General features: G+C 38.6%; 8 protein-coding genes and 6 long non-coding RNA genes across 20 annotated transcripts; 10 read left to right on the top strand and 4 right to left on the bottom strand.

Annotated features, from left to right (window-relative positions):
• Positions 1-10,442: 10,442 nt before the first annotated feature.
• LOC117290754 lies at positions 10,443-18,802 on the bottom strand. Of its 2 annotated transcripts, none has more exons than XR_004519069.1 (7): positions 18,652-18,802; positions 17,236-17,358; positions 15,524-15,640; positions 14,685-14,784; positions 13,115-13,232; positions 12,327-12,425; positions 10,443-11,468 (listed from the first exon to the last, which is right to left on the bottom strand). It is a non-coding gene; the product is annotated as an uncharacterized LOC117290754 (long non-coding RNA). The 2 variants fall into 2 exon arrangements; XR_004519070.1 differs by having other exon boundaries at positions 12,337-12,425.
• A 1,681-nt stretch (positions 18,803-20,483) lies between these two features.
• On the top strand, positions 20,484-23,960 carry LOC117290961 (E3 ubiquitin-protein ligase TRIM71-like). Its single transcript, XM_033772546.1, has 3 exons — positions 20,484-20,619; positions 21,260-21,329; positions 21,465-23,960. Exon 3 carries the CDS (start codon positions 21,504-21,506, stop codon positions 23,496-23,498), a length of 1,995 nt encoding a protein of 664 aa, XP_033628437.1. The 5' UTR covers positions 20,484-20,619; positions 21,260-21,329; positions 21,465-21,503; the 3' UTR covers positions 23,499-23,960.
• Positions 23,961-26,960: 3,000 nt separating this feature from the next.
• Positions 26,961-37,060, top strand: LOC117290833 (iron-sulfur cluster co-chaperone protein HscB-like). The gene is made up of 6 exons (XM_033772393.1): positions 26,961-27,511; positions 34,058-34,154; positions 34,736-34,825; positions 35,554-35,695; positions 36,159-36,206; positions 36,729-37,060. The coding sequence occupies exons 1-6, from the start codon at positions 26,982-26,984 to the stop codon at positions 36,833-36,835; spliced, it is 1,014 nt and encodes a 337-aa protein (XP_033628284.1). The 5' UTR covers positions 26,961-26,981; the 3' UTR covers positions 36,836-37,060.
• Positions 30,094-35,613, bottom strand: LOC117290834 (E3 ubiquitin-protein ligase TRIM56-like). Its single transcript, XM_033772394.1, has 3 exons — positions 35,528-35,613; positions 32,654-32,696; positions 30,094-31,706 (listed from the first exon to the last, which is right to left on the bottom strand). The coding sequence occupies exon 3, from the start codon at positions 31,669-31,671 to the stop codon at positions 30,757-30,759; it is 915 nt and encodes a 304-aa protein (XP_033628285.1). The 5' UTR covers positions 31,672-31,706; positions 32,654-32,696; positions 35,528-35,613; the 3' UTR covers positions 30,094-30,756.
• A 2,906-nt stretch (positions 37,061-39,966) lies between the features above and the next one.
• LOC117290836 (dynein 18 kDa light chain, flagellar outer arm-like) lies at positions 39,967-42,614 on the top strand. The gene is made up of 5 exons (XM_033772395.1): positions 39,967-40,042; positions 40,246-40,371; positions 41,080-41,197; positions 41,362-41,476; positions 41,862-42,614. Exons 1-5 carry the CDS (start codon positions 39,967-39,969, stop codon positions 41,997-41,999), a joined length of 573 nt encoding a protein of 190 aa, XP_033628286.1. The 3' UTR covers positions 42,000-42,614.
• Positions 42,615-44,637: 2,023 nt separating this feature from the next.
• Positions 44,638-109,363, top strand: LOC117290832 (mediator of RNA polymerase II transcription subunit 13-like). 3 transcript variants are annotated; one of them, XM_033772392.1, is made up of 35 exons: positions 44,638-44,822; positions 49,662-49,935; positions 60,789-60,873; positions 65,076-65,162; positions 74,580-74,725; positions 75,474-75,677; positions 80,064-80,219; positions 81,889-82,108; positions 82,680-82,817; positions 84,320-85,111; positions 85,641-85,815; positions 86,183-86,284; positions 87,276-87,372; positions 87,833-87,936; positions 88,538-88,616; positions 88,870-89,090; positions 89,621-89,761; positions 90,745-90,791; positions 91,117-91,838; positions 92,813-92,938; positions 94,133-94,303; positions 94,732-94,829; positions 95,711-95,836; positions 96,425-96,548; positions 96,842-96,901; positions 97,512-98,056; positions 98,459-98,653; positions 99,001-99,227; positions 101,487-101,629; positions 101,862-102,023; positions 102,544-102,668; positions 103,311-103,577; positions 104,199-104,360; positions 106,185-106,291; positions 106,920-109,363. In XM_033772392.1, exons 1-35 carry the CDS (start codon positions 44,754-44,756, stop codon positions 107,050-107,052), a joined length of 6,630 nt encoding a protein of 2,209 aa, XP_033628283.1. In that variant the 5' UTR covers positions 44,638-44,753; the 3' UTR covers positions 107,053-109,363. The 3 variants fall into 3 exon arrangements, with proteins under 3 accessions (XP_033628283.1, XP_033628282.1, XP_033628281.1); XM_033772391.1 differs by having other exon boundaries at positions 82,677-82,817; positions 87,276-87,369; XM_033772390.1 differs by having other exon boundaries at positions 82,677-82,817.
• Positions 109,364-116,087: 6,724 nt separating this feature from the next.
• Positions 116,088-129,187, top strand: LOC117289886. The gene is made up of 3 exons (XR_004518992.1): positions 116,088-116,246; positions 120,234-120,460; positions 129,125-129,187. It is a non-coding gene; the product is annotated as an uncharacterized LOC117289886 (long non-coding RNA).
• Positions 129,188-129,402: 215 nt separating this feature from the next.
• LOC117290494 (plexin domain-containing protein 2-like) lies at positions 129,403-157,107 on the top strand. Its single transcript, XM_033771912.1, has 15 exons — positions 129,403-129,408; positions 129,455-129,625; positions 133,668-133,808; positions 136,409-136,478; positions 137,613-137,735; positions 138,216-138,269; positions 144,097-144,161; positions 145,272-145,365; positions 145,633-145,728; positions 153,501-153,643; positions 154,119-154,275; positions 154,739-154,837; positions 155,207-155,320; positions 155,638-155,801; positions 156,444-157,107. Exons 1-15 carry the CDS (start codon positions 129,403-129,405, stop codon positions 156,540-156,542), a joined length of 1,596 nt encoding a protein of 531 aa, XP_033627803.1. The 3' UTR covers positions 156,543-157,107.
• A 5,313-nt stretch (positions 157,108-162,420) lies between these two features.
• On the top strand, positions 162,421-166,125 carry LOC117290736. The gene is made up of 4 exons (XR_004519065.1): positions 162,421-162,520; positions 163,612-163,716; positions 164,465-164,569; positions 165,133-166,125. It is a non-coding gene; the product is annotated as an uncharacterized LOC117290736 (long non-coding RNA).
• A 16,426-nt stretch (positions 166,126-182,551) lies between these two features.
• Positions 182,552-193,129, bottom strand: LOC117290848. The gene is made up of 5 exons (XR_004519090.1): positions 193,062-193,129; positions 186,179-186,290; positions 185,423-185,518; positions 184,581-184,802; positions 182,552-183,560 (listed from the first exon to the last, which is right to left on the bottom strand). It is a non-coding gene; the product is annotated as an uncharacterized LOC117290848 (long non-coding RNA).
• A 3,116-nt stretch (positions 193,130-196,245) lies between these two features.
• LOC117290820 lies at positions 196,246-205,549 on the top strand. 2 transcript variants are annotated; one of them, XR_004519082.1, is made up of 5 exons: positions 196,246-197,030; positions 203,596-203,683; positions 204,094-204,274; positions 204,798-204,898; positions 205,498-205,549. It is a non-coding gene; the product is annotated as an uncharacterized LOC117290820 (long non-coding RNA). The 2 variants fall into 2 exon arrangements; XR_004519083.1 differs by lacking the exon at positions 196,246-197,030 and adding an exon at positions 202,863-203,003.
• An 8-nt stretch (positions 205,550-205,557) lies between these two features.
• On the top strand, positions 205,558-207,398 carry LOC117290819. Its single transcript, XR_004519081.1, has 3 exons — positions 205,558-205,598; positions 206,111-206,239; positions 206,929-207,398. It is a non-coding gene; the product is annotated as an uncharacterized LOC117290819 (long non-coding RNA).
• Positions 207,399-229,200: 21,802 nt separating this feature from the next.
• Positions 229,201-249,283, bottom strand: LOC117289867 (SEC14-like protein 3). Of its 3 annotated transcripts, none has more exons than XM_033771049.1 (12): positions 248,405-249,283; positions 247,467-247,560; positions 245,997-246,066; positions 243,782-243,825; positions 238,645-238,707; positions 237,242-237,430; positions 236,277-236,433; positions 235,839-235,922; positions 232,348-232,454; positions 231,312-231,451; positions 230,140-230,411; positions 229,201-229,708 (listed from the first exon to the last, which is right to left on the bottom strand). In XM_033771049.1, the coding sequence occupies exons 2-12, from the start codon at positions 247,518-247,520 to the stop codon at positions 229,590-229,592; spliced, it is 1,299 nt and encodes a 432-aa protein (XP_033626940.1). In that variant the 5' UTR covers positions 247,521-247,560; positions 248,405-249,283; the 3' UTR covers positions 229,201-229,589. The 3 variants fall into 3 exon arrangements, with proteins under 3 accessions (XP_033626940.1, XP_033626941.1, XP_033626942.1); XM_033771050.1 differs by having other exon boundaries at positions 247,467-247,555; XM_033771051.1 differs by having other exon boundaries at positions 248,939-249,283.
• A 404-nt stretch (positions 249,284-249,687) lies between these two features.
• LOC117290906 (TLC domain-containing protein 2-like) lies at positions 249,688-255,506 on the top strand. Its single transcript, XM_033772478.1, has 4 exons — positions 249,688-250,155; positions 252,131-252,213; positions 253,169-253,251; positions 253,936-255,506. The coding sequence occupies exons 1-4, from the start codon at positions 249,911-249,913 to the stop codon at positions 254,323-254,325; spliced, it is 801 nt and encodes a 266-aa protein (XP_033628369.1). The 5' UTR covers positions 249,688-249,910; the 3' UTR covers positions 254,326-255,506.
• Positions 255,507-258,585: the final 3,079 nt, after the last annotated feature.

Raw genomic sequence — 258,585 nt, 5'->3', positions numbered from 1 at the left:
TTATTGAAAGTGCAACTGCAATGAACGCCAAATGATTAAGGGTGATTTGCAGGTAACCTAGCTCCCTGCTCCTACAGCATTGTAGAATAAAGATCCTAGCTATCAAGTTCTTTTGGAAGGATTGTCGTGAGTGATTTGACCAAGTCTGTGGAGATTTCCTTTTTTGAATGGTATGATGAACTCCAGATTAAACGATTAAAGCACTTGTTGTGCATCGCCTTCAAAACCACAACTGTTCATTGGATATTAGGCCTACTAGTTATAAAAGCTTATGGGTAAATCATGTCATGGCATGTATGGTAATGAATCTCTTTTAAAAGAGTTGTTGCTCTGAATAGAGCTGGTTTGTTCTTAACTTTGTGTCATCTAGTCATTGTCAGTGGATAGGCCATGAATTAATGTGGTTATGGCATCAGTCTTGCTTGGATGACCAGAGACAAGGGTGATGTGCTGGTAACCTCTCCCCTTTAATTCTTCACTTTCTTTTAAGATTTAATCGCTCTTCGTGCATCGTCTCCAAAACCACTATTTTAACTGTTAAATTAATATCATAAGTTTAATGTTATGTGTTAACCGTGTATGGTATTTAATCTCTTTTGAAAGAGTTTTGGCTCAGAAAAGGGCTGGTTTAATTCTCAACTTTTAGACTAGTGTCATCTAGTCATTGTCAATGGATAGGCCTGAAATAAATGTCTTGCTTGTGGACGACCAGAGCCAATGTTTGTGGACGACCAGAGCCAAGGGTGAAGTGCTGGTAACCTCTCCCCTTGTGTCAGAACATCTCTATGTTGGAATACCCTTGTAAATTATTGACCTCAGGGAATCTACCCAGTTGACTGTTGTCAGGGAGATTTTATCTACTGCAACCTACCATTAAACTTTCACAATGATTTTAAACAGGGTGACGTGCTGGTAACCTCTCCCCTATAACACCTGCAAAGTTCACTGAGCATCAACGAATGCATCAAATAGCCTACCCTTGACAAAGGTATACATTCATAAACAAAGCTGAGATGTTTAAAGGGTTATTGTTAAATGGACAATGTTATTAGGGTGTGTCTACTTTGAGATTTAAGTTGCTCAGGCTTTACACGCAGCTGTGTTTTATTGTGTTTTTTTTTGCTAATATTAAAAAAAAAATATTACTTTTTATTTGTTATATTATAAGAGATGGTAAATGCTGGTTCTACTAAGAGTTACTTTGCTGCAACTATTCTACACATGTGTATAATACAGAAACAAGGTTGCTGCTAATGCGTGTGACTCGTTATCGAGCAGAAATGTTATCATGTGTTAAACAAAAAGAGTCACATCCCCATCAATCTCCATACTTTCCTAAGCAGGCGATCATTCCTATCTTTATCTTATTTCATCTCCTATCTTTCATCTCACCCAAGCCCGTCAAACAATAAGTCAATACCCCACAAATTACTGAGGTTGCTTGCTGGCTCACTGGCTGGCTGGCTAGCTGGCTGGCTTGCTTGGCTGGCTGGCTGGCTGGCTGGTAGGCTTGCTGGTTAGCTTGCTTGCGTGCAGGCTGGCTGGCTGGCAGGCTGGCTGGCTGGCTTGCAAAAACCAACAACAGACAGGTCTCCCGCAAACACATCCCCCATCAATCTTCATACTTTCCTCATTAGACGATCAATCCTATCTTTATTTTTTTCAAACTGTTCCCACCCCAGCCCGTCATAACTCCATACCCTACAGATAACTGTAAATAGAATGTAACAAGGTTGCTGGCTGGCTGACTGGTAGGCTGGCTGGCTGGCTGGCTGGCTGCCTGACCTGCTTGCGTGCAGGCTGGGTGGCTGGCTGGCTTGTAAGCTGGCTGGCTGGCTTGAAGGCTGGCTGGCTGGCTGGCTGGCTGGCTTGAAGGCTGGCTGGCTGGCTGGCTGGCTGGCAGGCTGGCTGGCTGGCTTGCAAAATACAACAACAGACAGGTCTCCCACAAACACATCCCCCATCAATCTTCATACTTTCCTCATTAGACGATCAATCCTATCTTTATTTTTTTCAAACTGTCATAACTCCATACCCTACAGATCACTGTAAGTAGAATGTAACAAGGTTGCTGGCTGGCTGGCTGCCTGACCTGCTTGCGTGCAGGCTGGGTGGCTGGCTGGCTGGCTGGCTGGCTTGAAGGCTGGCTGGCTGGCTGGCTGGCCTGCTTGCGTGCAGGCTGGCTGGCTGGCTGGCTGGCTGGCTGGCTTGCAAAAACCAACAACAGACAGGTCTCCCACAAACACATCCCCCATCAATCTTCATACTTTCCTCATTAGACGATCAATCCTATCTTTATTTTTTTCAAACTGTTCCCACCCCAGCCCGTCATAACTCCATACCCTACAGATAAATGTAAATAGAATGTAACAAGGTTGCTGGCTGGCTGACTGGTAGGCTGGCTGGCTGGCTGGCTGGCTGGCTGGCTGGCTGCCTGACCTGCTTGCGTGCAGGCTGGGTGGCTGGCTGGCTGCCTGACCTGCTTGCGTGCAGGCTGGGTGGCTGGCTGGCTTGTAAGCTGGCTGGCTGGCTTGAAGGCTGGCTGGCTGGCTGGCTGGCCTGCTTGCATGCAGGCTGGCTGGCTGACTGGCTGGCTGGCTGGCTTGCAAAATACAACAACAGACAGGTCTCCCGCAAACACATCCCCCATCAATCTTCATACTTTCCTCATTAGACGATCAATCCTATCTTTATTTTTTTCAAACTGTTCCCACCCCAGCCCGTCATAACTCCATACCCTACAGATAAATGTAAATAGAATGTAACAAGGTTGCTGGCTGGCTGACTGATAGGCTGGCTGGCTGGCTGGCTGCCTGACCTGCTTGCGTGCAGGCTGGGTGGCTGGCTGGCTTGTAAGCTGGCTGGCTGGCTGGCTTGAAGGCTGGCTGGCTGGCTGGCCTGCTTGCATGCAGGCTGGCTGGCTGGCTGGCTGGCTTGCAAAAACCAACAACAGACAGGTCTCCCGCAAACACATCCCCATCATACTTCATACTTTCCTCACCAGACAATCAATCCTATCACTCTTCTTTCAAAGCGGTCCCAACGCCAGCTCTCCCTGCAGCCTACTTGCGTATTTGTATCTTGATATCGGAACAGGGTGAAGTGCTGGTTAACTCTCCCCTAATATACATTTCAGTCTAAAATTAGCCCCTGGTTTTGAACTGAATGCGTGGTTATATGAACAAAACTATTAATAAAGTTGAGGTGTTTATTGGGTTTTTGTTACTGATAAGGTTATAGTATCAAATAAGTATTTTTATGGAAAGAAATGGGATTCAAGGATACATGTAAGCATTTGTGTGTTATTTTGTATTTCGAAAAATATTCAATTTATTTGTATATATACACACAAGAGTCGATCAATTATTAGGAGTAAACATTTCTTTTACTGCAACTACTCTTCACATGTGTTAAATATAAATTTAATAAATAAAATTGATAACGTACAGAAAAATGGTTGCTGCTAATGCGAGTGATTCGAGCGGACGTGAAGCTATCGTGCGGAAATGTTATCTTGTGTTGAAGAAACTCAAACAAATATTTTAATAACTATTGGTCTTGTGTGAGAGGATACTCTCTGGTGTACAGGTCGTCACCTGTGAGACTTTGTTCATAAAATACAGTTGGCTACTGGTCATTCTTTAAATATTTATGTTTATAAGGGGCTTTGTTTACAGAAAATCTCTTCAAATAAAAAGATTTATTCTGCACCCATTATATTTTGGTTTAATTAAATGAAATTTTGAACAAGAAAAATGCATCTTTTACTTTATAAAGTGTTTATGATTTGATACAAACTTACTAACCCCATATTAAAGTGAGTAAATTACCAAGTCCCATTACCTCAAAATCATGAGCCACTAATCACTTACTAACATAATCAAATATCTTTGTATTTTTGTAAGACTTCATATGGTTTCTAGTCTTAAAATAACAGTTCAAAAGGAAAACAGACATGTAATTAATGTGAGATTATGCCACTAAAGGTAATGTTTCATGTACTAACATTCTCTAATAAAAGTATAATTTGAAGAATGATTTTTTTCAATGTTTTACAATAAAATCAAGTTGTCTTTAAATTGATACACCAATGCTAATTAGTTTAGGTCTACATTGTTTGTAATATTATTAAACCTTATTCTACAAAAAATGCATGGGGATGAAAACAAGAAATTTTAAGTAACATTAACATGAAATATACAACATATGGTTAGAGTCAATGTAAATATTTGTTGTAGTACCAAAATAACAGTTTAATTAAAAAGGAAAAAGACGTGTAATTAATGACATCTATACTTCACACATAATGAACAATAAATAATTATATGTAAGATTGTGCCATTAAAGGCAATGTTTGACCTACTAACGTTCTCTATAAAATCAAGTTGTCTTTTTAAGTTGACACCCCAATGCTAATCATTTGAGGTTTACATTGTTTATAGTTTATTATTTAACAAACCTTATTAGGCACAGGGGGGGGGGGTGAATTGAAGAATAACAAATTAAAGGTATATACATGTATATTATGATAAATGTTCCAATATATTAATATATTCACGTCATTAACAGACCTTATTACAATCCTTTAAATACATGCATGGTGTGAAAACAGCAAATTGTACACGGGGGGGGGGCTGTAAATAATAACAATTTAAAGGTAATAAAATTGCATATTAGGGTATAAAAATAAATGTTCCCATATATTAACACATTTGCTTCTTTAACAAGCCTTATTATAATCATTTAAATAGATGCACGGTGTGAAAACAAAACATTTTGGACTCGGGGGGGGGGGTAATCATAACAAATTAAAGGTATTAAAATTGCATATGTTTAACAATAAATGCTAATTATATTCAAGTATTTACATCTTGAGCAAGCCTCATTTAAGTAACTGCATGCGGTGAAACAAACCATTGTGCACCGGGGGGGGGGGGGGGGGGTTATCATAACAAATTAAATATATTAAAATTGCATATGTATAACAATAAATGTTAAATTATATTCAAGTATTTACATCTTGAGCAAGCCTCTTTTAAGTAATTGCATGCGGTGGAAACAAACAATTGTGCACCGGGGGGGGGGTATTAAAATTGCATATGTTTCACAATAAATGATTGCAAATATTGAAATATTTGCCTCAAGCCTCGCTTGAATAAATGCATGGTGTGAAAATAGAAAATTAAAAGTAATATTAAAATGAAATATAAAACATGGTTAGAGTCAACAAAATGTTTGTTTAATTAAAAATGTTTGTTTAATTAAAAATCATTTATTCAGATTAAATTAAATGTACTTGAGGGGGGTCGTTCAGGGTTAATTAAAACATGATGAATTTACAAATAAGGTCAAATTAATATGACGCATATAATTACATGTTTTCTAATGTGAGTTACTGTACACTTTACAACACTCACTGTTACCGAATAAATTTAATATATAAATTATCAAAAAATTAAACCAACATGAACCAATGTAAATTAACTTGCAAAATAACTAACACATAATGAAGCATGTTGAACATGACTTTTCTAAGACTGACATTGTTTTAATATTATTGTTAGTTACCTAAAAAACCTTATTATGCACGGAATGTAACAATAATTGTTATTGTAACTAACATCAACATGAAATATAGAATACATGGTTAGAGTGAATGTAAATATTTGTTTAATTAAAAATCATTATTCAGAATTAATTAAATGTACTTGAGGTGGGGGTGGTACGGGGTTAATGAAATACTATATGTAAATTTTCCTAAATAAATTAAATGAAAATTACCACACTGTTGTATTCGTAACTCGCTAAATTATCAGTAACGGACAAGGAAATATAAGTTCTATTCACGTGATAAAAACAGAGCTATCGTACAATGAGATCTCGCGTACAAAACCATGACCTCATTATTATGACCTCGTACAAATTTCGCACGAATACGTGATAAAAAGCAGCCTTGCCTTGAATGTACAGTTAAATACTGATGCGGGATAAAAACATCTAGATTATTATTTCTATTGCAATGAATAGAAAGAAATGTGATTGTTTAGTGATTATGTTTTAATATAGACTCTTAAATGTATAGTTGGTGGTCGATAAATAAGGTTACTCTAAACTGTCTTTGAAAAATGCTGACATTATTAAAATATCTATGGGTTTTTGTTTGTGTTTGTATCATGTTTATATTAACTCAGGGGTGTATGATAGCACCTCTATAGTTATACACAGAAACTTTAATGTTGACATTGCTATAAAATATTCACAAGTACGCGTTATTACTACTGTAGTTGGATGATTTGCTAACTTATTCCAAGAGTTTACATTTTACAGTATTCTTTATAACTTAAACTTGCGCATACATTAAAATTTAAGCAAAATTTTAGAAAATTACTCTCTTTAGTTAGTTATTTAAAGGTTTTTGACAAGTAACTTCAAGTTGTAAAATCAAACTAGTAATGTGCTTGTTTAAAGAGCATGTATTATCTTTTTAAAATATTTTACTTGGTTACCTTTTAAAATATATTTCACTTGTATAAATTATCAGTGGTTTTAACACCAGGTTAAAGGGGACACACTAAATTTTAGAAAATGAGTCTTTAGTTGGTTATTTAAAGGCTTTGACAAGAAGTTTCAAGTTGTAAAATCAAATTAGTAATGAGGTTGTTTAAAGACCGTATAATTATGCATATCATTTTAAATGATTTACCTTTGTTTCATTAAAACAATTATTTGACTTGTTTAATTTAATTAACTTGTATAAATTGTTTTACTTTTATAAAGTATATCACTTGTATAATTTATTTAACTTGTATTAATTATATCAGTTGTATAAATTATTTCACTTGTATAAATTATCAGTTAAAGGTTTTTGGTTGATTAAATGCTACGAATAAAGTACTTTTTAAATACCACAGAAAATACTTTGCCATTTCTTTTTTTCTTTATGACTCGAGCAAAGGTCATAGGTCTCATCTCATTTAAATTTTTCATTTTTTATTTGGCCCACCCATTCTAAGGTATAAATATTAGTTCCGAGCAAATTTTTTCAAGAGCCACCGTAGCGCAGCGGGCTAGCTCACAGCCCCCAGAATCCTGGGGCTGTGAGCCGGGTGGGTTCAAATCCTCTCCAGGACCCTTTTACCATTAAAATAAAGAATTTTTTTAAATTCTAGTAAAAATGGGTAGGGCTTGAACCGGGGACCTTTCGCTCTGTAGTCTCTGGCCTTCACCGCTGTGCTACGAGCTGTTATGAAAATCTAACGGTTTTTGGAGTGATGAATGTGCCGCATTTGGACTTAGAAAATTTTTCAGAAATTTCTCACCAAAAGTTTTGCCTTGCTCGAGCCTTGGATTTCTAGCTGATCTGAGGGTTGACCAAGGGCCTTGCTGGCTCAGATTTCTCGAGCTGAGTGGGTGGAGTTCTAAAAGGCAGTCAGTAGAGCTGGGTTGCTGATGGGACTGGAGTTCTTTAAGGCAGTCACTGGAGTTGGGCTGCTGAGGGGCTGGAGGGTTGGATGGCAGTCACTGACTGATCTGAGGGTTAGGGTTGGGGTCTGAGGACTGGATGGCTGGCAGTGGTGTTGGGCTTGGAGAGATGGGGTCAGGGCTGGATGCCTGGCAGTGGGGTTGGGCTGCTGAGGGGCTGGATTGATGGTACTGGGCTAGGGTCTGGGATGTTGCTGTAATAAACTGGAATTTTATGGTTAATTAAAATGTATGAATGGTCTTAGGGTTGGCCATGGGCCTTGGAGCTCTGGGTTGATGGGTTGGAGTGTTATATGGCAGTCACTGGGGTTGGGTCTGCATGGCTAGTAGTGGGGTTGGGCTGGGAGAGTCTGTTAGGGTTAGGGTACAGGCTGGATGGCTGGCAATAGCGTTGGGCTTGGAGAGTTGGGGTTAGGGTCAGGGCTGGATGCCTGGCAGTGGGGTTGGGCTGCTGAGGGGCTGATTTGATGGTACTGGGATAGGGTCTGGGATGTTGCTGTAATAAACTGGAATTTCGTGATTAATTAGTTTTTAAGTGTGTTACTTAATTTATTTGTGGTTTTACTAGATTCTGATTTAAAGGTCAATGTTTTAATTATTGCGTGTCTGACTTGAGATTTAGTTTTTAAAGGTGTTATTTTAATAAATGACGATTTGACTAGATTTTGAGTTTAAAGGTGTGGTTCTTTATTTATTGACGGTTCGACTAGATTTTGTGTTTAAAGGTGTGGTTCTTTATTTATTGAAGGTTTGACTAGATTTTTGTTTTTAAAGTTACATTATTTTATTTAACGACTAGATTTGGTATTTAAAGGTGTTGTTTTATTTATTGCAGGTTTGAATATAGATTAACTTTTTAAAGGTACGTGGTGTTTTTTATTTATTACAGGTTTGACTATGATTTAGTTTTTAAAGGTACCTTATTTTATTTTTTAAAGGTATGACCAGATTTTGTGTTTAAAGGTGTGGTATTGGATTAAAGCTTTGCTACATTTTGGATTTAAGGAATTAAGGGTATTTTCAAATGTATTTAAAGGGGCAATACTTTTCATGCTGCTGAAATACTACAGACTCTATTTACTGATCTTTCTTACTGAATTGAACTGTTGTTAGGTGGGGTTCTTTAATCAACAAATACCAATTAATGGTTTCTTAACGACCGAGTATCTAGATTGCTAATGTTACTGAACAGGATCAGCTTATTTCAGTTGCTGTTTTATTTTGGGGGTTTTGATAAGAATATTTTGATTTGTGGATGGGTGGGGATCATACTTTTAAAGGTGCAAACCCACGATAAATCTATTAAATTTTTTAACAATTTAGTCTAGATGTGTTCCAAGTTTGCTCAATATGAATAATTTATAACTTCACTAAACCATTTTAATTATAACACACAATGTGTACTCAAAGTGATGGAATTTAACAAATTTCTTGCTGTATATATAGAGAAATTTTATTTCACAACTTCAACTTTAAACAACTAACAATACAATATGTTCAACAATAATACATTCAACGTAAGAGCAATTTAAAATGATACATAACCCTGCAAAATGTAAAACACTATGAAACGATTAAAAGGACAAAACACGATTGGTAATTCCAAACATATGCATAAAATAACGAGCATGTGAAAATTTGGGCTCAATTGGTCATCAAAGTTGCGAGAAAATGACGAAAGAAAAAACACCCTTGTTATGCAAATTAGTGTGCTTTTCAGATAGGAATAAAAGGCTTCTGGTTTAATTATTTTAGTGATAAAGTACCTCTATCTCGAAAATTAGGTTACAGAGGGGGCCGTTTCTCACAATGTTTTATACTATCAACCTCTCCCTATTACTCGTTACCAAGTAAGGTTTAATGCTAAAAATAATTTTGAGTAATTACCAATAGTAACCACTGCCTTTAAGGAATAATGGTGCTCACTGAATCTCCAAGTCTCCAAATAGTAGAGACAAATGTCATCAAACTAGGCTGTGCAGTATCAAACAAATTTATCAATTATGAAAACTGGTAACAAGTTTATATAAAAATAGTTTTAAAGTCAATAACTTAAGTGTACTATTTGATGGTTGTAGTTTTTCAGCGTCAGCAACTTCCTTCAGAACTCCATATCAAAATACTAAAAATTTCAAACAAATATTGTTTTGAACACAACGTCCTGTAATAAGAACTTTTTTTCCAAGAAATGATTGTTTCTGCAAAGAACTTGTACATGTTCAAGTTTTATAATTTGAAAAAAGCTCTCATTTTTGAAGGACAGTTGATTGGCAAATAAGTAAACTTTTAACTAATTTATTCAACAAATGTCAATTAATTATTTAATCAACAACAATAAAGTTGAGTATTTATATATCATGTCTACTTTAAATTAAACTTTAGGAACATTTCAAGTGCACCATTGCGAGCAGTTTAATATGACTTTTCAATTCTGTTAATATCATCCTAGTAAAGAAGAGCAATTGCAGCTCCTTTTAAACACTCTAAGAACCAGGGCAGTGCTTCAAACCAATGTTTCAAACCTTTCATCTCCATCAAATGATTTTCAAATTGCATGTGTGCTTACTCGCAATGATGAACTTATTTACTAATTAATGTACATTTAAGGAAAATTATATATGTAGATAACTTTAAAGGCACTGTACACTTTAGTAATTGTAAAAGACCAGTCTTCTCACTTGGTGTATCTCAACATATGCATAAAATAACAAACCTGTGAAAGTTTGAGCTCAATCGGTCGTCAAAGTTGTGAGATAAAAATAAAAGAAAAAACACCCTTGTCACATGAAGTTTTGTGCTTTCAGATGCTTGATTTTGAGACCTCAAATTCTAAATCTGAGGTCTCGAAATCAAATTCGTGGAAAATTACTTCTTTGTTGAAAACTACATTACTTTATAGGGAGCCATTTCTCACAATGTTTTATACCATCAACCTCTCCCAATAATACTTGTTACCAAGAAAGGTTTTGTGCTAATAATTATTTTTAGTAATTACCAATAGTGTCCACTGCCTTTAATGTTTTTTGTCTACCAATGTAAAAAAATGAATTGATGGGGTGATTTCTCCTTTAAAGGCACTTGACACATTCGGTGCACTCACTTGGTGTATCCCACCACTTGCGTAAATAACCAATCTAGTGTGTAAGTTTTTGCTCAATTGGTCATGGAAGTTGCAAGAGAAATATGAAAGAAAAAACACGGTTGTCGCACAAACTTGTGTGCTTTCAGATGCATATTAAAGGCATCAGACCTGAAGTCTTTTGATATTTGAGTTAGAAATTACCCGTTTCTCCAAAAGTATGATATTCCAGAGGGAGCCTTTTCTCGCAATTGTTTTAACAGCTCTCAATTGCTCCTTACCAAGTACTTGTTATGCTAAAATTACTTTGACTAATAACCAATAGTGTCCAGTGCCTTTAAATGGAAAAAGATCTTCTTCAGGTGAAAGAATACTCTTCAAGACAGTTAATTAAAATACAATTGATAATGTTTGGTATAACAATAGAATTTAAATATAATTTTACGTTTACAATACAATCCACACCATAACAATTAACTAGGAGAATTGAAGTGGATTGAAGTGGTCATAAGTGGAATAGCAGTGTTTTTTGGGCAAGTTTTTTTGTTTTTGGCAAGATCATTAATGTGTTAAGATTATAATTACAAGGGGTAATGTTAATAAAACATGTTTACATTTTGTTAATCTGTAATTGATCTGTAGGGACCACCATTCATCTGAGTTAGGCTGATGCCAGCATGAAGTCCTCAGAGTGTTATGGCATGTCTTTGAGGTACAGTGCTGCAAAAACAGCCCACTATACTGACGGGGTAGTGTCAAAATGTATTGTTGCCCAATCATTTACAAACCTGTTGAAAACCTCTCTTGTTTACATTGGTGATGGGTAGACATTGGCCTGATGATAGACACACGCTCGTCTCAGGAAAGTATCTTGTAAGTTGGTACATATTATCTGAAGATGGCACACCTTTTAAAGTAAGATCAAAAATGTATATGTTAATCATTTAAAAATGTTGTTTTGTTTGATTAAAAATTGTCATTCCGAAAAGAAAGGAAAAACTTGATATCAGTGTTACTCCCCCAGGTAATCTTTAACTGAAAACAAATTGAAAATTGGTTGTGTAGTTCTTGAGATATGGTCCAACTTTTGGTTGACCAGGAAGTAAAGGTCACCATTGGGTCACAGTGACCTAGTTCAATCTTTAATGCTCAAAGGATCTATAATTGTTCTGGTTTATTTATTAACTGCACTGGCTGCAAAGCAGGCCAAAAAAGTACATTATAACAGAAAATAAATTTAAAATTTGTTGTGTAGTTCTTGAGAGATGTCACTTCTGGTTGACCCTGGAGGTCAACATGGGGTCACAGTTACCCAAGGCTAATATCAAATGCCAAAGAGTCCATAACTTAAAAAAATGTGAAAATCGGCTGTTGTTTTTTCTTGAGATAAGGTCCCACTTCTGGTTGATCCAGAAGTAAAGGTCAACATGGGGTCACGGCTACCCAAGGCTAATATGCAATGCCCAAAGAGTCAATAACTGAAAAATATTTGAAAATGCGTTGTTTTTTTCTTGAGATATGGTCCCACTTCTGATTGACCACACAAAGTAAAGGTCAACATGGGGTCACAGCTACCCAAGGCGCAAGGAATCCATAACTTAAAAAGGTTTGAAAAATGGTTGTGTAGTTCTTGAGATGTGGCCCCACTTCCGGTTGACCTTAGATAAGGCATTTTGGCTAGGCTATTAAATGCGTTTAAAAGCATTTGTTATGAATTTAAACAGTGTTTGGAAAGATGTTTCGAAAGTAAAATATAATGACTCACATTTACATACTTTTGTATGAGGCTTGAAGTGCCACAAGAAGTATCTGGCTGATGGAAAGCTCCTTGGAGATCTCAGATGTGTACTTGATTGGAAGACATCTGCTTGCAGAGAAAAATAAATATTCAATAAAAATTCCATACTTCGACACCCAATACACCCCATGTTCGTAGATCTAAGCCCCAAATAGATTTTGGGTTTACACTTTTTGTAGTGACTTCAGTGACCCTTTCAGAGTTTATGTTTGCCATGTTAGAAAAGTTTGAGAGAAGTCAAATCAGTTTTACATGCAATTTAAGCAGTACAGTTGCGGACTATATGACCATGCATTGGTGTGAATATATTGACAAACTACGTGCAAATGTTAATATTATAAGCAAAGGGAAAGGTTTGTCATTTCATTAAAAAAAATCCCCATAAAGCAAATCAGTTATTTCCCATTTTTACAGAGTGGTTCATTCCAATGTCTCACAACACCAAGTGTGTTTCACTTTTAAAAACAGAGGTTAAAGGCGCGCTCAACTTGGGTTAGTTCATGAAAACTTTTTTAGAGCTGTGGTTAGTGCCTGCAATTCAAGATAGACAATGCAAACTGTCTCGCTTAATTCGTTAATAGTTCATAAAACAAAAAGTCTTACTTTTCTGATGAGGTTTTAACATGTTGTTATCTTTATTAAAATAGTTTGCTATGAAATAAATACTGTTAGATAAATTTTTCGATAAAGTTATAGATAATGACCCTATGTGACATCAATCATTTGGCTAAAAATCAAGAGTGATCTTTACATACCTTTGTATCAGACTTGAACATTCAAGTGTTACAAGAAAAGTCTGGCTGATTGAAAGGTCCTTGGAGATCTTAGATGTGTACTTGTTGGCGGGAAGACATCGGCAAGTTTCAAGACTTTCTGTTTTAATGTACATACAAATTTATCAAAACTAAGTTATAAATTTAATGAAAACTTGAGATAAATTGTTCATTAAGCATGTTGGGAAAGAGTAGGACTCTTTCACATAATTATATCCATTAACATTGGGAGTTACAGGTCATCCTTCAATATGATATTCCTTAGAAATAAATACTGAAAAGGGTAATTAACCCAAACCATTGATTTCTTGGACAGGGAAAGTACAGGGTTTTGAAACCTGTCTGCCTTTTTTTAAAGATGCTATGTCAGATTTTTGGCCGATTTGACCTCAAAATTTTGATTTAAAATGCCATAGGTATTTTGATGGGGGTCGATAAAGTTACAAGCTTTCATTATTTTGAGCCATTGCTAGAAAAAGTCCGCCAATTATTAGTAGCAGTGAAATAAAATGCTCAAAATTTGTTTTTGTCGGGATCCCGACAATATATCATGTGACCAATTGTTATGTGTTTTATAGGAAACGTTTTAATTTTTTTTCATGGTTCCTGACCATTAAAAGTAAAAGTTAGAGTGGTTGATACTCTTTGAAATACCATTCACTCAAAAAAGTCTATTTTTTATTGTTTGGGGCCACAAATCTGACATAGCATCTTTAAGCTATACATTTAATATCTGGAATAATGAGAATCTCAAAAGTGGCTGACAAGAATAAACAGGCTGCCCCTGAAACATTCCAAGATCCAGCTTATCAATGGCAGTCACCAGCAAGGGTTGAAATCCAAGATTCTGCAATTCACAGTGAATGTAATATCTTATTTTCTCACAAGACAGGGATCCCTAATACTTAAAGGCAGTGGACACTATTGGTAACTACTCAAAATAACTATTTGCATAAAACCTTTCTTGGTAACGAGTAATGGGGAGCTGTTGATGGTATAAAACACTGTGAGAAACGGCTCCCTCTAAAGTAACGTAGTTTTCGAGAAAGAAGTAATTTTCAACGAATTTGATTTCAAGACCTCAGATTTAGAATTTGAGGTCTCGAAATCAAGCATCTGAAAGCACCGACTTTGTGTGACAAGGTTGTTTTTTCTTTCATTATTATCTCGCAACTTTGACGACCGGCTGAGCTCAAAGTTTCACAGGTTTGTTATTTTATGCATATGTTGAGATACACCAAGTGAGAAGACTGACCTTTGACAATTACCAATAGTGTCCAGTGTCTTTAATACAAGTACCTTTCCTAAGGCAATGTTTTGTGATTCACAGTGAACCCATATTCAAATAATTTTTTCCCGAGAGAACAAATCCTGGTGCACATTTCACAAATCTTTTCTCTGGTTTTCTTTGTCAAGCCAGATTTGTTTTTTGTCAAGTCAGAGTTGTAATATTATTTTCATTGGAAAATGATTATTTCAGAAATGAAGAGGCAAAAATATTTTTTGATCAACCGCCCCAGGTGGTTAAACAAGGACTCATTAATAAAATTACCTGCTTGAAAGAAAGGCAGGTTGTGTGCCAGACAGCATGATGGTTTGGAGTCTCAGACATCTACATGTTGATGGGTAGATTTCCTTTAAGACCAAAATACCTGTAGATGCAAACAACACAAAATTGTAAGTTATTGAAAAGAAAAACAAGTTGTTCTTTCTGGTGAAAAAAAAACATAAACAAGGAAACTTAACTCAGGGGTTCCCTTTAAAAACGACCCCTTTGTGTCCCCCCCCCCCCCTCCCAAGTAAAAGCTAGCACTAAAAACGAGATTTTTTTATATTTTTTTATGCAATTAACCTGACACACAAGGCCTGAAGGCCACTTCAAGGTGTAGGCTACTATTATTTTTGTCCAGAAGCCGTTGCCACCTACTCCTAGGGCTAAAACAGGGTTACCCCTTTCACAGTCCATACGAATATAGGCTTGGGTATCTTCAATTCGAAGCCTAGCCGGTAGAGCAGAAAGCACTGTCTCCCCAATTTTATGTAGCAAGTGTCACGACCAGGATCCGAACCCACACCCTGCAGTGATCAAACACCAGTGCTTGACTCTGGTGCTCTTAACCGCTCGGCCATGACACTGCCACTTTTTTACAACAAAGTTCCGACTAATTTATGTGTATATCCAGGGCTTGTTGGCTTGCATTGTAATCAAAGTATTACGAAATAGCAACTAAGTTTTGTCCATTGTAGTCAACCAGTCAGGACCAGCCTGTATGGGAGGGCCCAGTCCCCAGCATGATGTGGCATGTAATTTTTGTGATATTCATTGCAAAGTGCTTTAAAAAACAGCCCACTATAAGTTAACTACAAAAGTTGCTGTCAAGGTTTACACACCTTTGTATAAGCCTGTTGTATAAGCCTGGAACATCCAAGTATCACAAGAAGATGCTTAGCTGATGAGATGCCCTTGGAGAGCTAAGATGTCTACTTGTTGATCGAGTTGCATCTTTCCTGTTTGTGAGAGGGAAACAAAATATACACATAAATTAGTCAGAACTTTGTTGTAAATAAGAGGACAGATCCAGACAAAATAATTTAGGGGGTTGGCAAATCTGTCCAAGACGGAGCATGGGAGCACCAAGCCTTTACAGTTAGAGGCATATCTGATGAAGGAAACAACAACCTTCAGAGTTTCACTGAAGAATTTGGGTCTTTTGGATTAGGGCAAAATTTAGTTTTCATTAAAACAAAACTTAAATAAAAAGATATGTGAAGCTGATTGCTTGCAATGTATGCATGAGAGGTTTATTAGAAAAGAAATCATTTATTTATCCTTAAATGGAGCTTTTTATGAGAACCTTAGTTATTTTGTCCTTTGTTAAAACAGGGTTTCATTGTGGTAATGATATGTTTAGAGGAAAACAACCACTCAAGCAGCTTTAAAAAGATTCAAAAAAATAGTAATTAATAAGCCAACAGCAAAGATTTGTCAGTTTGTGACCCCCACAAAAACAAACGCGCACTCAAATGGCACAGACAGGCTTTTGTTTGAAGTTTTTATTGTTATTGAAAGGACTTGCTGCCTTGGATTGAGCAGTTAAAGGCAGTGGACACTATTGGTAATTACTCAAAATAATTATTAAACAGCTACCTGAGCGGTATGTTTTCAACATAAATTGTATTTTTACTTGTTTTTAATGCACTTGTTCACCATTTTAATGTAATTTTGATATGTGTACACTTCTGAACTTTTTGTAATTACCAATTAAAAAATCAGGCCCCTACCTAAAGGTTTTTTGAAAAACTAAAAACATTTCTGCCGTTGAGAGCGGGCGTCACAGGACAATGCCGCTGACGTCATTTGTGGGAGTTTGCTTTGTTATACATCCACGCTGCAACAAAGCGGCTTTATCTACTAATGACGTTTTGAGAGTGATTACGTAATGGGGCTTTTCGCAAATCTATCAGAAAAGCTCTGGACAAGGGCCTACAAAATGATTGTTTTTTTACACAATTGAAACCTATTTATAATCATATGACTCGATTTCCTTATTCATCGAAAACATTTTAAGTGGAATTCAGCAAAGTTCACGACTTGACATTTTCGTTCAAGCAGGTCTAAAAATAAAACCTTACTTGGTAACGAGTAACAGGGAGCTGTTGATAGTATAAAACATTGTGAGAAATGGCTCCCTCTGAAGTAACATAATTTTCGAGAAAGAAGTAATTTTCCACAAATTTGATTTCAAGACCTCAGATTAAGAATTTGAGGTCTCGAAATCAAGCATCTGAAAGCACACAACTTCGTGTGACAAGGGTGTTTTTTCTTGTATTATTATCTGGCAACTTCGACGACCGATTGAGCTCAAATTTTCACAGGTTTGTTATTTTATGCATATGTTGAGATACACTAAGTGAGAAGACTGGTCTTTGACAATTACCAATAGTGTCCCGAGTCTTTAAGGCTATGCTATTCAAATCAATTGAAAACATAAATTAAGGAAATTATTGTTGTTGGAAAGATGCTTCAAAAGGAATACAATGATCCACACAAATATGTGGGATTGAAAATAATTCACTAAAAGTCAAGACTAAGATTAACATACTTTTGTATTATCCTTGATGATTCAAGTATTACGAGAAGATGCTTGGGTGATGAGAGGTCTTTGGAGATCTAAGATGTCTAATCTTGTTGATGGGAAAACATCCTTAGCGGGTGGCAAGCCTTCCTGTTTGAGAGAGGGAAACAAAATATACACAAAAATTATTCACAATTTTGTTGTATATATTTTCTTAGTGGGTTTTTATTTTTTTTTTATTTTTAGGGGGGGGGGTCTGTCCAAGATGGAGCATTTGAGCGTGAAGCCTTTACGGCATGGGGTCCAATTATCTGATGAAAGAAACATCAGCCTTCAAAAATTGAGCTGTACAATTTGGGCCTTTTGGAATTGGGCAAGACTTAAGTTTTCATTAAAAAAAAAGGTATGTGGCAAGTTGTTGGATTATACATCCAGCATGTGTCATCATGGACGAGTCGCATCAGAAGGCAGCAAGTTAGACTGACAGTCTGCACTGGGCAAACTTGTTGTACCGGACTCTGATTGCCTGATTATAAAATTTGTTGATCAGCCTATTCAAAAATATACCACACATTTTTAATTTGTTTTGTTTTTTGTGGGGGCACTCTATAGGGAACTGATAAAAGTGCAGTTTTTTTCTTCAACTGGTAAAGTAAATTGAGATAATTTTAAATTCACCTGGAGACACGCCAGAAAAAAGTCCGCCCCCATAATAAAAAATAATAAAAAAAACATAAAAACAAACACCCCCTCCACTCAAAGAAAAACTACCCCCCAAATTGCCCCAAAAAATTTGTTTAATGAAATAAAGGCTTCCCCTCATACAAAACCCACATAAAATTTAATCATACAATTTGCCCCCTTAAAAAAAGCACCCCCCAAAAAATCATTAAAAATAACAATTCCTGGTTATGGGCCTACTGGTGGAGTTGGTAAAAACAAAATTGTCCAAAAGTAAAAGAACATATGGCAAAACCTTTGAACAGGTGCGTTTTTAAACTCCCCTTTTCATAACTAATTCCTTCGTACGGAAAAGACTTCTGCTCCCTTCTACTAGTACTTCCTATGACGTCTATGAACGTACAGTTTATGATGTTAATTGAACCAAATTGAACTTATAATTAATATTAATAATAGTTTAGTAGAGAACAGTAGGTTCTCGTGGTGAGCAAACTCCCTTTCAAATTATCTTATCGTTCATTTCAGTTACATTTAAATAAATGCGCCATTTTCGGTCCGTCCAAGTCAAACCATGCTCGCAGCAGGAAAGCCATGCCGTCTACCGAGTCCTTGTTCGCCCATAGACAATGGTCCAGCACGCTACTGGAGGTTTAGTATCTCGTGCAGCCCGGCCGAAAATACTCGTCCAACTTTCATGTCAATTATTTGTGTAAAAACCTTTAAAACATAACCATCATAAACTACAAACCATTGTTAACTAACCTTCACGCTTTTGTGGTAGTTTGTGTCTTCATTACTGCAATAAAACTTGAATTTTCTTGAGAAAAAGTACAGAGATTTCTCGACGTCTTCCATTTTGTCTTTTAGAATGCATGCACGGTTCAATGGGCTTCTTGCATCATCTGATCCAGTCTTTCCCGCCGGTGATCAGAATTAATTTGCATATTAAAAAGAGCCCCTCTCAATAGAAAAGTCTTTATTTTGTCAAAATAAAAGAACTTGGAAATCTGATGAGACAAAAACAGTTTCGTTTTTGTTTTATTCGTTTAAAAGTAACTACATTTAACCATGGCGACTGCGCAACGATCACGTGATCACGCAGTCGGTGACTAATTTGCATAACTTATCTTAAAAGGGCTTGTGATTGGATAAACCATTCTTTAAAGGGAAGAGACTTCATGAATATTTAAATATAGGCTAATGTCCATTGGAAACTCGAACATTACTTTCTTTAAAAGAGTTATTCTATTGTGTTCTGGTTTAACTGATTTCTAAATTGATGTTTATCTTTTAATGGTACGTTTGTGATCATTTCTGTGTCTCTTTATTACAAAACTATACATATAGGCCTATAGCTCGCAAATTCATTTCAGAGCAGAATACACTTTGTTAACTGTCAATTATAAATTTCTGAGGTACATCTTTTTGTAATTTACTTGTAACAAAGTCAAATTTGGGTGATTAAGAATTAACTTAGTAAAAGAAGGAAAATCACAGAATTACAATGGCATTGAAATAGTTAAATATTTTCACATTTCAAATAACTAAAATTTTCTTCAGAGGTCACTAATAAATCATCTATAAATCTCCAAACCGTTGTAAAACTTGTATAGAACTTTTCAGGGGTTAAGTGCTATTTTCGTTGTGCAAAGGGCACTTCTATAGGACCTGTAGCAAATCTGTCGATCGCACATTCACTGTAACTGCATCCACAGAATGGAACAACAACGCTTCTTTCATTAAGGCCGCAAAATATTATTACCCATAGAATGATGTTTGGTAAACTGTTATAAAACATTCTGTGGAAAAAAAAACATTTTATGCATTACTATAAACTGAAATAATTTTAGATAATTTTTGGTTATCTGAATCAGTAATCATAATTTAAATTATCTAAGAAAAGCAGTTTACAAAGGTGTTATATATAAACTCTATGTAATCATAGATGTAATAAAGAGTGTTCAGTTAACAGAGTATAGTTTACAGTTTACAATTCTGACAGTCTTGTCATGACCTTTGTTAGGCAAACATAAGGCTGAATAGACATTTCTTTTGCACAGTCACAAGGTTTACCATACTTTTGGCAAAACTATGGGCTGCCTACACTACAAAACAAAGAGTTTATCACTTACAAAATTACAATAGGCCTGTGTGCTGTCAAACTACCCCCATCATCACTCATAAATCATGCTATTTAAAACAAAACCTACAACAAAATCTTCATTGATTTTGTTTTATATATTTCACTAAAAAGGACAAATCTGTGCCACCCAGTTACATTTGGTGACACTTGATGAAAAGGCCGCCCATGCAAAATGTTGGTCTAATGTCAACAGAACGCTCTATTATTCATTTGTCATGACTAACAATGTTTATAAATAGATATGGGAATTTTACAGTGGATTTGGCACTAGGCCTGTGATGAGAAAATAATATGTAAACACTATAGACCTTTCTTTTGTTAATAAACAAACCGCCTTGGTTGGCATGGTCGGCCGAATGTTAGTAAATCATTAAATCGTACAAATTTGGTTCATTGTTACCAAAAAATATCGATCTTTTCTTGATTTGCACATTATGGCTTTCCATAGTTTTCCAATCTGGGTTGGCAAAAACTTGGGCTGTGACGTTGCAAAAGAAAGGTCTATAGAGCAATGCATAGGCAAGGGAGCATAGGATAGGGTTAGGTTTTGTATTGGTTGAGGTTTGCTGTTTGCTGTAAAAACTCGGGTAAGTTATTTCGGTTTAGTGAAGATTCCTCTAAATGCCACGTTGTACAATGTCAAGTCAATTTCCTTTTTCACAGCTGGGCTGGAAAAACACCGTTTCAGTATAAACATCACAATGAAATGACAAAAATCTTTTGTACTAATGACTCGGTAGTTACGACACAGTTTGCTTTCTTGTTTAGATATTATCGTAATATTATCTTATTTTATATAGTATGTCTGTAAATCATTCATTTATTAAATGCTGGTTTAAGGAACTTATTTTACCCCTTTATTATGTTATGATTTGCATTTGAAAAATCCAAGTAATTTATTCAAAGAACACATTGTTACTGAATACTTACATACTTTTGTCTAATTTTTCTCATCTTTATGGTCAACTCAAATTTAAGTGGAAACTTGTGATCAAGCGCGTCATTGTACCAGACAATATTAAAATCTAACACGCAAATGGCTTATTTGGTAACGTCTTTGCCTTGCAGCTTGCTTTAATTACACTCACCTGATGTGGACCCAGCCCTATGAACCATACTAGAGCCATGCTCCCCACCCCCCCCCCCCCCCCCCCCCCCGATTGTGTGAGTTTTTCTAATTGAGCGATCCATAAAACCCATTATAAAACTTATTATTTTCTTTTACAGAGGTACCTTCAAGTGAAGAGTTAACATTGTATACAACTCAACAAATGCAAAGAAGAAGGCAACATAGCAGGTAAGTGTGTGATGAGCAATTCTCCCCTCCCCAGACTCTCTTTGCTTCTTGCAAATTGTCTAATGATCCTCTCTGTTTACAGTTTATAAATTGTATTACATGTTAAAAACAAGTTTTTTCTTGTTTACATTTCAGTGATACAAAGACAAACAAGTGTACAGCAGCAGCATCAAGATGGCTGCTGGTGGTGTTAACAATCAATCAATGATAAACACAGCATCTGAAGATCAATTTGAATGCCCGATATGCTCTGACCGCTACACAGACCCAAGAGTCCTTGACTGCATGCACAGTTTCTGCTACAAATGCCTCTGTGAACTCCAAAAAAGTCAAGTTAATCCAAAGATATCTAAAGTACCATGTCCCTTGTGCAGACGCCAGACCAGCCTGACTGTAGAGGGTGTGGCTGGTCTACTCGAAGACCTTAAATTAAGTGCTGCTATGGATGAGTTTGCATTTGATGAACAGGTTACAAGAGGTCAAAGTTCAAGTATCAAATGCCAAGCCTGTAATGATGACAAAAATTGGGCCGTTTCAAGATGTATGCAATGTGATCATTTCCTCTGCCCTGAATGCCAAGCACAACATACCCGCATGACTCTTATGAAATCCCATCAAATCTACACTCTGGCTCAGTTTCAATCTGGGGAAGTCATCTACAAGAGTAAAATCAGGGAGTATGTTCCAAAGTGCAAGAGGCACACAGACCAGCATCTCAACATCTACTGTGAGACATGTCAGCAGTTAAAATGCACAACCTGCAGCATTCTTGGCCATGGAGGCAAAGAGCATTCGCTGGTTGACCTACCTGAGGCAGTACACAAGTGCAAAGAAGAGGTGGACACTCTTGTTGGGAAAGTGAAACAGAACATGACAGAGCTGAAGAGAGTCATCAAAGAAGCAGATAAGTCCCAAAACAAAATGTACTTGTTGCTTGGTCAGACAAACAAGAAAATTACCAAACGAGCAGAGAAGGAGTTTGCAAAGATACAAGAAATGGAGCAAAAAGTCAAAAAAGAGGAGACGAAACTGAAGCAAGAGGCAGACAGAATCGTCCAGGACAATGCCAAGGTATTTGATGCTGCTCAAAAGACAAATAAAACGCAGTTGAAAAATGCGGAGTACAAACTGAATGAAGTACATCTCCTCATGACCCAAGGGAGCCAGCATGAGATTCTATCCCTCAAGCAGAAAATCCTTCACAACCTCAATGAACTAGTTACGGACATAAAGTCTGAGAATGTGCCCAATGCATTGGGCTACTTAGACTTTGAAGAAAATGAACAGTCACTTGGAAGAGTTGTACACAAAGAACTGGTGCAACAGGACAAGGATAACGCATCAACAAGATCCACAACTTTGTATCCAAAATGGAAACTGAAAGAAGTGATATTTGGACTGGCAAATAAAGGATTCAGCTGTAAAAAGAGTGTTGCAAAATTCTCTAACAACCACATTGTTGCAGTGGACACTGCCCACAATCAGTTGATAACATTCAGTCCAAATTCTGTAGATACCTTGACAAAACTTAACTTCAATGGTCTAGCTAATCCAATTCATGTTGTAGTGAACAAAGATGACCATCTTATTGTTATCGACAAGAAAAGAACAACGTTTGTCAAGACATTCAGTAAGAAGCAAAAACTCATGTGGCAGTTCATACCTGGTAGAGAAATCAACAATGACCCAACCTGCCTTGCTGTGGATGAAAACAATCTCATTGCAGTTGGTTACATGTGCAGAGAGGAGATCACCCTTCATAACCCAGATGGATCCTTCATCAGAAAACTCCTTGCACCAGGGATTACTGAGTATTTAACAATGCACAACCAGCGCCTCATCTACACGAACTCAGAGAAATCAAGGTTAATATCAGTGACGTACAATGGCAGTGTCGTATTTACAGTGGATCTGATTGATCTAGCAGATCAAGAAAAATTGAAACCAACTGGTGTACTCTGTGCATGGGATGGTAGCATTTACGTTGCTGTATGTAAACCATCCATCATTCCTGTATCAAGTGAAATACAGCAATTCAGTTCTGATGGCAAATACATTGGTTATAATCCTACAGGTTTTCGTAACATGTATGGCATGACTTTCACTTCAAATGGGGACTTGGTAGTGGCTGCAGAAGACTGTTTTAAGATCTATGAACAAGAAATCTAACTAACATTCTTGTGGATTTTAAAGTTTATTGTACATCAAGATGTCAATCATAACTCACGTGCATGAGCATTTGGGTTGAAAAAAACTACAACGAATACAGACATTCCCAATGGGTACGAAAGAAATCCACAGGCAAATCACTTGAGTGGATTTCAAACCCATGACCTTTGCACTGCTAGAGCAGATGTCCAACCAGTAGACCACTGTGCTAGCCCAGTAGCTAGAGAGGCAGTTTGAATCCTATGTTTTAGCAGTGAGAGCCACAAGGATTAAGATAATTTTGCATTGTGGAAAAGGAATTCATAAAATTTGGTGTTACCCTTACAATGGTGCATGTAAATAAAAGCACTGTAAAGTCAGTACTTTCGTAAGATTTAAACTAACATTTTTTATCCCCGATGCAAAATTAACATCCCCTTGATAATTCATTTTGGTTTTACCAATATATACACCGATGTTTGGTAGCACTGTATACTCGGTACTTTCCCAAGCTCTGTGAAAAAGACAAAATCACAGCCATATTACTTGGGTGGGATTCCCATGACCCTTGCAATTCTAGAGCAGTGTCTTACCAACTAGACCACGCAGATTGCCCGATAGCTAGAGGCGGTTTGAATCCTATATTTTTAGCAGTGGGTACCACAACAATTTAATTGATGGAAATTAGCATAGAATATTAATTTTTGTTACAAATTACCCATACACCAATGTGTGTTAGCACTGTATACTCATAACTTTCCCAGGCTCTGTAAACAAAAATCACAGGCATATTACTCGGGTAGGATTCAAACCCACAACCTTTTCTGCAATTCTAGAGGGGTGTCTAATGTACAGTTACCGCAAAGAATTAATACTCGGGCGGGATTCGAACCCACTATCTAAACAAAATTTATAAAGTTTATCTTGGAACATAATATTGTAACATTAACATGTATAAATAATATGACTTGAGAAGAAAAACATGTGAAAAGGGTTTGAGTGTAGGACCTATGGGCCCCCCCCCACCTTTTTTTAAAGACACTATACACTATTGGTAATTGTCAAAGACCAGCCTTCACAGTTGGTGTATCTCAACATATGCATAAAATAACAAACCTGTGAAAATTTGATCTCAAGCGGTCATCAAAGTTGCGAGATAATAATGAAAGAAGAAAACACCCTTGTCACACGAAGTTGTGTGCGTTTAAATGGTTGATTTCGAGACCTCAAGTTCTAAACTTGCCAGGTCTCGAAATCAAATTCGTGGAAAATTACTTCTTTCTCCAAAACTATGGCACTTTAGAGGGAGCTGTTTCTCAAAATGTTTTATACTACCAACCTGTCCCCATTACTTGTCACCAAGAAAGGTTTTATGCTAATAACTATTTTGAGTAATTACCAATAGTGTCCACTGCCTTTATGTGAGGGAAAGACAAAAGGGACAGACATGTGCTTGCTGTAGTGTGAGAGAGAGGGTGAAAACACTGCTGTTCAATTGTGAATTACCCTCGTAATTCGAGCACCCTCGTGTAGTTTGTTTTAAATTTCTTACAGGAATCTTTTGAAATAAACAGTTCAACTGATTGCATAATCCTAGCCATACGTAGTCCCAACAGATGTAGTACTAAATCTAATATATAGTAATACAAAAATACACTCAGATACTGATAATAGCCACCTGGCAGCGCAAGGAACACCGCATGTATACTAGTTGGGGAATCAATAGTACAAACTTTCTCATACAAGGCTGATAACTGCAAGTACCATTGCTTTGCAAAGTAAAAACACACAATGCACAGTAAGCAAGCACATAGCTCACCACATTTATGAACAATGGGTGCGTTCGATAAGGTTCCCTGGGTCTACCCCGCAGTGCTCACTTGGGTGAGCCCCTGACAAGAGCTGAACTAACGATCACTCACCGCTCTCGTAGTGACGTCATGTACCTGGGGACAGCCCCCAGGTGACCCACTGCACACAAGCAGGGCACTTGGGGCTGACCCGGGTGAGCCCCCGGAATGACATCAAAGCCATTCGAACGTACCAGGGGCAGACCGGGGTCGACCCAGGGAAGCTACTAAACAAATGCACCCTAAACAACAGCGAGTTACTATACTTTACTTACCAGCATGCTTACTTTTACTAGCTGGGGATTCCATACAAACTTTCTCAAGACTCGAGACTATGACTATGAGGTGAGAGAGCTTGCACGACTACACGACAATGTTAACAGGAGGTTGTATTGAATGAAGATCTGATGAAGAGGCCTGCAATCCGAAGAGGACCTGTAAGTACCTGTAAATTCAATGTAATTTGAGCTAATTTAAGGCGGATATTGCTCACCAAACCTTCCCAGTACCGACAGGGGCAGGAATATTGCCACTTGTTTACTCACATCTTTTTGCATGCAGCATTCAGCTAGCAGACGACACACATCACTTCATGCCGAGTGGTTCGTCATATGAGGGCGCACTGCAACTTCACCCCAAAAAAATCATGCCGGTTGGTGTTTTTTTGTCATATGAGGGCGCACTGCAACTTCACAAAAAAAAATCATGCCGGTTGGTGTTTTTTTGTCATATGAGGGCGCACTGCAACTTCACCCAAATAAAACTTTTCGTCATATAAGGACGCACTGCACCTTCACCCCCCAAAAAATCATTCAGGACTGAAACCACCAAGATGAAGAATATGCAATATGTCAATAGGGTTTGCTTAAAATTTCAAATTTCGAATTCAGGGGTAATTTTGGCGGTCGTAACCAAAAATTGTTTTGGTCATCAGGGGTAGTCAGTGAAAAAGAATGGCAAATTCAACCGAAACAGTTGTTATCATCACAAACCACCAATCCAAGCTTACAAAATACATGACCGCGACATGGGACATGATGGAATGGTTACGTTCGACCGCAAAAAACGCACCCCGACCTTTCAGAGCAAGTTGCTCACCAAGCCTTCCCAGTACTGACAGGGGTAGGAATATTATGACTTGTTTACTCACATCCGCATCTTTTTATGAAAAGATAAGTTTTAGCCCAGCCAGCTCCACATGCAGCATTCAGCAGACGACGACACACTTTACATCAAGCCGATTGGTGGTTTTTCGTCATGTGAGGGCGCACTGCAACTACACCATTAAAATTCCCTCACAGGACTGAAATCACTGAGAACATGCTCAAAAAATACAAAATTTCAAAACTCAAGTTCAGTTCATCGGGTATTAATTTTCCCCAGAATTTTATCAATACAACTAATCAAGTCGATTATTTGCGTTTTATAATGTTAAAATGCAAATAAATATACCCGTATTTAAATAGTGTTGGTTTCCCCCAAAGAGCAATAAATAAACAACCTCGATTCTGTATATGGTAGGCCGCATCGTTCCCTCAAGCTTAGTGCAGCAAGATCGTACAACCTTGAGAACGGTCGGCAATTAAAATAGAGGGCGCTGTACTAATGTCAATACAAAATGGCGGCGCCCATGGCAAACTCCCGATCATTGAAAATGTCCAAGTTGATTCAGTGTTTATACAGAAATAGAAGTCTTGATCAATCTAGACTCTACTCAGGATCATTAGTGAATACCTTATCTAACAGATGGTCAACACCTTTTGAAAATCGCGGTCAGAATTTTGCTTTTATTAGTAAAAGAAATACGAGTGCATTTACATCAAAATGCAATCGTATTTTAATGCAAAGTCGACTGTCAACGTCATCGATGTTAACAAACTATACGACTATGTATTATGTCAAGGCAGCTACTATTTATGACAGCGCACACAACCAAAGTTGCATCTTCCCTCTTCAAGTGCGTCAAAGACAAACACCACTTTTTAGCTCGTTTGTAGGTCGACTTAGTTATACACGAAGAAGCTTTTGCAATTCATCATCATCATCAATAACTGGAACTTGCTGGAACTGCAATGCTCAAATCACTGTTGTTGATGATATATCAATGGTTCAATTCTTCTGTGGGATGTGTAACGCTATTCAACCAGTTTACCAAGAGGCTAACTACTTTCAGGTGCTGAATTGGTAAGGAAGGGTCTCACTGATATTCTACATCTGTTCAACTTCAATAATATTTTAATAATAAAAAATCTCCTAGTTATGCATTGCAAAAGTTATGTTTTTATGAAATGAAACACTTTGCCATAACCTTTCCAAATCACAATAAAAAACAAAACGTGAAAGCAATTTGTAATTAATGAAGCTTCACAAAACCATGATTCATGCAATGATTTGTAAGCTCTTTCAATCTTCTTTCTTTGATTTACTTTGACGGTCCTACTACCTACCCAACTTTGATCAATACTTTATATGCATTGTAACAGTTATAATTGAAATTATTATGTTTTGCTAATTCACAGCAAGATGGTACATTGTTGCAAATTATCAACAACAACAAAGTCCACACTACTTGCAAGTTCTGGTGTTGTCAGAGTGTGAGTTCAGGTCCTTCTCATATAACTTGTGTCTTTGAGCACAGAGACATTTGGAACCATAGATCCTTTGTCCTTCCGATAAGACGGAAAACATCTAGTAGGGATGTTACAAAATTTTATAATATTTCTCATCAGATTAAGCAGAACAGGACCTTATTGATTTCTGTTGGCATCAAGCAAAAACAATCCCATCACTTTCTTGACAACTAAGAGAACTGAATGAATTTTTCAGTGATTAAAGACTATGTTCATTCTGAAAAAGAAATAACATCTTTTAATTTGGATGACCTGAAGTTAAATTATAACTAGTTTTTTACCTGGCTGCAGAATGCATTGCATCACACCTTGTAATCTAACTCAAATTTTCTTCAAACCGTACAACATTTAAATAATGAGCTCTCTGAGACGCCTAGCGGACATGTAGATAAAAGACCTCATCTTTAAACTAATTTACACTCATGCTAAATGGTTTCAAGGCACTGTACGTGTTGGGTAATTGTCAAAGACCAGTGTTCTCACTTGGTGTATCCCATCATAAGCATAAAATAACAAGCCTCTGAAAATTTAGGCTCAATTGGTCATCGAAGTTGCAAGAAAATGATGAAAGAAAAAACACCATTGTTGGACGTATTTGTGTGCTTTCAGATAGGAATAAAGACTTCTAGCTAAAAAAGTCTGTTAATATTTAAGTGAGACATTACCTCTTTCTTGTGCGAAGGATTTCTGTGACATTCCTGAAAATATTGCTCTGTATTTTTCCCTTTTTTCTCAACGAACTTGATCTACACAAGGTACCAAAACCCTTTAAATCATTGATTCTGGTTGGTCAATTGAGACATCAGCATAACCCAAATTGCACCCTGCGTATTGCGCTGTTCTAAGTCTTTGTATTGTGCTACTTAAAGCTGCATGTCACGTTTGCTTGAATGTAAATTTTTTATCACATGATTGATCTTGCGATTTTGAAAATAATGTTCTTCTGTGTCCCATATATCCAACCCTGCCTTAAGTCCTTTTTTTTTATATGAGCAGCAGGGATAGAGGTACATGTAGGGGAACAAGGGCCATGCCCACCGCCCCCCCCCCCCCACCCCCAGCTCAAATTTGGAAGGCTTATGTTTCCTTCATTAATTATGCCTCTAAGGTAAGTAGCAAAAATAAAAGCATAAAATACCCCAGATTTTGCAGTAGAGTTTTTAAAACCAAGATAACCACCAACTAGAAAACACAAATAATTTTTTTATATTTTTTATTTTTATTTATTTACTGCAGATCAAATACACAAAAAACATTGTAAGATAAAACCATATTTTAAAAATGCTTATAGATTTGACAGTAAGGGCTTTTAAAACCAACAGAAACGCATCTATAAAAAATTATGGGGACCTTTTTTCAATTGACTAATGTCAATGCTTCGGCCTAACTTTGGGTTAAGAAATACCCCACCCCCAACACACACACTTTTGTAAAATCCTGGAGAGAACTTTTGGCTTTCTCTGTGAAACGTTTTATTCTCTGGAAATTTGAGTCAGTAGCTTGTAAAAGAGATTTTATTTTGTTTATTTTGCGTTAAAACTACAATCAAGTCCTGAAGGGAAAACCAATGATATTGCCCCCTATTTGTAATGGTGTGATGATGGCAGCAACTTAAAGTAAAGACATTAATTCTATGCAGAGTTATAATGTACGATTGGATTTCAGATTGATGTTCATTTTACAGTTATGTACAGATTTATTAAAATAAGGCCATACTTTTCATTTACATTATTCTAACCATCACATTTAATAATTTTATTAATTGCAGTCGAAAAATTATGAAATATTTCAGTGAGCCTGACGATATTTAAACGAATTTCAAAGTGAAAAATATATCCATTAGTATCTAGAGCCTACTTATTTTACTAAAGTTGGTTGTGCAAATATATGCCGACCAATAAAGTATGAATGAGTCAAATTTACACCTTTGCTGTACAGAACTATTCCATTAATGTACTAGAAAAAAAGGATCCTCTTCGTTCTTAAAGTTGGTTCCATTTTATAATGTTCTGTACTGTACATGTATTTTATCTGAGTTATATTTTACTTGAGCTGTAAGAAGTGAATGAATGAATGAATGACTGTGTGAACCAAATTGAATATCCACAGATTATCTTTCTGTTGTGTCAATTTGTGAATGATGCAGCCAGAAGTGTTGTTGACCTATCCACTGTCACCTCTATAAATGACGATGGATTTGACATTCAGGTGAAAATACTGTGATATTTTTACTGTTTTCTCAGCAAATCGACACTGTATTGAGCTGTTCCTTTCACATTTGACTCTAATTGTATCAACCTTATTAATTTTGCCTATAAATTTGCATTTTCTTTACAAAAACAACAATTGACACACCTTACCTTTGACAAAAGTAGTTTGCTGATTCTACATTCAATATAATTTCTTTAACACAATACTTTAAACTGCCTTCAGAGGCATTGGAATTGAGTAACCGCTTAGTGAACTGTTCAGTTATGATGGATTCACAAAGTTCCTGAAAAAAAAGAAACTCCCCCAGACCTTTCCTCTTTTCATCAAATCAAAAGCAGGCACACAAAAAGCAAAAGAAAAGCTTAATATTTATTTATATAATGAAGTGCTGTTTGGTATATGAGTTCGGCAAAGTTCTGCTGATCAGACAAAGTTATTTTAGCAGCAATGTACAGGCAAAACTTACAATGACAAATTTAATCCTGGATCATTTCTGTATTATTACCTAATGAGATAATTTGGCCTTGTATTAATCATGATTGATAAGGTACTGCTTTTCAATCCCAACTACTAAGCACGGGCTCAGTTTTACTTCTGTCTGTTGCCTCTCTTTTTCTTCTTTGTTTTGTCGACTATGTCCATAGTTGTGACTTGTGCCATGTAGACCTTCTCTGCCTCGTACTGCATTTTGTACGCCTTCTCTGTGACTTTAGCGATCTCGTCATCTGCCTTCTTTTGGATCTTTGCAATTGTTTCGGCATACGCTATGTCCAGCTCAGCACGGCTCTCATCTGTTTGTCTAATTGCCTCAGCGAATCGGCTCTTACTCTCTTCAATTTCATCAAGCAGTTCCTGAAGTCCACGTTTTCCTTTGTCGCAGGCTTCAGACAAACCAATGAGATCATGTTGGGGATGCTCATAGGTAATGCAAATTGTGCACACCAACTTCATGCAGGTATTGCAAAAAAGGCATACAAATTGATCTTCGTGTACTTTGCATCTAGGTACATCCTCGTAACTCTCGTTGTCAACCTCCTCTGATCGATGCCTGGGCAGCAAGTAGACCTGGTGTGATTGGACTTCTTCCAGCTCCCGGTGTGCCTCCCGGCAAGCCCCACAAAGAAGATGATCACAGTCCATACACTTTGACACAGCTTGATTTCCCTCATCACAAGCTTGACATTTGCCATCTGACCCCTGACCTGTCTTTAAAGTCTCCTGCAGCCTAGACTCTGCCACCAGCGCACTCAATGTGGAGTTATCAGGCAGACCATGTACTCCCTTCTCACGCAATGTAGTCTCACAAACGCATGTTGGGCAAACAAGTCTCGTACTCTGATCTGAATCTAGTGGTGCCTTCAACTCTTGAAGACATTTCAGGCAAAAGCTGTGGAGACAGTCCAGCATTTTAGGCTTGATGAAATACTGGGTGCAGATAGAGCAGTGAAGATTGTCTTGTCTGAACTGATCCATACCTGATTGGCCTTCATCACTGGCAGCCATCCTGAACCTTTATGTAGGCAACTTGCTAAAATGACCTGGGAAAAAAATATATATAAATCATCAAAACGCATACGTGTGGTCAAGTCAAAAGTAGGCTACATGCTTTTGTTTGGAAGTGTAGATTTCTTAACATACTTTTTATCAACACACCATGTACAACCCAGCTCATATGAATGTCATACGATTTAGTGGTCACACTAAACAGCAAAAAAAAATGATTATTTTTTAGTCTGGGACTCTTTGCAAGCTTTTTCTTCAATTGCTATTTTATCCCTTTAAAAGCATTTAAAAACAATATTTTTGAGACTTTAAAATTATTTCTGACAAAAACTTCACTCAGACAGATTGGTTCTTTGTAGTAAATCCTGCAGGGACTTTTCAGATTTAAACCAACTAGTTTCATGGTGAAGCAAACATTTGATACACAGCCGCGCTTAAAAAACAGCTAAGCAAGTTTCTTAATATCGAAAGTTCTTTATTGCCATTTCCATATAAAGTAAGATTTTTTTCTCCCCCATTCAGCTGTGTACATATCATGCCTTGCAGACATGGCAGAAAGACTGGAATTTATGGCTCTTTTGTATGTAACGATAACATGGTCAATTATAGCCCCACAGTATGCATGTCTTCAGTGCAGGGTTTCATTATCAGCATTTTATAGATAACACGTACTGTGCCACAAAAACACACGATTGAAGGACAGTTAAATATTTCAATAGTTATTGTAGTTTAGTACTGAAGATGCTGTAAATGTATAGTATTCATTTGCCAAATGATTTTATCATTCCAAACTGCATGCGTCATGAAAAGGACCATGACTGTTGAAAAGTGGTCGTTAGGTTCATGCATACACTGTACAATGTAATGTGACCTTTGAGTGCACAATAAAACAAGTTGCAGTTGTGCGTTCCATCAAAAGAAAGCAAGCACAAACTGCATTTATTTTCTCAGATATTTTGATAACATAAGCTTGAATACTTACTTGTACTTGCACTGTGCTCCTCGACTCTTCCAATTCTAGGCCACTGGAAGAAAAAGTGTCAAAACTTGATGCATTTCTGTTCAGTCAAACTGCACTAGCATGTACGCTGATAGACGTACCACAACTGTTGTACGTATTATTGCACAGGTTGGGGAATTTTTCTAAATCTTTGCTAACCGATCACGTGAGAGGTTCATGAATTGTCTGTATGTAAATAAACACCTGGGTTGTGTGAATAGGGACATGGCTAGACCTTGTACTGTATTATGTACAGTATCTGTATGGTAGTATGACAATACAATATCATATTGTGCATGTGTACTACTAGATAACCCTGCAGCTATATTATGGAGGTTTTTTTTCAACGTACAGGGGAATGGGGGCTGGAAAATGGGCATAAAATGCAAACTAGAGTCAGGGTCAAGGTCAAAGGCACAAGTTACAATAAACGATGTGCTCCCATGAACATGTACAGTCAGAAAGGAATACAATTTTTAACTAATTGTTAATAGGGGGCCTCGATAATTAGGCCTAATAGTTAAAAAAACATTTAAACAATTTTAGGTTTTTTTATAACTTAGTTTAACAAATTTACACTTTTTTTGACACCTTAATGTTTTTAACACTTTTTCTTCAAGTGGCCAACTTTTAGTTCCTATACATAAACAACTACTAGTCCCGAGAAATGTGAGTCTGCAATGCTGTCATTCAATTTGTTTTCCTTTTTTTTTGCACAATGTTTGATTTCTCACCAAAACTATAATGTGACAATTCCAAAAGTTCCTGATAAGTCCCAGGTTTAGTATGGTGTGTTTTTGTTGAGAAGTAGAGCACCATAATTAATTAATTAGATGATCTCATCTGGATCATTACAGGGGTGGTGCAAACTAGTGCCAGATAAATTAATTAGATGATCTCATCTGGATCATTACTGTACAGGGGTGGTGCAAACTAGTGCCAGATAAAAAAAAAACTGAGATATTTGTTGATATCATAAATGTTTAATACTTCATTCTGCAGTGGATTGGTGAAGGCCAAAACTGCAAAAATTAGCCCTTTCACCCTCAACAAAAGCTACCAACACACAAACATACATACATGTCAGGGGAGTAGTTTAATTCTGTTGGGGCAAAAAGTCCGTAGACCAGAATTACATTCTGTGAGCAAAGAACTATTGCATGAGAGGTGACACTTTATTACCTATTAAACTATTACCCTGGAACTTAGCAATGTATCTCTGTTCCCTACACTGTACATTACCCTTATGTTTGAATTTATGTTAATTCTATCTAAAGGAAGGGATTATAAATTGGAGTGTCAAGAGTGTTAACTGATCTTCAATTTCGATTACTGTTTCATATGTGTAAATCTTTGCACTATCTTTCTGCTTTCTTTTCCTTTTAGTGAAGTGACCTTCGACCTCAACCCTGCACAGCTAACACAGACGTTCAGAAATTTGCAGCGACAGTTGCATCCTGACAAATTTAGCATCAAACCAAAGGTACGTACATGTATGATTTAGCTCATCAGACTCGTGTTTTGATGGCTGAATCAGCTAAGTGTGGGTTTCAGCTAAGTGTGGGTTTGATTCCTGGTCATGACACTTAGGTTCTTTAGAAAAGAAGTTAACCATAAATTGCTTCTCTTAACCCAGGTGTATTTAGTTTGAACTTGAACAGGTTTAAAAAGTTTGAGGAATGGTCTAAGTATGGCTGACGAACCAGATATGAAGAGAATTTGGATTATGGTATTAACTTGAATTTAAACATTTGAATATCCTACGATTGAAAGCAGTGAAAATAGTGTTCACCATTTCTTGTGACTCTGTAGACGAATTGAACATAAACTTTTACAGGTTTCTTATTTCATATTATATGCTTTTTCACACAAAGTGTGGATGGTCTTTGACAATTACCAACGTTGGCCGCATGCTTTAAGTAACTCTATGTAGGGAGAAGTAATCCTGGAGAAATTCTTTGAATTAATAAGTTACTCGCTAATAAGTGTAGAGAAACAATACTCTGCAGCACTAGGTCTTGTTTCAAATGAAATCAAAGATATTCTGAATTACTTTCCGTACAGGTGGAGCAGGAATTTTCTGCTGAGCAGTCTTCACAGGTGAATAAGGCCTACAGCACCCTGCTAAAGCCATTATCCAGAGGCTTGTACCTGGTAAGTCACACTTGAAGAGTGAAAAGATCTTACTTATGTGCAGGTCAAGTTAACACTTACCCCTGACAGGCAGTAAGTGGTATTTTCCATAGGTGAGTGATTTCTCAAAGTTGGCAAGCAAGCTTGATCACCATAAGGGCAGCATATAACAAAAAAGGTGGCAAGAAATAAATGGCATCTTGGGTAAACACAAGGAGCCCACACTCCCAGGTAGTTTTCTGATGATTGGTGACTACTGTGTCTCACAAACTTTTGATGTTTTCAACTCTGTTTAAAACAAATTCTTCACCAACATTGGTTAATCCTCTCTCCATACATGCCCACAAAATCATCTTGGTAAAGACACAAAGTTTGGTTGGTGGTGGCTGCAGGTTTGATATCATCATTTTTATTCTTTTCTGGTTCTATTGGTATAAAATTTGCCCTTCTAATGCTGAGCCACGTCCTGACAATTTCAATCTCTCCTTCTTGAGTGGACATTTGCCTCTTCACTTCAGCTTGCTAAAATCATTCCCGTCTTCACAACAGGTTTGAGAAGAACATTAATAATTAAAATGCTATTTTTATTCTTTTCTGGTTTCTCTACTTCTCAGAAGGCTGGTGTATAATGGTCTTTCTTGTTTTGTTCATTCAATTTCCTGTTTGATCATCTTTAGATCTAAACATTCTACCGATAGAGTTACTCAAGAATTGTTTCCTTACCTTTTCTTCTTCATTGTGTTCGACAGTTAGAGCTGAATGGGTTGACCATTGAGGAAGGAGACTCAGGAATTGAACCAGAGTTCTTGATGGAGGTGATGGAAACCAATGAAGAACTGGCGGATTCCAGGGATGAGGACACTGTGAGGAGAATAGGAAAGGAGAATGGTGGTAAGTAGTTTAGGATGACTATTGACTATGAAATCCTTTTTGGCATTAGGACATGTAAGTCAGGAAGCGCAGATGAGGCCACCCTAGGACAACATGAAAAAGTGTAATCAAGAGGGATCTTCCCAGACTAGGCACTGGTCTGTGGAGGAGGCAGAAGTGGCAGCTCAAGATAGGTTTATTTAGAAGCTTCTCACCAGTCAGGCAGCTGAAGTCAGAAGTGTAAAAATATCAAAGTTACATTTAAATGATAAACAAATATGCCATAAACGAGAAAAAATTGCATTCCTGTCAAAAACTAATTCACTCAAGTGGGTCTTTAAACCATCAAACTTTATGGTTAAACTTATACATGGTATTTTCAGAATATGTGATTCAGAAAGATTGAGTTTTACAATGTTTCATGCAAACTGGAGAGAGCTGGCCCATTGAACCATAGTTATTCTTTTCCTGGTTTGTTTTGCAGTGATGCTTGAAAGTCTGTTGAAGGATCTGTCGGAGGCATTCTCAAAGAGTAAGTTCTGTATAAGATTTGATTTTGCTAATCTCTACTCTCAACTAAAATTCTCAGCCCGTGGTTATTATGCCAGCTCCAAGCTTGCTTTGACATGCATACCAAGGAAATTGCCTTTGCCTTTGTTTCCTAAAACTACCCCTAATACATTCTATTGCCCTTTTTCTGAAGTAAGTGTTCTTGTCCCAAAAATAATTCAGCACCAGCTGGAAAATGTCTAAGATGGTCAATTACTTATTTGTAGGCATTGAGCCACATGGGTATAACAGCGCCCTAGAAGACAAAGCACAGCATTGGTGGTGATTATTGAGGGGAAAGGTGACTGGTTTAAATCTGATAGCTCACTGACCAGTACCAGTCCCCCAGAAAAATATTTCTGTTAAGATATTTATTTTAAAAAAACAGTATTTGAAGACCTGCAAATCACCATTATCTTGAAGGATATAAAAAGTAATTGGAGAGTAAGGGTTTTAAGGCAATTGGAATCAACTTTAAAGTTCTGCATCTGTCTTTTAATTTCAGAAGAGTACTCCACAGCCAGAGAGATCCTGATGAGATTAAAATACTTTGCCAACATTGACGACAAAGTCAAGGAGCACCTGGAAAAACATTCTTTGTTAACCATTTAAATTGCACATTTTATGAAAAATAATCTCTGTTTAGTTTGTTCTGAACTGATTTTATGATTTCTTTTAAATGAATCCTTGTAAAACCAGTGGTGTAAGGAGGGAGGCGTGTTACCCTTATTGATTGTGTGACCGCTTTTATGTGGTATTACTCAATGCTTAAAGGAACTGGACACCTTTGGTAATTGTCAAAGACAGACCAGTATTCTCACTTGGTGTATCCCAGCATATGCATTAAAAAAAAAAAAACTGTGAAAATGTTGGCTTAATTGGTCATCGAACTTGTGAGAGAATAATGGAACAAAAAACACCCTTGGTACATTATTTTGTATTGTGTGCTTTCAGCTGCATAATAAAAGGCTTCTGCTGAAGTCTTTTATTATTTGAGTGAGATTACCTCTTTCTCAAAAATTACTTCAGAGGGAGCTGTTTCTCACAACGTTTTATACTATCAACAGCTCTCCATTGCTCATTACCAAGTGAGTTTTTATGCTATCAATTATTGTGAGTAATTACCAATAGTGTCCAGTGCCATTAAAGTCAATTTGTATTTTCTAACTGTTTGTTTTAATCCTATATACATGTAGTTGTAAAAACAATTACCTGTGAAAATTTCATAACAAAAGGTGGTCACATTTTTGAGATATTACCGAAACTCCGGAGCGAGCGAATAATGTCTACAGGGAGAAAAATCCTTATTGGAAATGCAATCTGAGAAGCCTTAATGTGGTAATGCTTCTTATGATTCACATTTCAGGGGATAAAATGTGATATCCTTTTCCATAACCTTTCTCAAAATGTATTGTACTATCCAAAGCATAAATTTTTATTATTTTCAGAGTCATTACCAAATGTATACAGACCCTTTATTTAAAGCTACTTTCTACTCTGTACGTGCAAACAATGTATTTGTTTTTATCTTTGGACTTCACACTATCTGACAGAGTGCTAAAAAGGGCATACCAATCATTGTGTAAAATTAAAATCTTGTTTAAAGTGCGAAAGTAAACTACAGTTTCAATTGGCTGGAAGTGCTTGTTACGTGAACAAGAAACACCAGGGTTAACCCCAACTAAGTGTTCTGGGTTCTTATACATTCACTACCAATCCTAGTACAAAGGACCTAGGGCTTAATAATCTCCAATCCAAAGAATTAAAGACACTGGACACTATTGGTAATTGTCAAAGACTAGTCTTCACAGTTGGTGTATCTCAACATATGCATAAAATAACAAACCTGTGAAACTTTGAGCTCAATCGGTCGTCGAAGTTGCGAGATAATAATGAAAGAAAAAACACCCTTGTCACACGAAGTTGTGTGCTTTCAGATGCTTGATTTCGAGACCTCAAATTCTAAACTTGAGGTCTTGAAATCAAATTCGATGAAAATTACTTCTTTCTTGAAAACTACGTCACTTCAGAGGGAGCTGTTTCTCACATTGTTTTATACTATCAACCTCTCCCCATTAATCGTAATCAAGAAAGGTTTTATGATGATAATTATTTTGAGTAATTACCAATAGTCTCCACTGTCTTTAAGCAAGCATGGTTAAATATCTTGCTTAAGGACACAAGGGCCACAACTTGGACTCGAACCCACACTCTGCTGATCTGAAACAAACATAGCTACTGAAATTCTGAGAGTATGTATGTAAATACTTCATAAACTAAGGTTATTATTATTAAATTTATTCTGCCATTTCACAAAGAACAATTACAATAGATGTATATGTGCAAAGATTATAGTTATAGGGAAAAAACATATTTTAAACAGAACTACATGAAGGCATACATGCTAAATAAAGACAAATGAAGCACTGGTCCTGAATGAAGATAACTGACATAAGGTTTGGATACAACCAGGAACATGTGGAGAGTAGATGAGAGATGAGGGTAGATTGGGTAAGGACAGAAATAATTATGTAGAAGCTAAGAAGAGAACAGGAAGGGAGAGGCCAAAGTTCATGGAAGATGGGTGACAATAACTGTCAAGGCTCCCCAAAACCATTTAAGAGCACCCCATACTCCAATGCAGAGCTGCCAGTCAATAGATATAAAGCCAGAACACTTCACCCGAAGTGATGTTTGAAGCTTTGCATGGTGTGAAGAATAATAATAAACTTAAAATAATAGTAAACTTGCTGGTACAACCAAAATAAAATAAACAATTTCTATTTATTGTAATACATATTGATGTACTTTTGAATCTTATTGGGTCTTGTTGGGGTCTTAAAAATAATGATAAGGTTGTTTTTCTTGATTGTAAACTTTTCTTTTCTTGATAAATGATAAGTGGCTTATTGCCACACCCTATTTAATTTAATTTTAATTTACAATGTTTTTAAATGTACAATTGTGGTTTAATTAATAGTGGCCTACTCCACCTCTTATTAAATTTCAATTTGTAGTTCTTTTAAAAATGTAAATTAAAAAAATCAGCCTTTGTGCAGCTGCTGGGGACAGTTTTTTGTTTCATTAAATCATGTTATCTATCTATAATAAAGAGTCATTTACTTTCTTTAATAATCCACCAAAATAAGAAAGGGCAAGCAAAGACATGTATGTATCCCTTAATTTGGATTTGTGTGGGGCTTTCATCCAAAAAGTGATATCAAAATAAAACAATTAAAAAAGAGCAAGGAGGGAGAATCCGTAAGGGTTCTCACTTTGTAGAGTTGTGGAGAGTGCTCTTTCCGACCACCACATTTTGCACTCGAAAACTACGACAGAGCCTAACCTTATCAGTAAAAATCTGGCAGAAAAAGGGAACTCTCTGCCGCTACTTTCTACTCCAAAACGCAAAAAGATTCCGGGCATTTAAATAGTCAAGTCTGGGGCGTCAGCTGCGCGCACGGCAGGGCGCATGTCGCGCAATTTTAGAGTCGCGCATGGGATCGAGTCACGCTTGCGTCGCGGCACGCAACTCAAACGCGCACAAAAACAACGTGCCTGTGTTCGTTTGTGGCCGGACAGCAACGTAAACGATGATGTTTTAGACCTACCTAATTTATAGTGAAGAAATGGCAAGATTTATGAATGAAGGAAACCACTAGTTTGACACTACAATGGATTAGCAATCAATATCATGCCAGTGAACAAATAAATCCACCAGCATACTACTTTTATTTTTCGTCATGGGCCAGTCGCCAAGTTTCCCAATCGATAAGGAGCCACCAAACTTTGAGGATTTGAAAGCATTCAACATTTCAGGTAGGAATTTACTAGACACTTTCGTAGTTTTAACGTCATCGTCATTATAATTGTGTATCGCCGCGTAGGCAAGAGGTGTGTGTTGTTTTTATGTTGCATTCAAAATCAAAATCAAACTAACATGACGAACCAAGGCCAGCAGGAAAAAATGTTCAGTTAATCTTTTTTTTTTCAATTGTTATTTGCCTAATGTTTTTATTTAGGGAAACGCCGTCAAGACTTCGAACAGGAGACAGATATAACAGAGTATGAATGCCTGACCCATAAATACTTTAAACGTTATGTGAAGGAAAGACAAGACGCACAGGAAGCCAAGGCTAAATTTAACGGTGAGAATATTATATTTTGGGGACGTTTTTTTTTTTTTTTACTGAGGTTGAGACTGAAGCAAAAGTGAAATGCCTTGGCATTGCTGCAAACTGTTCTGCAGCTTTAAGATAGAAAGGGGATTGCCTGTTTGCCAGTACATTCACAAATCCCCCCAAAAACTAAAACAAACTTTGTTTACTGTCGTAAATAACGGAGGATATGGGGGCCCCGCCCCCTTCATCGTTTTGGATCGGGTAGATAATGAATTAATACAAACAAGCGCAAATTGGGAATAAAAGGTTCACCTGCATTCCTTGAAGTCTTCTTAATAATGAAACTCGTTTATGGGGCAACATTTAAAAGCGGACAATGGTGAGGTACACGTGGTGCGCTCAAGTTATTTTTCGTGAATGCAAACTATTTGCCTCAAAAGATAACCAAGAAAGGCTGAGATGGTGCACCACACGGCTTCCCTCGGCGGCCCTGGACCCATGCCGTGTTCTAGACGCGCACTTGCACCCTATTGTTTTGTCAAGACAGTGAGCAAAACTACCAGACAAATAATTTACAATCAGTTCAAACTAAACTACTCAGAACAGAACCAATAAAATAATATTTACAAATAAATTAAACAATCTATGGTTGGAATTTTTTGCTGTGCTTTGGTTTGAGACTTTCAAAATTATTTTGTCTTTTTTTCCCCATGCATGTTACCCTTTCTTATTCAGATCTTGTGGGTTTGGCAGCCCGTTTCCCACAGTGGACTGAGGCAGATATAGCTGGGATGCGGTCTCAGTTCTTGTCCTTTGATCTTAACCATGATGGACTCATAGACTTCCCAGAACTGTAAGTGTTAAAATATTAGGAAATTCTATACCCACCCTCGGCAAGAGATCCCCCAACTGAACAGGAAAACAAAAACATAAGACAACCATTTCGAAAGCGTACGTCTTTATTGAACTATTGAACCCTCGAATGGTCTGACCATTTTTTTTAATTTTTTTTTTTAGAGATAACGTCTTGAGTGATATGGGGGATACTTCCTCAAGCAGTGTACGCAAGGAAAGGTTTGATGTAATTGATGAAGATCATTCAGATAGTATAGACTTCGAGGAGTTTCTTCATGTGAGTAACTCTTTTTTGTCTAAGCAGTTAACAATATTGATTTTAGTATTGTTCTTAATCGATTTCCAAATAAACGAACAATAGCCAGGAATTGTTCGATGAGTTTTAATGCCATTATTTACCACAAGTGTCATTATAATGCAATACACTTAAAATAACCAGGGACCAATTTCATAAAGCTGTCAAGCAGAAAATTGACAATATCTTTGCTAAGCAAAAAATGAGCAGGGCTTCGGTTGCAATAATGTTAACTCCATGGAATTTTGGCTGGAACCAGTTTCTGTTAAGCAGGATTGGTCTGTGCTTAGCAAGTTTTATGCTAACAGGCTTTCTAAAGGCCCCAGTCCGATACGAAAACATAATTTTGACTCTTGTTCAATCCCAGTTGATAGAATCCGTGTCGTCGACTGAACGAGGAGGGATTTCAGACGCAATCGGTGCTATGTGCGAACGAGGCAGCAAAAACGCTAACATCATCCGCAAACTAACAGTGGAGCAACAGATCTATGGGGGCGTGTTTTAACGCAGAACAAGAAACCAGACACAATATACAACTTCGCTAATCTGTGTTTTAGTTTTTTTCATAAAATGCAAACCATTCTATTATTTTGTGTAACCATTATCATAAGTTCGACATTCATTGTGTATCTGTTGGGCAACAAGTTTTATTAGAACTGTTGGTTGAAAATTACTAAGAAAGCATCAACATTATTTTTTGTACTGAAAGTGCCATTTCATTAAATTGCTCTATATATGTTTTTACTTTGTCAAAAAGTGCATTATTATCTGACTTCTGGTACTAATAAAATTGGTTCATTCCAGAAATGTTTTATTCACCATTTTTTGGAGATTGTAATTAAAATATAAATAACTTGATACTGATAGGGTGGACGTGTACAAAATATGAATAAGGTTGTAATAGTCATCAATAAAACACAGAAACAGATGAAACTTTAATAACAAATGAGTCCTTTGCAAACTGGATGTAGCATTCTTGAATTATGTCAATTTAATTTGAAGATGTCTCTCAGAACATCTGTCACACCTGTCATCAATTAATTATGCAAATAAGGAGCAGACATATCAAAAAGGCGTTATAATCCATTCTTCTAGGACATTATCAAAGTTTTCTAGTCTGGAATTTCATGGCATGCAATGTACCTAGTGTGCATTAAAATATATGCAAATTGGGAAGACCAACTATTAGAACTGTACAGAGACATAATTTCCATAAAGTTTAGTACATGTAGCGTAAACTTGGCCTGACCTAAATGACAGCTGTTTTTCAAGTACGCTGTGAAGCCTTGGCAGAACAGGATTATACAGCATAACATTAAACTTAAATCAATGTATTTTTACTAATGACCCACCAGTTACCACCAGCAGCTCCAAGACCAACATCAACTTGTCACTGGAAATTATGTGGGGTAACTTTCCGTATGGCACCACCACTTTTCACTCATTTTTACAAAAAGGGATATCTCATTGAGGTTAATTAAATACAATATTATTTCATATCGAATGAAAAAGTGGTGGCGCCATACGGAAACTTGTCCATTATGTGCTGCATAGGAAAACACTCCAGACAACTAGCCTAAAGATAATGATGTTGGCTCAAATGAGTAAAGTCAAGCACAAAAATACAGCCATACTAATAATTTCTTAATTGAAATTCATGTTAAGCATATCAAACAATGTGCCCATACCCTGTATTGTTTGTCTGCTTGAGTGTGCATTTATACTCGTTGACACCAAGCACGTTTAAACCAAAGTGGTCCGGGTGAAGTTGACAATATTATGTGGACATCCTTGGTTTGATTTTGTGTACAAAACTAGTCAGGACTTAACACAAACCACAATGGAGACATCACATACTAAGTATTTTGAATAGGAAACCAAATGAATTTAATTTAATTTAATTTGTTTATTAGAAAAATGAAACTCACTCAATCAGTATATGGAGAACCACGGTATAGCCACACCACAGCCAAGGGTGGATGTGTACCAGAGCCATACGGTACCACACATGATGTCTGACTGTCTTTACACAGCAAATTCGTTCATGGTTCACTTCCCAAAATGCACACCATCATGTGTGCACTATAACCATAGAGCAAGCACTAACCATCATGCACTAACCAGCTGTTCTATGTGGATAAAGGTATTGTGTCATTTTCAACGGAGCAATTGTCTTCCTTTATGCACTTCTGAACGCAGTGAACAACAATGAACAACATTTGTCATTCCGCCAGACAAAAGTTTTAAGACAGACATCAAGTGAATACTGTGGTGTGGGTCAAAAACAAACTTAGCCCTGCTTTCATGTGATGTAGTAAAAGTGACATGATTCACTCTCTATGAAAAGCCTCTATTTTTTGTTAAAATGAAAGAGGAAATGTGAAGTTATTTGCAACAAATACCACAATCTTACCTTAGCTGTGTGCGGACTGAAGAACACTGTGTACCGTCTTACTTGCTTTCTTCAACTAAGTCAAAGGTCAAAACAAATCTGGAGTTTTGATTGGTCATTAGGCAAAGTCCAAAAAATTGTGACGAATCTATTTTTAAATGGGGGTTAACTCGTCAATTTTGTTGGTATTTTTGGTTTTGAAAACACTTCGCAGGCGCAGACTAATCTCTTAAATAAATCGGCATAACTTGCACAGGCACTCAAAAGTGTCCTTTTTATGGTTTATTCACTTTTTCATGGATACAAAATACCCAGAAATTAAACACATTATTATCAGACACCCAAAACTGGAATTGCGCCACCTATCGAACCAAAATGAATTAGTCTGTGACCTCAAAATTACTAGACACGGGGGAACCCGTTTTGGTACGCACGAACGTCATCACACAGCCTGATGCGTCAATGAACACAATGAGCCTTTCGGACGATCGTCCAAAAGACAGGGACATGCTTGCGTTTTGAGGTTGCAATATGATATTATTTCGGTTTTACCTCTAAAGCTAGCAATTTATTTTGTAGAGAAAGGTTATAATTGTGAAAATACAAGATAAATATTGTGCTTTGCCGTGCAGACGAGCAGGTGCAGGAAACAACAAATTTGAATAAAAGTGAACACGTGACGTCTTTTGGCCAATCCATCAAAGGGTAATTACCGCCTGAGTATTTTGCCCTCACTGTGTCGCCATTACGTTATACGCGAGCGGACTAAAGCCGCCCCCGTGGTCGATTTTAACCCGGAATTTTACCATTTTTTTTGGATCATACTACCGTAAAGGTTGTGGAATATAGGAGAGTCATGTCTCTAATATGACTGCCGCAAATTCGGCGGCGAATGGTGCTAGTTTGGAAGATTGTCACACCAACTTGTTCGCCCTGGTAAGTTAGAATTTTGGGGTCAAATTGGTTGTTTGAAGAGTGTACATGTACGTCAGGTAATGGATGTGGTGCCGTGACCCGACAGCCATGGCCGAAAGACATGTCGACTGAATTTGACCTTGGACGTAGGAAGAAAATGATTAGAAGATGCGTTTTAAGACCGAAATCTATTGTCTATAAACCCCATACGTGGCAATCTGTTGTTGAATACTCCCAACTATTTATCGTCAGTTAAAGCATGTTAAAGGTTCATAATTGTTCGTGTATTTTATGAGGAAGTGTACTTGGGCATGCTGTGCCTAGTTCAAAATTTTGTGTACGGACAGACATGACAGAAAGCGTATACATAACTTGAAAAGGGGAAATATGTTCCATTGAAAGGCCTCTGTCAAATGCCGGCAAAAGTACGTGGATGTACACAATTTTGTAATCATCTCATGCAGAATATTGTTTTCAACAAGACAAATGAGAAGAAAAGTTTGAAATGTTTCCTGGAACTATTTTTATTAATATTTGTCATTTAAATAAATTAAAATTAGGCCCTATTTTTTATTTTATACAGACAGGAAAACAGTTTACAGAAAAGCAGCGAGATATATTTACAATTCCAACAGATTCGTAAACGAGGAACTTATCCGCATGTATCTTTCGAAACAGAAATCATGTTTATTTAGGCTTTAAAAAAGTATAGGCCTAACGATTGTCTTAAATTTATAAAATAATTTGTTTGATCATAAGGTTTATTGCGATTCAGAACCGCTAGCGTTGTGGGAAGGAATATGGGGTGGTTTCTGTGCAGTTTCTACGACTCGCGCATGCAACGCCCATACCTTTGTGTGGGTTCAACAGCGTCCTCTCTTTTGCTATTCGCGATAAACCTTAAGGAGGAATAAGTTTATTCCTCCTTCCATGGTTTTATTGTAGGGCCTACGTCAACTTTGTTTTCTAAGACTAGTAAATAAAACAATACCCACACAACTTAGGAATGTTGCACACTTTGTTTGTATCCAAGTCACTTTATCCCAAATGAAGTCACTTCGTACCCAATATTTAGAGTCACAGGCGGCAACAACTAGTCTTTGAGAGTGAATGTATAATGTAACTGTCCCTTGAACAAGAAGATGGCACATAAGCCTATATAATTTTATGTAATGAGTAAAACAGAAAGCGATTTCAGTCTGTCTAGAATCAAATGTTGCATCATTAATTAAATCTGCATGGGTAATTCAGGAGAAAAATGATTAAAGTTGTAGTTTTGATGCGTTTTGATGCAGTTTTGATGCAGTTTTTACAGTCAGAAACGCAAACAGACCTCTATCATCCACAGCTCTGATACTTACTACTCAACGGCAGTTGCAATGGGGGAAATTTGTAGATGCTAGGTGGCAGCAGACTTACCAGGTAAATCCATTGTTCTTGGTAATGTGCGCATGCTCAGAACTACGTAAACAATGGACATTTACCTGGTAAGTCTGCTGCCACCTAGCGTTCCAAAGTCTCCCATTGCTGTCAGATGCCCCTGCCATGCTTCTTGCCGCCATGAGTTTTAAAATATAATTTTTCATGGCAATGGTTGATACACGTTTCTCCCTCGTTGCCTTGCACTTGTGATAGCAGTCCACAATGCGGGTTAATGTCCATCTTGGCTTGGAACGTGATGTGAAAACACAACAAATGCGAACCTGACACAAAAGTCTAACAATCAAATGTACAGTAATGTACTGGTGGAAAGTAGTATGGCGCAGGTAAAATTAAATTATTGTACCAATTAATTCAGATTTTAAAACTGATTTTGTGCTCACCCATGGAATTACTTAATCATAAATTCAGATATACTTTTTTGTTTTGAGAAACTCATGTCACATTTGGAAAATTGTGACTTGGCCTATCTAGTGTAAAGATATCAAACATTCTCAGAAAATTCACTTGGATTTATTTTGTCTTTTGAGATTATGTGGTCTGTGTTCACTGTAAATAATCGGCAATTATGCCGGATTAAAGTCACCTGGAAGTGGTATTTTTTCAAAATAAAGCTTTTGTCACTAATATTTGTGTTTTGATGAGTTGAATGTGAATAAACAGTTAACTAAGGTTTTAAAAAATCAGTTCTTATGATTTACAAATTTCAGAGAAGACCTCGACCCGAGAGGGCGCAGTTTGTGACGTCAATCGAGGCAGACTTTGCCTGTAATGCGTAGAGTAAACACATTTTTTTTTCTTTTTTCGGCAATGCCGACCAGGTGTACTGCTGCTGAATGCAGAAAAACACTTTTTGAAATGTGCCAACTCACGACTTGGACATACATGTACTTTGCACGTGTGTTTACTATACGTAGGGCCACTGATTTTCCGTTTCAGAAAAGTGCAAATTCCGTTTGGCAAAAACATGAATTCCGTTTCAGGCACAAAAAATTCCGTTTCATGTTTTTTTAATTAGATAAAAGGTTGTTTAATACCCAGGGACACACTTATAAAAATCAATTTGAGATAAGTTGCACTGTTGACTTCGTAAAATGTTCATTTGAACTGACAAAAGTTCAAAAAAATACTTTTTTTATAATTATGGATTATTTTGTATACTGCTGTTCTAAAAAGGTTGCACTGTGACTGCAGTATCAATGCACATGATGTGATAGACTTGATTCCAAGTCTAAAACTGCAGTTGATTCTCTGCATCAGCCACATTGTAGGCTAATGACAGGAGTGTATCCACAAGAGGGCGCTGTTTCAGCATGATCAAAGACTTGGGAACAAGTCTATGGACGTGACCATTCTCCATCCACAAACAAAATGTCAGCCATTTTGTTTTCGCTTTGGCGACAGAATGTTGACAGTTTACGGTTTTATTTTAGACCTTTCCGAGATGAAAAAAACATTGTATGTGTTCTTATAGATCATAGGTAAGCTAGTTTGTGTATTATTGTTGGTAAAAGAGAGGGAGAAAATGCAATTTGGGTGAACAAAAAATGTTTGAAACGTGCCGCGAATAATGCCCTTCGCTTAACCATGTTAACAACGTGTGTACATCATGTGTGTAAACATTGAGGATGGTGTGAAGTAGAACAGAATGATCCACGGTTACGATCTCGTACTTTTTAATGGTCTGATTTCTGATGCCTTTTTAGTTTAACAAAAAGAATCTTAATAAAGAATGCAATTTCAACAGTTTTGGCGTCAAGAAAAAAAAAAAAATCAAATTTTCTGAAATCCCGTTTTCCGTTTCAAAGGGCGGATTCCGCGAATTCCGTCCGTTTTCCGCGATCGCGGAAAATCAGTGGCCCTATATACGCATTGTAGGCAAAGTCTGCCTTGAATGGCGTCACAAAAGGGGTAGGCGGAGTCAGCCCTCCAAACAACTTTATATATTTTTTAAACATATAAATCGTGACAAACAATTACTAAAAACTGTTCGTAAGCTTATACTCTTATGTTTGAAAGAAAAAAAATTCTATTTCCAGGTGACTTTAAGCATTTAATATTTCGTACAAACCGCTGGAAATCGACCAACTGTGTGGACGATCAAAGTAAATGTATACTGGTTCACAAACCTCATGTTACCCTCTGTGCTATGTAACATGCTTAGAGTGCACCCTTAGCCATGGAACATGCGTCTTTGTATCACATCGCGTCTTTGTATCACATCGCGTCTTTGTATCACATCGCGTCTTGGTATCACATTGCGTGATTGGTTCTCGTCCTATAAAACTTGTGGCCATGGTAAAACAAATGCAAGTGAAAACTGTGGCAGGCAAGTCAAAACCCAATCCTTCCTTTACTAGCATGCTGGACGAGTAAAATAACTGTCCTTTTCACAACAAATAGGCCTTTATTCCATTAAACATGTGTTGTTGATCAGAAATTCTCTTTTCATATTCTACATGTGTACTAAACTCGTGGAACATGCATCAATTTAAAGGTACACGCACAAATGTGTACCATACTCATGCCTCATGCGCAACCAGTGAGATACACACATAAAGTATGTGTACATTTTTGTGTACACACATGTGCATTGTTTAAAATATCACACGTAAGTGCCCATACGTAACATGTACAAACCATCTGCAAACTTGCTTCCATTATCATATATAGTACTAAGTAGGCATTAGATACAGTATCCATCCAATTGTGAATAATCCAGCCATGGACATTAACATTTAATAGAGGTAATTAAAATATAAAATGCTCAACATATTTTAATTTATCAGTTGTAGGACTAATTTAATTATAATATTTAATTATGCCTGCCTGTTTCTCACAGAAACACTCTTGGCAAAAATATGACTGACATGTTGACAAACTCAGTATTGCGAAGGGTCAAATGTCACATTATATGTGATTTATGGTGACAGGCATCTTTATTTTAAGGACTTACTCAGTGACAATAAATATGTGCGTTGGCTTGGCCCAGAAAACAATCTTATCGGTTGACAGCAATAACAAGTGAGGCCTGAATATTGATTGCGTGATGATTTAGTCATGACATATGCCTCCAGGATCCATGGAGTGATTCAAAACACACTTCATCAGCTTTCTGCTCAATTGTTGATTTCAAGCAACCAAGCTGGTGAAATGCAACAATTTCAGAATTACTCTTTGAGATAAGTTTAACTTTGTTATGGTGGATAATATTTAAATTACATGTAGATCTTTATTAGCCTCTGTTTTATTGAATTTTACAAGTCAATTTGAGATGGCAGATCCTTTGAGCAGTTGATGGCTGCTGTTAAATAACTTTTTATAAGTCATCATTAGTTGTATTGAAACATAATTATTTTTGACATGATTTGATTAAGAATAAATGTTTATTTAATTTTTCTTTGCTCTTTCCTCCTCAAGACGGATCTTTCGGGCATCAAATGGCGTAAGTTCAGCTACGATTGTCCCCAGGAGCCCCTGGGGCCCCTGGAGGATCCCGTCCTGCTTTCCTACTCGCGCTGCATCGCAGCTAACATTCTCAGCGTGTGGCATCGTGTCCCGTACATGAACACGGACCTATTACTCTCTCTAGATGTGCCGACGAAACCTGACCCCATTTGGTCTAAGGAACTATGGATTTATTGGTACGGAGATGACCCTAATCTGGAAGGGAAGATTTTACCGGATTTAAAAGGTAACGCATTGAATTTGCTAGAAAATTACTTTTTTTTCACATTTTATAGGTTTCAATTATGTGTATGCAACCAAGTTTTGCTAAGCATATGTTGCACAAGCATCGCCTTATGGTCTAAATGAAGTCGTACTCTTATGAGTTATAAACAATTGTAGTCTAGAATGCGAGTCTTTGCACCCCCAAAATGCCCCTCCTCAGTCTTTTTTTCCAATAAAAATTAAAAAAAGTACAGTAAAAGTCCATGTTAACTCTCCATGTCCAGATGCAAATTAATCTGGGCTACCATGTTTCATTTATTGGGATACTTGCAGAGCCTCTCGACTACATGAATTCTCTAGTTCCTGTATGGCAGAATAAATAGCTCTGTACCATACCCATGACAAAATGTGACTAGGTTTGAGTAATCTCCAAGCAATAATTTGAGACTTTCTTGTTTGATGTCAAACTTGTCCCTTCTATAATTTTGATGGCAATCAGCTTTGATGGGTTTGGCACTACGATTCAACATGATTGTTGCATTACCCATTTAAAAATATAGCACTGCATACTATATTTATCACTTGGATGTGATCGATAAAGAACAAACTCGTGTAAAGTAAATCAGCAAATTACAGCCAAGTGCATTCTGCATTCAACATTGACTTGAACTTTGGCTCCTCAGCGCAACCAATTTGTTTTGATCCACTAATCCGCACATTTTGTGTCCTAAGTGCAAGAGGTATGACAGATAAAAAAATGATTAAATACATGTAAATATGTGTATCCAGACAAATTATTTGAATAAAACAAACACAGAAAAGGTAAAACACATTGAGAAGTACATATACATGGTTTACACAAGTATTCACACACTATTGAGTACTCTGTGTCGAACATTGTAAATACTTGTTATCAGGACTCAGGAAGGTTGTATTTAAATAACATATTTTCTTATCAAATATTGGTGGTACCGAAAAATACAAATGCCACTGAGCCAATTTACTGCCCACCAAGAATTCAACATAAATGTAAAGGAATGTAGAAAAAAATCCTTCGTCAAAATCATGGCGTTTCACAGTCGTGAAATTGGAGCATAAACATACATCCTCGTTCAGTGGTATGATACAGGCCTGATACTTCACGGAGGCATTGAAGGCGATTGCCTCAATGCCCCCTATTCATTGCCTTGGTCCCCTCAAAATCTCCAGTAGAAGTTTTCAAGTTCCTCATTGGGTGCCCTTTACCAAGAGAAAAATGCCTTGATGCCCTTGCCCTTTCAAAAACAAAGCATACAAGCTTGGATATTGCATTGACAAACTTTTGTAAAAACATTGATAACCAAGACTGTTGAGAGAGGAACGCGAAGTACATGTAGGCTATGATTACAGTTTATGTTTCTAGTCTTCATTTGGCCAAGAAACAATTCTAATAGCATACAAGTTGCTATTATGCAACATGAAAGCAATGTGTTTGTGTAATGTTTGTGTCACCTAATACATTTATCTAGTGTGGCTATAATTAGTAAATAGTATTTATAAACGAGTCTTCTGTACTTGAAATTTTACTGTACGTGTCTATAGTTGTACTTTGGCTTTACACATCTGATCATTGCACCTTATCAAATCTCCATTGTATAATTTATTGGATATATCAGCCAGTGAACAGGTCAGAAGGCCAAGCCTGAACAGACACAGTCATATCAGGGACATCTCTATTGATACCTCGGGATTTCCAGGCAAGCACTCAATGGAAGTAGGGGGTTATCAAATTGCCCATACACCAGAAGCATTACACCAGAACCCCAGATTGGAGGCTGTGTAGATGTCACAAAATTATAATTATCCAGTATGAAAAATATGATTTATGTAACCTCCCCGTAACCACTGTCACAATTTATAAGTTTTGAACCAACTGTCTCAGGCAACCACCGGCTTCGGGCCTGGGGTCCAGCGTGAATTTCCAGCCCTGGACACATGTAGTTTATCCTTTGCACTGTACACATTTTTTATGAAAAAAACATTATTTTTAATAGGCATCAGAAAAATGATTTCAAGACTAATAGATAGGCCTAACAGTTTAAAGAACACCATAATGTTAATATGGACATAAATTGTAAGATGCAAACAATTGCATCACTTATTGGAATGTTCGTATCCTAAACAACAACCTGTGAGACTCTCTCAGCTCAGTGGGTGATGGCATTCCACAGAAAGTGTTCCCTTAAGACCAACTGTGAACTAGATTGAAGTGTGTACTGTACTAAGAGGGAAACGTTGTTTCTGGTCCATTCAAGCAAAGTTCCTATAATTTAAGAACCATTTAAACATCAGGAGCTAAATTCTTGTTAGAAATTATCTTACAAGTTGAACTGGGACATTTGAAAAAGGAAAGTTGGCAAATTTGTTGGGCAAATTTCTACTGAAACATACAATACATAGGATGGCATACGGCACTTTCCTTAAGTTTCAAACAACAATGCAACTTTTTACATTAATGAGAGAAAGACAAAAAATCTATTTATACGTACATGATGTAGTTTTAGACATAACTCACTTTGTTAGATAATGTTGTGTTACCATAACAATTGTTGTGTTACCATAATAGGGCCACTGATTTTCCGTTTCAGAAAAGTGCAAATTCCGTTTGGCAAAAACATGAATTCCGTTTCAGGCACAAAAAATTCCGTTTCATGTTTTTTTAATTAGATAAAAGGTTGTTTAATACCCAGGGACACACTTATAAAAATCAATTTGAGATAAGTTGCACTGTTGACTTCGTAAAATGTTCATTTGAACTGACAAATTTCAAAAAAATACTTTTTTTTATAATTGTGGATTATTTTGTATACTGCTGTTCTAAAAAGGTTGCACTGTGACTGCAGTATCAATGCACATGATGTGATAGACTTGATTCCAAGTCTAAAACTGCAGTTGATTCTCTGCATCAGCCACATTGTAGGCTAATGACAGGAGTGTATCCACAAGAGGGCGCTGTTTCAGCATGATCAAAGACTTGAAACAAGTCTATGGACGTGACCATTCTCCATCCACAAACAAAATGTCAGCCATTTTGTTTTCGCTTTGGCGACAGAATGTTGACAGTTTACGGTTTTATTTTAGTCCTTTCCGAGATGAAAAAACATTGTATGTGTTCTTATAGATCATAGGTAAGCTAGTTTGTGTATGATTGTTGGTAAAAGAGAGGGAGAAAATGCAATTTGGGTGAACAAAAAATGTTTAAAACGTGCCGCGAATAATGCCCTTCGCTTAACCATGTTAACAACGTGTGTACATCATGTGTGTAAACATTGAGGATGGTGTGAACATAGAGTAAGGGTGTGAAGTAGAACAGAATGATCCACGGTTACGATCTCGTACTTTTTAATGGTCTGATTTCTGATGCCTTTTTAGTTTAACAAAAAGAATCTTAATAAAGAATGCAATTTCAATAGTTTTGGCGTCAAGAAAAAAAAAGAAAGAAAAAAAATCAAATTTTCTGAAATCCCGTTTTCCGTTTCAAAGGGCGGATTCCGCGAATTCCGTCCGTTTTCCGCGATCGCGGAAAATCAGTGGCCCTACCATAACAATTGTTGTGATGATCAGGCGTAGTGCAGGGCTTTTCCCATTGTGTAAAAAAAAAGAGTTTTCTACATGAACCTAATTTAAGAAATAAAAGACTTGCACTAAATTGGCCCATCACAGTGATTAGCTATTCAGAAAGATATTTCTGTTGTGAAGAAATGTAGTTAACAACGCACAGTGTTCATGCACGTATGCAACCTTGACTGTAGCCACAGTGACTGGGCTCCAGTGATTTGACCTTCACACAGTGCAAGAGGCATTACTACGTGATTCAAGCAAGATGCTCTTCATTTACATACACACGTACATGCACAGGTCAAGTGTGGTAAAGGCATGTACAGTAGTGTAAAGCTGTAGCTGAATGCGCGTGACTGAAATGCTAGGAATCGCTCTAATTTGAATTGGGACACTTGTTTTTCCATGAAGGGACTTCTCAGCAAGCTGTGCACTGGGTGCCAATGATAGCCATCAATACTTCTGGGGCACACTATGAATACATGTACATGTACATCCTTAGAATGTGGTTTTAAGATGGTGCCTTTGGTAGTATACTGTTTTATTTGTATTTTGTTTGACATGCTGTTGACATAGCACTGATGTTTTACTATCAAACAACAATTTATGTTTTATGAATCAATGCAGATTGGGTTTGGTAATATCCATTAGAAGGGCTTCTTAAGAGAAAGTTTTGGTTAAAAGTAAAACAATGCTGTCAATGTCATTGTTAAAGAGAACATTATAAATTTGAATTATAGCTCAATTATGCAATACAGTTGATCGGGCATACAGATGTCGAGTGTTTTTTCCCCCTTGTGGTAACTGTGGAACTACAGTGTATAGTGATGTACTTATTTGCTAATGACTCTCTATTTAAGTTGATGTGAATGTAAACGCTTTACTTTTTTTGCACCCTTTGACCCCTTTATTTACCACAATAGTGCAAGTTGAATGATCACGTCATTTTGAATTCAGAATGAGATGTGTATTAGTGGCCTTTAACCAATCAGCAGTGGTAGTCGCGATCACCCATCTTCTTGACTGCTCAGGAAACTGGGTAGATTTCCTCCCGCAGCCAGCGGAAACTGGCCAGGCTCTGGGGCTTGTCAATCGTGATGCGACATCACCACTAGGTTTACAAGGTTCAGTGTGAATTGTAAACAAACTACAACATTGCAAAAGCTATGAACTGGGCTGCTTTACATAATTAGTAGATTGTCAACAGTTTGTTTAAATGATATAAACAAATGATTGTATAGAAAGCTTGCACAATCAAAATTATTTAGTAGACTTGGTGGATATGGGATGGGGGAGGGGGTGGCAGAACTAGGAAGTAAACATAAAGTTCAGGTCAGTTTATTTTTACTCGGCCAGTTTGCTGTTCGGATGCTGTATACTGATACAATGTGAAGATCCCCGGTACTTGTATTACATGTACTGGTTAAAGAGATTATGTAAGTAACTTACTCACTTGGAGACGTTGAATGTGGCAAATGTTAGAGGAGAGGGGGATCTCTATTTTGGGGAAGGTTGTACTGCCAACAAAATTATGTTGCAATCTGACCACTCCAAATGATCGCCAAGGGTTTTCAATAAGACTTTCTCTCTCTCTTTTTCATACACTACAGACATGTGTAAATGTTTCAAGATTGCATATTTTCCTCCCCAAATACAAGACATGCTTATAAGTCAGTCGGTCGCCCACAGGCCGGGCTAAGCGCTTACGTGCGAAAGAGGCAGCCAATGATACTCTTTGTTGGGACATTGTGATTGTTAATATTTAGACTTGGCATTCCAACAGGTGCATCAGTGCATAGAGAGTGCTATGCTACAGGATGCCAGACCATGACCCATGATCATTGGTTGCTGATTGACTTGTATTCCAAACATTCTCGGTATGTTGCAGTTCAATGTGATGTACCAGAACATCAAACTGTGCCAGCAATTTAAGAAGGTTAAGAACCATATAAGATTTTTCAAAGAAAGTGACAAGAAGGGACTGATTTGTACTTTGTATATCTCTAGAACAATTAATTGTGACTAGTTTAAGGAGATCAACTGGGGCTGTGCCTTGTAAACAGTGAAAAGTCAAGAGGAGAATTTTTTAACTTGATTAATTTTTCTTCTTCTTCGACACTGGTCATTTGAATGTAAACATTTGCATACATATCACTCATCAGTCCTGCGCTAAATTACATGAACAATGTTGTTTAATATATAATATAGGCGTACAGCATGAGCTACAGGTCTAGAATTCATCCTAATGTTGTGGTCCATGGGGCAGCCACCTGTTCTGGTCCGACACTGCTCATCAGTCTCTTGATGCATCTTTAATTACCTTTTATTAATTGGGCACCATTTTGACAGTAGGTTGGAACACAAATATCCTACTAAAAGGGTCCATGGCTCTGCTTACCAAGATGTAGCATGCTGTTCTTTCAGCTGATATAGCTGTGCTTAAGGGGGACATTGTTTTACTAATTTTTCAAAAAGGTACAGCACCTCAGCAGTATTTTAAGTATCGTTGCGGTACCCGCTGGCAAAACATAGGATTCAAACTGCCTCTAGCTACTGGGAAACCTTGGTAGTGTAGTTGGTAAGACACTGCTTTAGAATTGCAAGGGTCGTGGGTTCGAATCCCACCCGAGTAACATTCCTGTGATATTTTTTCACAGGCATGTTACTCGGGTAGGAAAGTACTGAGTATACAGTACTAACACTAATCGGTGTATGGGTAAAAACCAAAATTAATATTCTTTCTACTATCATTATCTTCAAACTGTGCGAGTTTAATCCTTTAAACACAGCATACACTATACATACACAGGTACACACAGTTGTTTGGTGTACTGTTGGGTCGTATTGCATACACTTGTACAAGTGCTGCCCTTTGTTGCCCCTTGACTGTGCATAAGCTATACCAGATTATACAGGTTTCTTATCTGACCAGACACAGGCTATTCAAGTAGCATGACTAGATTAACCCCTTTGCATTGATCCACCAGGCATAATAGGCAATAGCCAGGGTCATGCACCAATACATATAATCAATACCTTTTCCACAACACTTCTGTGTTATTTGAAAATTCCAACAACCAGGATTTGCTAAAGGGCTTTGAAGGGGAAAGTGAAAGGATTGTGCTAACCAGAGATTTTGACTTGTTTGATTGACACTATGTTAGATTGTAACACTACAGCAATGGTAGAATATTCACATTATCATCTTTAAATCACGCCTGAGTTGGCATTGAGCATTTGCATGCAACCACACTCTAAAGGCAGAATAGAAGAGGATGCCAATAGTATTCAATTGCATGACAGGGTATCCAGTATTGACAACTACTTGTACTATGTTGTACTGAATGATATTGAAAATATTTACATGTAAGTTGCCAATATGATGATATTATTGATTCACTGATAAGATAATGTCACCAAGATTTACAAAAATTGAAAGTGTTTTATAGAATTAGATAAATTAATTTACTCAATGACCTTGTCAAAAACAGTTACCGCAAAGATGAAATGATCTAAAGGCTAAATAAACAAACAAGATCTGCCCAAATGGTGAAAAAACACAGTATAAAAATTACTGACATGTTTTACTTGAACAGCTTACATTGTGTTTTTCTTAGCTACTCCTTTAACGATAATGCATTGAACCATGGAGAGTTTGAACTCTGGACCCTGGTTACACTGCACCCCACCAAACAAAGCTGTTTCACCATTTGTATCATTTGTGGATGGCAAAGGCTTCATACATGTACATATTATATGAAACTGTCGCTGCTCTTTTGAAAGGCGATTTGTTTTCCCCTTTCGTTTAATTTTGAGTATATTTTGTGCCAAATCTATGATATTTTGTGCATCATCTTTGGTGCAATATTTCAAAATGTTGAAGAAAAATTTCGAGAAATTTTCAACTGACCTGTCTGCATTATCATATCTTGATGATATTATTGTGATATCGTCCAGCACTAGCCCAGCATTATTTTTTTGAAGGCCCCTTGCGACAAATATCATAAACATTTAGGTTATAAACATTCCCTACCATTCCAACCACTCTCCCTAATAAACAATTGCACCAATTTGATGTGTACATTTTTTCATGGAGATACATGTAGTACAAATGTAGTGTAATAACAAAATCTACTTACAAGATTTCTGGTAAAATTCCCCCATCAGTGAAGGTTGGTTTATTAAACATTGATCATTTATCTCTCACTCCGGGCTCTGCTAATAACTATCCTTGGGGCTTTGCGTTAGCAGCAGCTTTTGTCAACAGCAATACGTGTGTCAAGTTTCTGTAATATATTATTCATGCTACGGCTAATTATGTTGATTGGACAGGATTTAGATGATATCATTATCCATGTATGCCTGTACATACAGTGTTTTGTCTTGAAATTCTAGCTTAAAAATAACTAATTCAATAGAGAAAAAAAGAGAAGAAACAATAATTTTACTAAAACCATCATCACTGGTTTCACTCTGGGTAGGGCAACAAAATCATTTTTACATTGTGGGTCATTTTGCATAAATATTAAATGCACAACCAATTTGACAAAAAGACCAGCTTAATCCTAAAGCTTGCAACAGTGAGACTAAGTGGTTAATGAAATTATAAACCATTTTGTTCCAATGAAACTTTGCAGGTGTGAACGTTCAGTTTTGTAGAGCCTTCTTGAGTCGTTACCATGGTAATCAGGAATGCCATCTTTTTGGGTCATGCAACCCTGAGGTGGGGCAAAAAATCCGGCTGTCACCTCCTCTGCAGGGCCTGCTCAGAATTATGCCATGAACATTGAAATGGCAGGTTTTGGTTATATGTCTGAACAAAAGATGGCTTTAATTTTAAAGTAAACGATGCACTATTCAATGTATAAAAAACTATACCAAAAAGGCAGTTGGACAGATAACAATTTTCAAGGGACCTTTTAAAGAGAAAATATCCTTAGGGTATTAATATATATTTGTTTCCCTACACTTTAAATCATTCTTTAGTAAAACAACTGATATTATTAACTATAACAAATCAATATAAACCACAAGGGAAACTGACTGGGTAAATTTTGAAATGATTTTTTGGGGTTGAGTCAATTCTTTGTTCAACCCCAAAAAATCAACTTTAATAAATTTCAAAATTTTAGCATTTTAGACTTTCTCGTTGCGAGCACTTGGCTTGGAATTGGATACTCAAGAAATATCACCTTCAAGCCTGTTGGAGAGTTTCTGTCAATCAGGGACAAAATCATTGAACCACTTGAAACCCCTTTCTCTCCCAGCTACAGTTTACTGTTGATTTTGCTGTAATCATTCAAAGGAATTTACTCAGAAGCAATAACGCTGGCAGGAATTGCCCCTACATGTTTTTCAGACAGGCTGCTTCACTCAGCAGACAAGCTGAACAACGGGCTACAATGTACGTGGCTGTCCCAAGAAATTCTGCCCACGATCTTATTTTTAGCTTGATGGCCTCTAAGTGTTATTATGTACCGAATAAAGGATTTCTCTCAAAAGCAACCTAATTAACAGCTTTCTAATGTGTTTATAAACTTCATGTTTCTATAACCTACACTTGGTCCATTGTACGTTAATGTTGAGTCTGTTCTATGCCATACAGACAAGCGCCTTTCACTCCCAGCTGCTTACTGCAGGATTTTCTCACAAAGCTCCCTGTAATTTTTTTCACTGTTTAAATACCAAGGGACCCCCCTAGCCGTTCAAGTCTTGTTTACTCATATTTTTTCTTCGGCAAATAGTGGATGGGGGTCGCTAGATTGAGAAATCTTTTGTATTGGCAGAACAAGAGCGGAAAAAACTGGCACATGTGTGTCCCTTTGGAGTTAAGCAGGAATACTTTGTGGCAATCAAGAGTTAGGATGTAGGTCATGACCTTTAAAAGTGCTCCAGTCCTACTTTAATGTTATGAATGTGTGTTGGACACAAAAGCTGCTAACACCCTTGCAGTTAGTAATGCATAATCTTAAAACCCTAACATTACATCTAGACTATAGGAGTGCAGCCATTCGTTAGCGGCTAGGGGGAACGCTTACAGCATTGTTTCTCCTGAGTAAATAAATCCAAAGTACAAGTGTACTCAGTTGGCAGTGTATAAATTGGCTGTTTGGCGAATGCTTGATGGATTGATAGAAATTAAGCCAAAATATGCCCACAATGAGTAAATCAATTGTAAATCAATGGCAAATAAAGATGAGATCTGTCCGTTCATAGTCTATATGGTTCTTGCCCAGGTGCAGTTAACATATAAAAAATAATTTTGATATCAAAACAGGGCTCGAATTTGGTGTGAAAAATAACAAGACCACAGTTTGATCGGACCAGAATTGTTTTCTAAAGACCAGAGTGAAAGTGTGAAGAAACTTCAACATGTTTACTGTAAACTGTTGCACAAGCACTAAGAGAAGATATGTCTCATTTGTCTTTGGGGCAATTATCCTTCAATACTTAATAGAAAAGGAATTAAAGACCTGACATCATAGAACCTCAGGAAAAGGTGAAATTCATTTAAATATTGAGAATGCCGTTTGAGGATGAGACTTCATAAAGTGCGCAAAAGCTAAGACCAGGGCAACAGTAAGGCCATGGCTTCAGGGTCCTGCATTACAAGGAGCTTAAAATTGAACAAATGTGACAAATGTATACCACCACATACTTAATGCAAACCCGCAAGAGCCATCGTGTTGATCAAATCAATATGAGTGTATACAACGCATATTTTCATCCCGCACAGTTGCCCAAAACTGCTATGCCTGTCAACTGATGAACCTGGGTAGATGAGCTGAATACCAGCATGTCCGCATTAGAGTCTCTGGAATGTTGTCTGTGCTGTAGTCCGGATTCATCATAAAATTCAAATATTAATTTTAATAAACGCAAGTGTGCATATAAAATTGTATTCCTTCGTATCTGTTAGTTTCAATGCTTACCCACATAATGTAAATGAAATAGAAGTTTGATTGTTATTTTTTGTTGTCAAACATAGACTACCAGCAAATAAGTTTTCTTGTATAGCAGAGCAAAATGTTTTATAAATTGTATCAGTAACCTTGATTTGCTACTCAATATTGGCATCCAGTGTGCTCAGGAAAAAAGTCTGTGTAAATTGTTTGCATGCATAATTGCCGGACAAAATCGCTCCCTGTATAAAGTGTAACTGTTAGTAATGCAATTTATGAATGTGTTGGATCAAAATAACATTGTTTTTCAGGAATTGTTTTACCTAATTGGTTTTCTTTTTAAACCAATATGTGTTGCCTTTGTTTTATATTGCAGACGTGGATGACGGTCATTGGGATAATGGCCTGTCTTATGAGTGCCGCACGTTGCTCTTCAAGTCACTGCATAATCTCATTGAGAGGTAAGTACATGGAACTTAGGGCTAGGCACTAACCCACATTACAAGATGTGATGGAAGGCCAGTAACGTTTTAGTGAAATGTACATTCAGGTATTCACATTTTTGACTATACTACATTAGATACAAAGAATTAAAAAACATGTTGTTGTACTTCTGAAGACAGGAAACATTTATTTCATACTGACTCAGCAATAAGAGATACATAACATGTCTTTTTTCTTTGTCTTTTTCTTCACTCTGTGCTTTTTAACAAGTGTTCTGCGCCTCTGATCATTTTGTATGCAAGGGGCGCAATATAAATTTTAAATATTAATTATTAATATTAATGTACTTTTTAAAAAAAGCAAATAATTAATCAATACATATCACACTAAATAATTGAGGAGCAATAATGGGAAATTTTACACTGTATAATGAAAGGGATTGTTTTATTTGGCTGTGACAGACAGGTACATGTATTTGTAAGTGAAAGTGTTTTTAAATGAAAGTGTTTTTCAAATGAAAGTGTTTTTGTTAGTCAAGCTTGTGTTGAAATGAGGAACCAGATTTTGTTTTTACATGGTGGTGTGAGAATATGCGAGGCATGCTCAATTAGGCGTGTGTCCAGGCAGCCTTGACACCACTGTAATTATGCATGCATGCAGATACAATCAGTCTGATGATGTACAATAACTTTGGTAGGCCGCAAAACACTACAATGTATGGCCAAACAAAAGAAGTAGTTGCGACTGCAGACCGGTTAATCGTATTTACACATCTGGAAATTTTTACACTGACCTTGCAGTGTTTTTATAACAAATTATTTATATTAAAAACAAGTTGCTATCAACAAAAAGAGAAAGTGATATTACTTACACAGTACATGTTTGTATATTTACATGTAGACTGGATTTTTACATTGACTGCTCACTTTTCTCCGAATTTGATTGACCATTTCTGTAGGCTTCTGTAGTTTGTTGAAAAAGTATTTGAAATAATTATATGCAGTCACATTGATTTGCAAATACCTCCATTGACTTTGATAAAAATAAAGTCTAACAAAAAAATAATTGATTGTAGACTAGTTTGCCTTTTTATTATAAGATCCCTTCAAGCCACAAGATTTTGTTTCCATGGCAATGGGCTTGCTGGAGTCTTTTGGTCACATGTTTTTGAGTGTTTTTAAGAGTAACCTGTGATCCAACACATCGGCTAAATTACGTAGTTGTCTTGTCACAACAATTCTCTTGGCTGTAACTCAGTACCTGTGCTGTCAATGTGATTGGAAAACACAAAATATAAGTAACCAAATCAAATTTTGGAATAGACACTTTTATACATTATACATTATTTTTAACAAGCATTTAAATTATTTACACAGGAATAATACAAACTAAGAAGTTGGTGTAATATTTGAAAAATTATTACACCTCCTCAAATGAAGAATAAATAAAAACCCAAGCTTGTAATGAACAACCATGAACAAACTAAATGTACACGTATCATCACAATGTGTGCAATAAATATGCGCGATGTTATTGAAACTATGAAGTGAAATATTTGCCTAGCACACTGCAGCACCAGCTGGCTGGAACCACACTAAGCGATAATGTCAATTAGTAACTTCAGTATGCTGCTCATGCTGTTTAAGATCTTCCCTATGTAGATCATGGAGCAAGGAACATCAAGCAGTCATTATGATGTCAAGGGCTTGCTCTTTCCCTTTCTTGCATGTAGAAATTAACCTTTACTTCAACTGTGAATAGGACAGGGAGTTTGGGAATTGGTATTGGGAAGGTGGGATGGTCATTAAGGCCTAGTGGTCAATCGGAATGCAAGGACTAAAAAACAAATTTGTTTGCGAAGGGGTGAATCGGGTGAAGAGATAGAGAAAAAAGAAAGTAGACCTTAGAGAGAAATAAATGAGACAGAGAGAGCTGCATTTGTACTCATTTAATATTTAATTTAAACAAAATGGATCCCTTTCTATAGTAAACTCGGTGTCCTCTTAGCATGGCTTAAGTTTACCCACAGAACGTTAAGAGTAAGACAACCTTTGTACAAGATTGGTAATTAAAATAACAAAACAGTTTTAATCGGAAAGCTCCTTATTCTTAAGTAACTGCACCAATTTTTCCAGAGAAATAGTTTCAAAAAAATGAAATACCGCCACACCGTCAAAAATAAATAAATAAACAAATAAATAAATAAATAAATAAATAAACAAATAAATAAATAAATAAATAAATAAATAAATAAATAAATAAATAAATAAATAAATAAATAAATAAATAGCATTAGAAAAGCCATCAAACTATTTTGTTTGCCACAATCAAAAATATTTTGAACCAAGTTGCACAAAATCCCTGAAAAAATAGTGTTATGTTGCTGTTTACTGTAAAATGTGACCACAGATTTTGGTAAAATTTTCACAAGTTGTTTATTTTCTATTTTTTGGGGGGGAACAAGACGATTTGAATGACCTTTAAGAAAGATGAACGTTCCCTTTAACTTGACTTAATGTGTGTACAATCTGCCTGCACACACACTCCAAACTAGTAATATAGTGGGTAGCAAACTCAGTGTGTACACTTGGTTTCATGAATTATTCGTCCTCTTTTACCACTTCTAATGTTGAGCTGAAATGTCAACATGATGTCTATACTACAAGTTGTGGGATAAAGGTGGAAGATTGTCACAGGCTTGTTTACTGCAAGTAAACTTTCTATCAGTTACAAGTATTTAACAACATGTATCCACACATGTAGAAAACAACAATTTAGGTAAGAGCAGGGCTTGCATTTCAGGAAAATGTCCACAAGACTACATGGCCCATTCGTATGGCTCTGCTTACCGTAAGCAAAGAATTAGTGCTTACGGAAGCAGGGAATTACGCGCTTATGTCAAACATTATTTCACGGGTTCGAACTTAGAAGGGATTTTTTGCATGACATAAACAGGTACATAACCCTACCTAGATCATCGTCAACTAACACCATTGTGCGCTTGTCAATCCTTGAAATATTTTTCATTTCATACTTGAGTCACAGCATCTGTTGCAGTCATATTTTCATATCCCCAGTACAGTGTCCTTCATCTAGATGCACCTTTTCCTCAAGGAAGAGGCCAAAGGTCAAGTGTCAAGGCTCACGCTAGTTTTAGTATAGCATTGACTGACAGGGATTACTGTGGACAGCTGTAGGGCTGCTTGTCCAAGGCATAGCAAGCCAACCCATGAATGTACTCAGTGAATGTCTAGAAATGTATACATATTGAGGATATAACTTGATCAATGGTAGTACAGTTGTACAGTCCCAAGCTGTGGGTAGTATGCCACCCAAGGGGGGGCACAACCACCCAAGGGGGCACAACCACAGACAGGCTGCCACAAAAGGCAAGTTGGAGGCAACAATGGATGGCTGTAGGCAGCTTTATCATCCAAATGTTGCTCTTTCTTAGGCCCCCCCCCCCCAAAAAAAAAGGGGGGGAAGATAAAGGCATCTCTAAGCATGCTGAAAGCATGGTCACAGTAAAAACTGAGAGATTACAACGTACTTAGGTTCTACTGCAGTGTTGTAATGGTTTATTGCTCCATGGTTGTACTGTCTCTACTCTCGGCCTAGTATGTTTGTTGGCTCGAAAGGAATCTGTTTTTGTTTAAAAAGATTTCCTATTTTTACAGTTTGTATTTAGAATTTAAGTGGAACAAGTGCCTGTTCCTACTTTGTATTAAATGTAGATTCATTTTGTCTGGAATATCTGTAAACTTTAGTGTTGTTTCTATAATTTAATAACTGCTTAGACCTTTATCCTGTCAAAAGTAACCTGAACTATATGATTAGTATATTTAAAAATGAGGGACATTTTCTTTTTGAAAGATTGACACTTGCTGATTGATAATAATTTTTTAAATAGTGTATTAGTTTGGCTATTGATACTTACTCTTTATTTGAAATGAGGTAGAAAAAGTGAGCACAAACTTTCATGACGACTGCATTAGGCCTACTGTTGCGTGATTTATTGTTAAAAACAACTAAAATACCCCTAAAATGTCTACTTTGCTTTTGAGGCCTCTAGAGTAGTTATAGCTTTAATGTAAAGCAGCATATAATATACTTTGCAAAGTATTAAGTTTCATTGTAGGCCCTATAGCATTGCTAGCTGAAGTGTTTTGATTTCCATTTTTTCAATTTGTGTTATTCTTAATTTTTATTTTGGTTACAGGTGTTTGTTGAGCCATAATTATGTCCATCTTGGCCGATGGTTTGTCAGGCCATATGACAGCCTTCCTGCAACTCCTGACTCATTCAAGTAAGTCATACAATTATTTCATTTCATAATCATTTACTTTGTTTCTGATAGGCAATTTGAGTTGAGCCTGAAGAAGAAAGAAAGAAAGATTAAAAGGGGCACTTTCGTTGCCCTACCACCAATCTTCAACAAAAATTTAAACGTCTGTCTGAAAAACTGTCCGAATCTAGGATTTCTGTGTTTCATGACTCTGAAATCACTGGTTGTGTACCTTGATTCATCCAAGCAAAATAAGCCACGGCTATACAATCGGCCTACGTGCCAAAACTGCCTCTTTCTTTTCTTGAATTTAATCTTGACCTCTGAATTTGATTAAATTTTGAATGATTTACTGTCCCTGTAATATTCATGACGAATCACGCAATTTGAATCCTTTTTAATCAGCCTACCTGATCAGTTTCATCAACTTCTTAGAAAATAAATCATAAAACAAGCGCCACCAATATCAGTGCTTTTTCCCAAGCACAAGTGCATTGAGCCATGGCGGATTGAGTTTACAAACACATGTATTGCAACTATTTAAGAGCGTAACAAACTGTTGTTTTCTCTCAAATTGTTTCTCCCTGCATTCTCCTTTTTAAAGTTTACAAAAACAAATCTCCTTGGTTTGAAAAATAAAACTTTGCATTCAGTCTTTGTGAAATAATTAATGCACACATACAATTTTTTTAAACCATTTTTTTTTAAGAACGCAAACTTTGCCTCTGGAGTGAAGGAACTTACCACTTCTAAATATCATTTTAAATAAATAAATAAATACATATTTGTACTAATTTTTCAAATACTATGGGAGCCTCTGGGTCTTTGAGAAGAGATTTGTGAGGTTTGTTTAAACTTGACTTTGGGAGTCAGTTTATTTCAAATGTATTTTCTGAATTGAGGATAATGCAAAGCCATGTTGACCTCGGCTGGGTAAACAAAATATTAAATCATCTATCCCTTTTATGAAAGCAAGCACCAGTCAGGCAGTTTCCCGCCAATGATTTACCGTTCTCTACATGTGACACTTGGCATTTTGATGTTCACAGAACAAGTATTTTCAGAAGCAGCGTATATTTTCCAGTGAAAAACCAATCAATACTTCTTGTAACAGCGGTTGAACTGACAGCCTAGCTTTACAATTAATTGGCGCTGACAATTGAACAACAGCCAGATATTTTGACTCTTTGTCTATAAATAAACCATAATAAAAGGCTATAATTAATTTGGTTCATTTTGTTTATGTTTTATTTTAAGGTCTTGTCACATCCAAGTTATATTGACTCAGTACACATAAGTTGTAGTTATGAAAGATAAAACAAATTTGCTTCATATAAGTTGTAACTCCTGGCAAAAGGTATTTAATATACCCCCTACCTGTATTAACAAAATTATATTTTATGAAATTCCTTTCCACTTGATTTAGAAAATTCAGTCTAAAATTTTGCCCTTGCATGTTTCTTGAGATTTGCTCGAGTGACAATGTTCTCCGTCTTAATTGCTTTTGTTATTTTTGGTGTTATTTTTTTCTCTGCCATTTTCTTTTCATTAGAATGAACTAAAACAAAATGCCCAATAACTGAAATTATCTGTGGGCCACCTCCATATTACAAACATTTCCCCATTCCTCATTAATATTTCAACCCTGGATTTTTATTCCACCAACCCCACTTCATGAATAATAATCTAGATCAGTTCTCTAAATTTCCCTCTCCTCTCTGATCTGACTGGCAGTCAAGAAAGGGGGGACAGCCCAAACCAATGTGTGGTGATTAATCAATTGGACCAGTAAAATACATTATGGCAGGATTGACCTTGTAGACCTCTGTACAGTAGATAGGCCCTGCTCGCTGCAATGCTGGCTGCAATGCTTGCTCACTGACTCTACGTATTGTTGATGACACCCTACTATCGTGTGTACATCTTCATATTGGTGGTGACCATGCATGAGCAATGTAGCGGACATCCGATAGGTCGGCACCATGATGAGTGCAGTCTGAATACAAAATAAAATATAACAACTATACCCTTTACCCTTTATAGGAAGAGAAAAAATGAGTGCATGTATTTGAACAGGAAGTATACTCATCGCATTAGAAATTTATGTTGATCATTTTGATAAAATTATTAGTTTTTTGAAACTGTGAAAGCATCTCATATGTGTGGTTTGGAGTGTTGGTACGCACAAAAAATGTGAGTATGAGACAACTTACAAAATTAGAGATTAAGGCAGGCATCTCTTTTTAAAATGGTTACGATAAAGTTTTGAAACAGAAAAAGTAGCTATGCTCGTTTGTTGTGATCTGGTGAGGTAATATGTTCTTATGCATCTAATAATAACTCAGTTGCTCATTGGAAAAGGCAACTGCTGCATTTTTCATCAAAATTTGTAAGCAAAGTATGCCAGCATGGTATCCATGTCACTAACCCTTGGTCAGACTATCCTTACTCCACTTCTCCAAGCATACTGTTCAGTCTACGGAAATGAAATTTTAATGTTTTTGCAGTGTGTACTTCCAATTGCCATTCTATCAAAAGGGGAAGGACAAATTTAGAAATCGTTTTCAGTAATAGCCGAACTGTGGTGACTTATTGCAACTTTTTTTGCCACCAAACATATCTTTTGAATCAATGGTAAAAATAATAATCAATGATTCCTTTAAATTTCCAAATAGTGAAGTTTATGTTGTTATAGATAGGATGGAGTATCAGTAAATCACTCAATCACTGTACGTGTCATAGATCCCGTCAATTCAAGTTATGATAATTACTGTATAGCATGCCGTTCTCCGTGTATTCATAACCGTACTAAGACGCTTGTACTCGCTGTATGCCGTGCAGAGCACAAAAGGCCATGCCAGCATATTTTTACGAGTGCCTGATCCTGTATAAATTGGTAATTAAATGATGCTACGCTAAATTCCTTCCTTCCCTAATATCCCTGAGCTGGTGAAATGTGAACCCTCTTTTTGCCATAACCGTAGGATATTTAATTGTTCAATATCATACGTGTACGTGTAATACTAAGCAATGTAAGAGTTAATGTATTCTTTGTTTGTTTAACATGGGTAGTGTTTAAGTCCATTGTGATCATTTCTAGATTGATAATGAAAATAAGATTACATATTAAAATTCACATACATGTAATAGTTCTACACATGTATGGTGTTTATAAAAAAAGACAAATCATTTGAAGTTGACAAATTAAAAGACTAATTACAGGTTACATTAAGTTTGAACAGTACATTGTAGGCACGTAAGATTTATAACAATATTAGAGCATACAATACAATCATTTGTAATTGTAGTAATCACAATTTATTCATCTTAGCAGTGTAGTGCTGCAACCTGTTTAATTTGGCAGATAACAACCTAACCACAGCAATTAATTATGTATGCTAGATCAAGTCTATTTGCATAAGACCATGACATTAACAAGTAGGAAGAGAGAGTATGCAGCCATGCATTGGGTTGGTCTTTTGTTGTTAGTCCTAGGTGCAGTCTGGCATAAACTGTGTGCCATCATGTGTGAAGTAAATGCCTCCCTTGGATTGTGTGATTGTCTGCACAAACTGTGCAAGTCAATGTATTGTATACTGACAAACATTAACTACATCCTAGCATAGAGAGTGTGTTGAGAGGTTATAATGGGAGTGTGGCTATAATGTTTACATCATTCGACTCTAATAAACGTTAAATTAGGAAAAAAGGAACATTATGTGGTTTTACCCTTACACCGATGTGTCGTACAAGGACTGTATACTCCTGAGTATTTTGCGTACATGTATTACTCGTGTGGGATTCGAACACTGGATTCGAACCCACAACCTTTACCATTCTAGAGTCACCAACTTCCTGCAGACCACCGGTAGCGAGAGGCAGTTTGAATCCTATATTTTAGCGATGGATACCGCATTGATTGGTCTAGTTGGTAAGACATTTGCTCTAGAATGGCAAAGGTCATGGGTTTGAATCCAACCCGAGTAATATGCCTACAGGTGGTTTTTGTTCACAGGACTCGGTAAAGTATGGAGTATATAGTGCTTACACACATCGGTGTAAGGGTAAAACCGAATAATATTCTTTATCCCAATGCAAATTTCCATCTATTATGTTTTTTTTTCTATGTTCTCTTCTCTCTGTAATACATGTACTAGGCAATATACATAGACCTTATCGCAAATACCGGGGCGCGCGCGTAAAGCTTGGAATTAGGTGCATTGTGGTCTTGCTGGTATCAAAATTTGATCCATATCTATCCCACAATGCACCTCATTCAACAGTCTGCGCTTGCGCATTGGTATTTGCGATAAGGTCTATTGGTAAGACATTGGCTCTATATTGGCAAAGTTAGTGGGTTCGAATCCCACCCTTGTAATATATTTGTTTTAATTTAATAAATAAATCACTGTTTCAATGGCAACTAATAAAATGCACCTGCAACACTTGGCACCGCACATAATCAGCTATCCTTGGCATTTATATCCTGACTAAAGGACTATGCCAAGTATCGAAGTAGAAGTAGAAGCAACTATCCTTGAAATGCGACGACCCGAATTGCATATTTTTTTACTTGTTTGTTAAACTGAGCATTCTTTGAAAAACTAGATAATGGGAATTGTTTACCTTTTGAAAAAGGCAAAACTATCACTCTATATGCGTCCATCAGAGGCGCCTTATATACTACTAGTACTAGTACTAGTGTGTGGTTGTGTATGCCTTGATGTTTGCCATGTAGTCAGCTGTAGTGAATCACATCCTTCCTTACTGTACTACAACAATAACAAACACAGTAATCAGAATGGCCTCTTTGAAGGGATTGTACAACACTGAGCAAGTTTAAGTGCCCACATTTAGTTGACCTGCGACTAACCACTGACCAGTAACGTACTATCCATAGTGACACACACACTCAAACGACTCCTTTGAAAGCCTAGTCAACTATCCCTTCCGCACTTTTGCTATAATCATGATAAGTAGTGTCACTGGTTCCCTTCTACACGTTAGCATGGAAACAGGCTATCAGGACCACGGAAGAAACCTTGGTCCCGAGGTTGGTTCCAAATGTTCGACCACAGTAGTAGTTAACCAATGGTCAACCAGGATTCCCTGCCCACCCCCCCCCTAAAAAAAAAACCCCCAAAACTCACAAAACAACAAAAACAGCAAAGGATTTCAGTTTATGGAGCTTTAAAAAATAATTATATTAATTGATAACAAAGCCATGAGGTTGTTCCAGTATGTATTGTAAGTATCGGAAATTCTTCATCTTGTTGATAACAAACCATTGAGATCTGAGATTGGCACGTACAAAATGTACGCAGGCTGCTATAGCCTAGAGTACACTTTTTGTACAGTGTATGGTTTTGCTCTGACAATAACATTAGTACATCAGTGTCACTTTGGTTGTGTAATCAGGACAAACACTTTACCTATAGTGTGCTATGTAGGTGTATGGGACTGCCATTTTAACAGGATGCAATTCTTACACTGAGGTCAATCATCCATGATTTATGCTCATTTTAACAGGATGCAGTTCTTACACTGAGGTCAATCATCCATGATTTAAGCTCTGTCAATGTTTAACTTAGATGCATATTACATGCATGGAGGTAGTTCTATGGTTCACAAAAAACCAAAACCCAAAATGTACTGGAATTTAGATTTGTGTTGGTGCTTACAATGTACAATGTAAAGTGTATACACACCCATGTGCAGTGATGGGTTACGAAAAAACTGCCAGGGGATCAGGTTGTAAAAAAAATTAGTTCTCAAGTCTATTGTTAAATGCATGCATGGCTTTTGTGGCTGTGCACACATGTAATGCTGCAGCATTCATTGTGCGAATCAACACACCGTGTCAAATCAACACTGCATGAAGGTCTGAATTCAACTGTACTGACCCCAACTGCTTTCTCTCCATTTTCCTTTCTGTGTTTATTGTATGAAAACTGAACTGAGATGGCTACTTGCACTCTCTTTCTCTCTTGACATAACATATAATTCAGTATTGGGGAACCAGTGGGAGGCCAATGTTGTCAGTGACACTTGGGGTCAAACCAAGAGCAGTTTGAGGTGTAGGAAGTGTATGGTTACCGGCCAAGACTGGCTGTCACTAGTTCCAGCATGTATTTACAGATGGAGATTTAACTCTGCATTAATCAAGGATCTTGGGGATGGAGAAGAAAGGAGGGGGATGGGAGTGAAATAGTCGTTCTGTATTCAGACTTGTAGGCCATGGATTCAGAATCCATCCTGCATATTATGAGGATAGCTCCCTAGAATACAGCAATGAAACTTATAGGCCCTACAGGTTTGCTGTTTAGAGACCTTGTTATACCGATGAATTCACCCCTAAAGGGAAGGTGTGGCTTTTGGTTTGAGTTTTTTCAGGCATTTCTGGAGGGTCTGAACCTAATAGAATGTGATGTGGACATTTTTGTGGTTTATAATCCAAATATGAAAGGAATGCAACAATGTTGATACAGGTCATAGGTGTGTGATCTACAATGTAGCAGTTATGAAGGAAGGGTAAAACGGTTTTGTGCAACTGTGTCACAGTGAGCTGAGAATAACGAACATGTAGGGAGCCAGTTTTCAAATTTAAAAAATATTGTGAAAGGGGCACCATGTTATAGTTTAAGTAGGATTTGAAACTTTGCATGGTGGAAATACGTTATAGAAGAAGATGATCTGAGCATACCAAGGGTTCTTTTCAGAACCACCCCCAACTCATTAGAGATGGTCATTACATGGTGTAACCGCAAACCTTTCTATATCATATTATAGTTTGTTTGTTAGTTGTGTCATTGTGTCTTATCCTAATAAAAATGAATAACTGTAGAGCCACATTATGTGGTAAGCATTACATCCTCTCAAAACTGATACACTAAACCTCATTTGGTCCTTTTTAGTGATAACCTACCTTTACCTTGCCAAGACCTGTGGCGCCATTTTTATTTGCCTCAAATCAAAGGAAATTTAATTGGAGATGTAGCTCTGCACATTTGAACATGATCATTTGACGAATCGAGGGGAACCCTTTTTTCGTACAAAAAGACGCATCATTAAAAAAGATATTGGTTTATTAAAAAGTCACTTAAGCGAGACTTAAAATGTCAAACATTGTTCCAAAATTCAGCTAATACAAGTAACTGTTAGTGAAATTCAGTTAGTCTTTTAATTTGATTTGACTAACGACGTTAAGAGAAACCTTGTGTACAACAAGGCAAATGCTAATCAAGCCAGTGGGATTTGTTCTTGTCTGTCGCCATGGAAATGTGTGATTTCCCATGCAGTTCTCCTTACAAGGGCAATCCATCAGTGTGTAAAGTGCCCGCAGGGCGGTGACGTACATCATTTCCATTTTGCTCAACCCCCCCCCCCCCCCCCACCACCCTCAATATTGGCATTTCCAGTGAAATCCCATACCTTCGTTAGTATGTGAATTCAATTTATGTGGCCTGCTAGAAGCATGGCGTCGATGGAATTCAGGCATGGTGATCTTCAGTAAAAAGGTGGTACTCTGTGTGTGTTTACTTGCCACAGAATCACCAATTCAAAAGCTGCACAGCTCAACTTGTGTCTACATACAATGTAGATGAAATGGCTGATAGTTTCTGAACAGTACATTCATTCAAACTTTCAAGGTTTAAATCAGCATCAAGATACATTGTAAAAGATAGTTCTCCAACTAAAACAGAAATTCCCCCAAAGTAAGCAATGTCGCATTAGTGCAGGCTAAAGCGTTAGACAGCGCTGCTGGTGATGCACAGTTCATTTGAAACTACACAATAGTTGGGTAATATTTTTAAGTGTAAATTTGAACCCTTTTCAGCTATTTAGATGTACAATTGCTAAAGAATTGCTATGTGGCTGGCATATAGTGCAAACAAAGCAAGAGGTTGACATTTTATATAATGGATTTTTTGGCAACTTGCCAGTATTTGCGTTGATAGAAGGTTTGTCTGTATGTCAAGACAGCAATTATGTGTTGCATGAATGAATATTCACAATGATTTACTACCTCTACATGACTGAAAATTATTTCTGTCGCTAATATCTGTTGAGGAGACGTGCAGTTGCTTACCAAAGATAAACACACATTAAATTACCTTAAAATTGATTTTGTGCTGGGTTTTTTTCGCCAAGCAATTCCAGCAATTGTCAGTCATCTGGGAGCTTTGCCGAGTTCTTTTGGGAATATCATCTAAACAAACAAATGCTACCTGGGCAATTCCAGCGTGACTGATATTACATTTTTTTTACTAATTTTGAATATCTAATCAGCTCTCATGTCTAAACAATGACAGCCATCTTAACCATGTTTGGCATGGGGGATACTAGGACCTGAATACACAATGCAGCATTGAAACTTTTAAATTTCATGTTCAGCTTTTCCGACTAGGGGGGTCGTTAACTGCCGTGACTGACATTACAAAAAGCGACACAACCAAAAAGTGTTGATATGTTTTTAAAATTTCACTTCAAGTTAAAAGTGCTACAGATCTAAATCCATATTAACATTATATCTGATAGGGTAACCAAAGCATTTTATTTCATGCATAGCATTGAAAACCACAAAACATAAATGTCATCTGTAGAATGGAAATAACCTTTGCTAAGGATCCTAGACAGACAACTACCCTAGGCCATGTTATCATTGCCATCAGACAGACAGCATGATTATTAAGAAAACCACATCCTTCAAGGTACTTTGTCAATCAGGAATTGATAAGTCAGATCTATTACTTGCAGCGCTCTATGAATCAACACCTTCCATTCCTTAGTGTGCCAGTGTGCCCAGAGAGTTTTGTTCATACCCATGCACTTTTCAAAACGTCAACTGCTTTGCTAGCTAGCAGCGTGAAGACAATGATGTTTGACAATTTCGTAGTAATGCCAAATATTGTCTTCAAATAGTGTTAGCCAGATGATTGCTAGTCTTGGTTCAGGACTCTCCTGGATTTGTAACAAGAAAGCGCGCTATCACCCCCAACGCGCTATCAACCACGAACCGCTATCACAGGAGAGTCTTGGAACATTCGTTAAATCTCCCCCCAAAATCGGGGGGAAACATAATGCGCGTGCGTAGGTTTCCCGCAGAGCCCGCCCCTTTTTTGGGGGGAGATTTAACGAATGTGCCAAGACTCTCCTGTGATAGCGGTTCTCAGGTGATAGCGGTTCGTGGTTGATAGCGCGTTGGGGGTGATAGCGCGCCCTGTTGTGACAAATCCAGGAGAGTCTTGAACCAAGACTAGATGATTGCCTGTGGGCTTGTAGACGACTATCATTCAAATGCAGATGTGTTGTACATAATGTAAGTCAGCAATTGGACATTCAGGATTTCACACTCTATTTCCAGCACCTCCCTAACACCATACTGTGAAATGAGTAACTGATAATTGATGTTCACAATCTCTTGTTTTCCTCTTGCAGTGATCACCTGTCATTCGCCTTTAGTTTCTTCCTACATGGAGAGAGTACAGTATGTGCTAACATTGAGGTCTCCCTCCATCAACCGGTGTGCCGGCTGTCAATGGACCATCTTGCCCTTGCGCAGGGATCTGCGACCGGTTTCCAAGGTAGTTAAGACTAAATAAGACTAGTTAAGATATGTAGGTGAATGGGATGTAAATGTGATGATTGGCTTGAAGTAATCTCCACTCAACAGTGTGTGGTTGTAAATCTCTTTTGATGCAATGATTTTCTTTCAACTGAACCAGGCTGTACTTTGACTGGCTGTGACTTGAGATATGACTTCCGATCTTTTTGTAAAGTCTTTACTCTGCTTCTTCTATTCTGCTGGAAAACATTCACAGAAGAAATGGTTGGAATCAAACCCGGATACATTATGTTTTTTTTTATAGCAGGCATCTTTAATAACTTAATCAATCACCAAATGGCTTTTCACAGATTGGGAGCCGTGATTTCATGTTTTACACACGTATTACTATTTAACATTGATCAACTCAAGAGAGATATTAACTTCAGCAGACGATTTTTTTCTTATTGTCGTGAGTGTCTTGAAACCAAAAAGAGGCTACACAAATGTTTCTGAAATTGATGAACACAAATTGGATTCATTTCTCTGGATCTTTCTGGGGGCAAATTGAAAGCTCACTGCTTAGAAAGTTTTATCAGTAAAGACCATGTGTCCTGTGATTAACAAATGAGCTAAAGAGCGTGGACTTCCTGCAGGCACGATTTGTACACAGCACAATGAAAGAAAACGTGTAATCGCATATTTTAAGGAGATTGCACTGTTTGATTATACAAGACTACAAAAATATATGAAATGTTTTGATGATTGGTTTGTTATTTTGCGTCCAGTTATCCTGACACCGTACGGACTGAGTGGAGTACTGACTGGTCATTCCTACAAAGCTAGCCATTCGGTTAGTCGTAGGATCCTAAATGAGTGGTGCCACTTCTACCCTATCAAGTTCCAAGGGGAGGAGGATGGGGGTAGAGACGTACCCCAAGATGAAGACGGCCTGGAGGATGGCCTTCCTGCTGTTGTTGATGTCCTTGTGGGTAAGTTATTCACAAAAGCCCCTTTCACACGAGAGCAATTTAGCAGGGGTCCCTTGCTAAATTGTAGCATGGTTGTAAAATTTTACAAAATGTACCACATGTGAAAGGACAGCAGTTGTACTTTCTGTTCAGGTTCTCTTGCAAAATCTTGTCAAACATTGCTACATTTTACAACCATGCTAAAATTAAGCAAGGGACCCCAGTTAAATTACTGCCATGTGAATAGCGCTATAGATGATACCTGTAGGTGTCTCATTGTAATGCTGCATTCATACCTATGGGTTCCCTACATACCAATAGTAAACACAATACATCAAGGATAAGATTAAGCTGCAGTTTCATCTCTTCTTTTGGTAACCTATCAAAGATAAAGATGAATTATTGCAGGACATTGAGCTTTATCCTTATTTTGGGGGCGTTAGAGAAACATACAATACTGTCACAACATAGCTATGTAGCTGTGACGAACAAGGATAAACAATCAACCCTGAATGACAGTTGTTGCATATTAGGGGTATGTTTGTAGTTGTTACAAGTTTTATGCGAGTCCATTTTGATTGTCCACTGAACTGGCGCAAGTCTCACCCTTTTGGCTAAGCCAGCTGACTCACAATCATGACAATCAGACTCTGTGTCCTCACAGCCAGTACCAGAGTCCGTTGGTTATCTCCTTGACTCATTGGATCTGGTTGAAGGTCCCTATGGACCCCGGCAGTTACAGAGTCCCATGCTATGCAGTGACGTTCAAAGGTAGGTAGTGGTCAGTTATGATTGGCTTGTTGCCAAAGGTCAGGGTTCAATAACCCCAGGAATGTCTTGCAGTCTTCGTTTTTATTCTCAAAGGGGTTGTGTTTGGGACTCAATAGTTATGCTATTGACCCAATTCACCTGACGTCATCATCAGAATAATCTTGAAACCGCCATACTGGTTGGCAATGTAAGAAGAACGAAAGGAAAAGAAATTTGAAAAAAATTATAATTAAGGAACTTCACTAGCACAGTTGCAAAACCCATTATTTGCAATGTTTGTTAATACCAGAGAGAATGGGTTACTTTAATCAAACAGCCTTGCTCAACCCTTTGAGTACAATTTTATTACCTACCCAAAGACCTACCTGCAAAGACAAACCTGAAGGCATGTCTTCATTATCTAGGGTAACCATGGCAACAAACTGTCCCCTCAAGTCTGTCCAAACCAATAATAATGCACATGCCATTCCGAGTACTCTACTAGAACAAAATTACTTTGCATAACACACCTACTGTCACTGCTCTTGTGAAAAGGCTTATCACCAATGTATTACGTACAAGTTGCCAACAGCGCAGTTTTGTGTGGAAGTCTTGCGCGTACCTGGAACAGGGTTTAAACACAAATTGAGACTGTCGCAGTTTATACTCAAAATTAAAGCATTAGTAATTAGAATGATAAATAGCTTCATTCCCTTAAACAAATGTGTTTATGAAAGCTGTGAACTCCATGAGATGCGTAGATCGTGTCGGGAGAGTACGTAAACTGTAAAGTCAACTATTGTAGGCTTTGGGGCTAAGTCCTATCTCAGTAATCTACACGATATATCCCGTCCAAGATTTGACCCTAATCCTCGTCCACGGCAAGCATAGTCCAGACTCACTGACGCTGTTTTTTCCAATCATCATCTCACCTAATCCTCTGTGGTTTATAATGACAATTTATGTGATTTTTGTGCCCTTTATTTAGTCTTGGCTTGTCTTAAATGAAAATGTCACAGGGCCCTAAAGGTCACTCGTGGTGATGAAATGGAGAAAATCACAACGTGTCATTCAATCAAACTGTAGATCAAACTCATGACATTTTTTATGTTTAAAATCAAAATTAATGTAGGTTGAGGGAAAATCGATGCTTGGAAAGATTATCAAAGTGAAGTTTTTTGTTGGGAAAAATCGATCATGTATTAGTTCATGGAATGTCATGAAAATATCATGCACACCCTTTGCAAATAAGTTCTAAAAATAGGAAGGAATTAATTACCTACTTATTTGGATGACAGTAGACAAAAGCGTCTTCTCTCAAACTTGAAGACATGGAATCCAGACATGAGTATCAGACACATTATGAAAACATTTCACTGACATTTTGTGTTCAGTGTAATTAATTGCGAAGCCAAACAGATGTCGTACATGTATGTATGTATAGGGGCATTAGGCATGCTACATTATAATGATAATATGTCATTTTATGCTGGAAATCATCCATTGGTAATCAAGTAAATAAAAATTAATAAATAATAAGCTTCAATCTGAAAGTCCACTTATTTTAAAGGTCACACCTATACATGTACCAATTTGTTCAACAAAATTAGATTTAATAAATTAATTAATTAATGGATAATATATAAATGAATTATCGCTATTTCTTGTTTCAATTGCCACTTGTACATGTAAGCAAATAGTGCCCTAAGAAAAAACATGCACAAAATCCCCCCCCAAAAAAAACAAAAAACAATAAATAAATAAATAAATAATGAGTTCATATGGTGTTTCAATAAAATGGAAGAAATCGATTGTAGAACATTTTCTCATGTTATGTGCTTACAAATAAAAAAAATTGGAGAGTTTACTTGTCCAATTATAAATATATTTTCAATAACGCACCATATCCTAGTAGTTCATTATTTGTATACAAAAGATTTACTGTACAAACACACTATAAACGAGCATTTTTTAGTACATTGAGGTCAACAGTATGTATACATGTATTGCTGGTCCGAAATTCAATCCTATTCCAAGCGAAACCTCCAATAAATGAGGTCATATTTTAAACTTGCAGAAAACCTCAAGTGCTTTTAACACAGCCAGAGGCCAGACAAATGTAACATGAATAATATCCAGTTTTTGATGTGAGATTGAAACACCAAATGTTGGAAACACTGTTGCTACATGTAGGGTTGGAGCTGGAAACCTTATCTACACGTTGAGTTCCAGGGGGGCAGGATGGGACTGGGGTCTATGGAGGTCTGTAGTAAGAGGATGTGGCGCTAGATGTGTGCCATTCCAAAACTAATTAGCCACTCACTAAATAAACTGATAACAGTGCCATGCTCAGTTTAAATATTAAACAAAAGACTTAATGACTTCTCATTATTCAGTCTGGGGGACATACATCAGTCGAGATAATGCAGCAGCTTCAAAATAGATTAAGACTTGTTTTCCTTAGAGACCCATACACGTACGTAGTGTACGTATGTGTGACAACGTTTCAATACGATGATGCTTCCAAAAATAATTCACTTCTAGTGTCTTATCCAACAATGCAAAAGCAGGATTGTATGCTGCATGTTTGCAATCCTGTTGAGACAGCATTCAACAACTTTTACATGTACTTGGCTCCCTGAGGGGAAACCACTGGAGTAAAAAGAGTCAGTGATGCCAGAAAAGGATCACTAAAAATAGTCGCTTCAAAGTTTCACAATTTCTTGGCTCATGCTGCGTGTAACTCTAAATTCAGCGTGAAGGTTACACTCCCCTCTGACCCTAAACTTGATCCATCATTTACAAGACGTAAGAAACCTACAAGACGTTATTAACTCACAGAGCTAGCATGGTTGTGTAATGTAGGATAGCGTTCTATACGTTGCTAGGACTGGGGAACAGGAAATTAGCGGATGGGAATCTGGTGACTGAGTTCCTCCCTTGAGGGAAAGCTAGCCACTTTAGGGAGTGCTATTAATCTTCATATCTTGGGATGGGTGGACATCTTGGTTCTTGTCATGTACAAGTCAATGGCAGTCAGAATGAGGCTCACAGTGACTGTTCTGATGTTTGGTTGTTTTTGAATAATAATTGTCAAGAATCCAGATTAAAATGGCTTCATGCAAAATAACCACACATTAAAAAAAGGAGGAATCGAGATTCCGTTTAAAGCACCCCTTTTTATGTCGGGGGTGTGGGGGGGGGGGGTGACCCCTAATGTACTCTTTTCACCCTTTTCCTTAGAACATTTGATTTCAAAGTATTTAAACCAAAGTTGGCAGTTGGTTTGAGAGCACTTCTGGGGGCTTACTTGACTATTTGCAAAGCTCACTAGTTGATTAAGCTAGCTTTGCCATCAGTATGTTTACCCACAAGTAGATCAGTCAAGTGTGATGTGATTCACTAAGAAGGAAAGAGCATTGAGATGCATCTTTAAGCTACTGACGTTAATTGGCGTCGCATATTGTTAGAGTGTGAGACTATGTAGGCTGGTGAACTTTAAATAGAGGGAGGATTGTTCTTACTAATAATTCCACAAATGTTTTACCAAAAGTTTTGGTTCAAGAGTGTTATTTGTTGTCTTGTTTTCAAGGTACCAAGTTTCTCCTCGTACATCCTTGAATAATATTAATTTTTTCTTGTCCATTTTATCCGTAGGTGGAGTACGGATGTTGTATCCGACTGCCTATGTGCTGGTACCCCAGAGTGAGGAGCTTGCCCATGTCCCCATGGCACCACTGTCTGGCATGACATACCTTCCCCCTCCCCCAGTTCAGAATGCTGGGGCAAGAATACATGGCATCACAGCTGCAGGTGGGTGACAATCACTCTCATATTATGTCCAATAAGTAGTATGTAAAAAGCTTTAAAGGCACTGGACGCGTTTGGTAATTCACAGACCAGTCTTCTCATTTGGTGTCTCCCAACATTAATAACAAATCTGAAAATTTGGGCTCAATTGATCATCGAAGTCGCAAGAAAATAATGTAAGAAAAAAACGCCCTTGTTGCACAAGGGTGTGTGCTTCCAGATGCCTGAGAAAGGCTTCAAGCCTGGTCTTTCTCAGATTCGTTTGAGTGAGAATTTACCTCTTTCTCAAAAAATACGTTACTTCAGGGGGAGTCGTTTCTCACAATGTTTCAACAGCTCTCCATTGGTCGTTACCAGGTATTTTTTTTGCTTACAAATATTTTGAGTAATTAATTACCAAATGTGTCCAGTGATTTATGTCTTGATTCCTTTGAGAGGTTAATACTATTATCAGATATGAGGTTGGAAATCAACCTACTGTCACAAATTTTGGGCTCACAAGTAGAAAATGGCTGACATGTGAGAAACAAAACATGACAAGGTATGACCTTATAATTCTTTAAAATAAAGTCTGGAATAATCTCAAAGCAGATTGCCAGGAGAATATGTAAATTTAACAAACCTCAAAATTGACCTATTCTTACTTCCTCTGAGCCTTGCAGGAGGTTTTTTATTTCCATTTGATTTCCCTGATAGACATGAATATGTTTTGTCAGTTTGGTCAGAAATGGAAATGATAAAGCTGGCATAGTGGGAGTGATGTAAATCAGCATCAAGGCTCGTGAAGTAAATCAATAAATTACTGTTGTTAAGATCGGATGAGTGAATCCACGAAGACACCGACTGATAACATGACTGCTTCATTTGGAGTGCTTCATCGTTCCCCCCATGTCATGCAATTTACTCACGCTTGTCAGATTCCCTGACAAGGGGATAATCAGCGAACCGCCCAATATAACTCAGGTTATTTGCATACATTAAAAACAGTTCTAGTATTTCCCCTACTGAGTGAGATTATAAGTAAGAATCATGTGATCAAAATTATGATAAATTTATTAGTTAGATTAGTCAGAAACACACAAGGAAGTGTTGAGAAAATTATAAACCTCACAAGTTACACGATTGTCACAGCTAAATAATGTAATTTGTGATAATGGGAGAAGCTGGAACCAGTGTATCATTTGTATGCAATAATAATTTTGGGAGTGAAGTATGTGATTTAAAGGAAATTAGTGAATCTGATACACAGGCCTGATTCTTAACAGAGGCAGTGAAGGCGACTGCCTCCACGCCCCCTGGTCATTGCCTTGGTGCCCTTGAAATGCTCTGTGGAGCCCAGTAGAAATTGACTGTTTCCACTTATTAAGGGTGCCCTTTTTATCGAGGAGAAAAGGCCTTGATGCCCTTGCCCATTCAAAAACAAACATTCCCTCAAATCACGAAGCCATGCAAACCATTGTGGATCGAACCATTTATGAAGGGTAGAAATTAAATTTGCTCTTCTCTTTTTTTAATGTTCCACTCACACCCCTGATAAGCGAAAGGAAAAACAATCAACATGTCCGCAAAATATAAAGAGTGTGTGTTTTAACTATTCATTGTAAATTGTTGCTACTGTAGTGCACATCTATCAACTGAGAATGAATCACTAAATCTGTCTTTTCACATACAGCCATGTCGTCAATCTCATTGACTCCGCCCACTTCCCCGCCCGACCAGCCCATTCCGGGCGAAGCTAAGATCACCATGGTATCATCAGGGATGTATCCAAGCACCCCTGACCCGTCCATGTGTTCCCTAGAGTCCGAGATGACATCACCAGCATTGGCTGGACGTGTCGCTGGTAGAATGTGGAGGGAATTGACAGTGGCTGCTGATAACCCAGCAATTGTGTAAGTAGCTTCTGAAGAGCATTGGAATAACCGCAGGTCATCTTCATGATGTCCTTCATAATACATACTGGCAACCAGATCCTGCTGAGCAGTTCTAACTTTGCCTAGCATAGTTGGATGCTGAGTAGCTTTCATTGATCTGGAATAAATGACAATTAAATACAGGTGGAAAGAAAACTGAAATGTTGTGGCATTTTTATTTTAAACCTACATAGCTACCATGTCATCACAAAAAAGAAACACACAATGTAAAGCCATGACTAATGTGAACAAGACCTGCTAAATAATATTGACCCCAAAACATGTATATCAATTTTCCCATTGTGTGTTTAGCACATGACATGATAACATTCAGTAATGAAAGATTGGCTCTTCCTTAAAAAAAAAAGTAATCATTTTCATTGTCTGTCTTTAAACAATTTACCAGTTGAAAATAACATTTGAAAGTAGAAGATGCTTTGTAACTTATCCCCTGCTGAAGACTACACAGTCTAAGAATATCTAGATTTCTTAACTTGAATTTGGCTACCATACTCACTATTCCTCCATCTTACTCCCATCTTTGAAGTAGCACTCCTCAACCCGTTGAGCCAGCTGTCATGCCCAATGAGGACGGAACCACAACAGAGACAAGGAGTACCGCCACCAATACTATGGTCACATGGGAGTTCAACGACCCTTGCTCAAGATCCAACTGTGGTTGCTCAAGGTGAGAAATGAATATTCATAAGACATAGTTAACTACGTATCTCATCAGTATTGTTTTAATAATTACTGTTACACAGATGTGTGTTAAGCACTGTATACTCAGTTCTTTCCATAAAAATCACAGTCATATTACTCAGGTGGGATTCTACAGCAATGTCTTACCAACTAGTCCACCGAGATTTACAGGTACACTAGCTAGAGGCGGTTTGAATCCTATAATTTTAGCAGCGGGTACTGCACAGTTGCCTGTGTTTTTTTTCCACAGAATTCGGGAATATACTGAGTATACAGTGCTATTACACACATTGGTGTAAGGGTTAAAACCACAATTAATGTTCTTTATCCCCAAATATTGCATCAGTGTTTCATCAGTTAGAGGTGACATCATCAGACTGTGTCACTGTTTAGTTATGTGTGCATAATACATTGGCGTATTTCATTTTTCATTGTGCAACTTACATCAGTTGCATTTTTTTAAAGGCATGTTTTCTCTATTGAACTGAAAGCAATGTATATTCATGAGGTGCATGAAACTTTTAAAGGAGATCCACATAAGTATGAACATTTGAATTTTCCAGCTGGAATTAAGTGTGATTTGAAAAGGCTAGCTATGGGTGTGTTTCACATCGGTGGAAGTTTCTTATTGCTTGAACTTCCCATTGAACTCCTTCATACATTCCAAATTGATATTTTGAGACCACTCTGTTTAACAGGATGTTTTTAAGATTTAAAAATAGAAAGGGGCCTGATAGAATGGTGGTGTCGGGAAGAGGGAGGGGTGGAGTTTTGGAAAACAAATGGGTCCCTTATCTTTTTCAGGGTAAGAAGGTAAAAGCCAAGAGTGATAGAAGATAGTGAAAATTAAGCCACTGTATTACCATGTTCTAGTACTTTGAGAATGGGAGCAAGGCTTGACTGCAGGGGACGGTAGTGTGAATCAATGAATGTGTGATAGAATGGGGAAGTTTTTTATTATGAAGGTTTCCTGTGTAAACTTTTGTTGACCTCGGCTAATTTCTTAGTTACGTGTGACCCAACAGGAAGTCGTTACCTTGCCTGATTCAGAGATAAGGGAGAATGTTTGTACATTCTCTAAGTTGTCAGCTTGTTGACAGAAAGGGATGTTGTATACGTCATTAATGTTGTTTAGTTTTATTATTTTCATTACCACTTAATCTAAGATCTTGTCTTTGAAGCACAAAATTTAAATCTCCTCTCAAAACAGGTTTTGTAGGACTAATTTAGTTATGTCTGTTTTCTTCGTTTGTATTTGGTTTTACTGCTCCTTGAACACCCAGCAGGGTGGATATATACGCATTAAAAGTCTTTATTATTATTAGTATATAATCAAACTTCATCAAGGTTTTAAAAGTGTATTGTGGTTTGGATTAATAAGGAAGCTCATGATGCATAAATTTTAACATTTCAGAGTGGATAACAAAATAATATTTTCATATAGTTTCAAATTGTTGTTATTATTTAAAATATTTTGTTTGATTGCAGGCAAAAAGCCCTAAAGCAAAAAGGAGGTTTACCTTTCAGCAAGTCTCATCAATCAGGCCATATTAGCAGCAAGCACTCCAAGTCAGACTCTAAGCAGGAGCGTCAACAGCGGACCCAGCGCCCTGTCACGCCGTTCCACCATCGTACAATGATAAGCGAAGACCTTCTAGCCCTGGAGCAAGAAGCTGTTAATCAGAGACTTTCACTCCAGAGTGCTGCATCAAACTTACCCGCCACTGCTGCACAACAGCAACCGCAGCAGGACAGTAAACTCAACACAGGCAAATTCACCCAGCCAAGCCCGGCGTTTCGTCCTGTCGGCCCGAATGATTCCGTACTGACGGAATCGCCTCCCTCCGTTGCACCCTCGCCGCTTATCCCTCCACCGGCGAGTGCAACGAACGCTAATGAGAGAACTATGCCCGCGTTAAGCCCGTACCCACCCGCCCGAAGCGGGAGTGATTCGGGTACGCCAACGGCCACCAACGCACCGGCTGTCTTCTCACGGACGGACACAATCCCCCCTAACCCGGATCATCCGGAGGGTGTAGGGATGCTGCCCATGATGGGTATGCACATTGTGGATGCTATACAGAAAGGCATGATTGATGCTCATCATTTAGCTGATGCTAAAGAGGAATCTGAGGAGGATCCATTATGGCAGTGCTTCAAACTTCCAAGAGATGCCCACTTTGATTATAAGAGACCACTCCTACCAGCACAGTGTTATGAATTGGATGATACTGATGGTATCGGATTGGAAACTCTCTATGACATGGACAATAATGAAGAGTGAGTCTTAACTACACCATTCTTAAGTAGAATTGAAACTTTGCATGGTGGACATACGATATAGTAGGGTTTGCGGAACACGATGTAATGATAATCTTTTATTGAGTTGGGGTGGTTCTGAAAAGAACGGTTGGTTCAACTCTAGTATGCTCTGATCGTCTTCTGGAGAAAGCAATCTAATTGTGGTTCTTGAACACAATTAATGATGAGAGTTTTCTGTTTTGAAACGATTCAAACGATAGAAGTCGTTACAGTACAGTAATTTAAATGGTGTGAAATAGACCAATAATGTAGCAATTTTCCTTCAATGATACTTCACAATCTTTTTGTCTAGCAAGGGTTTGTTTTGATTCAAAAACCCTTTTCTTGCATATGAATGTGGTGGTTATACTTAAAGCTAGATTTACAGTATTGTGACGTGCCCCTTAGTTCAAGGCCAGCCTACACCCCTTTCTATTGCACTTCTTTTCAATGAAGGAGACTAGAAGAGATTGTCATTTATTCCCCTTTTTGCCCGAAACCTTTTCAGGATCTTCTCCCAACCTATGAAGAAGCTGAAGCCTGAGAGACCAGCATTGAGCAACCATGATCTACTTACGGGCAACTTCTCTGTGGATCAGCTGGACTATAAGCCACCACCGAGGGCAGCATCTCCTGAACCAGTGGACCCCTATGAGTTCATGGAGCATGATACATCTCCAACAGTTAGTGCAAACTTAAATCATTCTGCATACTTGATATAATATAAATGAGACTAAATTTGTAGAAAGTACTACATGTAAAAATGCAGACTTTTTTTTGTGGATAGGATTTCAAACTTCTTGAACATTTTTATAAATGATGCGATTTAGAAACAATACTTAGAAACCAAACAACCCAAAATATGTGTTTGTACAATACCATTACCATCATTAGAAAATTAACTTCTATTTTTATTTTAAATCGTAATGGATAAACTGTATACGTTGTTGCTGCGTGTGCCTCTTTTTCTCATGTTTTTTTCGCAATTGGCACCTTTGTCTTTAAATGATGGTTCATGTTGCCAAACCCAATTATGTTTGCACCCAGCAGAGCCGAGTGATTTCCTATCGCAGTCGTGGCAAAGATTTCAAAGGCAAACCTAAAGGGCTCCAGCAAAGACGCAACAGCATACGCAAGGAACGCAAGAAACAGGTAATAAGATCTTCTCACTCCATACACGCCTACTAGAAACCTCCAATCAGCTAGCAAAGGCGCCCTTCTAATCCCTTATATTGCCACCAAAACATATGGTCAACGTAGTTTTCAGTTTGCTGCACCTCATTTATGGAACAATCTCCCTCTACACATCAAACAAGCTCTGCTATCTCAAGTTTCAAGAGTCTTCTCAATTTCTTTTCTGTTCAATTCATTGTATAGACTGTAATTTTCTTTTGTTCATCTGAGCGCTTAGAGACTTTCTTTTGGAGGTGTTAGGCGCTTTATGAATGCAGTTGTTATTAATATTATAGACCCCTTGCATGTGGCATCACACGTTGAAAGAGCGCCCTCACTGGTGTCAAAAAGTGCTCTCACTGGGTTAAGAAGGCAAATGATTGGACGATAGCTGTTCTTTGTGCAAAAAACATGCGCGTCAGTGTAACGTTTTGTGCTAGGGGTCTATGGACCGATCCGGCCTGTCAATCAAACTGTGCGCGTTCACCCATTTGACCAATCACAGCAATGATTGTGGTCGGACAAACTCGGTCATGCGTGCGCGTATATTTGGCTTGCGCGGCAGAATCGTGCAGAATGTCATTGGGAGTGCTCGTACACGTGTCTTGCTCACATGCGCGGTGGGCGGAGCTTAGTGGAAAGCCGGAACGGTACATTATAAGAGTCCAAGGGACCAACTTCATCATCAAATATCTGTCTCAGAATTATTGTCCAGGTGTTCTATTCCGTGGACCATGCACCTATAGCCCGGTTCATACTTCCTGCAAATGCGAATGTGATACGAATTTACAAATTCAAAACAAATAATTGGCAACAGTTAAACTGTGTTAAACCTCTGTGAAACATTGGCTGCGAAAACAGCCATGTGACACCAAAATTTGCTTCGCATTCGCAGGAAGAATTAAGCGGGCTTTACTCGCTTTCTAATACTTCTCTAACTCCTTGATATTATGGTTTTGTTTGACTCAAGGAGGAAGAGGCAGCAAGACGTGCTGAAGAGGAGAAGATAAAACAAGAGCAACTCAACCAGGAGCAGTCTCAGAATAATGCTGTTGATGAGAAAGGTGGTAGGTTTTTTAGTTTCAAAGATTACAAAATATATTCCACACCCTTGAGAGAACATATAACCCAATCACCTAAGAACTTAATTAAGGAACAAATCCATTTTAAAATAGCTCTTCTTGTTTTTAAATGATTGAATGAAACTACTCCTTGATTTCCACATTTCACTCCTCCCGCATTTCTTCAGTCCACACTTGACATCACTGGCTTGAATGTTCCTCTAAAAAACAAAGTTTTAAGGCCAAAATCTTTCAATGCAGCTGACATGGAACAATCTTCCTACTGCCATAAGGGAATCTGTTACTCTATCTGCATTTCGCTAAGTTCTAAAGTGATGTGTGATGTTACAATACAAATCACTACTGTTATACTAACAATTTGTCTTATGATGAATGTAATTGCTGTGTGGAATCGAGCCTTTGGCTGTGTTGTCTATAACAGGTCCACCATCCAACCTTTCCACAGGGAGACTTGACTCTAGCAGCCTGTTGCAGGGTAATGACCTTAAAGTGACTTCCTATGAAGACTTGGACCAGCTCTTCCAATCATCTGATGATGACGATGATGGGGTAAGTACACTTCAAGCTTGTGGCTATGGCCCCCGTGTGCTCTCACCTCTTTATCTTTTCTTTTTCCTAAAGACGAGCCAAGTATTCTGTTCAAACATCAAGACCAAACCGGCTCTTTTCAAAGCCAACACTCCCTCAAAGGAGAATTGTTACATGGTTGTACCCGCAATTCTACTATTATTTATAGTTTATTTGAGGTTCGTTTGCTTTGAGTTTTCCCATCAAATTTATTTTGAGTTTTAATCGACGTGTATCTGTTATAACATTGACTTCCTTTTATAATTGTTATGTTATAAATCCTATTACCATGAAGTGCTTTCAAAAGAGGTATCCAGTCTTACCATCGGAATGAAGGCAAACACTTTGTTCTTGGGTTTGTTCTCTAAGGATAATTTGTTGAGTTTTCAAGTTTTCTAAGAAATTGCACCAAGGAGGCTTTATCCTAAAGGGATAAACAGTGAATGCATAGCTTCTTTTTGATGTAAAGTTTATTAAATAATTACTGAAGTTTAGGAGATCTCTAGAGCAAGAGTTGATTCGCAGTTGGTTTTACAAAAAGATAATGTTTAGAAGGTTCTATCCCATGTTTGTTATCTTACAGGGTGCCTTTGAGAAGGAGAGTCTTGGACCTCCATCAGAAGAAGCCAAACCCCTCTCAGGGAACTCAAGTGGCCCAGTTGGTAAGTACATTTGATTTTAGAAGGCCTGGTGCCCGTCTCAATATTTGCTTAGCAAAGAAATTTGTCAGGCAGTTTTTTTCTGCTTAAAGGCTTTATGAAATGTGGCCCTGGTAAACTGTGTTTTATTATTATTATTTTCAAAGCAACCATTAGTAATAATATTGCTCGGTGTCCAAAAATCTTTTTGGGATACAGATTGATGTATGAATTGTGTGAATTGGTTTGAAGCTTGATTGTTTTTTTAACTGAACAGGTGTACCCTACAACACTGCGACGGATCTAGTGATGTTTCCTACTCCACCCTCCTTGGAACAGCAGAACTCCGCCTTCTCCCCAATCAACCAGCCATGCCTGGAATACCTCAATCACGGCTCAGTGGCTGGAGTAACACAGATTGAGCAGACTAGTCTAGGAGATATCTCAGAGGTAGAGGTAGATGACACTATGGGGAGTCCGAAACCAGACACAGTCGAGGTATTGTACCACTTTGTTTTTTCTGTAATTATTGGAACCGTTAACTCAAGACTGAGTCATTGTTAAACTTTAAAACAAAAAATCCAACTGGGCCCGATTTTCATGGGTCTGCTTACTGCCAAATTATGCCCGTAAGATCACCATTCCCCACTTACTGTGCAAGTGCCAAATTTCTGCGCTATCTGTGTAAGCATTGAATGCCTAGTAACGGGGAGTACGCACTAGCAAACTTCCCTGCTAACCTGTGAAATACGCTTGATGTAAGTGCGGAATTCCTTGTTTCTGTAAGTGCCGATTCTTTGCTTACGAAGAGCAGAGCCATAAAATTGGGCCCAGATCTTTCAAACAAGTTTAGAATTTCTGTCGTTGAGAATCTTCGTATAACATTTGATTAACAGTGTACATGTACATGACTGGACTTGCATGTATACAGTATCAATGCTGGAATATGCATACATTTTTGTCACAGGTCCAGACTATGTTAAAAAGTGCTTGAAGGTTAGTTAATTTACGTACCATTTATATTGCAGGACTGGTCGTATGTATATAAAGCCCCCACGCTGGAACGATTCGTCGGAGCTAGTATGTACGCACCACTCAAGTCATTACCAAGTAGCAAGCTACCTCCCCTCAGAATACCAGAGAATTGTTTCTACAAGCCATCATGGCAGGTGAGCTCATAGCCATTAATTGGTCATAGGTTCAAAGTGTACCAAGTTTTAGTTTATGTGTGACACAATCTTTGGAGCTATGGCAAGATCATGTCATCTATAACTGTTCAAATATTTGAAATTATTTCAATTTCAATTTCAATTCACTTTATTATCCACGATGGGAAACTCATTGCGGCCTTTTATACAACAAATTTACAAAATTGAAACTGAGGGAACCCCAAAAGTGACTACTACAGTTACCCTTCTGGAGATGCATGAACCTGTGACGAGAGATGATGACGAAATGTTTGATTTGATTATTTTAACTGGCATGACAAATATTAGAATAGACATGCTCTCTAGATTGCAGGGATTGTTGGTTCGAATCCCACCGAGAAATTTTTGATTTTGTTTTCCCCGTAAGACTCAAAAAGCAGTGAGTATACAGTGCTTTATACACATCGGTTTACAGGGAAGGTTCACATTTTTTGAGGTAACATAGTGTTTGAGAAAGAGGTAATTTCTCACAAAAATAATAAAAGACTTCTAGCTAGAAGTCTTTTATTCCTATCTTAGAGCACACAAATTCGTCCAACAAGGGTGATTTTTCTTTTATCATTTTCTCGCAACTCCGATAACCGATTGAGCTCAAATTTGTCACAGGTTTGTTATTTTATGCTTATGATGGGATACACCAAGTGAGGACACTGGTCTTTGACAATTACCAAACTTGTACCTTCCCTTTAAGGCGATAACCAAACAAAGTTTATAATGTTCAGTTTAGGTGTTGGGAAAAATCCCACAAAAAGGTGAATCCATGTACAGTAGGCAGGTAGGCACTGACATTGCAATCCACATGCAAAGCTTTAGTCTGCAGAGGTTAAAGGCAGGATGACAAACCACTAAACCATCATGAGACTTAAACACACAGCCAGTTTATTAGGATTCATAGGGTCACCTTCTGTATTCATTATTATCTTAATGTTTGTTTACATCCACAGATTCCACTTTCACCAAAGCCTGAATTTATAGCTTCAACCAAAGAAAGGTAAGAAAAGCTAGGGTTTTTAGTTTCTTCAATCTTTATGTACAGGATTTTTGTTTCATGAAACTGAAGTAAGACTGAGTTTATCTTTAGCATAAAGCCTGTGAATGCGAAGCAAATTTTTGTTTATTACAATTACGCGTTCCCCTTCCAGTTGTAACGCAAGAAAACTCACTTCTTACAGAAAGTATGAACCAGGCTTTAGTTAGTTCATACTTCAATGAAGGTAAATGTGATTTGTTTAGGCCCAGAATTTCATTGATTTTCTCCGTGACAAACTTGTAACTGTGTGATACTTATCATAATTGTTGTCTTCCTTCCATCTCAGTGTTGCATCTGGAAATGGTCAGCTGATAAACTCTCCTGCTTCAGCTGCAATCGCTGTTGGTGTTTACCCTCCTGGCAGTCAAGGACCACGGAGTGTGACCAATGCTGATATAGCGCCCTCTCCAGCCTCCGAGGCTTCTTCCTACATCAAGAATCTTAACTCTCTGGAATCAGCCTCATTAGGTAACAACATCCCTGAGGCACATAGCCTCACTGTTAACCTTGCGCTCTCCGACTCGCAGCTCAACATTTTCAAAGACCGGAACTTTGACAGCTGTGTTATCTGTGCGTGCAACATGAGCATCCGTGGTGGAGAAGCCATATCAGCTTTTGATCCCATGGGACCCTGCAGTTGTGGGTTCAGCTCTGTAATGAACCGTCGGTACGGCACGGGCAGTGGGCTGTTTGCCGAGGATGAATCTGAAATAACGGGGCAGTTTAGTGATGTGGCCCTCTGGGCGTACCACCGGGATAACCCTATGTTAGCTGCTGAGTTTGCCCGTAAGGGACCCATGGGCCTGGAGGGTGGCCTGAGCAGACTTTACACAAAGGACGGGAACTTGGTCGGCACCGAGACCATGAGAACTTCAAACACGCTGTTGCGTTTGATTCAGGATCAGTGTAACACGCCATATTCAACATTGTGTCGCTTAAATTATATCACCAAAAGGAGGAACATTAACAGCTCAGGTCAGCTTGCCAGAAGTCAGTTGGAGATAGAAGGTATGTTTTCAAATCACATTATTTCAGGACTACTAGGAACCAAGTCAATGGTTCTGCCTACAGTAAGATTTGTAGGAGAAACATAGAAATCCCTTAAAGAACGGTGTTGGTTTTAGTATATTATTTGTATACAGCTAAATACTTCAGAAAAACTATCGTCCTGTGCCTGGAAGAAGGACATAAGGTTCTACGCCTTTCTTCATGGTGTACAAAGTACTTTTATTCAATAGCAATAGGGATTAAGCAATAGACCTTCATCGGGGTGCAGCCATTTTGAATTTCTCCCATTGATATCAATGTTATTAAACCGAGGCTGGAAGAAAAAGTTAGTCTGGTACCTATTTTCAAAAAGATTGTTAGCATTCATTATTGTTATTCGATGCGAGGAGCATGATCAAGATGGAGGCAGCATGGTAAAGGTCTTTAAAATGGCTCCTCTGACAAAAAAAATCCCCAAAGACAAGTTTTTCCATTCATATAAACAACTTAACCTTCCTATAATGAATGGCAACAAAATGCTGAATGTTTCACACTCTTTTTACTTTCGATGCACTTTTGCACATCCATTGGTTACGCCCTGTCTCTTGTAACTTTTCGTTAAGTCCTTCCGGGTACACAAAGGTATGTTGTTGTACAACAGCCTGAGACCTCAGTTTTTTAAGGGATCTTGAATACACAATGCTTACTGACAAGCCAGTAGTTGTTGTCAAGGACTTTTATTTAATGATGGCTGCATGTGTATTAATCCTTGAGATTTAGTATTTAATGTTCATCATCCAAAGGGAGTGTGTATTATCATGTCATTGCAATTATGTCATGATATATTTACCTCAAAATGGCCTTCGTGTAATTCCAGCCCTGACAAAGGTTGCTATTTGAGACATAACTTTAATGCACTACTTTGTTAACTGGTGTTGCATATTGTCATGAACAGTTGCATGTTTCTCTAATATCCCTTGTCGTGTCCAATGTAGATGGGTGTGAGGCATGTTTTGCAGCCTTGGAGCAAGGTCGGCAGGTAGCAGAGAACTCCAGCAATGCTAAGCTCGATGACACACTTCTCAAGAGTTCATGTCTACATAATTGGCCTTACTCTCCAGGTCAGCTTAATGTTCAATTTATAGATACCCTTCAGCTTAGGCTTTGATCACTCGGCTGCGACCCTGCCGGTTTTAAACGGCCGTTTAAGAACTCGTCACCTACTCTTTTATTCCTTATTGTCAAACAATGACTGTCAAGACTGGTATTCATAATAGTTATCATTATTACAGAGCCATCTAAACATATTCCTCATTTTAGAACACAGCATTGGTTTTGGTAAACAGTGTATTCATTCCTATCCTCTAGTTTTCATAATAGTTATCATTATTACAGAGCCATCTAAACATATTCCTCATTTTAGAACACAGCATTGGTTTTGGTAAACAGTGTATTCATTCCTATCCTCTAGTTTTCATAATAGTTATCATTATTACAGAGCCATCTAAACATATTCCTCATTTTAGAACACAGCATTGGTTTTGGTAAACAGTGTATTCATTCCTATCCTCTAGTTTTCATAATAGTTATCATTATTACAGAGCCATCTAAACATATTCCTCATTTTAGAACACAGCATTGGTTTTGGTAAACAGTGTATTCATTCCTATCCACTAGTTTTCATAATATTTATCATTATTACACAGCCATCTAAACATATTCCTCATTTTAGAACACAGCATTGGTTTTGGTAAACAGTGTATTCATTCCTATCCTCTAGTTTTCAATGATTGCACAATACCATCATTGGGTGCAAATTTCATCCAATTGTGTGATCACTTTCAGATAACAACCTATAAATTAATAGCCGTTGGCTTGTTATGGATTTTGTACATTTCCATATACAGGCTTATTTTGCTTTTGCGAATTAAATAAGAAACTGAATGTTATTAGACACTTTTCTCACACCATATCATTTCACATGAAATTGATTTTCAGTGCAATTAGTTTGAGTGCCATATTTCTAAAAAGCAGTCTTTTCATTCAAATTGTTGTGCTTGACAAATTCACACAAATCTTTGAGAAAAAGTGCTCAACATGTTCAGCAAATTTGAAGTTTGCTACATATACATGTAGTATACAAAAGCAATATAAATACAACCATGAAGGTAGATTCCTATTCCATGATTCAACCCATGCCATGATATTCAAACGCATTTGAAATTTGTGAGGGAAACAAAATTACTAAAATATTGTAGTCGTTTATGCAATTCAGGTTTTGATTATCATTTGAATGTCCTCCTTTACTTCATCAGGGATGTATCGCAGCCAACTGTCGTCCCAAGACATTGTACGTACCCTCTCCTCCCTCCAGCCACTTCTCCAAGATGCTATACAGAAGAAGAGGACAACTAGGTTATGGGAGCGACCTTACACTGTCCAAGGTCCTCTGACATGGCAGGTCTTCTTCAACTTAGCTGCTAAAGGTACCTAACAGAAAAAACTGTTATTATCATTATGTTTAATAAAACCCTAATCACTTAGTGTCATTAGCCAGAGACCTTCCCATATTCTAAAAAATACTATAATTTATAGTAACTCAACACCCAAACTTTGGACTTTAATAAGATTGGTTTGCCTGTTCCGATGTCTTGTAGTCCCAAATCCTACAAAGTCAGACAACTTCTTGGGTAGGATTTTTAAAGGATTTGTGACCATAAAGTTTCAGATGCTAAATGACCAAACTGAATCTGACTTATATTTGGGTCAATAAAATAAACAAATCAGAAAAAACATTTGAGTCTTTGAGAAAGACTCTGCAGAGGCCATTTTGGTAAAAAGAAAATTATGAATACATTGTGAATAAAAACAAAGGTAATGAAAATAATGTGTTTGTTGTCTTTGTGTTTTGTAGGTTCATCTGAATCCCCAGAACCATTACCCATTCCACCTCTACTGGTTGGTTATGACAGAGACTGGCTGTCATCGTCACCCTATGCTCTCCATAACTGGGTAAGTACAATTCCAAATCATCTTGAACGTCATCTCCTGACAATCACTAATAGAGCAAGCTAGTTGAAGCGTTTAGACCAATAAAGAACTCACTTGAACATGAATTCAGGCTATTTGAATATCTACCTGTTGTCATCTCAGCTGTAATTTTCTTCAGCTGTAAAGAAGTCATGCTCTTTGATCTACTTCTCTAGTGCTGAGGATACTATTCCTAAAAGCTTCCTGAAAACTATTTCAGGCCTGATACTTCACGGAGTCAACAAAGGCGATTGCCTCCATGCCCCCTGGTCATTGCCTTGATGCCCTTGAAATGCTCCAGTAGAAATTTACAATTTAATAACAGGGTGCCCTTTACTTAAAGATGCTATGCCAGATTTTTGGCCGATTTGACCCAAAAATTTTGATTTAAAATTTGATGGGAGTCGAGAAAGTTACAAGCTTTCATTTGAGCCATTGCTCGAAAATGTCCGCCAATTATTAAAAGCAGTGAAATAAAGTGCTCAAAATTAGTTTTTGTCGGGATCCCGACAATATATCACGTGACCAATTCTGTTGTGCTTTATAAGAAACCTTTTAAATTTTTGTCATGGTTCCTGACCATTAAAAGTAAAAGTTAAACTTTTTTTCGTTAGAGCGGGTGATACTCTTTGAAATACCATTTACTGAAAAAAAATCTATTTTTTAATGTTTGGGGCCAAAAATCTGACATAGCATCTTTAAAGGGTGCCCTTTCAAAAACTAAGCATACAGGCCTGCTATATTTTCCAAGGATTACCATAAAATGGACATACCATTATTTCAACATACCTCATTAAACCTAGAATTGAACCCTGTTGTGTTACTTCTATAATGTGTTATATTGTGATTTCTTCCACCAATAGGAGAAGCTGTTTCTTGAACCCTACAGCTCATCGCGAGACATTGCATATGTTGCATTGGTACCTGATAATGACTTTGTACTTCAGTGTGCTAAGAGTTTCTTCAAGGAGGTGACTGCTGTGTATGAGGTAGGCACTCACAAGGCATGGTCTGATATCATGAGGGAAAATATTTGTGTGGTTTGGAAATTGGCTTATTAGCAGTCTGGGTACTATACTGTTTCAAGATGTAGTCCATCTTTCAAAATAATTTTCTCAAGAGGTATCTTTGGTTTTAAATGATATAATTGTTAATTTAGAAGAAAAGAAGAATAAGTCCAATACAACGTACGAGGATGGAGACTGCTTTTAAAGTGGACTGTTATCATGGATAGAGCCATTATATTGGTCTTGGAGCAAGTTCTGGTGAGTGACAAGACTTGACCAGAAACTGTGACGTAGCTCTCGAGTTGACGATATCCACCATGCTCCAGTGCATGGTTCGATATAATCAATCTCCCTGTGCTCTATGGTTTCTGGTTAGCCTAGTGGGTCCAGCCAGCCAAGTCTAGTCGCAACCCGAACTTGCTCTAGGCTGTGTTTGTTGTTTTTCATCAAGGTGAAACCATTTTGTTCTGTTCAATGCAGATGCATGCATCTACATGGACGCTGATAGTTGAACACTTGTCACAAAAGTATCTTCATGTTGTATTGTTTCTTTTGCTTTGTTTTTGGCAGAGTTGTCGATTAGGTCGACATGCCCCTATTGCTAAGACACAGCGAGATGGCATCTTCCGCATTGGCAACAAGTATGCATCTAAGGTCGCTGAGGAACCTGTAGATGATTGGTTTGCAGATATTGGTAAGATCAATTCTCATCTCCCCTTTTTTCTAAATCAATTGTCACAAATTTAGTTGAATGATCCTGCCGTCGATTTCACCAAACTCTTCCTTACTTTACGATTGATCTTAGGACTTAAACCGCATTGAACTCGCCCTTAAATCGGACGAGTAACTAGAGATAGGATTAATCCTAGCATTTCGTAAAACATTGACTCCTGATCTCTTTGGAGTATGTCTTTCAAGAACACATCTTTCCAGAACACAGGTTGATCAAAATGGGTTAAGCTTATTTATTATCTTCTTATTTTACAGGTCATCTTCCAGAAGCGAGCAAGTTAAAGCTCTATGCACAGGTCTGCAAAGCTTATGTCGGTAAGTTGGTCCTTTCCCAAATCCTTTTGTAAAATTCTTTGGTTATAAATTGGTATTTTATTTACATATTGCTATCTTACTTGAGAATATGGTACTCAAAAGTGGATGGCTCGTCAAGCAAAGTGTGAACATTCTTTTCAAAATAGCAACATGGTTGTTCAGTTTTCTCAAAACCTTTTTGACAACAAAATTGGTTTATCTTTCACATAAGTTCTTCACTGCTAACGGTAGTATTTAAAATTAAGGTGTTTAGATTTGCGAAAGTACATTAAGCGTGTTTTAGTTCTATTTAATTTAACCCTTTCAAACAATATCCTTAAGAAAATTTAGTGCAGACCTATCTCGGGTCTGTTTGTTTGTTTGTTTGAAAGGCCAAGGGCACCAAGGCCTGTTCTCCTTGGTAAAGGGCACATTTCTACTGGAACATTTTAAGGGCACCAAGGCAATAAACAGGGAGCATGGAGCCAATCGCCTTTGTTGCCTCCGTGAAGTATCAGACCTGCTGTCTTATAAAAGTATTATCAATGTTTGTTACTGTTAGCTAATCAAGGAATATGATCTGGTATTGTCACTTTATTTCTTAATTCATTGTCTTGTTTTCCTCACCCAGGTCCCTTTCTGAGTAGAGACCCGCCTGACCACACCTTATTCATGAACACTTCCCGACATGACAGATCAGCCATGGCCAGCTCCAACATCCCCAACCTTCCTAGTAACATCGGTGGTCCCTCATCAGTCCCTGGTAGCACTAACCACCTCAGTGGTGCACCAGGGATGCTTGGTATGGGTAGTGTAGCTCCTTCAGGACCCACGCAGGGACCTCAAGGAGATGGGATGGGACCTAGCGGAGGGAACCCACAACAGGGTAGTATAAACATGCCAGCACCAACCCTAACAGGACCTCCTGGTACTGGATCTCAACAAGACTCCTCCGAGAAGACAGAACCTAAGGAGAACGAGACCGGAATCAATATTCCAGATGTCTCTGACTATGAGAAACCGCCGTCTCCAGCCGTAGTGGTCTACATCATTGATCCATTCAGCACTGATGATGACTATGGGGAGAGGTCTATGTCCACTCTAGCCCTGCTTAAAAGCTTTGCTGAGATACAACAACATGTTCAGGGGGATCTTAAGAAGAATATCATCTTGCAGGTATGTCAGATAAATTGTTACTTTGATAATTGGTTAAAGTGGCTTTAAATCTCATAGGGCACTTGGGCCTTTTAGTCTTATTTACCCAATAAAATATGGATGAAATTGAATGGTCAGACTCAAGCAGGGTTGACTGTGTACTTACTGTCTAGATGCATTCACCATATAAGATCATTACTGGCTGTCATATGTAAATGTTGTCCATCAATTTATCAGAACCAGATAGACAATATTAAATGGTTAGACAGTAGGAGGGTTGAATGTGTACTTTAAGATGCATTCACCATCACTGCGCTGTCATATGTAAATATTGTGCATCTGTCTATCAAAACCAGATGGATGATATTAAATGGTCAGACAGTAGGAGGGTTAATGTTATTTTCTTCTTGTGTTCTTCTTTAGATCATTCCACTGCAGCAGATTCTTCAGGTTGCCAATAGCGACATGTCAACACGTCTTCTCAGTCAGATCAAGTGCCATGCCTTCTCCGTCTTCTCACAGTGTCGGCGCCATCTGCTGCCCTCTATCGCCGGACGCAGTCTAACAGGCTTCGGTCCCGCTGCCGAGCTAGACAGAATACTAAGAGCAAATAAAGATGTAAGTATGAAAGCATATTGGCCAATGTCACATTGTTTAATACACAAATTTGCAAAGATAATTAACAAACCGAAATGCTATGTGGAAAATACGTATGATTCTAAGCTGCGAAAGTTGTTGAGCTACACTTGATGGGTTAAAGGCTATATGTATGACTTGTTTTGTCATACAAAAAAGTTACATTGTATTGAACTCGTATTTAAAAAAATAATAACAATAACTTATTTATGTTACTTTTCCTTCTTTTAAAAACTTGTCTTACAAACATTGCTTATTGAATATTATTGTAGAGTGCAATTCCTTCCTAACCATGTTATATTGACTTTGTCCTTCCACACACCCACCAGGGCCCTAAACCTCAGTACCGTCTGTACTCCCCACCCTACGTACTGGCCCCCCTCAAGGACAAACAGACAGAACTTGGTGAATCCTTCGGTGAGCTGAGGCAAGCCTGCGGAGAGCTATTCTGTGGTTACTGCCTGTCACATGATCAGCGGTTGCTACTGGTATCCTGTACAGACTCTAAAGGGGAGATGATGGAGACCCAAGTTATTAACATTGATGTGCCTAATAGGTTGGTTACCAGTTTGATTATTTTATTTCCCATTTCTAACCCCCCCCCCCCCCCCCCCCCCACCCCCACACACACAAGTATTTATACGCCTGCGACGTTGGACCTTATTGAATAACCCCCTTTTTGCTATGAAAGTCGCCATCTTGTATGCGCGTCTACACGCGTACATCAAAGAAACACGCAGCACACAGCGTTCCCGGTTTGATTTCTACGGCACAAGCACGCACACGCTCGCAGACACCATCTTGTAGGGCAAATATTTGATTGGTGACGTCATATTCAATACGGTCTATTGTCCCTCTTTTGTTTATACCCTACTTTTTTGCAACAGCTCCCATTGGTTTTGTACACGTTTTCCAACTGTGGACCTTTCCCGAATCGTGAAACCCTATTGTCCTCTTTTGTTATAGGTCCCCGGTTTGAATGTGTGTACCTACTCACCCACAACCCAGTGTAATACGCCTGCAACCGTGGACCTCCTATTGTCCTCTTTTGTTATAGTTCCCTGGTTTGAATGTGTGTACCTACTCACCCACAACCCAGTGTAATACGCCTGCAACCGTGGACCTCCTATTGTCCTCTTTTGTTATAGGTCCCCGGTTTGAATGTGTGTACCTACTCACCCACAACCCAGTGTAATACGCCTGCAACCGTGGACCTCCTATTGTCCTCTTTTGTTATAGTTCCCTGGTTTGAATGTGTGTACCTACTCACCCACAACCCAGTGTAATACGCCTGCAACCGTGGACCTCCTATTGTCCTCTTTTGTTATAGTTCCCTGGTTTGAATGTGTGTACCTACTCACCCACAACCCAGTGTAATACGCCTGCAACCGTGGACCTCCTATTGTCCTCTTTTGTTATAGGTCCCCGGTTTGAATGTGTGTACCTACTCACCCACAACCCAGTGTAATACGCCTGCAACCGTGGACCTCCTATTGTCCTCTTTTGTTATAGGTCCCCGGTTTGAATGTGTGTACCTACTCACCCACAACCCAGTGTAATACGCCTGCAACCGTGGACCTCCTATTGTCCTCTTTTGTTATAGTTCCCCGGTTTGAATGTGTGTACCTACTCACCCACAACCCAGTGTAATACGCCTGCAACCGTGGACCTCCTATTGTCCTCTTTTGTTATAGGTCCCCGGTTTGAATGTGTGTACCTACTCACCCACAACCCAGTGTAATACGCCTGCAACCGTGGACCTCCTATTGTCCTCTTTTGTTATAGTTCCCCGGTTTGAATGTGTGTACCTACTCACCCACAACCCAGTGTAATACGCCTGCAACCGTGGACCTCCTATTGTCCTCTTTTGTTATAGTTCCCTGGTTTGAATGTGTGTACCTACTCACCCACAACCCAGTGTAATACGCCTGCAACCGTGGACCTCCTATTGTCCTCTTTTGTTATAGGTCCCCGGTTTGAATGTGTGTACCTACTCACCCACAACCCAGTGTAATACGCCTGCAACCGTGGACCTCCTATTGTCCTCTTTTGTTATTGGTCCCCGGTTTGAATGTGTGTACCTACTCACCCACAACCCAGTGTAATACGCCTGCAACCGTGGACCTCCTATTGTCCTCTTTTGTTATAGTTCCCTGGTTTGAATGTGTGTACCTACTCACCCACAACCCAGTGTAATACGCCTGCAACCGTGGACCTCCTATTGTCCTCTTTTGTTATAGGTCCCCGGTTTGAATGTGTGTACCTACTCACCCACAACCCAGTGTAATACGCCTGCAACCGTGGACCTCCTATTGTCCTCTTTTGTTATAGTTCCCTGGTTTGAATGTGTGTACCTACTCACCCACAACCCAGTGTAATACGCCTGCAACCGTGGACCTCCTATTGTCCTCTTTTGTTATAGGTCCCCGGTTTGAATGTGTGTACCTACTCACCCACAACCCAGTGTAATACGCCTGCAACAGTGGACCTCCTATTGTCCTCTTTTGTTATAGGTCCCCGGTTTGAATGTGTGTACCTACTCACCCACAACCCAGTGTAATACGCCTGCAACCGTGGACCTCCTATTGTCCTCTTTTGTTATAGGTCCCCGGTTTGAATGTGTGTACCTACTCACCCACAACCCAGTGTAATACGCCTGCAACCGTGGACCTCCTATTGTCCTCTTTTGTTATAGGTCCCCGGTTTGAATGTGTATACCAACGTACTCACCGAAACATTCCATAACATCCAACTTACATTCATTGATAATGGTATAATATATAAACTTGTTACGTGACTCATTCTTCTTGTTTAGGAAACGAAGGAAAAAGGTGTGTGTGAGGAACATTGCCCTGATCAAACTATGGGACTTCCTGATGGGGGTCATGTCTAAAGCAGCCGTACCATGGAGACTCGTTGTGGGCCGCTTTGGACGTCTTGGACAGGGTGAACTCAGGGGTGAGTTACATATATCAGTCAATAATAAACAAACATTTATACTGCGTAATACCATGCAATTTCGAGGCAAATTTGTGTGGATCATTGTATTCAATGATGGATAAAGACAGGAGACCAGTCTAACATTTTTGACAGGAAAAGCAACATTTTAGCGGTGAATGGTTTTGTTTGTTTGTCTATTGAAACAAGATCTTGTAATATTGATGGCTCTTTTATCTTTTTTCCTCACCAGATTGGAGCGCATTACTCAGCAGACGGTCTTTAACGACCCAGAGTCAAACGCTGAAGGAGATGTGCAACATGTGTAACGTGACGGGTAACAATGATTACCCCTGTATCCTTAGTGCCTGCTTGGTCTCCATGGAACCTGAGCCTGGTCTGCGCATCATGGCAGGTAGGTCATGTCAAAGGACATTACCCACATCGTACAGCCCCAGCAGGAAGCTGCTTAGCATACAAAACTTAGTTTACTTGCATGCAACTTTTCCTCGGATCAGCTGAATTCCTCGTCCTGGTTTTGTTCGAACAATTCTGGGGCAGTAAACATTTTGAGCAACAAACCCTTGTGTCTTGTGGATTTCCCCCCTATATTCAGGCATTGATGGGGGTTATGGTCTCAATCCCACTTTTGACCCCTTGCACGCACGTCACACGCAGCGACTGTGCCGTGCAATAGGTTTACGTAAAAATGCTGCGTCGCCTAAAATGCGCACTTCAATGAATAATGCACAGTGACATTGCCCACCAGTATGGCGCTTCTAAGATTATTCTGATGATGTCTTCAGTTGGATTGGGTCAACAGTGGATTGTTTTTATCCTCAGTCTTCAAAGAGATATAAAGTGCTTAATACTCATCCGTTTAGGGTGTTATTATTCCATCTGTTGAGTCTTTGATGTTGTTATTCCTTTTGTAGATTCTGTAGCAGCAGATAAATGCAGTAAGAATGCACAACGGGACCAGCCGAGCTGTCAGCTACACACGCCAGATGATGCCACCTGCACACATATTCATGTCTTCCCTACCAGCGCTACCAAACAGGTGAGACCGTCACTCCTTAAAAGACCTTATGCACATCACATCATATCAGTAGAGCGCCCTCACCTAGAGGTCAAAAAGAGGCCGCTCATTGGCCAAACATGTGCGCCACGCGTACAAGTTTGTGTTTTGATTGTTTCGTCATCACTTTTAGACCTCTATGCCCAAGGTGTTAAACACCACCTATCCCAACTTCATGACACATGGAAGCAGATAATCTCACCTATCAAATGGATGTGTTTTGAAGGGGATAGCAATATGCTTAATAACCTGTGGCCAATTTCATAGAGCTGCTTAAGCACACAATATTGATGATTGGTTTTCTGCTAAGCAAAAATAATCACGGTACCAGTTACAAACTGTTCATGTAAAATGGTATTTTTGCTGGTAATCTTATTCTGGTAAGTATATATCTGGCGTGCTTAGCTAGTTTTCGTGCTTAAGCAGCTCAACAGCTCTATAAAACTGGGCCCTGTTTCTGCTAAACAAGTTATATTAATGCTTAGCTGCATGATATTGGATTATGGATAAGGAACTCTGAGGTTGTCACCAAATAAACTGCACATCATATGAAATTGTACTGCCCTCCAGTTGGAGTTTCCCTTTATGATTACCATTTTGTCTTTATTTATTTCTATGTTCCAGGTTGCAAGCGGCCCATTCCAAGCTGAGCCCATGATGGATCTATCCTTCACCAACACCAACGACAATGTCCTACCAGTCGAAGATGATCTTCTCTTATTCACAGAGGGATTAGACAACCAGGACTTGGCCCATATCCTTGGGCTAGGTTCCCCGCCTAAGATGAACATGGGTTCACCGGTAGCTTCTCCTACTGGACACTCCCCTGGACCAAGCTCACCAAGTGGTCAACAGATGAACATGGCATCTAACAGTGAGAACATGAATAAGGTACGTTACTTAGGTTGTGTTGTAAGTATTAGATTTTGGCTTGGAACTGTTCAGTTTGAATAGTTGTATAAGTTGTTTGGTTGTATTTGTATTTGTATTTGCAGGACAGAGTAATATATATTTGTGTCACTTATTTTGACTATGTTTTTTTGCAACTTGTCTTCACATCAGTTTCATGTGTGTCATGTAAAGCCATATTCATAACATAACACAGCAATATTGCTCGGTTAGGTTTTTATGACCAAGAAGTAATTGTCTTTGTGTTTTTGCTGACAGAACACCAACCAGCCAAAATTGCTCTTTTATGTTCTTATAACCAAGAAGTATATGTCTTTATGTATTTGCGAACGGAGCACCAACCAGCAGGTATTGCCAACGGAGCCTTTTCTGGAGACATAATGGATTTTGTGTTCCTACATATGTTATGTTTTTATAACCAAGAAGTAATTGTCTTTGTGTGTTTGCTGACGGAATACAAACCAGCCAACATTGCTCTGTTATGTTCTTATAACCAATAAGTAATTGTCTTTGTGTATTTGCTGACGGAACACCAACCAGCCAATATTGCTCCGTTATGTTCTTATAACCAATAAGTAATTGTCTTAATGTATTTGCTAACAGAACACCAACCAGCAGATATTGCCAACAGAGCCTGAGGAGAATCTTCTACAGCAGCCTTTAGCCATGGGCTTCTTTGTCTCCACAGCTAAGACTGGTCCGTTACCAGACTGGTTCTGGTCCTCATGCCCAGAGGCTGTCAACAATTGCCCTGTCTTCCTCAAGGTAAACATTCAATAATTGACACTACACGAGCCGAACTTCGCCTAGAGACATTGTGACTACTAGTTTTAGCAATGTTAGAAATTTGTTTGTGCCGTCCAGGGCGATCCTGGGCAGCACTAACAGCCTGATCGTGTTGTAGGCTGATAGCATTGAGGTCATCTACAACCTGTGATATGTAGGTGCAGCGCAGGTTCCAACCCTGTGGTAAGGGTTCAGATGGTTGGTTTTGTGGATTTAACAATATTTGCAACAAACCACCCCTGTGTTCTCTCATGTTTGTCCCCTGTCTTTGTTCTGAAATACTTGGGCCTTATACCTTGTTAGGATAGCAATCTAAGACTGAATGTTATAAGTTCTCTACTTAACATGTACATGTACCACAACCATGTTGGCTCAGTCCAGATTTCCAACTTGCCTTTTTCCAAACCCTCTAATCATAACATTTGGTAGGGGGCAAGGGGGTTGGTTGTTACTATGCGAGTGTCTCAGCAACTGTTGCTCTGAACAAGGAACAAGTTTGTCACATCTGTAATCACTTTCATGTATATTAGGGCCACTGATTTTCCGCGATCGCGGAAAACGGACGGAATTCGCGGAATCCGCCCTTAGAAACGGAAAACGGGATTTCAGAAAATTTGATTTATTTTTTTAAATTTTTTTTCTTGACGCCAAAACTATTGAAATTACATTCTTTATTGATTCTTTTTGTTAAACTAAAAAAGCATCAGAAATAATCAGATCATTAAAAAGTACGAGATCGTAACCGTGGATCATTCTGTTCTACTTCACACCATCCTCCATGTTTACACACATGATGTACACACGTTGTTAACATAGTTAAGCGAAGGGCATTATTGGCGGCACGTTTTTAACATTTTTTGTTCATCCAAATTGCATTTTCTCCCTCTCTTTTACCAACAATAATACACAAACTAGCTTACCTATGATCTATAAGAACACATACAATGTTTTTTCATCTCGGAAAGGTCTAAAATAAAACCGTAAACTGTCAACATTCTGTCGCCAAAGCGAAAACAAAATGGCTGACATTTTGTTTGTGGATGGAGAACGGTCACGTCCATAGACTTGTTCGCAAGTCTTTGATCATGCTGAAACAGCGCCCTCTTGTGGATTACACTCCTGTCATTAGCCTACAATGTGGCTGATGCAGAGAATCAACTGCAGTTTTAGACTTGGAATCAAGTCTATCACATCATGTGCATTGATACTGCAGTCACAGTGCAACCTTTTTACCCTGACTACATGTTTTTGTTTCATCGAACAGCATTATACAAAATAATCCACAATTATAAAAAAAAAAAAAATTAAAGTATTTTTTTGAAATTTGTCAGTTCAAATGAACATTTTACGAAGTCAGCAGTGCAACTTATCTCAAATTGATTTTTATAAGTGTGTCCCTGGGTATTAAACAACCTTTTATCTAATTAAAAAAACATGAAACGGAATTTTTTGTGCCTGAAACGGAATTCATGTTTTTGCCAAACGGAATTTGCACTTTTCTGAAACGGAAAATCAGTGGCCCTAGTATATGATCACTTGGTTGTATTTTTAGTTTACAGGGCACCTGTTTTTGAAAATCATTTTTAATGGTCACAGTTGATCTGTGTTCTAATGTTATTTTAATATTTCCTATTTGTGTGTTTATTGTATGATGACTGTACGATGTTTTATAACATAGTAATGTAGGCCTATTTATTTTATATGCTTATGGTTTACACTGTTGCTCTTGTAAGGTGCATTGATGAATCTGTGCTTCCTAACATCTCTTTATAATTGCTGTTTATTATTGGTTGTTGTTTGTAGGCGGCGTTACATTTACACAATGCCTCAGTTCAGCAGATGTCTGATGACATTCTCCAGACTAAACACACTCATCCTCTGGATTCTAACCTTACAACGGATGTACTCAGGTGAGTAGTGAAAAGGTCATGACCCTTGACCTCAGTGATCAACTTTGACCTCTTATTGAATAAGGTGTAACAAAATGGGCTTTTACTTGATTATGGTCAAGTTGGTGTCGTGGTATTGTGCCAGCTTTCCGCCTTTTTAAATGTCTACAGCAAATTTTACAATTTTCTCTTGACAAGTGTCTCCAGTCTGTCTTAATTATCTTCCCGTCAAGGGAACTCGGCTAACTCCCACTAGGGGATTACGCTAAGCTGGCAACAGCCAATCTCTCTCGGCAAACTCCCACAAGAGGATATAAACACCAAGCTGGCAACAGCCAATCTCTCTCGGCAAACTCCCACAAGAGGATATAAACACCAAGCTGGCAACAGCCAATCTCTCTCATACAGACATATGATTATGAACTGCACAAATCACAAAATTGAGATTTAGTAACAAGATGACAATACTTATTCCCTAGTCAAATTGAAACCATCGGTTAGCTTTGTAAGATTCGAACCCACAACCTTGTGATTGCAAAACCTGCAGTCTTACCACTGGACCACTGTGACCTACAAGGCAGAGATCTGAAAGGATTTCTTTGAGCTGTTACTTGAGATATTTAATCGTTCTCATTTCCTTACCCTTAAGGTATGTACTGGAAAGCTACAACAGTCTGTCATGGCTGAACGTGGATCCATCGAGTGGAGATCGGCGGTCGTGCCTCCCCATTCATCTTGTGGTTCTCATGCAACTCTACAATACAATAGCAGCCCTCTTTTAAACCAAGCGGGTCACTTCTACACTTCAAGTCCACTCATCATCATCTTTGGATGTTTCTCAAATCATAGAAACCTTGATCAAACTGAGAGTTCCAAACTTTTGCCAATAATTGTGCCCTGACGCCCAAGATTGACTCAATATTTTGAGACTATATAGGTAGGGATAACTCTTGAATTATGCTGAATGGAAGTGTTTTATTTGTGTTTTGTCTCAAGTTCATCCAGTCCTGTTTTGTTTTTTAAATGGTGACTCAAAGTAGAAACTCTTGTTGGAGTTGGTTACATATTGGAATCTGGACTGAACCAAGAGAGCTGAACCCTGTATTAGACGCCCTTGTGTAATTCTTGGAGACTACTATTTATTCTATGGAGTATCTGATGCCCTCAAGTAACGATGTAAGACTGTTGGAGAAGAATTGTCAGTCTGACTTGCAGAATGGATCGTGGAGATCTCTGGATTGACAGCAGAATGACTCGGAGTGAGTAGATGCATCTTAACACCATGTTGGAGACAGCAACACCAATGTCCGAGTGGAGCCTGTGCAGAGATTGTGACCGCATGTTCCTCCGTATGTCATAGGGGTAAGCGTTTTTATTACAACAGTTGTCACCTAGCTTTGATAAGGATCATCTGCTGCCCTCTATTGAGAGATAAGAGAAAGTAAGTTCAACGTTCTCTATCTAATGTTATGGAATACTATTTGAATGTCTATTGGATTGCGTGCGAATGTTATAATACTCCTGGTTCTGGTCTTGAAAGGATTTGTCTCTGTCATAACAAGCTTCGGTGTGTCGGGCCTGCTCAATACTACAAAGCATTATGGAATGAATGATTGATTACTCGTACATGTGATTGATATCAACAATAAATCAACAAAATAATTTAAGTAAATGGATACAATGCACCCACCACTAATCTTTCGGTTACGTTTTAAGCCCCCTTCCCCCCCCCTCCCCCTCTCAATCTTTGTCATGGTTTGATGATCCAGAAATGTCAAGTCATCACACGCAGGCCCCAGTTTCATAATGTTGTGAAGCAGGCAATAGTTTTGAGCAGTGAAAAGCAAAAACTTGATTGCGACATCAGTTGTGATTATTTCAAGACATTTTTGTTGTGCTGAGAAAAATTATTCAGTGTGTTAAATTCTCACACTCACCAGAAAATGAATAGTGACTTTTATAGCAGTTAAGATGCTCAATCACTTGACAGAGTTTCCATGGTTATAGCTCTGTACACACTTTATCAAGCGGAATGTTTTCGCTGAAAGTTTGTGAAACATTACCAAGCATTAAAACAACCCATGACAAAAATTTCATAGTGATATCTTTTCACATCTGTTGATGATTTTGTTTGTAGGCATTTTTATCCAACTACAATTAATTAATTTTTTTTTTATATTTTTTTTATATATTATTCTATTCAACTCAACTGGAATATGACTTGCCCTATCACTCATAAACTGTTGTACCATCAACAAAACAAAGCTCAATCCAGAAAAAAAGGTAATGTTTTGATGTAGTCCTATTTTGTATTATATAAACAATAGTATGTTTCTGCACTGAGGAAATGGACTGGGTAAAAATGCAATAAGAAAATGGTATATTCCCTTTAGCATTAAAGAATGCAATGAAAACTTCACGAAGATGCAAAAGGGACTTTAAAATTCTACTAAAAAAGGAGAATGGTATTTGGAAATACAAAGTTTCATTTGAACTCACAAAACAAGACAAAATTGATGAGTTATTGAACTGTAGAGCAAGACAGAAGTCCAGCCCAAACAAGTGGGTATCTTTGTAGGGGATGTATGGATTTCTTGACTTTCCTATTCACACAGCAGCAAACAAGTGGGTATCTTTGTAGGGGATGTATGGATTTCTTGACTTTCCTATTCACACTGCAGCAAACAAGTGGGTATCTTTGTAGGGGATGTATGGGTTTCTTGACTTTCCTATTCACACAGCAGCAAACAAGTGGGTATCTTTGTAGGGGATGTATGGATTTCTTGACTTTCCTATTCACACTGCAGCAAACAAGTGGGTATCTTTGTAGGGGATGTATGGGTTTCTTGACTTTCCTATTCACACAGCAGCAAACAAGTGGGTATCTTTGTAGGGGATGTATGGGTTTCTTGACTTTCCTATTCACACAGCAGCAAACAAGTGGGTATCTTTGTAGGGGATGTATGGATTTCTTGACTTTCCTATTCACACTGCAGCAATTTAACTAGGGTTCCATGCTTACGTCCTTGGTCAAAACTTCCGCTAGTGTAAGATGTTGTCGTAGGTCCGGACCTGCGACAAAATGTAGCAATGTTGGACAAGATTTGACAAGGGACCCTGGACACTCAACAAATTATTGTCCTTTCACACGAGGTGCATTTTGTAAAATCTTACAACCATGCTACAATTTAGCAACAGACCTTTGCTAAATTGCTCTCGTGTGAAAGGGGCTTAACCTGTACAATGAATGAGAACCCGCGCTATGGTGTAAATTTTCCATTTCATAATTCAAAAAACGTTGTCAAACTCTTTTATAAAGATTTTGTTAACAATTTGTCATTAAAAAGGTGGTACAATGAATTATTTTTTAGCTGGGACTTGTTATATAATGTTGAAAACCTTGCATAAGTGACCTAGACTGGCTGACGCTTTGTGCAAAGTTAATTTGTACTAATCCTATAACAATAGTTGACATTCTATGATGGGTATTAAAATCAATTCCATGTGGTCCATACACCTAACACTTTGAAGTTATCTTTTCTACTGGGCTAGTCACTTTTCCTTTTAGGCTCCTTGCATAAGAAGTTATATGCTTCTATGACCCTTGATAGGGATCAAAGAAACACACCTCATTGTTGTTGTTAGCTTTACCATTGTTTGCACATGCAAGGGGTTTTACCCTGCAACTATCAATCAATAGACCGATCCAGTAAGCTCCGCCCCATTGCGTATTGACCAATCACAATGCAACGAAGGTCCGACACTAAGGTCCTACATGCGTGCGTGTATGCTTGTCGAGCGCGGGAGAGTTGTGCAGAAAGGCATTGGAGAGCCCTACGTGTTCTTGCTCACTTGGCGTCGTGGGCGGAGCCTACTGGATCAATCTATTAGTCATTTTGTCTGGCAAAAACATATCATCTATCAGCTATTGACTTAAGACTAAGAGTGTATTTCCTTCCTCCATAGTGTAAGTAACCCCTTTGTTTGAATTGTATAATATGCATAAAGCCTTGTTGAACAGTACACATGCGATTGGTTGGAGAGCTTTATAGCAGTCATCTTGTTCCTCTCCTGTCAAAAACCAACACAACAAAATATATGCAAGAAGAATAGTCTGTTTCCTTTTTGTCCTAATGAAATCTTGTGTTTGTTATGGCAGACGGGGAACAAAGTCATTAACATGACTGCATGATCAAGTTTTATTGCCACAATGACTCCTAAAAAAACAATTAGTTGGGGATGAGAATCAATTACACTGAGAGTACCACACCTTTGAAAAAAGAATCATAACTTGCTGACATAACTGACAGAAAGGATGTTTTCGTTTAATGCTAATCTCTAAATGTGGTTTAAATATCATTGCCCTTCACACACACTACTGTACAGTTTCCAGATGATTTTGTAAGTTACTTTTTAATATATGATTTTCTCCACACTGATAAGTCAAAAATATCACTGGGTTTTAATTCTGAACACTATAATTTTTTGTTAGGTGCAAGTGATGTAGTTTGAATTTATTTAGCCAGGTTATGGCTGATCATGTTTCCTTAATAATGCCATTCCTTAAGACTTAAGTCCCTACAGTTCTAACTCTAAGGATTGAAGTCATTTTGATCTCGGGTCAAAACTTAACTGGAAATTTAACTTTTTGTTTTTATTGTGACCTTTTTCTTATTTTATAAAGAAGAGGTTGTAGCAGTTACAAAAAACATGTGGATTGTTCGTAGTTGATGTGAAATCAAGGAATACTTTGTCATTAATAGGTCAAACATGTTTCAGGGTCACTTTGATTAAAACTCACGATCAATGTTTTCCTGGTCGCTGGGAAAGAAATCCCTTTGGCCTCTAATCACACATACTTGACACACTCAATACCCAGAACAGCTAGACAGGTATCATAATTGTAAAATTCAAACAAAATGTGTTTGCAGAATTGTTTTGAAGGGTACATACAATAGTGCTTAAAAGTCTTTCACAGCACACAGCGACATTCAAGTTTGTATGCATGTTTGGCATGCATGCTTAGTGACATATTACATTTAGCAGTGAATACTTTGTGATCATTCACAGTCCCTTTGTGTGTGTTGACATTCATTTGTGCTATGTAATATGTGTCAAAAAATTGCTTGCTGTTAATCTATTGGCAGGGAACCAAAGCTTCATAAAACTGGATTTTCTGGATTTTAAAACAATTTATCAATATGCTGCCCTTTGAACCAGCAATATTCCATCATCCTTCATAGCTTATCCCAAATTAGTCCAAAAGGCAGTGCATGGAGTACAGTAATGTCAACAGAAGTAATGTGGTGTGGCACTGTGGGGGATGGGTTAGTGGTTATGAGGGATAGGTGTGTGGATTGACAAGTCACATTATCCTGCAATGCAGACTCTTTGGTTACTATTCCATGGGTTTCATTCCCTCAAAGACTGACAGCTAAATGTTATTATCTCTAGAAGAAGAGAAAAAAACATTTTGAAAAGAGTTAAAAGGATTTCCTTTTTTGGTGTTCACATGTTTATAACGCATCTGTTGTCACATGTTGTTCTTTAATCAAGGCTAATACAGGCCAATACACAAATTAGTGAAAACTAGTCATGTGTTAAAGGCAGTGGACACTATTGGTAATTACTCAAAATAATTATTAGCATCAAACCTTACTTGGTAACGAGTAATGGGGAGCTGTTGATAGTATAAAACATTGTGAGAAACGTCTCCCTCAGAAGTGATGTAGTGTTCGAGAAAGAAGTAATTTTCCACGAATTTGATTTCGAGACCTCAAGTTTAGAATTTGAGGTCACAAAATCAAGCATCTAAAAGCACACAACTTCGTGTGACAGAAACACAAATTTTGCAAACAACCGCATGATACAGCAGTGCGTGCCCAAATCCTTTGGAGTGTATAACTTGTATGGATTATTAGAAGAACAAGTAAACAGTCGTTCCTAGTTACATAACTTGAAAGGAATGGGTATCTGTTACTAGGCAGGGATCATAGCCACTTCTTGAAATAGTGGAAAACACTTCTTTAACAGACAGGTACAGATAATTGGTGAGTTGCATTGTGCTTCGCAAAAACACTTGAGTTAGTCATGATAATTCCTTCTCAGTCGAGTCCATCGTTAACAATCTGGGCCCAATTTTATAGAGCTGCTAAGTACAAAAATTTGCTTAGCATGAAATTTCTTCCTTGATAAAAGCAAGATTACCAACCAAATTTCCATGTGATTTTTTGAATAAGCAAACAACAGCTGGATACCAGTAACACGCAATATGCAACAAATGGCAATTTGGTTGGTAATACTGTTTTTATCAAGGAACATATGTCTTGCTGAGCAAGTTTTTGTGCTTAGCAGCTTAATGAAAATTAAGCCCTGGTAGTTCCATAATTAGCTCCTCGTTATCTTTTTACCATGCATTCACAATTCTTGTGATTTTATTTAATTTTAATTCATTTTTAAACACATGAATTATGATTTAAAGTAGGAATTTACATGAGAGTAAAATATGGCGATATGTGAAAAAAAAGGAAGATTCATGGAACCTTAAATATTATCAAACAAAAGGCAAACAAAAATCAACAACACTCCTTGTAAGAAAACGCAGCAATAATTAATGCTTAGCAAAAGTAAAGTTAGCTTTAAAGTAAGGAGGAAATCAAATGACAATTCGGTTTTTGATGATGGCTTTGGGCTTTCAGTGTCACTACTGCACTTTTTGTTTATGGTACAAAGAAGTCTCAATTTGATGCAGACCTTAAAATCTAGGAAAACTGGGTTGTTGGTGTTCTTTGTGTTGTACAAAGGGACTAAATCCTCCTGACGCCATACAGTCGATAGGGGGATCCATGGGAATGAGGGATGATCAGAGTTCCGGCTAGTTGAATGGGTGCATGGAGGCGGATTATCTAGGGCAAAGGGGAAAACAGGCAAACTGGTGTGGTACAGTCAATGTGTGTTCTTCTAAGGAACCACCCACACAAATTAATCTCGATCAAGTTCTTAGGCTGTACATGTTTATGTCACCCAGAGTCAGTATTCACTGTAACTCCAGGTAATTACCTTCTATCCCAAAATTCTCTTTCCCCCAATGAAAACCCACCAGAAGATGTTCTATTTCACCATGAGTTTGCGTAATGCTTTTGTTACGAAATGAGGTTTATCTCGAAAAGTGATGATTAATCAGGGCAAGTTTGGGTTTCAGTAACATATCATACTTCAACATATGAATCACAATAGTGTCTTAAATCTCTTACCCTATCATTTGAAATGATCAAAATGATTTATAGACTGTCATACTTGATTTTCAGTCTCCTATAAAATGTAATGAATCAGTTGTGTACTTTTGTTTTTAGCATAGTGGTTACTGTACATACAGAATCAATTACGAATTATGCTGAACAAAATAATGTACTCTGTGTCGAGGTTTAAGCAGAAGTATTCAAAGACAAATCATAATTAATATTAATATAATATATTTTGCCTTTTGTTTTTATGGAAGTATTATAATGAATATTGTAATGTGTTGGAATTTCTTCAACTGTGGGTTGTTGAGTTTGGTGTCCATTGTGGCAACTTAAAAACAGTGTATCAAATGGAGCGAAGTCTCTGCCTCTTTGTATATAAATATTGAAATTATTGGTAATTGTACACAACATGGGTGTAATTTTGTGTACAACGTGTATGTAACTTGGTAAAGTAAACACTTTGTAAATGGTTACCATTATCAAATGGGAAATACATGAAAAAAATATTGTGTTTTTTAATATAAATATTGTCTGTTTCCTGAGATAAAATATTATCACCGTCGAAAGAAATTTAGATTTGGAAAAGAAAATGTTTCCACGGTGACTTTTTTTCTTTTTGAAAACTATTTTATGTGTGTATGTATTGAAACATATATAAACAAATAAGAAAGGGATGAATTAATTGTATGCGGTTATTTTAAATGTTTAAGTATGTCAGAATATGAGTCTTGTTTTAGAGGTAAATTATACGAAAGTGCTTTGTGAAGAACTTGGAGTGAGATGGTTTAACACCTTGACAGAGTGTATGTACTTCATGGGATAAACTTTGGACCCCAAAAAGAGAACTGAGTTTAAAAAAAAAAAATATCAAACAATGGAAGAGAACAATAGTTTCATTGTTGCCATTCCATTGTTGTGATGTTATCAGTGAGTGTTCTTTGTGCAAAATAGCAGTGCACCCTGAATGAAAGAAACCAATGTTAGATTTACAGGTCCTCTGTTTATAAACATCAAGTACTACGGTATGGTCTCTGCTCAAGCCGTTAATTGTCATAATAATGAATAAAGTCTTGATGCGTTGTCCCAATAATTAATATAATATACTTTTCCACATGATTTGTAGAATAAAAGTAAGTTATTTGTCTCTAGAATGAAAACCCTACAGGAGAAAGAAAGGAAACAAAATTGTGAGTCTGATTAATTATTTTTGTGTGATGTTGTTTGTCATTTAATTGCTTAAAGACGCTCGCTATTTAAGTTGGTTAAATCATACCGTAAGAGGGCGCGCTTTAGCGATTTACATCTGGGCGAAGTTCACTATCCAATATCGAGCACTTAAATCTTGGGCCAAGATTAGCCGCCAGTAGCCCGGCACTCTTTGGCGGCGTAACCTGGTGTCTCGTTTCCGCCGCCCCTCGAGTATGCTATTGTTTTACGAGTGAAATGGCAAAAGGCTGCAGCAATAGGGACTCGAGGTGACAGCAGACTAAACAGATAAATACATTGGAAGAACTACGTAAATTACCTGGTAAGTCTGCTGCCACCTAGCGTTCACGTACGAGTTTTGTTTTATTTATTTTTTATCACATAACTGGATACATTAATAAATAAAAAAGTCAATCAAAAAATGCACCTCTCCTCGACGCCGGTGTGGCAGGAGATTTCGTTCTTCCATTATAATGGCGAACTATTTACAAACTATACTTCTGATAGCGCCCTCTTTTGAATCATCCGCCTCTAGTCCACGTTTATTTCCCACATGGGTGACAACATTTCCGGCGGACGGAATTCCTTAGATGGGATACCGGCTTTTTATGTTGAAAGTAAAAAAAAACCTGCTTATCTATGATAATGATATGCATTGCGTCATCGGTGGCTAGAAACGCACGGTCAGCATTTTAAACATCTTTGCTTGGAAACGGGGAAAAAACTTACATGAAGTAAAACAATCTTTCTGTCCATCTAGGATCCCAAATACAATGTCATTGTTGTAAAATGAAGCCTTCACGCTTTGTAGTATCAGATTGTTTTACAATGGGAGACTTTTGGACGCTAGGGGGCAGCAGACTTATCAGGTACATTTCCATTGTTTACTCTAAGCCTGAGCACATTACCGAGAACAATGGATTTTACCTAGTAAGTCTGCTGCCACCAAGTGTCCCAAAAGTCTCCTATTTAGCATTATCATAGACCTTTTCGCAAACACCGGGGCGCGCGCGTAAAGCTTGGAATTAGGTGCATTGTGGTCCAGCTGGTATCCACATTTGATCCATATCTATCCCACAATGCACCTCATTCAACAGTCTGCGCTTGCGCATTGGTATTTGCGATAAGGTCTATGATAATGTCATCAATTGAGTAGGGCGCCCTCTTCTAGTTGTCAATTATCGAGCGCACACGTATATTATTATAGAAGATTTGAACACGAATCAATATTATTGTGAACAGGATCAATTACTATACCCTATAATTCATACAAGTTGCTGTGGACAATAGGTGTATTTTCATACAAATAAATACTCGTTGCCCTTCAAGTAGGCTACACATAGCTCGAGGGTGCTTAGAGAGAGCCGATTAGCTGACGTTGTTTACGCGCTAGCGGTCGGTGCAACAGGAGGATAGGAAAGGTTTACCTTTAGAGAGACACCTGCTATTCTTCAACCCTGAACCTCACCATTTTCAGCCATCAAGGAAATCGTGCAGGCAGGAGCAAGAAACAACGCAGCACACGGGTAAGGTGTTTATTTTTTCACAACTTTGTAAAAGTTTATTAACTAAATTTAAGTTTTACGACGTCAAACCTTAAAATAAAATAAAAATGTAACACAGTTTGAAGTTTGAATTCCGGCAGCAAACTAAACTGCTCACAAAAAGTAAGGAAACTTTTTTCAATCCAGTATATTTGTTATTATTTAATACTCTCTTTGTATATGGTATATATCATTGCAAAGCTGAACTGTTCCTCTTCAAAATGATACCACAATTGCAATGATAACATGTTGCTGGACTTGACCACGTTAATGAGAATGAGACAAAGTCACAAATCAAATGTGCCAAAATTAGCAATTTTGTGTTACCGTGTGAACAATCAAATTGACACTGTAATTCAAACAAGCAAGACAACTTACTGATCTTTATCCACTTTATTGAGACAAGAAGTTTGGTATAGAGCAAGACAACTTACTGATCTTAATACACTTTATTGAGACAAGAAGTTCAGTAACGAGTGGATGATCCGAAGGCGTTGATGACAGGCATGGCACCTTCTTCTCATGCTGCACAAAAGCCTTGTGATGCGCTGATGATGAGGGATTGCGTTCCATTCTTCATTAAGGAACCTGGTTAGGTCAGCCACAGTTGATGTGTTGGTGGTTCTGGCACGGAAAGCGAGGCCAAGCTGGTCCCACAGATGTTCCATGGGATTCAGGTCTGGACTGTCGGGCTCGATGGGGGCGAGCGTTGTCATCTTGAAAGATGGCATTTTGGTCCAAGAGTCTGCAAGTATGGGACTGCAATCGGTTGTAGATTATCGTCTTGCAAAAATACCCATCAATAAGGTGTTTTTCAAGAGATGAGGGTTAATTGTTTCTGATGAGCTCAATGATGCAAATCTTTGTGTAAACCAATAATGGTTCTGAAAAGCTTGGCAATGATCGGTTTGATAATGGAGCATTACCTATTGACCATTTAGCACAGACAACGGTAATTTTGGCACATTTGATTTGTGACTTTGCCTCATTGTTATTCGTGTAGCCAAGTTCAGCAACATGTAATCATTTCAAATGTGGTATCATTTTAAAGAGGAACAGTTCAGCTTTGCAATGATATATACCATATACAAAGAGAGTAATAAATAATAACAAATATACTGGATTGAAAAAAGTTTCCTTACTTTTTGTGAGCAGTTTAGATGGAGGAAAAGAAGGGATGGGTGGGAATTTGGACAGTGATGGCAAAGGGGCAATCGAAGACGATTTTGTAGCTATTCCTTGTTGACAGATCGTTTGGGCAATTGAGTCACAGTTGTCTATTAAAACAAGTGAAACTATTTAAACAAGTGAAACTATAAATCTCGCTGATTCACTAGGCTTAAAGGTGACATACACCTGCGTATCGTCAGCACCACTGATGTTGGTGCGCTTTCATTTTTTCCTCGAGTGGATTGTAAGGTTTGTGTTAATCTCTTTGGGTAGTCTTGGTTCTAAAAAGGTTGACGAATTGGTTGACCGTCCATTATAGAGCAAGGTGGACTTTGTTGCTATTGATGCTCCCGGATTGAATATTTGTACGTGGTGATGAAAGAGGAATAAGTACTAATCCTTGCGGAGCACCATACTTGACGTTAAATTGGATTTGATTGGATATTGTCAAGCGCGGCGCTCATGTTATGGGAAAAATTGACTTTACGCTCTGCAAAGAACCGGTGATTGACAACTCAACGTTTCAATCAGTATGATCTGGTCGTCTTCAGGTGGATATTCAAAATTAATAGCAATTTTCAGACAAAGCTGAGCACACGGTGGACAGAATAAGCTAAACAAGAGACAGTTTATCCTATGAGACGCTGTCTCGGGGAACGCTCTCTAGACAAGCCAGAAGTGGTCCGGGGATGGGGACGACAGCTTCACCGGGGGGACAGAATCTCTGTCCATGCCGGATTACATGCACTTGACTGAAAAATAAGGACCGAATACTAATCCTTGCGAAGCACCACGCTTGACGTTAATTTGATTACGATTGGATATCCAATCATGAGGCGGCGCTCATATTATTAAGGAATGGAAACAAAATGATTTTACGTATGTAGCCTACTTATGAGACCTGTTCGTTCCTATGCGGAATAGTTTTAATAGAAATTTGCATAGGAGGAGGGTTCAAAATAGGGCGCTATCATCACAAGAAGTTTGTACACAATTCGCCGTATGGGGACAGATTGCCACACCGGCCAGTGCCACTCACACACCCCACAGGTTAAATAACTGTTCCCGCCGGCCTATATTTTCTTTATAAAGTCTGTCCATTTAAAGCGTTACTTCCGAAAGAATGAGAGAAGTTCTCAGCACACAAAAACTAGTTGAAAATACCCTACCATTTTTGGAGGAAGCTTGATCGAAAGCCTCCAACTTTAAAGGCCGATTGTTTTTTGTTTACTGGCGTCTAGGACTTTTTCTTGTATACCCTTTTAGGTTTTTGTTTAATACGAGTGTTCTTGCTGAAATGATTAAATGTAGTAAACATAAGAGGGCGCGGTCTAGTATGCAAATTTATGCCTGATAAAGAAGGGGATCGACTGACCTAATAATAATAATAATCATCATAATAAATAACATTTGTATAGCGCTTCCACAGGCGTTTCAAGGCGCTTTAGCGTTGTCTGAAAAAATGTGTTTTTAACTGAGTCTTGAATGAGCTGATCGAGGATGAGTCACGGATGTGAAGAGGGAGCTTGTTCCAGCAAGTTGGTGCAGCTACTGAGAATACTCTATGACCATAGCGGGTATTCGTGCGTGGACCATTGGAAAGTTGAAGATTAATGTTGGATGTTGATCGAAGGCTCATCATGGACGAAGAAAGCAACCTATAACTGGGCATTCTACCCCAACCACAGTGTTTGCAGTTTGAGTGAGTGAGAAGGGATTGAAATAGCTCTCCGTGTGGCAAGTTAAATAATTCCACATAAGGATCAAGGGGGGACTATTGGACGACCGCAACTTATTTCCATACGATGGCGGGGGCAGTAGGCTAGAGTCTCGCGAGAACTTTGCCAGTGAGCATCACAGAGACCATAGGGGGAGAACGCTTGTGACAAGTCGACGTCCTTAGCTTGAGCAAAGTGGGCGTGCACATGGCTCTGCTCATGCGCGAACTACCACCTAAACCACTACCTATGGGATCAAGAGGTTGTGTGTGTGTGTGAGCGAGCGTGTTCTTTTTGCGACTTTAATCCTACCATTAGGAGTACACGGACCTTACCTTTCATAAACAAAAAAACGTTCTTGCGACAACTTAAAATAGCGGAAGGCCACCACATGTCTCGTCACAAGTTTAAGGAGTTAACTACATCACAATATTATGTAAGAGCGGATGTATATTATGTGGAGAAGTTGATGCAGGAAGCTATCAGTGAAGGATGATAACATGTGAAGTAAGTAAACCAACATAAAGCACGTGGAAGAAGTGAAGGAACGGAGTGTCAAGAGCTTGATCGTTGTCAATCAATTTGTTGTGTGTGTTTTATTGGGAGGCGGGGTGTGGGTGAGTCAATTTGTCAAAATAAGATTGGAAGAATTTCCCTTTATACCTATTTGTTCTGAGCGAGTTTGTTTTTGCGATTTAGAGGTACTGGGCACTATTGGGAATTACTCAAAATAATTATTAACATAAAAACTTACTTTGTAGCGAAGTGTTAAGTCTGGGGTAAACTACCTTTGCACCTGACAGCGCACAAAGTTCTCAGATTTGTTATTTTAAGTATGTTGGGATACACCAAATTAGAAATAAAGTCTTTGACAATTAGAAAAAAGTGTCCTGTTCCTGTTCGAAAAATGTACTATTTTAGAGGACAGGTTGAGTTCATTGTGGAGTGTTGCTGGGGTTGAAATTCATGGTGTTATGTCACTATGGTCAGGAGATTTATCAACAGATCAGGGGGACTGTATCGGACACTTTCATTATATTTACTGAATGGTAGGTCTATTCTCTCTTTTTTTCTTCACCAGATTTGCTTTGCATTTCTCATCGCACGTGCCAGGAAACTGCTAAATCTTGGACTTAAATTATTATAACTGAAACTCGTTTTACACCAGTGGATACCCTTTTATGCTTTGATCTTATCCGTTGGATTCGCCCATCATGGTGCAGAAAGAGGTGCAAGCCATAGCTCCAAGAGCATCACTTATAAGTCTGCTGTGTTTTACCTTGACACTTCAGAAATATTGTTTAGCAGGTAAGTGATTTGCAGTAAATATTTCAGTAAATATGTGAAGTTTCCCTTTAATTTGTTTTTCTTGAGGCAGTGTGCAGCAAGCTCTATATCAATCGTTCCTTCAGAGAAAGGAAGTCAACGCTCGATCTGTGTCCAATAACGTAAAACACCTGGGGTGGATTTCACAAAGAGTTGACTAGTCTTACCTCGGGTTAGATATCTCCCAAAGGACGGTCCTAAGTTAGTAAATAGTATATATATTTGGTTTGCGGTAACACCATGTGTGTATCTACTTGCCAGGTAGAGTTTATTCTTAGAGAATTGTCTTGCTATACTAACCGCGAAGTAGATGTTCGGGGGTTCGGGAGACTTCTTACCCGGGCGGATGGTAGTATGGGACTGACTACCTTTAGCTTAGGTTCGTGGGTTTACTGTACTACTGCGGAGTCGTTCTTAAATTGGTCTCAACGTTTCGACTAGCTTGCTCTAGACATCGTCAGGAGACTGAAGAGGTAAAATGATGTAATAGTAGTTAGGACTAGAAAGTTAGGGGTAATCGACCGCAGTACACCAATTGCTCCTCAATGCAACTATGTAGCCAGCCTCTATTGTGAACCGCGGGAATTATTTCCACTCATCTGCTATTCAGACACCATTCTTTTGTCAATCAGGATTCTCAGAACATTAATTGGTCCATCTTATATAATAAGGACCTTGCTCTTGTAATGTTGGGTAACGAAACATCCGATGTCATACTTAAGATCTTTTCACTGGTGCTCTTCCGGCCGGCTCAATCGGTTCTCCGCTGCGTCTATCAGAGATGTGAATCAACGACTGTTTAACGACACACTGGTTACGCTCTGCAGCGAGTGCGCACGTTCATTAGACCATTCTTTTACACAACCTGCCCCGCGCGCAATTCCTTTTCGCACAAGAATTGCCTTCCCCAAAAAAGTTCCTGATATTTGTTTTAAATTGATTAAGAACAAAACAAATCCCCCCATTGCAAAGCACTATGACATTGCAATGATTGGTGCAGAAAAGAACATGCATGCCCCCCCCCCCCACGCAAAGTTAAGTTGCTCGCGATGTTGAACGTGCGCACTCGCTGCAGCGCCGTAACTAGTGTGCCGTTAAACAGTCGTTGATTTGACGTTCCAGACAGCAGCAGAACTGACAACGGAATGGAGCACCAGAATAAGAAGGAATGGCAGACTTTTTGAAATCGGATCATCAATTTGGAGCACAACACATGATCGTGAGTACAATAGTAATCATTCCTCAGTTATGGCGTAGAGTCACCCGAAGGCTATACTGCTGGTCATTGCCCTGGTCGGTGCGGCCCTTGAAATACTCCAGTAGAAATTTCCTATAGGGTGCTCTTACCAAGGAGATATGCCTTGGTGCCCTTGACCTTTAAAAAGCCTGACATTTATATAAAGAGTACAGCTAACAGTGTCTAATTTAGGCACAGCCGTGCTCCTTTTTTTTTTTTTTAAATAGGCTAAACGTCTTCACATTATGCGTCCAGCTTACGCCGTAGATTTTCAAGGGACTTTTTTTTAAAGGATTCGGGTACTTTTTCAAAATGTCTACAGATTTACATTAAACTTTGAAGATAATGGTAGTGGAAAGCTTCCCTTCGAATATTACTAACTAACTAAGGTTGTGTAGTTTTTGAGAATTAAGTAAAACAAGTCACAAAATCATTTTGGTCTCATCATGAGACCAAAATCATTTTAGCATGTAAAATCCCCTTAACCAGTTATGATTTTATACCGAAACCGTCCATAGCATAACTGGTTAATACGTTTTTACTAGTTGCCATAACATAACCCATGCTAAAACCGAGACAAAAATTATTACTTTTACTCATTTCTCAAAAACTACAGCACCTCAGTAAGTAAAATTTCAAGGGAAGCTTTCTACTATCATAATCTTCAAACTGTGAAAGTTTTATGTAAATCTGTGGACATTGTGTTTTTTGTTAGGAAAAGTACATTCATTTGTTTGAATCTGTAGTTTTATAACTATTGCTTTATTATTTTATCTATTCTCCATGTTTCATGTACTTGTTTTGTGTGTGTTGGCATAGAGTCTCCTGCATTAGGCCTATGCGCTATAGAAATGTCTGGTATTTCAAATGAAATTTAAAGCTCCTCAAATTTGCGTCTTGTGATTAAAAATATAACCATTCAACTGTAAATCTCTGCTAAAATCAGGCCTGATACTTCACGGAGGCAACGGAGGCGATTGCCTCCGTTGCCTCTTGCCATTGCCTTGGTGCCCTTAAATTGCTCCAGTAGAAATTTACAATTTCCTCATTTAGGGTGCCCTTTGCCAAAGAGAAAATGCCTTGGTGCCCTTGCCCTTTCAAAAACGAAGCATACAGCCCTGTAAAATGAATGCCCATTATAATGCCAGGTTAACAAATCTTAAATAAAATAACATAAGTCAAGCTGTCTGGGTCCATCAATTGTCATTGACAGCTGTAGAATAGCAAAGGTAAACTGAAAGAGACCAGTGAGGCAAGGTTAATTGTTTATGGAGAGCAATTTTACCTCTCAAACAGGAAATTTAACCATCGATGCATTTAATGAGTAATCCTATCGTGCTTGTCACAGAATCTACTCACATTATTAAAAAAATGGAAAAGCCGGATTTCATTGAGCCGTTATTTTTTGTCAATGACAATAGTGACGAAAATGCATTCTGTGTTTGGGTTTTAAATAAAACATGGCTCGAATTTGGAGGATGTCCACAACCTGCAGGACTTAATTGTAATTTTATTTACAAGACCGAAATCACTGAATGAAAAGAGACTAGAATCAAAATGAGAACAAGGTTTTATCATCTAAACTGTTTCATTGAATAAACACTACTAGAAGAGAAGATGTATCTCTTCTGTTTTATGGGCGATACTCAGCAGGATCGAAAATTAACTTGTGAGACTCAAACTTTAAAACATCATTATTTTCAGACAAAGATGTTGAATTAACCACCCGACTTGTCCTGTCTTGAGTTTACTGGCCCAGCACGGAGGCAATGTAGGTGATTGCTCCATGCATCCTGGTCATTGCCTTGGTGCCCTTGAAAGCAGTAGAAAGAATACAAGCCTGCTGGCCCTACACTGGGTGCGTTCGATTAGCTTCCCGGGTCGACCCCATCTGCCCCCACGGCTGAATAGCTTTGACGTAAATCCAGCAGGGGCTCACCCGGGTCGGCCCCAAGTGCCCTGCTTGTGAAACGGGTCACTTGGGGCTGGCCTGAGGGGCATGACTTCACCACAGAGGATGGTTGATTGTTCGATTAGCTCTTGGCAGGGACTCAACCCGAATGAGCACCGCAGGGGTCGACACAGAGGGAAGCTAATCGTACGCACCCACTGAATTCACTGGCCTTGGGCCTGTGGTCCCATGTAAAAATCAAGCCATGCTTGTCATTGGAAATTTTGTGTCTAATAATCATATTACAGAAGCTCATCCATTGTCCACTCCCTCAAGGATGGGTAACCTTGTCACCAGTGACAAAATATGGTCAGGGAAGGGCAGGGACTGTGTAGTGGTCACGTCCCAAACGTACAACAAGACCAGCGGATTGCACATAGAGTTAAAGACAGTGGACACTATTGGTAATTGTCAAAGACTAGCCTTCACAGTTGGTGTATCTCAACATATGCATAAAATAACAATTATGGAGAGTACATTAATTTTTGAGCATCATGGCAGTTTACACGGCAAGTAAAAATAATATAAAATGTGGATATATTGTTGAAACCCTTCATTGGAGGAGTTGATTGGTTCCCCCATTATGAAGAATTCCTTGAATTGTTACACCCACCCCTCCTAGGAGTGTATGACAAGTCTTTTGTGTGCAACTCTTGTCTTCGCATCCAAGTCTTGACATGCCCAGCTATTATCTAGAATTACTTGAGTTTTTTCTTAGGGAGTTACTGATGTTCCCTTTAAAACTATGAGCCAATTGGTGAAAAAATAAAGTGTTTAAATTTTCCTGCCGGAGTTTCCTCTTCTGAAACAGCATTTTATCAAAACAACAATAAAACAAACAAAGTATGAAACAAATCCACAAAAATAGTGCGAAACACAGTCACAGAACCTGGCACAGGCTGTAAAAGCAAGACATTGTAAAGATGAGTGGGTGGGTCTGTTTTGCCTTAGTGTTGTACAATGGCAGGAGATTTGTATGCATAATTTCCGCCCCTGAAAACAAAGTTAACAATGCAACTCTGGGAACTGTCCCCCCTACTAAGATGAGAACTGTCTCCCCTACTAATGAGACCTGCCCCCTACTAAGATAAGTGGATGGGTTTAGTATAGGTTTAAAGGACTTTGAGTTCCACCCAAACTCTTTGGAGAAGCATTTAAATAAATTATTTTGAAGGTTTCAAATGTTGTTGACCCTCAATCTAGGATGAATTTCCTCTCATTCAAAGCACTACATGGTTTAGATCCACCTTACCTACAAATACTGCTGACGCTTGTACAAGACCAGCGGATTGCACATAGAGTTAAAGACAGTGGACACTATTGGTAATTGTCAAAGACTAGCCTTCACAGTTGGTGTGCCTCAACATATGCATAAAATAACAAACCTGTGCAAATTTGAGCTCATTCGGTCATCGAACTTGCGAGATAATAATGAAAGAAAAAAACACCCTTGTCACACGAAGTTGTGTGCATTTAGATGGTTGATTTAGAAACCTCAAGTTCGTGGAAAATGTCTTCTTTCTCGAAAACTATGGCACTTCAGAGGGAGCTGTTTCTTACAATGTTTTATACCATCCACCTCTCCCCATTACTTGTCACCAAGAAAGGTATTATGATAATAATTATGTTGAGTAATTACCAATAGTGTCCACTGCTTTTAAGACTAGTCTTATCTCGACTTAGGACAAGTTACTTGGTCTAACTTAGGCCTACCCATAGGTTTTTAATATCTTCCAGGACCATTCCTAAGTTAGGACTAGTCCTAACTCTTTGTGAAATCAGCCTTGCAGGCCTGAGATCTCGACCAGGCCTGAGGTCTATCAGCAATACGCTTTATGTTCCTCAAACTCGCCTGATCAGTAACAGGGACAGGGCCTTTTTAAACATCACCAAGACTCTGGAACTCACTTCCTGAAGACCTTAGCCAAATGCTCAACAACACTCTCTTCAAGCAGAAACTGAAAACCACTCATTCACGCTTGCTTTCCCAACAATTCAACAATACTTTAACTTAGCTTTGACTTCTACTAGACCGGCGCCTTTGATTGTTTTCAGGAAGGTTCGCCTTATAAATTACAGTGTAATCATTTAGTTTGACGTTTTGAATGATCACCATGATTTTTTACTGCATCTGGACAGACTCAATCATGAAGATAAAAAAGAACTGAAATGCGCCAGATTTTCAATCCTTTGCATTTCATTTAGTTTGAGATTTGTTGAATAGTTATTATTATTTGTGAAGCCAACGAAGACGTTTTCCTGTTTCGTTTTTTTTTCCTTTCACATTTAAGCTAATGTAAGCCTTTACAAAATGCCAGGTCAATAGCCTGACGCAGGCTTCACATGAAGAGACATGATGTTTGAGTCTCCAAGTTTGCTGTTTAATGACTTTTTTATAATAATAGTTGTTATAAATAATCCTTTGTTGTGTGAAACCAACCCAATCAAACTTTAAAAATTTGGTATTTTGCGAATCGGGCATTCAACTTTTGCAGAACAGTCAAAAGTGTTTTAAAAAGTGATAGTGAAAAAAATAATTCATAAACACCTCAGACAGTTTCGCTATTCCTATTGGTGGAGAACGTGTCAAGTGGGTGTGTATTTAAACCTTTGTATGTGACCAGTTAAAAGTGTTGAAACATGGGCGTGACACGGGAGCTTGTACCTGTGCTTCATTCCTATTGGTCGAGAGCAACGGCCGGGACGACAGTTGTGCCACGTCACAGCATTTCCTCATAAGGAGTTGTTTACCCGAGGGCGGCAGACGGCCTTACCTTTTCATAGCTGGAGGGGTGTTGTGTTGAAAGAAATCATTGAAAAATTATGATTTTTTTACCAAAAAGTGTTGTCGACTTTGTCTTGGTAAAATTATCAAGAACCTGCAGACCTCGTTGGGATTAAACCACTAGTTGAAAACCTCTTCACCACACATTGATTCCCTTATTTCAGGCGACTTACTAGGATCTTTCTCCACTCTAACCACGGATAAAAATATGTCTCCATGTCCGAACAACAGGCCTGATACTTCATGGAGGCAACAAAGGTGATTGCCTCAATGCCCCCTGCTTGTCTTTGCCTCGATGCCCTTGAAATACTCCAGTAGAAATTTACAATTTCCTCATAGGGTGTCCTATTACCACGGAGAAAATGCCTTGGTGCCCTTGCCCTATCAAAAACAAAGCACACAGGCGTCATGTAACAATACAGCCGTCAATTTCACAAAACTCTTCCTAACTTAAGACTTATTTACGTACTTAGAGACTTATCTTAGGACTTGGGATGAGTCCCAACCCTGCACTATAGCATGCAGACCTTGAGGTTAATCCTAAGTTAGGACGAGTTACTTGTCCTAACTCGAGATAAGACTCGAGAGTCCTATTAACTCTTTGTGAAATCGACCCCATGCCACGCACACTTTGATACTTTTAGTAATAGCAATAAATAGTTATACATAATCTTCCACATTTTACAAGAACTATTCAATACATTTACATTAGTGCCCTGGCCAATGTTCCATTCCTGTATGTTTTCCTTCCTGCAGAGTAGTTTATACATCCCTGGGTTTCAGTGACAATACTATACAATTAGGCTTTCCTACATACAATATAAGCCTTCACCTCACTAGTGTGCTCAGCAGGTATCCATTTACATAAATGTACACCCTTGTGGGATTTATTCCACTGGATGAACTTGCTGAAGGACACAGGTGTTGTGACTGTGTTCGAAACCCATACCCCCTAATGAGTTAGCCAACACAAATAGACCACTCCCCCAACAGGCTACACTAACTCTATATCCAAACTGTTAAAGGCAGTGGACACTATTGGTAATTGTCAAAGACTAGCCTTCACAGTTGGTGTGCCTCAACATATGCATAAAATAACAAACCTGTGAAAATTTGAGCTTGATTGGTCGTCGGAGTTGCGAGATAATATTTGGAAGAAAAAAACACCCTTGTCACACAAAGTTGTGTGCTTTCATATGCTTGATTTCGAGACCTCAAATTCTAAACTTGAGGTCTCGAAATCAAATTCGTGGAAAATTACTTCTTTCTCGAAACCCACGTTACTTCAGAGGGAGCCGTTTCTCACAATGTTTTATAATATCAACCTCTCCCATTACTCGCTACCAAGTTAGTTTTTATGCTAAAAATTATTTTGAGTAATTACCAATAGTGTCCACTGCCTTTAAACTCTCATGCCTGTATGTTTCGGTTTTAAAAAGGCAAGGGCACTATTTGCATTTTCTCCTTGGTAAAGGGCACCCTACATGTGTGATGAAAATTGTAAACTTCTATTGGAGCATTTCAAAGGGCACCAAGGCAATAACCATTCCTGGGCACAGAGGCAATTGCTTTGTTGCCTCCGTGCAGTATCAGTATTTCAGGATTTGTATCGTTCAGCTACATTCACAAGAACAACTGCTTCAAAGAAAGCTCTTGACGTATTGCACAAATCTTGCACAAATCGTCCCCCCTCCCCCATTCGACTTTGACATCTGCTGAAGTTTTGACAATTGGACAATTGCGTTGCCAATAAAATAATGATTGTACACATCGCATCTCTGGCTGCAGCTTTCAAGAATGGACACCAAGCCTAGAAATAATTCATGGTCAATAGGCTTAATGGTAAATAATTTGTTGAGTACTCAAAAATCTGTCCCTGTCATTTATTAATGGAGCAAAAGGGATTCAATGTGCATCATTAAGTTTATTATAATGGGTGTAGTACAAAAACAGGAAAGCAAAATCTTGTTCTTGCCAAAGGCAAGGTCTGTTGTGCTTTTATAGCAAATGGTGTTACTTTGGCTAATCTGTACTTTCTCTACCAAAGCTAATGGCATGTAAACTGGGCCCAATTTCATGGCTCTGCTTAGCGGCCGATTTTTTGCTTACTGTGCGATTTCTATTTCATAGCGCTGCTAACCCTAAGCACACGAAAAGGCATGCTAACCTTCCGGTGCTTACCGCACAAAAATAAATGACGTCACAATGCAAATCCACGGTTTTTTCCAATTTTTCTGCTAACCTGTGAAATACCCTAAGGCTTAAGCAAATTGTTCTGCTACAGTAACTATGCAAATTTGCTTACCGTTAAGCAGCGCTATGAAATTGGGCCCTGGATACCAATGGGTGGTTGGTCCATATACAGGCCTGTATGCTTCGTTTTTTAAGGAGCAAAGGCGCCAAGGCATTTTTCTAGTAACTGGAGCATTTCAAGGACTTGATGGCATTGACCAGAGGGCATGAGAGGCAGTCGCCTTCCGTTGCCTCTGTAGGGGCAGAATTTTTAACCATTTTGATTCGGACATGAACACTACTCAAACTAATGGACACTGGACAGTAAGGCTGAATAATCTTTAAGATTAATATTTCAGATTGTTTGTTCTATTGATTATATAGATTGATTGTACATTTTCTTGAAAGAGAAAGTAATTTTTGTTTATTATGTTTTTGTAGACTCAGTTGAGTGGAGTGACGTAAATACATACTTTGTGGACAGACAGCAAGGGGATTCGACCAGAATATAATAACATTATAGCATTACAATTATGTTGCTATTCAAACTTAATTTGTAATGCCTCTAGCTACCTGGCAATCTCGTTGGTCTAGTTGGTAAGACACTGACTTGAACTGCAAACGGTTCGTGGGTTCGAATCCCGCTTGAGTAATATGCCTGTGATTTTTTTTCACAGTACTCGGGGAAAGTACTGCGTTTACAATGCTAACACACATCTATGTGGGTAAAACCAAAATTATATAGATTGATTGTACATTTTCTTGAAAGAGAAAGTAATTTTTGTTTATCATGTTTTTGTAGACTCAGTTGAGTGGAGTGACGTAAATACATACTTTGTGGACAGACAGCAAGGGGATTCGACCACCAATGTGCTGTTGGGAAGATTTCGTCGTGTTCCTAGCTCTACTCATCCTGAAACAGTATACAATCAAACAATTCAGGTAAGACAATTTGCAGGCGTGAAATCGCGGTCGCGTTCCCACTTGAGGATGGCCGCGCATTGATCCCCCTTTTTGGGAACGGAAGTGGGTTCAAAAGAACACTGTTTCGCTAGCAAATTGCGGGGTCTGATCGCCCTTTGCGTTCCCACTAGACGTTTGATCCACAAGGGAGATCAGATCCCGCTTTAATCCTACTCCTGAGGAGGATCAAAAATGCGCGGTCAGATCCTGATCGTCCGCGCGTTCCCACTGGAGCTCATTTCTCGTTGATCACCCTTTGATCGCCTTTCAGGGTCTTGATCGCCCTTTTCTGAATTTGGGAAACCAAGGCGGGGTTCAATGGGAACAGGGTCCGATACTCAACAGGTGTCAATTACCTACTGGAGTATTGATTACTCAAAAAAGCCAGACATCATATTGTGAGCTTACTGAGCCCCGAAGGCTAACATTACCATGCTTGGCCCTGTGTCCAGTGTGGAATTCAAGCCATGCTTTGTGGATTTTCCTTTCTTGCAAATCTCCCACTAGCTAAAATAGAATAGTTTTTTTATATTTTATCTCGCCTGAACAGTTATGGTATTGTGTAGTGACAGCTATTTGTTTGCAAACTCTGGAGAAAGCTAGCAGCCCTGTCAACTCGTCAATGAACGCTTACAAGTATGCGGGCAACCCTTATTAATGCACAACTGCTTCAATTAAGCTTTTTCTAAACTAGTGTCTGAAGAAATAAACAATGATCATGTATTATTTGAATTCTTGAATGAAAAAAAATGTCTTTGTTTGTAGTACAAAAGTCACCGGATGCAATAAAATATATATATAAGAAGGGGAATTTAAGGAAGATACCAGCATATTCTGGATATTTACAAAATTTCTTTTATAAATTGGAACCTAACAATTTCAAATGTTGACTAGAATTGTTTTCTTTGTACCAAAATGAAAGACCACCGGATGCACCATTATACAACATAAAGCCAAACCTAGGACAATAAACTGTTTTATTTGTATGTCTTTTACATACTCCAGCTCTTTTCTCTGTGGGTTAAAAAACTTCTACCACCCAAGATTAAGGTGGTCGCCCAACCCAAGACAATGAGCCCCCAGACTAAGTAGAAACTTAGTGGTTTTGATGTATGGCACCACATTCATGACCTCGTCGACCTTTCTCCACCTCAATGATCTTTCTCCACAACCTTCTTAAAGGTGAACACAGTCTTATTCAACTCATATGCCATTGCCTGCATTGCCTTAGTGCACTTGAAATGCTCCAGTAGAAATGTACAGGTTCCTCATAGGGTGCCCTTTTCTACCAAGGAGAAAATGCCTTGGTGTCCTTTAAATGCCTCTAGGCCTGATGTACAAATATAAACGGAACATACACTGTTACCGTAGTGCATAAGAAGTGCTCATTATGACGCAGTGCATGCTGTAATGTGCACCCACGTACCTCAGATGATCCTTAAATTCAAATAACTTTGGCCCCACTGTCTGGCCTTCTGTGCAGTGAGAAAGCCTAAACCACAAACATTAATTTTAGAATCTTTTCATTACACTGCCACTGCTTCCAACCGCAATCAAGGACATCTTGGATGCTCAGTTTAATAAAGATGTACAAACATTTCGCAGTGAAGTTCCCTTGGGTTTATAGACTATGTACTTGATATGAATATTTATAACAGAGAAATAGAACTAGCTGTTGCAAACTGCTTACCAACCAAAAGGACCTAAGGTAAAGGCCTAAAAAATAATAATAATAATAATAGTGGCTCAGGTCTGTCACACAGTGACGCTCATGGCGCATCAACATTTAACTACTTTTAGAAAGACTCTGCTAGATTGCTTTATGGTCGATCCGAGACATCAGGCTATACATGCACCTTCTTGTTGGTAGCCCCTTTCAACCCCCCCCCCCCACTTAAACTCCTTCTAGTGCTGTTGATCTCTGCCACTTAAATGCTTTTGTTATACTCAACGGCCAACAGATTAAGAGACAGCCCAACAAAAGCCTGTTTACTTCCAAACATGGAGTCCAGAATTCAATAGTTTGTTTTATATGCATTGGAGCCATAGAGCAAGGCTCTGTCCTTAATGGGAGCATTTCTACCTTCATGGAGGAAGACAGGAATTACACTCACACATACGCAATACAATTATAGCAATGGGAAGGTTGTAAACAATATGGCAACTCCACCAACCTTGTACCTTGTCAATGACTGGGCCTACTATTGGTTTGTGGTATCACCATTTGTATCTACTTTCCTTACCAGGTAGAGTTTGTTCTTTAGAGAACTGTCTTGCTATATATTCTACTGTTGGGAGTAGATTTTTTTAATTTTTCGGGAGACTTGTCCTGCTTTTTAACTACTACCTGGGCAGAAGGTAGAAAATTGGTTGGGAATACTACTTTAGCTTGTAGGATTGTTATTAATTGTCCTACCGCGATTTCAGCGATTGCAGGTTTTGGTGAAAATTCAAGGAAATGCCATGTTGCGTGTAAGATTTGAATATTGTCTGGTACAATTAATTAGCACTTGAATTTGAATTCCTCAGACTATAGAGACAGTTGCTAAGCCGCAGGGTAAGCTTTTGCGTATTACGTAAGAGACGGTGAACACCCAATCACAATTCTGAATGGATGTGTATGGCACAATGTTACCAGGGTCTGCTCATCTGGAGGTTGCTATACAAAAGCTTGCCCCGAACTATGCTCGAACCATTTGACATAGCAACTGTCTGTATGTCCTTGCTCTATGGTCTGATGAATTAAAATGTAACAGTCAATTGTGTCTAAGGTCTAAGCAAGTACCAGACATTAATTCTTCTCTTTCTAAAGGGAATCACAGTTTCCTTGAAAGAATCTCCATTGACTGGCCTCTGAGGAATGTCACCTTGATTTCAGGGAACGCTCTGCACACCTAAGCCCAGACTTCTTGGGTAATTCTGTGGAATGTTATTTCCAACTTCCTCTACTCCATAGTCTCAAGGGGGTGATTAGCCAAGTTACAGCTGATCTACTTCCAAACATAAACATTGGTCTTATGACTAGTATTGCTGACCTGAAACAAGGTGAACACCAAAAGGTTGACCAATGAACCATCAAGTCGCACTTCCCCTTATTTAAAAGCAGCTATCTGTGCAGAATGGGTGTGCATGCCACAGACACACTCAAAGGAAAAGCGCAGTGTAAATACCTTTTATTATTATTACTGTTATTAAGGTTTGATGCAACCTTTTTATTCAAGACAGTGGACACTATTGGTAATTGTCAAAGACCAGTCTTCTCACTTAGTGTATCTCAACATATGCATAAAATAACCAACCTGTGAAAATTTGAGCTCAATTGGTCGTCGAAGTTGCGAGATAATAATGAAAGAAAAAACACCCTTGTCACACGAAGTTGTGTGCATTGAGATGGTTGATTTTGAGACCTCAAATTCTAAATCTAAGGTCTTGAAATCAAATTCGTGGAAAATTACTTCTTTCTCAAAAACTATGGCACTTCATAGGGAGCCGTTTCCCACAATGTTTTAAACCATCAATCTCTCCCCATTACTGGTTACCAAGTAAGGTTTTATGCTAATAAATATTTTGAGTAATTACCAATAGTGTCCACTGCCTTTAAACCACTCATTACAAGCATTAGGGCATTTTATATGTTGGGGGGGGGGGGGGTTAAGAGCAGGGATTCATTACAGGCTGCTAGGGGTCGCTTTCACAAAGAATCTTAGGACATTTTACTTCAAGACAATAACTCTTTGTGAAATCCACCCCAGGTAAGTTAAGTTGGGTTTTTTCTAGCCTGTTGCATTTCCATGCACTATACCACAGAGCAAAGATTAAGCAATGAAGTCAAGGTAAGTGTTAAAGCCAGAGAGCCCTGGAGTTTGACATAAATATTTTCATAATATTCCACTAATAATGGTTGGCATGAATGGCGTAGTGCGTGAAGTGCTTCAGCCCTGTATTAACATTCTTTATTCCCGATGCAATTTTCTATCTATTACATTATTACTTCATGTTCTCTTTTTCTTTATCTGATCAGGACAATCATGACTACTATTTGTCACAGTTTTTCGGACCATCGGCTGGGGGTTCAACATTCTGGGTGGATCTAGACAATCCTTCTATAAGAGATGATGTACTGGCACCAGCTAGTCTTGCAACAAATGAGAGAAAAGGAACAGTAAGTAGCTTACCCTTAATTCCTTTAAAGGTGTTTATAATATTAATAATAATAATAATAATAATAACACCACAAAGCATTTATATCACACTATACAGAGAACAGAGTGCCTAACAAAGGGGGCAACACAACAAAAGCAATACAAAAACGGACCAACGACAAGCCAAGAAGGGAAACAAAAAGGTGGAGCAAATTAGGATGGTTCTGGAAATAGAAATGTCTTGAGGCGGCGTTTGAACACAGCCAACGAGGCAGCTTCTCTCAGACTTAAAAATATACTGCAAAAATAAATTCAACCTTGACAGAATCTTTCTCTATCTCAAGGTTCAAGGCTCAAGTATGGAGGTTCAAAAGTGAACATCTGCTTTTCTGCTATCCAACAAGCAGATTGTATCCGCGCGTTTTGCCGTGTCATGACATGTGTTTAAAATAAATCCGTAATTCTTGTTTACTGTTTTCTCGAAAAGTAAAGCATTTCATGGAATAATATTTCAAGAGAAGTATTTCACCACTACCTTCGGTAAACCCTGTACGTTATTTGTAAATCTGTGAAATTTTTTTTTTTCTGTACCGAAAGGGTCCAATGTCTTTAACACCTGTAAATAAAAGATACTGTAGCATTTCAAAAGTGTTGGAGAGCTTTCCGAACATTATTACAAATGCGTTGTCTGAAAATTACGTGCAGCTTCGGAAGATTAAAAATAATCATTAAATCAATGCAGGGTGATGGAGGGGGAACTGTTGACTGACAAAAGAAATCATTGAGACTGGGTGGGCTTCTGTAGCCAATCGTTGGTTCTTTCTGTCAAGCCCATTGTACGGTGCATATGAGCGACGACTGTTGGATTAGCGCCTTCAAAATTTAATGATTGATTTTGATGTTGTGTAAATGAAGATGTTTAGAACTGCATTATACAGGCCTGATACTTCACGAAGGCAACAGAGGCGATTGCCTCCATGCCCCCAGGTCATTGCCTTTGTGCCCTTGAAATGCACCAGTGGAAATGTACAATTTCCTCACAGGGTGCCCTTTACCAAGGAGAAAATGCCTTGGTGCCCTTGCCCTTTCAATTCAATGACTGAAGAAATACCACTTGAAACAATTTGTATGGGTCTGATCTTGTTTTATTACAAGTTGAATTTTGGCGATATAATATTGAACAGAGCTGCTGGACCTACAGTGCCGGCTAAAGTGCTTGGGCTACAATTGCAACATTACAATAAACATTCCCTGTCTACTTCCCCCTGACAATAAACATTCTCTCCCCTGTTCCCCGTCTCCCCGCTCAATGTTGATGGGAGCGCCAAAGACCATGAAAGGAGAGCCAACATTGAAAGGGGGCACAGGGGGGCCATGGTGCGGGGCCCAACGAGATATGGATGGGATTGAAGCTCCTAGGTTTGAGAGGCAAATCTCTTGCACCTATCTAAGGCATAAGGGAAAACCAAAGGAGTAGTCCAGGCCTTGAGTGAAAGTTTGGGGAGATGTTTTAAGGACGACTGGTCACAGTTGAAGGACTTTTGATTGCCTTAGAGAAGAGCTGCATCTTTGGACTGTTACTACGAGACGTGACATATAGTTAGCCTTGCTTTAACACGTTAAAGGCTTCGATTAATTGTGACTGATGTGGACAAACATCTTCCCTTTTCCTTCGCAAGGTCACATGAGGCAAACCCCTTCGATACACCTCGGTAACAAATTGTGAAATTTTATTGGTTGAGAACAATTCACATGTGGGCCTGTATGCTTCTTTTTAAAAAGGGCAAAGGCGCCAAGGCATTTATTCTTGGTAAAGGGCACCCTATGAGGAAATTTAAAATTTCTACTCGAGCTTTTCAAGGGCACCAAGGCAATGACCAGGGGGCATGGAGGTGATCGCCTCAGTTGCCTCTGTGAAGTATTAGGCCTGCACGTGATGTGATACAGAGATGCATGTTCCATGGTTGAGGATGCACGCAAAACATAGCGTACAGCGCGGAGGGTAAAATGAGGTTTGTTAACCAGTAGGTCTATACACTACCCTGATCGTACCCATTGTTGGCCGATTTCCAACGCTTTGTACAAAACAGCCTCAGGTTCGAGAGAACAGTGAAGAATTGTTTCTTATTGTCTGCTTATTAAACTATGCCAGCCCTACTCTGCGACAACATAACTTATAGAATAATATTGATAATGTTACCATGGTAAAACAAAACAGTTGTTTAATTGCTTGCTATGGCGGGTCCATGGGGTTGTATACCCATTTAGCCCCCTCGACAGGCCCTGGGACTCACCTTGTTATTAAATTGAGCAGTGGAATCAAGTTCAAGAGTTAATGCATAATTTTCTGTAAAAAAAGCTGTGAGACTTCTAAAGTATTTTTCCGTGTGTATTTGATTATTTTGCATTTTGCAGCGTAAGCTATGGCCTATGGGTGTTGATAAGGTGGGGTGCACCCTTAACATTGAACCCCCTGGTGTAGTGCCTTAACATCTGTCCATATTGATTGATGAGTTTCTTCACACTACGACAGGTGTCAGTGAACTGACCTATATGACTGAATAGCTTTGTGTTTATCCAATGAATAGTTTAATATTTAATTTTCTCCATATTATTTCAGACAGTTGCACTGGACTTCACATTCCCTTTCTACGGCCATGAGCTCACTTCAATTGTTATAACAACAGGAGGTTTGTATAGATCTTTATTTTATTGTAAATTTTCACAAACTTTCCTGAGCTCTTTGGCATTATAATGTTATTATAACTGTTACTGAACCGATTTGCAATACAAAAAAAGGGCAGTTGTATACCGCGATTTCATTTGGATCACAAGCGGTTAGATGATCTGTCAATGGTCCAGCCCATAATCTGCAGATTTGAGGTCTGTGCCCAATTTCATAGAGCTGCTTTAAGCAGAAAATATTGCTTACAATTTTTCTGCTAGGCAGAAATGAGCAGGATACCGGTCACAAATTGTACACCAGACATGGTACCTTATTCTGCTAACCAAAATATTGTTGCACTTAGCTAGGCCCTGGTGGAATGTTGACTCAAGTCCTGCTCTTTATACTTGGGGCATTGATCAATTACACTCTATTATCCTTATTGAATGGTCACTCAATTGTACTGCAAATGTTTTTCTGTATCCACTGAAATTCTAACCTGGTTTTGTTTCCCAATTGGATATTCGTGGAAGACCAGGGGCCGATTTCACAAAGATCTAAGATTGATCGTAACTGCAAATCATTCGTAGTTGCTTTGTAAAACGTGATGTCACAGTACAAACCACTATGGTGAAACTGACAATTTGTCTTGCGATGAATTTTATTGCTTTGTTAAATCGGCCCCAGGTCCCAAATAATCAGATATATATATTTTTTTTTTAGGGGGCAATAGAAATTATGCAATTTAATTTTAAGTGGGGGTAGTTGGAGATTTTTTTGGCAAAAAAAAGGATCAATTCAAACCTTTGAGTCAATTTTTGTGTTAATATTTTCTTTGCGCAGCATTTTTTTTAATTTTAGGCAAATTTTTCTTCTTTCCCCTCGTTATTGTGTTTATTGTGGGGGGGGGGGCCCTCTGCCCCCTATACCTTCATCTCTCATCTATTCTTCACATGTTCCTTGTTGTATCCAAGTCTTCTGTCAGATCATCTTCATTCAGGACCAGTGCTTTATTTAGTTGCTATTGTCTGCAGGCATACAGGTAGTTACTTCCATTTCTTTTCCTGTAGCTAAACTTTTGATTGCAAGTATTGTTACCGTACTTTGTGAAATTGCCGAATAATTAATAATAATAATGGACTGCGCTTTTCATCCACAGGTTTTATTTATACAGGATCGTATCTTCATAAGCACTTGGCTGCCACTCAATACATTGCACCATTAATGGGTAACTTCTGCCCATCGCAATCTGAAAACACCGGGGTGAAATACTACAGTAATGGTGAGTTGACCTGATAGCGTTTGACTCCTCTCATTTAGAGTCAATTAGAAACACGTGGTGAAGAGGATTTGTATATGTTTGGTCATCGACTCTGAAAATTTATGACAGTACAAATTTATGTGGTAAGAGTTAAAGCAGAGTTTTCCAATTATGCATTAATTTGAGAAACATTTCACTTTGAAGCACTTTGTTATTATGCATTTTGAGAAACATTTCATTTCATTTAGCCTTTGAGATAGACTCTGGTTGAGTCGAAGCAAGTCATTGATGTATTTAAAGCGACCCTTTTGGTTGGTCAGCAGTTTGCAACAACAAATTTTCTTTATGTTCTGTATGATCTGTTCCTGTTTCTTCATATCTGATTGAGATTGAGCCATAGACATTTGGTAGCGGAACAACTGATAGATCATCTCTTTCGTGTAAGTTTCATGATTTCAAAAAACGATTGATTTTCTTGTAATCATGTTGTTTTACTCAAAGGAACTGCCATGACTGTAGAGTGGAGGAATCAAAATCTAGCTGACAATATTGAAGGTAAGATCAGTGTTGAGGAATAGTCACACTTATATCTGAATTCAGGCTTTGTCAAATCGGCCCCAGGGTTGGATTTCACAAGGACTTATGACGATTCTTATCTCAAGTTGGGACGATTTACTCGTCCTAACTTAAGACTAGCCTTAGGTTTTTATTATCTCTTAGGGCTAGTCAAGTTAGGACTATAGTCCTAAACTCTTTATGAAATCGATCCCTGCCTCCTTTTACATAGCACCATGTAATGGTTTACAAGGTGCTTTCGCGCAATATGCTGCCAATTTGAACATAAGCACATCAATTTTGACCTTTTCCTGTAAGAGGTCAATGACCAGTTGGTCATTGGTCCCAATCAGGTGCCTTGCATTAACCATAGGCCTACAGAAAGGATCATGCATAAGCTTTACATTGACGGTGTTTTCACCTGAAAGACAATTGGGATTTCATTTCCATTGTGATTGAACCCAGCAACACATAACACAGGTAAACAGCATACATGCTAACCGGAATTTTGACCTTTTCCTGTAAGAGGTCAATGACCAGTTGGTCATTGGTCCCAATCAGGTGCCTTGCATTAACCATAGGCCTACAGAAAGGATCATGCATAAGCTTTACATTGACCATAGAGTGTCCTTACTCTATGCATTGACGGTGTTTTCACCTGAAAGACAATTGGGATTTCATTTCCATTGTGATTGAACCCAGCAACACATAACACAGGTAAACAGCATACATGCTAACCGTGTAATCAATGCAGTTAAACAATAACAAGAATAAAGATATTTGTAAACCAAAGTTTATTCATATGGAAATAAGAGTGCAGTAACTTTATGCTACGGTCTTCATGATCCCCAGAGCCATTCGAGAGCTGAATGAACTTGTGTTCCCTCGACCATGAACAGCCTATAGGGATTATAGGGAGCCATAAGCCTCCCTATGCATTACCAACTACTATTGAGTAGTGGTAGGATTAATTCAAAAAACTATAAGATAGAAAAACAAACTAGAATCAATCAAGTGTAAAAGATGCTTGTTGTGTTTAAATGAAGCGAATTTGGGGGACTGCCGGTGTCACTTGGGATTAAAAATAAGGTTTTGTTGGACCATGGATGGTTACGACAGAATAAGTGGCAACTGTTGGTACTTTGAAGTGTCGTGGCCGAGCGGTTACCAGCATCAAATTCAAACTCTGGTGTTTCTGATCAGCAGAGTGTGATATTCACACATATCAAACAATTCAAAAAACATATTTCTGCAAAAAACTCACAATAAAACGCTGTATAAAAAACAGGTTTAGCAACCTCCATTTTTCTTTTCTTTTTTAAAGTTCAGCTGGTTTTCTTTAAAAAGGTGTCGAGCGACCATTTTAAAATAAAAATAAAAACAAAAGAGGCCCTTCTCATTCGTTTTTTCAAAAAGACAGGACGCTAAACATGTTTTCATTAGCTTGGTCTTTTTAATGATTTTTAAAGAGGCCTTAAGTCACTTTGTATTGGTATTCTATTGAGAAACTTGTTTTCAAAAGTAAGCGCTCCAAATACTTGAAGGCACTTAAATACAGCAGGAATGTTAATTGTCTTGGGCGAAAGATTCAAGAGAAACACAACAAATTTTTCTCACAACTTCCCGAAGATTATTTCTGTGTCAACCACTCAACCAACCTTGATGAAACCAGTGTTTAAGCTTACCATTTATAACAAAATATTCCTTTGACAAATTATTTCTTGTACAAACAAAACATTTATTAAAGTGTGTACTGGTGCATAACCAGGAATTTCCGGACTCTTGCTGGAAAAGCCAGAAGTTTTAGATGAACTATAATGGCGATAGTTCTTTGTACTAGGATGGGTAGTGCACTTAAAGGCAGTGGACACTATTGGTAATTACTCAAAATAATTATTAGCATAAAACCTTACTTGGTAATGAGTAATGGGGGGAGGTTGATAGAATAAAACATTGTGAGAAACAGCTCCCTCTGAAGTGACGTAGTTTTCAAGAAAGAAGTAATTTTCCATGAATTTGATTTCGAGCCCTGAGAATTAGATTTTGAGGTCACGAAATCAAACATCTGAAAGTACATAACTTTGTGTGACAAGGGTGTTTTTTCTCCCAAATATTATCTCACAACTTCGACAACCAATTGAGTTCAAATTTTCACAGGTTTGTTTATGCATATGTTGAGATACAGCAAGTGAGATGACCGGTCTTTGACAATTACCAATAGTGTCCAGTGCCTTTAAAAGAACCGTTCCCTGTGTAGGGATAGTTATGTAACCTTTGCATCTGTTGTTAATCTTTTCTATCCTCACTTAGAATCGATGGGGGTGGTAGGCCTAAGCTTCCTCTATTGTGACTTCATTGCGTTCTGAAATCTTATTAGGTATTCAAGGTCAGAGGGCATTTCTTCTCACAATGATAAAGGCATGTTTAAGTATGGGACATTTTGGGCATACCCTCTGGCCCATCAGGCATGTTGTATAAGCCCCTTTTACAGAACCGAATCCTAATGACCACCTTAGGTGTCAGTTGTCTGTCCCATAAGGTTGCATGCAATTTTAAAACAAACGTTCACAGGATCACACACACCGCGTCCCCAACATCCCTCGTTTATGTGGGATCACACTGTTGTTATAGTTATCAGTTCGGTGACGTGCTCTCTGTCAGTGTAATTGCATTAGGTAATCATCAATCGCTTTCCCTGCACACCATTTTTTTTTTTTTAATGCGACTTCTCAGCCTCCTGACTCCAAAGATGAATTTATCTGAAAGCATTTTGTCAGAAGTGTAAAAAAGCAAATTCAAGGCTTTATTGATCAGACACATGTTGGTCATAGCTTTTGAGGAAAGCAACATAAAATAAATTGCAACAGAAACATTTGTTCCGCTGACAATTTTGATGGGTACCACTAATAATGATCTTTCTCCACCGGCCCGGGTAATATTAATAATAATAGTGATTTTTATATAGCACTTTACACACCGAAATGGCGTCTCACTTCCAACATCATTATCCCTGGTCACTGGGCCATTTAATTAATTCCTTAAACCACCTCAGCTCCCTGGGGAGTATACAGCCTGTACAACAAATATGCCCTACTGCTAAATCAATCACAAGAACCAACCCTGCCCTCACAGGTACCCATTTACCCCTGGGTGGAGAGAAGCATTTATAGTAAAGTATCTTGCTCAAGGACACAAGTTTCACAACCGGGATTATGGTGACTTAACCACCAGAACTTGAATTCGATGCTCTTAACCACTCGGCCATGACACCCAACTTATGATCTTTCTCCACTTGGGTGATGCTGTGTACTGCTTGATATAGTTTGGTGATTGCGAGAGATTCAAGAGAAACATAAAGTGTTTTTTTTTCCTCACAACTTTCCAGAAAGATATTTTCTGTGTCCACCACTCAACCAACCTTGATAAAACCAGATTTGTGTGTCAGCTTACCAGTTGTAAAAAGACTGTTCTTGGACAAATTGTCCTAGTTCAAACAACACATTTATTAAAGTGTGAACTGTTGCATGACTAGACATTTCCTGACTCTTGCTGGAAAAAGCCGAAGTTTAGATAAAACATTAATGTCCTTGTACAAGGATTGATAGTGCACTTAAAAGAACCCGTTCTTTATAGATCTATTGTTAATCTTTTCTATCCTCAATTGTAATCCATGGGAAGTGGTAGGCCTAGGCTTCCTTTATTGAATCTTCATTGTGAGCTTATATCTTAGGTATTCTTCAGAGGATTTAAGTGGGGCATGACTTCTGTGCACAAGGATAAAAGCGTGTTTAAGTATGGGAAAATTAGTGGTTTTCCTCTGCTCCCATCAGGCATGTTGTATTAAGCCCCCTCCATACGCGAACAAGACCAAACTATTAAAAATGTACATATTCACTTTCCCTTGTGGTTAATGACTTTTGAAAAACCAAGTTGCATCCCCTTAGGGTGATCACTCTGCTGCTACTTCCCAGGTTGTATTGTAAACCTGGGTGTGATCCCTGGCTCTACAGCTCCCTCTGCTGCTACTTCCCAGGCTGTATTGTAAACATGGGTTAGATCCCTGGCTCTACGGCTCCCTCTGCTGCTACTTCCCAGGTTGTATTGTAAACCTGGGTGTGATCCCTGGCTCTACAGCTCCCTCTGCTGCTACTTCCCAGGTTGTATTGTAAACCTGGGTGTGATCCCTGGCTCTACGGCTCCCTCTGCTGCTACTTCCCAGGTTGTATTGTAAACCTGGGTGTGATCCCTGGCTCTACAGCTCCCTCTGCTGCTACTTCCCAGGTTGTATTGTAAACCTGGGTGTGATCCCTGGCTCTACAGCTCCCTCTGCTGCTACTTCCCAGGTTGTATTGTAAACCTGGGTGTGATCCCTGGCTCTACAGCTCCCTCTGCTGCTACTTCCCAGGTTGTATTGTAAACCTGGGTGTGATCCCTGGCTCTACAGCTCCCTCTGCTGCTACTTCCCAGGTTGTATTGTAAACCTGGGTGTGATCCCTGGCTCTACGGCTCCCTCTGCTGCTACTTCCCAGGTTGTATTGTAAACCTGGGTGTGATCCCTGGCTCTACAGCTCCCTCTGCTGCTACTTCCCAGGTTGTATTGTAAACCTGGGTGTGATCCCTGGCTCTACAGCTCCCTCTGCTGCTACTTCCCAGGTTGTATTGTAAACCTGGGTGTGATCCCTGGCTCTACAGCTCCCTCTGCTGCTACTTCCCAGGTTGTATTGTAAACCTGGGTGTGATCCCTGGCTCTACAGCTCCCTCTGCTGCTACTTCCCAGGTTGTATTGTAAACCTGGGTGTGATCCCTGGCTCTATGGCTCCCTCTGCTGCTACTTCCCAGGTTGTATTGTAAACCTGGGTGTGATCCCTGGCTCTACAGCTCCCTCTGCTGCTACTTCCCAGGTTGTATTGTAAACCTGGGTGTGATCCCTGGCTCTACGGCTCCCTCTGCTGCTACTTCCCAGGTTGTATTGTAAACCTGGGTGTGATCCCTGGCTCTACAGCTCCCTCTGCTGCTACTTCCCAGGCTGTATTGTAAATCTGGGTGTGATCCCTGGCTCTACAGCTCCCTCTGCTGCTACTTCCCAGGTTGTATTGTAAACCTGGGTGTGATCCCTGGCTCTACGGCTCCCTCTGCTGCTACTTCCCAGGCTGTATTGTAAACCTGGGTGTGATCCCTGGCTCTACAGCTCCCTCTGCTGCTACTTCCCAGGCTGTATTGTAAATCTGGGTGTGATCCCTGGCTCCACAGCTCCCTCTGCTGCTACTTCCCAGGCTGTATTGTAAACTTGTGTTAGATCCCTGGCTCTACGGCTCCCTTTGCTGCTACTTCCCAGGTTGTATTGTAAACCTGGGTGTGATCCCTGGCTCTACGGCTCCCTCTGCTGCTGCTTCCCAGGCTGTATTGTAAACTTGGGTTAGATCCCTGGCTCTACGGCTCCCTCTGCTGCTACTTCCCAGGTTGTATTGTAAACCTGGGTGTGATCCCTGGCTCTACGGCTCCCTCTGCTGCTACTTCCCAGGTTGTATTGTAAACCTGGGTGTGATCCCTGGCTCTACGGCTCCCTCTGCTGCTACTTCCCAGGTTGTATTGTAAACCTGGGTGTGATCCCTGGCTCTACGGCAGTTACAAGTTGTACAGCTTCTGATGGCATGCACAGCTTAACAAAGATATTGAAAATAAATGGAGATCTCAAACTCTAGGACTACTAGCTCAATGGGTAGATCGCGGGTTCAAGTCCTGCTGTAGTAAATTATTTGCCTTTTTTCGTTCGAAAGTTGTTTAAATAACTAAATGAATAAACAATTTTTGTTTCCTTTTTCCACAGCTGGTATATTCTCTTTTCAAACAACACTATTCGACGATGGGAAAATTATTTTTGCGTATAAACAGGTATGGCTTTAATTGGTATTGTTAAGAAAATATTCTTTTCCTCAATGAGCATCTAAACAAGACTAAAGCTAAACGCAAAGTCGCTCCCAAGCCAATATGGGTCATTAGGCCAGTTTATATTCAGTTTCATTTTCATTAACCAACTGAGAATATTTGTTCATATGTTACACCATAGCTCTCGCATTGTACTCCTGGGTGGAGTAAAGCCATTATGATAAATTGCCTTGCTTGAGAACACAAATGTCACAACTGACCAGGGGTCGATTTCACTCAGAGTCAGGACTAGTCCTAACTTAGGCCTAGTCCTAGGAGATATTACAAATGTATGGCTAGTCCTAAGTTAGGACGAGTAACTCCTCGAGATAAGACTAGTCTTAACTCTTTGTCAAATCCACCCCAGGCCAGAATTCAAATCCACATTCTGTAAATAACAGCGCTTGAATCCACCCTCTCCTCTTCAGAAACTTGGAACTACTTGGATGGAGAATCATTAATTGTTTTCATAGATGTTAAATTTGCATCGGGGATAAAGAACATTAATTTTGGTTTTTACCCATATACACTGATGTGTGTTAGCACTGTATACTCGGTACTTTCCCGAGTCCTGTGAAAAATATCACAGGCATGTGACTTGGGTAGGATTCGAACCCACGACCCTTGCAATTCTAGAGCAGTGTCTAACCAACTAAATTGAAAGAAAACTGCAGTGTCTTACCATAAATTGTTTGCATCTTGAACCTACTTACCACTTACGACTGCTTACTAATTACAGTTTAATGGTTAGATTAATTAGGCATAACATTTGTGAACCCATACCCTTTTTTTTTTCCTCCAGTGAGAATCCAGTTTTGTCTTAAATGTTGCAACAGTTTTGGCATCCACTACTGCTTGTGGGAGGGCATTCCATATGTTTATTACTCTTTGGGTGAAGACATTTGTCCTGCATCCAATGTTTTTCTTCAGGGATGGCTTGAAGAGCTTGAGAGAGTGACCTCTTGTTGTGGTTATCTGATGTTCTTAAGAATTTTCTGAAGAATCTAGCCACCACCTCTCCAGTGCAGGCTTGATTATGATTCTCATGTTTTCTTCTGGTTGTTCTTTTATGTTCAGATTCCAGTTCCTGTTCCGAGTATATCAGACAATGGACATCCAGTTAAAGTGGGATTAGCTGACGCCTATTACATTGATAAAATAATCGCACCATGTAAGTCTTTGTGTATTTTACGTACAATACCTAATTAAGATTTTAACGTTGATTCTTTACTTTTAATTAAGAATTTAGAACTCAAACTTAAGAGTCAATTTAAATAGCTTTCAACTTTGAATAATTAAAAGATATTAACTTGTTTAGTATGAAGTTTCATACGAAGGCTAAAATAATGACAACACAACAAACATAAACAGGAAACTATTAAAATCCTGTTCTTTGCATTGAATTAGTTTAACAAATTATTTTCTCCCTTTCTTTCAGTTACGAAAAAGCGAAATATATTTGAGTATCATAAAGTGGAGCTTGAACTGTCTCAAGTCAAATCTAATTCTGCAATTCGTATCAATCCACTTCCAAGTGAGTCATTTTTATCTTATCCTAGATTCAAAGGCAGTAGACACTATTGGTAATTACTCAAAATAATTATTAGCATAAAAACTTACTTGGTAACAAGCAATGGAGAGCTGTTGATAGTATAAAACATTGTGAGAATTGGCTCCCTCTGAAACGTATTTTTCGTGAAAGAAGTAATTTTTCACAAACTTGATTTCAAGACCTCAAAATTATATTTTGATGTCCTGAAATCAAGCATCTAAACGCACACAACTTTGTGTGACAAGGGTGTTTTTTCTTTCATTATTATCTCGCAACTTCGACGACCAGTTGTGCCCAAATTTTCACAGGTTTGTTATTTTATGCATATGTAGAGACTGGTCTTTGACAACTACCAATAGTGTCCAGCGTCTTTAAGATCCATTTAATTTGACTCAAGTTTTCAGAATGTGATATTTCTGGACATTTTCATTGGGGGAAGGAGGGGCAAAGAAATCATTTTTGGGAGAGCTTTTTACTCTACCAAGAGAAACCTTTCACAAGAAGTGCAACCATTCACCTTAGCTGTCTCATTTTTAATTTTCATTGATCAAATCTGATTGTGAAGCCAAGAACTCCCATAAAAGCTGAATCACTTTAATAGTCAAAAACGCAAATGGAGAGTAGACAACGAAGGAAGTTTCAGTTTTAGATGTGGGAGGAACATCTTAGAGAGTTATTCCAGGGAAACCCATGCAGTCACAAAGTGCCCATGGCAGGATTTGAACCAGGGTTCCATAGGTGAAAGGCTATGAAAGATACTACGCCAACCTATCCACCTGTAAATAATGAGTGGACTGAATCAAACATAATGTGTTTTCCAAAATGTATAGGTTCTGCGCAAAAGATGTTGAATCACAAAAGGTGTTGAACTGTGAAAACTAATCAAATTGTAATTTATATTTATCAATATCGGTTTCAAGAGAAAGCCTGATCCTATTCGTCTTCTTAAAGGGCACTTTTCAACAACAACAAAATAGATTAACAAAATAGAACCTTTTTTGTTGTTGTATATACCTATATTTTTTTTTGTGGAAAAACTTGTTATTTTTTATTATAGTGACAACTCATAACAAGTTTCCCCAAACACTTTTCTTCATTTAAATGAAACATTGATGGATATGTGTCTTTTTTATTATTAATATGCCTTATTATTAGGAGTGACTTGTGACTCAAACTTGACGTTTGTGACTCATGACATAGACTTGACAGCATTTGTTTTAATGTTTTGAATTTTGCATCTCCATAGCAACAAGATTTTTACAAAAAAACAGGAAGAATCACCTTGGCACTACTTGACTTAGCTAGTTAGAAAGAATGAAATTCTCTGCTGAAAAGTTTTGGACACGATTAGAAATTTTGTTTTGATGACAGTACTGCATTTAGTTTAATTGATGAGACAATGGTGAATTCCTTTGAGACAGTGGACTAGTCTATGTTGTCTAAATACGTACGCAGAGTAATTTAAAAAGAACAACATCATTACCCCTGGTCACTGGGCCATTTAATTAATTCCTTAAACCACCTCAGCTCTGGGGAGTATATAGCCTGTGCAACAAATATGCGCTACTGTTAGCTAAATCATGGAGGAATCTAATTTATTCCTCCATGGCTAAATCAATCACAAGAACCAGCCCTGCCCTTACAGGTACCCATTTACTTTTGGGTGGAGAGAAGCATTTAAAGTCAAGTATCTTGCTCAAGGACACAAGTTTCACAACCAGGATTATTGTGACTTAAAGGCAGTGGACACTATTGGTAATTACTCAAAATAATTATTGGCATGAAACCTTACTTGGTGACGAGTAATGGGGAGAGATTGATAGTATACAACATTGTGAGAAACGGCTCCCTCTGAAGTGGCATAGTTTTAGAGAAAGACGTAATTTTCCACGAATTTGATTTCGAGACCTCAGATTTAGAACTTGAGGTCTCGAAATCAACCATCTAAACGCACACAACTTCGTGTGACAAGGGTGTTTTTTCTTTCATTATTATCTCGCAAGTTCGTCGACCGATTGAGCTTAAATTTTGACAGGTTTGTTATTTTATGCTTATGTTGAGATACACCAACTGTGAAGGCTAGTCTTTGGCAATTACCTATAGCGTCCACTGCCTTTAACCATCATAACTTGAATTCGATGCTCTTAACCACTCGGCGGCCATGACACCCAACTTATGATCTCTCTCCACTGGGTCATGACGTGTACTGCTTGATCAAATTTGGTGATTGCGAGAGATTCATTTTTCTCACAACTTTCCAGAAAGATTTTTTCTGTGTCCACCACTCATTGATAAAACCAGAATTGTGTGTCAGCTAACCAGTTATAAAAAGACTGCCCTTGGACAATATTGTCCTTGTTCAAACAACACATTTAATAAAGTTTGAACTGTTGCATAACTAGACATTTCCTGACGCTTGCTGGAAAAAGCCGAAGTTTAGATAAAACATTAATGTCCTTGTACAAGGATTGATAGTGCACTTAAAAGAACCCGTTCTTTATAGATCTATTGTTAATCTTTTCTATCCTCAATTGTAATCCATGGGAAGTGGTAGGCCTAGGCTTCCTTTATTGTATCTTCATTGTGAGCTTATATCTAATAGGTATTCTTCAGAGGATTTAAGTAGGGCATTACTTCTGTGCACAAGGATAATAGCGTCTTTAAGTATGGGAAAGTTCGGGGTTTCCCTCTACCTCTGAAAGGTATATTATTGTTTCTATGAGTCTTTCAAGAAAACTTTGTAGATTTGTGAAGTGGCCAGCAGTTACATGGCGCAGAATATTTAAGCCTATGTATAATGACGGGACTTAACATCCCATGAGTTCGCGATATACTAAAGGAATTATCGACGGCACCATGCGAATCTTAGCTCCAACCAGCAGACCAGTTGTCGATTTCACAAATGAGTTAGTCCTAACTGGGAAATATTAATAGTCCCAAGTGAGGAACTTGTCCAAATCTGTGTGAAATCCACACCTGGAAGAACAACAATGTAAAGGGAACAATATTACCCATACATGGGAAACGACCTTGCCATGGCCACTCAAACTTTGGACAACCCTTGATTGGTATTTTCACACCAATCTTGAAATCATAAATGCGCATAACGACCCAAGGTTGCCCCTGCTGTGGCAAAGCTCGGAATCCTTGACCAGACTTCGGGTCCTAAGTTTTGTTAATAAGCGAAACGAATCGGTCGGCCATCGGCGACCCAAAGCTTCAAACCAACTTCCGTTCGCTCACCTTGCCTCGCCTCAAGTGTTTTGGAAGCCATTTAAATGCACTGGACACGTTTGGTATTTGTTAAACACTAGTATTCTCACTTGGTGTATCCCAACATAATGCTTAAAACAACAAACCTGTGATCATGAAAAGTTGGGCTCAGTTTTTGGTCCTCGAATTAGCAGGAGAATGGTGAAAGAAAAACACCCTTGTTGCAGTAGCCTATGAAAGGTTTCAGCTGAAGTATTTTATTATCTGAGTGAGAAATTACCTCATTCCCAAAAGCTGCAATACTTCAGAGGGAGCCGTTTCTAACAATTTTGCAACAGCTCTCCATAGCGATCGTTACCAAAGTAGTCTTTTTGCCAACGAGTATTTTGAATAATTACCCAGCCGTCGATTTTACAAAACTCTTCCTAACTTAAGACTAAATATTATGACCCAGGACGAGTTCCAACCCTGCACTGCAGCATGCGGACCTTAAGGATTAATCCTAAGTTCAGACGAGTTACTTGTGCTAACTCGAGATAAGACGAGTCCTAACTCTTTGTGAAATCGACCCCAGGCCTGGAAACAAACCGTTGAAATGCGAAGTATACCTTTGATTTTGGGAGCCGTTCGATTGCTAAAATCGTATATAAGTATTGCAGATAATTTTGTATCCACAAACATCTAAAAGTTTCATTTAAAAGGGTTGTCGCGTTTCTGATGCCGCCGAGAATCCGGAGCGAATGCCCACACACAGGAAGAATCATATCCCACTATCTGATTACATTTTTTGGGGCACACAAATTGTTACCTTTGTACATTACCGCATTACTTTGAAGTGAAATGTTTCTGAAAATGCTTTATCCTATCGAAATCTGCTGTATGCTTCAAGCGAATTATGTGTATTGCCATTAACTTTAAGAGTGATTACCAAAAATCACATTCCCTTTGAAAGAGTATTTCAAATAAAAAAGTTGTTGTCCGACCGATTCGCTTCACTTGGAACCGGACGTTGGGACTAGGCTCAAGGATGATCAGTAGAGAGCTTGGCATTGGATAACAAGCTGGAAAAGGCCCGTGTTGCTTCACCACTCCCGTGACGTGCGTGTTTCTCTTTCAGTTCCCTTTGGATTGCGGCTCTGCGAAAAGCCACAAATGGATGCCCTAACCTCGGTTTTTGTCCCACACCAAAGATCAATGATCCCGCTCTGGATAATGACCGATCAAGCAGTAGTTATTGCAGCTTGTTGTAAGACTTCTACTTGCTCTATGCCATGGAGGTAGAACCCCCATGTTCCATGCTTGGACATACAGGTTCAATAGCCTATGTAGTAGAGATGTAGCCTACTGCAGGGCCCAATTCCATCGAGCAGCTTAACGGCCGATTTTGTGCTTACTGTACGACTTAAAATATTATTTCATAGCGCTGCTATAACCATAAGCAAATGAAAAGGCATGCTAACCTTCCGGTGTTTGCTACACGTGGTGATCGCGCAAAATGGCCGCCTGATTTTCTTTCCAACCTGTGAAAAAGGTTTACGGTTGCAGGCCTGTGTGTTTTTTGTTTGTTTTTAGGGCAAGTGCGCCAAGGCATTTTCTCCTAAATTTATCTTGGAACTTTTCAACGGCAATGGCAGGGGGTATGGAGGCCATCGCCTTCGGTGTACCACTCCGTATCAGGCCTGGGTTGTAGCCTGTCTGCGGGTGGTTCGAGTGTACGCCACTCCTAATGTTGTGCCAGCCGCGCACGAGGACACGGCAGAAGAAGGTGCAGGGGGAGGCAAAATCCTTGAACTTCCTTGGTATCAGTGGTGGCTTAGCACGTAGGGTGAGGGCCAGGCGGGGTATTGCCGACCATGACCAACAGAACGTCAGTCTCGAGCACCATTTGCATGCAGCGCACTAATTAAAGGCAAACATTTTGTAATGCATCAAAATGGTCATTAGCACATAAACTTACTTGGTAACGAGTATAATATGGAGAGCCGTTGATCACATTGGGAGAAACATCTCCCTCTGAAGTAGCGTAGTTTTTGAGAAAGAGAAGTAATTCCTCCCTGAAATATTTGAATCTGGGAAAGGCTTCAGGCCTAGCCTGAAGCATTTGTCAGGCTTTTGAAAGCAATGTGTTCAACAAGGTTGTTTTCTCTGTCATTTTTTTGTTTGCAACTTCGATGACCAATATCAATCAAAAAATTTCGCAGAATTTTGTATGCGTGGAAACATCAAGTGAGAATGAATACCGTCTTCGAAACAAAACGTGAGTGGGGGTTTCGAATCGAACGTCTTAACTTATGACTAGCATTAAGTTTTTAATAACGACCTAAAGAGTCCTATAGCCGACTAGTCCAAAGTTAGGACTATCTTTGTAGTGAAATTGACCCCAATGCAGTCCCGGTTCTTTAGCTACATTATTATTTGGGCGCACTCCCGATCTCCAATGCTGGACGATATAGCGCTAAAATGTTTTTTCAAAAACTCTGGTTGTGCTGTCTGCCGCCCTCTTTCTTCTTTTATGAGCAGTTCATACTAAAAATATTTTTGTATTATTGGTGCATGGTTGCGAAGTTTGTCAACTGAACTCCCCATATAATACATAGCATATAGTGCAAAATATTCAACAATAATTATACAAGAAATTAGTTGTAAAATCCTGATACATGTAAAATGTTCAATTTGTTTATAAAACTTGCTTCGGTCACGTGAATTTGTTTTCCCTTCCAAGTACTTTTGTTAAATTTATACTGTGAACATTTCGATTGAAAATATTGCATTAATTAATGACTGCATTTTTGATTATTTATATCCATATTTTATTTAACTGTAAACACAGTAGAAAATAGATAGATCTATTTAAAATGTAGTTTTACCAGTAAGGTGACCCGTATTTTCTAGGGGTTGCTCCCCTTGATCAACAGCAAGGTCAAAAGTCAAATCATGCACTACGTACTTACGGCCTTCTGGACTGTGTGTATGTATACTGGTATATGTATGTACCCGCGGCGCGGTACAGTCACGATGAATCACTTCGCAGTAATTTAATTTTGTGCCCGATAAATCACTGCTGAGCTGTTTACAGTTACATTTATTCACATTATTCCGCTGTGTTGTCTTTGAATTGAGCTTACTACAACAAGTTCATAATTTAAATCGAAGTATTTTCGCACTTTTTGAGGCTGTATTGTTGACCTGGTTGAAAAAAGTCAACTCGACCATCAACAATTATTGTCAACTTACTTTGCAAAAAAACTACCGGTTCTGTTGAGTTCAACCATCAAACAAAAGCATGGCCGAATCCAGTATAAATTTTAAGTACAGCGTGGGGAGTTTGTTAGTTTTATTGTTTGTCGTGCTAGCCTCTGCTACAACCAGCGCACCGCCTGCAACCAACAACAATGGGCCACCCTATGGAATAGATGGTAAGCAGGTGGCAGAGAGAAAAAGTGTGGTCTTAAATTTGTCTATTATTTTTGAATTATAATTTAATATTTATAAACTATAATTATATTATTATAACATGTAATCTAGTTTAAAACTAATAGTAAACACCACTACACGTTAAGTAGTACACCATTGTTGAGTTTTAACCTAGCTCCATAGAGTAAACAGTAAGGTTCATGTTTAGGTATGAGAGTGCGTTTTTGCGACCCCAACCAACCAAAGCCCAACAAAGCCCAAAGCTGAACAGCATCGTCACCGCACTCAACCGATCACGCGAAAACGCCCAACCGATGACCAATGTTTCTGGTTGGGGTTGCCAAAACCCACTCAAAGTCCCTCGTATTTTTGTAATATAAAATATTTATTTTTGAAATCGACAATGATGCCAGATGGTTATGATTCAAATGTATTGGATGGTCCTTGGCAAATGATTATTGATGCATTCTATTCAATGGATCGCCCCCATCCATCACCAATCCAACAATTTGTATCCTTTTTCCTAGCACCAACGGCCAATCTTATGTTTGTGCCCATCAAAGTTTCCGATACGCGTTGTTCTCGATCATGGAACTTGCCAATAAAATGCAATTGTACTTTATTGTAACCCATGGCTTCCGTATAGCAAGGTTTCCATAAAATGAACTAACATTTTTCCCATGATGAGTGCCCCTTACGCGAGGAAAATTGCTATGCCCCTTCAAGAGGGAAGTTCAATGCCTGGTACTCGGTAGAAAGCCCTACTGCTTGTATTGGATTAAAAAGCATCACACGTTTTGGGGAAAATCATATGATTTTCGTGAGTGAACGTTGTAAGATCTCAACTATCTTGACTTGGCTAGATGGTAGGCGAAAGGTGTTCCATCATATAAATCAACTAACTGATTTAAGTATTCTTGTTCAGTTTGGACTTAAACTAAGTGACTGGTATAATTTGACCCAAATGAATTTAAACGCTTTGACTTGGACTGAATGTATGTGAGTTGACTACACACAAAAAATACTAACATTTCATCTCAAAATATTTAACACCTATAAAGCTCAACACACAAGCTTGATCGTGGCTGAGTTCGGACTGTTGAATAATGTTGTTCTTCTTTCCACAGCTTGTAACTTATTGGTGTCATGTGACACCTGTGTTTCCAGTGATGTTTCTTTCAACTGTACTTGGTGTGAGAGACTGGGAAGATGCTCTGATGGAGTTGACCGCAGTCGACAGAGGTGGCAGGAAAACAACTGTGGCAGTTCTGTAAGTCACTGAATTCTGGCTAAATCTTCATGTACCCCATCCTGTTTACAAATTTAAAGTTGCTGGCAGTTACTGGCAGTTACTGGCAGTGTAAGCACTTGATGTAATCCACCATATACATAAACCTGTAGAAGTTTGAGATCGATCGGCCATCTGGGTCACAAGAAAATAATGAAAAACTGATTACATGTTTTGCATGACATTTTAATAAAACGCTCACTGAGCGAGAGCGATAAGCTCCAAACACGAAAATAGATTATTTATTTCTCATCAAATATGACATTTTCAGACAGAAATATTTCAAGGGATGTTTCCTACAATCATCATGAGACCTAGTAAGTTTTACATAAATCTGTGATCATCACAATGTTTTTTTTAAACAATTTTGTAAACATCCCCTTTAACAAACCCAGTCAAAAACTGTTCATCTTAAATTTGAATGTTTTTTGAAAGTGTATTGTGTGCTGAATTCCAGGAGAATTTTTTAAGTGAAGTAACCCAGTGTCCTGGCTACACCACCATGCCAGCTCCAACGGAGTTGCCTACAACTGCCCAAGGGCCTCAGACTGATGTTCATTCAAGTCAAGCTCCAGTGCAACTACAATCAACAAAGCAGCCACAAGCTAAAACAGGTACTGACATTGATGTAATCTATAAATTTAGTCGTCTTGATTGGACTGTTGTGCTCCTTGTTTCGTTAAAGTGTAATGAAAACAGAAACACGGGCATCACACTTGTGTCCCTGAGCAAGATGTTTGTTGTAATTGCTTCTCTCCACCCAGGGGTAAATGGGTACCTGTGATGGCAGAGATGGTTCTTGCGATTGATTTAGCTTAGTCGCTACATATTTGGCGGCACAGGCTGTATACTCCCCATGCATGGAGCTGAGATGGTTTAAGGAATGAAATGGCCAAGTGATCAGGGTAATAATGTTGGAAGCTGAGAAAGAATAAAGAAATGCTATAGGCCCAATGACCAGGGAACTAGTGTAAAGCGCTGCGAGACGGTTGTTGTGAAATGCGCCATATAAGAATGTGTTATTATTATGCTTCCTTGGAGGGAGTTAACCAGTGTGTTGTGTGTTTGATCTTTCAGATGATTACTGTAAAGGCATTGTATGTCAAAATGGCGGTGAATGTTTCGAGGGCTTCTGCAACTGTCCAACCAACTTTGCTGGAGCAAGATGCCAAAAGTGTAAGGATATACAAGTAAAAAGCTAACCACCTTTTAAAACTAATTTCAATAATACATGTATCTGTTTCTTATAATCTACATGTACATACCAAACATCGTTGTGAAACCAAAAATTTTCTTCTTGCTTAATTCTTTCTCGCGCCATTTTGTAAGATGAACTTTGTCATGCCTTGAATGTGAAATACACGTTGTGTGTGTTGATAAATACACGTTATGCGATGCTGTTTTGTCAACTAAGAAAATGGCCGCACACCAGGCCGCATATCTAGGCTTGTGCGCACTCTAGTTCTTGTATATAACTCTTTGGCATTTCAGATTAAGATTGATAGATGACGCTTATTAGTCAACGATTTGTTTTTGATTCAACAGACGTTGTGAGGCATTGTGAAGCAATCCGTTGTAAGAATGGAGGAACGTGTTATGAAGGAATATCATTACATATCTGCGATTGTATGCCTGGATATTCAGGACTCTACTGCGATGGTAAGTAGCCAACTCAGAAAGGCCTCAGTGTATTCTTGTAGACCGTTATTGATCCCCTTTTTCAAAATAGAATCTTGGATTTTCACATACATTACTTTAACTTGTGAAGAGAACAAGATTTGCACAGTTTGTTAGAAATGTTTTCTCTAATTGAATAATCTCATACCAGTTATACTTTGCTTCCAACTGTAGAAAGTTTTTTCTCATTAGAATCTTGAAGTTTCACATGTACAGCAAGATTTGCATAGTCTGTAGAAATGTTTGATCCCTGATTTAATAATTTTATATAAATTATACTTTGCCTTTTACTCTAATAGAAGAAGTCGGCATCACAGGCAGCTCCAGAGTTTCTCGACAAGGATTGACAGTCGGAGCTGTAGTGTGTATCACTCTGATTGGTTTACTGATCTGTAGTCTGTTTGTTTGGGCAGTTTATGCCTACAGACACCCCACATCACCATCTGGACTCTTTATCATCGAGGTAAGTAATAGTCTATTTGCCTGGTTTCAGCCTGTTTCATTTCAGGCGTGTTGCAGCTTAGCTGATAAGAACACCGAACTCAAGCTCTGGTGTTTCTGATCAGCGGAGTGTGGATTCAAGCTAACGCCTGTGTCCTTATGAAAGACACTTGACTATTATTGCGGTGTACTTTGGATGGGATGCAAAGCGTAGGTCCCTGTGTGTCGTGTAATGCACATAAAAGAACGCAGTGAACTTTTATATCGTAAAGAGTAGGGGTTCGCCCTAGTGTTCCTGGTTTGATTGGCAGCATATTGCGCCACAGCACCTTGTAAACCATTACATGGTGCTATAAAGGAATAGATCTGATAATTCAAAAACATAAATCTGCATACCTTGCTGGTTTATACTGAATGCTGAAGCGCCACTGAGTGATGGACTGGAGCGCTGTATAAGAATCCACTATTATAAAGAAGAAATGGTGGTGTTAATAAAGAACTGTTTTATGTACCACTGGAATGTTCAAAATACTTAGTTCCTACGGAGAAAACACGAACAGACATCCCAACCTCCACTGAATGCTGTAAGAAAGCTAAGAACCTCTGTGTTCTTTGAAATTGGCTTGATGAACTCTGACCTTTGACCTATACTTTTTCCATCCAGGCTAAGCATAGACTGAGGGGTCGTGGTCGAGGGTCTAATGGTGTCAAGTACAAGTACCATCAGCAAGTTGACTCCAATCATGTGGACATCCAACTTTGATGAAAGATGCTTACCGTCGTGGCTTAACTTATTTGACAGAGATCTTGTGGAAAGAAGGTATGACAGTTGGTTGGGCCCAGGGCCCAATTTCATTTCTGCTAAGCACAACTAAGCAGGATACCAGTTACATTTTGTACTAGTTTAATGGAGTTTTAGCTGGTCACTTTATTCTGGTAAGCACAATTTTGGTAAGCAAACATGGCTTTACATTTTTCTGCTAAGCATAACTAAGCAGGATACCAGTTAATTTGTCTACATGTGAAATGGTGTTTTAGCTGGTTACCTTATTCTGGTAAGCACACTTTTGCTGTGCTTAGCAGCTTTATGAAATTGGGACCTGGTTAGAAATTCTAAGGTGTCAAGTAGGCATAAATTTTGATTAATTTTAATGAGGGCTTTCATCTCGCAGAGAAAATGAGTCATTCGAAAGTGCGGCTGCTTTTTGAATAAAATTTGAAAAGTTAGAGCTCGTAAAAGCCTTTAGGCAGAGAAAAAGTTGTTTAAAGTTTACAACGACCTTAAAGTCACCTGGAAATAGAATTTTTTTTCTTTCAAACATCAGAGTATATGCTTACGAACAATAAAACAATTTTTTTTTAGTAATTGTTTGTCACGATTTATATGTTTAAAAAATATATAAAGTTGTTTGGGGGGCTGACTTCGCCTACCCCTTTTGTGACGTCATTCAAGGCAGACTTTGCCTGCAATGCGTATAGTAAACACACGTGCAAAGTACATGTACGTCCAAGTCGTGAGTTGGTACATTTCAGCAGCAATACACCTGGTCGGCATTGCCGGAAAAAAACAAAAAACAAAAATGTTGAAACGTACAAACTCACGACTTGGTCCGTACATGTACTTTGCAATTGTGTTTACTCTACGCATTACAGGCAAAGTCTGCCTCGATTGACGTCACGAACAGCGCCCTCTCGGGTCGGGGTCTACTCTTAAATTTGTAAATAACATAAGAACTGATTTTTTAAAACCTTAGGTAACTGTTTATGCACATTCAACTCATCAAAACACATATATCAAAACACTTCCAGGTGACTTTAAGAACAGAGTACTGTCCCTTAAAGCTTGTTTGAATTTCGTTTTGTTGTGAGTGACTTTACACTGGATTTCGAATGTAAATTTTGAAAGAATATGTCAGTAGTTTCTGAAATTTTATCTGTATTCAGGTTTTTTGTTTAATTTGTTTCAAGATGGCCGAATACAAGTCGTCATCAAGGTGACATGGCCATCATAAATTGAAAGAAATAGTATTCTTAATTTGATTTAACAACCGATGTACATGATGTTGTACAAATGAATATTATTTGTAAAGTATTTTCCTGGCTGTTTTTGCCTAGAATGAATGACAGAATGAATTGGATTCATATGAAGCCTTATGGATTACTAACTTGGCAACACTACACATACCAAGACAGTTGTCATTAAACTTTGTGCCTGTAAATATTTTTGTAATGCCCCACGGTTGGTGAATCCACTGAAGGGGCAAAATATTTCTGACATGTCTGTTTGTGTGTGCGATGTGTGCTCATATTTGGTACCTTCGGGAGTCCAAGGACAAAACAAAAACATGAAAACAAAATGTCTCTGTCCAGGAATTCTAACGACTGGGGGTGCTCTACAAAGAATTTTGTGTGCAAAGTCTATGGGAGATTGTTAGTTACAGGGACAAAGGAAAGAACAAAAGATGTCTCCACTGGGATGTAAACAATAGAACTATAAGTGTTACATACTAAGAAGTGTTGACCTGGCAACAAAATATGTCCACGCAGTGTATGACTTAAAATACTATGTGGACTTAACAATCATTGTCCAAGTAATAACTCAAGAAGGACTTGGCGTATCAACACCAAACTTGGTATGTGGGTTGGTCTTGTGATCCCCCAGAAGCCTATTGTTTTTGGACCCCCTCAGATAAATTTTAAGCTCATTATGGCTAAAGCAAAAGAACTGTTGTCTGAGCGGTAACTCAAAAAGGACTTGGTTCATCAACACCAAACTTAGTTTGTGGGTTGGTTCTGGGATCCCTAAGAAGCCCATTGTTTTTGGAACTCTTGGGTCAAGTCAAATGTCAATTTCATTATTGTATGGCTTAAACAAAGAAATGAGCAAGTTTGATCAACGACCATAGTTAACCATAGTTCGACTAACTCCAATCGAACCCGGTTAGTCAACGATAGTTGGACCAGTCTAGTCGACTATTCGCGACCATCCACTCGAGGTTGGTCGCATTCTGGTTACCAACAGCAATTAGTCATGTCACAGTGCTGCAGGCAGAGAGGACCAGTTATTATTTCACATACGGTCACTAGAGTCGTTCGCACTTTTATTTCAGCGCGTTTGTACGTCACGTACGTACCCTGATCGAACTTGCTCAATGTTGTCAAAGCGATAACTTGAGAAAGAATTGGCATTATAAAATCCAAAGTTATTGTACTGATTGGTGTTGGAACCCCCTGAAGCCTATTGTTTTTGGACCACCTGGGTCAAAGGTCAAGAAATGGCCTGCTGGACATTTTTTGTTTAACAAATGCGACTTTTCTTGATTTTGTCTTTTAGTTTCATGAGAGAAAGGTTTGGTTCATAGAGTCATAGCATAAGTTAATTATGTTGTCATGTATTAGTCAAGAAATGGTGTTAAGTTTAAAATATTTTTTAGAGTGCTGTGTTGAGATGTGCTTCATACTTTAAGGTGCTTTTTCTTGGTCAATAATTTGCCTGGAATATAAATTTATTTTGTACTTAGCAAGCACAATGTTGTAGCTGGATATTTAGGAGAAGCTAAGTCAAGAGCATTTGACAGATTTTATGTCTTTGGTCAATTGTTAGGAAGACTTGATTGAATTTGTTTTAACCTTTATATCATATTTTGTGTTTAAAAAAATAGCATTGACAAATTTTCACAACCCTATCCATCACCTTTAAAGGTAAAATGTAAAAGTAAGAAAAGAAAAAAACAGCTTTGTAATATTGGAGTTTGTATAATACTCCACTCCTACACATAGTTGTACATAAAACGTTCGCCACTATTTTTCTACTCATATTATACTTATTTGTTTGACCTAAAGTGATGCATTTTTGTATTATATCATGTATGAGTTTGAAGACCTTAATGCTATCAAGGAAATAATCATAATGTTAAATGTTGGTTCTTTGCGTGGAGTTGAAATAACCTATGGATTGTACTTGCTGTTTTGCGGTTTACTTCACAGCTCTTTTCTTCCATTTTGTAACTGGGCAACAATGAATGTCAATACTCTAGTCCACAAACTTGCTTACGGCTCGGTTGGAACTGTTACATCATAGCAGCACAGTCACAAAAAAACAAATAATAAACAACGAAAATCGAAAACATGTTTCTGGTCAAAGTCAGCAAAATGTATCCCGTTTTTTTGACAAATTTCAAAAATATTATAGAAAAAACAAAATGTGTGTGTTTTTGTTTTTAATGTTAACGGAAGACAAGATGTCTAGAATAATAGTGCTTCAGGCTTTAATAGCAGACAAGTTATTATTATATTTTAAGAATTATGTAAAAAATCAAATATTTAACTAGTTTTTTATTTGGATTCTATGGTTGGTGTAGTTTTTTGCACTAATCTTTTTGGGTATTTTAATTGTATAATTCACAATAAGTCTTCTTAAAATGTCTGCCATCCAATTATATAATAATTTGATTGTAGTACTGTCTGTACAATGCATTGTGTAGCCACCATTTAGTGTACACACATCTTGAGCAATGCAAACTACAACCAAAAATCATTGTAACTCATTGTTAAAGGCACTAGACACTATTGGTAATTACTCAAAATAATTGTTAGCCTAAAAACTTACTTGGTAATGAGAAATGGAGAGCTGTTGATAGTAAACAAAGTTGTGGGAAACAGTTATTCTCACTCAGATAATAACAAGACTTCATCTGAAGCCTTTTATTTTGCATCTGAAAGCACGTTTTGTGCAACACAGGTGTTTTTCGTTCATTATTCTCTCGCAACTCTGATGACCAATTGAGTCAAACAAATTCACAGGTTTGTTATTCTTGGGATACACTGAGTGAAAATACTGGTCTTTGACAATTACCAAACGTGTCCAGTGCCTTTAAATACTCAAAGTATTGTATAGACCATGTGTAGTGTAGACTTGGTTCCTAGTCTTTGATCATGGCTTTTTAGCCGTCCTGATAGCCACTACAAACAGCGCCCTCTTGTGACCAACCTTCGTTATTTAGCCTGAGTTACGGCGCGTGATAGCTAATAATTTGGGGGCGTTTTTCGTGGATAACCGGGATCTAAGACTTGAATCAAGTCTGTGTGTAGTGATATCGCTGAGCACTTTTTATCATCTCAGCATTATTACAAAGCATTTATAAAAAGTCTTCTGCTAAAAACACAGCACCCTCAACAAAAGAAGGGCAATTGAACAAGGCGCTCTGAAATATGCACTTGTAAACAGTTTGATAAAATCCATTAACCTGTCCTGGGCCCAAGTTCATCAAGCCTGTAAGCACAAAAATTTGCTTAGCATGAAATTTCTTCCTTGATAAAAACAAATTTCCATTTGTTGCATATTGCTTGATACTGGTATTCAGCTGTTGTTTGTTTATCCTGACAACCACGTGGAAATTTGGTTGGTAATCCTGTTTTTATCAAGGAAGATATTTCATGCTAAGCAAATGTTTGTGCTTACAGGCGTTATGAAGATTGGACCAGATGATTGTATAGTTCTGAGCTGACAAAATGAAGAGTAAAGTCTGCAAATCAATCATTATTGTTCATTGATATGGTCATCATAAAAAACACAGAAAGATGCTCTATGCAACAGATATCAGCAATAAATTGGTCATCAGTTTATTCAAACAAAATAATGCTACTAAGTCAGACCCTTAATGAAATCCTGTCATTTGATTTTACATTAAAAAGACTTTTGTCTTTGATGTTTGTACATTCACCAATAATCATAATTGATTTGATGATGTATGGGAATGCGACTTTTGTGTATGAACTGGCAAATCTGTGCAATTTATTGATCTTTAAGTGACAAATCATTGTATAATCACACTTCAATTTGCAAGGATTGTTACAAATTAATGCAAATGTATCTTATTTTATTTTTGGAACATGGGGATGGGGCAGATTATGCCCATTTGCAAAGTATGTAAAATGTTTTAATGAAGAATTGAAAATGCAATTTGTAACCGTACTAAGACACTGTATTTGTACATGTATATGTTTAGTTGAAAGTGGTTATCGTACTGTTGAGAACTGTACTTATTATTAACATTTGTTTCTCTGGCAATTATGTTCTGTTTTAAAAACTTAAAATAAATAGAGTGAGGCATTTTATGCTATTATGATTTAATTGTTGTCGTTATTTTTAAAGATTGAATTTAATAAAAATATTACCGCGTTAAGCAATGTTTATAGACTAACAAGATAGACCTCAAAACAAACACTCTGTTTACCTCCAAACTTTAACCCCTCCCCCTCCCCTCCCCCTCCAAACCTACTGGCCCATATATAATCAGAAAGTCATCTTAAACAAGAGTGAAACTTACATTATTTGGGTGGGGGGGGGGCACACCAGAATGATGAGGTTTTTGTTTTTGTTTTTTTATCCTTTTGAAAACTATGATAGACGGACATGTTTTAGATTGTCCTCTTTTGTCAGTAGAAAAACCATTTCTTTAAAAAAAGGTAAATAGTTATAACCATAAACGCTTGATAGACCCCCCGGATTTTCCCCGCCCACTCTAGACTTTCCCCGCCCCCCCCTCTCCAGACTCCCCCCGCCCCCTCCAGACGTACTTCCCAGGGTTTTTATATAGCGCCCTCTATAGTTCACCCATCTACACTTTAATTCACGGACGGCAGCACCAACAGGTCTTCGAAGTCAGAACAACTGCCTAAATTTCCCTTTTTGAGAAGTGGCTGAAGCATTACAAGATGGTGTTTCTTGTAAGTGAACAGGTAGGCTTCTTTTTATGGACATTATTGAGAAATTGAAACAAATATTAAGCTAGCAATAAGCGGTAAATCTATCACTGTCTGAGAAAAAACTGTGTCGCATCATTTATTAAGAATAAGATCATCGTCATGCATATTATTGCATGGACTCTGGAGAAGAGAGAAATCCAAAATATTTTATACTACCATCCCATGATCCCATATTGTGTGTCAATAATACATCCTCCTCCAACCAGTCCAACACGGTCCAATTAAGTAAAATAAACTTTATTTCTAGTCCATACAAAGACACATTCTTAAAGATTGCGTAGCAGGGCTATAAAGAATTTGAAGTAGGATACAACAAGGCAAAGACACATTCTTAAAGATTGCGTAGCAGGGCTAAAGAATTCAGAGTAGAATACAAAAAGGCAAATGATTCACGTTTTGCACAACGGAGTAAAGACTTTGGGTAACTTTCCGTATGGCGCCACCACTTTTTTACTGATTTTTACAAAAAGGAAGATCTCATTGAGGTAAATAAGTTGCTATATTATTTCATATCGAATGAAAAAAGGGTGGCGCCATACGGAAACTTTTCCAAGCCAGGCATCATGGTGCAGACGATGTTTGAAATTAATAATAATAATAATAATTGTGGCTTCTTATCAAGCGCACATGTCCGTCACCCAGTGCCGCTCCTGGCGCTGTAACATACAGTATTTCCTGCCAGATTGTGGAACTACGTTTGAATTATGAGACCTAACTCTGATAGCACCATGTAGTGCTTTACAAGATGCTGTGGCGCAATTTGCTGCCGATCGGACCAGGAACACCGGGGTGAACCCCTTCTCTTTTGGATAAGTGCACTGGGTTCTTTTACATGCGATACATAACACATGGGACCAACGGCTTAACGTCCCATCCGAAGGACGAAGCAATGGTTAAGTGTCTTGCTTAAGGACACACGTGTCACGGCTGGGGATTCGAACCCACACTCTGCTGATCAGAAACACCATTCGGTGCTCTTAACCGCTTGGCCCTGACACCTCCACATGTCCAATTTGTCTGATTTTAAAATAATTACGTGTCAATCCTTTATTTTGCGTTGACAGATAATTCACTATGAAGATGCCTTCAATCTGCGTCTCCTTTTTGAAGATTACGACAGTCCGCACAGTTGAGATGACCTTGGAAGATACACAACATGATGTCTAATGGTGAGTTTTCACATTCAGCAGAGAAATATTTGTGGACGAGTGGTTGTATAGGACCCAAGCTCTGGTGTTTCTGATCATCAAAGTGTAGGATTGAGTTTTCAATCATGAACATTTTGTCCTTGAGCAAGAATAGATACTTCACAAAAATATCATTGTTGCCCTGCAAGATATGTACTTTACTTTGTACTTTGTTGTCCTTCAAGATAAAAGTCTGTCCGAAGCCAATATGGCTCATCAGGACGGTGTTTATATCCGGTTTCCTTGGCATTAACCGACTGAGAATATTTCTATTCCCCCTGGACAGGATGCCAGTCCATCACAGTTTATTCCCTAGCTCTCGCTGGTATCTTTTGTACTTCTGGGTGGGGAAAATGCTTGTCTTGCGCAAGGAACAAATGATCAGTTTGTAGTTGTATTTTGAGATGGAAATTTTACAGGAAAACTTAATAGCTCTCTTCTTCATATCATTAGGAATCCTGTATTGAAATTTTTGTACTTTAATGGAAAACATGAACTGTGCTAGTTGCGATTTATAACGTAACCCTCCTCCCGACAGTGAAGACGCGTTATCTCAACTAGAACTGTGCAAGTCTAGTTCCTAAAGCTTTTGTATAAGATCTGATCCTGTGCAAAGAGATGAAAAGATTAACCTCATTTTCAATTTATTTGCAAGACTTGCACATGAGTTATTTTTGGCGTAGTTGGAATTGTGTTTTAAAGATACTTTTTCTTACACGATATTTTACAGAAGGCCCGCAGGAAGATACAGTGCACTTCCATCTCATTTGAAGACTAAGAGACGGACAAACAAACGGCCTGTACAGGACAATGTGGAAGGTGGCATCTTTCAATGGTAAGTTTTCATGTTCATTAATAAGGGAATTGTAGGGTAGTGACAAGGTCATAAACGGGCGTTTCAAACCCGACAGGGTCATGGCCTTGTGATAAAGGCCCGAGCCGAAAGCGAGGGCTGTTATCAAACGGCCACGACCCTGCAAGGTTTTAACTGGCCGTTTGAGAACAGGTCATTACTCCTTTATTTCAATTCATAAATGCCATTTTGGTTAAAAGGAGAAATACAGTAGGAAACTCTGTAAAAATGTATCTGTTTTCCGACATCCTTGAGCTTTTTATACTTTGCATTTTTATGAGACAGTTTTTGGATATATGCATTCGTGCACGCAGGTATGCATCCTCGTATCCATTGGCTAATGGCGCGGCGAGAGCAGGTATGCATCCTCGTATCCATTGGCTAATGGCGCGGCGAGAGCATTTTGCCTCTGGACTTAAAACTGTTCCAGACAGAAACCATGACAACAAGAATAAGTTAAGTACTGAAGGTTGTCATCAGTCACTTGTCTTAGCAAATTATAAATCCGCATTGTTATTCAATTGTTTTTATTTATCTTTTTCCAGATGGTTTCCTTGACATTCTTCACTTGATTGTGTCCGGCCATCATGATCTTCAAGATACACCAAGATTGGAATGAAGCGATCGTCAGATTTGATTGAACCTCGGTAACAAGGACAAGCTGTACTTGTGTTTTGTAGTGACCACCATCTAACTATCACAAAAACATTTGTCTTCAAGTTATCTTATGATTGTGGAGTACGCTGGATGTCTTTACAATGTTGCCATTAACTTTAGGTCGGACCCTTGCCTTCACGAACATTTCAAACTCTCTGCCACAGACTCTGAATAATCTATGTCATATGACCATCATGTGACCACCATGTGACCAGCACAATGCATCACCAGTTGTCTGATGAAGTCCATAGTAAGTTGCAGCCTTTGATTCATTTTCTAAACCTTTATCAAAGTGGATGCATCTTAGTTTTTGCTGTTCACATCACCAAAGTGGCACTGAGATCAAGAATAAGAATTAAAATGGCAGAAGTACAGAGTGTAAAGTTCTTTATACCCTGTTCACACAACCCTAGGACCTTATGAATACCATGCCGATCACCGCGATCTCAAAAATGTTTTAAGTTGGGACACAATCACCGTCAAAATCAAGCAATAATGCAAATTAAAGATTGCACGCAACATTTTCATTTCAATGCATTTATTTAGTACCAAAGTTCTGCTTCTATGACAACACTGTTGCTGACTCGCTGTCACTACGACTACACCTGGACTAATGTCGACCTAGTACATGTAGTTTTCTACTTTGAAATGGTTGCCGACAGTGCTGGAATCTCACCACGATGCTCGCTCATTGTTAAAAAAAAGTGTGGTGAGAGAATGCAGCCAAACCACGCTCATGGACATCCTCCCACGTTTGGCCCACGATTGGTCCGCGATTGGCCTCGTTCTCGGCTACTTTTTTATGTCGTGTGTGTGTGTGAACGGGGTATAAAGGGAAGGTATGCATTTGGTAAGGAAACATTTTGGTTAGAAGCCTACAGCAGCTTTCGATTGAAAGCATTTTGAGAAACATTTCACTGCTTTTAAGTAATGTGGTTATATAAAGGGTTCATCATTTGGTGTGCCCCAAAATGTGAATCTGAGAAGCAATACTGCAGTAACGTTACTCAGGAGGGGGGGGGGAGGGGTGCTGTGTTCAAGCAGAATATAACAAATTTCTTGATTCAATCCAGCATTGATCAGAATAAAATTTAGCTTGCGAAAATGCTGTGGGGGAAAAGCAAAACACTTTCATTGGGTGTAAAATGCTGTGGAATAAAGTTAAAGCGGTCTATAATAAGTGGCCAGTGGGAGTCTTATTTATGTGATACTGGGTTACTTTGAGTGGTGTGGATACTTGTATTATAATAGTTTCATTTATGTGTTAAGGTAGTCTTTTAAGGCACTGGATACACTTGGTAATATCTCAAAATATATGTTAGTTACCATAAAACTTGTTTGCGAGCAATGGAGAGCTGTTGATAGTATAAAAACTGTGAGGAAACGATCCCCTCTGAAGTAAAGTATTGTTTTTGGTTAAAGAGGTAATTTCTCACTCAAATATTTGAATATTATGAGAAAGACTTCAGGCCTGAAGCCTTTCTCAGGCATCTGAAAGCACACAAAAATGTGTTTTTTTCTTTCATTATTTTCTTGCAACTTTGATGAACAATTGAGACAAAAAGTTCACAGGTTTGTTATTTAATGCATGGTAAATTTGGACACATCAAGTGAGAATACTGGTCTTTAACAATCCAAAAATTACCAAACGTGTCTAGTGCACTTATGGTGGACATCATTAATAAAAATAGTTTTGGAGAGTTTTTGTGGGTGTTAGTTTTGGAGAAGGGAGGAAAGGGATGTTTAAAACCATTCATGATGTTTCATTTCAATTGCAATTGTGATGAAATATATACGTTTCCCACAAAAAGATCATTAATAAAAATAGTTTTTGAGCGTTTGTGTGGGTGTTAGTTTTGGAGAAGGGAGGAAAGGGATGTTTAAAACCATTCATGATGTTTCATTTCAATTGCAATTGTGATGAAATATATATGTTTCCCACAAAAAGATCATTAATAAAAAATAGTTTTGGAGCGTTTGTGGGGGTGTTAGTTTTGGAGAAGGGATGATTCATGATGTTTCATTTCAATTGCAACTGTGATGACATATATGTTTCCCACAAAATCTTCTAGGGTAGCCTAGTTTTATTGAGAATTGGACTGAATAATGTGCCTTTATACCAAGCTGGACTTTTCCTTAATTAATACGGCCAAATAAAAATACAAACAAAATTTTGTTTCCTGTATTACGCTAGAAAAAAAGGATATAATAGTGTGGATAATAAGTACTTTGAAGATATAAAGGGATTCTACCTCCCATGTAGGAAACTTTTCAAATTATTAATAACATTCTCATATGGTTGCTTTTTAAATAGTTGGGTTACAGGAAACAACGTTAATTTTGTTAGGCCCTGTAGAAATTGACTCAGTGTTGACTGTTTGTTATGGGTTTTTAAATGTGTTTTATAAATAAAATACTTGATTGAAATGTACATGATATGTTGTTCTGATGATATTGTTAAAAATGTTAAATTAATTTCTTTAAGTCCAAAACTAAAAAAAAAGTTGTGTTTCCTACAAATAAATCTGTGTGATGTTCAGAAATCTTTGTCATCTTAAATTTTTTGAACTTGCTGAACAATATTTAGAAATTTTTTGTAAACCCCACAAAGGGAACAAAATAAACGAAAGTCGGTATGATTATTTTAATTGGAAACACAGCTGTTTTTTACTTTGTACCTAAAGACAAAACAAATGCGTAAAAAAAAATCCATAAACAAAATTTATTATTTATTAAGTCACATGTGATTGAGAAACGATAGTGTATACCGGTATAAAATCATTTTCAAAATCAACATTAAATGCATTATGCAATTTAACCGCTAAGGACATAAAAAACATGAAAATTTAAATGCGAAAACAATCAAAATGCGTATACGCGCACATTTTTTACAATTAAGGGGCAATATGCACATCATGAACATTGCTCTTTTAAAGAACACTACAAATACTATCACAACCTAAACACAATCGAAAAGCGCAAATGCGTATACACGTACATTTTAACAATTGAGGGCAGTATGCACATATTGAAAATCGCCCTTTTAAAGGACACTACAAACACTAACAAAACCTAAAACAATCAAAATGCGCAAATGCCTTTTTATATGCGTGTACATTTGCACAATTGAGGGCAGATATAAAAACGCTCTTATAAAAATATTAAAAAAACATCGAATTCGGAGAGAAAAATCGAAAAGCGTAAATGCGTATACACGTTGAGGGCAGTTTGCAAATCGCCCTTTCAAAGAACACAGCAAACACTAACAAAACCTAAAAACAGTCAAAATGCGCAAATGCCTACATATCTGCGCGTACATTTGCACAATTGAGGGCAGTTATAAAAACGCTTTTTAAAAGTTCATTATAAACAACAACAAAATCGGAGAGAAAATCGAAAAGCGCAAATGCGTAAATGCGTAGATTTTAACAATGGAGGGCAGTTTGCACGTATTGAAAATCGCTCTTTTAAAGAACACAGCAAACACTAACAAAACCTAAAAGCAATCAAAATGCGCAAATGCCTATATATTTTGCGTACATTTGCACAGTTGAGGGCAGATATAAAAACGCTTTTTAAAAGGTTATTATAAACAACAAAATCGGAGAGAAAATCGAAAAGCGCAAATGCGTATAATAAAAAAATGCGTACTTTTAACAATTGAGGGCAGTATGCACATATTGAAAATCGCCCTTTAAAGAACATAACAAACACTAAAAAACCTAAAAACAATCAAAATTGCAAATGCCAATATATATGCGCGTACATGTGCACAATTGAGGGCAGATATAAAAACGCTTTTTAAAAGTTCATTATAAACAACAACAAAATCGGAGAGAAAATCGAAAAGCGCAAATGCGTAAAAGCGTAGATTTTAACAATGGAGGGCAGTATGCACATATTGAAAATCGCTCTTTTAAAGAACACAGCAAACACTAACAAAACCTAAAAACAATCAAAATGCGCAAATGCCTATATATTTTGCGTACATTTGCACAGTTGAGGGCAGATATAAAAACGCTTTTTAAAAGGTTATTATAAACAGCAACAAAATCCGAGAGAAAATCGAAAAGCGCAAATGCGTATACGCAAACTTTTTAACAATTGAGGCAGTATGCACATATTGAAAATCGCTCTTTTAAAGAACACAGCAAACACTAACAAAACCTAAAAACAATCACAATGCGCAAAAGCCTATATTTTGCGTACATTTGCACAGTTGAGGGCAGATATAAAAACGCTTTTTAAAAGTTCATTATAAACAGCAACAAAATCAGAGAGAAAATCGAAAAGCGCTAATGCGTACTTTTTTACAATTGAGGGCAGTATGCACATATTGAAAATCGCTCTTTTAAAGAAAACTACAACACTAACAAAAAAATACATGAAATTCGTGTTTTTAAACATTTTTTAAAGTCCCACCCCTACAAATCAAATAATCCTACCATGACACTCTAAAATAGCGGAGTTGACGATATTTCAACTCATGAACCATTCCTAGTCGTCCATGTTTAAAACCCCTCTACCAAAATGTACTCCTAGCTAACTAACCAACCACCCCCCTAACCCTATCCCCAAGAAGCAATATCCAGCATGCTTGCCGTCAACCAACCCTAACCCTAACACCAAGTCATCAGCAATATCCACCTTGCTTGCCGTCAACAAACCCAACCCGTACCCTAACCCCAAGTCATAAGCAATATCCAGCATGCTTGCCGTCAACCAACCCTAACCCTAACACCAAGTCATCAGCAATATCCACCTTGCTTGCCGTCAACAAACCCAACCCGTACCCTAACCCCAAGTCATAAGCAATATCCAGCATGCTTGCCGTCAACCAACCCTAACCCTAACACCAAGTCATCAGCAATATCCACCTTGCTTGCCGTCAACAAACCCAACCCGTACCCTAACCCCAAGTCATCAGCAATATCCAGCATGCTTGCCGTCAACCAACTCCAACCCATACCCTAACCCCAAGTCATCAGTCCTGTCGAGCTTGCTATCTACCATCCAACCCGTACCCTAACCCCAAGTCATCAGCAGTCTTGTCCAGACCTCATCAGCACCCTAAGCCAAGTCCTCTCAGAAGCCCAACCCCAGCGACTGCCATCCAGCCCTCCAGCAACCCAACCCAAGTGATCGCCATGTAACTCTCCAGTCCCCTCAGCAGCCCAGCTCTAGTGACTGCCTTTTAGCCCTCCGACCCCTCAGCCCCGAGAAATCTGAGCCAGCAAGGCCCTTGGTCAACCCTCAGATCAGCTAGAAATCCAAGGCTCGAGCAAGGCAAAACTTTTGGTGAGAAATTTCTGAAAAATTTTCTAAGTCCAAATGCGGCAAATTCATCACTCCAAAAACCGTTAGATTTTCATAACAGCTCGTAGCACAGCGGTGAAGGCCAGAGACTACAGAGCGAAAGGTCCCCGGTTCAAGCCCTACCCATTTTTACTAGAATTTAAAAAAATTCTTTATTTTAATGGTAAAAGGGTCCTGGAGAGGATTTGAACCCACCCGGCTCACAGCCCCAGGATTCTGGGGGCTGTGAGCTAGCCCGCTGCGCTACGGCGGCTCTTGAAAAAAATCGCTCGGAACTAATATTTAAACCTTAGGATGGGGGGGTCAAAAAAAATAAAAAATTTAAATGAGATGAGAACTCTGAACTTTGACATCACCAGAAAAGTAAATGAGAGAAAAAGAAAATTTGAAGTCATGCATTAGAAGATCTTTATTTCACCAATGGTCAATACAAATAATAGTAATTATAAGTAAAGAAGATACAAATACTTATCGGTAAATTTAGGCAATTCTACAAGTGTTTAAATGAAAAATAACTCTAAATTTCTTTAACTAAAATTAATTAATTCATTTGTTACTTAAAAATTAAATGCATCATTTCCAGCCAGCATACTTTTCAAAAACATTGGGTAACCTTAATCAAACGCAAGCCATGTTATTTGTTCTACAAATTTAAACTGATTTTGGAAAACGTAGAGAAATTGTATCTTTCCAGTACCTCAATGAGGTTTTTTTATACAACACTGTATGATACTTAATGAATCGTGTACATGGTATGAAGATGTTTTGCATCCTTCACTTAATAGCACGCAAATCAACATAAATAAAGTGTTTAAAAACACTGATGTTTTTTAAATTAGTTGCCAATGTTTTGGTAGAAACCCCATGGGATAATTAGTGCTTATAGATTGAATACATGGCTCTCTCTAATAAACAACTTTTATTAATATTTGTCTACATACATAATATTCTTAATGCGACTACTTCTACCCTTGCGATTAGCAACAAATTGTTCAGCTTTATACATTGGGGGGGGGGGTATACTGTTATCATGACGGGCGTCTTTTGGACACCTTGATGGTGAAATCTCAGCTTGAAATTTTGACATGTTATTGATTGTAAGCAAACATTTTGGACACTCTGTTCTTAAATTTCCAGCATATTTTGACACCTTTTAACCAATTGATTTTTGCTAAAACCTTAGTGGGGTGGGGTACAAGGGGATGCACCATTTGTTTCTAGGTTGCACTTCTGGTAAATTGAAAGTGTATAGTTTCCATTCCATTTTATCTTTAATTACCTGTTGCTTTGGCGCTATTTGTTTTTTTTCCTCAAGATAATCTGAAGTGGAGGTAAATACAAAACACGGTTTGCGTGTACTTTAGCGAACAAAGATTTTTAAACATTGAAGTTACTATAAATATCGAGTTTGCCAACTGCAACATTTACATCCAGTAATTGTTAATTTCAAAGGCTCAGAGTTCAAATGGGGAAGGGGAGTTTCATTGACACCAATTGAGGGAGGGGGCACCCCACCCCCTTGTTACACCACTGCAAACCAGTTTGTTTAATTAGGCTAATTAAAGTCTACACACAAATATTTTATCATAATGAGAGTATACAGTATCCACAATGCTTACAACATTTTATTGGTTTTTAATATATTTTATTACAACATAAGGGTGCATCATGACACCATGATCACACCGACTACCCTCACCTATCATAATACAAAAGGGAGGACAAGACTCGCTCCTGGTCTTACTAACTATTTCAATATTATGTTTCTTGTGCTCTATGCCTAAATCAATCATTTTTCTGAACTCAATTTAAAAAAGAGATGTACCCCTCGTTTCGGAGCCAAGCTGGAACGACTTTGTAGGCCTAAAAAGGGAGTAAGATAACAGTGATAGAACTGACGAGCCGAGGGCTCATGACAGTGATAGAACTGTAGAGCCGAGGGCTCATGACAGTGATAGAACTGTAGAGCCAAGGGCTCATGACAGTGATAGAACTGTAGAGCCAAGGGCTCATGACAGTGATAGAACTGTAGAGCCAAGGGCTCACGACAGTGATAGAACTGTAGAGCCAAGGGCTCACGACAGTGATAGAACTGTAGAGCCAAGGGCTCACGACAGTGATAGAACTGTAGAGCCAAGGGCTCACGACAGTGATAGAACTGTAGAGCCAAGGGCTCACGACAGTGATAGAACTGTAGAGCCAAGGGCTCATGACAGTGAAAGAACTGTAGAGCCAAGGGCTCATGACAGTGATAGAACTGAAGAGCCAAGGGCTCATGACAGTGATAGAACTGCAGAGCCAAGGGCTCATGACAGTGATAGAACTGTAGAGCCAAGGGCTCATGACAGTGATAGAACTGTAGAGCCAAGGGCTCATGACAGTGTTAGAACTGTAGAGCCAAGGGCTCATGACAGTGATAGAACTGAAGAGCCAAGGGCTCACGACAGTGATAGAACTGTAGAGCCAAGGGCTCATGACAGTGAAAGAACTGTAGAGCCAAGGGCTCATGACAGTGAAAGAGCTGTAGAGCCAAGGGCTCATGACAGTGATAGAACTGAAGAGCCAAGGGCTCATGACAGTGATAGAACTGCAGAGCCAAGGGCTCATGACAGTGATAGAACTGTAGAGCCAAGGGCTCATGACAGTGTTAGAACTGTAGAGCCAAGGGCTCATGACAGTGATAGAACTGAAGAGCCAAGGGCTCACGACAGTGATAGAACTGTAGAGCCAAGGGCTCATGACAGTGAAAGAACTGTAGAGCCAAGGGCTCATGACAGTGAAAGAGCTGTAGAGCCGTGAGCTCATGACAGTGAAAGAACTGTAGAGCCAAGGGCTCATGACAGTGATAGAACTATAGAGCCAAGGGCTCATGACAGTGATAGAACTGAAGAGCCAAGGGCTCATGACAGTGATAGAACTGAAGAGCCAAGGGCTCATGACAGTGATAGAACTGAAGAGCCAAGGGCTCATGACAGTGATAGAACTGTAGAGCCAAGGGCTCATGACAGTGATAGAACTGTACAGCCAAGGGCTCATGACAGTGAAAGAACTGTAGAGCCAAGGGCTCATGACAGTGAAAGAGCTGTAGAGCCGTGAGCTCATGACAGTGAAAGAACTGTAGAGCCAAGGGCTCATGACAGTGATAGAACTGTAGAGCCAAGGGCTCATGACAGTGATAGAACTGTAGAGCCAAGGGCTCATGACAGTGATAGAACTGTAGAGCCAAGGGCTCATGACAGTGATAGAACTGCAGAGCCAAGGGCTCATGACAGTGAAATAACTGTAGAGCCGAGGGCTCACGACAGTGAAAGAACTGTAGAGCCAAGGGCTCATGACAGTGATAGAACTGAAGAGCCAAGGGCTCATGATAGTGATATAACTGAAGAGCCAAGGGCTCATGACAGTGATAGAACTGAAGAGCCAAGGGCTCATGACAGTGATAGAACTGAAGAGCCAAGGGCTCATGACAGTGATAGAACTGAAGAGCCAAGGGCTCATGACAGTGATAGAACTGAAGAGCCAAGGGCTCATGACAGTGATAGAACTGTAGAGCCAAGGGATCATGACAGTGATAGAACTGTAGAGCCGAGGGCTCATGACAGTGATAGAACTGTAGAGCCAAGGGCTCATGACAGTGATAGAACTGTAGAGCCAAGGGATCATGACAGTGATAGAACTGTAGAGCCGAGGGCTCATGACAGTGATAGAACTGTAGAGCCGAGGGCTCACGACAGTGATAGAACTGTAGAGCCAAGGGCTCATGACAGTGATAGAACTGTAGAGCCAAGGGCTCATGACAGTGATAGAACTGTAGAGCCAAGGGCTCATGACAGTGATAGAACTGCAGAGCCGAGGGCTCATGACAGTGATAGAACTGCAGAGCCGAGGGCTCATGACAGTGATAGAACTGCAGAGCCGAGGGCTCATGACAGTGATAGAACTGCAGAGCCAAGGGCTCACGACAGTGAAAGAACTGCAGAGCCAAGGGCTCACGACAGTGATAGAACTGACGAGCCAAGGGCTCATGACAGTGATAGAACTGAAGAACCGAGGGCTCATGACAGTGATAGAACTGTAGGGTTGAGGGCTCATGACAGTGAAAGAACTGAAAGCCAAGGGCTCATGACAGTGAGAGAACTGAAGAGCCAAGGGCTCATGACAGTGATAGAACTGAAGAGCCAAGGGCTCATGACAGTGATAGAACTGAAGAGCCAAGGGCTCATGACAGTGATAGAACTGTAGAGCCAAGGGCTCATGACAGTGATAGAACTGTAGAGCCAAGGGCTCATGACAGTGATAGAACTGTAGAGCCAAGGGCTCATGACAGTGAAAGAACTGTAGAGCCAAAGGCTCATGACAGTGATAGAATTGTAGAGCCAAGGGCTCATGACAGTGAAAGAACTGACGAGCCAAGGGCTCATGACAGTGATAGAACTGAAGAACCGAGGGCTCATGACAGTGATAGAACTGTAGGGCCGAGGGCTCATGACAGTGAAAGAACTGAAGGGCCAAGGGCCCATGACAGTGATAGAACTGAAGAGCCGAGGGCTCATGACAGTGAAAGAACTGTAGAGCCAAGGGCTCACGATAGTGATAGAACTGAAGAGCCAAGGGCTCACGACAGTGATAGAACTGTAGAGCCAAGGGCTCATGACAGTGATAGAACTGTAGAGCCAAGGGGTTCATGACAGTGATAGAACTGTAGAGCCGAGGGCTCATGACAGTGATAGAACTGTAGAGCCGTGGGCTCATGACAGTGACAGAACTGAAAAGCCAAGGGCTCACGACAGTGAAAGAACTGTAGAGCCAAGGGCTCATGACAGTGATAGAACTGAAGAGCCAAGGGCTCTCGACAGTGAAAGAACTGTAGAGCCAAGGGGTCATGACAGTGATAGAACTGAAGAGTCAAGGGCTCATGACAGTGATAGAACTGTAGAGCCGAGGGCTCATGACAGTGAACGAACTGCACAGCCAAGGGCTCATGACAGTGATAGAACTGTAGAGTCGAGGGCTCATGACAGTGATAGAACTGCAGAGCCAAGGGCTCATGGAAGTGATAGAACTGAAGAGCCGAGGGCTCATGACAGTGATAGAACTGTAGAGCCAAGGGCTCATGACAGTGATAGAACTGTAGAGCCAAGGGCTCATGACAGTGATAGAACTGAAGAGCCAAGGGCTCATGACAGTGATAGAACTGTAGAGCCGAGGGCTCATGACAGTGATAGAACTGAGGAGCCGAGGGCTCATGACAGTGATAGAACTGTAGAGCCAAGGGCTCATGACAGTGAAAGAACTGTAGAGCCAAGAGCTCATGGAAGTGATAGAACTGTAGAGCCAAGGGCTCATGACAGTGATAGAACTGAGGAGCCGAGGGCTCATGACAGTGATAGAACTGTAGAGCCAAGGGCTCATGACAGTGAAAGAACTGTAGAGCCAATGGCTCATGGAAGTGATAGAACTGTAGAGCCAAGGGCTCATGACAGTGATAGAACTGTAGAGCCGAGGGCTCATGACAGTGATAGAACTGAAGAGCCAAGGGCTCATGACAGTGATAGAACTGAAGAGCCAAGGGCTCATGGAAGTGATAGAACTGAAGAGCCAAGGGCTCATGACAGTGATAGAACTGTAGAGCCGAGGGCTCATGACAGTGATAGAACTGAAGAGCCAAGGGCTCATGACAGTGATAGAACTGAAGAGCCAAGGGCTCATGGAAGTGATAGAACTGAAGAGCCAAGGGCTCATGACAGTGATAGAACTGAAGAGCCAAGGGCTCATGACAGTGATAGAACTGAAGAGCCAAGGGCTCATGGAAGTGATAGAACTGAAGAGCCAAGGGCTCATGACAGTGATAGAACTGAAGAGCCAAGGGCTCATGACAGTGAAAGAACTGAAGAGCTGAGGGCTCATGACAGTGAAAGAACTGAAGAGCTGAGGGCTCATGACAGTGAAAGAACTGAAGAGCCAAGGGCTCATGGAAGTCATAGAACTGAAGTGCTGAGGGCTCATGGAAGTCATAGAACTGAAGAGCTGAGGGCTCATGACAGTGAAAGAACTGAAGAGCCAAGGGCTCATGGAAGTCATAGAACTGAAGTGCTGAGGGCTCATGACAGTGATAGAACTGAAGAGCCAAGGGCTCATGACAGTGATAGAACTGAAGAGCCAAGGGCTCATGACAGTGATAGAACTGAAGTGCTGAGGGCTCATGACAGTGAGGGTAATGTAAGGCTAAATTTTAAATTGTTTAAATTAAATTGAATGTACACGCATGACAAATTAAGTCATGTGTTACCATTTGTATTAGCAAGGTGAGGCTTGGTGATTTGCTACCTGAATGCACTACACATACATACAAAAACTCCCGCAGAGAAAATATATTATTTTAACTCTTTCCTCACAGGTACATTTATAATGCGTTTTACACCAAGATGAAAGTGTGGAACTTAAATTACTTTTATATGCTTACTACTTATATTATTATAAGCATTACAAGTAGTTTGAGCAGCAGAAATCAGTGTTATCATGCTTTGCCAAAAGAAACCATACGCACCAAGGAAAAAAATGTATTTAATTGTTAGCATGCCCATGTTCACTGCCTTTGTAAATTTGTTTCTAACGATCATTTTACTTATTAACTACTTATTTAATCATTTATGTTGATTAAATGCACAGAATATTTTAAAATAACAGGTAAGGGGGGCGTTATTAACGTTTTGGAGTGGGGGATAGTAACGTTATGGGAATGGGGCTTAAGTTCATTCAGGCCTTATTTAATTGTACACAGGTAAGTTTTTTTCACAGGGTTAAGAAATAAAATAAAAATTAAACAAACATTGGGAGTATTGTTATATCTTGATAACTAATTAATTGCCCCCCCCCCCATTTACTCATACTGTGTTAAATGTTAGTAAGTCAGATGTTTGTATAAAATACATTTATTTCATTTATTTCAATGCAATGTGCTTTTGTATTTGATTAAACTCTCTTTTTATTATTTCATACTTTACTCTTTACATTTTTTCTATTATAAGTATATTCATTCCCATCCCACTTTTCATTCATTAATGGTTAGTTGTTTTATTTTAATTAATTTAATTTTTTTTTTTAATGTGATTTGCTTTTGTATTTGATTAAACTCTCTTTTTATTATTTCATACTTTACACTTTTCATTTTTTCTATTATAAGTATATTCATTCCCATCCCACTTTTCATTCATTAATGGTTAGTTATTTTATTCTGTTACTGGGTCTGGTTTAATTTATTTGTGTTTATTTGGGTTCTATTATTTATGCATTGCATTATTATTTTTTTATTTCTAAAATTGGTCCATAAAGTAACATGGGCTTAAGTCAAATAGTTATTTTTACTCGGCAGTTATTTGGCCTAATGAATGTATTTATTTCTATTGATGTTTATGTTATATACTTTTAAATTTGTTAGTAGGACTATAATAAGGGCTTACATTTATTTAATTGTAAACAGGTAATGTTTTTTTTCACAGGGTTTAGAAATAAAATGAAAAGGAATCAAACATCGAGTATTGATAATAAATGACATTATTTGGATCCCCCCCCCAATATACTTATGTTGTGTTAATAGTTAGTAATATTCTGATGTTAGTATAAAATACAGTTATTTTATTTATTTCATTTTTTCCCCCGTTATTGTCAGAATAAAATAAAAATGTAATGTTAAATTCATAGATATAATTTTGCATCTGAGATAGTTATTATAATTTAACCCGTTACCCCCCCCCCCCAACCCAACCCAGAGCCCACCAAACCAAATTCCTACAAAACCCAACTCAAACCCCCAAACCACCACCCTAAGAACATTTGCTTATTCAAAGTATTTATTCCCACCATGGTGAGGGTATGTACAGACTCCTATAAAATATTATGTCAGCTAAGACAACACAAATAAAAATACCCACTTTACTTACTTTTGAACTTAATTCTTAGACCTCAAGCTTTATTTGGTTGGCAGTGACAATTGGGCAAGCGCACTTTAATTTGACGTGTACAACAACTTTTGATAAATTTTGGATTAATTTATAGGCCCTCTTTCTTGATAGCAATGCATGATATTTTTTGTTTCTCAACTACTTTTAACTTAACTACTTCATGACTGTCTCCCAATTACTCAGGGAATTATATATTTAACAAGAATTTGCATGAAAAGGCAATGGTTATTTTTGTTTAAATTGATTGGATAACTATCAATGAATATTAAAAAGTATTTATTACAATAAATTTATTACATTAATATTATTAATATCCAAATCAATGAGATCTGAGAGACTTGTATTGTTATAAGGCCAATAAATTCTTGCTGGACAGATGTTTCTGTTTGTACATTTGTTATTACTCTGTTTTGTCTGTTTATGAAATAAACCGACTCAAGAGGAGAGAGGTTACCAGCACTTGCACCCTCAGCCAGTATCCTCAGCATACGGTTTTCAAATAATGCCAAAAACAGATCACAAGTAAAGTTAAATTGGTTTTACTGAATTACGTTGAACAAAGAATATAATTTGTATATTTTGGAGGGGAGAGGTTACCAGCACTTGCACCCTCAGCCAGTATCCTCAGCATACGGCTTTGAAATAATACCAAAAACAGATCACAAGTAAAGTTAAATTGGTTTTACTGAATTACGTTGAACAAAGAATATAATTTGTAAATTTTGGAGGGGAGAGGTTACCAGCACTTGCACCCTCAGCCAGTATCCTCAGCATACGGCTTTCAAATAATGCCAAAAACAGATCACAAGTAAAGTTAAATTGGTTTTACTGAATTACGTTGAACAAAGAATATAATTTGTAAATTTTGGAGGGGAGAGGTTACCAGCACTTGCACCCTCAGCCAGTATCCTCAGCATACGGCTTTCAAATAATACTTTAACAGATTTTATTTAGAGTAAAATTTGGCTTTTACTGCATTTCATAAAACATAAATAAAAAATATAATTTGTACATTTTTGAGGGGAGAGGTTACCAGCACTTGCACCCTCAGCCAGTATCCTCAGCATACGGCTTTTAAATATAACTACAAACATATCTTATGAAGAGTAAAAATAAATATGATTTATTTTATGAATGTAATTTGTTCATTTTTTGAGGGGAGAGGTTACCAGCACTTGCACCCTCGACCAGTATCCTCAGCATACGGCTTTCAAATAATGCCACAAAATGAGATTTTATGTAGAATAAACTGTGGTTTTTAATGCATGAATATAAACATTTTAAGATGTAGTTTCTACATTTTGAAGGGGAGAGGTTTCCAGCACTTGCACCCTCAGCCAGTATCCTCAGCATACGGCTTTCAAATAATAAAAAAAAAACTGATTTTATGTGGCATAAAATTTGGTTTTAACTGCCCAAAATGGGAACATAGTCATTAAACAAATTTAGTTTGTACATTTTTTAGGAGAGAGGTTACCAGCACTACCCTCAGCCAGTATTCTCAGTATACGGCTGTGAAATTAAACCAATGAACTTGAGTTTTAACACCCAAACCTAAAGTTCTCATTAAACATAAGAGGGGAGAGGTTACCAGCACTACCCTCAGCCAGTATTCTCAGTATACGGCTGTGAAATTAAACCAATGAACTTGAGTTTTAACACCCAAACCTAAAGTTCTCATTAAACATTAGAGGGGAGAGGTTACCAGCACTTGCACCCTCAGCCAGTATCCTCAGCATACGGCTTTCAAATAATATTAAAAACTTATGTTTTGCAGAATAATGTGGTTTTTACTGCAACACATTGAACATTTTATGAAAACTAATATGTGCAACTTTGAGGGGAGATGTTACCACCACTTGCATCCCTAAATTTTATGTAAAATAAAATTTGGTTTTAAATGCCCAAAAAGGGATTATAGTCACAAAATAAATATAAATTTCTACATTTTGAAGGGGAGCGGTTACCAGCACTTGCACCCTCAGCCAGTACCCTCAGCATACGGCTTTCAAATAATACCATCAACTGAACTTTTGTAAATTAAAATGTGGTTTTTAACTGCCCTAAAAGGGATGATAGTCACCAATAAATATAAATTGTGTATATTTTTGAGGGGAGAGGTTACCAGCACTTGCACCCTCAGCCAGTATCCTCAGCATACGGCTTTCAAATAATACCATCAACTGAACTTTTGTAAATTAAAATGTGGTTTTTAACTGCCCTAAAAGGGAATATAGTCGCCAATAAATATAAATTGTGTATATTTTGGAGGGGAGAGGTTACCAGCACTTGCACCCTCAGCCAGTATCCTCAGCATACGGCTTTCAAATAGTACAAAATAAACCTCAGATGTAAAATCAAATTTCATTTTAAACTGCCCTAAAAGGGATTATAGTCGCAATTTGTTTTTTAATTTCTACACTTTGGTGGGGAGAGGTTACCAGCACTTGCACCCTCAGCCAGTATCCTCAGCATACGGCTTTCTTACAACAAGCATGACAAACCAGATGTCATTTAAGTGTGTTAGTTTCAGCGTAACATTACATTGAACATAATTGTAATAAACAAATTTAGTTTGTGCATTTTTGAGGGGAGAGGTTACCAGCACTTGCACCCTCAGCCAGTATCCTCAGCATACGGCTTTCTACAGCGAACAAGGTCTAAGAAATAGAGATAAAGCTGGATTCATCATCAGTTTGTTCCCAAAGTATGAAGCTACAAGGGTAAATCCAGGCAAGACTAAATGATATCATGCATTGGTCCACAGGTGGATGATAGCAACATGACATCCATGAAGAAGATCCAGTTAGATGTCACCATTAAAACTATGAGCAGTGGATGTGACGAATCAACTTTTTAATCAGATGTCAAAACTAAAGTTGAATCATGCATTGGTTCAAAGCTTGATGATAGCAAACATAACATCCATGAAGTCGATCCAGTTAGATGTCTCCATAAAAACTATGAGCAGTGGATGTGACAAATCAACTTTTTATTCAGATGTCAAAACTAAAGTTGAATCATGCATTGGTCCAAAGCTTGATGATAGCAAACTTCACATCCATGAAGTCGATCCAGTTAGATGTCTCCATAAAAACTATGAGCAGTGGATGTGACAAATCAACTTTTTAATCAGATATAAAAACTAAAGTTGAATCATGCATTGGTCCAAAGCTTGATGATAGCAAACATCACATCCATGAAGTCGATCCAGTTAGATGTCACCATTAAAACTATGAGCAGTGGATGTGACGAATCAACTTTTTATTCAGATGTCAAAACTAAAGTTGAATCATGCATTGGTCCAAAGCTTGATGATAGCAAACATAACATCCATAAAGTCGATCCAGTTAGATGTCTCCATAAAAACTATGAGCAGTGGATGTGACAAATCAACTTTTTAATCAGATGTCAAAACTAAAGTTGAATCATGCATTGGTCCAAAGCTTGATGATAGCAAACATCACATCCATGAAGTCGATCCAGTTAGATGTCTCCATAAAAACTATGAGCAGTGGATGTGACAAATCAACTTTTTATTCAGATGTCAAAACTAAAGTTGAATCATGCATTGGTCCAAAGCTTGATGATAGCAAACATCACATCCATGAAGTCGATCCAGTTAGATGTCTCCATAAAAACTATGAGCAGTGGATGTGACAAATCAACTTTTTAATCAGATGTCAAACTAAAGTTGAATCATGCATTGGTCCAAAGCGTGATGATAGCAAACATCACATCCATGAAGTCGATCCAGTTAGATGTCTCCATAAAAACTATGAGCAGTGGATGTGACAAATCAACTTTTTAATCAGATATAAAAACTAAAGTTGAATCATGCATTGGTCCAAAGCGTGATGATAGCAAACATCACATCCATGAAGTCGATCCAGTTAGATGTCTCCATAAAAACTATGAGCAGTGGATGTGACTGAGCAATGTATCAATCAAATGGTCTTCATCACGAGCAAGATAAAATATCACTGATGTACTGGGCACAGGAGACCAACTATGAGGCCTAGTTGTATCATGAGGCATTTTGATCTATAACACATCGCAACAATCTACACACTGTATAACTTAAAACCTTTCAACCAATCTGAAACACAAAACTGATTTGTAATGAGACTTTCAATTTCAAATTTTAAAACACATCAACCAGTGCATCCAATAACTTGTAATCCTCATTTCTAATAGTTGCTTGTAAGAGTTTAAAAGGGAAAATTATGCATATATTGCATTGACTTGTTGAAACATTCCAACTTTTGGTATGATTTTCACTGTGACTTATTTGATCCTAGGCGAGCTAGGCTTTTCAAATTACAAGTATTTAGTACACTGGTCCATGATTAGTTTCAACACTTGTCTGATATCATTGTCCGGTATGGTATCAGTGCAGTCTGGCAACAGTTTTGCAAATTTAGACTCTAATCGAAACCGTTATTTCTTGCTCTTGTTCTTGTCCGTCATTTATTGTATCTCCAACTTGACTTGCGCACGCTGTGTTCTTGTCCATGTTAAAGTTCTTAAGCTTATAACTAGAGTTCAACACTTATAAAAACATTCCTTTCATGAATCTTCAACTTGATCCTGGTGCAGTTGCTCTGTTCTTGTCCATGTTAAAGTTCATACGCTTATCACTAGAGTTCCTTGGTTATTTCTTTCATATGAGTACTCGTCCTCTAGCAGTTCAAAAAGTTCATTCTGTATTCTTGTGCGGTCATTTCCATGGAATCTTTGAATGCGTTATCGGTGATGTCTCTAGATGGTTCGTGTATGTCCTTACGCGACACAAAAGTTTTAAAATAGTTTGTAGTTGGTGTAGCTGGTGCTGGTACCCCTGGCTAAAGTTCAATGTCATTCCTCAATAAAGACCGACCCGGAAGTAGTATTCTCTGCAGTGTTTTCAAGGGTCTGGTTATGAGGAGCATGCTAAACTCAGCAGCATGTCTATCACTTTCCAATGTTTACTCCGTGGATGTTGTTTTCTTCCAACTCAAGCAAAGTCCTGACAAACCGTAGGGCAGCGAAGTCACAATCTGTTTAAAATAATAATAATAAGGGCCTATAAATAAATGTAAAAAATAGAAGTTCATGATCAGTACTTACCAAAAACAATTCTTGTTATTGGTTTCAAACCAAAAGCTCACTAATAATGTTTTCATAGCATTGCTAATCCTCCAGAAAATGAACCGTACTTTGAGTTTGAGTACTATAAAACTTAAGAGAAAACTGCATGTAAAGACCCTCAACATTACTGTTTCTTATTTTGATTGCCAATATCAAAATAAACATGAATTGAGTGTGCCCAAACTTTTGACAAACACAAACTGGTTTCACTCAAACAAGATTTGACAAAAATGTTCACTGACTCTCTGTATGTTGTGTTTATTCAAAATTCTAGGAGGTTTTCTTGCTCTCCAGAATTTTTTTTAGGTAGATTTACTTTAAAGGCAGTGGACACTATTGGTAAATATTCAAAATAATTAAAATAAAACCTTACTTGGTAACGAGTAATGGGGAGAGGTTGATAGTATAAAACATTGTGAGAAACGGCTCTCTCTGAAGTAACGTAGTTTTTGAGAAAGAAGTAATTTTCCACGAATTTGATTTCGAGACCTCAGATTTAGAATTAAGGGGTCTCAAAATCAAGCATTATGAAGCACACAACTTCGTGTGACAAGGGTGTTTTTTCTTTCATTATTATCTCGCAACTTTGACGTCCGATTGAGCTCAAATTTTCACAGGTTTGTTATTTTATGAATATGTTGAGGTACAGCAAGTGAGAAGACTGGTCTTTGACAATTACCAATAGTGTCCAGTGTCTTTAATATAAAGTTAGAAATACACGTAATAAACCACAAGGGAAACAAACTGGGCACTGAAGTCATTTTAGGGAGCAGCTGTTATTGCTGACCCAAAATGTATTCTACCCATCAGTTTACCTTGTCATTTATTACTTGTGTTCAAAAGCAAATCCACTTCAAATGTTTGCTACCCATAAACCTACTGTCTTGGTCTTATGAGAACGCAAGAAAATTAACTGCTTCAAGACTTACCAATTAAAGGATTGCAAGAATTCTTCTCTGGAGTAAATCTTTCAAGTATGTAAAATGTTGATGTCATCAAGGCTCAAAAAGCAGTATGTGTTCTTTCTGAGTGCAGTGCATTCTCCTGTTGCTGTCTGTGTTGTTTGTCTGTCTATCTTCATTCCTCTATAACAGATCTGAGGAACATCTCCACTACTCCAGCACCATGTGCTTTCAAAGCAATAAGTATGCCTGAAACATAAAACAAAACAAAGTAAAATGAAGATTAACTTTTGAATATAGGTATGTTACTTATGTGACTATTGTGCAAGGATGTGTTGAAGGTAGTCGCTCACGCAGCCGTGGGGGTCACCATAATATAAGGGGATTATACAACACTTTCTTTTATTTACAAAAACCTAGGTTTATGGGTAGCATTCATTTGAAGTATATCTGTTCAGGGCTGTATGCTTCGTTTTTGGAAGGGCAAGGGCACCAAGGCATTTTCTTCTTGGTAAAGGGCACCCTATGATGAAATTGCAAATTTGTACTGTAGCATTTCGCGGGGCACCAAGGCAATGACCGGGGGACACGGAGGCAATCGCCTTCGTTGCCTCCGTGAAGTATCAGGCCTGTCTGTTTTCAAATACAAGTATTAAACCACAAGGGGAAACTTACTGGGTAGGCTACATATCATTTTGATGACAACAATTTTGCCAAAGTTCACCCAGAATTGATTTATGTGTACCCATCAATTTCTGTCAATTTACTTGTATTTAAAAGCAGATCCACTTCAAATGATTGCTACCCAGAAACCTACTTCTTTCTTGGTCTGATGAGAATGCAAGAAAATTAATTGCATCAAAACTTACCAATAAATGGATTGCAAGAAGTGTTCCCCGGAGTAAATCTTTCAAGTGTCTTGTCCACTATTCTAGCTGCTTGTTCTTTCAAAGCAATTAGTATACCTGCAACATCAAATAAAAAAATATAAAATGAAGACAATTACTTTTAAATATAGGTATGTTACTTTATATATGATGACTTTGTCATTATAAAAGAGACATCTTTTTCCTAATTGTCAGGACAGTTAATATCAATCACTGGAGGTCTAATTAGTCACAGTAGAGGATAATACCAACCCAACACCATAATAAATATTTGAGCATTTGTTTAACAGGAAATTCTATAATTGATTTTCAGCAAAAGAGAAATTAAGCGCACATTCCATATTTTGTTTAGACTCACAGTCAGCTATTTTCTTGCAAAGATTTTGCACAATGAGCTAGCCTGTTATTATCCAATTAAAAAACACAAGACCACTACCAGCCGCTGACTTCACCAAACTCTTCCTAAATTAGGATTAATCTTAGGACAAGTTAAGTTCCGTATCCATAGACATTAGGGTGCATTGAACCCATCCTAAGTAAGGACAAGTTACTTGTCCTAACTCGAGATAGGATTAATCCTAGCATTTCGTGAAATCGGATGCAGGCTTATAAGGTGTTAAGTTTACTGACCGACACTAAAATCACTGGTCCTGGGACTGTGGGTCCAGTGTTAATTTTTGAGCACTCGTCAATAAACGTGCACATTTTCCAATAGAGTCCTTAAACAAAGTCCCTTACCTCTGCTTGTTATCGGGTACATTGAGACTAATATCTATCTCACAACAGTCAACAGTCATCAGAAGTTCACACCGAGACATCAACCTGACCGTACCACTCCATGGTCATGTACCTGTACAACAGCTCAAAATAGAAAAGTATTTCAAGGGATAAACAACCACCTTAGATTTGTCGACAATGCTCTTTCCAACATTTCTAACCTCAGAATAATACAGCACTGAATTATAATAATAAACAGTGTATAAATGTTTTTCTGAAATTTGATTTGATTTCAACAACAAAATATTAAATCTTAAATAAATTGATCTAATCCAGACAGTTATGGTGTATAAGTACAAACCAATGTAAAACTATGAGCGACAAGACAATGCTTCAAAACCTCCAGCTGGTCTCGATTTCCAGAAAGAAAAAAAAGTTCACAGATTTACAAATAAATTACAGGGTTTACAGAAGGTAATGGTAAAAGACTTCTCTTGAAATATTATTCCATGAAATGCTTTACTTTTTGAGAGAACATTAAAACAGTTATCAATTCTCGACAACGAGAATTACGGATTATAGTAAACACATGTCATGATATGGCGAAATGTGCGGAAACAAGGGTGGGTTTTCCCGTTATTTTCTCCTGACTCCGATTACCGATTGAGCCTAAATTTTCACAGGTTTGTTATTTTATATATAAGTTGTGGTACACGAAGTGTGGGCCTTTGGACAATACTGTTTACCGAAAGTGTCCAATGGCTTTAAAAGGAACATTTGGTTATCACTCTAAAAATGAATGGCAATAAAAACCTTTGGTTAGACCCCTACAGCAGACACAACTAAATTAGTCCTTGACTAAGTTAAATTAAACCTGTGACATTTGATAAGTTTTTAGAAGGGATTTATGTGATACACAGACAAGATCTAAGATAAGGTGGCAGAGAGTTCCACATGCGTGGCGCAGCTGAAGAAAAAGACCTGTCACCCCAGGAGTGTCGAGACTTGGGTTCAATGAGGAGAAGCATGGTTTTTCATCAGAGATTCCTTGATGGAGTGTTAACTTGAAGCACTTCAAAAATATAGTGGGGAGCCTTGCCATTAAGAGCTTTGTGGACAATGAGCATCAGCTTGAAGATGATTCGTTGAGAGATAGGGAGCCAGTGAAGTTGTTTCAGAATGGAGGCGATAGAACAGTGATGTGGGCTGCAGTGTTTTGGCATTTGGAGGTGTTGAAGACAGGATCTTCAGTTGTTAATGACTGTAGAGAAGAGCATTGCCGTTGTCAAGACGAGAAGTAACAAATGGATGAATTACTTTTTCAGTGGCACTCTTGTCCAAGAATCTTACCAATATTCCTGATGTGAAGTGATCACCTGCGAATGATGTTGCTGATGTGTGGTTGAAGTGTCATTGATGAAACGAAAATAACCCCTAAGTTCCGATCTTGCATTGGGGGAGATCTGAGCATCAACAATGAAGCCTTTGCTATTTGTTGACATGACCCGAAGAGAAGAACTTTCTCTTATCATCATCTTCAGGAAGGTCAGTTGCATCCACATCGAATCTCTTCGGTGCATTTCTCAAGTCTTGCAATAGAGGCATTGACATTTTCTCTTCTGGCTCAGCAGTTCCAGGGCCTTGAAATATTTGTCTTTCTCCAATTGAACCTAGTAGGCTTGTAGTTTCTCTTTTAAATCTTCTAATTAAGGCAAGTCTGTTTGAACAAAGTTCTACCCACAATGTAATTAAAGGGCCTTTTCTTTCACTGGAGTGCCCACTGATATGCAGTGGGGGTTATGGAATTCACCAGGTTTTAGCGAAACATCAGACTTGTCTCTGTGTCAGTAAATTTGTCCTACTTGTTATGGGGCTGGTTTCTCTATAAATAAGATGTCTCTGTGGAAACCTTAGGTAGAATCTAGGAGTCTTGAGAATGTGAAGAGCTTCATGGAAATAATAAGAATTTTTACAATTGTCGGAATAATCATAGGTGGCGCTGGCTCAACATGACGAACATGCTGGTGGAGTCCATTCCAGGACGTTATTGTTTGTGACTTTCTCCTGCCATGTAATGCCCAAGACGTGGCAAAGGCAGCACAAGTGGAAGCTGTTCAGCTTTTTTTCTTGTCTGATGTAGGTGGTCCAGCCGTCGATTTCACAAAGAGTTAACTCGTCCTAACTTAGGATTAATCTTAAGGACTGCATGCTACAGTGCATGGTTGGGACTTGTCCTAAGTCATAAGATTAATCCTAAGTTAGGAAGAGTTTTGTGAAATCGACGGCAGGCTTCACTACCCTATAGCAGAGTGCTGTTGACGCATGCTTGGTAGACCTGCAGTTTTGTGCGCACGGCTATGTTCTTACTAAGCCACACTCTCTTTGCCAGCCTGGCCATCGCTGCAGAGGCCCTGCAAGACGGGTGCTCAGTTCTGCATCAAGTGACAGGTTGCTGGAGACTGTTGACCCGATGTACCTGAAGGAGTCCCTCAGTCAATAGTCGTGTTGCCAATAGAGATGGAGGGTGCGGTTTCAACATCTCGGGCCATGACATGGGTCTTCTTGATGCTGATGGAGAGGGCAAACTCCTTGCATGCGTAGGAAAGCCTGTCCACCAACTGCTGGAGCCCTGTCTCGATGTGGGATGCTCTAGTGCAGCATCGTCTGCAAATAGCATTTCCCTAAGAAGAACACTGGAACACTGGGTCTTAGATCTCAGACGGGCATGGTTGAAGAGTTTCCCGTCAGCTCTTGAGTGTAGATAGACGCCTTCATGGGATGAGTCGTATGCAAATGACAGCAGAAGCGAGAAGAAAATTCCGAAGAGGGTCAGTGCAAGAACACAGCCCTGCTTCACTCCGCTGCAGATTGGGAAGGCCTCTCAAGTTTTTCCATCACAGCAGACTGAACCCCCGCAGACTGAACTGTCGTGAAAAGATGTCAGGATGTTGAGAAGTTTTGGCGGGCAGCCGATCTTTGCAAGTAGCTTGAAGAGACCATCTCTGCTGACAAGGTCGAAGGCCTTTGTGAGGTCGACGAAGGCAAGATACGGGGGTCTCTTCTGTTCACGGCATTTCTCCTGCAGTTGTCGAAGGGTGAAGATCATGTCCACCGTGGATCTTGCTGCCCTAAAGCCACTAGTGATCCAATTGCTTGTTTAAGGTTTAAAAAACATCCCAATTTATATATCATCATCATCATTTAGGCTGTGTTCATCCAGTGTAAAATGTAGCCCTCCTCATGTAAATGCCATTCATTTCTATTTCTTGTAGTTATTGTCCATGTTGTTCCTGCATATACCCTGATGTGATCTATCCATCTTCTTCTCTGTCTGCCTCTTTTCCTTTTCCCTGTCCTTGGTTGCCAGTCCATTATTCTTGTTGTCCATCTATTGTCATTTCTTCAGGCAGTGTGTCCAACCCATGTCCTTATTTCGTCTCTTACTCCAGTTTTCTGTTGTACTTTTGTGCATTTTATCCTGTCTCTAATTGAAATGTGTAGCATTTGTCTCTCCTTTGCTCTGTGTGCCTTGCGGAGTTTACGTTCAATCAGCTTTCTTGTTGTCCATGTTTCTGCTCCACAAGTTACTGTTGGTAGCGCACACTGATCATAAACTTTTCTCCTCAGTGTCATACATGTAGGTTTTTTTCTTATCACCAAGTATTTCTCTGTATCGTTGAAAAGGAGCTCCACCCTGCCTTAATCCTAGTTGACACGTCATCTTTTGTGTTGTCGTTCATTTTTACTGTTTGGCACAGTATTTGAATTCATTGACCCTTCTGATCGCTTGGTCCACCACTGTTATTATGTCATCTGTATTGAAGTTGGTCATGTTTCCCTTGTCCACCTTCAACCCTATGTCTTTATTTTTGCTGTTGACTTCATTTAATTGAGCTTCTAAGTAATTCTTGGAAGAGGTGACTTGACTCGACTGGAGTATGACTGATGCCACCACTGGGCTAGGTGCAGCCCAGAGGTGGCATCAGCTGGGCCAGTCCATGCCATATAATGCCAGGCCTGGCCCAAGTCTGGGCCAATGTGGGTGTGCTAGCTGGGTCACATCATCTGCAAAGCACAGATAAGATCTGTCAACATTTCTCCATCGATGATGTACATTCTCATCCAGTGACGCGTTCTTGAAAACCTCTTTCAACATCGCAGTGAATATTTTGGGTGATTGGGTCCCCTTGCCTTACTCCTCTGTCAATACAAACTTCTTTGTCAGTATTAATCCTTACTGTTGCTTCAGTATATTCCAGAAACTATCCTTGACTGATGTCTATTTTCCTCAGAGCTTGAAACAATTATTTGTGTTCCACAGAGTCGAATACCTTGTCAAAACCAATCAATCATACTATGCAAAAGTCCAGTTGACGTTCGTTTATTTTTTCAATGAGTTGATTGAGTGAATATATAAATGATCTGATGTTGAGAAGCCTTTTCTGAACCCAGCCTGTTCTCTTGGTTGATGCTCATCTAAAACTGTCTTAATCATTCTTTGTGTGATCTTTGTGAGAATTTTGTAGAGATGAGATAAAAGACTGATGGGTCTGTAAATCTTGATGTCCACTATGTCGCCGTTTTTATGAAGAAGAATGACCTTCGCTTCTTTTTGTTCCATGAAGATTTTATTTCTAAGGATGATTAACTGGGACATCACCTCGTGACCACCCTCCCATGGTAGTTTGCTTGTTATTTCATCTGACCTGGAAGCCGTATTACAACTTGGATCTAAGAGTTGCAAGGTAAATGATACATTGAACTGGCAGGAAACTTTTCCTGGTGCTTGAGATCCAACTTGGTGGACTGGATGACGATTTCTTTGACTCCCGAGTGATGCTGGTTCAGGGACCACAAAAGAGCTCTTGGATACGCCAAAGGATGTCTTGCTTGTGGGCGAAATAATGACGAGATTTAATGATTGGATGGTTTCTCTGTAGATGAGACTGTAATGGCTGTCTGATCCAAGATGGTGTTCTCAGTAAAGACCCATGTTGAGGGAATGGGACTTATAAGCACGAAAACTTGCTAAGCACAGACAACTCTTGCTTAGCAAAAATAGGTTGCCAGCCAAAATACTTACAATAAGATAGATCAAATGGGACGAAAATTTGGAAGAAAATTTATTAAAATAAATTTTTAGACTTGACTAATATGAGATGAACTTGGTGATCTGTAGTGGCGAGCAACCCTTGACACTAGATGGTTGGTTAATAAGATCTTGCACCCTTGAGAAGTCTCATATGCTGAACCATCTTGAAGCATCTTAAAGAAGGAGATTTGCAAGATGTCATAGGCCTAGTTGAGCTCAATCCTCACATGGGCCCTTTGAAACAGAACAACTAACAAGATCATCATTATCATCAATTATCAACTTACAGGCCTGGTAATGGAATACCTCACAAAGGCAACAAAGGCGATTGCCTCCGTGCCCCCTGGTCATTGCCTTGGTGCTCTTGAAATGCTTCAGTAGAAATTTACAATTTCCTCATAGGGTGCCCTTTACCAAGGAGAAAATGCCATGGTGCCCTTGCCCTTTTAAAAATGAAGCCTACACATGTCCCATTCCATCATTAGTGTCTTGACTTCATCACTCATCAGCAATCTTGGTGTCACTGTCCTCCATTAGGGTCTTGACCATGGTTTTAGAAGGACGCCCGAAGTTCATCTTCCTATGGGTTGGTTTTCAGATAATAAGTTTGCTTGCTGGTGACTCAAGATGCCGAAGACAGTGCCCTGCAAGTCTTCCTGCTATCTTGTTTGTCAACTCGGGGAGGTGGAAAATAGAGTTGCTCATAGGGCACTTTCTGCGTCCAGTTGATGTTGAAGGCCATCCAAAGCATCAGAGGGTAGTATTAATAAAGAGACTTGACCAATGACTTAGGGAGGGTCCAATTTTCACTACAATGGAGGATTGTCTTGTATGCTGCTATGAAGATCTCCCATAGTCCTTAGGAGATTGGAGATCCAGATATTTTCCCAGAGAGAAACATTTTTAAACTTGTCTAGTTAATATCATTATCTAGACCAGAATGCAGAGGTCATGACTATCGCGTGTGTAAAACCAAAATGTATTCGGTATTTTTTTATGCAGATGGACTGTTTCATTGAGCTGTAGCCTAATTTGGGCTGCCATGGAGACTTTCTGTGGGTAATGGAATCCCCAAAATTGAACTGGGTACTCCTTAGTACCCACATCCCGGACTAGATGGTTGGGTATTTGGGTATACCCAGGTAATCTCACAGGCTTAAAACAAACATCAATGTTTTAAATGTTTTCACTTGGGAAATTCCTCAAACTATTTCAGTGATAATTCATACTAAAACCCAGTGGTGTAACTGGAATTTTTGCAGGTGGGTGGCACCAAGAGCTCAGTAAAATGTTTTATAGCTTTCTGTGTTTATTTTGACACAGTTGTCCAGATCGGATGCTCATCCGACCTTTGTACAACTGAGTGAAGCACTAGATGCTTGAATATATTAAAGGAACACGTTGCCTTGGATAGGAAAAGCTTGGTCTTTGAAAAGCGTTTGTAACAGTTTGTTATAAAATGCATATGATTAGAAAGGTATTTTAAAAGCAGAATATAATGATCCTCACAAGTATCACTCAAAATTGCGTGGTTGTCCTTTTACCTCGTCGACTAACATGGTCGGCCATTTATGGGAGTCACATTTTTGACTCCCATTAATGGCCAACCATGTTAGTTCGCAAAGTAAAAGAAAAAACCACGTAATTTCGAGGCAAACTTGTGTGGATCATTGTATTCTACTTTTAAATCATCTTTTTAACCATTGTGCATTTTATAACAAACGGTTACAAATGCTTTTCAAAGACCAACTCGACCCGATCCAAGGCAACGTGTTCCTTTATTGTTTCTGAACAACTCTGTATTATACTCACACGTCCATTGTAATGTCTCATGGCTGGTACATAAGAAACACTCCATGCTGAGAACATCTTGGTGTTATTGGTCATCCTTCCAATGAGGCAGCCTGTTAGAACTCTGATAATCAGTTGTAGCTTAGCTGGAAAATTGGTACATCAATCCAGTTGTTTCTTGAATCCTGAAACAAAAGCCATAAACCAGGGCCAGAAACATAAGGTAACAGGAGGTTGTCTAAATGAAAACACCAGAAAATCCAGGGGTGTCAAAACCTGGGATTGGTGCAACACTTTATAGTTGAATTTTCTTTTGGGGCACTTTGAGGAGCAAAAAGAGTAACCAAACGTCAATATAAAATCCAGTTTTTGTCCATGTTTACAAAAACAAGAAATAATAATTATTTGTTCATTTATTGGGCAAGTTGTTTGTCTTAGCATCTTTAGAATTTGTGTTAGTGTCTAAAGAAATCTCGAACAACAATTGAAGACACTGCCTAATGCTTCTAGTTCTACTGAAAAAAAAAAAACATTTGTCACTGTTTACATAATAGAGTAAACATGTTAAATGCCATGCTCAGAAATGTCCGCTGTCTGAGACAATGTTAATCCACGGTAAAGTAATAATTAACGTAGAACATATTGATCATTTGCAGTGTCTGATGTTTTCACAACCACATTACATACCAATATAACATGCTCGATATACACTATCAGATGCAACGTTTTGTGTAAAATCAGATTGAAGGGACCCTATTTGGATTTCACCAAAAGTAGTCAAAAAAATGTTAACTATAAATTTTAATCTGTACAAGTAACTTCGGCTGTTATAATAATTGTAAGCTTTTAAAAACTGTGACGACCGCCTATAATGGGCACTGCATTGTTTTACATTAAACTCCCAACTGCACAACACTGTCATTGTTGATATGAATTTAATAAGCAAAGGAAAGGGTACCCTGGAGGAAAACTTTCCGTGTCCTAATCTTGCCACTCTTTGGAAACTCATTTAACAATTTAGATAACTTTCTGTATGGCGCCACCACTTTTTCACTTATTTTTACCAAAAGGGATAATCTCATTGAGGTAAATTAGATATCTTATTTCATATAGAATGAGAAAGTGGTGGCACCACACGGAAACTTTTCCAACAACAATTTTAACCAACAGGAATGAGTCTCATTTAAGTAAAGTATTTCATAACGAATAACGAAAAAGTGGTGGCAGGATACAGACATTTTTCCACCCGAGCTAAACAGACATGAAAACGAACCACCTCATTTGCCGACGAAATGTAACCAAACAGTGCCTCATTTTACCTCTAACGTATTCTACAACTCCTGCGCTATTCTAGAACTCATTAATTTCACGGTGATATGTCCTCAAATGAGCAAATTTTCCCTTTAAAAACTGAAGCAAAAAAATTGTCACTTACCTTTTCTTTGGTCGCTGTACACGTGAATTTCCCAGGTTGGTGGCGCTATTCCGTTAGACTGGTGCTAGATTACGGAGCACCACAGTGTCGAGACGTGTTTGAACATGCAGACGTTTTGAACTTGCAGCCGTTTTTTTTTTCAACGGCTCATGCTCAAACTGGTTCTAGCCAGTTTAAACCCAATAGACAACAACATGATATCTAACCACTATGTATTCGGTGTGTGTTGATGATAGCTAGCTATGCACAAAACAGTGAGCAATTAAGCACTTTTGGTCAAAACAAAAATTATTATTGTGTTTTTCCGCGGCCTGCTTGAAACTACATGCATACATGTGCGTCTATTACACAGCGAAGTTCGTATAGGCTGCTACGCGGCGCTATATAAACTTTCTGTACATGGCCAAAGTTCACACTGTTTATCAATTTGCTGAGCAAAACATAAAGGATTGAGCCGGCACCAGTCATAACAACGTTAACCTATTACAACTTTTGCTGGTAAACTGTTTCTGTTACAGCAATACTTTTCTGTACTTTAGGCTCAGGACTTGCCCCAATCGGCTAGTTTGGTCAAGCAATAATTTGCTGACATTTCCCATATGCTTTCAGTGTGACTGTACAATTAGTTGATAATAATGTTTTTATTGGTTCACTGGAATTTGTTTATTTTAAATAAGGCGTGAAAATTATTGTTTCATATTGAAAAGAAAAAAACATACACAACGGTCACTTTGGCGTGGCAAATTTCATTAAGAATTTAAGACTATTCTGCTTGGCATTTAACTAACGGACGCTCGTCGAACTAACAAACAACAAATTTGTGACACGAAAGGTCACAGAACCATAAACAACACTCGACCGTCCAGTGAGTGTGCCCTGCTCTTTTCTTGAAAAGCATTGGGGGGGGGGGGGGGGGGGGGACGCAGCACGTGGCCAGCCAGCTTATTAGTCTAAAAATAGGACAGGGCGCGCGATCGGCCAGCGGAATTTGAAACGCTCATTAAATATGCAGCGATTTACAAAAAGCCTAGTAGTGCATGTTTGGCATGGCATGTAGATTTACTGTTAGGGTCTGAACATGCATGATTTAAACCGTTCGGTGACTGCTTTATTTTATTTCTACAAACCCTATTTCTGAAAAACCCTGATGTTTTTAAACAACCGAAATAAAATAGTATGCGGCTTTTTTTTATGCGCTGGTTGATTTTGTGGCTTTTTCTGTTTTGTTTGCTTTCTTAAGATTGCATTGAGAATTCTATAGAGGCTACACTTTCACTATTATTTACAAAAAAAAGTTTTATTCTTTGTAAATAATATTTTCTCTTCTGTAGTATAAAATTACCCTCTTCAAAAAATATTCAGATTCTTCTTTTAGGATTCCTTTTTTTTTTAATCTATTAGAACAAAAAATGTCCCCATTGAAAAGCACCACGACAGTGGCATTTTTGATGAAAAAAAAAATAATTGCGCCAGGTGGACAATTTTTTTTTTCTGCAGGATAAAATTGCCATACTTAACAAAAAATCTCCTAACTTTATTTAGGATTCTCTTTTCGAATTGATTTAAGACATGTCCAGCTACGGCCGGCTAGATCGCGCGCGTCTGCCTATTCTTTAACACTGGTAGACGCGCTGATCTAGACGTAGCTCTGTAGCCGAAGTCGCCGTTTCGGACACGGCCTAATATCGGACCTCTGCACCGTTAAAATGTTATAGCGCCATCATCGTTTGCACAGAGTGAGGCACACACATGGCGGAGAGTACAAATTTCTTCAAGATTTAGACAGAAAGTAAACCTGTTCCTAAAGGTAATTATAAAGTCATTTATATATATTTTGGAAGTGCAAACTTTTGTTCACTATAGAAAGCCTTTAATTAAGTTGTAATGTCGGGAATTTGGGGGATAAATAGTGTCAAAATTTGGCTATGCACTCGTCATGTGTTTTCACGGAAAAATTTTACGTCCTCGCACTCACACACACAAACAGCATAAACATGGCGGAGTTCGATGTCACTGGGAGTCAAAAACGGCCCAATTTTGACCTTTGTTTACAAACTGTTAATTAATTATGTATGCGGTAACCCTTCTTCTCAGGTAAGAAAAAAATTCAGTGGTTTTGGAGTTAATTAACGGCGGATAAATTGGTGGCGACGTCCGGAAGATTATCCGTTTTCACATATAGACACAACAGATGCAAGTATCATTTGCAATTTCTCATTAATACTATACATTGCCATACAAAAAATAAAAGATAAAAGTTCCTATGCATGTGCAAACGTAGTGTAGTTTGATACAGACTATAAACATGTGTTTTTTATTGAAAAGTTTCGGATAAAACCCAGCTAAACTTGGCAACAAATTGAGTTCCGATGTATGTGAATGAAAACAGTGAAGACATACATGACCGTTTTTCTTTTCCCATTTTCTCATGAATCTCTCTGATGACTGATTGAGCATAAACCTTCAAAAGCCACACAGAAGGCCAGGTTTGTCTCCATGGAAGCTCACCTGTGCGTTCAGAGGCTTAGATTGGTACAAATGAAGCTGTAAAAGGGGTGAGTTAATTTGATGTACTTGTAAGTTGTAGTCTTCGGCATTATAAAAAAAAACTCCTTGTACTTCCCTATGATACAATGAAATTAAATCCTTGCCAAAGCCATGAAGTTTGAATAAATACTATCTATCTATCTTCCAATAGGTACATCCCTCCAGAGGAGTAAAGTCGTACTTGTTCACGCACACACTTTTTGCTTGTTTAAAACTGCGTGATTTTAAAAAAATACCCTAATTTGATGTGTGTACACAAGCAATTTTAAAACATTTTCTTCAATCTTGAACTATGAATTCACTGTTTAAACTGAAGGCACATTTGTTTTCTTGAACTTAACCCTAAATACAAACAATTGTAAAGAACAGTTTTCAAAAACTACTCTTGCAGCAAAGTCAATTTTCCCTTCCACCTTTTCCATAATTATCCTCCTGGTCTTTATAGGTTTCAGAATGTTTAAAGATTGTTGATAGTAATGTAACAAAATAATGTACATCATACACCCCTCTGCAATTTCCAAGTATTCACTTATTTTTATACCTTTATTTGACATATTTTAACCTTTTGTATGACCAATTGATGTTGATTACTCTCAGTTATTTTGGTGACTACTTTTTACTCTTGAATAAAATGCTCTATTATGATTTTTTTCTTCCATTTTATTGAATTAATTACATGTTTCTCATTGCATGTTTAGTCTGCTTAGCTTTTCATCACAATTTGGAAACAACAATTGGGTTTAAATCCAATTGAATTAAAGAGAACTTTGATTCTTTGTATCACCGCTATTATTCTTAGATTTCAGAAACATCAATAGTTAAAAAAAGTTCTTTTTACCAAGTTACCAGACATGTTCTTGTTATCTACTGATAAGACAAACTTGAACCATTAAGCCAGACTCGCTCTAACTTATCAAAAGGCACCAGACATTGCTCCAACTCGACACAAACCTCAGGCTGAAAACTGCCTGAAAAATCTCAAGCTCAACACTTAGGAATTTGGCCCTATAAATGAAGATTCAGCAGAGATTGATAGAGGTTGCTTCCACTGCGCAGAAAACAACCAGTAGAAGATGCCCAATTTTACAACTATCAGAGATTCCATACTCCACTATCTAGCAGAAGATGCTAAACATCACTATAACAAGCAGAATACATGTATGCCAAGCATCATCTAGCTACAAAATAGAAGAATACGTAGAACTAGTAGAAGAAGATGCCAAACATCACTACAACCAGCAGAGCAGTCAGAATATACTACAACCAGTTATACCACAATAGTACAAGTCTCACCCCACTACTTAGAAGAAAGATAGAATGAAAGTTTAAATAAAATGCAGGACATCCCTCCAAGTCCAAAGAAGATACAAGACATCCCTCCAAGTCCAAAGAAGATGCAGGACATCCCTCCAAGTCCAAAGAAGTTGCAGGACATCCCTCCAAGTATAAAGAAGATGCAAGACATCCCTCCAAGTCCAAAGAAGATGCAAGACGTCCCTCCAAGTCCAAAGAAAATGCAGGACATCCCTCCAAGTCCAAGAAGATGCAGGACATCCCTCCAAGTCCAAAGAAGATGCAGGACATCCCTCCAAGTCCAAAGAAGATGCAAGACGTCCCTCCAAGTCCAAAGAAGATGCAGGACATTCCTCCAAGTCCAAAGATGATGCAAGACGTCCCTCCAAGTCCAAAGAAAATGCAAGACATCCCTCCAAGTTCAAAGAAGAAGCAACATATCTCCCAAGTTCAAAGAAAAAGTAAGACATCCCTCCAAGTCCAAAGAAGATGCAAGACATCGCTCCAAGTTTTTAAAAAAGAAGTAAGACATCCTCCCAGTCCAAAGAAGATGCAAGACGTCCCTCCAAGTCCAAAGAAGATGCAAGACATCCCTCCAAGTCCAAAGAAGATGCAGGACATCCCTCCAAGTCCAAAGAAGATGCAGGACATCCCTCCAAGTCCAAAGAAGATGCAAGACATCCCTCCAAGGCCAAATAAAATGCAAGACATCCCTCCAAGTCCAAAGAAGAAGCAAGATATCCCTCCAAGTTCAAAGAAAAAGGAAGACATTCCTCCAAGTTCAAAGAAAAATGTAAGACAACCCTCCAAGTCCAGATAAGGTACATGTAGGATATCCCTCCAAGTCCAAAGAAGATGCAAGACATCCTTCAAGTTCAAAGAAGATGAAAGAGATCCCTCCATTCACAAAGAAGATGTAAGACATCCCTTCAAGTCCAAAGAAGATGCAAGACATCCTCCAAGACCTAAAAAGATGTAAGCGACTCTCCAAGTCCAAAGAAGATGCAAGACATCCCTCCTAGTCAAAAGAAGATGTAAGACTTCCCTCCACTCCAATGAGTATGGAAGACATCCCTCCAAATCAAAGAAGATGCAAGAGTAAGACATCCCTCCAAGTCCAAAGTAGATACAAGACACCCCTCCAAGTATAACGAAGATGCAAGACATCCCTCCAAGTCCAAAGAAGATGCAAGACATCCCTCCAAGTTCAAAGAAAAAGTAAGACATCCCTCCAAGTCCAAAGAAGATGCAAGACATCGCTCCAAGTTTTTAAAAAAGAAGTAAGACATCCTCCCAGTCCAAAGAAGATACAAGACATCCCTCCAAGTCCAAAGAAGATGCAGGACATCCCTCCAAGTCCAAAGAAGATGCAAGACATCCCTCCAAGGCCAAATAAATTGCAAGACGTCCCTCCAAGTCCAAAGAAGAAGCAAGATATCCCTCCAAGTTCAAAGAAAAAGGAAGACATTCCTCCAAGTTCAAAGAAAAATGTAAGACAACCCTCCAAGTCCAGATAAGGTACATGTAGGATATCCCTCCAAGTCCAAAGAAGATGCAAGACATCCTTCAAGTTCAAAGAAGATGAAAGAGATCCCTCCATTCACAAAGAAGATGTAAAACATCCCTTCAAGTCCAAAGAAGATGCAAGACATCCTCCAAGACCTAAAAAGATGTAAGCGACTCTCCAAGTCCAAAGAAGATGCAAGACATCCCTCCTAGTCAAAAGAAGATGTAAGACTTCCCTCCACTCCAATGAGTATGGAAGACATCCCTCCAAATCAAAGAAGATGCAAGAGTAAGACATCCCTTCAAGTCCAAAGTAGATACAAGACACCCCTCCAAGTATAACGAAGATGCAAGACATCCCTCCAAAGTCAAAGATAATGCAAGACATCCCTCCACGTCCAAAGAAGAAGTAAGACGTCCTCCTAGTCCAATAAGATGCAAGACATCCCTCCCAAGTCCAAAGGAGATGCAAGACATCTCTTCTAGTCCAAAGAAGATGCAAGCGACCCTCCAAGTCCAAGAGGGTGCAAGACAGCCATCAAGTCCAAAGAAGATGCAAGACATCCCTCCAAGTCCAAAGAAGATGAAAGACATCCCTCCAAGTCTTAAAGAAGATGCAGGACATCCTTCGAGGTTCAAAGAAGATGCAAGACATCCCTCCTTTTCCAAAGAAGATGTAAGACATCCCTTCAAGTCCAAAGCCAATGCAAGACAACCCTCAAAGTCCAAAGAAGATGCAAGACATCCCTCCAAGTCCAAAGAAGATACAAGACATCCCTCCAAGTATAAAGAAGATGCAAGACATCCCTTCAAAAAAGAAGGTGTAGGACATTCCTCCAAGTCCAAAGAAGATGTAGGACATTCCTCCAAGTCCAAAGAAGATCCAAGACATCCCTCCAAGTTCAAAGAAGATGCAAGACATCCCTCCAAGTATAAAGAAGATTCAAGACAACACATCCCTCCAAGACCTAAAAAGATGTAAGTGACTCTCCGAGCCCAAAGAAGATGCAGGACACTCCTCCAAGTCCAAAGAAGATGCAAGACATCCCTCCTTTTCAAAAGAAGATGTAAGACATCCCTTCAAGTCCAAAGCCAATGCAAGACAACCCTCAAAGTCCAAAGAAGATGCAAGACATCCCCTCCAAGTCCAAGGAAGATACAAGACATCCCTCCAAGTATAAAGAAGATGCAAGACATCCCTTCAAAAAAGAAGATGTAAGACAGCTCTCCAAGTCCAAAGAAGATGTAGGACATTCCTCCAAGTCCAAAGAAGATCCAAGACATCCCTCCAAGTCCAAAGAAGATGCAAGACATCCCTCCAAGTCCAAAGAAGATGCAAGACATCCCTCCAAGTATAAAGAAGATTCAAGACAAGACATCCCTCCAAGACCTAAAAAGATGTAAGCGACTCTCCGAGCCCAAAGAAGATGCAGGACACTCCTCCAAGTCCAAAGAAGATGCAAGACATCCCTCCTTTTCAAAAGAAGATGTAAGACATCCCTTCAAGTCCAAAGCCAATGCAAGACAACCCTCAAAGTCCAAAGAAGATGCAAGACATCCCACCAAGTCCAAAGAAGATACAAAACATCCCTCCAAGTGTAAAGAAGATGCAAGACATCCCTCCAAAAAAGAAGAAGATGTAAGACAACTCTCCAAGTCCAAAGAAGATGTAGGACATTCCTCCAAGTCCAAAGAAGATGCAAGACATCCCTCCGAGTATAAAGAAGATTCAAGACATCCATCCAAGTCCACATAATATGTAGAACATCCCTCCAAGACCTAAAAAGATGTAGGCGACTCTCCGAGTCCAAAGAAGATGCAAGACATTTCTCCAAGATCCCAAAAGATGTAAGACAACTCTTCAAGTCCGAAGAAGATGCAGGACATCCCTCCAAGTCCAAGGAAGATGTAAGACACCCCTCCAAGTCTAAAGAAGATGCAAGACATCCATCCAAGTCCACATAATATGTAGAACATCCCTCCAAGTCCAAAGAAGATGCAAGACATCCCTCCAAGTCCAAATAAGATGTAATACATCCCTCCAAGTCCTAACAAGATGCAAGACAGATCCCTTCAAGTCCAAGGAAGATGTAAGACTTCCCTCCAAGTCCAAAGAGGATGTAAGACATCCCTCCAAGTGCAAAGAAGATTAGCGACAACCCTCAAAGTCCAAAGAAGATACCAGACATCCCTCCAAGTCCAAAGAAGATGTAAGGCATCCCTCAAAGTCTAAAGAAGATGTAAGACATCCCTCCAAGTCCAAAGAAGATGTAAGACATCCCTCCAAGTCCAAAGAAGATTCAAGACATCCCTCCAAGTCCAAAGAAGATGTAATACATCCTCCAAGTCCAAAGAAGATAGACATATCCCTCCAAGTCTTAAGAAGATGTAAGACATCCCTCCAAGTCTAAAGAAGATGTAAGACATCCCTCAAAGTCCAAAGAATATCTAAGACATCCCTCCAAGACCTAAAAAGATGTAAGCGACTCTCCAAGTCCAAAGAAGATTCAAGACATCCCTCCAAGTCCAAAGAAGATGCAAGACATCCCTCCACGTCCAAAGAAGATGCAAGCAACCCTCCAAGTCCAAAGAAGATGCAAGACACCCCTCCAAGTCTAAAGAAGATGCAAGACATCTCTGCGATAGTGGTGATGGTTGTGGAGTGGCGTGGCCTAGCGGTTAAGAGCAACGGACTCAAACGCTGGCGTTCCTGATCAGCAAAGTGTGGTTTCTAGTCCCAGTCGCGACACCTGTGATGCTTTGTCCTTCCGATTGGACTGCAAGGCTGTTGGTCCCATGTGTTGTGTAACGCACTAAGAGAACCCAACGCACTTGTCGCAAAAGAGAAGGGCTTTGCCCCGCTGATTCTGGTTTGATCAGGAGCATATAAAACTTCAAAACGTAGCTCCACATACCTTGCAGGACAAAATATTAACAGCTTTGGGGTGTGATAAAGCGCTCTATAAGAACCTAGTATTAATATTATTTCTAGGGATATAAAGATATAACTTTATCAGACAATTTGCAGGAAGCAGCTAAAATTGAGGTCCTTTCCACTCTCAATGGAATGAAAAGAGAAGGGGAACGGCTCCCTCACTGTTTATATTTGTCACCGACTGAATTGCGGCTCCAGAAATAATGAACTGATTAGTAATCTACAGTGGGGATATAACACAGTGAAGGTCAGGTGCATTACAAAAATTATACTTAAATTTAAACAAAGAACAGTTATTGATAAAATTTATATCTTAAATGGACATCGTCTTGCATGGATTTGGCATAGTTTGTTTGTTTAGATGATCATCCCAGAAAGGGAACTCGGCAAACTCCCACAAGGGGATATAAACACCAAGCTGGTAACAGCAAATCTCTCTCATACAAACATTGGTTTAACCTCTATGAGTATGAATTGCACAAACCAAGAAATTGTGATCCAGTATTTAGACGACAATACTGGGATTCGAACCCATCACCGTGGTTTTCAAATCCTGCACTACAGTCTAACCACTGAACTTGGTGACATGTTTCACTGTCGGACACTGTACAGTGCTTATTTACACCAATATTGACGCTCATGTTGGGTGGCATGGTTGGCTTGTGCGTAAAGCGCTCGCCTCTCACCAAGGTGACCCCGGTTCGATTCCCGGCCAGGGCCATATGTAAGTTGAGAATTGTGCGTTGGTTCTGCGAGTAAGGATGATTAGCCCCCAAATTATTACTATTATTATTATTATTATCCTAATCACTGAAGCATTTAAATTAATCCTTCCTCAGCTCCCTGGGATATTACAGTCTTTGCTGCCGAGGATGTCACACACCAAGCTAAATCACTGAATCACAAGAACCAATGCTGTTCTTACAGGTATGCATTTACCCCAGCGGTGCAGAGAATTCGCGAAGCAATTTATAAGTATTGTTTGAAGCTTTGCATGGTTGTAGAGAAATAAAAAGAAACTATATATAAATAGTAAACTTGCAGGTACAACCATGTGTAAATCTCTTTTGAGTGAGGGTTGTCTCTGAAAAGAGCTGGTTTGGTCTCCGTTTCGAACAGTAAACTCGGCTCGTCTTCAGGAGAACGAGCAGAGTATACTATGTATTTAATATAGTTTCTTCTTTAAATCTTTGAGAACTGTTTCATTGAAGTTTTTGTTTATAATAATTAGAAGTATCTGAGCTTATGATGATCGATGGCATCTAACTGAATTTCTCTTGTGCTTAGCGTAAATATTTACTATCACCTCTTATAACTCTGCCCCCTCCCCTTTACAGATCATGCTTTGTGGAGCCAGCCTGGTCTGCCTCGTCCCCCGAGCCCCTTAACCCACGATCACACTGCTATGATGTAAGTCCTGATGAATTTACCTGCCTTGTATCCTGGAGAGACGATTATCTTTGAAGTGCTGTATATCTCCTCATCATGGAATTGGTTTAAAGGCAGTGGACACTATTGGTAATTACGCAAAATAATTAGTAGCATAAAACCTTACTTGGTAACAAGTAATGGGGAGAGGTTGATGGTATAAAACATTGTGAGAAACGGCTCCCTCTGAAGTGACGTAGTTATCGAAAAAAGAAGTAATTTTCCATGAATTTGATTTCGAGACCTCAGAATTAGATTTTGATTATCTCGCAACTTCGACGACCAATGAGCTCAAATTTTCACAGGTTTGTTATTTTATGCATCTGTTGAGATACACCAAGTGAGAAGACTGGTCTTTGCCAATTACCAATAGTGTTCACTGTCTTTAAATGTGAGTGAATTCTAAATCAAGACATAATCATAGTTTCTACAACCACTTTATGAGCTTAGCATATAAATCATACTTACAATAATGCAAGTCCCAATGCACAAGATAGGCCAACTAAGGATTTCATTTTACTTTAATTAATCTTGTTTTTCATGGAGCTCATGGAACAAATTTGTGACCAATCATGTTGAAAACTTTAATATTGTGTATCTTTGCAATTTACAGAGAGCGAAGCCAGGAAATGACATCAAAACCTTGGAGTAGACCATCGGGAGGAACGCACACAGTTGAGACATCATTCTTATTAAAGGCAGTGGACACTATTGGTAATTACTCAATATATTTTATTTTATTATATTTATTACTCAAAATAACTATTAGAATAAAACCTTACTTGGTAACGAGTAATGGGGAGAGGTTGATAGTATAAAATAGTGTGATAAACGGCTCTCTCAAGAAAAAATTAATTTTTGACAAATTTGATTTTGAGACCTCAGAATTAGATTTTGAGGTCTCGAAATCAAGCATCTGAAAGCACACAACTTCATGGGACAAGAGTGGTTTTTTTTTTCTTTCATCATTATTTTGCAACTTCGACGACCAATTGAGCTCAAATTTTCACATGTTTGTTATTTTATGCATATGTTGGGATTTACCAAGTGAGAAAACTGGTCTTTGACAATTACAAAAGTTGTCCATGTGTCTTTAAACTAGCATGGAGTTGAAGGAGCCTTTAGGTAATGACTTGCTGATGACTGAATAGTATGATCTATCAGGTATTCCCATCGTACAGTTTTTAATATTAAGCATCATAAATGAAAAACCAGTAAACATTTCGTTGAATTTGTTGTCAGTGAAAACAATTGAAAAAAGTGATCAGTCCTGTTTAAAAAAATGTGAACTTGTGTATTTTTTAAATTTACAGAACCAAGCCAGGAAAATGAACGAACGGAGGAACTTTCACAGTTAAGACTTCACTCTTATCACCTAAGCATGTAGAACAAGGAGCCTCTTTATTGACTGAAGGTACGATGTTTTAGGTACTCCCATTCTCAAGCACCCTCAGTGGAAAACTTGTGAACAATTTGAAAACAATTGAAAAAACGGTTTGTGTTTTGTCAATTAGTGTACATCTTGAATTGATGTTAAATTTGTATCAGGGATGATGAATAATGTTTTCCTGATGCACCGATGTGGGTTTTAACAGTACTCGGTACCTTCCGCAAGTCCTGTTAAAGACCTAGGTTGCGTTTTTGAGATATTGCTGAAAATCCGGAGATAATTATGTCCAAACAAGAAGAACAGCCCCTATATAAGAAAACACAATCTGAAACGTGCTACTGCAGTAACGCTCCTTAGTCTCAAATTTTGAAACATAAAAACTGATTTCTTTATACATAACAACATTATTAAAAGAGTGAAATGTTTCTCAAAATGCTTTATACTATTGAAAGCTGCTGTAGGCTGGTAACCAGAAGTGTTTACCATAAATTTTGAGAGTGATTTTTTTAACAATTCCTTTTAAATGACATTTACAGGTGGCTACAGGGAGGTGCCCATTTTGTTTTCACCCTGTGTCTTGAAGCTTGAATAATCATCTCCTATCCTCCCATGAATGACATGTAGCAGATACCAATGGAGGAAAACCTGTGTCCTTCCACCGACCGGTAAGTTACAAAAATGTTTGAATTATTTTTCCATCTGTCGTGGCCAAGCGGATAAGAGCACCAAACTCAAGCTCTGATGCTTCTGTTCAGCAGAGTGTTGATTCAAATCCCCGTCGTGACACTTGTGTCCCTGAGCAAGACACTTAACTATAATTGCTTCTCTCCACCCAGGGGTAAATGGGTACCTGTGAGGGCAGAGATGGTTCGTGTGGTTGATTTAGCCGAGTAGCGCATAACTAATGTTGCACAGGCTGCATACTCCCCACCAGGGAGCTGAGATGGTTTAAGGAGTGATTTAAGGCCCAGTGACCAGGGGTAATAATGTGAAGCGCTTTGGGACGCCCTTCGGGTATGAAAAGCGCTACATAAAAACGGGTTATTATTATTATTATATTTAACTTTGGCATTTCTTCCTCTGTCCATTTCGAACTGAACCCTTGCATGTGGAGTGGGTTTCCAGTCCCTACCTGATGCTTGCAAGGTTCTCCCCGGAATAATTCAAAACTGTAAGAATTTATTAACACAAATTTTGGAAATGTTGCCAATTTGAAACAAGGTTTTCTAAATATTTGTTACACTTGGTGTGTACAATTCTGTTTTAAAAGCCCTACCATGTAATTGATTGGAATTGGAAATTTTGCTCCAATGTTGATTTTAAATTGTTTTTGTTTTGTTTTCTATTTGCACAGTGTGTATCATACAGGAGTCCGCTACATGTTGGCGATACAATCATTGAAATGACAGAAGTGGAAAGACTGGAACACCATAAAGGAAATGACTCCAATATTCTGGACGTTCATGTACGAGAGATAACATCCAAGTCAAGTACTTTTGGATTCTTTGAAGTCATGGTGATGACATTCAGAAATTTTGGACTGCGTAATAGACCCTTCCCATGAATTATGCTTATTTCATTCAGGCATGCTTACAGACACAGGCAAGCGCCATATGAATGTGCACTAAGCAGGTGCATGCATGCAGTCATGCCACTATCATCTCCATGCAAAAAGGCGTGATGTTCCTTCATTTTGCCAACCAAAGTGTTAGTGTGCAGGCGTGATGTCTAATTTACATATTTCATGGGAAGTGTCTACTAAGTAAATGGACTACAACTGAACACCAATCAAGAACGCTCGCGTCAAGAGCGCTCAAGTCAAGAACGCTCAAGTCAAGAACGCTCGCGTAAAAAATTTTCGCTTGAAAGACACTCACGTCACCAACGGTCAAGTCAAAAACAATCAAGTCAAGAACAGTCAAGTCAAGAATGCTCGAGTCAAGAACGCCGCCCAAGTCAAGAATGCTCAAATCAAGAAGTCACAAGTCAAGGCCTTTTCTTTTGGTTGCAGTGGACTGATGTTGAAGACAGGGCAAAGTGCCCATGGATTAGAAATATGCTTAGGGACACCAACATTGTTATTATTACATTATTGGTAAATTTCATAGTGAATATGAATAAACCGTGATATAATTTCTTAAATATGTTTAGGTCTGGTTGCAAAAATGATAGTTATAAACAGCACTTATAAAGCCAACAGTATCTGACAAAAAATGTCCATTCAAGGGTGCCGGTACGCAAAGTTGAAAGTCTAGAATTTAAAATGCTCGTTAATGAAGAGGTGAGATTGGAGCTGTCGTTGGAAGATTGAAGGATTGTTCTGTGTTGTGAGGTCAAGCAGCAGTGAGTTCCATAGGCGAGGTGCAATGTTAGAGAAAGCTCTGTCTCCGTAGCTAGCGAGGTGGGATATAGGTACGTGGATTGTGAGAGTCGAGGACCATAGACCAGGCCTGACGTTACAACATTCATCAAAATACACTTAATTGATGTATGTAGGAGCTGTATACAGTTGTACCAAATGAAAGAGCATGCCTCATGTGTTAGGATGGGGAACCAAGATGGCAGTTTGCATTCAAGGAGTCTGTGTGATTGATCAGAAAGTTCAGCTGACTATTTCCAAGAAGACTCCCTCTATGAACCATCGTTTACCTGAGGGAATCGACTGATTGGCTAAGGACAGCATTTGTGCATGGTTTCTCAACTCAAGAGTTTAATCATTGGAGGAGATACAACTGTATGGAATTGGTTGAAATATTGCTTCACGGACGGCGGTCATCATGTCATTAGACAGAAAGGCCTACCCAGCGCAGCTATAGATGTTCTGCCTATACAGGTGCAGGTTGAAGCAGAGGCCACCCTAAGCTGTGCTGTAGACAACGTCACAGAGTGGAGTGGAAGAAGCGTCAAAGAACTGAGACGAGCAGCGATTGAAAGACTCCAGGTGATGGCAGCGACTTCAGGAGTGCGCCCCCATTACAATTTGAGGACGAGGTGGCCACGGAGGCAAGTCTATGTCGAATGATGATGACGGCTGTCTTCAAAATGGATCTGGAGTTCTCACTAACATGATCTTATAGTTTGCTGCAAAGTTTGTGTATCATCAAAATTGGTCAACCAATGCAACTGTTTCTACAAAGCCGTATGCTGAGGATACTGGCTGAGGGTGCAAGTGCTGGTAACCTCTCCCCTTAAAAATGTATTTCAAAATACTTCTTTGTCTCCATTCTGTGAAAAATGTTTTTAAAACCTCTTTCGTTTTTAAATCTTAAATGAATGGCTGATTAAAAGCCTTATGCTGAGGATACTGGCTGAGGGTGCAAGTGCTGGTAACCTCTCCCCTCCAAAATGTACAAATTACTTCCATAAATATGTTAAAAATAAACCAGTAAAAATCACATTTATTTTTACTCTACATAAGATATGTTTTTGGTATTATTTAAAAGCCGTATGCTGAGGATACTGGCTGAGGGTGCAAGTGCTGGTAACCTTTCCCCTCAAAAATTTACAAATTATATTCTTCTTTCAACGTAATGTCAAAAAAACATTTTTACTTTACTTGTGATCTATAAATGGTATTATTTGAAAGCCGTATGCTGAGGATACTGGCTGAGGGTGCAAGTGCTGGTAACCTCTCCCCTCCAAAATTTACAAATTATGTTCTTCTTTCAACGTAATGTCAAAAAACCATTTTTTACTTTACTTGTGATCTATAAATGGTATTATTTGAAAGCCGTATGCTGAGGATACTGGCTGAGGGTGCAAGTGCTGGTAACCTCTCCCCTCCAAAATTTACAAACTATATTCTTCTTTCAACGTAATGTTGTAAAACCATTGTTACTTTACTTGTGATCTATAAATGGTATTATTTGAAAGCCGTATGCTGAGGATACTGGCTGAGGGTGCAAGTGCTGGTAGCCTCTCCCCTCCAAATATTCTTCTTTCAACGTTATGTCGTAAAACCATTTTTAATTTACTTGTGATCTATTTTTGGTATTATTTGAAAGCCGAATGCTGAGGATACTGGCTCAGGGTGCAAGTGCTGGTAACCTCTCCCCTCTTAAATATGTTAATCAATTGCAGTAAAAACCACATTTTATTCTATATTATACCCCGTTCACACAGCCCTATGGACCTTATGAATACCATGCCGATCACCGCGATCTCAAAAATGTATCAAGTTGGGACACAATCAATGTCAAAATCAAGCAGTAATGCAAATATCAATGCATTTATTTTGTACAAAAGTACTGCTTCTATGACAACACTGTTGCTGACTCGCTGTCACTATGACTACACCTAGACTGATCTACACATGTAGTAGTTTTCTTCTTTGGCACTGTTGCCGACAGTGCTGGAATCTCACCACGATGCTACCACACTGCTTGTGTGATAATGGCGTTCCCACTACGACTTTTCCCCGCTCATTGTTGGCAATGACCATGACCTGGCTACACTATCAACATGTTCAAAATAAGTGTGGGAGAAAATGCAGCTTCCCGACCTAGGAGATCCCACGCCGACCAAACCACGCCCATGGAGATCCTCCCATGTTTGTCTAATGATTGGTCCGCGATTGGTCACGCCCTCAGCCACTTTGCCATTGTAGTAGAAGCGAAGTCTATGTGTGAACGGGGTATTAGATTTGTTTTGGTATTATTTCAAAGCCGTATGCTGAGGATACTGGCTGAGGGTGCAAGTGCTGGTAACCTCTCCCCTCTAGACTTGTTTTTTTAATAAACAGACAAAACAGAGTAAAACAAATAATTATCACCACAAATCTGTCCTGTCCAAATTTCTGTCTTGTTATATTACTTCAATGTCCCTAGGAACTCATTAATCTGGATATGAATATTGGTAAATACATAATAATGTTTATTATCAGTAATCAAATCAAATTGTATAAAAAACATCGCCTTTTCATGCAAAGCTGTTGTTTTACTTGCATTAGTTAATGAGATATGTATAAAGTAGTTGACATAATTTGTTTGACAAACAAAAGTTATCATGCATTGCTATAATTGAAAGAAGCTATAAAAATTAATAAAAAGTTATCATAAAATAGATGCCAGAACACATTCGCTGCCTGCATGCCTGACGGTCACTGCACACAAAATAAAGTCTAAAAATTAAATTCAAATGTAAGTAAAGTGGGAATTAATTTCTTAGCTGACATAATATTATTGCAGTATTGCAGTACACTATTTTATATATAGATGTCTTTACACTCCCTCATTATTGTGGGAATAAATATTTTAAGTTAGCAAATGTTTTGGGTTGGGTGGGGTTTTGGTTTGGTGTGGAGTTGGGGTTTTTTTTTGGCGGGGGGGGGGGGGGTACTTATAATTTTTATCCTCGATGCAAACAATTTAAATCTAAGAAATTGAAACCATGTTATTATTTTATTTTGATGACAATCATAATATGACAGACACAAATAAATAAAATAAAATAAATATAACAAATGTATTTTATACTAATCAGAATATAACTAACAATTAACACAGTATGAGTATGGGGGGGGGGGCAACCAAATTATTGTTAGGGGCCTATGCTATAACAATACACACAATGTATGTATAACTTTCAGTTTAATTCTTAACCCTGTGTCAATTTAAATGAAACCTTTATTAAGATATTACTTACAAAACTTAAAATAAATAAAATAAACATCATTAGAAATGACATAAAGTTGACAATAACTGAGTAAAAAATATATAACTTAATTAGATTTAGGCCCCTATTTCTGTGTGATTAATTCTACAAATAAAAACATAATAAATGCAATGCATAAATAATAGAATATAAATAAACACGAATAAATTAAACCAGACCCAATAACAGAATTAAATAACTAACCATTAATGAATGAAAAGGGGGATGGGAATGAATATACTTATAGAAAAAATGTAAAGAGTAATGTATGAAATAATAAAAAGAGAGTTTAATCAAATACAAAAGCAAATCACATTGAAAAATAAATTAAATTAATTAAAATAAAATAACTAACCATTAATGAATGAAAAGGGGATGGGAATGAATATACTTATAGAAAAAATGTAAAGAGTAATGTATGAAATAGTAAAAAGAGAGTTTAATCAAATACAAAAGCACATTGCAGTGAAAAAAAATGAAATAAATGAAATAAATGTATTTTATACAAACATCTAACTGTTACTAACATTTAACACAGTATGAGTAAATGGGGGGGGGGGGCAATTAATTAGTTATCATGATATAACAATACTCCCAATGTTTGATTCATTTTTATTTTATTTCTTAACCCTGTGAATAAAACTTACCTGTGTACAAATAAATAAGGCCTGAATGAACTTTAGCCCCATTCCCATAACGTTACTAACCCCCCACTCCAAAACGTTAATAACGCCCCCCTTACCTGTTATTTTAAATTATTCTGTGCGTTTAATCAACATAAATGATTAAATAAGTAGTTAATAAGTAAAATGATCGTTAGAAACAAATTTGAAAAGGCAGTGAACATGGGCATGCTAACAATTAAAGATGTTTTTTTTCCTTGGTGCGTATGGTTTCTTTTGGCAATGCATGATAACACTGATTTCTGCTGCTCAAACTACTTGTAATGCTTATAATAATATAAGTAGTAAGCATGTAATAGTAATTTAAGTTCCACACTTTCATCTTGGTGTAATACGCATAATAAATGTACCTGTAGGGAAAGAGTTAAAATAATATATTTTCTCTGAGGGAATTTTTATATGACATTCTCTTAATTTGTCATGTGTGTACATGTAGTTTCTCACAAAGTTTCTTAATAACTTGCATTTTAAAAACTAATTTGGTTATTTATTTATTTAAATTTAATTTAACACTATAAAATTTCGCCTTAGTTCTATCACTGTCATTAGCACTTGGCTCTTCAGTAATAACACTGTCATGAGCCCTTGGCTTTACAGTTCTTTCACTGTCATGAGCCCTCAGCTCTACAGTTCTTTCATTGTCATGAGCCCTTGGCTCTACAGTTCTATCACTGTCATGAGCCCTTGGCTCTACAGTTCTATCACTGTCATGAGCCCTTGGCTTTACAATTCTTTCACTGTCATGAGCCCTCAGCTCTACAGTTCTTTCATTGTCATGAGCCCTTGGCTCTACAGTTCTATCACTGTCGTGAGCCCTTGGCTCTACAGTTCTATCACTGTCATGAGCCCTTGGCTCTTCAGTTCTTTCACTGTCATGAGCCCTCAGCTCTACAGTTCTTTCATTGTCCTGAGCCCTTGGCTCTACAGTTCTATCACTGTCATGAGCCCTCAGCTCTACAGTTCTTTCACTGTCATGAGCCCTTGGCTCTTCAGTTCTATCACTGTCATGAGCCCTCAGCTCTGCAGTTCTATCACTGTCGTGAGCCCTCGGCTCTTCAGTTCTATCACTGTCATGAGCCCTTGGCTCTACAGTTCTTTCACTGTCATGAGCCCTTGGCTCTACGGTTCTATCACTGTCATGAGCCCTCGGCTCTGCAGTTCTATCACTGTCATGAGCCCTTGGCTCTACAGTTCTATCACTGTCATGAGCCCTTGGCTCTTCAGTTCTATCACTGTCATGAGCCCTCGGCTCTACAGTTCTATCACTGTCATGAGCCCTTGGCTCTTCAGTTCTATCACTGTCATGAGCCCTTGGCTCTACAGTTCTATCACTGTCGTGAGCCCTCGGCTCTGCAGTTCTATCACTGTCATGAGCCCTCGGCTCTACAGTTCTTTCATTGTCATGAGCCCTCAGCTCTGCAGTTCTTTCACTGTCATGAGCCCTTGGCTCTACAATTCTTTCACTGTCGTGAGCCTTTGGCTCTACAGTTCTATCACTGTCATGAGCCCTTGGCTCTACAGTTCTATCACTGTCATGAGCCCTTGGCTGTGCAGTTCTATCACTGTCGTGAGCCCTCGGCTCTGCAGTTCTTTCACTGTCATGAGCCCTTGGCTCTACAGTTCTATCACTGTCATGAGCCCTCGGCTCTGCAGTTCTATCACTGTCATGAGCCCTCGGCTCTGCAGATCTATCACTGTCGTGAGCCCTTGGCTCTACAGTTCTATCACTGTCATGAGCCCTCGGCTCTAAAGTTCTTTCACTGTCATGAGCCCTTGGCTCTGCAGTTCTATCACTGTCGTGAGCCCTCGGCTCTGCAGTTCTATCACTGTCATGAGCCCTTGGCTCTACAGTTCTATCGCTGTCATGAGCCCTTGGCTGTGCAGTTCTATCACTGTCGTGAGCCCTCGGCTCTGCAGTTCTTTCACTGTCATGAGCCCTTGGCTCTACAGTTATATCACTGTCATGAGCCTTTGGCTCTACAGTTCTATCACTGTCATGAGCCCTCGGCTCTAAAGTTCTTTCACTGTCATGAGCCCTTGGCTCTGCAGTTCTATCACTGTCGTGAGCCCTCGGCTATGCAGTTCTATCACTGTCATGAGCCCTTGGCTCTACAGTTCTATCACTGTCATGAGCCCTTGGCTCTACAGTTCTATCACTGTCATGAGCCCTTGGCTCTGCAGTTCTTTCACTGTCATGAGCCCTTGGCTCTACAGTTCTATCACTGTCATGAGCCCTTGGCTGTGCAGTTCTATCACTGTCGTGAGCCCTCGGCTCTGCAGTTCTTTCACTGTCATGAGCCCTTGGCTCTGCAGTTCTTTCACTGTCATGAGCCTTTTGCTCTACAGTTCTATCACTGTCGTGAGCCCTCGGCTCTGCAGTTCTATCACTGTCATGAGCCCTTGGCTCTACAGTTCTTTCACTGTCATGAGCCCTTGGCTCTACAGTTCTTTCACTGTCATGAGCCCTTGGCTCTACAGTTCTATCACTGTCGTGAGCCCTCGGCTCTGCAGTTCTTTCACTGTCATGAGTCCTTGGCTCTGCAGTTCTATCACTGTCATGAGCCCTTGGCTCTACAGTTCTATCACTGTCATGAGCCCTCGGCTCTGCAGTTCTATCACTGTCGTGAGCCCTCGGCTCTACAGTTCTTTCACTGTCATGAGCCCTCGGCTCTACAGTTCTTTCACTGTCATGAGCCCTTGGCTCTACAGTTCTATCACTCTTATAAGCCCTCAGCTCTACAGTTCTTTCATTGTCATGAGCCCTTGGCTCTACAGTTCTATCACTGTCATGAGCCCTCGGCTCTGCAGATCTATCACTGTCGTGAGCCCTTGGCTCTACAGTTCTATCACTGTCGTGAGCCCTCGGCTCTAAAGTTCTTTCACTGTCATGAGCCCTTGGCTCTGCAGTTCTATCACTGTCGTGAGCCCTCGGCTCTGCAGTTCTATCACTGTCATGAGCCCTTGGCTCTACAGTTCTATCACTGTCATGAGCCCTTGGCTCTACAGTTCTATCACTGTCATGAGCCCTTGGCTCTGCAGTTCTTTCACTGTCATGAGCCCTTGGCTCTACAGTTCTATCGCTGTCATGAGCCCTTGGCTGTGCAGTTCTATCACTGTCGTGAGCCCTCGGCTCTGCAGTTCTTTCACTGTCATGAGCCCTTGGCTCTACAGTTATATCACTGTCATGAGCCTTTGGCTCTACAGTTCTATCACTGTCATGAGCCCTCGGCTCTGCAGATCTATCACCCGTCGTGAGCCCTTGGCTCTACAGTTCTATCACTGTCATGAGCCCTCGGCTCTAAAGTTCTTTCACTGTCATGAGCCCTTGGCTCTGCAGTTCTATCACTGTCGTGAGCCCTCGGCTATGCAGTTCTATCACTGTCATGAGCCCTTGGCTCTACAGTTCTATCACTGTCATGAGCCCTTGGCTCTACAGTTCTATCACTGTCATGAGCCCTTGGCTCTGCAGTTCTTTCACTGTCATGAGCCCTTGGCTCTACAGTTCTATCACTGTCATGAGCCCTTGGCTGTGCAGTTCTATCACTGTCGTGAGCCCTCGGCTCTGCAGTTCTTTCACTGTCATGAGCCCTTGGCTCTACAGTTCTATCACTGTCATGAGCCTTTGACTCTACAGTTCTATCACTGTCATGAGCCCTTGGCTCTGCAGTTCTTTCACTGTCATGAGCCTTTTGCTCTACAGTTCTATCACTGTCGTGAGCCCTCGGCTCTGCAGTTCTATCACTGTCATGAGCCCTTGGCTCTACAGTTCTTTCACTGTCATGAGCCCTTGGCTCTACAGTTCTTTCACTGTCATGAGCCCTTGGCTCTACAGTTCTATCACTGTCGTGAGCCCTCGGCTCTGCAGTTCTTTCACTGTCATGAGTCCTTGGCTCTGCAGTTCTATCACTGTCATGAGCCCTTGGCTCTACAGTTCTATCACTGTCATGAGCCCTCGGCTCTGCAGTTCTATCACTGTCGTGAGCCCTCGGCTCTACAGTTCTTTCACTGTCATGAGCCCTCGGCTCTACAGTTCTTTCACTGTCATGAGCCCTTGGCTCTACAGTTCTATCACTCTTATGAGCCCTCAGCTCTACAGTTCTTTCATTGTCATGAGCCCTTGGCTCTACAGTTCTATCACTGTCATGAGCCCTTGGCTCTACAGTTCTATCACTGTCATGAGCCCTCAGCTCTTCAGTTCTTTCATTGTCATGAGCCCTTGGCTCTACAGTTCTATCACTGTCATGAGCCCTTGGCTCTTCAGTTCTATCACTGTCATGAGCCCTCAGCTCTACAGTTCTTTCACTGTCATGAGCCCTTGGCTCTACAGTTCTTTCATTGTCATGAGCCCTTGGCTCTACAGTTCTATCACTGTCATGAGCCCTCAGCTCTACAGTTCTTTCATTGTCATGAGCCTTTGGCTCTACAGTTCTATCACTGTCGTGAGCCCTCAGCTCTACAGTTCTTTCATTGTCATGAGCCCTTGGCTCTACAGTTCTTTCACTGTCATGAGCCCTTGGCTCTACAGTTCTTTCATTGTCATGAGCCCTTGGCTCTACAGTTCTATCACTGTCATGAGCCCTCAGCTCTACAGTTCTTTCATTGTCATGAGCCTTTGGCTCTACAGTTCTTTCATTGTCATGAGCCTTTGGCTCTACAGTTCTATCACTGTCGTGAGCCCTTGGCTCTACAGTTCTTTCACTGTCATGAGCCTTTGGCTCTTCAGTTCTATCACTGTCATGAGCCCTTGGCTCTTCAGTTCTATCACTGTCATGAGCCCTTGGCTCTTCAGTTCTATCACTGTCATGAGCCCTTGGCTCTTCAGTTCTATCACTGTCGTGAGCCCTCGGCCCTCGGCTCTTCAGTTCTATCACTGTCATGAGCCCTTGGCCCTTCAGTTCTTTCACTGTCATGAGCCCTCGGCTCTACAGTTCTATCACTGTCATGAGCCCTTGGCTCTTCAGTTCTATCACTGTCGTGAGCCCTCGGCCCTCGGCTCTTCAGTTCTATCACTGTCATGAGCCCTTGGCCCTTCAGTTCTTTCACTGTCATGAGCCCTCGGCTCTACAGTTCTATCACTGTCATGAGCCCTTGGCTCTACAGTTCTATCACTGTCATGAGCCCTTGGCTCTACAGTTCTTTCACTGTCATGAGCCCTTGGCTCTACAGTTCTATCACTGTCATGAGCCCTTGGCTCTACAGTTCTATCACTGTCATGAGCCCTTGGCTCTGCAGTTCTTTCACTGTCATGAGCCCTTGGCTCTACAGTTCTTTCACTGTCATGAGCCCTTGGCTCTTCAGTTCTTTCATTGTCATGAGCCCTCGGCTCTGCAGTTCTATCACTGTCATGAGCCCTTGGCTCTTCAGTTCTTTAACTGTCATGAGCCCTTGGCTCTGCAGTTCTATCACTGTCGTGAGCCCTCGGCTCTACAGTTCTTTCACTGTCATGAGCCCTCGGCTCTGCAGTTCTTTCACTGTCATGAGCCCTTGGCTCTACAGTTCTATCACTGTCGTGAGCCCTCGGCTCTGCAGTTCTTTCACTGTCATGAGCCCTCGGCTCTACAGTTCTATCATGAGCCCTCGGCTCTGCAGTTCTATCACTGTCATGAGCCCTTGGCTCTACAGTTCTATCACTGTCATGAGCCCTCGGCTCTGCAGTTCTATCACTGTCATGAGCCCTTGGCTCTACAGTTCTATCACTGTCATGAGCCCTTGGCTCTACAGTTCTATCACTGTCATGAGCCCTCGGCTCTGCAGTTCTATCACTGTCATGAACCCTTGGCTCTTCAGTTCTATCACTGTCATGAGCCCTCAGCTCTACAGTTCTATCACTGTCGTGAGCCCTCGGCTCTGCAGTTCTATCACTGTCATGAGCCCTCAGCTCTGCAGTTCTTTCACTGTCATGAGCCTTTGGCTCTACAGTTCTATCACTGTCATGAGCCCTTGGCTCTACAGTTCTATCACTGTCATGAGCCCTTGGCTCTACAGTTCTATCACTGTCATGAGCCCTTGGCTCTGCAGTTCTTTCATTGTCATGAGCCCTTGGCTCTTCAGTTCTATCACTGTCATGAGCCCTCGGTTCTACAGTTCTATCACTGTCATGAGCCCTTTTAAAAGTTGAGTTAAGAAAAATTATTTCAAGATTTGCTCATTTGGGTAACAAAATCTAGCAAGATTTATACATAGAGGTAAAGAAACATATTGAAATTGTAAGTAAGACCAGGAGCGAGTCTTTTCCTCCCTTTTGTATTATGATAGGTGAGGGTAGTCGGTATGATCATGGTGTCATGATGCACCCTTATGTTGTAATAAAATATATTAAAAACCAATAAAATGTTGTAAGCATTGTGGATACTGTATACTCTCACTGTGATAAACTATTTGTGTGTACACTTTAATTAGCCTAATTAAACAAACTAGTTTGCAGTGGTGTAACAAGGGGGTGTGGTGCCCCCTCCCTCACTTGGTGTCAATGAAACTCCCCTTCCCCATTTGAACTCTGAGCCTTTGAAATTAAACAATTACTGGATGTAAATGTTGCAGTTGGCAAACTCGATATTTATAGTAACTTCAATGTTTAAAAACCTTTGTTTGCTAAAGTACACGCAAACCGTGTTTCGTATTTACCTCCATCTCAAATTAATCTCGGGGAAAAAAAAACAGATAGCGGCAAAACAACTGCTAATTGAAGATAAAATGGAATGGAAACTATACAGTTTCAATTTACCAGAAGTGCAACCTGGAAAGAAATGATGCATCCCCTTGTACCCCCCCTAAGGTTTTAGCAAAATTGATTAAAAAGGTGACAAAATACGCTGGAAATTTAAGATCAGGGTGTCCAAATTGTTTACTTACAATCAATAACATGTCAAAATTTCATGCCAAGATTTCTACATCAAGGTGTCCAAAAGACGCCCGTCATGATAACAGTATACCCCCCCCCCCCCAATGTATAAAGCTGAACAATTTGTTGCTAATCACAAGGGTAGAAGTAGTCACATTAAGAATATTATGTATGTAGACAAATATTAATAAAAGTTGTTTATTAAAGCGAGCCATGTATTCAATCTATAAGCACTAATTATCCCATGGGGTTTCTACCAAAACATTGACAACTAACGTTAAAAAACATCAGTGTTTTTAAACACTTTATTTATGTTGATTTGCGTGCTATTAAGTGAAGGATGCAAAACATCTTTATACCATGTAGACGATTCATTAAGTATCATACAGGGTTGTATAAAAACAATTTCTTTACGTTTTCCAAAATCAGTTTAAATTTTTAGAATAATAACATGGCTTGCGTTTGATTAAGGTTACCAAATGTTTTTGAATAGTATGCTGGCTGGAAATTGATGCGTTTAATTTAAAGCATTTCTAAGTAACTAATTAATGAATTAATTTTAATGAAAAAAATTTAGAGTTATTTTTCATTTAAACACTTGTAGAATTGCCTAAATTTACCCATAATTATTTGTATCTTCTTCACTTATAATTACTATTATTTGTATTGACCATTGGTGAAATAAAGATCCTCTATTGCATGACTTCAAATTCACTTTTTCTCTCATTTGCTTTTCTGGTGATGTCAAAGTTCATAGTTCTTATCTCATTTAAATTTTTTATTTTTTTTTGACCCCCCCATCCTAAGGTTTAAATATTAGTTCCGAGAAATTTTTTCAAGAGCCGCCGTAGCGCAGCGGGCTAGCTCACAGCACCCAGAATCCTGGGGCTGTGAGCCGGGTGGGTTCAAATCCTCTCCAGGACCCTTTTACCATTAAAATAAAGAATTTTTTTAAATTCTAGTAAAAATGGGTAGGGCTTGAACCGGGGACCTTTCGCTCTGTAGTCTCTGGCCTTCACCGCTGTGCTACGAGCTGTTATGAAAATCTAACGGTTTTTGGAGTGATGAATTTGCCGCATTTGGACTTAGAAAATTTTTCAGAAATTTCTCACCAAAAGTTTTGCCTGGCTCAAGCCTTGGATTTCTAGCTGATCTGAGGGTTGACCAAGGGCCTTGCTGGCTCAGATTTCTTGGGGCTGAGGGGATGGAGGGCTAAAAGGCAGTCAGTAGAGCTGGGCTGCTGAGGGGACTGGAGAGTTACATGGTGATCACTTGGGTTGGGTTGCTGGAGGGCTGGATGGCAGTTGCTGGGGTTGGACTTCTGAGAGGACTGGGCTTGGGGTGTTGATGAGGTCTGGACAAGACTGCTGATGACTTGGGGTTAGGGTACGGGTTGGACGGTAGATAGCAAGCTCGACAGGACTGATGACTTGGGGTTAGGGTATGGGTTGGAGTTGGTTGACGGCAACCAAGCTGGATATTGCTTATGACTTGGGGATAGGGTTAGGGGTGGTGGTTGGAAGACAGTTGGCTCGCTGGCTAGTGCTGGGCTCGGCAGTTACTATGGGGTTAGAGTATAAGCTGATGGGATAATTTTTGAACGCTGTTAGGGTTAGGGTACGGGGTAGGGTGGGCTCGTCTGGCTTGCTAGCTCACATGACTTCGAAGCATAGCGAATTTCGAATGGCGTTGAAGGACTGTGATCTATGTTGGTCGTCATTTTATATATAGGAATTTTAACCCTTCTACACGATTTTTGGTGTGCGTTTTTTTAGTGTTGCAAGTTGCGCATTAGAGGCGTCCATTTTATTATACTGCACTAAATATATACCTAGGTGTTTTTATTTGATTTTTAGGAAAATTTGGTCAAAGCTGAATGATTATCTGACGCAAAAACGCAATTTGGCAAGTGGAGTTTTACTGCCCTCTCGAGTTGCGCTTTTTTTGCGTTTTGCGTTTTTTCACATAAATTTGGATTCTATCTCAGTACGCACGCGTTATTATTTGATAATACTGCCCTCTGTTGGAGTTTTCTATTTTTTAAAGTTAGAAGTTGTTAATGTGGCAGTGTTTTAAATTACGCAGAATGCTGCCCTCTATGGTTGATTTTCAAAACGTATTTACGCGTTGCGAATTTTTTTTTCCTTTTTAAAAAATTTGAATTAGGCTTTTGAATATACTTTAAACCGACTTCTCTTTAGCAAATTTAAGATAGTTTTCTTATTTTATTTGTGATTTGTGCGTCTTTTTAGCTACACATTGAATGTTAAAAAATTAATGTGAGAAATGTGGCTCTTTTGAGAAAAAAAAGTTAGGAAGTTGGGAATTTGGTCACACTTAATGATACGTCCGTCTTTTATGTTGAAATTTATTCTGCCCTCGATGGTCAATTTAAAAAACGTTTTTATTTTGCGCATTACGCTTTTTATTATTCTGTTCAATTTGCATGCTCATTCTCAAATGACAGGTTTTCTCTACTCTGTGGGTAGATTTGGCGAGTGGAGTTATACTGCCCTCTCGAGTTGCGTTTTTTTTGCGTATTTCAATTTTTCACATAAATTTGGATTCTTTATCTCAATGCGCACGCATTATTATTTGATAAATACTGCCCTCTTTCGGAATTCTTTTTTGGGGGGTAGATATTTCTGTTGTACAGTTGTTAAATTTCAAACGTCTAATTCTGCCCTCTATGGTTGATTTTCAAAAAGTATATCTACGCATTGCGATTTTTGGTTTGTTTATTTAATGTTTCATTTGTGTTTTTGGTAAATATTTAGAAATTGATTTAGTCTGCACTGTAGTTGTGTTTGTTTTGATGTTTTATGTGCTTATTCGTCTATGCGCATTGTTCTTTTTTTGAATTGCTGCTTTAAAGGAAACAATGTGCGCATATTAAGTTATGTAGCGATTTTTTATTAATTGACAAGGTTTTTTGTAACACCCTCCATGGTTGCTAACGCATTTGCTTATTGCACAAAATTTGCGTATTTTCACACGTGTTTTTCATAAATTCTATTTTGTTTTGAGGTTATAGTGCCGCTGCATTTTTATGTACACATTTAATGACAATTTTGTTAAAACCGTTTGTCAACAATGCTTTTGTAATCAATACCTATAGTTTAATTTGAATTAAATTGTTCGTGTTTTTTTAATTTAATATATGCACGTTTCAGACAAAATATATATTCTTGATCATGACCTGCATGTTTTATTAAATCATTCTCAATAATTTAACAATCCATATCTAGTTAACTACTTTAAACATCCTAAGAGGTTCTTTATTCTGATATAGGATTATTTCAGTCAACTACTAGGCCTATCTTATTAGTTACGATAACTTTAGAAACTTTCTCCCCACTAAATACAAAATAGTGGATCAACCAGGGGGGGACCCCCTGCCCCCTTCCTTGCCTGCCCACACCCAGTGAAATTAAAAATAAATATGCACAATCACTTGATAAACAGCGCCCCCATCAACACTTGTTTGTCATTACCAAACTTGCCTCCTCATGCCCCCCCCCCCCAAAAAAAAGCACAAAACTATTTTGATAACCAGCCAAAACACCATATCCTGCGTACTTTTGCCACTGGTTCCCCCACATTCTATTCGTATCATAAGTAATTAGTTATTTTCATTGTTTTTAGTGCAACATTGTTGGTCATTCTTTAAATTGTTCACACTAAAAGAGATTTTTGAAAAAACTCGGATAAATCTGCAATGTTGGAAGATAACTTTTCCCAAGATCCCAACACTCATTGTTCAAATGTGCTTGCTTTTTAATAAGAGACTTTCTGGGACAATAGGTGGCAGCAGACTTACCGGGTAAAGCCATTGTTCTCAGAATTTTGCGCATGTTCAGAACTATGTAAACAATGGAAATTTACCCGGTGAGTCTGCTGCCACCTAGCGTTGGAAAGTCTCCCATTGAAAATGTGATTCCTTTCCAATGCTATTCCTTTCTTTTTATCCTTGAGGAATTCAGTCGAATACCCGAAGGATTCTTCACTAAATCTAGCCTTCTTAATGTCTTATTTAAAGGCACTGGACACTCAACATAACAATTAGCATAAACATTTAAGTGGTATGAGCAATGGAGAGCTGTTGTGAGAAACAGTTTGAGAAACAACTCCCTCTGGAGTAATGTAGTTGTTGAGAAAGGGAAATTTCTCACTCAAATAATAACAAACCTGAAGCCTTTTATTAAGCATCTGAAAGCACATGAAATTGTGCAAAAAGGATGTTTTTTCTTTCATTATTCTTTTGCAACTTTGATGAGCAATTGAGTCCAATTTTAACAGACTTGTTATTTTGGAATACACCAAGTGAGTATACTGGTCTTTGTGATTACCAAAGGTGTCCAGTGCCTTTAAGTTTTCTCAATGGAACCTACATTTATGTAACGCTACACTAGTTTAAAACCCACCACCATAGCTACATTCAAAAAGACCTTATGCATTGCGTCATCTAGCCGCCATCTTAGAGGAACAGTGACGAAACAAACGAGGCGCACAGATTTGTATGCGCGGCGCACAGTATTGCCCAATGAACAATCTCCTTTTGACCTCTTGGTGAGGGCGCCCTACTGAAATGACGTCATGTGCATAAGGTCTATATAAGCATTATGTGTAGAGATAATGATCTACGTTAAGTACTTCACTTATAAATACTAGTCTTGATTTCAAGGCTGTCTTGTGCCATCCATTTGCCCGATAGTCCACGCATAGAGTCTGTAGGATGTACTTGTACTGCATATTCATATTTTAACAGCCAATCAAGACACATTAACATTCAGCTATTAACATAACCGCAACCCAATTTCATAGAGCTGCTTAAGCACAAAAAGGAGCTACATGTAAGCATAACAAAACTATGCTTGTACCATAATAAGGTTACCAGCCAAACTACCAAGTACAATTTGTGACTGGTATCTTGCTCATTTCTGCTTAGCAGAAAATTCTTAAGCAATATTTTCTGCAAAAATTTGGTCCAGTTGTTTTAAAGCTGTCTTTCTGACAGACCCCATGCGTGGAGATGATGCGTGGAGATGATGCGTGGACAGCGGGTGGTCGGACTCCATGTGCGTGAACTAGACAGCCTTGGATCAAGGCTACCGTACTTACTGGTCATTCTATTGACACAGTACAAGCATAAGACAGAAAATGAAGAGGAGCTTACATAGATCTACGAGCTTCTATGAAGGATGGGTCTTGAAATCCAGAATCAATGTCTTGATCCAGAATCAATGTTTTGTAATCGAGGATAAATGTTTTGTAATCCGTGATCCACAACGTTTTGTAAATCCAGAACCGATCTTGAAATCCAGTTTCAATGTCAAGTAATCCGGTAACCGAGTCTTCAAATCCGAGATAAAGTTTTGCAATCGAGGATAAATGTCGTCAAATCTAGATTCAATGACTTGTAATTCAGTAACCGAGTCTTCAAATCCGAGACAAATGTTTTGCTTGCAATCGAGGATCAATGTCTTGTTATCCAGTAACCAAGTCACCAAATCCGAGATAAGTGTTTTGCAATCCAGGATGAATGTCTTCAAATCCAGATTCAATGTCTTGTAATCCAGTAACCGAGTCTTCAAATCCGAGATAAGTGTTTTGCAATCCAGGATGAATGTCTTCAAATCCAGATTCAATGTCTTGTAATCCAGTAACCGAGTCTTCAAATCCGAGATAAATGTTTTGCAATCCAGGATCAATGTCTTAAATCCAGATTCAATGTCTTGTTATCCGGTAACCGAGTCTTCAAATCCGAGATAAGTGTTTTGCAATCGAGGATCAATGTCTTCAAATCCATCATCAATGTCTTCTATCCAGGGTTAATGTTTTGTAATCCGTGATCAATGTCTTGAAATCCAGATTCCGTGTCTTCTAATCCAGGATAAGTGTTTTGTAATCCAGGATTAATGTCTTGAGATCAAGAATCAAATGTTTCAAATCGAGGTTCAGGGTCTTCCTATATCCAGAATGAGAGTCTTCAAATCCGCGATCAAAGAGTCTTCAAGTCCGAGATCGAAGTCTTGAAATCCACCGTCAAACTCTTTGAATCCAGGATCCACGGAATCTTCAAATCCAGGATCGATGTGTGGTATTCCAGGATCACAGTTGCCAATGATGAGCCAACGTCTTGATTCAAGCATCCTGAAAACAACAAGAAAACAACTGTAAATATTCTGAAATTACATCAATGTATCTGACCCTACATTTTACACTTAAAAAGGTAGACAAAAAGTTAAGAGCACCATTACTGAGCTAGTAGCCAAAAAAAGGCTACACTACTTTGGCGATGACAAGAGGATGATTCCAATAAGGAATCTACACTTAGTAATGGAATCACGTGTTCATGGAAACCGACTAAGAGGGAGACCAGTCAATTGTTAGGAAGACTGTGTGAAGTCAGACCATCAAGTGAGAGGCCTGAGGTCATTGACCAGAGCCTGCAATTTATCCCAAGATAGGAAGACCTCGCACAACGTCATGGCTCAGAAATTATCACAGTTACCAGCTGGTGTGGCAGCTTAGTTTTAATATAATATAATAATAAATAATAAAGTATTATAGTCATAGTAATCGTAATATCTGACCATAACCTATAGTCTGTAGATCTCAAGGATCTAACGAAACGTAGGGTTGACAAAATAAGGAGACTGCCAACACAGGGCTAGATAGCTCAGTTGGTAGAGCGCAAGTACATTAGTCTGGAGATTGTTGGTTTAAATCCCGCTCAAGGAATTGTTCAACCCCGAAACATAGGGTTGTCAGAACATAGAGAAGTTAACGGATCTCTGGGCAGTCATTTGAAACTGAAAGGGTTGCAACATCAAGGGCATCACTTCATCTAAAATAAGCGCAATGTTCTTGTACGATAAGAAAACATGTGTAAAGGCCGAGTCACACTGCAGCGATAACAAAAACGATAACGATCACGCTGCAAAGAGAACTCATTCTATTGGTTGAATTACTCCACACTCATTCAACCAATAGAATGTGTTCTCTTTGCAAATGCTCATTATCGTTTTCGTTATCGCTGCAGTGTGACTCAACCTTTATACCCACTTTTAAAATACCATAAATGCCTGATATATGGAAAAGGATCTCTAAGCTTACCTCAAGTTATGTGAGTGAAGAATCAGGAGTGTCACATGGTGTGTAGACTTCTGCAAGGCTAGATCCAAATCCATGATGTGCAGACCCTGCGAGTAGTAAATAAATAACAAACAAACAAATAAGTACATGGGATTTGAGGCATTGCTTTGTGAGGTATCAATATATTTAGATTTGGTTTGCGCTAACACCATGTGTAGATTTTAACTACCACAGAGTCAATTTTTCAGAATTAGGGAGACTTCTCTCCTACCGCAGAGTAGATTTTTGGAATTTGTGAGACTTCTCAGCTTTCCTGCTTTTTAAATACTACCTGGGCAAAGAACAAGTGATTCTCAAATCAGTCATTGTATGTCAGAGAAGCAATTCTGGGAATGGACATTACTTTTTGTAGTGGTTTACATTTTTTCAAAATGACACTAAAACGAAGGAAAAAAGATAAAATCCAATAGGAAATCCAATGGCATGTTTTTACTCACCATCTCAGGTAGTGACATCACAGGTTGCCGTGCACCATCTTAGGTTGTGACATCACAGGTTGTTTTGCACCAGGTAGTGACATCACAGGTTGCTGTGCACCCTCAGGTAGTGACATCACAGGTTGCCGTGCACCATCTTCAAGAAGTGACATCACAGGTTGCACTGCACCATCTCAGCTAGTGACATCACAGGTTGCCAGGTACCCTCAGGTAGTGACTTCACAGGTTGCTGTGCACCATCCCCAGGTAGTGTTATCACAGGTTGCTGTGCACCATCCTAAGTAGTAAAATCTTCATGTTTCATTAATTACCTGAATTGAGATTCATGTTTTGCACAAATTTCAATAATCAAAAATCAAAATATTTCTCCATATTGATGTAAAATCCAGCAGTGCCACATACTGCATTTTCAAGATAACTAATCTTCAAATAAAACAAACAACTTGTTTGCATCAAAGTATTCATTACCATAGTAAAGTTGCACTTTAGATTTTTATTCTGGAATCAAAATTAGATATAACTTTCTCTATCAAAATACATAAAATTCAACAATACCTACTATATGTTTTTGGTGTTTTTTTGTGCGCATAGATATTTTTCATTTCCTGATTTCTTGCTTTACAAAGCTGGCACAGTGGAGCATACATGTACCAGTACTTATTGTTTGTATGTTCCCTTTAGACTTGTAATGGTTCCCTGGTAAGCATAATTAAATACGCTCAGCTTATTTTTGAGTTCAAACAGCTGCATAAAATATTACCATGGTAAGAATTATTCCAAACCGACTGGAACCACATCTAAACAGTAGAACCAAAATATAACATTTATAAATTATAATACATTACATGTTAATATTGCTTTACTGAAGCTCCATATGAAAAAGTTAGAGTTTGATATTATTACTTGTCACACAAGGGTTAAGAATACGGAAAACTATCGCCCTTCTGCGTCTAATATCCAACAAGGATGAAGGCTGCTTATGGTATGGGATGCAGACGCGCTATATTATTCTGTATTCTATGAGTACTCATGTGATATTGAATTCATCTTCAAGCAAACTTAAAGGCAGTGGACACTACTGGTAATTCCTCAAAATAATTGTTAGCATGAAACCTTACATGATAATGAGTAATGGGGAGAGGTTGATGGTATATAACATTGTGAGAAACGGCTCCCTCTGAAGTGGAGTAGTTTTCGAGAAAGAAGTAATTTTCCACAATTTTATTTAGAGACCTCAAGTTTAGAATTTGAGGTCTCGAAATCAAGCATCTGAAAGCACACAACTTCGTGTGACAATGGTGTTTTTTTCTTTCATAGTTGTCTCGCAACTCCGACGACCAATCGAGCTCAAATTTTCACAGGTTTGTTATTTTATGCATATGTTGAGATACAGCAAGTGAGAAGACTGGTCTTTGACATTTACCAATAGTGTCCTCTGGCTTTAATGCGTAGTTTAAAATAGCTCATTGCAGGGTTAGATATGGACCATTTAGGTTTACAGTCACAGTTTTGATGCGATGGGTTGACCAATCAGAATCAAGTTGCTTGAAGATAAGGAGTGAATATCATTCCCATTGGTGTTGCTATGGATCGTCAAATTTTTGTGCGCTTAAAGATAATACAGATAAGCGATAATTACATTAAAATACCACTCTGATAATCACTTTTAGTATAATTAATAATGTAGAATAGATTTCTATAAATAATTATATATATCAATCATTAGAATCTCTTTACCTTACATTAATAATCCAATTTGATTGATAAATAGATCATCTTCGATTCAAATGTAAATATTTGGAGGAAAAAAAACAAAAACAGACAATTTGGCAACATTTTATATCACCTCAAATTAAAGGGACTTTCTGCCACAAGTAAAATGGCACTCTTTGATCACTTAGAAAAACTCATTGTTTCTGTTTTCAAACAATTTTTTAATGCTAAGAATATTCTTTTTCAGTAAGTTAAAAAATACGGTCTCATCTTTTCTTGTAGTATCTAAACAGAATGTAAAAGCTGACTTGATATAAAATTGTTCACCCCCATAATCTGACACTTGGAATGCTCCAATCTTTGAGAACAATGTATCTATTAACATGAAAATTACCAAAAAGGCATGTTGATTGTTAAAAGGGGGAAATTTTAAAAACCCTGAATTTCTGAAAGTCTCAATGAAGTGTTTTCGGCAAAATGTAGTATTTATATCAGATTAAAAAACCCTGCAGGTAATAAAGGACATATATATCTTAAAGGGAAAGCACTGTTTCGTAAAAATACACTTTCTGTAGATTTCTATTATATAACTTTGATTAATCCCTACACTCAATATTTTCATAAAGATCTCTAATAAAATTGTACTTAAATGTTGAACTATTCCGATGAAAAATACTGGACCTGCATCATTTATCCCCCGCCTTTTTTTAATATTATAAAACCACAACTTGTAATAATCAAATCTGACTAGCCAGCACCAAAGGAAGGCCCAAGGCAGATATATCTTCAAAGACCACCTTCAAATATGTACATAAAAATACTTTAGATTAATTGTTAGTGCTGGAAAGAGTAAAAGTATTGCAACAATTCTGAAAATTCTAAAATTCCGATACAATCAAACAGTTAATTGACCTACCAGACAACATTTGTTGCGGATTGACCACAATTTTATAAGTTTTTTCCCCGGCATTAAAGTCTCTCATACATGTCTTAAGGCCCGGTCACACAGGCCCCGATAACGAGAACGAAAAAGAGAACGATAAAAATGCACGCTTGCGATTGGTTGAATTGCTCCACGCAGAACCCACGCTCATTCAACCAATCGAGGGTGTGCATTTTTATCGTTATCGTTTTCGTTCTCGTTATCGGGGCCTGTGTGACGGGCCTTTAGTGATAGCTAGCTAACAAACCTAGTTTGTGAACGGTCCTGTTAAAGAGTTCTGGATCAGTAAAATTTCAAAATTAAGCCCTATGGTTTTGTGAATTTTTTCCCTGAAATTCGAGCCCCGTAAATGAAAGATTATTTTGAGACAACACTATACAATAATTACTAACACAGAAATAGAGGGAGGCAATGGGGCAAGTTTGAGTAGCAGCCATTTTTCAACCACTAGTACAATATTCCATGGTTACCAACGCATGCAATACATCCTGGGTACCAGGCAAAATTGCCCAATGGTCGACTTTAGTCCCTCGCTTGAACTTGACCGAGGTGGTCTGGGTTAAGTGTGGAGGGAGGACCTTAGTGACGTCACAGTGAATTATTAACACTCAGCACCCTAATGTCATTGTCTGGTGGCATCACCTCGATCGTGTAGAATATCTTCTTACATCGTAACCAGCTGTAATTGTTGTCAAATCTAAGAACATCTGTAGAATGAGAGTTCACAGGAAAGGTATTGGTGTAGGAAGAAACTTTAACAAATCGTTAGTAAACTTGCAGGTACAACCATGTGAAAATCTCTTGTAGGAATGTTGGCTCTAAAAAGAGCCAGTGCGGTCTCGATGTTTCGAACAGTATACTCTGCTCGTATTCAGGTATTCAGGAGAATGCGATACTACTGGCGGTGGTGGAGCTTAACTGGTAATGGTATGTTTCATTTTTCAGGTCTACATGGAGTTGGGTGACATGGTCGCACAGTCAAGCGCACTGGACTCAAGCTCCGGTATTCCTGATCAACAAAATGTTTGAGTCAGTGTCTTGATATTTGTGTCCTTAAAGGCTGGGTCACACCACACTAGTGACTGCAGATTGTTAACACTTACAAGGTGCTAGCTAAATAAGAAGTTGAGATACTTACAAGTTCCTGTGTCTTCGCATCTTAGCCCTCCGGACTCTGGAACCATCTCACTATTCACCTTCTGGAGAGGTATAACTTCCACAAGCTCCACGCCCCTATCGCCCCGCCCTACTGATGACGAGGAGGATAATGAAGATGTTGATGAAGAGGAGTGGCTTCTTGTCTTACCCTGCCCGTGCCCTGCCCTTTGACTGGCTGTTTGGCTCTCTGATATGGCTTGCTCCAGGTACACTCCAAAGCAGATATTGCACTTTTCTGTTTTGAACTCCCATCTGTGAGGACCAGGAAAACAAATGTAATCATGTATGTTTTGAAGCATTGCATGGTGAGGTATCAATGGGGTGTCGTGGCTGAGTGGATAAGAGCACCAAACGCAAGCTCTGGTGCTTCTGTTCAGCAGAGTGAGGGTTTGAGTCGCGGTCGTGACACTTGTGTCCCTGAGCAAGACACTTAACAAACAGTGTTTCTCTTCACCAAGGGGTAAATGGGTACCTGTGAGGGCAGAGATGGTACTTTTGATTGGTTTAGCCGAGTAGAGCAAATAATTGTCGCACCGGCTGTACACTCCCCTGGGAGCTGAGATGGTTTAAGGAATTATTTAAGGCCCAGTGACCAGGGGTAATAATGTTGGAAGCGCTTTGAGAAGCCCTCTGATGTGTATATGACCTTGCTGGCTAGTTATGTTCTTTTGAAAACTTGTCTCACTACATGTATATGTTCTACTGGCGCAGAGCTTTTTTTGTTGGACCTCGGCAGAATTCTCTACTGCCGCGGAGTAGATTTTTGGAAATGGGGAGAATACTTTACTGCCGCGGATTAGATTGTTCAGAACTTGGGAGAAAACTCTGCTGCCGCAGAGTAGATTTTTTTGGAATTTCAGGAGACTTCTCAGTTTAAATTAAATAACTGCCCTGCCTGGGTGGAAGATAGGAAAATTTTCGCCTTGTGGATCGAGAGGACTTCTTGCTATTACCTTTACTGTCGCAGAAATAGTCCTCCAAATTCCCCCCCCCCCCAAAAAAAAAAAATACTCTACAACAAATTTGACTTTCTTTGACTGGCACATTATGCCAAACATGCAATTGTGGTCTTGCCTAACATGTAGGTCAACTTGCAGAAAAAGAAAAAGAGGTTTCGCAAGAATAACAACTTATACAAAATGGCTGACTTACTTTAAGACGGAGCCAGGCTTCTTAACACTATACCGGAGATCCAAATGGGAGCCATTTGCAACATAGATCACACTCATACTGTCATAGTCAAATTGGTCACTCAGATAGTATGACCTCGGCACTTTACCTCCAAAACAAATCTAATTAGAAAAACATCAAAGCAAAGAAGAGAGAGCAAAGATTAAAGAACCTTCCTGTTAAATATGTAAATTACACATCCTGAGATCGGTCTGGTTCAAACATCGCATGAAAGTGAAAGAAAACTAAATTTCTGATATGACAATTTGAAAAACCTGGCATGCTGTTTATTGCATCACCCAAATTCACTTCTCAATAGACCAATCCATTAGGCTCCGCACACGACAGCCATGTGAGCAAGGACACGTGAGCCTCTCCAATGCCTTTCTGCACAACACTGCCGCACGCACCAAGCATACGCGCACGCACGTCGGACTTTATTTGTCGGACCTTCGTTGCATTGTGATTGGTCAATACGCAATAGGGCGTAGCTTAATAGATCGGTCTATTGCTTTCGCATGAAGTATAAACTAGGTTCAAGAACTTTCCCTCTTGCTGAAAATAACTAAGCAAAAACAAATATTTTCCAAAAGAGGACAAGTGTTTTGCTTCTTTTCTGTGTGCTTCCTAACTGTCTCGCTCTATTAATATGGTTCCACTTCACTGCTTTTTGTTACACTTACGGTATGTAAATGTTTACAGTAACAACATGTAATGACTATCTCTAATGAGTTGGGGTGGTTCTGAAAAGAACCGTTGGTTTCAACTCTTCCAAAAATCAGAGTTGAAACCAACGGTTCTTTTCAGAACCACCCCAACTCATTAGAGATAGTCATTACATGGTGTTACCGCAAACCTTTCCATATCAAATTTCCACTATGGAAAGTTTCAAATTCTACTTATGAAGTTACTCGTTCATGCTTGTTATGTTGCCATTCAGCCTTCGAGAAAGACTCTGCAAAGGTCGTCAGGCCATTGACTATTTTTTGCCAATTTTGTTTGTGCGACTTCAACTCACCTTTGATTGGCACTTTGGATCATTGTCGGTATCCACAGCAGTACCTCCGTAATGTATCGGCACGTTCTCTTTACTAATAAGATTGAACAACTTATCATGGTAATGACCTGAAATGCAAACAGAAAAAAATATAATAAAAAGATAACTTCTGATTTAGTATAGTCTAAATCTATACAATGATTTTGTTAACTTTCCAATTCAATAGACTGTGCACGTCTATTCAAACTTCCAAGACCAATTTCGTCCCAACCATAGTTGTAAACCATTACACTGTGCTTGAAAGGAGTAGGTTTCATACATTTGTACTTCAAATCGTAGCTCCACATACCTTGCAGGAAAAAACTACTGTGAGTTTAGATACACCCTTTAGGGGTAGGATAAAGGGCTATAAGAACCAAGTATTATTATTATTAGAGTGAGTTTTACGTTTGCGCGATTCTGTTTCTTCAAATACTTTAGTTAAAGCCATTGGACACTTTCGAAACAGAAAATTAAAAAAAGTTCACTGATTTACAAATAACTTACAGGGTTAACAGAAGGTAATGGTCAAAGATTTCCCTTGAAATATTATTCCATGAAATGCTTTACTTTTTGAGAAAACATTAAAACAATTATCAATTCTCGATATCGAGAATGACAAATTTATTTTAAACACATGTCATGACACGGCGAAACTTGCGGAAACAATAGGGTGGGTCTTCCCGTTATTTTCTCCCGACTCCGATGACCGATTAAGCCTAAATTTTCACAGGTTTGTTATTTTATATATAAGTTGTGATACACGAAGTGTGGGCCTTTGGACAATACTGTTTACCGAAAGTGTCCAATGGCTTTAAACATACATACATGTATAGTCTGTGGATATAACAATTATATCATGGCTGTCAGGTTAGCATAGTGGCATATTATCTTTCCTCGCCTTCTACGTGTACCTCTGTTACCACATTTCAAATCTCACTGGGGGCACTATAGCAATCACTGACGTCACTCGAAACCATAACATGATTCGCGCGCATACCGCTGGGCAAAACTTCGTGTTTTGGCAGCCAGCTAGAAAGTGTATGCAATCTTACCATGACTACGCGTCTTTTTGCACGGAGAAACATGACGTATCCAGTGTTATGTCAACAGAGGGTGGTTTGAATGTAAACATGGGTCACATCGTCTATATGGATTGGGTTTTCAGTCCCTACATGACTGCATGGTTTTTTGTATGGTAGGCCCATAGTTCTCAGAGGTTTTCCGTGTGTTGTGTAATGCACATAAAAGCTCACATTGCAATTATCATAAGAGAGAGGGTTAGCCTTGTTGTTTGTGGCAGCATATGTAGCACGTGACCTTGAATACCTTTCAAGCTGTTGTATTATGAATGCTCCATCTCATAAATTCATAACCAATTTCCACTAAATTTGATAACTCAGCACCAGTGTCTTTTGTGCATGTACTTTAATATTATTATTATTTAATACGAAGCGCCTGTATGCCACAGGTTAAAAGCATACATTGTAGTGGGTGTGATGTGTACATGTTTAAACGCATACCAGCAACTAATGGATATAGCGCTGGTACTGGACATAATGAAAATGACCTGAATTAAATTGGTCTGAATCGGCACGTAGCAATGGTATCACACTGCATATTTATGATTACTCCACATGGTGTAGTTATAAGAAGACACAGGACCCAATTTCATAGAGCTGCTTTTAAAAGCACAAAAAATAGCTAAGCACAAACAATAATGCTTACCAGAATAAGTAACCAGCCAAAATACCACGCTATATAAACAGTTTGTGAAGGGTATACTGCGTTTTTTTGGCACAGCAGAATAATGTTGGAAGCACTTTGAGACACGGGTATAAAGCGCTATAAAACCAATTAATATTATTATTATTATTTGTAAGCAATTTGTTATTCTGCTTAAGCTGCTTATGAAACTCATAGAGCTGGTAAAGCACGAAAAATAGCTAAGCACAACAAAATCATGCTTACCAGATTAAGGCAACCAGCCAAAACACCATTTGATATGTAACATTCATGACTATTATCCTGCTCATTTTTGCTAAGCAGAAAGTTTTTAAGCACAAATTGCTGTTTTAGCATCTCTATGAAAAGGGGACCAGAGTGCACTGCACTATAGGTACATATTCAACACAATCCATAGCATCATTCTACTGCCATATTCTACTGCCATTAATCAAGTAATTTTAAACCAATATCCCAGGGCTATCAGATAATTGGCATTGCTGAAATAATCACAACTCCTTTAATAGCTTGCATCCCTAGCAACCAAATGGACACACATGTGTGGATTAATCATAGTACGATTATGCAGACTGGCATGAGAATACATTAAAGGGGATTTGATATCTTTCGTACATCAAGTTTTTGGCTATGCCATGAATCCCTACTCACTGTGAATGAAGATTTATTAATACGTGAGTATATTCATATGCGCAGTATTATCCATTATTATTATCAGGCATAATTTTTGGTCTTTGAAAAAAAAAGTAGGACAATTTTAACGTACATGTATAAGGGAAATTCTTATAATTTTTCCAAGGACAACAAAAATTGGAAATCTTAAGTACAAAGAATACTATGCCTGTATTACTATGATTGGTCTGCGAAGCACTTAGCTGTGTAGAAAAATTAGGGTGCGATGCAGCTCAAAGAAAAAACTAAAAATTTCTGTAAAGATGGCATTTTATGTTGAACTATTTATATCAACTAGCTTGCGACTGTAGTCTACAAGCGTGCCTCTGACACCAAATTTTGTCTATGGTTTTATTTTGGTATTTATTATAATAGGGAGTGTATAGGTGTTGCATAATATAAATATACGTTATTATTATTATGATTGACTGGTGAACCACTAAGCTGTGTAGACAAATTAGAACACTTGACACAGCTCAAATCCAAAACCCAATTCCCTGTAAAGATGACATTTATATGGAACTATCGACATAGGTTGCTACAGCACTGTCTGCAACACATGCCTCCAACACCAATAGCCAAATGAACTGCACTGCAACCTTTCTATATCTACCATCAGATCAAACAACCTAATTGGATCATTCACCGTGAATCAAATTTGCCAATCTAATTGGGAACAGTCTTGTTTGGACTGGTCTTGAGTGAGAAAAACTAGAAAGGTTCAGTTTTTTTTTTTATGTAACATTGCTTTTAAGGGGGCATCACTTTCATTTGTTTTCTTAATGACCTGGCTAGCATTTATCGTGCCATTTCAAAATTGGTTAAACAATGTACATGTACTGTACTGAAGTACCTACTTAATATTCTTCATGTATGTTTCAAAAAACAACCACTAGAAAACGAATTGTGTATATTTAAAGGGGGGTAAATATAAATAATAAAAGTGGCCATTTTTAATGCCCAGGGGTGTGATAAGCTGTTTAAAAAAAACCTATAAAGTTCTATATAAAAAACGATTATTATTATTATTAAATCTATACTATTTTCTGTATACTCACTGTCTACGATGACTGCTTTAGCGGCTGTCTCTTCACTTAGGAATGGTTTGATTAAATTGAATCCCACGGTGAACATCTTAGGAGCTGTGGATCAACAAAATTATCAATAAAGTAAGAGGATAACCCAACAAAGAGGACGAATTAAAAAAGGAATCCATGTAAAATACTAAGCAGAAAAAAATGATCAACAAATTTCGTTGCTAAGCAAAATATGAGCAGGGCACCAGTGGCAGCAATGTAAACTTTATGGAATGTTGGCTGGTAACCTGTTTTTGCTAAGATTTTCCTGCGCTTTTTCAAGGGCACCAGTGACAGAACATTTCTAGTCCAAATTGAAATCAATAACTTGCTATCAAGAAACCTGCAAACAGGAATATCATCGGCCCTATCTACAAATGAGATTAGATAAGATGAGATAAAATAAGAAATTCAACTTACTGTTAATCACGAAAGCACATTTGAGAGATTCTGGATAATTAGCTTCCCATATTTTGATGACCTCATTGTAGAGATTAACAAAAGGTCGCCACAGATGGGAGAAGTTGACCTTATCGAGGTCAAAGACAAGCGTGTACATCTCAATCCTCCGTCCATGCTGCAGACAATTCAAAAAAAATTATTTCATTTTAGTTTGAATGTTCGCCCCAAACAAGGCTAAAAGCGACTCCTGGGAAGGGGCTACATGAAGATAACTATTTAAATGTGAAAAATAACTCGGGGGAGCTGAAGAAAGGAGTTGTTATTCCTCTTAAAATAATAATAATAATAATAATAATAATAATATCGAAGTCTTATATAGCGCACGTATCTACCAAACAAGGTACTCAATGCGCTGAATATATACAAACTTTCAGAAAGATTTTCAGGTTATTGCAGTGATGAATTTTGAGACCCAATTAGTTGGCACCTTATAATGGTTTAAAAGGTGCTGCCGCGCATACAGCAGCCACAGCCAGGAACACCGGGGCAAACCCCTTCTCTTTTCGATAAGTGCACTGGGTTCTTTTACATGCGTTACACAACACATGGGACCAACGGCTTTACGTCCCATCTGAAGGACGAAGAAATGGTCAAGTGTCTTGCTTAAGGACACAAGTGTCATGGCTGGGGATTCGAACCCACACTCTGCTGATCAGAAACACCAGAGTTTGAATTCGGTGATCTTATAAGGGTTTACACGGCCCATTCAGCAGCCACAGCCAGGAGCACAGGGGCGAACCATTGCTCTTTTTGATAAGTGCACTAGGTTCTTTTACATGCATTACATAACACATGGGACCAACGGCTTTACGTCCCATCCGAAGGAATGGTCAAGTGACTAGCTTACGGACGGAAGCGTAAAGGCTGGGGCTGGTTAATATTTGTTGAATCTGGGCTAATACTTATGAAAGTGTTTATAATACCTTCTTAGACTGCTCTTTCAGGGCTTTCTGTATCCTCTCACACGCTAAGATCTTAAACTTCAAGAAGTCATTTCTTGTAACGGACATGACGATGCCTTTAGTGTCGATATGACCGTAAGGATCAAACCAAACTGGGGAACCATCTCGAGCCTCTCCAAACAAACCACCCACAAAATGCTTATCTAAGACCTGAAGGAAGTAAAATAAGGATGGAAAAAAAAAAAATTAATTAATATTGATTTAGGTTTCACCCTTTGCATATGACGTCACACTCTCAAAAAGGAGGCAGATCATTGGACAATAGCTGTTCAGCGCGTGACCTCAGCATACCTGTAGCATTTCGCGCTATGCAAGGGGGAGCTATTGATTTCTTACACAATACAGAACGCGTAGCCTCCGAACAATGCGCATAATTTTGGGTGTCAACTCTTGTTTGTGCTTGTTTGTAATATGGTTTTGATACACCCAGGATAGTCACATGCGAGTACACTGCGCGTATTGCAAGGGGTCTATACACCAAAGTCGGTCATCTAAGAACAACCAACTGCAGTGCATGCTTCAGGACCACTTTGGTAGCACATGAAGCATTTTTCAAACATTGATTTACAACTCCCAAGAAAATTATATGAACATTCAAATGTGGATGGATTATGTTCTTGGCGATAGCCTGGAACTGGTTGCCTGTTAATTGCCTTGTGTGACAATGATGTTTGGTTTCAAAGAAACCATACAATGCTTGCATTTGTTTCCCAATTTGAAGTGGTGCACCAGCTAGACAACTAAACCATTGCAAATTCTTCATATCCAGCTACCCACTAACTGCCTGTGTCATTTGGTATTCGTTTCGTAATTAGGAAAAAAAGACAAAATCTGAACCGAACTCAAATCGTAATAAACTCGGCGCCCTTTCCCAGTTCAACAAACTTTTTCTTTGGTATCTGAACAAACTGCTTCCACCTACACCGTACCAGCACATTCTGAAGTTCATGGTTGAAAGATTTATTTCCGCAATATTAGAAAGTTCACACTATTAATATTAAAAACATAACACACTCAATCCTTGAGTTTATGGATTTAAACTTTTTAATGGTACCTGGTTTCATTGCTTCCTGTTACTGGTTGAATTAAGTTCTGAATCAACAACGAGTCATGGTTTATGACACTATGTTTAATTCTCTAATTTTTGCTGGTTGGTTTTTTGGCAGCTGTAGGATTTGAAGATTTGTCAGGGTAGAAATACCACATGTAATGAGGAACTGTGATTGTGCAAAAGTGTAAAGTTTTATTTTTAAAATGAAACAGTGGTCTTCTTTGGATTTAGAGAAGAAATCTTCTGAAACTCTAGGGAGCTATATCTTTTACGGTTTTGATACCTTGTGTAGATCTGGGGTACTTATTCTTACCTCTGGTGGGGTCCATTGGTTAGCGAGGTATTCAACATCCCAACGTTTCCGAAACTCAAAATGCTGAAGAGAAAGACAAGAAAAAAGAGAGGAATGTAGTCAAACAAACAAAGAACATTAATCCAAGTTAAACCCTTTAATTTTGTGTATTCTTGGTCGCCCGGGAGTTCAGTGAGCCCCACCTGCCGCAACCGTACTCGGTGGCGGTGGCATTTTATACCGTTTTAAAGTGAGGTTAAGACTTTTAAAGGACTACATGTATACGTAATTGTAAAATGAGTGCACCCCAAAAATGAATTTTGCATTAGAGCCCCTTTTTGATAATGACAGTATTCACGAAGTGACCTCCCCCTCCCAAATCCTTTGAATCAATCTCACATCATAAGTGTCTAGGCGGAAGGTGAAATGGTCAATAGTTGGTTAATAATCATACTAAAGGTTTGTCATCATTTTCTTCTTCTTCTTCTTCTTCTTCTTATTATTTTTTTCAAGGGGGGAGGGGGTCTTGCTAAATATCGTTACAGCAATGGCAGGTTTAGTGTACTAGGCATTCTTTATTTGTGACTGTTAATTTTACATTGATTAGCTTTGAAGCCTTCTCCCTTAAAGGGAAGGTACACATTTGGTAATTGTCAAAGACCAGTCTTCTAACTTGGTGTATACTATCATAACCATATAATAACAAGCCTGTGAAAATTTGGGCTCAATTGGTCATCCAAGTTACGAGAAAATGATGAACGAAAAAACACCATTGTTGGATGAATTTGTGTGCTTTCAGATAAGAATAAAAGACTTATAGTTAGAAGTTTTTAAGAAATTACCTCTTTCTCAAAAACAACGTTACTTCAGAGGGAGTTGTTTCCCACAATGTTTTATACTACAAATGTGTATCAACAGCTCTCTAATGCTTGTTACCGAGTCGGTTTTTAAGTTAATATTTGTTTTGAGTAATTACAAACGTGGTATGCTAATTCATGCTAGTTAAAACTAAGTTTAGGACCTGCAAGACTGGAATAAAGCTACCGTACCAGCCAAAATATCATGTCACACTTAGGGTGAATTTTCTGCTTAACCAGCTCTAAATCACTACAGCACACAAAGTAGCTAAGCACGGAACAATTTTGCTCACCAGAAGCTGGGGTACCAGCCAGAATAACATCACAAATCACCTGTGACTGGTTTTCTGCTTTATTTATTTTTTAGTTTTTATTAATAATTTACACTTTTGTCTTTTTATGCAGCTCTATAAAATTGGGCTTATTGAAAAAGAAAAAGTTTGTTCACCCCTTGAACGTACCGGCTTTAAAATTGTACCAAATCATCGCTTGATACCAAGTGGGTTTTGTAAATGCTAACAATTGTTTTGAGTAAAATTACCAATAGTGTCCAGCACCTACTTAAAACAGCAGCAAAATTCTTTTTAAAGTGCTGTAAAAACACATGGTATAATAAGGTCAGCACAACACGCTAAATTATCCTTTATACTATTCCAACCGTAGACCTTGCATTATTTATATGAAAAGTCCTTCCAAAGCATAAAATATAATAACGATCTTCCCCGCTTTTTTTCTATTATTAATAATTGATTGTTTTCATAAACAGCTACCACTGCGTGAAAGGACAATCGGCCATTGGAGCTTGCACAGGCGATTGAATTCACACGTCGGCAGGCAAGGCTATTGGGTCCCTTAAGTACAGTGTACATTTGTAAGTACACACAACGGAACATAAAACCAATGTCAGCTGGAAAGGTTTCATAACTGAATGAGGCTAATATTGCTCAAATTACGAGGATGTGAATTAAAGGGAAGAATCTGGAATTACGTTATCCAATTGAATAACAATAAATTACTGAGTAATACCTTGATTGAACACAAATTATATTCAAAATCAAACGTTAATTTATTAGACAAATTAGATGAATCTTCTTTAATTGTTTTTTTCTTCAAATAAACATTTTCTTAGGCCTGTATGTTTATAACTGTGCAGATTTTTTTTTTCCTTTTTCTTTTTATTGCAGGCCTGTGTATGCTTTGTTTTTGAAAGGGCAAGGGCACCAAGGCATTTTCTCCTTGGTAAAGGGCACACTATGTGGAAAGTGTAAATTTCTACTGGGAGCATTTCAAGGGCACCAAGGCAATGACCAGGGGGCACGGAGGCAATTGCATTCATTGCCTGCGTGACTAAGAACACCCAACTCAAGCTCTGGTGTTTCTGATCAGCAGAGCGTCGGTTCGAATCCCGGTCCTGACACTTGTGGCCCTGAGCAAGACAATTTGCTATAATTTCTTCTCTCCACCCAGGGGTAAATGGGTACCTTTGAGGGCAGAGATGGTTCTTGTGGTTGATTTAGCTAAGTGCGCTACATATTTGGCGGCACAGGCTGTATACTCCCCAGGGAGCTGAGATGGTTTAAGGAATGAAATGGCCCAGTGATCAGGGTAATAATGTTGGAAGCGCTTTGAGACATGGTGTATAAAGAGCTATATTAAAACCGAAGATTATTATTAATTTTATGTATTACAGCGTGTAAAATATCTGCCATTGTTTGTGGCGTCATTGGGATCTTTATGATTGATGTAGTAATAATAATATAAATATATCAATGGCAATGGATCACCTGTCAGAATATATCAATTTGGTTCTACTCATTCAATAATTTCTAGCAAATTGCCGTCAACAATTGATGTGCACTCACAAATTGCTTCAAATGAAACAGTTTAGATAATAAAACTGTGTTCTCATTTTATTCCAGTCTCTTTTCATTTTGATTCTGGTTTTGTAAATAAAATCCTCGCCCAGTGAAGATTCTAAGCTACAAGTCCTGCCATCTAGGATTTCTACCTAAATTCAAGCCCGGAGACTACTACCTGTACATGTACAGACATTGATTGACCATTAGACACCCTTACAGACCTGTATGCTTCGACTTTGAAAGGGAATAGAGAACCAAGGCATTTTTCTCCATGGAAAAGGTATGAGGAAATTGTAAATTTCTTAGTACTTGAAACTCAATTGGTTGTCGAAGTTGCTAGATAACTATGAAAGAAAAACACCCTTGTCACACGAAGTTGTCTGCTTTCAGATGCTTGATTTTGAGACCTCAAAATCTAATTCCGAGGTTTCAAAATCAAATTCAAGGAGAATTACTGCTAACAATTATTTTGAGTAATTTAAGGCCAGGTACCACTGAGTCTACTCTACATTACTTTCCTTAATTTGATGTCTGTATCAATGGCCTCAAAACAGCACTATTCATTTCAAATTAGACAAACTTTAATTGTGTTAATTATGTACTAATAGCGTCTGGTTAGTAGGCTAGCCTTGACATGCTTGAGAGCTAATGGGAAATTGGAGGGGAGGGGGGGGGGGGGATAAATTCACAACCCGATAGTAATTAGTTATACAATGTAACACTGTAGTGCTGCGGACTGGAAGGTTATTTTATTATCACGCTTGTCTACCTTTGCAGAATCTTCGCTGCGTCTTGTTTATTATAAATCACACTCCTCAATGTCTCACTCTAGATCCGTTGAATTGATTTTTTTCCCCCTTCTCCCGCTTGGGAAAATGTCAACTGTTACGTCAGCGACATGTCAGTAATGAATTTAACAAATGCAGGCGGCCAACGTTTCCGGTCCATGTGAAAGCGACAATAAAGGATGGTCTTTTTTAAAATAACAGAGCTGCCAACATTTGCATTTTGTACAATAATCAAGGAGATATATTTGGTTTGCAGTAACACCATGTGTGTGTCTACTTGCCAGATACATTTTGTTCTTCTTAGCACTGTCTTGTTACAAATATTCTACTATCGCGGAGTAGATTTTCGGATTTCTTCCGGGAGACTTCTCAGTTCTGAAAAGATGTTAACTTCACTACCACAGAGTGAGTTCTTAATTGGTCTCAAACAGGGAGATATTTAGAATAACATCCAACATAATAGGGAAAAAGTTTTCACAATCAGGAAAATTTTGTAAACTTTCCTCAGAACATGGAAAGATTTTTTGATTTCAGGGAACTGTCTGCAGAATCAGGGTAGCTCTGAATTATACTACAGAAAAATAACAAAATTAATTTTTAACCCAAAGACTAAGTCTACCAAGCTTATAAAATAATGTAAACAAAAACATTCGAGCCTGAGCACAAACACACAAAACCAAAGATTGTAATAGCCTATGTAAGTTGAGGTGTTGAAAAAACATTTAATATTTCCACATTACATGTATCTACCTTGACTATTTTATACTATACTACAGAAAATAAGAAATTAATTTTTAACCCAGTAGGTGACATAATTAGTCAACCAAGCTTATAAAATCATATAAACAAAAAACACTTAAGCCTGAGAACAAACGCACACACTAAAGATCAAACAGTTAATGATGCAGTCCATCAGCGTTGTAGCCACAGTGGGCGGTGCAAGGCGGGCCAGCTGAGCAAAATACACTGTGCTACCCAGCACAGTATTCCAACCCCCCCCCCCACCCCGATTGCACTTCAGCAATGATGGCCCCATGTCTAAACATGAATAGTTTTGGTGGCCCTAATTTGCTTTAGAACCCATCACTAAAATTGGGCTACAGCTACCACAGTGCAGTCCTTAACTTTGCGATTGGTCAAAACATGGAGGTAGGATTAGGTCAAAACAATGTTAATTGAATTGTTGGGGGGAAAAAACCCATGAAAAACAGAAAGGCAGCTCCGAACAAAGACAATGACAAAATAGGGAGACCGCCAACATAGTGCTAGATAGCTCAGTTTGTGGAGCGCCGGCACATTAATCCAGAGGTCTTTGGTTCGAATCCCACTCTTAGTAGATTTTTCTTGTAATTCAGAGGTCTTTGGTTCGAATCCCACTCTTACATGTTGTCAATATTTCTTGTTAATCCGGAGGTCTTTGGTTCAAGTCCCATTCTTAGTAAATTGTTCTTGTTAATCCGGAGGTCTTTGGTTCGAATCCCAATCTTACATGTTGTCAATATTTCTTGTTAATCCGGAGGTCTTTCATTTGAGTCCAATTCTTGGTCAATTTTTCTTTGTTCAACCCCAAAAAGCACTGTTTCTGTTACACTTGTTTTGCCATAGCATTTCAGAATGACTCTACTAGGGTCTAAAAAATAAGATTTATACTCACATCTCTGAGCATCTTTTCCGATTTCTTGAGGTCAAACTTCCGAGCTGTAAGCATAAAATAAAAAAGGAATTTAAATATTTCAAATCAATTCAACTGAAAATTTCTTCAGGATATAACAACACATCTTCAGGTTATTCTATCAAGTTCATTTAAAATAATTAGTAAAAGAATCTTTTAAGTACACTATTATTTATTTGGTTTGCGGTAACACCATGGATCTACTTGCCAGGTAGAGTTTGTTCTTAGAGAACTGTCTTTCATTATTCTACTACGGCGGAGTAGATTTATCGGATGTTCGGGAGACTTCTCAGTTCTGAAAAGAACTGTCCTGCTTTTTAACTACTACCTAGGTATAGAAAATAGACTTGGACTACTACTTTAGCTTATAGGATCGTAATTAACTGTACTGTACTACCGCAGAGTCAGTTCTTGAATGGGTCTCAACGTTTCGACTAGCTTGCTCTAGTCATCGTCAGGAGACTGGTCTCCCAAACTACCCTCTCTAACTATAAATACTAACATGACTAACAGACAAATTAAGTTGACACAGTGCCCTGTGAGTTAATTAAAAACTGCTTGCCTGGTTGGCAAAGTGATCAATTTTTGTAACAGTTGATTTGATTGTCCTTCGGCTGACGAAAAACAAACTTGTTGGGTTTCTGTCAACCTGAGAAATTGCCCAACAGACTCAATTATTTATTTGTTTAGATAGTGTGCACAAGTAATTATGAAACTAATGGGAAAAAAAATAAGAGGCTCGGTTGTAACAGTGCTGGCTTGTTAAGCACAGGTTCAAATCCTACAATAGTCAATTTTTCTTTGCTCAATCCCAAATTAAATTAAAATTTACCCAGTCAGTTTTATTACTTGATCCATGTAAAGACTAATATTTTTCATATTTGGAAGTGTCGTGGCAGAGCGGTTAAGAGCACATGCTGATGTTTCTGATCAGCATAGTGTGGGTTCGAATCCCCAGCCGTGACACTTGTGTCCGTAAGCAAGACACTTAACCATTGCTTCGTCCTTCACATGGGACGTAATTGAGCCGTTGGTCCCATGTGTTGTGTAACGCATGTAAAAGAACCCAGTGCACTTATCGAAAAGAGAAGGGGTTTGCCCCGGAGTTCCTGGCTGTGGCGTACGTAGCAAACCCTTTAAAGGCGCTAAATAATTGGGTTTCAGAATTCATCACTGCAATAACCTATCTTTCTGAAAAATTGTATACATGTACATACTCAGCGCCTTGATCATCTTTCTATACTGTGCAGAAACCTCCTCTGGAGTATACTCAGCGCATTGAGTACCTTGTTTGTTAGATATGTGCTATATAAGACTTTGATATTATTAAGGGGAGGGGTTGTAGTTTGTGCACTTACAAGATCAATATTGAAACATTGATGTAGCCTTTACACTAATAAAGAAAGATCATTTGTGCAAACATACTTCTCACTGTGTAAAAATGTAGAGTACCAGGGGTGGATTTCACAAAGGTAGTCCTAACTTAGGACTAGTCCTAGGCAACAATAAGAGATAGGACTAGTCCTAAGTTAGGATGGGTTACTGGTCCTAACTTAGGACCAGTCCTATCTCTTATTATTGCCTAGGACTAGTCCTAAGTTAGGACTACCTTTGTGAAATCCACCCCAGAACAGACTCCTATACATGTAGATACAGGTACATGTACATATACTGCGTTAAAACAACATTATTCCTTCAACTCTATAGTGTAGCTCACAATAAAAGAGATTACATAATACTGTAGACAGCAATTTTTCCTCAATATGTGACAGCAATTTTTCCTCAATATGTGGGATATCTTCCGGTCAAATTAAAAGATTAAGTAGTGCCCCTGCCAGCAGTACTTGTTTATTATAACTTCTGGAATATTGATTTGTTTAGAATATCGTGGGATATCTTAAAACCACTTCCTGCAATTTAGAAGATATGTAGTGCCTCTGCCAGCAGTATTATTTTGTTTTAAACTATTTCTGTGACGTCAGTCTTTTGTTGAAAGTGTAGATTATTGTTACGAATCTACACTTCAGTACGTAGTTATTCAGTTTAATTTTAATTTTAGTTTTGTTATTTAGTTTAAAGAAATTACATTATGAGAAGCCATCATCTAAGTCAAGAGGTTTTTTTCAGATGGGCTCCAACAGAAAAAAACTGTTGTTGTTCTTGCAATAAAAGCCAAGTGGATTTTTTTTAACCTTACCTCGAAGAAATCTGAGTAGGTAGTGATCATCATGTTCCACCAGCAGAATATCAGATAAATTAGTGCGGAACTGCAAAGAAAATGATAAAACTTCAATGTATGAACTTTGAAAACGAGGAAGGCCTCTCACAGAACCTATCACAACCCGTATTCATCAGGTCCAGAACGAATCCTGAAGCCAGTCTCAACTCCTTAAAGACATTGGACACTATTGGTAATTGTCAAAGACCAGTCTTCTCACTTGGTGTATGAAATAACAAACCTGTGAAATTTGAGCTCAATTGGTCGTCGAAGTTGCGAGATAATAATGAAAGAAAAAACACCCTTGTCACACGAAGTTGTGTGCGTTTAGATGGTTGATTTTGAGACCTCAAGTTCTAAACTTGAGGTCTCAAAATCAAATTCGTGGAAAATCACTTCTTTCTCGAAAACTACGTCACTTCAGAGTGAGCCGTTTCTCACAATGTTTTATAATATCGACCTCTCTCCATTACTCGTTACCAAGTGAGGTTTTATGCTGATAATTATTTTGAGTAATTACCAATAGTGTCCACTGCCTTTAAGAACAAAAATAAAATTGACCTTAATAGCAATATTAATTGACAATACAGTGTAAATTTTACATGGAAAGAAGTCTTGAAATTGAAGGTCAAATGGTTTATTATCTGCAGGCCTAAAATTTCATCTTTTATGCAAGGTAAGATTTCATGAATTTGAAGAGGTAGGAGAAGGCCAAGTGGGATTGAAACAGTTTTTATTTTGGCATGTACATTTAGACAGGCGTATCAACAAGGCCAATAGCTTCAAGGCTTAAAATACCCTAAATCAAAAAACATTAAGATAAAACCTCAGCGAAAAAAATGTATTTAGGCATACCAAACTGTTATTGTAAACAGAAGGTCAACAAGCTTTCTCTTTTATCTGAAAGCCTGGGACTTTTTTTGTACAAGGTTAATTTCTTGAATTTGAAAATAACAATAATTCTGCTTTAAAGGCATGTACGTGTTGGGTAATTGTCAAAGACCAGTGTTCTCACTTGGTGTTTCCCATCATACATGTAAGCATAAAATAACAAGCCTGTGAACATTTGGGCTCCATTGGTCATTGAAGTTGCGAGAAAATGATGAAAGAAAAAACACCCTTGTTAGACAAATTTGTGTGCTTTCAGATAGGAATAAAAGACTTCTAGCTAGAAGTCTTTTGATATTTCAGTGATAAAATTACCGGTTTCTCAAAAATTCAGAGGGAGTCGTTTCCCACAATGTTATACTATCAACAGCTCTCCAATGCTTGTTACCAGGTTAGTTTTTAGGTTAATATTTGTTTTGAGTAATTCCCTTTAAAACACAATACAACAAACTGATGTTTCATGTATTTGACAAAGGAGTGGGCTAAGGGCATCACAGCAATTGCTGTGGGTTTCACTGGTTAATTTTCTGGGAGCCTGATGAGAGAGCGTTGTCAACGTACCTGTTGTAGTTTGTGTTGGTGATCAGCCGAGAGTTTGGGTGTCATTCCATTCATTGCTGCTTCTTGTTCTGGTTTCTCAACCAGTGAATCTGTTCTGGAAGGAAAAATCAAAGGTTAAACATGTAATGCTCAAAAAGTCAAGAGATGTATTCTTTGGATGCAGGGCTGAAATGTTTCTTCAGCTAAATCAATGTGTTTTTCATTTCACTTCATTTCATTTAGTCTAGACAGAAAAGCAAACTTAATCAATGTAGGCTACTAGCCAAGAACCTGTTTAGTTGCTGAAAGGCATTGACATGTACCAGCATAGATATAGATACAGTACACTGTAGATAGATAGATAGATCATGGAGAGATAGAGAGAGAGAAGACAAGGGAGGAAGATTCAGTTTTAGATGCAGGAGGAAAATTAGAGGAAAATTCCAATCCCAGGGAAACCTAATCCACATAGTGTCCCGGGCTGGGTTCAAACCGGGGTACTAGAGGTCAAGGTGGAGGGGAGACATCATGTATGTACCACAACGCCCTAAGTACAGTCAGTCTTCCCCTGCCCCTGTCTGATGAAATGAGCCAAGTGCTAAACATTCAGACTGAGTTAGAATTGAACTTTTCCATTATCTGAATTGTATTGAAGCTCTCGATACTGTTATGAGGTCGCGTACCAACCGGAACATCGAAACAGAATTTAAAAGGAAATAGCACTTTCAAGGTTTAGAACAAAATATTAGCAATGTCATGAAATACATACCCGGTGCTACAAATCAACTAAATACAATAAGAATGTAATTAAATACAATAAAAATGAACACAATGAACAACAGTGTGAGAAAGGATAAACATTATTAGTAAACAGATCATTATTTAGATGAGTTAGTTAATTATTGAATTACAATTTACATTAATAATTTTATTTAATAATGAATGTAAGCTGGTCGTACCTTTAAATCGTCTGCAGAAAACAATCAAATTCTTGCCACCACTCAACTGCCTTCGCAAGTCAGGCTTCACTGATGCAACTTATAATAGTTTATAATCTAGTTCAAGATGAGTCACTGCAAAATAATGAACCAGGTTCCACGATCTCTGCATCACATGTTTTCCATCATTGTTGTGGATTGAAAATGAAGCTGAATGAATTCATATGAATCAATCAATGACCATTTATTGTTTGACTTTGAGTTCTGAATGCACTCTTTTTGAGTTAGAAAGTTAGGGTCCCAAATTCCAACAGCCAAGCATGGCACTGCCAGTCAGCAAGAAGGTGAGATAGTTCAGCAAGGCTACAGACAGCTCAAAGTGTCCAGCGTGTGTGATATCAACAATGGAATGAATGCATGGTTGCACCAGTTCCACACAATAACTAACAATGCTCAGCCCGCGGTGAAGCAAGAAGGCTCCAATCCAAAAAATCCAAAGTACAGCCAGGGGCCACGACCGACAATTCCAACAACTCAAAAGGATTTCCCAGTTACCTTGGCACAGAAGTTCCGATAATGAATGCGCAGCAGCGTTCTGATCCTCAATATTTCATCTGCTCAAAATGCATGCACACACAACTGAAGTGGTTGATGGTTTTACGCATGAATTAAGTCCGATGACCGGTTGGCAACTGTGGGCACTTGGGAGTAGTTTTAGCCCGCTGCCGAGTGACACACCTCCTCAGCGCTCCATGGTGTGATCATTGGAAACTGACGATTGATAGTAACACTGTCACAAACTTAAGAATGATAAGACACTATTTAACGGATGATCGAATACATCTAAGTAACAAAAATGATGTTTTTTGGCTTCCGTTTTCAGTTACCAACCCAAGACAATCAAACCAGCTGATCATTTCGAGTGGCGCGCTGATGTAGCGCCCTCTTTTGATACAATACTCACAAGTTTTTCGCACACATAATCTTGGGAGTCTTTAATAAATATTTAAGAATATATCTGTGAATCAAAGTATCTATGGCATTATTCATAAGGAACTTTGAATATAATTTTGTTGGTGTGGTATAGGAGCACCTAGTTATTAGATTAAAATACACAACAGCTACTATTAATTGATGAATTATCAACTGATTAATTTCCCCTCACGTAATGACTTTACTATATAGCGCCCTCTCGTGGTAATAGTGACTTTTTGTCTGGGACCGCCTCCTTTTATTGCATACGTTGCATAGTCAACGGATTCATAAAAACCATTCTGTAGCATCATCAGTCAGGTGACGTATGAACGTTACGTGAACGAACTAGGCCAAGTTCGTTTACTTTTCTACCAACTTTCTCGTGTGTTTGTGTAAATTTCAAAGCTAAATTCTTAATCAAGAGGCTGACGACGTATGTTTGTTGCTTGTTTTGGTGAAACAAGTGGCTTGTTTTGACTCAATTATCGTACCCTCTTGCCTTGGAGTCCAAGTTGGCAAACAAAAAAATCTGGACTGCCGGAGTCCGGAGAGATGGAGCGTGGCGTGCGCCTCGCCATGGGTTCATTCGCCGATTCTGACGGCATGCCGACATCCATGTTCCATGCCAGAATGATCTACACTATCGTTGGTTCGACAATTGCATTTCAGTGCTTGAATATCACGCTAAACTTCACACCAGCACCGCAGAAATACTACTCTGAACCTCGGTTTAGATGGAGAAATATATTGACTTCTTTTACACATGCTATGATTTCGGGATTTTGCTCGATTTTCTGGTGAGTGCTGAATAATTTTGGGGAGGATACATTTTTGGTATTGAATTCGTTGTTGACGATGTTTGATGCGTGTATAACTCTTTCCTTTCTAGGGTTACATTGCTGGAATGCTGCCTTGTAATTCATATACTCTCATTCAAAAGGAATTTGTGTTAGATTGTAATCCAGTCTTCAAATTTGTTTTTGTAAAACAATGTTATTTTTGTTGTTATTAATTTTATTTTGAAAATGATAACTATTTAAAAAAGAAGAAGTTTTTATGAGAACTATACTACACTGTGTACACATTTCTACATATTTTTTACGTTCAAAGAGACATGAATGGACACCCTCCTAGCTACTTAATTATATTTGTTGTTAATGTTACAAAAATTGTAATGTTTAATTAGTCTGACTCTGAGTCTGAGTTACTAAACTAACCTACTGGACGCTACATAAACAATGCTCTATTAACAATACATTTACATAACGCCTTGGTGTCCTTGCCCCTTCAATCATTCATATCAGACCATGGAGGTCAAACCAACCCTGTGTGTTGAAATCAAAATCATAATCTGAAAGTAAATGTGTTGGGATGAAAGTACAAATTTTGTTTGGCATCTCAACTAATTTGCAACTTTCATTTCAATATCGTTTGCAACAAATACTTCTAAAGCAGTTTTTCTTGATGATCCCTGAATCCCACTAAGCAGTTTTTCTTATTGATCCCTGAATCTAAGTGTTATGCAACTTTCCCTTGTATGCTTAGTATGCAAAGTCCATCTGTCTATTCAATGCATACAAATATCAAACGACCGATGTGTCTGCATTCCTACATGCGTGATAAGGTCACACACACAGGTCAGAAATCCATCACATAAAATTTGCAGCCAGAAGATTTAAAAGCAGATAAATACTAGAAATCTTGTTTAATCAGTAGTTTGCATTTTACATTTTTTTTGCGAGTGTCTACTGTAAAATGCAAAACATCCAGTGGCTAAAAAAGTTTACAGGCACTCCTATAGTTTTTAAACCGCACACAAACAAATGAACACAATCACAGGTAATATAATGACAGAAAAAGCCCACTAGCTAAAAATAATGCTACAATAGAGGCACGCCTGTTATAACACTCAGGAAAAGCAAGTCATTGTGTGTGTGTTTATTCAGTTATACTGTACTTTCACACTATAAAGCCACTACAGGCTGTTGCCATGCCAGCATAATCAGCAATGGGAAGTCATAATGGAATTTTTCCCCGTCCATTGTGTCGCTGTTGAGTAATATTTTTAAAGTTCACACTTAACATCAATATGTCCACCATTCACGTACACAGTGAATTACAACACACTATTGACAAATGATATTTGATCTGTTCTTTTTTAGAGGACTTTAGAGGTTGAGATTAAAACTTGACATTGTGTGAATTGCAAGGTTGAGAGGTTTGCCTGCAGCAAGATAAAGGACCAAATTTCATAGAGCTGCTTTAAGAGGCACTGGACACGTTTAGGGGTTCCTCAAAATAGCATAAAAACTTACTTAGTAATGAGTTTACAGAGATAAAAACATTGTGAGAAACGACTCCCTCTGAAGTTTTTAAGTGAGAGGTAATTTCTCACCAAAATACTTGAATTTTAGAAAGACTGAAGGACTAAAAAGCAGCTATGTGAAATTGAGCTTAATACTAGGTGCCCAGTTTCATAAAGCTGTTAAGTAGAAAATAGTGCTTAGCAAAGTAAAACAAAAAAGGAACCAGTTTAACAGTATTGCTTAGTACGTTGGTGGGTAACATATTTGTGCTGAGCAAGATTTTACTAAGCTAAGCAACTTTCTATCTGACCACCACTGCCCTTATGGGTATCATAAATAACCTTTTTAAGGGGGTGTGCTATACAAACTGTTTGGAACTTGACAATTAATTAATATTTTAAAAGGAAATGCACACTTTTAATCCATTTTTAACTTGAACAAGTTTCTGTTCTTTTGTCGTTCACAGTTTGTACAGCTCTCCAGAACTACTTGATGATCTTATCCGTAACGTGACTCCAATGGGGGAAGTACTGGTTGCTATATCAGTAGGTAGGTTTACAAATAAGAGTAGACTGTTAGAGTCCAGACTACACCATTTCTTCTCATAACCAACACCGTTCCCAAGAGAGTCATCTACATGGTTGTACCCACAAGTTTACTATTGGAGTTTTTCTTTTCATAATAATAATAATAACCTGTTTTTATATAGCGCTTTTCACACCAGGAGGGGTCCCAAAGCGCTTCACTTATTACCCCCTGGATACTGGGCCTTAATTCATTCCTTAAACCATCTCAGCTCCCTCGGGAGTATACAGCCTCATGCAACAAATGCGCTACTCGGCTATATCAATCATCCACACAATGGTTCCCTGTATGCTATTGGTGACAGAAAGGATCAAGCAATTAACCTTCACATCAACCTCCAATTAGGAAGCCTCTAATTTCCTGTTTGGACGTCCCCTTAACCAGCGTTCTCCCTCACCAGTTGTTAGCTGACCTAGTGGACATACAGGGACCTTTCGCAAATACCCATTGCCCAAGCGCTACCTGTTGAATGAGGTGCCTGCTGGTCTAGCTAGTGATCAAGTTTGATCGCTAGCTAGACCAGGGGTCGATTTCACAAAGAGTTAGGACTAGTCCTTATTTAGGACTAGTCCTAGGAGATATTTAAAACGTATGGCTAGTCTTAAGTTAGGATGAGTCGAGATAAGACTCGTCTTAACTCTTTGTGAAATCCACCCCAGCATGCATATGATCGCTAGCTAGACCAGCATGCACCTCATTTCATGCCTAACGTGTGCGCAACAAGAATTTGCAATGAGGTCTATGGCAGTTAAAACACCTGAGGACTAGTGGGTCTGACTGGCTAGTTCAGTTTGAAAAGCTTCCATCAACTGAAATATGGACCTCACTCTTGTTGACTTGCCCCATAATTTTAGCCGTGAATATGTTGTGTTGAAATGTTACTATGGTAACTGGCTATTCTGTGTTGATATTTCCGCAGGTTACTTCATCTATGATGTCATCGATATCCTTCTCTACCGGTCAGTCACAAACACCTGGCCCTTATTAATTCATCATACTGTTGTAAGTAGGCCCTAATCATCATCATGAACTTCAAAATGTCCATCGTACCACAGCAACAAAGTTCAGATGCAATTTCCAACGTCCAAAGTTCAGTATAATTATAATATAGGCCTATACCCTCCCTTTAAGGAAGGGTGGATAAATATTTACCAAAGGTATTAATAAACCCTGGGCTGCCATTAAAGTGCCATGGACAAACATGTGTGTTTCAACCTTACACTGGCCACCGAAAATTAACCATTAATCATATAAAACTTGTTGACTAAAAGGATTTGTTGTCACTCAGTTCCAACTTTGGTGTTTGAAAATGTATTCATGTCAAAGCACCTTCCAACTTGATAGTGAGTAAACCAATCGTTTGAAACCATTCTGGGTATGGTTAGTTGTGAGGGAGCAGTCTGGAGTACGCAGATTTAAACCATGGTTCATTGATCAGATGGGACATCAAGCTTTAGGTCCCATGTATTGTGTTGTGTAATACACACCAAAGAACCTAGTACCCTAATCATTCAAGGAGAGGGGTTTCCATGTTAGTTTGCAGTTTCAATTTTGGAAACAATTTTATAAACAACTCTAAACATTAACCCAGACTTCGCCTATATTCACATGGTGTTACCGAAAACCTCTCTAATAGTTAAAACCTGTAATAAAGAAAGATTGTTTATTCTGTTTCTTCCCCTGCAGATTTTGTTTTGCTTTGGTATCAGCTTATACCTCCGTTCCTACATTGTGTATTCGCTAGTTTCCCTAGCAGCTGAGATCAACAGTGTTTTCCTTCACTTCCGACAAATCCTTCTCATAGTTAATACGTCAAAACACTCCCCAATTTATCGAGCGAACAGTGCCATCAACATCGTGTCGTTTCTTTTTTTCCGTTTCGGTACGCTGGTTTGGATGTTCTACTGGCTTCAGAGCCATTATCGAGAAGTCCCGATTCTCTTGTATTGTGTTGCTACGGTTGGACTTATTACCATGGTGATTATTAATATGGTGCTGTACAAGAGGTTACTTATTAGTGACTTCATCGCTCGGGGGGATAAACTGAAAAAGGAAAAGAGCGTCTTGGAAAAGTAAAGATGAACAATGGAGGAGTGAGTTAGTTCTGAGGGATGTGCGATTTCAATGATGAACATTATCTGCATGGATCTTGCATTGATGTTATCATGCCGCCATCTTCAGAGGAGCAATAATGACGAAACAATGGAAACGCGCACCTACATGTACGCACTTTGCACAGGATAACCAATGAGCAACTTTCTTTTAACCTCCATGTGAGGGCGCCCTTCTCAATTGATGTCATGCGCATTTAGGAACATGTGCCTTTGATATTCAAGATAGTAGACACATCACCAGCAACAAATTTCAACACAGAATAACAGTCCTGTTCAACATGCTATGCAGAACATTCCTTAGCAGTATTAGCTGCTTATATTTTTGCTTGGCAGTCATTTCTAAGCAATACTAAGAAAACCTTGTGGGGTAGCATTGTTCCATTGTTAAAATTACCTCGCAAGTTGGTTTGTGTATGGACACAGTAACATAAGTGTTGACATCGGGAATGGCGCAACCACGATTTATCGCAGAGTCAGTCGACTTGCGTCAGTACAAAGTTAGCCATCCGGTTATCTTTTTATCTATGTCAGTGTTTCTAATGTTATGTTATTCCTGCGAGTGTACTCCTAGTGTGATATTCTATGCATTTTTGTGTGAAATTAACTGTTAACAAATATTGATGTAGAATACTGTATTTGATATTTCTTGTAAATGTTGATGAATTGTTTTATAGAATTCCCACCCTCCATATTTGTATTCCATCACAGCATTTTAATTTTGTTTTAATTTTGATAAATTTTGTAATTTTAATGAAGAAATTAAACAATTTAAATTATAATGAGACTAATTTATTTGAAACTTGTTCTGTATTTTTACCCAGTTTCCTTTTGCAATAATGGTAATGGTCTAATCTTTTGAACCTATCAGAGTGGTGTGTCTTGGCCAAGTGCTTGAACCAAGCTCTTGTGTTTCTGATTGAGCAAAGTGTGGGTTCGAATCTCGGTCTTTACACTTTGTGTTCATCAGCAAGACACTATTGTTTCGCCCTACAGACGTTTAGTTGTAGTTCTGTGTGTTGTGTAATGCGTGTAGACCCAGTTACATACATTTTATAGCTAAGATAAGAGGTTAGCCCCTGTGTTTCTGTTAAAGGAACACGTTGCCGTGGATCGGTCGAGTTGGTCTTTGAAAAGCGTTTGTAACCGTTTGTTATAAAATGCATATGGTTAGAAAGATGTTTTAAAAGTAGAATACAATGATCCACACAAACACGCCTCGAAATTGCACGGTTTTCCTTTTACCTTGTCGACGAACACAGTCGGCCATTTATGGGAGTCAAATTTTTGACCCCTATAAATGGCCCCCAGTCTTAGTTCGCAAAGTAAAATGAAAACCACGTAATTTCGAGGCAAAATTTTGTTGATCATTGTATTCTACTTTTAAAACATCTTTCCAACCATATGCATTTTATAACAAACGGTTATAAACGCTTTTTATACCAACTCGTCCGATCCAAGGCAACGTGTTCCTTCAATGAATGTGCCACAACACCACGTAAACCCTTGTAAGGTGCTACAACAATGGGTTTCAATTATTAAAAAACTTTACAAACTTGTGTTACAAAATTAATAATTAATAAGTGCTTTGAGACGGTAGATAGAGCGTGATATGAAAACATTAATATTATTATTAGTCTTTGTTTACTCTAACTTAAATGTATTGTAACAAAATGGCTGCATTATGGTTAAATGTGAATGTGGAAATTATTAACCAATCTCACACATGCTGCTTGTTTTGGTGATCCCAACCCGGTTTAAACTTCGGTTGTTGATTTTAAAACATTTTCACAAGTTTGACTGTACCATACTGCCATTATCGTTCAGACTAAACTGCACCGCCAAGAGTACTGGGCTTGGTTTGGCTCGATTTCAAGATGCCGTATTAAATTGCAAACAAGCAAATAGTGCCTACTGAATTTATGAAAAATTACTAACTAACGCAAAGTGTTGTTAATAAAGGTGTTATGACTAAATTCCATTAAGGGCAGTTATTTTGAGTGTTGTTAAAGAATGCCATATTTCACAAGGTGCATTCACATAGTGTGTTATCAATTGTAAAACCAAAGATTGTGTCCATTTTGTATATTAGAGTTTGTAAATACTAAACTTGTATCATGCCTTCGGTCGTTATTTGTAATCTTGTTCCACTTGTTGTATGTATATAATGCATTCCACTAGTCATAAACAGGTGGGTTAATGAATGAATACTTGCACAAGTCTAATTTCTTTTCTTACAGCTGATGTGGTGAAAAAAATACACATGATGTCACTGTCCAATTTAGTTGAAAATTTTGCAATGTGGAACAACAAAGACAGGTTTATGCTCCCAAATGATATTTTTATTTCAAATGTGTATCATGGGCAACGAGAGACTTTTTGGGACACTAGGTGGCAGCAGACGTGCGCATGCTCAAAATATATAGAACGTCTTACCACAAACCAGGTGTATCCGTTAGTGCAGTTTATTGTCGCACAAGCAGGTATTTCGGCTAAAAAACAGGACTGTATGCACATGTAAGAACATGCCCCACACTGTTTGTTTTGGGCGTTTCTAAATGGCGTCCGTGGGGACTTCAATCAACGCACTGGACCCCATATCCAGTCGGTATATATATAAAGAGCAGTGTCAGAACTAAGTCAGCAATTGACATTTTACCTGGTTAAGTCTGCTGCCACCTAGCGTTTCAAAATATCAGATTGTTAGGCCGTGTCCGAATTGGCGACTTCGGCTACAGTTATGGCTAGATTGCACGCGTCTGCTATTCTTCAACACTGACAGACGCACTGATCTAGCCGTAGCTGTAGCCAAAGTCGCCAATTCAGACACGGCCTCAGTTGCTGCTGTTATCACATGTAACCTCAAAGGTTGATACGCCAAGATGCCTCAAAATCTCCAGTGCATTTAACAAATAATAAACAACAGCATTTTGTTTCCTACATAGGTGGTTTCTCAGGAAAGGTGAAAGTTTAAATTTTGTAAAATTTCTGCAGAATGTGATTCTATGTTTGTTAGTGATTGTTATGATGAAACCCAATGTGCACTTAGATGTTTTTGATGGAATAAAATAATATTTTAAATGATTTTACTGCTGTGTACACTGGTGTTATTTCAAGTCATAGAAATGGAAACTCTGATCTCTACCACACTGTGTGCAGAGCCGTGTTTTAATGACTGGAAGTGTTGTGGCAACGAATTCAACTCTGGTGTTTCTGATCAGCAGAGTGTGGGTTCAAGTCCAAGTCATGACAGCTGTGACCTTAAGCAAGGTCTTGTGTGTTGTGTAACACACATAAAGAACCCAGTGCACTTGTTCAAAAGAGAAGGGGTTCGGCCGGGTGTTCCTGGCTGGATTGGCAGCATATTGCGCCACAGCACTTTGTAAACCATTACATGGTACCAAGGAGTAAGTCTCATAATTAAAACGTAGTCCAACCTCTCAGGTCAATACTGAATGTTAAAGCACCTTGAGCGTCACTTGAGTGACAGATATGTGCGCAATATAAGAAGCCACTATTACTATTATTATTCTGACTGTAAAAAGCATTGAAACAATTTCCGATGGATTTTGGAAAACAGGATAGCTGGGACAGGCCAAATTACCTCTTTGTGACAGGAACTTCGTTATAAAATTATAACAGAACAGCAAAACAAATACACACAAAGCGGAAAACAGCATTCAGGACTTCAGAATGTACTCTTTAATAGACCGTGTCAAGACCCACTTTGTTGCTTTGAAAGTGGCCATGATGTAGGGCAGGCCGTATGCGCTGCTTTACGCATACATCAATGAAGCACATAGCGTTCCTGGTTGGATTTCTATGGCTCACACACGCACAACAACATGCACACACTCACAGACGTCATGTTGTGGGACAGATATTTCAATGGTAACATTGTATTCGATACTATCTTTTGCTTGGAACTAGTTGCCAATAAATGGTCGCGTAGGACATTATACTAAAGAAAAACAACGATCTTCTATGGTTCTCATGTTGGCATAATGCCAATTTTTATTACAGGTCATGATGAGTTAATATAAATGAATGAATTGGTGCAAAGTTAGCATTGCAAATTTACAAAGGAAAATAAAACAAAATATAGAAATCATAAATTGAAAATAGGAGAGAACAAAATTGGTAAAATTAAAATGTGCTAAAATGCTGGGTCAATTTTGATGGCACTGCTTACTGCAAAATTCAGGGCCCAATTTCATAGAGCTGC

The sequence above is a fragment of the Asterias rubens genome, chromosome 5 (genome assembly GCF_902459465.1).
Source record: "Asterias rubens chromosome 5, eAstRub1.3, whole genome shotgun sequence".
NCBI lineage: Eukaryota > Metazoa > Echinodermata > Asteroidea > Forcipulatida > Asteriidae > Asterias > Asterias rubens.
This window is presented reverse-complemented; position numbering and strand designations above follow the sequence as displayed.

Excerpts from the sequence above, each read along its gene's own strand:
- LOC117290494 (XM_033771912.1), top strand. Across the intron at positions 138,270-144,096 it reads TCTAGCTGACAATATTGAAG|CTGGTATATTCTCTTTTCAA; the intron begins GTAAGATCAGTG and ends CTTTTTCCACAG. Across the intron at positions 145,366-145,632 it reads TGATAAAATAATCGCACCAT|TTACGAAAAAGCGAAATATA; the intron begins GTAAGTCTTTGT and ends CCTTTCTTTCAG.
- LOC117290836 (XM_033772395.1), top strand. The coding sequence starts at position 39,967 with ATGGGCCAGTCGCCAAGTTTCCCAATCGATAAGGAGCCACCAAACTTT. Across the intron at positions 40,043-40,245 it reads GAAAGCATTCAACATTTCAG|GGAAACGCCGTCAAGACTTC; the intron begins GTAGGAATTTAC and ends GTTTTTATTTAG. Across the intron at positions 41,198-41,361 it reads CTCATAGACTTCCCAGAACT|AGATAACGTCTTGAGTGATA; the intron begins GTAAGTGTTAAA and ends TTTTTTTTTTAG.
- LOC117290906 (XM_033772478.1), top strand. The coding sequence starts at position 249,911 with ATGGAGCGTGGCGTGCGCCTCGCCATGGGTTCATTCGCCGATTCTGAC. Across the intron at positions 252,214-253,168 it reads ACTGGTTGCTATATCAGTAG|GTTACTTCATCTATGATGTC; the intron begins GTAGGTTTACAA and ends ATATTTCCGCAG. Across the intron at positions 253,252-253,935 it reads TATTAATTCATCATACTGTT|ATTTTGTTTTGCTTTGGTAT; the intron begins GTAAGTAGGCCC and ends CTTCCCCTGCAG.
- LOC117290961 (XM_033772546.1), top strand. The coding sequence starts at position 21,504 with ATGGCTGCTGGTGGTGTTAACAATCAATCAATGATAAACACAGCATCT.
- LOC117289867 (XM_033771049.1), bottom strand. The coding sequence starts at position 247,520 with ATGAATGGAATGACACCCAAACTCTCGGCTGATCACCAACACAAACTA. Across the intron at positions 237,431-238,644 it reads ACCAATGGACCCCACCAGAG|GTCTTAGATAAGCATTTTGT; the intron begins GTAAGAATAAGT and ends TACTTCCTTCAG. Across the intron at positions 236,434-237,241 it reads TGAAAGAGCAGTCTAAGAAG|CATGGACGGAGGATTGAGAT; the intron begins GTATTATAAACA and ends AATTGTCTGCAG.
- LOC117290833 (XM_033772393.1), top strand. The coding sequence starts at position 26,982 with ATGTCCAAGTTGATTCAGTGTTTATACAGAAATAGAAGTCTTGATCAA. Across the intron at positions 34,155-34,735 it reads AATTTAGCATCAAACCAAAG|GTGGAGCAGGAATTTTCTGC; the intron begins GTACGTACATGT and ends CTTTCCGTACAG. Across the intron at positions 36,207-36,728 it reads GTCGGAGGCATTCTCAAAGA|AAGAGTACTCCACAGCCAGA; the intron begins GTAAGTTCTGTA and ends TTTTAATTTCAG.
- LOC117290832 (XM_033772390.1), top strand. The coding sequence starts at position 44,754 with ATGACTGCCGCAAATTCGGCGGCGAATGGTGCTAGTTTGGAAGATTGT. Across the intron at positions 91,839-92,812 it reads AAGTCAGTTGGAGATAGAAG|ATGGGTGTGAGGCATGTTTT; the intron begins GTATGTTTTCAA and ends TGTCCAATGTAG. Across the intron at positions 101,630-101,861 it reads TGGACAGGGTGAACTCAGGG|ATTGGAGCGCATTACTCAGC; the intron begins GTGAGTTACATA and ends TTTCCTCACCAG.
- LOC117290834 (XM_033772394.1), bottom strand. The coding sequence starts at position 31,671 with ATGGCTGCCAGTGATGAAGGCCAATCAGGTATGGATCAGTTCAGACAA.